Source organism: Somniosus microcephalus, chromosome 33 (assembly GCF_052327205.1).
Source record: "Somniosus microcephalus isolate GS21.2 chromosome 33, FLI_Smic_1.0, whole genome shotgun sequence".
NCBI lineage: Eukaryota > Metazoa > Chordata > Chondrichthyes > Squaliformes > Somniosidae > Somniosus > Somniosus microcephalus.
In genome coordinates this window covers 4,102,825-4,331,577 of record NC_141019.1, presented here as the reverse complement: position 1 = coordinate 4,331,577, position 228,753 = coordinate 4,102,825, and the positions used below count along the sequence as shown (strand labels likewise).

Here is a 228,753-nt window from a genome sequence, read left to right as displayed (position 1 = left end):
GTGTGGCCGGGCCTTATCGTTCTGAACCGAGGTGAGTCGCCGCATCTTGATTCCAAACTTTTCCTTTCTTTTTTCCGCTTTCTGCGTCTTTAAAAAAAACGTTGCTTTTAAAACACATATTGTTTTTTTAAAAAATGATTTAGAAACGAATTAACTTATCTAATCTCATTAATTTTCCTACCTTTCCCCGTTTTTCCAGGTATGCCTCGAAGCCTCGGCTTCTCCTTCGCACCCACGCCCGAGCTAGGCACCTCACCGGCCCCACTCGAAGGCTGGAGGGCCGAGCCTCAGCCCAGCGCCGCTAGGGTGCGCGCGCAGCAGGAGCTGAGACGCGGCGTCTCTCTCTGGCCTGCTGGGGGGGCGGGGGCTTGCTGAGCGTCAAGCGTCACCCTGGCAACCGGCCTCCCGGCCGTCTCGCACAGCCGCAATCGGCGGTCTTCACCTCGGGGGGGAGGGGCCCGTGACCCTCGGGGGGGGGCCCGACCCTCGGGGGGGGCCGCCAAGCGTCACCCTGGCAACCGGCCCCCCGGCCGTCTCACACAGCCGCAATCGGCGGTCTTCACTTCGGGGGGGGGGCGCGACCCTCGGGGGGGGGGGTGTGCCGCGACCCTCCGGGGGGGCCCCCTGCCCTCCCTCCCCCCCCCCGCGCCCCCCCTTCCCTCCCTCCCCCCCCCGCCCCCTCCTCCCCCTCCTCTCCCCCCTTCCCTTCCCCCCTTCCCCCCCGCCCTCTCCTTCCCCACTCCGCGCCCTCACCTTCCCCCCCGCCCTCCCTGCCCGCCCCCTCCCTCCGCCCCCCCCCAGTCGCTCTCTCTCTCTCTCACTTCCAACAGCATGCCCTCGAAAAAAGCCTCGGCACCGCCGGGCACTTCAGCTAGTTATATATATATAGATAGATAGATAGACTAGCTGGAGTGCCCGGCGGTGCGAGAGGGTTTTTTGAGGGCATGTTGTTGTTGGAAGAGAGAGAGAGAGAGGACCGGGGGGGAGAAGAGAGAGACTGGGGGAGAAGAGAGAGACGGGAGGAAGAGAGAGACTGGTGGATTTAGTTCGGGATTAGCCTGGAGAGAGAGGGGGGGAAAGAGCGCCTCAGGCCTGGCCCGATCGACCCCTGCGAAGGAAGGAAGGAAGAAGGCGAGCTCTCCCTCCCTGTCCCACCCCCTCACTCTTTCCCTCCCTCACCCTCTCTCATCTCCATGCCCGTCTCTCCCTACTTTACTCTCTCTCTCCCTCCCCTCTCCTCTCCCGTCCCTGCCCCTCTCCTCTCCCTCCCTGCCCCTCTCCTCTCCCTCCCTGCCCTCTCCTCACCCTCCCCCTCTTCTCTCCCTCCCCTCCCCCTCTCCTCTCCCTCCCCTCTCCTCTCCCTCCCTCCCCCCCCGCTCCTCTCCCTCCCTCCCCCCCACTCTCCTCTCCCTCCCTCCCCCCCTCCTCCTCTGCGGATCAGCGCCTCAGGGCCGGCCGGTGCGTGGCCTAGCGCGTGAGGCCCGGCCGGACTCACCTTAGCTCTCTCCCTCCCTCCCCCTCTCCCTCCCTCTCTCCTCTCCCTCCCTCCCCTCTCCCTCCCCCCTCTCCTCTCCCTCCCTCCCCCCTCTCCGTCTCCCTCCCTCCCCCCCTCCTCCTCCCTCCCCTCCCCCTCCCCTCTCCCTCCCCCTCCTCCCCTCTCCTCCTCCCCCCCTCCTCTCCCTCCCTCCCCCCTCTCCCTCCTCCCCCCCCTCCTCTCCCTCCCTCCCCCCCTCTCCTCTCCCTTCCTCCCCCCTCTCCTCTCCCTCCCTCCCCCCTCTCCTCTCCCTCCCTCCCCCCCTCTCCTCTCCCTCCCCCCTCTCCTCTCCCTCCCCCCCTCTCCCTCCCCCCCCTCCTCTCCCTCCCTCCCCCGTCTCCTCTCCCTCCCTCCCCCCCTCTCCTCTCCCTCCTCCCCCTCCGCGGATCAGCGCCTCAGGGCCGGCCGGTGCGTGGCCTAGCGCGTGAGGCCCGGCCGAACTCACCTTAGCTCAGGTCGCGCTCCGGGCCGACGTTGACCGCGTGCGCTGACTCCCGCCCTGCCAGCCTTTACTAAGATGGCGGCGATGGCTACGCTTGGCTCAGTCCCGCGCCGCCAGCCTTTACCAAGATGGCGGCGATCGCGGGGCGGGACGGGCAGTGCCTAGCTCGGGCGTGGCTGGCTAGGAGAGGCCGAGGCTTCGAGGCCTGCAGGTGGGGTAAGCCTCCAAGGTTGCGGCGCCCGGCGGAGGTAGCGAGTCAAGTAGAAAAAAAGAGGGTGAAAGGTAGGAAAATTAATCAGCTTAGAAAAAATATTTACAAAATTAATTTACTTTTTTTTTAAAACAATTTCCCCTCCACACACACAGAAAGTGGGAAAAATAAATCGTTAGCGAATCAAGATGGCGGCCACTCACCTCAGCTCAGAAGGATTAGGCCCGCTCACACACGCAATGAAATGCCCCCTGTGACGCACCGATTAGTCAACCATCAGGTTAATCCCCTGTACGATTGGTCAACCATCACGTCACTCAACGCTAATGAGCGGAATGTTGCCGTTTTTTGAACCTTTTTTTGTATACTGTCCGAACAATTTTTGTCTGGCGAAAAAGTAAATAGACTCCCCTAATGATAAGCTTTCTTTTGATATAACATGTGTGTAGGTACGCTCTATAGCTTTTGATTGTATAGCCGGACAGACAGACAGACAAACAGACAGAAAGACAAACAGACAGACAGAAAGACAGATGGACCAACCGTTTTATATATATAGATAAAATAAAATATAAAATAAGATAAAACTATTTTAAACAATAATTAAAATTTTTGAAAAAATTAATTACATTTTCTAACAGGGCTAAAAATAAACTTACCTTTCTTTAAAGTATTTAAAAGTAATAACCTGTGGAAAAAATGTTTTAATTTTAATTAATTCACCACTTACCTTGTTAAAAGCAGGCCTTGCGCCTGCTTTTTATATGTGTAACTCCTGGAGACTTACCCTCCCAGAAAAACCTGTAAAAAAAAACGTAAGTTCCATGCGCACGCGCTGCCTCTCCGGCGTACGCGTTCGACTTCTGAACCCCTTCTTTCAAGGGAACGGAAAGTTCCGGTTTCCCGCGCATGCACAGTGCATGCACAGAACCGGCACTTCCATTTGGCCTATGGGTGATTACCCCGTGCGTACTCACCCGTGGAGACCCGAATTTCTGGGCCAATGTTTTCCTGTTCTCAGCTTGACTCCATGAACAATCTCTGAGTGCCTGACAAAAGTTTGCAAGCTTGCATGCATTTAACATTTGAAAGACGCAAGGTAATTTCTGATTTAATTGACTTATGAATGTAGACATACGGGGATATAAACTGGACCTTGTTGCACTTATTTTACAGGTGTATAATCGGGGCAACGAGGGCCAGTTTCGGAGACCAACGTACACAAAGATCGCCTGAAAGACCTCCGACCCTGGCGGCCGCCGAAAACAGACGTTGGGCCTGAAATTGGATATCATAGGGTGGAGGGATGAATAGCCCCAGACAATTTTTGCATCTTGTCTTACTCCCCGCAAAGTCAAAGGAACCCTTTTAAGAATACAGCTAATTGCTGTTGATTTTAAATTCACAGTACTTTGCCACATAAAAATGATAGATGCAAATGTTATTGTTTGAGGTATGATGGCGCTTTGCTTCCATCATCCAGTCAAAGTACAGCAGATAGCTCTTGAGGAGATGAGTACTAAAATCAACAAAGTTTTGATCATAAAAGTTAACTCTATTAATTTTGACCCAAGGTCTCCTCTTTATTTGATGCAGTAGATTAATTACCAAAGGAAGCAGGATAGTTTAGGCTAAGACATCCATCAAATATTCAATACAGATGTGATTCAATGTTGGGCACCCTGGGCTCGAAAATCTATGGGCCCATTTACATTGCGGTAATACTAATGGGGCATGACTTCTACCCACCAGTGAAATAGACTGCTTACCCCAACATAATTCATGGGGTCAACTCTTCTTCTTCTTCTCTTCTTAGGCAGTCCCTCAGAACCGAGGATGACGCTTCCACATTAAAAATGAGTTCTCAGGTGACTGATGAGTCCAATGCGGGACCTACAGTCTCTGTCACAGGTGGGGCAGACGGTGGTCGAAGGGGCGAGTGGGTGGGGTTCTTGGGTTGACGTGCTTGGCTTCCGCTTGCTCCTGGCGAAGAGACTCGAGGTGTTCGGCGCCTTCCCGGATGCTTCTCCTCCACTTTGTGCGGCCTTGGGCCAGGGATTCCCAGATGTCGGTGGGGATGTTGCACTTTTTCAAGGAAGCTTTGAGGGTGTCCTTGAAGCGTTTCCTCTGCCCACCTGGAGTTCCGAGTAGAGCGCTTGTTTTGGGAGTCTCGTATCAGGCATGCAAACAATGTGACCCGTCCATCGGAGCTGATAGCGCGTGGTCAAAGCTTCGATGCTGGGGATGTTGGCCTGAGCGAGAACACTGACGTTGGTGCGCCTATCCTGCCAATGGATTTGCAGGATCTTGCAGAGGCAGCGTTGGTGGTACCTCTCCAGTGCTTTGAGGTGCCTGCTGTACATGGTCCATGTCTCTGAAGCATACAGGAGGGCGGGTATCACTGCTGCTCTGTAGACCATGAGCTTAGTGCCGGGATTGAGGTCCTGGTCTTCAAACATTCTCTTCCTCAGGCGACCGAAGGCTGCACTGGCACACTGAAGGCGGTGTTGGACTTCGTCGTCGACGTCTGCCCTTGTTGACAGTAGGGTCCCGAGGTATGGAAAGTGCTCCACGTTGTCCAAGGCCTTGTCGTGGATTTTGATAATCGGGGGGCAGTGCTGTGTGGCGGGGCAGGTTGGTAGAGGACCTTTGTCTTACGGATGTTTAGTGTAAGGCCCATGCTCTCGCACGTTTCGGTGAAGGTGTTGACGATGGTTTGGAGTTCAGCGTCAGAGGGTGTGCAGACGCAAGCGTCGTCTGCATACTGTAATTTGATGACAGAGGATGGGACGACCTTGGATCTGGACTGGAGGCGACGGAGGTTGAACAGTTTCCCGTTTGTTCTGTAGATTAGCTCCACTCCAGCGGGGAGCTTACTGAGGGGAGATGGAGCATTGCAGCCAAGAAGATCAAGAAGAGCGTTGGTGCGATGACACAACCTTGCTTGACCCCGGTCCGTACATGAATTGGGTCTGTGGTGGATCCATTGGTCAGGATCACAGCTTGCATGTCGTCGTGAAGCAGGCGGACAAACTTTTGAGGGCAGCCAAATTTGAGGAGGACACTCCATAATCCCTCACGGTTGACGGTGTTGAAGGCCTTTGTGAGGTCAAAGAGGGCCATGTACAGCGGTTGGTGCTGTTCCCTGCATTTCTCTTGTAGTTGATGCGCGGTGAAGATCACTACCTTTTGTAACACTGGCCCTTAGGTGACACCTAGATGCAACGCCAGGATCTGGGATAGAAAAGCATATCTAGGCACCCAGCAAAACACACGATATAGAGTAGATTTGAGTACGTTTTGTAAAATAACTATGTTGAACCTTGAATTGGCTTTGTTAATCAATGAGCACATTTTGGTTAATGGCGGTCAGGAAGGCAGATGTTGCGGTATGAAATGATTGGGGTTGGCAGGAAGGCTGGGGCTATTTAGAGACGGAGGGTTTCAAAGGGCACAACTTTAATCCGAGGAAAATGTATAACTAATAATGTCACTATATTATTTCCCTGGTAAGCGAAACAGAAGAATCCTCTGAGTACTGATCTTCATGGTACTGAGTTCCAGGTTTCTCAGACGCCAACACATCCAGCCCCACCTCCACTTGTTCCACTTCCAGTACTTCCTGAAATGTGAATTTGTGAAGGGCACAGCAAGCTACCACTCTGCAAGAAACCCATTTGGGAGCATACTGCAGAGCCCCTTCAGATCTATCAAAGCAGCCTTCAGAGCTCCTAAAGTTCTCTCAATGACCAACTCTTGTTGATAAGTTGGCCTCGTTGTAGTGATGTTCTGTTTTCTGAATTCAGCAGTTGAAGTAGGGTGATGAGCAATGGGTGAAAGGGATACACTTTGTCTCCCAGAAGCCATCCTCGTACTTCCTTGCTTTCCCTAAATACAATGAAACAACAACAACTTGCATTCATATAGTGCCTTTAAGGTAGTAAAACGTCCCAAGGCGCTTCACAGGAGCGATTATCAAACAAAATTTGACACCGAGCCCATAAGGAGATATTAGGGCAGAAGAGGTAGGTTTTAAGAAGCTTCTTAAAGGAGGAGAGGGAGGTAGAGAGGCGGAGAGGTTTAGGGAGGGAATTCCAGAGCTTGGGGCCTTGGCAGCTGAAGGCACGGCCGCCAAAGGTGAAGCGAATAAAATCGGGTATACGCACTGAGGACACCCTCCATCGTGTTGTGTGACACTACCACCATGCTAAATGGGATAGATTCAGAACAGATCTAGCAGCTCAAAACTGGGCATCCATGAGGCGCTGTGGGCCATCAGCAGCAGCAGAATTGTATTTCACCACAATCTGTAACCTCATGGCCCGGCACATCCCTCACTCTACCATTACCATCAACCCAGGGGACCAACCCTGGTTCAATGAGGAGAGCATGCCAGGAGCAGCACCAGGCGTACCTAAAAATGAGGTGCCAACCTGGGGAAGCTGCAACACAGGACTACATGCATGCTAAACAGCGGAAGCAGCATGCTATAGACAGGGCTAAGCGATCCCACAATCAACACATCAGATCAAAGCTCTGCAGTCCTGCCACATCCAGTCGTGAATGGTGGTGGACCATTAAACAACTAATGGGAAGAGGAGGCTCCATGAACATCCCCATCCTCAATGATGGTGGAGCCCAGCACTCGAGTGCAAAAGACAAGGCTGAAACGTTTGCAACCATCTTCAGCCAGAAGTGCCGAGTGGATGATCCATCTCGGCCTCCTCCTGGGGTCCCGACCATCACAGAAGCCAGTCTTCAGCCAAATCGATTCACTCCACATGATATCAAGAAACGGCTGAGCGCACTGTACACAGCAAAGGCTATGGGCCCCGACAACATCCTGGCTGTCGTGCTGAAGACTTGTGCTCCAGAACTAGCCACGCCTCTAGCCAAGCTGTTCCAGTACAGCTACAACACTGGCATCTATCCGACAATGGAAAACTGCCCAGGTATGTCCTATCTACAAAAAGCAGGACAAATCCAATCCGGCCAATTACCGCCCCATCAGTCTACTCTCAATCATCAGCAAAGCGATGGAAGGTGTTGTGAACAGTGCTATCAGGTGGCACTTACTCATCAATAACCTGCTCAGTGATAATCAGTTTGGGTTCCACCAGGACCACTTGGCTCCAGACCTCATTACAGCCTTGGTCCAAACATGGACAAAAGAGCTGAATTCCAGAGGTGAGGTGAGAGTGACTGCCCTTGACATCAAGGCAGCATTTGACCGAATGTGGCATCAAGGAGCCCTAGTAAAACTGAAGTCAATGGGAATCGGGGGGGGGGTAAACTGTCGACTGGCTGGAATCATACCAACACAAAGGAAGGTGGTTGTGGTTGTTGGACTTCAATCATCTCAGCCCCAGGACATCGCTGCAGGAGGTCCTCAGGGCAGTGTCCTCGGCCCAACCATCCTCAGCTGCTTCATCAATGACCTTCCCTCCAACATAAGGTCAGAAGTGGGAATGTTTGCTGATGACTGCACAGTTTTCAGTTCCATTCGCAACTCCTCAGATAATGAAGCAGTCCATGCCCGCATGCAGCAAGACCTGAACAACATTCAGGCTTGGGCTGATAAGTGGCAGGTAACATTCGCGCCACACAAGTGCCAGGCAATGACTATCTCCAACAAGCGAGAGTCTAACCACTGCCCCTTGACATTCAACGGCACTACCATCGCCGAATCCCCCACCATCAACATCCTGGGGGGTCACCATTAACCAGGAACTTAACTGGACCAGCCACATAAATACTGTGGCAACAAGAGCAGGTCAGAGGCTGGGTATTCTGCAGCGAGTGTCTCACCTCCTGACTCCCCAAAGCCTTACCACCATCTACAAGGCACAAGTAAGGAGTGTGATGGAATACTCTCCACTTGCCTGGATGAGTGCAGCTCAAACAACACTCAAGAAGCTCGGCACCATCCAAGACAAAGCAGCCCGCTTGATCAGTAGCCCATCCACCACCTTAAACATTCACTCCCTCCACCACCGGCGCACCGTGGCTGCAGTGTGTACCATCTACAAGATGCACTGCAGCAACGCGCCAAGGCTTCTTCGGCAGCACCTCCCAAACCCACGACCTCTACCACCAAGAAGGACAAGGGCAGCAGGCGCATGGGAACACCACCACCTCCAAGTTCCCCTCCAAGTCACACACCATCCTGACTTAGTCATAGAGTCATAGAGTTATACAGCACAGAAAGAGGCCCTTTGGCCCATCGTGTCCGCGCCGGCCATCAATCCCTGTCTATTCTAATCCCATTTTCCAGCATTTGGTCCGTAGCCTTGTATGCTATGGCATTTCAAGTGCTCATCTCAATGCTTCTTGAATGTTTGTGAGGGTTCCTGCCTCTACCACCCTTTCAGGCAGTGAGTTCCAGATTCCAACCACCCTCTGGGTGAAAAGGTTTTTCCTCAAATCCCCTCTAAACCTCCTGCCCCTTACCTTGAAACTATGCCCCCTGGTTATTGACCCCTCTGCTAAAGGGAAAAGTTCCTTTCTATCTACCATATCTATGCCCCTCATAATTTTGTACACCTGAATCAGGTCCCCCCTCAGCCTTCTCTGCTCTAAGGAAAACAACCCCAGCCTGTCCAGTCTCTCTTCATAGCTGAAGCGCTCCAGCCCAGGTAACATCCTGGTAAATCTCCTCTGCAGCCTCTCCAATGCAATCACATCCTTCCTATAGTGTGGCGACCAGAACTGCACACAGTATTCCAGCTGTGGCCTAACTAGCGTTTTGTACAGCTCCATCATAACCTCCCTGCTCTTATATTCTATGCCTCAGCTAATGAAGGCAAGTATCCCATATGCCTTTTTAACCACCTTATCTACCTGTCCTGCTGCCTTCAGGGATCTATGTACATGCACAGCAAGGTCCCTCTGATCCTCTGTCCTTCCTAGGGTCCTACCATTCATTGTGTATTCCCTTGCCTTCTTAGTCCTCCCAAAATGCATCACCTCACACTTTTCAGGGTTAAATTCCATTTGCCACTGTTCTGCCCATCTGACCAACCCGTCTATATCGTCCTGTAGCCTGAGGCTTCCCTCCTCGCTATTTACTACCCCACCAATTTTTGTGTCATCTGCAAACTTACTGATCATACCTCCTACATTCATATCTAAATCATTAATGTACACGACAAACAGCAAAGGACCCAGCACCGATCCCGATGGAAATATATCGCCGTTCCTTCATCGTCTCTGGGTCAAAATACTGGAACTCCCTCTCGAACAGTACTGTGGGAGTACCTTCACCACAAGGAATGCAGCGGTTCAAGAAGGCGGCCCACCATCACCTTCTCAAGTTCAATTTGGGATGGGCAATAAATGCCTTGCCAGCGACGCCCACATTCCAGGAACGAATATAAAAAAACATAAGGGAACATTTTTTTGCACAGTGAGTTATTGTGATCTGGAATACATTGCCTGAAAGGGTGGTGAAAGCATATTCAAGTAATATTTAAAAAAAATTGGTATATACTTGAAGCGAAACAATATACAGGGCTACAGGTAAAGAACAGGGGAGTGGGACTAATTGGATCGCTCTACCAAAGAGCCAGCACAGCCACGATGGGCCAAATGGCCTCCTTCTGTGTTGAATCATTCTATGATTTTATTAAATGAAAATTGAGCGGTTTCTATAACGGACGGCCGATCTTCAATGCCCGTTCGGCAAGTTGAAAATATATCCCACTGTATGCAATTGTGGACATCTTCAAAAGGACACATATATATTTCTTAAGGCTAAAGGGATTAAGGGGTATGGGGAGAAAGCAGGGACCGGGTACTGAATTTGGATGATCAGCCATGATCGCACTGAATGGCGGAGCAGGCTCGAGGGGCCGAATGGCCTACTCCTGCTCCTATCTTCTATGTTTCTATGATGCATTAGGGACGGTTCAGAGAGGACGACTACAGAGATTCGACAATGTTGAGTTCTACTCACAGTGAAACTCAGAACTAAATGGCCCAGAATTTGCGTTTTGCTCCTCCACAGGTTGCACTGTTGCAGTCTTCACAGATGCAATCAACACAGAATCAGTGATTTGACATGAACTTCAACTTCTTACGCACTATTCTCATTGTAAAAAGCATTGAAAAAGTTACGCTTTGTTGAATGAGGTGTAACTGAGGTTTTTAACGGCGTACTAAGCCATAATTATTGCTGAACAACCTCTCTGGCCCTGAAAAACAATGTTTATAAGTGTGGAGTGTCATTCCCTCCATTTTATGATAAGAATCCCAAAGATTTTTAAATAATAAAAATTATTTTTTTATAAAGTTTATTTATGATATTTCAGCTTCTACCTTAATCCCAATCTCTATTTCGCTTTCTGTAAAATGATGAAAAAGTGAATGTTAATCAGTGCTTTTTACTTCCTGATTTGCCGCCTGTGAGAATTCTTCAATCTGATTGGCTGCTCAGCCTGCTTGTCCCTGGACACCGCGGATCCCCTTTAAATGGCGCCAAATTGAACCGGACGACGGAATAAGAGAAATCGACTCCGCAGAGACGGCTAAATCTTTGTGGGCAGCTTTCTTCGAGGTCAGCGGCGAGCACCGTTCCTCCGCCACCGAGCGCAAAATCCTGGCCAATGTGTTTTCAGCATGTACTTTTCTGATAGAAAATGCCACTGGGTCAGCCACTGCAGTACAGCATGATCAATGAATGTCAACCACGCTTGACATTCCAGTAAACCAATCACTGAGCGCACAGTAGCAAATCAACTTCTTAATGAGCGACGTCTTTCGCCCCTCAGCCAATGATGCGGGAGCAGGGGCGGGTCTAAGTGTCGACGGGTGAGAACAGAGCGAAGAGCCAACGCCGGTGTCATGAATGACAGCAGTCTTATCCAATCAGATGTCAGCTAATGGTCGACGGCGACGTTTCTGATCAATCAGCACGCTGGGTTGTCCCGTCTGAGTGACGTGACAGTTAACCAATTATGTTCGGCGCCGCGGCGCGTCACGGCATGATTGGCTCCTCCGGGAGCAACTGACCAATAGCCGTCGCGGGAGGCGGCTCTGTTAAAGTTAGGGTGAGCGCGCCGCACGCCTTTGCAATGTTTCAAGATGGCGGCCATAACAAGAGGGCTCCTGGTCGGCGCCGTGTGGTCGCTGCAGTTCCTGTGTCTCTCGGCTTTCCTCAACATCGAAGAGCTGAACGAGATGAAATATGGCATCGAGATCCTCTCGGACCCCATCATCAAAGGCCAGGCGAGTCGGCCAGTGCTGTCACACGAAGCGTTGGTGGTGGTGGTGGCCGCAGCCTGCCTTTGCTCTGAGTGCAATCAGATTCCGACCCGTCCACCCAGCAACAGAGGCTTCTCCTGTGAGCTGTGTGCTTCACCTCTAACGTGGCTTCATTGTATTGGCTTCATTGTGGGCTGCTGGAAGAAACGCTTGGTGTTATTTTTGTCATAATCACATCATGGGCAAGTGACGGGTGATGTGATTGCTATGACATTGGGTTGTGTGTGTGTATATATTTATGTATATATTATATTGAAAGTGGAGGGCAAGATTCTGCTTGTTGTCTCGTTTCATGACTGTTCTGCTGGTTTAGTATTTCTGTTACTAGTCACTTCGTGCCGTGTGTGGACCGTGTATTGTGTAGCGGCTTTTACTCTGTCTTGACTGTGTTGACATTGGAAGGATGAGCTGTGGGGGAATACAGTAACTTCTGGTACCAGCATGAGTTGGTCCTTGGTCCCAGTCGTAACTTTGAGGCTATAATGAAGGCAAGTAGGTGGTCTTGTAAGGCTGTCTTCGCGGCAGTTTGCATGCTACTAGTTGGAGTTGATGAAATTGAAAGGGAAAATTGCTGAAGGAATTACAACTACCGAGCAACATTACTTTGCAACAGTGACTACACGGCCAAAGTACGTCACTGGCTGTAAAGCGCTTTGGGACGTCCTGAGGACATGAAAGACGCTATAGAAATGCAGGTCTTGCTATCTTTTAAAAATGCGAACTTGCGTTATCCTTTGGGGATGCCATATCAACAAAGTTAAATATTGCAGAATGATGTGTAATTTGTGCTCTTTCCCTTAGGGATAGTTTTCCTGTTTTGAGTCCTGAAGGTCTGAGTTTTTCCCAGCTGCTGCGAGCTTTTTATGTTGCAAGTGGAACAGCACAAGCTGCATCCAATAGTGTAGGGAGTTATTTTGTGTTTACTTTGTGCAAACAGATAAGGAATTCACTGTAGCCAGTGTGGCGATAGCTTGTTAATCTGCTTTGTACATTTTTTTGGTTACATCTAGCAACTAAACTGATGGTATGGCACCTGCTATTCCCAGGGTTGTGTGCCAGTGTCACATGACCTGTATTTAGGGTGTAATAATTTGAGAGCAGCATGTTTCTAAATCCCAGACTTGCAACTATTGCAATTTAGTATCTCCTGGTGAGGTAATTTAGAGAAGCTAGTAATTATGTATCCTTGGTAATGGTACAGAAGACTTGCCAATTAAAATAGTGAGCTCTCGATGGATGTCAGGTGATGCTTCATGTAGTTGAATATCCAACTGGCACTTACCGTATAGGTTCACACATGAAAAATGGCCACTTGAGTGACATACCAGAGGGTGTCCAGTGACAAAAGTTGCAGAAAAAGAGATGAAACTGGGTAATTTGAGTCTCCGGCATATATAAGTTTGGTAGTACAGCCCCAGTTCAGTGGATTAGGTGAAATAATCAACATGATCTATTGCTTCTACCCTTGTATAATCTGCTGACTGAGACCCCCCCCCCCCCCCCCCCCCCCAAGATTTCTGCAAGCTCTGGGCTTCCCACGTCCAGAGAATCGACTTTAAGGTTCTTGTTTTCACTTTCTATCCCCTCGTGGCTTTTCCCCTTCCCACCTCTTGTGATTTCCTCCTCCAACATTGTATATCTGCACACATCCTCCGTGCCAACACTGTACTAGATCTTCTTCTCCATTTCACTGTTGGCAGTTGCTGCTTTAGCCATCTTGCCCCTGGCCTCCAAGATGCCCACCCTCAGCATTTCCACCATGCCACCTCCTTGCCTACCTTCAAAAAGCTCTTTAAGACCCTCCTCTTTGACCATGCTTTTGTATCCTCCTAACTTTTATCCTTTTTTTTCTTGTCCTTACCTCAGCACTGCTCAGCATCCACTCCTTGCCACCGTGTAAAGGGTTGTTTGAGATGCCTCCTCTTACATGTAATGAGCGTAATAGAAATGCAAGTTAATCGATTACAGGTCGTGATGAGAGCTGTAAAATGTTATCCTTGGCAGAGTGCTTTTGTAGTTTTCTATATTTTTAGCACAAAATTAGAAGCTTTTACCTGTTCCAAATATTAGTGAATCTCTTGTGACTTGCCACAGAAAGTCAAGGCGAAGCTAATTTCCCTCAGGCATAAGATACGAAGATTGACAACTTCTGGAACTTGTGAAGCTCCCATCTAGTTAAGAAGTGGCAGGCGTGACAGTCATTTAATGGCGATGGCCAAATAAGGTGTGCGTGACTGAGCTTAATATGTTAGATATATTGCTTAATTTGGCCGATGGTTGGTACAAAATTTCAATATTGGCTATTTTCTATTGAGGGAGCAGCACTACCTTGGTGCTCCAATATCTTGTGGAGTGGCAAAAGTGGATTTTTGTGTGTGCAGTTTGCCACGTGTCGTGGTAAGAAAGAACTTGCATTTGTGTAGTGCCTTTCACTACCTCGGGATGTTCCAAAGTGCTTTACAGTCAATGAAGTACTTTTAACGTGTTGTCACTGTTGCAATGAAGGAAACGCGGCAGCCAATTTGTGCACAGCAAGCTCCCACAAACAGCCGTGAGGTAAATCAGATTTTAAAAAAATTTAGTGGAATTGGTTGAGGGATAAATATTGGCCAGGACACCAGGCAGAACTCCCTTGCTCCTCGAAATAGGGCCATGGGATCTTTTACGTCCACCTGAGAGAGCAGACGGGGCCTCAGTTTAACGTCTCATCGGAAACAAGGCACCTGTGACAGTGCAGCACTCCCTCAGTACTGCACTGGGAGTGTCAGTTTAAATGATGTGCTCAAGTCTCTGGAGTGGGACTTGAACTCTCAACCTTCTGACTCCGAGGCGAGAGTGCTGCCCACTGAGCCACGGCTGACACCGAAATACATTTTAACGTAGCTGTGTTTGGAAGATCCTGCTTGTTTCTGCAAATGTAAAATAACTGGGGGAGGAAATGTCTTTTGGAGGAGTCTGAACATGTTGCAAGTTCTTTTAAGAGAAAGTGTGCATAATGGGTATTTTGTGCAAAGCCAACATATGAAAACAAGGGTATGATTTACGAACTGAGGAAGTCACAAGCTAAATTTGACAAAGGAATAACTTCACACTTGATCTATTCCTGTAATTTGACTGCAACCTAGTGCAGCAAGCACGCAGTTGATGCATTCAGGAAGGGAATTGGATTAGTTCCCTGCTCAACAGATACCACAGAGGAACGATCTTGGTGTAGGGAGGTGATGCGAAATGTTAATTGGGTTCTGAAATAGGACTTGGCAGACAGAAGGAAATGGGTTGAACAGCTTTTTCTTCTGCTTGAGCTGTCCTGCAGATCTGTGGCCTTCATTTTTTTTTTATATTCATTCCGGGGATGTGGGCGTCTAGCCCCACTTCAGTCCAAACCCCATTCGTCCAGTATATTTATTTGGACAATTTTGATCTATTTACAACAATGTATACACTTTCAGCTTGAGACCTTGGTCCAAATCCAGACCCCCTCCTCTGAACACCTGAACAATTTCTGTGGTGTTTAACCTTGAAGCATTTGGGTTCAATTTGACTCTTTGCCACTTACTTGCATTGTTTAGTTTACTAATTGCATTTATCTTAAAATGTATTTTGGGCATCGCATTGTGTTTTTTATAGATGTCGTTGTGATTCAGAATGGCCGTAATCTCGCACGGATCCCACCAAGAATGACTGGCTCAGTGTAAGAGATTTCAAGCTTTTCTCTGTAGGACCCACTGCAAATATTGACAGTACTGGGGACCCCTTTATGTTGCCTTCTGAAAGCCCGTGCCAGCTGTTAAAGGATAATTGTACTGTCGTTGTACAAAATGTTCATACAGCAACGGAAATAATTGGCGAGTAAGCCAACAAATACAGAAAAGAATATAGATTACAGGGCCCTGGAGGCAGGTGTTCTACTTGCTTCGGATAGACAGAAATTCAATCTCACTGGCCACTTGGAACACTCTGGCAGACTGCTGAAATCGTTGGAGCTTAATTTGAAAACCTATGGCGTAGCATATCGTTTATACAGGCTGGAGCTGAGTAATGGCCAGGTCAGCATTTACTGTGACGGGGTGGCAGGGGCAAGAGCTGTCACGCATTGGATGTACACATACTCTGAGAGATTCCGATTAAAAACTATGGGAATGGAGAACATTTCTTTGCAATAAATGCAGGTGGAATAAATCAGGTTTTTTTGGGGAGAAAAGTTACTTGGGGTTGGGAATGGTGGCGAATTCTGGGAGCCCATGGCATCGTAGACCCGCAAAAACTTGTGGAAATATGGTCCGGTTAAAAGTTTCAATATGCACAGGTTGTTGGTCCTGTGGCAGTGATCGTACGTAATTGTAAATGATAGCATGTGCGCAACAGAGGCTTTTGTCGTGTTTAGCGAGACTTTAATAGTAGTATGCTGGATTTATTTGTGTAAACTCTCCATTTTTAGTAATGTGTACTTGATGGGTACCAGTGTTTTTCCCATTCGTATAGCCAGGTGTTGAATTGAAAGTGTAGTGTCATTTTGCCCTAGAATTGTTGCAAAGAGTAACCAGGTCTGATTAATTCAAAATGTGGAAATACTGTGTTGTAGTTGAGAAAGGGGCAAAGCTAAAAATGAATTGCAGCACCTGTTGAGAAGCAGCAAGCCTGTCCGTTTGTATAAGTGAATAGATACGGTTCCTTACAGTCGAGGAATTTCAGCTAATAGGCCAGGTGTTTTCATTTATAATCTGGCCAATCAAAAATTTGTCATAGTTCTGTATCGCTGCGGGAGTGTCCAGGAGCACAACTGGTGTGTGAACTGAAATGTTAAACCAGACACGCACATGTTTAGTCCCAAGCACTGGACTGTAATCTAATATTTAAAGTGCAGGATTCATGCTTAATCATGTTGGAATGCCTGTGGCTGATCAGAAATTCTTCACTCAAGTAAATGGTGTTCAGTCAACGGGGATGGAATTGGTCTTCGGTGGAAGCACCGTAGACCCGCAAAAACTTGTGGAAATATGGTCTGGTTACCCAATCATCTTTTCCATTGAAATCAATAGCATTCATTGACAATCGGGCGCAGTGTAAAACTGGCTGCTGATTCACTAGCCCATTTTGTGCTTCCACCAATGCCATCCCAGAAGCTTGAAGTTATTTTAATGGCTATCCTTGGCAGCCAGATATCCGATTCTGGCATATTTTACCGCTTATCAAGGCAGTAGCTGTGAGATTAACATTCTATATGTCTGTCTTGGTGATTTGTTGCGAGTTATTGAATGGTTTTTGGCAGTTTATCGTGTTTCTCAAACCAGTTGGTAGTAATTTGGAAACTTAATCCTGAGTAGGTCTGCGGTGGCTGTTGCGGAACTGGCCGTAAGCAGCATGCAGTCGCGAGGAAGATTTATCTCCTGTCCACCCTGTGCTTGATGCTAAATTAGAGACCTACAAGTTTAGTCCCAAGCACTGAACCCTCCTCTTGAGTACAAACGTCAGCCAAAAAAAGAATTTCTGATTTGTATGCTGTCTGTTATTGCTTTGGAGACAGCTCAATTCATTGTGTGATTTCAGTGAAATTCAGCAATGGCTGTAACACTGATTTGTCAAGATCATTTTGGTTAGAAAGCAATTGCTAGTGCATTGTGCTTTATCATATCCCCGGGTTCACAGCCAATTAATTCCTTTTGAAGGTCAGTCGCTGTTTTGTAGGTAAACACAGCAGGCAATTTGTTCAGTTGAGAAGAAGTCCCATGGTGACCCACTGAGGGAAGGTCTCGACAGCTGGAGAAGATCACTTCATCCAGGTTTTTTTTCTATTGTTAGATGGTACTGAAATGAGTGGAGACCAACATCCTTGTTTTCAAATCCCTCCATGGCCCTCGTCTCTGCCAATTTCCTGCAGCCCATAACCCTCCGAGAAAACTGCGCTCCTCTAATTCGGCCTCTTGACCAGCCCAGATTTCAGTCGCTCCGCCATTGGTGGCTGTGCCTTCAGCTACCAAGGGCCTAAGCTCTGGAATTCCCTCCCTAAACCTCTCCGCCTCGCTACTTCTCTTTCCTCCTTTTAAGACCTCTTAGAATTTTATAAGTTTCAATGAGATCAAACAGGTCTGGACAGACTAGATGCAGGAAGGATGTTCCTGATGGTCGGGGAGTCCAGAACCAAGGGTCACAGTCTAAGGATAAGGGGTAAGCCATTTAGGACAGAGATGAGGAGGAATTTCTTCACCCAGAGAGTGGTGAACCTGTGGAATTCTCTACCACAGAAGGCAGTTGAGGCCAATTCATTAAATATATTCAAGAAGGAGTTAGAAGGCTAAAGGGATCAAGGGGTATGGGGAGAAGGCAGGGACAGGGTACTGAATTTGGATGATCAGCCATGATTACATTGAATGGCAGAGCAGGCTCGAGGGGCCGAATGGCCTACTCCTTGTAGTGTCCGTGTGTAGATAAAGACACTGAAGACAGGAGTTGGTTCATAGGTATTTACTAAGCAAGTCTGGGGGGTGGTTTCTAAAGAATATACACAATACACAGGCTTATATAGCCCAAGTGGCAATTCCTGGCATTACGCACACCTGGGGCTCTTAAAGGCACATACACCACAATTCCTCCCCTTCTAGCTAACTAGTACATCATATTTTAAGTAATTATTAATTACATGTTATATGCAAAATAATATACATTGCTGTATTAATTAATTATAAGTTAGTCTCTCAGGAGGCTTCCTGACTCGGTCTGGATAACGCCTCAGGGGTGTAGTAGTTTCTGGTGGTGTAGTAGGTTCTTCTGGCAAGGCTGATTCGGCTTGAAGGCCAGTGTCGGGTTCATCGGGCTCCAGTATCACCGGATCGGAGGTAGATATGGGTATCTCTCCTTCATCGTTAGATGTATAGAGTGGTGGTGTAGGTTGTCCCTTTTCGGATGACTTGATGATTTGGTCAGCATGGTGCCTTATTATGCTGTCTCCGATGTCCACGCTATACATCAGTGGTCCTAATCGTGTGCAGATAGTTCCAGGCTGCCATTTCTCGGTATGGTAGTCCCAGGCCAAAACCGGTTGGCCTATCTGGAAGGCCCTAGTTGGCCTTTCATTCATGCCCTGAAACTGCCGGTTCTCCACGTCCCTTCGGATGTTGGGCTTGACCAAATCCAGCCGGCATCTTTGGTTTCTATTGTAGAACATCATGCCGGGAGTTTGGTTAGTAACCATATGCGTTGCATTCCTATATGCAAATAAGAAGTTATCCACCTTGTGCTGAAGTTTTATGTCTTCATTACCCATGGCCTTCTTGAAGGTCTGGACAAACCTTTCAGCCAATCCATTGGTGGCGGGATGGTATGGGGCGGACGTGTAGTGCTTTACCCCATTGTTCTTTAAGAACTTTCTGAATTCTTCGGACACAAATTGCAGTCCATTATCAGAACATATCTGCTCCGGCAGCCCATTCCTGGCAAATATGGTCCTTAATACTGTGATGGTTTTTTCCGTGGTGGTGGAGGACATCTTTATTACCTCCGGCCACTTGGAGTGTGCATCAACTGCGATTAAGAACATTGAGTCCATAAATGGACCAGCAAAGTCGATGTGCACCCTTTGCCAGGGAGATGAGGGCCACTCCCATGGATGTAGAGGGGCCTGTGGCGGAGCATTTTGGACCTTCTGGCATCCTAGGCAGCTCTTGGTCATGTCTTCGATGTCTCCATCGATACCTGGCCACCATACAAACGCCCTAGCTAGGTTCTTCATTTTCACTCCACCCAGATGCCCCTCGTGAAGCTCCTTTAGCACTTTATCCTGGAGTTTGGGTGGAATCACCACTCTGGATCCACACATCAAGGTTCCTCGGCACACTGACAGCTGTTCTCTTCTTTGCGAGAATGCTGGCAACAGTGGTTTGCCATGTGCTGGCCATCCCTTCACTGTTAAATCGTAGACCTGAGAGAGTAGGGTCATTTCTTCTCTCCCTTTCAATGGCAGAATTTGTCACCGGTAGACATTCCACTATGGTAGAGTGGAATATCTCTACTGGGTCTACTGTAGGTGCCTCTTCTATCATTGGCAACGGTAGGCGTGATAAACCGTCAGCATTCCCATGCTGTTTTGACCCTTTGTATTCAATGTTATATTGGTGTGCCCCTAGAAAAAGGGACCACCTCTGTAGTCTTTGTGCAGTCATAATGGGGACACCTTTTTTAGGGTTGAATATGGAGAGGAGGGGTTGATGGTCAGTCAGTAAGGTAAATTTTTGTCCGTGTAGGTAATGGTTGAATTTCTTCACTCCCCATACCAGGCTGAGTGCTTCCCTGTCTATCTGGGCATAGTTACGCTCAGCTGAGTTCAATGAGCGTGACGCAAAAGCTATCGGCCGTTCCGAGCCATCAGGGAATCTATGGGACAATACCGCTCCTATGCCGTAAGGGGATGCATCGCATGCCAGTCTGATTGGTAGTGATGGGTTGTAATGAGCCAAAATTTTCTCGGATGTGATTAAGTCTTTACATTTATGGAAGGCACGTTTACAGTCTTCGTTCCATTTCCAAATCACTCCTGTCTGTAGAGGATCATTAAGAGGGTGTAGAATAGTTGATAAGTTCGGTAAAAATTTATGATAGTAATTTATTAATCCCAGGAATGACCTTAATTGTGAAACATTTTCAGGTGCTGGGGCTTTTATAACTGCTTCAATTTTTTCAGGTGACTTATGCAACCCTTCCTTATTAATTATGTGGCCACAATATGATATCTGATTTTGGAAAAATTTGCACTTGGGGTGATTTGCTCGTAGGCCCCGTTCTTTCAGCCTAGTGAGCACCTGCTCCAAATTGGCAAGGTGCTCGTTGTCGTTTTCTCCTGTTAGAAGGATGTCGTCTAGGTAGCATTGAGTCCCCGGAATCCCTTGCAGGACTTGCTCCATAGCTCTTTGCCAGATAGCTGGAGCTGATGCTATTCCAAAAACCAGTCGATTGTACTGGTACAGGCCTTTGTGTGTGTTTATTGTGAGATACTTTTTGGAGGTCTCCTCAACCTCCATCTGTAGATATGCCTGTGCCAAGTCAATTTTTGTGAAATGTTTCCCTCCGGATAGTGAGGCGAAAATATCTTCTATCCTCGGAAGAGGATACTGTACCGTGTGAAGGACCGGGTTTACAGTCACCTTAAAGTCCCCACAGATGCGAATTTTTTTCTGTTCCTCAGAGTTATTTTTCAATGTTTTTTTCATGACTGGAACGATGGGTGTTGCCCATTCGCTCCAATCTATTTTGGATAATACGCCTGCCTTTTCCAAATTCTTCAGCTCTGCCTCGACTGCCGGACGTATTGCGTATGGCACCGGTCTTGCCTTAAAAAATTTTGGAATTGCTGTATCTTCCACTTTTATTGAGGCGGTGATGCCTTTCAAGGTTCCTAGTTTCTCTTGAAACACTTCTTTGGCGTTGGCCAAGATGTCTTTTAATCGTTCAGGTATGATGTCATCATTGTTTTTTTCCTTACTGGTCACCGTCAGTGCCTGAATGGAGTGCCAGTCTAAACGTATCTTCCTTATCCATTCACGTCCCAACAATGGTGGACCACCATCTTGTAGAATGTATAAATACAACTTTTGTATTTCTTTGCCGTTGTATACCACAGGCACCCTTATTTTTCCTTTGGGGTAGACTTTCTGCCCCGTATATGTTTTTAAGATAATGGATGTGTCTTTTAGAGGTATATGCGAAAATAGCCTCTCGTAATCTCGTCGATTTATTACGGTTAGAGCTGATCCTGTATCTAGCTCCATTTTAACTGGGGACCCTGCTATTGTGAGGGTAACCCAAATGGTTTGGTAATCCTCTTTGGCAAGTACATTATGTAATTTGAGACAGCTTAGTCTCTTGTTTCCGGAGTCGCTATCGCTATTCTGGTCTTCGGAGCTATTGTCCGTCATCATTTGTACCTTCCTGTACTTTTCTTTATTGATTTTTTGTTTTCTGTCAGTGGATTTATTTTGTCCAGATTGGCATACCCGTGCAATGTGTCCAATCTTACCACATTGCCTGCATGCTTTGCCCTTGAACCAGCAGTCCCTCTGGTTATGGGTGGATCTGCCGCAGCGATAACATCTTCCGAACTCCTGTGTCATTTCATGGGTGCCGAAGTCCTGTGTCTCTTGTTGTATCTCTGCAGCTCCTTTTGCTGCTGCTTCGTATGATACAGCCATACTGAAAGCTTTGTCCAATGTTAAATCTTTTTCAGAAAGCAGTCTTTTTTGTGTTCCTTCACTTAAGAGACCGCAAACAAATTTGTCTCGAAGATAATCCGATAGTCCTGCTCCGAATTGGCAGTACTTTGATAGCTTTCTTAATTCGTTTAGGTAATCAGCGTTACTTTCATTCTTGTGTTGATTTCTCTTGAAGAACTTGAATCGTTCCGCTATCAGCAGCGGTGTTGGGTTTAAATGCTCCTGCAGGGTATCAACAATTTCTTTAAAAGTCTTGTCCTTTGGTTTGGCTGGAGTGATTAAATTTCGTAACAGCCCGTATGTCTTCGCGCCCATTAAGTTCAGAAGTACTGAAGCTTTTTTTTCATCTGTTATTCCATTTGCAGTGCAATAAACCTCTATTCTTTCCACGTATGTGGTCCAATCTTCTATTTCGCCATCAAAAGCCTCAATATTACCAGATTTAGGCATTTCAGAAAAGATATGGCGCTTCCTGCGCTTTTTTTTCTCTGTAGCAACGATATGGCGCTATCCCGCCGCTGCTACCGATAACAACGCTGATTTACTGTGGTTTCCGTTTATTCACTGTTGGAGACTCGTTCCCGACGGAGGTCTAAACGCTGACCTGATTGCCGCGCCGGCCGTCTCTCGAGTGCACCCTCCCAGTCCGTTATTGCTTGCCTCCGATTTCGCTGCCTGTCTCAGCTGTAGAGCCCGCCGCTGGAGCTCCAGCCTGACGCCCAGGAAGGATTAGCGCAGTACCTGTCACCAGCTTGGCCAGCTGGTGAAACCACAGTTTCTCTTACTTCCTTGAGTCTTCTGGACGCTGGAGGAATCGATGTCCTTGAGGTGCTGCCGAATTGCAGGTAAGTCCGTTTCCACTTCGTCGCCACTGCAGTGTCCGTGTGTAGATAAAGACACTGAAGACAGGAGTTGGTTCATAGGTATTTACTAAGCAAGTCTGGTGGGGGGGGGGGGGGGTTTCTAAAGAATATACACAATACACAGGCTTATATAGCCCAAGTGGCAATTACCGGCATTACGCACACCTGGGGCTCTTAAAGGCACATACACCACACTCCTCCTATCTTCTATGTTTCTATGACCAAGCTTTTGGTCATCTGTCCTAATATCTCCTTGTGTGGCTCGGTGTCAAATTTTGTTTGATCGCTTCTGTGAAGCGCCTTGGGACGCTTTACTACGTTAAAGGCGCTATTTAAATACAAGTCGTTGTTGATCCGATGGATGTTGATTCTCGTCCTTGAATGCAATTGAAAAGCAGTGGAGTGGCCCAAAAGTCGATCAGTTGGTTAAGTATCTGAGGGGCTGCATTTGGACTGCAACAAGGGTGGATATCTCTTGTTAAACCCTTTCTTTCCCTCTTTTTGGGGAAGAACCTGACTCTGAACAAACTCCTTTCCTCAGTGATGTCGCAGGAACTGTTTTGACTGCATGCAAAACACTTCAACAGCCCCATTTTTTTAAAAAGGAAGTGTGTGCTAAGCTCCATTTAACTGATCCATAGACTTTTATTAATTTCTGTTACTAATTTTCAAGTAGAAACAAGTGGTTCCATTTTTTTAAATGCATGCTACAGGATTTCAGTGAAGTATAAATGTGACACATTTCTGTACTATTTCCACTTGATCCATTAAAAAACACCCAGCAGTCCAATTATGGGCTTGTTTGGAGAGGTTTTTGTACTTTACGGCCGGATGTACTGACGGTTACATTTAAATCAATTTGAGTGTTGCGCAGCTCCTCCAGTGACCTGATGAGCAAGTGTGCTGCCCAGTGTAATGCTAAACCATACAGGCCAGAAGGTCCCAAGTTTGAGTCCCAGTCTGTGATGCGTTAACTGATCTCAATCAATGCTACAGTTGCGCGCCCTGCCCCTGGGCGAAGGAGGGGGGAAATCAGCCAGGGTCCCCACTCTTGATTTCTACCAGTCACCCTTGTTGGAAAGTCTGCATTTGTGGACATTGTGTGGATAGGATCAGCTGCCCTTACTGGTAGAGCTTGCAGACACGTGCCATCTCTGCTACAGCAGAGTTTTGGATGGGTGCAAGTGGGAGGCCGTCCAGGAGAGCATTGGAATAGTCGAGTCTAGAGGTAACAAAGGCATTAATAAGGGTTTCATGAGCTTACTTTAATACATTACTGTTGAGCAATCTGGATCTAACTGGAAAGTGAGGTTTTTTTATCAGGCAGTACTGAATTGTCATGTGATCCTAAACTCTCTAAAGGAAGGTATCTACATTGATCAATGTCTTTATCTTGCCATTGTGTTTTACACTTTAAAATGATTAGAGGCAGTTTTTTGAATAAACATGCTGCAGTGAAACCCCCGTTTATAATGTGACGCTCTCCTCGGTAACATGCAAATGGCGAGTTGTGGGTTTTATCGCCATTAATGGCCATTTGAATTGTCCGTCATTGCTGTTTTCACAGAACAGTTATAAACCGCAAAGGACATCTTGCCAATCCCTCTGCACTGAGGCCAAACTGACAGAGCAAGGCAAACAAACAGGACAGCTGCTAGCCAAGGAGGACATTCATTCACCCTAACTAGGAGATGCTCTGCTACATAGCACAAGCTTTCTTCCTCAGAGGTAGACTTGCTGGCAAACTTTGATGACTGGATACTAACTCTGAATCCTGTTTAAAGGATTAACACTCCCATACAAATTCCTGTCTCTTCTGGATGTTTCCCCCTTTGTTTTAAGGGCATTCCATACTTGTGTAAAGTCTGGGAACTCCTACACTCCTAACACTGGCCTTTCAAACCTCGATTTCAGATCTTGAACTTCATACAGACCAATGTATAAAATGCCCAAGAAGGGAGGTCTTGTTTTAACTGAAAAATCAGTTATTCCATTCTTTTCCAGTGAGATTGTACGTGTGGTTGCATTCTCCATCATTATAGGCAACATAGTGGCAGCAAGGAAACCCTCCACAAAGAAATATTTGCCTCTAAGTGGAAACAGTTTGTCCAGTTTTAATAATTGTTTACTGCTTCCACTTGTTAAGACCTTCACATCCCAGAAGACTTGGGACTACCACCTCCATTCCATTTGGGTATGTATGGTTGCGATCATTTGCTGCTTTTCATATTCCAATCAAAAGCAATCCCTTCTGGCCAGCAACACACTTTCCACTTTTGAAGTCTTGCCTGCCTGCCTCCCTCCCTTAGCACTGCTATTGAATCCAAACCGTGAATATTTTTGTGTCCCAGGTTCTGAACACTTCACTCCTGCAACCTTGAGTTCCCTTCCTGCAAAGTGGTGGGATGTAGTGAAGCTCTAGTGTCAGTAAACTGTATGTTCTTGTAGGTGCCCCCCTTACTGTCCTCTGGTCAGAATCCAATCCCTTAATATATTTCAGAATTCTTTCTTCCTGTGGATTTTTCCCATTTCCTCAGTTTGCCTCCTTTTTGAAGTTGAGCAAATATCAATATCAATGTCTGTAAAGGCAGTGCTACCCAGTGTGGATTGTATTGTAACAAGACAATTGCATTAACCTTGCAGCATCCCATCGCAAAGCATAATCACGAGTTTCTGGCCGGAAAGGCTACCTCCAGATCTGGCCACAGTTTATTTTGCGTATCTTAACAGCCTGGCTTCAACAGTGACCCTTAGTGACTTGGGTAAAGTTACCACGTGTCGTGGGTAACCTGGAGCTTTGTTTGACTGCCTTAGTGAGTTAGGGTGGAATTTCCCAAGTATTTTTCCTGAAATTGGTCACTGGTTTCTCTCTTCCTGTTTTTGCTTTCTTCCTCTCTCTCTCCCCTCCTCTCCTCTGCGCCCCCCGCCCCCCAAGGAGCTAGCATTACTGCTGGTTGGGGAAAGTGGTGCATGAGGCTGCACTGTCTAATTGATGGGGTGGGCATTGATGGGCCCTGTGGTCTTTTCTTGCCATTTACCTTTTTTATTCGCAGGATGTGGGTGACATTGGGCAAGTCCACATTTATTGCCTATTCCTAGTTGCCCCAAGGTGGTGGGACACCCAATACCAAGAGTTTTTTTTCCAACCGACACCTCATACTGGCTCAGTTGAGTCGAGATATCCCCACCATAATAGGTGAGTGTTGGTTGGAATCTCTAAACTAACTTTCATTATCTGACTTCTAATCTGCGTTTCCCAGCTCTGCTGTTCTGTGAATGTAACCTCTTGACAGCTTCATTAAACTTAATAGTAAAATAGAAAGAGCTTGCATTTACACAACGCTTTCAGCTCCTCCAGGATGTTCACAACCAATGAAGTACTTTTAATATATACTCACTGTTGTAATGTAGGCAGACGCGGCAGCCAATTTGTGTACCGCAAGCTCCCACAAACAGCGATGAAGCTAACAACCAGGTAATTTGTTTTGGTGCTGTTGGTTGATGGATAAATATTGGCCAGGGCACCGGGAGAACTCCTCTGGCCTTATTGAATAGTGCCGTGGGATCTTTTACATCCATCAAGAGGACAGACGGGGCCTTGTTTTAATATCTCATCCTAAAGACGGCACTTCCAACAGTGTAGCATTCCCTCAGTACTGCACTGAAGTGTTGGCCTAGATTATAGGCTCAATGCTAACACTGGGCCATGGCTAACACAAATAGCAGTATTTTTAACAAATTACAGAGATCCTCCTCTAGTGGTATGGTCAGAAATCCAGAAACATGACTGTATTTGGAAATTGTTCCACTACCTAGTATTGCAAGTTTTTTTTGTCACCTACATTTCTAGTTGTTGCTGATTCAGTTTTGTGATATTGAATTTGCCTACTTGAGCTCATAACTGCAAAATAAAAATCTGATCCTGAGCAGGAAGGTTTCAGTAATAAGCTACAGTACGCCTGATAATTCAAAGTTGTTCTTGTGCTAAAAAGATTGAAATTATCCAATAATTGAATTATTAAGCAAGAGGGTGGCAAAGTAGCAATTTCGTGCTTAAAACATTCAAATTCAGATCAGTTGAATTAAATAACTGAGTTAAGCATATACTGTATTTTGCTGTTCTCTTGGCGATCACTATACAGGCTGATACATGTCCTAATGGCTGGGAAAGAAACAAACTGAAAGGGGAGAAGCAAAGAGCCACAAATATGTGTTCCCTCTCCTTTTCCAGACATACTTACTCTGTGGATGTTTGGAGACCTGCTTTTAATTGGTAATCCATTAATTTGCTGTTTGTGGGATCTAGCTTCTGTATTTGCCTACATTACAACAATGATTACTCTTAAAAAGTACTTCCATTGGCTGTGAAGAACTTTGGGATGTCCCAAGGTTGTGGAAGGTGCTATAGAATTACAGGTTTGTTTGTCTCCACCCATACAGAAAACTTTTTTTTTTATCCGGGACCGGCGTGGTGCCGGTTTATCAAAGTCCGGATTACAGAGAAGTATAGTAAAAGGTACGAGAGCTCTGTACACAGCAACAAATCCAGGCTTCCCTGTTGCTTAGCAACAGGTGCAGGAACCCTGGCCACAGACCAAACGTCTCTGTTGCTTAGCAACAAGTGCAGGAACCCGGTTACACGGCCACAGATCCAGGAACGGCCACTAATATGAAGTAAAACTTACCTGAACCACCACCTGAATTTTGCCGGTTAAGAGATTTCTGGTTATTTAGGTGCCGGTAAATCGAGAGTTTCCTGTACCAACCTGGAGCTTGCTACTAGGAGAGGTAGGCAAGTGGTTCCTGCTGACTGCCATCTCGTTTCCCACTTCTCCACCACACGCCTTCATTCAGTAACTTCCTACTGCAGCATGTTTGAAATCGGCAATCTGCCATACTGTGAATCGTGGGTGCATACCTGCACCTCACTACTGTGTGGTGTAGCTTGTTGGCGCTCACCTGGGAGACAGGAAAGAGGGGTGTAGGAGCTACATTTTGGGGGACTGCAAACTGTCCACATAATGCGTGGAAAGCTTTGCAAATCTATAACTTAAAGGATTCGCTGTTCAAGGAGATGTTTTGAAATCACTCTGAAGTATGAGTGGAACCAAATTACCTTGCAAGTTGTATTCCAAAATAAATGGTGTTACTTTCACATTTTGGTTTCTTGAGCTGGTGTGGCTCTTGGCTCTTACTTTGTCACCTTGGACGGACAGACAGTCTGGTCCCTGCTTGAAAGTGGGTGGCACCAGCAATACAATCGGCCTTGTTCCTCTTTAGACGAACCAAAATTAAACTCCCACACACTGGGTTATGCAAACGACAGAAACCACAGATAAGACAGCTTTGCAGCTGTTCAGTTGACTGAATACCCTCTGCTCTCTGTATGAAAATCAGTGTGACAGGATCATTTGCTAGGCAAAAATACATTGTAATATAAATGTTGGCAAGGAGAGCAAAAATTCAAGTGGGCATTGATTCAAATGATGCGACAGGCATCACTACACAGGATTGAGTTACTGGCTTTGCACTTTCAAAAAATGTAGATTTTGTTGGATCTAGTGTGTGGATTATATGTTAATGTATTACAAGCCAAATGTATGTTGAATGTTCAAATGTCTTAATCTAAATGTACACTCTCGGGAGCCGCAAGCCTACATTTCGTTGTACTGCACTTGTGCACTAACAATGACAATAAAAGTTGATTTGATTATTTCCAACCATACTATACCTGTGCATCTGAGATTGAACAAGCTGGGGCGTTTTCGTCCAGCAACAGAAGGCTGAGGGGGTGACCTGATAGAGGTCTTTAAGATGAAGGGTTTTGATAGGTTAGATGTAGAGAAGATGTTTCTACTTGTGGGGGAGACCAGAACTAGGGGCCATAAATATAAGATTAGTTACATAAATCCAATGGGGAATTCAGGAGAAACTTCTTTACCCAGAGAGTGGTGAGAATGTGGAACTCGCTCCCACAGGGAGTGGTTGAGGTGAATAGCAGAGATACATTTAAGGGGAAGCTGGATAAACACATGAGGGAGAAAGGAATAGAAGGATATGCTGATGGGGTGAGATGAAGAGGGGTGGGAGGAGGCTCGTGTGGAGCATAAACACCGGCACAGGCCAGTTTCTGTGCTGTACCTTATGTAAGTTTGGAGGAAATTACATATGCTAATAGGATTTATGCAGTCCCCACTTTTTCCCCTCCTATTGATTCTTTGTTGTGTAGCAAAGTGCCAGACTGCCATTTGGTGCGTACAAGGCACAACTCGTATCGATGATTCACACTCTGGAGCAGTTGCATGCCTGCATCCCTTGTGCCAAGTTTTCCTTTCCTGCAGCCTAAGGGTTTTTCTCTTGAATGTGCGAATGTCTCGTTTTCAAGTTGCAATCTTCCTGGGATCAATGAATCTTTCTTCAATTGCATTGAGGGTGGATGAGCAACCAGCCTGTAAACCTGACCTGGCAAGTGCCTGGTGACTTCTTCCCCTGTGGGATGCATCTGGCTTCCACGTGGCACCTCCCACAGTAACCTAGCTGAGGCCAAGAACTCGGTGCCGTGGGGAATGTGTTTCCTCACCACTCTGCTGCATGTTGGGGATCAGTTACCCTGATCTACAGTCCTGCCATCATGCCAGTAGAATTACACAATACAGGAAACTCTCGATTCACCGGCACCCAAACAACCGGAAATCTCGGTTAACCGGCAAAATTCAGGAGTAGGTTCAGTTAAGTTTTTCTTCATATTAGTGGCCGTTTCTTGATTCTTGGCTGTGTAATCGGGGGGTTCCTGCACTTGTTGCTAAGCAACAGGGACGCTTGGTCTGTGGCCGGGGTTCTTGCAGCTGTTGCTAAGCAACAGGGAAGCCTGGATTTGTTGCTGTGTACGGAGCTCTCGTACCTTTTAACTATAACTCTCTGTAATCTGGACCTTTTGATAAACCGGCACCACGCCGGTCCCGTCGGTGCCGGATAAAAGAGTTTCCTGTATATAGCACAGAAACAGGCCATTCGGCCCAACTAGTCTATGCTGGTGCTAATACTCTACACAAGCCCCCTCCCATTCCATCTACCTCATCTTGGCATACCTTTCTATTCCCTTTTCTCTCCTGCGCTCGTCTAGCTTCCTTTTTAAAAGTATTTAAGCTATTTGCCTCAACCACCTCCTGTGGTAGCGAGTTCCACATTCTAACCACTGAGTAAAGAAATTTCTCCTTATTTCCCTATTGGATTTATTAGTAACTATCTTGTATTTATGGCCCCTAGTTTTGGATTCTCCCACAAGTGGAAACGTTCTCTCCACATCTACCCTGTCCAACCCATTCAGAATTTTAAAGACCTCGATCAGGTCTCCTCTAAAGCCCCAACCTGTTCAATCTTTCCCAATAGCTTTAATCTCTCTGTTCTGGGTACCATCCTTATAAATCTCTTTTTTGCACTTTCTCCAGTGCTTCTATGCCCTGTGACCGAATATGCACACAGCCTGAAAGCCTTCAAAAATGCTACTACTAACTGCATAGCAGTTTCATTTCACACTTGGTGTTGACTGCCTTACTGAGAAAGTTCTACAAGTGCCATGTGCTTTCATAAAGCCAATATTCATCTATGAGCCTTAAGTGTGAGTGTCGGAGGCTATTTTTGTAATCTGGATGTGGGTGATGCTGGCAAGGCTGCATTTATTGTCCATCCCTAATTACCCTGACTGGTTTGCCAGGCCACTTCAGCGGGTATTTAAAGTCACAGGTAGTCCAGATAGGGTAGGGTTGGCAGATTCCCTTTTCTGTGGGGCATTTGTGAACTGGTTGGGTTTTAATGACAATCTGGCAGTTTATTTTTTTGGTGCCAGCCCACAATTTACCAGATTTATTGAATTCACTGCGATTTGAGGGCTCAACCTCTAGGTTGCTGGTACGGTCATGTACCATTACGCTACTGTACCAGATCATGGGTTGGAACTTGACAAACTCAGTCATAGTCATAATGGCACAGAATGAGGCCATTCGGCCCATCGAGTCGGTGCCGGCTCTCTGTAGAGCAATCCAGTCAGTCCCATTCCCCCGCTCTATCCCCGTAGCCCTGCAAGTTTATTTCCCTCAAGTGCCTATCCAGTCTCCCCTTGAAAACATTGATCTCCGCTTCCACCACTTCCGTCAGCAGCGAGTTCCAGGTCCTCACCACTCGCTGCGTAAAAAAGTTTTCCCTCACATCCCCCCCTGTATCTCTTGCCCAAAACCTTAAATCTGTGTCCTAGTCCTTGTACCATCAACTAGTGGGAACAGCCTTTCCCCGTCTAACCGATCCAAACCTGTCATAATCTTGTACACCTCTATCAAATCACCCCTCAACCTCCTTTGCTCCAATGAAAACAAATCCAGCTTCTCCAACCTGTCCTTTTGTAGCTAAGATCCCCCATCCCCGGAACCATTCTGGTAAATCTCCTCTGCACCCCCTCAAGGGCCTTCACATCCTTCCTAAAGTGCGGTGACCAGAACTGGACACAATACTCCAGAGTGGTGGTTGCAGAATCGTGATCAGCACAGGACACCGAGCTATTTTCTCCATCTTTTTCTTCCCTTGCCCCTTTCTCCCCCAAAGCCATGGGGCACTGAGAGCAGTTGTAGTGTCCCAACTGCTGCCCTGGCTCTGAGCGAATGATAACGCTGGACCTTCGTGGGCTCTGTGGTGCAGCTAATTGGTGGATAAACTTGCTGGAGTTGGTTGCCAAGTTGTAATGGCCTGTGCCCTAACTGATGTGTTTCTCGACAGTTTTATGCTTCAATTCTTAAGCTTATGTGAATATTTACAGTTAAATTAAATCTTTCACTGAAGTTTTGAGACCTGTCCACAAGTACGTTGGTGCCAAATGCTGGGAATTTCCTCTGGGATCTCCCAACTGCTGCCATAACTTTGGCGGAAGATCGGCGGAAACGCAAGAAAAACTATGAACGGAGTTTCTGCTGAAGTTCCGGTGGCTGATCAGGAGAACCCTCCGAGGAAATTCTTAGTGTTGTCTTTGAAGCTGAAGTCTGATGTAGTGTTTCAGTGCCATTTTAGCGGCTGTCCATAATTTTTCCCCTGCTAATTTAATTTGATATTGCATTCTAGGTTTAACATGAGAATCCCAGCAAGAGACTAGCTCGGTTCCCAGTAAAACTTCCTCTACACTGCCCAAACCCTAGAAGAGCACCCCTCCTGCACTATGATGCTTCCATTTCCACGCCAACGTTCCCTTTTAGTATGAGCGAGATTGTTAAATAGTGGGCAGTTTTATGCAATGAATGTTTTCTGCTTAGATGCCCTTTACTGCTTTCCTGCATTACAACCGTGACTACACTTCAAAAGTACTTCATTGGCTGTAAAGTGCTTTGGAATGTCCTGAAGTTGTGAAAGGTGCTGTAGAAATGCTTTCTCTCAATTTTTGCGCGCTCAATTTCGCTCTGGCTCTGTACATGTGTGGTACAGGCATTCTTTTCCAGAGTGGTGCAGCAAACATTGTGGCATTGGACTGTCTATACTTACATTGCTGGGGGTGGGGAGAGAGATTGAAGACTTTGAAACTTGACATGACATGCTAGTGAAGCGCTGAGCTGCAAAATTGCTACTTGAAACAGTGCACCTTAATTGCTTTTTTTTTTAAGATGTCCCAGTTTGGGTGTCTTCTACTTGCGTACTTTTGTGTGTGGGTTGGCATACATTCATTGCATCAATGTGCACTGTGGTGTGCTGTGGATTGACTGCCAGTGTTATCAGCAATGATTGTCTATAGTTAATGAGCAGATCCAAAAGTACCCCCAAGTTAGTATTACCCGTACTGTATTTGGGATCGCTGTGAAATTTGGTAACCTTTCACTCCATATTCACCAGCAATGTGGCAAACAAAGCCATGACGCTGACACTAAACTTACATCGTAACTGCACCGTTAATGATTTGTCGTCTTTAGATGATACCTTACTTATTAATGTGGACTAATGGACAGCTTGGCTCTGGAGGTGGAAAGCCTTGCAAGTTAGCATGCCACTTAGTCTCATAGTATTGCTTTAAAGTAGTGACTGTAGTTTCTGAAAAGGTCACATCTAAAATTAAATAGTGCAAAGCAGTGGTCTGTTAAAAGTGGATACAGTTACATTATAAACCAGGGCAGTGCTGTAGTCTGAAATAGCTTGTTGGTTGTGTACTTGGCTAACATTTCTATTGCTATCAAAATGTAAATGAGAGCTAATGGGTGTTTAATTGTTAGTCATAATGTCAAGTTATTACTGATTTACCTGGAGCCAGACCAAGAACACCAGAATCAAAGGGAACGCTGCCTTATTTACAGGCCCTTTCATATATTTATTATATATATATATACTGCAAGAGCTAATCATTCGTATGCAAACATTTGTACACAGATGCTGCCATGCTAGAGATTCACAGCAATCATGGCACACTGTAACGTAACTTGAATCACCCTGCTATTTTCACTTTTAATACCTTACTCGCTACTTCAGTGCTGTGCTTTTTGTATATATAACTCTCCTTCATGTTCAAGTATGTCATGTGCTGCTACAATGTGCTAATCTTCATGTTGTGCAATTTCTGTGGCCATCCAGCCAGGGTCCTCTGAATCGTCGAGATGGTGTTTGCCCTTTTCCTGCACTTGGTGCTGCCTTTGCCTATTTTGGGGGTGGTGGTGGGTTTGCTGTCCTTTCTCCTACCTAAAACGTGCTTCTGGCACCCCATTAGAGGTTTATCAGCACTGGAAGGACCTCATCGTGAAATTGTTTTTTCCCCCCACATGCTACTCAGCCATTTTCACTTGATTGCACATCTGGACTAATGAACCTTTCCATTCAAACCAATTAAGTGGCTATTTGAGAGGTGTTACAGAATCATTTATTACAGGTGTCCTGATTAACTTCCTCTTTCTGCTCTCGCTAACAACATTGTATTCTCTGAAATTGCACGTTTGACAGCCCCGTCCTGCAGTTCTATTAGCAGTTTGTTCATCTTGGAGAATGTGAAGAAACATTTTCTCCCCTTTTTTTTGATCAGGCAAATGTCTGGTCCTAAATTCCGACTGGGTAGCGATGCACTCTGTCTGTAGGTTAATGATCTCTGCTCTGTGTACCAAATAGAGAGGCACCCTGTGTACTGGGCAAAGCACTCTGCAGCCACCAGGTGTATACTTTTGTGCTTTGTACTTGAGGGCTGGTGCAGTATCTGTTCCTGTTTCTGAATCTGAATAGGAAAGACTTATTGAAGTGAAAGCCAGCAGCTCTGCACGTAGCACCGGTCAAATTCAACATGTTCAGATTTCTTCCTTGCCTGCCAGGGAAACAAGCTGCTAGCCTATCACTGCAGAAGAGTTGGTCTGGCTGCGCTGTCTTCGATCAGGGCAAAATATAATTGCAGTATGTGTTGTCAGCCGTGACTCGGTGGGTAGCACTCTTCCCTCTGAGTCAGAAGCCCCACTCCAGAGACTTGAGCACAAAATCCAGGCTGACGCTCCCAGTGCAGTGCTGAGGGAGTGCTGCACTGTCAGAGGTGCCGTTTTTCGGATGAGACGTCTGCCCCCTCGGGTGGATGTAAAAGATCCCACGGCACTATTCGAAGAGCAGGGGCATTCTCCCTGGTGTCCTGGCCAATATTAATCCCTCAAACGTTACCTGGTCATTATCACATTGTTTGTGGGAGCTTGCTGTGAGCAAATTGGCTGCTGCGTTTCCCACATTACAACAGTGACAACACTTTTTTTTAAAAAGTACTTCGTTGGCTGTAAAACACCTTGGGGCGTCCTGAGGTCATGAAAGGCGCTATATAAATGCAAGTCTTTCTTTATAGGGTTGTAAATAAGCACAGCACTAGTGGAAGACCACCACTTCATCAGACTTTATATAAAGGCCACTTCAAGGGGCATTAAAAGTGAATCATGTAGTGTGGGACTGGTCGTGTGTAGGCCAGACCAGGTAGAGGTGGCAGGGTCCCTTACCTGAAGGATTTTAGTACCGTTGTAAGAAAAACCAGCAGGGCATCTACATCAGACTTTCCACGCTACATTAAATGGATGTTGATTCAGATGTGGGAGCAAGCTGGTGTAATGTGGGTATTGGTATGTTGCTGGTACAACGGAATTGGTATCATTTGAGTTTCTTGGAAATGGAGAAGACTGTATCTTAATGATTTGAACTGAATGATTGGCTGGCTGTTTTAAAGTTGGTATTTAAAGTAATCAATTAGTACAAACATTGATTGGGTCACTTGAAATTATTCATTGCCAGAGACTTGCTTTATTCTATTCAGTATGGCGCACATAGAGACTTGAATGATTTGAAAATAAAATTGGTGTAAAGGCTCCTCTGATGGTTCATTTGAGTGGATGGATTGTCTGGCATGGTATGGAGCTATATGGACCTGAAAGGGTCCTGGTCCAACCCCTGGTTTGTGCTGAATTAGCTGATGTCTGCCATGGCAATGATGGGTACACTACAGGAAACTTTCGATTAACCGGCACCTAAATAACCGGAAATCTCGGTTAACCGGCAAAATTCAGGAGTAGGTTCAGGTAACTTTTATTACTTTTTTTCCTCGATCTGTTGCTGTGCAAGGGTGTGGCTGCAGCTGTTGCTAAGCTACAGAGGCGCTTGGAACTTGTGGCCATTGTTCTGAAGCTGTTGCTAAGCACAGGGTTTGTTGCTTTATACGGAGCTCTCAGCTCTGTATCTTTTACTATAGCGTTCGGTTATCCGGAATTTTTGATGAACCGGCACCACGTCGGTCCCGTCCGTGCCGGATAAAAAAAAGTTTCCTGTATATGATTGTCCTCACTCGCTCTCTGCAGTGAGACGAGAGACATATTTGTCCAGAGTTTCCGTGCCAGATCATCATTTCCAAACTTGTTTTAATGTCTGCCTGTACATTGGTGAAGGACTGGGTTAGGCGAGGCTAATGCTCCTGGGAGTTGAATAACTCACTGACTGGCACCATCTAGAATGGGCACTTGGGTGAGATACTGGAGGGCAGCTGGAACCTGTCGAACCGAACTTCTAAGATTCAGTGCCTTGTTGAGAAGAATTAGGTTTTCCTGTGATCCCGGACATCCTGAGACCTTTGACGAATGACATCCCATTTGGTCTGGTACTGTGCTTAAGTGTTTCTTTTCATTTATTAAAAAAAAAAAAAAAATTCCACTATTGTGGAAAATTAAAAAGGGATCCACAATATGTGTGACTATATACAAAACTAGTTGACCTTGGTTTATAGCTTTCAATGAAAGTAAACTACACGTCCGATAAGAGAGCACACGGCACTTGAGCATTTTTAAGAATTTAAATGCATGTCTGTTCACTTTTCTTGATGTGTGAAATACTTTTGATAATTGTACAGGAAACGTTCTGGTATCCGGTACGGACGGGACCGACGTGGTGCCGGTTCATCAACAATTCTGGATAACCGAACGCTATAGTAAAAGATACGGCGCTCAGAGCTCCGTATAAAGCAACAAACCCACAGCTTCAAAACAATCGGCACAAGTTGCAAGTGTCTCTGTAGCTTAGCAACAGCTGCAGCTACACCCTTGCACAGCAACAAATGAGTAAAGTAATAAAAGTAAAAAAAAAAGTTACCTGAACCGACTCCTGAATTTTGCCGGTGGATAGAGCGTTCCGGTTATTTAGGGGCCGGTTAATCGAAAGTTTCCTGTATAACTCTTATATACAATATAGTGCATTGAATTTTATTCTAAACTGTCACCGGAATTACAGCGGGAGACCGGGGCATTCCGCGAGGAAAGTCAGTGTACATCCTGGGCATTTCTTTGCCTGTTAAAAAGCAGATTGAAATTCATCAAGTCAAATGTCCTATAATTAACATGAATGTACAAACCTTTCCACCCCCCTGAAATGAGCCCTTTACTGTTTCAGTGTGACTTTTCCATTTCTCACACCAGCCATCTGGTCCAAGGCCATCATTTGTGTTGAATGATGGCTAGTTTTGTGCCATGGAATTGTACCCACTAGTAAATAGACTGATACTGCCCCAACGTTATTTCATGTCGGGTCCTTGGTTATTGAAGAAATTCTTTGATCCATCAGTCTGAGCTGGATTAGATCCCAGGCCTCTGGTGAAAGAACTGCTTGATTACTGATGGCACTGTGTACTCTCAGTTACTGATCCAATGGCAACTGCTGTCTAATGGAGTGTTTTCGTTCTTTTACAGACTAAATCGGATGATGTTGTAATAGTTTCTTCAAAATATAAGCAGATGTACGAGTGCAGGCTGCCGGCTCAAGCCATGAAATTTCAGCAGGACACTGAAGATGAAGGACAATCCTACTCCGGGCTGGAGATCTCCGAGCTGTTGAAGCCAATGCATGCAGCACCTTGTCTTGTAAAGGTGAGGTCAGGTTATTTTGGAGGAATGGTGCTAAATGCCTGTAGCTTTGAGTAAATATTTGTGGAGTTTTTTTAAACCTGTACTTTTTTTTTAATGTTCCCCTCCCCTCATTAGTGTCTTTCCCCTCCCCCAAAAGAAATTGAATTGAAAGGAGAATGTTGTTCAATACTGTAATATCATAATGCATATTAGCATTTTTAATTGGTTTGGAAAGATGCCTTCTCCCCCCATCAAACCCTCTCCTCAATTTTTTTCTTCCCCCCCCCCCCCCCCCCACCCCTGGGCGTTTACTGCTTTCTCCAGTACAGTTCTGCTGGCACTGGGTGCCCTCTGGTAGTTCTTCCAGTTGGCCATTTTTCATGCGAGTCTAGACAGTAATTTGGTAATAAACTTTGTGGGGGTATCGCAACCTGTTCCTGTCCTTGCCCAATGTCCACATGTGCTTAATCCTTGGATAGTGACCAGGGGTGGAAATTCTCGCTGTCTTTTTTTTTTTCCCCCTCCTTTGCTCAAGGATGCTCCCCTTGCCATTTTGGCTGAGATTGACTAACTCTGAATAGGCCAGGAATTGAACGTGGGATCCTTGTTGTCTGTTGGGCTCAATACCACAGCAGATGGCTGTGGGACCTAGAATACTGGCATGTCCTTTTAAGGTTGTTCAAAGTGCTTTTATGTAATTAGTACATGAGAACATAAGCAATAGGAGCAGGAGTCGGCCATTTGGCCCCTCGAGCCTGCTCCGCCATTCAATAAGATCATGGCTGATCTTCGACCTCATCTCCACTTTCCTGCACTATCCCCATATCCCTCGAATCCCTTAATATCCAAAATTCTATCGATCTCAGTCTTGATTCCAAAGATTCACCATCCGCTGAGTGAAGAAATTTCTCCTCATCTCAGTCCTAAATGGCCAACCCCCTATCCTGAGACTGTGACCCCTGGTTCTAGACGCCCCAGCCAGTAGCCCTTACCATAACACTGCAGCCTGCTTTTTCTTTTGTATAACTTCCAAAGACGGCATTTAAAATGGCCTAACACCATTGTGGGGCGTTGAGGAGAGGCAAATGGTGGCAGAAGTTGAAACGAGGACCCAATCGGATGTTGACCTTTTGGGGAGAGTGGAGCTTGGGATATTGTGGTGTTTTGCTAACACAGAATCAATCCATTTCCATACTAGTCCTTTGGTCATGTTGCTTAAAATTGGCACAGCAGTCTTCACAGAAATCACAGAAACCCCACAGTGCAGATAGAGGCCATTTCGGCACATATTCCACCCGATCCCCGTAACCCCTACACCAACACATATCCCACCCTATCCCCGTAACCCCACGTATTTAATCCCCCTAACACTAAGGGTCAATTTATCATAGCCAATCAACCTAACCCGCACATCTTTGGACTGTGGGAGGAAACCGGAGCACCCGGAGGAAACCCACGCAAACACGGGGAGAATGTGCAAACTCCACACAGACAGTCACCCGAGGCCAGATTCGAACCCGGGTCCCTGGCGCTGTGAGGCAACAGTGCTAACCACTATGCCACCGTGCTGCATGTAGGAAGTTGAGAATGGAGCACAATATATGGGTAATCTGCAAGCAGGCTGCAACTAGTGAATAAACTGTGCCTTAAAATGTTAATTCTTGCCCAAGCCATGCAATCTTCCAAATGTAGAAGTGGTGAGTAATGGCAGCAACTAACCGGAAGCAAAAGCAGACTTTCTACACTCGGGTAATCCTGCTTTTTCACTAAAATTGCTGTACACAAGGGTGGGGTTTTAGGGTAACTGGTTTGGTTACTGGGACTCGAGTGTTTTGCTACTGGGTGCATTACTGCAGGTTGCATTCCTGTTCAGTATTATTCAATTCAATTCAATTCAATTTTATTTGTCATATATGTGCAGTACACACGTCTGCTGCAATGAAATGTTGATTTTTACGAGTCCTCCCAACATTGGAATAAATATGGCATAACAATGATAAAAATGCTAATAGAAATACAGTAATAAATAATAAATTATTCGTTCATGAGTCTTATGGCCTGGGGGTAGAAGCTGTTTCGAAACCTGCTGGTATGAGACCGTATGCTTCGGTATCTCTTACCGGGCGGGAGCAGGGCGAAGAGGTTGTGGCTGGGGTGGCTCGCGTCTTTAATGATTCTCAGGGCCTTCCCCCGGCACCCCTCGGGGTAGATATTCTGGACAGCAGGTAGTTTAATTCCTATATAGTGTGTTGTGCAGCTTTCACCACCATCTGTAGAGCCTTGCGGCCTGTGGCGGTGCAGTTGCCATACCAGGTAGTGATGCAGCCGGACAGGATACTCTCAATGGTGCACCGGTAGAAGTTGGTGAGAATCTGTGGGGCCATTCCAAATTTCTTCAGTCTCCTGAGGAAGAACAGGCGTTGGCATGCCTTCTTGGTTATGACGTCGATGTGATTGGACCACGTTAAGTCCTCCGTAATGAATACACCCAGGAATTTGAAGCTGCTAACCCTCTCCACCTCAGCCCCTTCGATGTAGATTGGGGTGTGTCCCTCCCCCTGCCGCTTCCTGTAGTCCGCGATCATCTCCTTTGTTTTGCTGATGTTGAGGGAGAGGTTGTTGTACTTGCACCATTCTGCTAGGGCTCTTACCTCCTCCCTGTAGCCTGTCTCGTCGCCATCTGTGATCAGGCCTACAACGGTAGTGTCATCAGCAAACTTGATGATGATGTTGGAGTTGTGCGTGGCCACGCAATCGTGAGTAAACGGAGTACAGAAGGGGGCTGAGCACACAACCCTGGGGAGCTCCCGTGTTCAGGATCAGTGTGGAGGAGGTATTACTGCCTATTTTCACTCTTACTGCAGGGTATATAACTAGTGTATTACTTGCCCCTCCCTATCTCTCTAACCTCCTGCAGCCCTACAACCTCCTGATGCTCCTTAAAACCTCCATCTTGACCCAGCTTTTGGTCATCTGCCCTAATATCTCCTTATGTGGCTCGGTGTCAAATTTTGTTTGATAATCGCTCCTGTGAAGCACCTTGGGACATTTTACGATGTTAAAGGTGCTATATAAATGCATGTACTTGCTGTTCAGTGTCAAGTCTGTATGTTTCATTGTTGGAAATTGGTTTTCTGTGTTGTTTCCTTACAGACCAAAGACTGGTGGACATATGAGTTTTGCTACGGCCAGGATATCAAGCAATATCACACACAAGGTGAATGCAGGTGCTAGTGTTTGAAAGTTGCACTTTTTATGGATCTTCTGTAACCTTTCTCTAGATTATTTTGGCGCTCATATCTTTTATCACTCTCCTGCTTTTCCTCAAATTTCTTACCACTGTGGGGGCCTATATAAATCCAGACAGTTTCTTGGAACTTCAACCCAGTTCTCTCTCTGTCTACCCCGCCCCCTCCCCCCCCCCCCCCCCCCCCCCTCCAAACTCAGGAGATGGGTTTCTTCTGAGATTTTCAAACTGATTCCCCCTGATTCTGACATTCTGTCTTTGTATATCTCAAAATTACTGGGACTTTAAATTTTTAATATCCTACCTATTTTTTAATAAAAGCTGTCAATCACAAACTGAACCAATCCCACTGCAGTGTTTAAGTTGGCATTATTTCTCTCTCTCCAACTTTTAACTGACGAGACTTGCATCCTTGTATCAAGGAATCTGTTGTAAAGTTCTTGTGACCAATATTTCCCCCTAATTCTTTTTTGGGTGCGCGGTCCCTGTAACGGGCTGCGCCGCCCATTCAAAAGGTTCGCGCATGCACGAAAAATCGGTCCCGGGCTGCGCGAGACGGAAACAGCTGCGTGGCCACGCAGCTCAGAGGGAACATTGATTGTGATGGATTTTTAAAAATAGCCACCAAGTCAAAACTCGACAAAAATACCTCATTTTTGTCACAAGTATTGCACACTGAGGACTTTTAACATGTATGCACTGCTAACAGAAATAAGATTCAAAATGCCCTTCTATAGCTGCAAAGTTGGAATATATACAAAAATGTTTTCTAGTAATTGGTCTGACTGTGTAGAAACATAGAAAAATAGGAGCAGGATTCGGCCCTTCGAGCCTGCTCCGCCATTGAACACGATCATGGCTGATCCTCTATCTCAATACCATAATCCCGCTCTCTCCCCATACCCCTTGATGCCTTTTGTGTCTAGAAATCTATCAATCTTAAATATATTCAGTGACTTGGCCTCCACAGCCTTCTGTGGTAGAGAATTCCACAGGTTCACCACCCTCTGATGAAGAAATGTCTTCTCATCTCAGTCCTAAATGTCCTACCCCATATCCTTAGACTGTGACCCCTCGTTCTAGACCCCCCAGCCAGGGGAAACATCCTCCCTGCATCCAGTTTGTCTAGCCTGGTCCGAATTTTATACTTTTCAATGAGATCCCCTCATATTCTTCTAAACTCTAGTGAATACAGGCCTAGTCGACCCAATCTCTCCTCATACGACAGTCCTGCCATCCCAGGAACCAGTCTGGTGAACCTTCGCTGCACTCCCTCTATGGCAAGTATATCCTTTCTTAGGTAAGGAGACCAAAACTGCACACAGTACTCCAGGTGTGGTCTCACCAAGGCCCTGTACAACTGTATACCAGTACAGTCCCAGCACTTGGTTATGTGAGGCTCAGAGTACCGATTTTTAAATCTCATTACCTGTGCAAGGATATCCAGTTTATTTCCCCCCCCCCCCCCCCCCCCCGGCCCTGCCAAAGCTACACACCATCTGCAGTTGAGTGTGTAACCTGTCCCACAGCCGTCTGCTAAATGTTGCTCTAATCTTATGGCGATGTTCCCAGTAGAAGCCTCCTACATTATAATGCAGGAAAGAATTGTGATAAGTGTGATTTTTTTTTTTTTTTAATTTTAATTTGACTTTTTGTGTGCCTGTGTATGTCTGCTGCTTTGCTGCTATGCGTACCAGAGTTCGAAGTAAAATGGTCAAATGCAATTTGTGCTTTATACTGTGAAAATTTCTGCATTACATCAAGGCTGCTGGTGTGCAGTTTACTTGATGGGACGCAATTCGGAGCACGAGCAATGAGACAAATCACTGCACCTGCAGTGTTGCTCAAGATGTGTTCGCGACTAGATTTCTTTCCCTAATGTTGGGGGAAAGGTCTGTGCAGGCCAGCGATGTTAAAACTGCAACGCTGACCTCTTAACAGGTGAGTTGAGAGCTCAAAGACAAGAACAAAATGGTGTTTGGAGGCAAAGCACTGGATGCAAACAAGTGACACAGAGGAACGATCTCTGGAAGGTGGTCTCCATGCTGCAGGAGTCACCCCCGGACTATGTCGCTTTATATTAATGCACCACTGACGAAATTGGAGCTGCCTGCATTGGCAGCTCTCTAATATAAATGCAGTGCTTGTCTCGCACTGCATACAGTTCTTAGATTTTTAACTCTACTTTCAAGACGGAGTTTGCATTTTAGCTGTAATTTTTTTGTTGTGTTCAGATTCTGAAGTTAAAGGAGATGTGATGTATCTTGGGTTTTATGAATCTGAATTTGACTGGAACAATGAAACTGCAAAGGTAAGGATGAATTCAAATCATAGGTAGGCTGCTCTGGTGTCATTCTGTTGCAGGTCCCAACAGATCAAAGCTTTCAGTAAATGCTGTTATTCAGACTCACTAGCCAGTTTACTTTGGCTGTTAACCTTACACAGGTCATGAGTGTCTAACTCTTGTTTTATTTTGACTTTTTGGTTTTTAAATTTTATTTCAGAGTTTTGAATGTTTTAAATTTTGATCTTGACACTTAATGGTATGTGTCAGCTGTGGTCATAGGTTCAAGCCCCACTTTAGAGACTTGAGCATAATCTAGGCTGACACTCCAGTGCAGTACTGAGTGAGTGCTGCACTGTCGAAGGTGCAGTCTTTCGGCTGAGACATTAAACCAAGGCCCCCTCGGGTGGACATAAGATCCCATGTCACTATTTCGAAGAAGAGCAGGGGAGTCCTCCCCAGTGTCCTGGCCAATATTTATCCAACATCACTAAAACAGATTATCTGGTCGTTTCTCGTTGCTGTTTGCGGGACCTTGCTGTGCGCAAATTGGCTGCTGCATTTCTTTGTTACAACAGTAACTGCACTTCAAAAGTACTTCATTGGCTGTGGAACGTCCTGAGGTCATGAATGGCGCTATATAAATGCAAGTTCTTTCCTTCACGTAATGGTTCTCCATCTTAGTTGCTGCAATACTGGACTGTGCGCAAATATCTCTCCCCAGCTTCCTTGCCTTAATAAGTAGAAGCCATATATTTTTGTTTTGCTCTTTGGAGTACTGCAAGCCCATGGGACAGCAAGGTAAGATCACAGGGAAGTGCCAATTTGTAGCATTTAATGCTTGAGCAGCTTTTAACTAGTTTATTTCCGTTTTGTGGATGTGGAGAGTGAATGTTCAATATAAATTTTGCATTTTCTTTTTTCTAAAAACAAAATGCCCCGAGTCAAATGCGAAGCCAGTCTCCGAGTTGCCTTCTCTCAATAGGCAATAGGTGCTTTTGTTCCGATATAAACATTGTAATCGGCTAACTTTTGAAATGCAATTGCTTTTTAAAAAAAAAAAATGCAGGATATTTGATTTCTAAATTGTAGAAGTTGTAAATGATCTATGTCTGAAACCTTTGATACTTTATTTCCTGTTTCCGGCCTGCAACTGTTTTGAAAGTGTGTAGTCATAGCTGTAAAAGTAACTACACAACCACCTGTTTGCTCATCTGTTGGAATAGCTGTGCCATTGTATCAATTTTTCTACTTGTGTAGCAGCCTTGTTGGATCAGCTAGTTATGATAGCAAGTGGTTGAGCCATACAGATGGAGAGTCCCAGGCTCAGACTTTGGTCTATACATTGAGTTGTCTGATCTCAGTCAGGACAGCGGTAGGAGTGCGACAATCGGCCTTTTGAGTTGGGGGGAAAAGAGTACAGGAAACTCTTTATTATCCGGCACCGACGGGACCGGCGTGGTGCCAGTTTATCAAAACGCCTGGATTACAGAGAGGTATAGTTAAAAGGTACGAGAGCGCCGTACACAGCAACAAATCCAGGCTTCCCTGTTGCTTAGCAACATGTGCAGGAACTCCGGACACAGACCAAGCGTCCCTGTTGCTTAGCAACAAGTGCAGGAACCCCGATTACACAGCCACAGATCCAGGAACTGCCACTAATGAAGTAAAACTTACCTGAACCTACTCCTGAATTTTGCCGGTTAAGAGATTTCTGGTTATTTAGGTGCCGGTAAATCGAGAGTTTCCTGTATATTGCCTAGGGATCCTGATCAGCATTCGGCCACCACTGCCGGAAGTGTGCCTGTGTGGATGTTGGGCGAAGATGGCATTAGACTTGGTTGCAGTGTGCTCCTATCCCTCCCCCTGGGGTTGAATAACCTACTGAGACTCATTAGCTCAGACGTGAAGTTATCACTTAAGCCAGCTCACCTGCTGCCCATTGAATTGTACACAGTAAAGGGGGAGGAGAAGACTAATTTTTAAAAAATTATATCCCATGCAGTTTGCTTCCTTTGACATTCTGATTTTTATCATGGATATAACCATACACTGATTATTTGTACATTTTATAATTGAATGCATTTTTTAATTTGCAGTTTTGAAAGCTTAAGTTTATATACTTTATTTTTTAAAGAATCACTTTCATTTGCAGGCTTCAAAGCAGCATAAATTGAAAAGATATCACAGTCAGAGTTACGTGAACGGATCCAAGTGCGACCTTAATGAAAAGCCTAGAGAGGCTGAAGTGAGGGTAAGTTTACAGCCTCTTGTATCCTAGAAACTGGCTGGAGTTTTATACTTCATCCAGAAATCACTTGCTTGTGGTCGAAGGACAGAAATCGGCTTCATTTGGTTCAAAAAAAACTTCCTTTCCAGATTATTTTAATGTTGCAGCATTTACTTTTGTATTTTTTTTTGTATTGCTGCTTAAGATGAGCGATATCGGTGCTTAGAAATGGAACATTTATCCCAGTACAGGTCACTCTTTGGGGTCACGACATGCTGCTGAGGCAAAGGGAATTTAACTCATGCTATACCTGACCAAGTACTCTGGTCAGGTGTAGCAAGGGTTAAATTCCCTTTGCCTCAGCAGCATGTCGTGACCCCAACCGAAGAGTGACCTGCTAATTCCATTGTGTCAGTGTGACATTCATAAAAGGTCGGTTAACCTAGTGGTTACAGTACTGAACTAGCAACCTGGAAGTTCCAATCCCACCAGGGCAAGTTGTGAAATTGAATTCAGTAAATGTGGTGATTTGTGGGCTGGCACCAGGAGACCAGCTGAGAGGGTGGATGGTTATAAGAACTCAACTGGTTCACGAACGTCCTTCAGGGAAGAGAACGTGTCACCCCTACCCAGTCCAGCCTGTGTGCAACTCCAGTCCCATAATGCCCTCAGGGCAACTATGGGTGGGGAATAATTTTTTTTTTTTCCACATCAGCTGGTCTTGTGGCACGCTTGAGTGAGCATTGTGCAGTAGGCTGCTCAAACTCATTTCTTTTCAGACCATTAAAGATGTCAGTGGGGACTTTCAATCCAGCAGTCTTGCTGGATTCCAGCCAAGGCCTTTAAGATGAAAGACTTCCCTGTATGCTGACCCATCGCTAACTGTTCAATATTGAAGGCAATCTGGCCTTCTGCATAATAGTCTCTTGTGCAGTAAATCCCCAGTATCCCGCTGTTTGTATATGTTTGTGCTCTTGTTTGCCCCCTCTTGTGGGTGGAGACCCATAGGGAGCGGAGCAAAAACACGAACATGTACAAACAGCATGAATAATGAGCGACTCTGGCAAACTCTGTTTCAATGGCCTTCTCAACTTTTCCTGCCACCTTCAAAGATTTTTTACATACTCCCCCAAGTCTTTCTGTTCCTGCACCCCCATTTAAAATTGTACCATTTAGTTTACATTGCGCCTCATTCTCCCTACCAAATTGTATCACTTTACACTTTTGTGTTAAATTTCATCTGCTATGTGTCTGCCTATTTCACCAGTCTGTCTGTGTCCTGCTAAAGTCTGTTACTATCCTCCTCACTGTTTACTACATTTCCAAGTTTTGTGACATCTGCAAACTTGGAAATTATGTCCTGTATGCCCAAACCCAGGTGGTTTATAAGAACAGTGGTCCTAATACTGACCCGTGGAGAAGATCACTATACTTCCCTCCAGTCTGAAAAACAACCGGTCACCACTGTTCTCTGCTTCCTGCCCCTTGGCCAATTCTGTATCCATGCTTCTACTGTCCCTTTAATCCCATGAGCTTTAATTTTCTTACAAGTCTATTATGTGGTACTTTGTCAAACGCCTTTTGAAAGTCCGTATACACAACATCAACTGCACTACCCTCATCAACCCTCTCCATTACTTTATCAAAGAACTCAATCAAGTTTGACAAAACAAGTTGCCTTTAACAAATCCGTGCTGGCTTTCATTTATTAGCCCATACTTTTCCAAGTGGCAATTAAATTTGCCCTCTTATTATTGTCAAACAGTTTCCCCCACCAACGTTAGGCTGACTGGCCTGTAGTTGCCGAGTTTATCTCCCTCCTTTTTTGAACAAGGATGTAACACTTGCAATCCTCCAGCCCTCTGGCACCGCTCCCATAGCGAAGGAGCATCGGAAGATCATGGCCAGAGCCTCTGCAATTTCCACCCTTACTTCCCTCACGAACCTAGGATGCATCCCATCCGGACCAAGTGACTCTTCTACTTGGAGCACTGCCAACCTTTTCAGTTCTTCCTCTTTATCTATTTTAATCCAATGTAATGTTGCTACCATCTCTGCTTTTACTGCTACATTAGCAGCATCCTCTTTTCTCTAGTGAAGACAGATGCAAAGTCCTCATTTAGTGCCTTAGCCAATGCCTTCTGTCTCTGCAAGAAGATCTCCTTTTTGTTCCCTAATTGACCCCACCCTTCCTTTGACTATTTATATGTTTATAAAAGACTTTTGGGTTCCCTTTTATGTTGGCTGCTAATCTATTCTCATTCTCTGTGTCCCTCTTATTCCCTTTTTTAGACCTCCTCTGTACTTTCTGTATTAATTTTGGTCTTTACTGTATTATCAACCTTATTTGTCTCCTTTTTCGGTTTCATTTTAATCTCTATATCTTTAATCATCCACGGAGCTCTAACTTTGGCTGGACTCCAGAGGACACAGATTTAAGGTGATTGGCAAACGGACCAGAGGCGACATGAGGAAACATTTTTTTACACAGCGAGTTGTTGTGATCTGGAATGCACTGCCTGAAAGGGCGGTGGAAGCAGATTCAATAATAACTTTCAAAAGGGAATTGGATAAATACTTGAAGGGGAAAAAATTACAGGGCTATAGGGAAAGAGCAGGGAAGTGGGATTAATTGAATAGCTCTACCAAAGAGCCAGCACAGGCATGATGGGCTGAATGGCCTCCCTCTGTGCTGTATCAATCTATGAAACTCCTCTAACCACAACCTGTTTAAGGTGGTGTGCATGTGTCATTGTGGATTAATAGTTGGATAATGCTTCAAATGAGCAAAACTAAATCCAATAGAGATTGGTTTAAGATGGTCTTGGAGTAACTAGGAGACCCAAGACTGGCGTACTATAGGTGTAACATTAACATAATGGGTGTAGCTTCACCGACCTGCCTGCATTTTTCCATTTCAGATAGGGCAGTGCTAGTGTTTTATATAGTGCTATACCTAAATTCTCCACATGGTGTCACTAAATGCATGCATGCCTGTAGTACACGCTCTCTGTCTATAGTACAGCGCTGCAAATGTTGAGGGAAGGGGGGAAAGTGAGATTTATAGTTGGAGTGAAAAAACACCAGCACTTTAAAGTGAAGCCTACTTAAAGAGGAACGTGACTAGACATGGATATCTTGTGATTAGCTTTAATGTATCCAAGCATCCATCCATCTTTCACCCCTTGCTCCTCTTTCCCTTCAGCAAATAGATCCCTATGGTAATTGGTATGCTGTGTGAAGGAAGCAACAGATGTTATTTTGATGCCAACAGGATCTCCATGGAACAACTGTCCGCGTTTGGTCCTTTTGTCATCGTGCCTCCCGGTCTAAGTTTTTGTTAAAACTCGGTTCCTCTTTTTGTTGGTCACACTTCCCTCCCAAAAGATGCCCAACATTGTCCATAACTCATTCTAAAAGCATCTGTATGTGCTTCTACATCTTCATGCTAGTTGAGCTTTCCGCAGTGTACAGAAATACTGACTGGACACCAGCCTCCTGCAGTCTTTCAAGTCGGTGATGTGCCTCTCCTATAATCAAAATACATAGAAGGGTGGGGGTTTTAAAAAACTTGTAGGTGCTAATTAAAATTGTCACTGTTGCTTGACTCCCCAGCACAAACAGCGAATCGCTGTGATTTTAGACTACAGGAACAGCTCCATTGAGAAATCTGGCAGTTGATTCCGAGCCATTGGAGGCAGGAAAGGTCAGTATTGGCTGGGTAGAGCTCTGTATTCAGCCAGTCCTGACACTCCCTTGCCCAGGTGTCTCCCAAGTTGGCATCCAACCAATCCCAGCTCCACAATTCCAGGTTTCTATATGGAGCTGCTCCTTGCTGTGTCTGGGACCATATCTGTGGATCAGCTCCCTAGAGTTTGGGAAAACCCTGAAATGGTGAATTGCTTTGAAGGAGAGGGGCTATTGATTGAGGGGGTAGATGTACTGTATAAATGACATTAAATTTACCAATAATAAATATTAATACTAATTTCTTTCTTGTATTTTTAATAGTTTATGTGCGAGGAAGGATCAGGAGATTACATCGCTCGAGTGGATGAGCCTCAGTCATGTAATTATGTGCTAACGGTGCACACCACTCGGATCTGCCACCACCCTTACTTGCGTCCCACTATTGTTTCCAAGCCTCAACCAATTCAATGTCAACCTGCCCTCAGTCCAGAGCAGTATGTCGCGTATGTCAAGGCCCAAGTGTGTAAGTACTGAAATTTTAATGCCTTCAATGCAACAAGGATGGATTAACTAGTACACACAAGTAGACTTGTATTGACCCCAGTATTTTATACACTGTTGTATTTCCTTATGAAAGTGTACTTGTAATGGCTGTGTTTCTGCAATGAAGCTTGGTGCTATGGCCACTCTGTGAATTTTAGACCTTTTGATCTATCCTACAGTAATGCTTTGTGCTTGTGACTTTGGTACCAAGAGGGCAGTTGTGGTAGTGAACAGGAACTGGGCAGTAATGAGGGTTTGTGTCCAATCTATAGGCAATGAAGCAACATTAAATGAGATGGGGTGTGTGTATGGGACATGTATTCAGTATGAAATACTTCCTTTCCTCTCCCCTCCTCCTCACCCTCAATGAATTTTAAAGAAAAAACAAAACGCCTACCTTGTGGAAGTCTCATTTCCCTTTGCTGTAGAGATCTTTGCTTTCAATATTGGCGTTCCTTCAGTTGGATGCTCTGACCTGCCCTTTTTATCTCTTCCTAGCATGGATGCCTATTGATTCTGCATCAAGGAGCAGATATGATGCCAGTCCACATTATTCCCAGTGGAGCTGTTTGCTCCCAGGTCTGGTCACTGACATCAGCTGAACAGGTCTGAAGAGTTGGGTCTTGCAGGATAGTGAAAAGAATACTTTAAAAAAAATTAGATATTAAAAACAAAAATTGAACTTGGGTGAGGAGTTTTTTAATATTGAATGCTTCATCATCTGCACTTGCCTTCTCAAAAGCTCCAAATCACTTCTTGGAATTGATTCCAACGTCCAACCATAATATATTTATAAATTATGATTCATTGATGTATTGAAACAAAACAAAAGCCTGGGCTGAATTTCAGAACTGACTTATAATGGTGAAACTAAGATTTCAAGCTTTTGACTTCCGTAGCTGAGTAAGCGACAGCAGCTTATTAGAATGTCCATTTTCACCCACATAGTGTGTACGTGTCCACTTGACAGTCAGACCTCCTGTCACTCCCGTTGGATCAGCTTGTTTTACTTTGTGCTATATATCTAGTTCCTTCTGTCTTTTCTCTCTCTCACTGTCCCATCAATATTAAACCAATCTTGCAAAAAGGAAATATGCAATGTTTGTTTGTTCTGCTGGGCATTGACATTCTGGGCCATAATCTAGGTCTGACATGATTGGATATCCATTTGGTATCACTTTGTGGGAAATGTGTTCCTTGTGCATGTGTTGGTTTTTTAAAAATCTGTTCTTAAGCCATTTACGGCTCCTCCATAGATCACTGAAAGTGAACTATCATTGATGGTTTGCAATCTTCCTGTTCTTTAAACTCACTAACAGCAGGTCTGACTTGGAATAAATTACTGTTTTTGGATTTGGCTCTGGAACATGGCACACGTTTCTCATTAGTGATCCCAAGGTTGTGCCGTTTTCTTAACTACATCTAAAAAGCAGCAAAATCATCTTGTGAAGAATCAAACTGTGGCTTCTCTGATGGCTCAGTTTATAGGAACATGGTACTAAGGTCCATCTAGTTCATCTACCATCCTGGCAGTCACATGATAAACGATAATGGAATTGTTGATTAATCACAGCGATCAATCTCTATCAATGAGTCTACAACAGACCCAGACATGAGGCGAGGAAAATCCCCAGTGGTGGAGAGCTTTGGGACCCATAGGCCCAAAGCAATGTTCCCGTTAAGCTGTGCAGCGGTCTGGAGGTCCCACTCGGGCTGCTCACAGGCACTTCCATGGAAGAAACAGCACATACATGAAAATTTGAATGGGCTGCCCAGCCAGTTAAAGGGACCGTGCACAAAAAAATTACAGGGAACATTGGTTCAAAGTCACCTGTTCCTCCGGAGGAAGAGAGAACTGGTAGTTAACTGGGCCTGTAGTTTTTGATATATTTATACAAGTAGAACCCAGCCTCCCTGAATTGCAATGAGCTGCAATTGGGTATACCAGCCTGTCCTATACTGTGCAACTGGATTTTTCATTTTTACATTTAACAATCAAATATTTTAATAGCCTTTGGTCTTTGAGGAAAACATTCGGTTAGTATTGGGAGCCTCGAATAGAAAGGGATAACCAAGTTAAAATAAACAGACATTTATCTGGAGCAGAATTATCAAAATTCCACAATATGATGGTAGAAAAAATAACTTGTTAATTTAAATATTGCATTTTTTTTAAATGTAAAGTTTTTGAGCTGCATTGCATATTCTGCTGCTGAAGCAACCTGGGATTGTGACCTTGCCTCAAGCCATAAGGTATGCTTACAACAGGCTGCTAATCCAGCTCTCCTTTACTTCTGAGAAATCCATTTGAACCGCAGTCATTTTCTGCTTACAAAAATGAAGTGCTACCTGCCGAGGATTTATGCGCACAGTCACACCAAATTAAAAGCTGCTCATTGTCTAATTCTAGATTTTTAGAGCACCCTGACCTTTGCTTGTCTGTCTCTTGCTAAAATGGAAAACCAGTGCTTATAGGAGTTAAGAACTGTGTAAGCTGGAAAGTATTTGCAGTCTCTGCAGAAAGACTAGCCATCTTGTCTGCTGATATGAAACAAATTGTCAGTGTTTGGCTGGATATTCTGCTCAGTAAGCAATGCTAGCTCAAAGTGTAATTGCTGTAGCCACACAAACACTCAATGTTTTATTAATATTTAATGGTAAATGCAAGTTATTTTTGATTTGTAACTTAGTTTGTGTTGTAAGTGTTTGTACATTTCAACCCAGGATAAACTTGTTCCTGACTGGATGATTCTTCTCCTCTTAGGCAGTCCCTCGGGAACCGAGGATGACTTGCTTCCACATTAAAAATGAGTTCTCGGGTGACTGATGAGTCCAATGCGGGACCTACAGTCTCTGTCACAGGTGGGGCAGACGGTGGTTGAAGGGGCGGGTGGGTGGGTTTCTTGGGCTGACGTGCGCTCCTTCCGCTTGCTCCCGGCGAAGTGACTCGAGGTGTTTGGCGCTTTCCCGGATGCTTCTCCTCCATTTTGTGCGGTTTTGAGCCAGGTATTCCCAGGTGTCGGGGATGTTACACTTTTTTCAAAGAGGCTTTGAGGGTGTCCTCGAAGCGTTTCCTCTGCCCACCTGGGGCTCTCTTGCCGTGTCGGAGCTCCGCGTAGAGCGCTTGTTTTGGGAGTCTCGTATCGGGCTTCGATGCTGGGGATGTTGGCCTGAGCGAGAACACTGACGTTGGTGTGCCTATCCTGCTAATGGATTTGCAGGATCTTGCGGAGGCAGCGTTGGTACCTCGCCAGTGCTTTGAGGTGCCTGCTGTACATGGTCCATGTCTCTGAAGCATACAGGAGGGCGGGTATCACTACTGCTCTGTAGACTGAGCTTGGTGCTGGGTTTGAGGTCCTGGTCTTCAAATACACTCTTCCTCAGGCAACCAAAGGCTGCACTGGCACAGTGAAGGCGGTGTTGGACTTCGTCATCGACGTCTGCCCTTGTTGACAGTAGACTTCCAAGGTATGGAAAGTGGCCCACATTGTCCACGGCCCCGTCGTGGATTTTGATCATCGTGGGGCAGTACTGTGTGGTGGGGGCAGGTTGGTAGAGGACCTTTGTCTTACGGATGTTTAGTGTAAGGTCCGTGCTCTCGTACGCTTCAGTGAAGGTGTTGACGATCAGTGACTTTCACAGTGGCTCATTTATTAGTTGGTAGTAATGTCTTCTCCTACATCTCTACAAGTACAGTTCTGATCTGCTACCTGCTCCAGCCTAAGGTTGTGGTCTGGCACCCAACTTTAGCCCTGAGGTTCATTCTAGGCCTCGATTGCTGTTTATGAAAATAATGTTTTTGTAATGATTTCTGTGCAGTTGACACTCTCTTTTCCCCCCCAACATTGCTTTTAGCTGACACCAAACGCAAAGTAGAAAAGATCTCCGAAGAATTGAAAACCTTGGATGAAATGCTGTTGAAAGACCAAAGCACACAGACCGAGGAAGAGAATGGTCTGACTCAGGAACCTGAAAATCAAACTGAGGAGCTTCCAGGCAACAGTGAGAGTGCATTGGACCTGGAAGGTATACCTGTCTGTAACCATACAAAAAGCATTTACATTGAAGGACATTTTTATACATTATTGGGCTGACATTCCAAAAAAATAGACTGATATCTCCCACTTGCCCAGAATTATGCAGAGCAGCAGTAGATCTTTACAAGTCTCTTTTCCTTTTAACCAGCTACATACTAAGGTTACTTCTTTTCCTCAGCCATATGAATGTCAAACTGGATTTTTTGACATTGGGTATTTGATGTTTGCACCAGTGATTTAAGTTTGCTGCTTTGACTCCATTAAGCTGCCCCTGGAAATACAGTATCTCAATTTGAGTTTGTTTATAGGCTCCAAAGATATGTCAAATATTTAAAATACTATTGTTGCTGCTTATCTCCCACTTTCTCATTCAATCTCTCCCCATCTCTCAGGTCATCTCTATTTACCTGTTTTTCTCCTTCTCCTGTATATCTCCCATTGAGGTTCTAAAGGGATCAAGGGGTATGGGGAGAAAGCAGGGACAGGGTACTGAATTTGGATGATCAGCCATGATTTCATTGAATGGCAGAGTGGGCTCGAGGGGCCGAATGGCCGACTCCTGCTCCTATCTTCGATGTTTCTATGAGGGGGTTTGGGGGATTTGGAAGGCTGGATGAAGACCCATGCCAAGAGTGCAGGGATTGTGCCCATGTGATACAGCATTCGTCATGTGGTTAGCGGGGACCAATCATTGCCATCTACCAATGGGACACAAGATTTCAGGTCACTGACCAATTCGTTATCCAGATCAGACATCTTTTTATATTTTCAATTTTTTTTGAATTTTTCTAAGATTTTAGCTGAAACTGCCCCAGGTCATTTCACGAACTGTGCAGCTGGCAGAAAGAGGAGACTTTTCAACCCAGCAGTATGGCTGATTCAATCTAAATCCCTTGGTGTGCTAGTTCACTATACTATACTGTACCCCAGCAAAATTGTAGTCTTTGTAACAAAAAATACTCCTTTACTTGTGAGTGGACCTGTAGTGAATCCATCTTTTCTTTAATTCACATGCAGTCTATAAGGAGCACATGTGACCGTTGACTGACAGTTGGGGGTTTGTTTGATTAATTTCCAGGAAGTGAAGCCTTGAGTTCACAGGAGGTGGTTGAAGAGGATGACTATGGTGAGGACTTCTGGAACAAAATCAACAAACCAGAGACTGGGGATGGGCCCTTTTCCGAAGAAAGGCTAGAAGAGGTATCAACAGGATTTTTTAATATTGCAATGAACCCCTGTGCTGGGAGAGCAGTAGATGCTGTAATAATTTCTGTTATTAAATATTCTAAACTCCATTGGCGATGAGGAGTGGATGTTTGAGTAACTATACAGACCTTGCAGCAAATTGCTTATTTGAGAACTCTGAAAATTCAACCATAGTTATCAGATACTTGAGCAGTTTATTCCACTAGGAAAATGGGGCAATGCACTGAATTGACCGTGACTCCCTTCACTCCAGTGTTCTGCTGAAAGTTGGTATTTCTTTATTCAAAGCATTTATATCATTACATATGATATATGGCACAGAAACAGGCCATTCGGCCCAGCCAGTCCATGCCGGCGTTTATGCTCCACACGAGCCTCCTCCCGTCTTTCCTCGTCTAACTCTATTAGCGTAACCCTCTATTCCCTTCTCCCTCATAGGCTTGTCTAGCCTCCCCTTAAATGCATCTATACTATTCGCCTCAACCACTCCCTGTGGGAGCGAGCTCCACATTCTCACCACTCTCTGGGTAAAGAAGTTTCTTCTGAATTCCCTATTGGATTTCTTGGTGACTATCTTATATTGATGGCCTCTGGTTATGCTCTTCCCCACAAGTGGAAACATTCTCTCTCTATCCAATCTATCACAACTTTTCATAATTTTAAAGACCTCTATTAGGTCACCCCTCAGCCTTTTTTCAAGAGAAAAGCGACCCAGCCTGTTCATCCTTTCCTGATCTGTACACCCTCGCATTTCTAGTACAGGAAACTCTTTTGTATCCAGCACCAACGGGACCAGGATGGTGCCGGTTGATTAAAAATTCCGGATGACGTAGAGGTATATCTACCGAGGCTATTTTTAACAAACAAAAATTAAAAAATAAGAAATGTGCAGTATAATTGGGTACTCACCTACAGAATGTTGTGTTAAATGGATGGTGGAAGATTGGAAGAGACTACCGGCAGCGCGGGAGAGTCAGACTCCTGTTAAGGTGTTCGGACTTCCGACAACGCCAAGAAGCCGAGTAGTGGCAGTTTGGAGAACTACCCCCACTGACTAACTCGGCCACCGCAGGAGACTCTGACTCGGCAACATTTCCGGTTATTGAGGTATTGTTTCCGGAGTATGAATTTATTATGTCCGTGTATAATTGAGACACGGACTGCAGGAGTTGATTATAACAAGTCTTTACTGAATGGAGACAACCTGGAAACTGAAACTACAACTACAGAAGCCTGCTGGGGCCTTTTATACAGGGGTGGTCACTGCCAGTACTGCAGTCTGAGACCAGTTATTCCCTTAAAGGTACATACACAACAATTCCTCCCCTTTTTAGATAAACAGTACATAACATTCATTTAACAACTAAATAATAACTAATTACAATTACGGTTGCTAGATACATTGGTTGAAGTTAAGCAATTATAAGTTCAGTCTTTGAGGAGGCTTCCTGATTCTGTCTGGATAACGCCTCTTTGGGATATTCTTCTGGCAAGGTTGAGTCGGGATCAATGTCGTCGTTTGGTTCGTCTGCTTCCAATATCACCGATTCTGCGGTAGATGCAATTGGTACTTCGGTTTCATCGCCAGGTGTATCAGATTGTGGTGTGGAGTTGACGTTTTCCAGTGACTCTAGAATCTGGTCCGCATGGCGTCTTACAATGCTCTCTCCAACGTACACGGTATACATTAGAGGTCCTTGCTGTGTACAGATCGTTCCTGGCTGCCATTTCTCTATGCGGTAGTCCCGGGCCAAAACTGGTTGACCTATCTTAAAACTCCTGGTCGGCCTTTCATTCATATTCTGAAACTGCCTGTTCGCCACATCTCTTCTGACGTTTGGCTTAACCAAATCCAAGCGGCATCGTAGTCTTCGATTGAAGAACATCATGGCTGGAGTTTGGTTGGTAACTGCATGTGTCGCATTCCGGTAGGCAAACAAGAAGTTATCCACCTTGTGTTGTAGGGGTATATCTTCATTACACATTGCCTTGATAGCCTTCTTGAATGTTTGAACAAACCTCTCGGCCAATCCATTAGTGGCTGGATGATATGGGGCGGATGCATAATGCTTAACACCATTGTTCTTTAAGAACCTCCGGAACTCTTCAGACACAAACTGTGGTCCATTGTCAGAGCAAATCTGTTCAGGCAGCCCATTCCTAGCGAATATGGTTCGTAAGACTGATAGTTTTTTCTGTGATGGTTGAGGACATTTTTATTACCTCTGGCCACTTTGAATGTGCATCCACTGCAATTAAAAACATCGAGTCCATAAAGGGACCAGCAAAATCAATGTGCACCCTTTGCCATGGAGATGAGGGCCACTCCCATGGATGTAGAGGGGCTTGTGGTGGGGCGTTTTGGACCTTCTGGCATCCTGTACAGCTCTTGGTCACCTCTTCAATTTCTCTATCGATTCCCGGCCACCACACAAACACTCTGGCTAAGTTCTTCATTTTTACCCCTCCCAGATGACCCTCATGAAGCTCATTGAGCACTCTATCCTTCAATTTGGGTGGAATTACTACTCTGGATCCACACATCAAGGTTCCTCTGCACACTGACAGCTGTTCTCTTCTCGGCGAGAATGCTGGCAGCAGTGGTTCGCCATGTGCTGGCCATCCCTTCACCGTTAAATCATAGACCCAGGAGAGTGTCGGGTCATTTCGTGTTTCCTTTTCTATGTTTGCATTCGTCACGGAGACATTCGACTATAGTCGAGTGGAATAACTTCACTGGATCCACTGCCAGTTCTTCCACCATCGGCAACGGTAGGCGCGACAGTCCATCAGCATTCCCATCCTGTTTAGTTCCTTTGTACTCGATGTCATATTGGTGTGCCCCTAGGAAAAGGGACCACCTCTGTAGCCGTTGTGCCGTCATTATCGGTACGCCCTTCTGAGGGTTGAAAATGGAGACGAGAGGTTGATGATCAGTTAGTAGAGTAAATTTCTGACCGTGCAGGTAGTGATTGAACTTCTTCACCCCCCACACCAGGCTGAGGGCCTCTGTCAATCTGGGCGTAGTTACGCTCGGCTGAAGTTAACGAGCGTGACGCAAAAACTATCGGCCTCTCTGAACCATCAAGGAATTTATGTGACAGTACTGCCCCAATGCCGTAGGGAGACGCATCACAAGCCAGTCTTATCGGTAGTGATGGGTTGTAATGAGCCAATACTTCTCTTGAAGTGGTTAGGTCCTTACTCTTCTGAAAGGCCCGCTTACATTCATCGCTCCATTTCCATGCTACTCCCGTTCGTAGTAGGGCGTTCAGTGGATGCAGAATTGTGGACAAATTCGGCAAAAACTTATGGTAGTAATTCACCAATCCGAGGAATGACCTCAGTTGCGACACATTTTCAGGCGCTGGAGCCTTAACTACCGCTTCAATTTTGTCAGGGGACTTATGCAACCCCTCCATCAATCACGTGGCCACAATACGATATCTGTTTAAAAAAACTCGCACTTGCGGCGATTGGCTCGTAGCCCATGTTCACGTAGTCTAGTGAGCACCTGCTCTAGGTTGGCAAGGTGTTCACTGTCATTTTCACCTGTCACTAGGATGTCGTCCAAGTAACACTGAGTCCCCGGAATCCCTTGCAGGACTTGTTCCATCGCTCTTTGCCATATCGCCGGAGCTGATGCTACTCCGAATACCAGTCGATTATACTGGTAAAGACCTTTGTGTGTTTATCGTGAGACACTTCCTAGAGGATTCTTCAACCTCCATCTGCAAATATGCTTGTGCTAGGTCAATTTTTGTAAAACGCTTCCCTCCAGATAGTGAGGCGAAGATATCTTCTATCCTTGGAAGAGGATATTGTACTGAGAAGGACTGGGTTCACCGTCACCTTGAAGTCCCCACAGATGCGAACCTTCCTTGGCTCCTCAGACTTATTGTTTAACGTTTTCTTCATGACAGGAACGATGGGCGTCGCCCACTCGCTCCAGTCTACCTTATAACACGCCTGCATTCTCCAGATTCTCCAGCTCTGCCTCGACGGCTGGGCGAATTGCATATGGTACCGGTCTTGCTTTGAAAAACTTGGGAATTGCATTCTCCTCTATTTTTATCGAGGCGGTTACACCTTTAAGAGTGCCCAGTTCTTGTTGAAATACCTCTTTGGCGTCAGCTAAGATTGTTGACAATCGTCCAGGAGTGACGTCGTCATCCTTTTTACCAGCCACCGTCAGTGCCTGACTGGAGTGCCAGTCTAAACTTATCTTTCTGATCCATTCACGTCCCAATAACGGTGGTCCACCGTCTTGCAGAATGTAGAGATACAATTTCCGTATTTTCTTGCCGTTGTATTCGACAGGCACCCTTATTTTCCCTCTGGGGTATACTTTTTGCCCTGTATACGTCCTCAAGACAATGGATATGTGTCTCAAGGGTATGTGTGAGAATAGCCGCTCGTAGTCTCGTCGATTCATGACGGTTAGAGCTGATCCTGTATCCAATTCCATTTTGACTTGGGACTCTGCTATCGTGAGGGTGACCCAAATGGTTCGGTGATCCTCTTTTGCGATTACGTTGTGAAGTTTGAGACAGCTTAGTCTCTTGTTCCGGGATTCATTATCGCTCATCTGGTCTTTGGAACTACTGTCCGTCATCTTTTGTACTTTCCTGTACGGTTCCTTAGTAGCCTTTTTGTTGTCGTCGGTCTTCTTCCCAGACCTGCAAACTCGTGCAATGTGTCCCATCTTTCCGCATTGCCTGCATATTGTCCTTGGACCAGCAGTCCTTCTGGTCATGGTTTGTTCTGCCGCAGCGATAACATTTTGCAAATCCCCGTGTCATTTCGTGGGTGCCATATTCCTGTGGCTTTTGTTGTATTTACGCAGCTCCCCTTGCTGCTGCTTCGTACGATACTGCCACGCTGAAAGCCTTATCTAGCGTCAGCTCTTTCTCTGAGAGTAACCTCTTCTGGGTTCCTTCACTCAGGAGTCCACGGACAAATTTGTCCCGTAAGGTATCTGCCAGTCCTGCTCCGAACTGGCAGTGCTTTGATAGCTTGCGTAGTTCCGTAAGGTAATCAGCATTGCTCTCATTTTTATGCTGATTTCTCCTGTGGAATTTAAATCTTTCTGCTATCAGCAGCGGTGTCGGATTTAGGTGTTCCTGTAGGGTAGCAACAATTTCGTTAAAACTCTTCGCCCCTTCGGTTTGGCTGGAGTAATCAGGTCCCGCAATAGGCCGTACGTTCTTGCGCCCATTAAATTTAGCAATACCGATGCCTTTTTCTCATCGGCTATTTCGCTTGCCTCGCAATATACCTCGACTCTTTCCACATACGTGGTCCAGTCTTCTATTGCATTATCGAAGGCAGTGATATCGCCAGTCTTTGGCATCTTGAAAATCTAAGATGGCGCCTCTCGCGCTTTTCCTTCTTCCCCGCCGAGTTAAGATGGCGCCTCCCGCGCTTTCCTGCCGCTGCTGCCAACGCTGTTGCTGGTGATTATATTTATTTTACTATCCTGTAATGGCGACGCCCTATGGTCTTCGCGCCTCCCCGATCGCTGCTGCCAATGCCGCTCTCCGCGGTATTTTTATTTTTCTATCGCGCTTCAATATTTGCTCCGTTAATTGAAGAATCGTTCCCGTCGTGGAGCGGACCCTCTGGGACACTTCCCTCCCTCTTGGGTCCGAACGCTGCCCAGCTTCGAAGCACCGGCCGCGCCCTGAGTGCTCCACCCTCTCTCTCGCGCTCTCTTTGCTTCCCGACTCGCTGCCCGGCCCCGTTGCAGAGCCACCCGATCGAGCTCTAGCCCGCCGCAGCCCAGGAAGGATCAGTGCACTACCTGCCACCAGCCCGATTAGCTGGGAAACCACAGACTGGAGAACCAAGCCTGGCTCTCGACAGTCTCTTCTGTACTTTTCAATTCGATGATTTGGAGGGCGGTTGCCCGTGGTCGACGCCTGTTTCTCGAGTTTCTTTGGATTATTTTTTTTTTCTTCTGGCTTCGACCTCCAATAACGTCGTCTGAGGTGCTGCCGAGTTGCAGGTAAGTTTGTTTCTTACTCGTCGCCAGTATTATGTCCGTGTATAATTGAGACACGGACTGCAGGAGTTGATTATAACAAGTCTTTACTGAATGGAGACAACCTGGAAACTGAAACTGCAGAAGCCTGCTAGGGCCTTTTATACAGGGGTGGTCACTGCCAGTACTGCAGTCTGAGACCAGTTATTCCCTTAAAGGTACATACACAACAGAATTTTGCCGGTTACTAGAGAATTCTGGATATTTAGGTGCCGTTTAAACGAGAGTTTCCTGTATCATCCTTGTAAATCTTCTCTGCACCCTCTCCAGTGCCTCTATATCCTTTTTATAATATGGCGACCAGAATTGTACACAGTACTCCAAGTGAATCATCAAATTTGGCAAACCCAAAATCAGTTAATTTTTATCAAGACGACTGAATCCTCAAAAGTGTTCCCTGCCCCCCCTCTCTAATAGATCACGATAACATGGTGGAAGTCTGAGGACACTTCTACTTTTGAAGTCACTATCTCTCGTGTGTAATAATTTATAATGGATAAGGATTTATCCCAATGGACAAAATTTCAATGTATTCAAATTCAGGAGCACAAACTTTGGGGAATTAATAATAGGGCTATAACAATTGCGATTGCCTATATTTGTGTAAATCGTGTTAAAGAACAGGAGCACCTTAAAATTAAAACTTGTTATTTTAACTATCCCTTAATTTTGAAACCTCTCTCTCCCTTGTTATATGCTATACCATGGAGTTTGGTTAAATTTGTTTCTGATGGGTAGGTTTTTTTTTAAAAAGCAACCCGAGGGCTTAATCCAGGTTTTTTAAAATCCTGAAGGAGCGTGTAGGAAAGTGTTTTGTACAGAACCAGACGAGAGCGGAGGGACATGATGAATGGCGCGTTCGGTAACTACTTCATACTTAGGCAGTGAATGTAGGCTTTGTTGAAAGGAACTGAGGATTGGGAGCAGTTTAGGATTCAGCAAAGGAGGACAAAGGGATTAATTAAGAGGGGGAAAATAGAATGAGAGTAAGCTTGCTGGGAACATAACAACTGACTATAAAAGTTTCTATAGATATGTGGAGAAAAAGATTGGTGAAGTCAAGCGTAGGTCCCTTGCAGTCAGAATCAGGGGAATTTATAATGGGGAACAAAGAAATGGCAGACCAATTAAATACATACTTTGGTTCTGTCTTCACAAAGGAGGACACAAATAACCTCCCAGAGATGTCGGGGAACATAGGGTCTAATGAGAGGGAGGAACTGAATGAAATCAGTGTTTGTAGGGAAATGGTGTTGGAGAAATTGATGGGATTGAAGGCCGATAAATCCCCAGGGCCTGATAATCTACATCCTAGGGTACTTAAGGAAGTGGCCCTAGAAATAGTAGATGCATTGCTGGTCATCTTCCAGAACTCAATAGACTCTGGAACAGTACCCATGGATTGGAGGGTAGCTAATGTAACCCCACTATTCAAAAAAGGTGGTAGAGAGAAAACGGGGAATTATAGACTGGTAAGTCTGACATCGGTAGTGGGGAAAATGCTAGAGCCCATTATGAAAGATGTAATAGCAGAGCACTTGGAAAACGGTGACTGGATCGGACAAAGTCAACATGGATTTACAAAAGGTAAATCGTGCTTGACTAATCTACTGGAATTTTTTGAGGATGTAACTGGTAGAATAGATAAGGGAGAACCAGTGGATGTGGAGTATTTGGACTTTCAGAAGGCCTTTGATAAGGTCCCGCATAAGATATTGCCGTGCAAAGTTAAAGCACATGGGATCGAGGGCAAGGTACTGACTTGGATAGAGAACTGGTTGGCAGACAGGAAGCTGAGTTGGAATAAACGGGTCTTTTTCCAAGTGGCAGGCAGTGACTAGTGCGGTACCGCAGGGATCGGTGCTAGGACCCCAGCTATTCGCAATATATATTAATGATCTAGACTAGACGAGGGAACGATGTAATATCTCCAAGTTTGCAGACAACACAAAGCTGGGCGGGCGTGTGTGCTGTGAGGAGGATGCAGAGAAACTCCAGTATGATTTGGGTGATTGGGCAGATGCATGGCAGATGCAGTATAATGTGGATAAATGTGAGGTTATCCACTTTGGTGGCAAAAACAGGAAGACCGGCAATAGATTGGGAAAAGGGGAAGTGCAACGAGACCTGGGTGTCCTTGTGCACCAGTCGCTGAAGGTAAGCATGCAGGTGCAGCAGGCGGTTAAGAAGGCAAATGGTATGTTGGCCTTCGTAGCAAGAGGGTTCGAGTACAGGAACAAGGATGTCTTGCTGCAGTTGTACAGGGCCTTGGTGAGACCACATCTTGAGTATTGTGTGCAGTTTTGGTCGCCTTATCTGAGGAAGGATATTCTTGCCATGGAGGGAGTGCAGCGAAGATTCACCAGACATGCCTGGGATGGCAGGAATGACGTATGAGGAGAGATTGAGTCGATTAGGCTTATATTTGCTAGAGTTTAGAAGAATGAGAGGAGATCTCATTGAAACTTATAAAATTCTAACAGGACTAGACAGACTAGATGCAGGAAGGATGTTCCCAATGGCGGGGGAGTCTAGAACCAGGGGTCGCAGTCTAAGGATAAGGGGTAAGCCATTTAGGACAGAGATGAGGAGGAATTTCTTCACCCAGAGAGTGGTGAACCTGTGGAATTCTCTACCACAGAAGGCAGTTGAGGCCAATACATTAAATATATTCAAGAAGGAGTTAGATATATTTCTTAAGGCTAAAGGGATATGGGGAGAAGGCAGGGACAGGGTACTGAATTTGGATGATCAGCCATGATCTCATTGAATGGCGGAGCAGGCTCAAGGGGCCGAATGGCCTACTCCTGCTCCTATCTTCTATGTTTCTATAAGCCCTCACGCTGGCCTTAAACATGCTCCCAGTATACCTTTCTTTGTCATGTATAGCATGTGAATCATGCAGTGTGTGGTGTCACTAATGCAATGCCGGTGGGGCCCGGTTTTCAGCACAAAACTCTGATCCTATCTATGCAGTTGCTAAATACATAAGCCAAACCCAATTATAACAGTGGACCTAGATTTGGACTCCTGTGAAATTATGAATTCAAGGCTTTTCCTTGTTTGTTCAGATACTTTACATTCAGCTTCTGTTTAAAATATTGTAAATGGTTACTGACTGCACATTGTGCATTTTAGCCACAAGTGCTTTGCACTGTTCCATATAGCGATAGGTGAAGCTTCCTGAAGATAAATGTGCTTCACTTCCAAAGAACAGTCTGAGAAGTTAATGCGCACTGCAAGTGGGGAGAAAACATCTTCTCTTGCCCACAGTAGTGTCTACCTTAACAGTTTATAAAAAATAAAAAAAAAATAGAATTGAAATATTGAATGTCCGTTACTAAATCTGAACGGTTCTTTACCTCAGACTTGGTGTTTACGGCATTGTGAATGCTGAAGTGCGTGTTTTACCTGCTGCACTGTGTAAATAATTGTGAACTGTCATGTAGCTTAACTGCCTTTTTTTTTATAAAGACCTTGTTTTCTTGACTTCTTGCAATGTTCCAAATAAAAACTGATTTTTACTAATTTTTCTCAACATACCTGGGTTTTTGGGTCCAATTTTTTTTTTAATGCAAAATCCTGGAAAAACTCCCTAAAATGTTTTTTTTTTTTTTTTGAATCTGCAGCAAAACCAACTCGTGATTCTTAAATCATTTTTCAGTAAATGTTTGTCAAAGTGGCTCAATGGGAAATGTGCAGAACTGTCCTCTTGAACTCCAGGGGTTAACAGTAATGGTGTGTTTCTTTATTCGTTAGGCTGACTCTAAATTGAGCGATACAGTTAAAACTGAGGAGGATGACCTTCTGGATGATGAAGGTAAAACAAAAAACTATTGTCTTTTTTTTTCCTGAGCTACAAACCCCTGAAAGTGGGAAGGCAGAACAGCCCATCCCATAGATGTCCTTCGGGTGTGAAATGGGCTGTTTCTGTTCGACCATTTCTCTTGCACATAGTTTCGCCCAAGTCAACTTTGAGTTTTAAAATTGAATGCGCTTGTAACTTTTACTGCTGAACAAAGTTACCTTTTCAAAAATATTTCATCTAGTCACTTTCCAGAGCTCAATTTTGAAGAGAGAATGATCTTGTAATTTTTTTTTCCCCTCCCACACCCCCCTCCTTTCTATTCAGGTAATCAGAAAGTGCAATTCAGAATAGTACGGAACCCTGACGATCTTGTAAAATTGGTTCGAGAGTTAAAAGACCAGACTAAAAAGGTACTGATGGAGCAGTCCAATGCATTCCAGCATAGTCCTCAAATGTTGATCTCGAAGCAAAGAGATGGTTACTATGATAGTTTCACTCCTTTTTTTGATGGTCTGTTTTAGCAATTCTAATTTACTTGACTAGCTCCATATCCGGTTACTGTATTTTGTAGCTGTTTAATTGAGTCCCTTTTCTGCTTTATTCACTTAGAATCATAGAATGGTTACAGCACGGAAGGCGGCCATTTGGCTGGCATTTATTTTAATGAACATTACTGCCCCTCACCCAGCCAATGTGGTTTTTCCAGGAAAATACACTAAATTTTAGTTTCTAAGCGCAGGGAGAGAAAGGAGTGAAAATCTCGTCGGAAACCTTTCATTTTATAAAAATATAAAATTGAGGTTGTGCATATCCAATAGAAAGGATTTCAAAGCCACCTGTGTGGAGGTATGAGATGTAGTTATAACAACTTTTATTTATATAGCCCCTTTAACGTAGTAAAATGTCCCAAGGCATTTCACAGGAGCGTTATCAAACAAAAATTGACACCGAACCAAAGAATGAGATATTAGGGCAGATGACCAAAAGCTTGGTCAAAGAGGTAGGTTTTAAGGAGCGTCTTAAAGGGGGGAAAAAGAGGCGCAGAGGTTAGGGCTTTGGCAGCTGAAGGTGAGGCTGCCAGTGATGGAGCGACTAAAATCAGGAATCCGCAAGAGGCCAGAATTGGAGCAGAGATCTCGGAGGGTTGTAGGGCTGCAGGAGGTTAGCGATGGGGAGGGGCGAGGCCATGAAGGGATTTGAAAATGAGGATGAGCGTTTTAAAATCGAGGCGTTGCTAAACCAGGAGCCAGTGTCGGTCAATGAGCACAGGGGTGATGGGTGAACGGGACTTGGTGCGATACTGTAAACTTGTACATGCCCCTACGTCCACCTGGCCTAACTTTCAACAGGCTGAACTGATGATCACTGGGAAGACGAGGCCGATGGCCAGTCAAGAAGCTGGTTTATTTTGCGTGATTAAACAAAATTGCAATTCCATAGTTTTTAAAACTTCAACGCTTCCTCATAACCTAAAACAGTAAAAGATGCAACACAATCCTGCAACACTCCCATTTTATTTCATTTCCTTATGGCTTGGCTACTAGCTGGGAAACCTGAGCTGGTATTGCACAATTCCCAGCTGCAGCCCAGACCTACCTTTTTGCAGCCTTTTATTAGACCTGACTGATCCTGAACGTGGGGTTCTCTCCCCTCTTTGTTAATTTTGATCTTGGGAAGTAATATCTCAGCAGAATTCCCCAGCAACTACCCGCTTTCAGCTGTTTGCTGTGTGGGTGGCACTCTCGCCTCTGACTCAGAAGGTTGTGGGTTCAAGGCCCGCTCCTGAGACTTGAGCACAAAAATCTAGGCTGACCCTCCCAGTGTAGTGCTGAGGGAGTGCTGCACTGTCGGAGATGCCGTCTTTCGGATGAGATGTTAAACCGAGGCCACGTCTGTTCTCTCAGGTGGATGTAAAAGATCCCATGGCACTATATCGAAGAAGAGCAGGGGAGTTATCCCAAGTGTCCTGGCCAATATGTATCCCTCAACCAACATCACTAAAACAGATAACCTGGTCATTATCACATTGCTGTTTGTGGGAGCTTGCTGTGCACAAATTGGCTGCTGCGTTTCCTACTTTACAACACAGACTACACTTCAAAAGTACTTCATTGGCTGTAAAGTGCTTTGGGACATCCTGAGGTTGTGAAAGGTGCTATGTAAATGCAAGTCTTTTTACTGAGCTCAACTGAATCAGGTCATCTCAACCAGAATAGGTGTGAGCAATCACTGAAATGTCCAAACTAACTTTAATTGCCTGAAGCACCCTGCTGTCCTGTGGATTTAACACATTTAGTGCTAAGTTTTACTCAGTGATATTTTTAACATGTATTACACCAATGCCCTCCCATGGCGCCATAGTCAGAAATCCCAAAATACGACTATCATTTCTAGGCTAATTACGAACTTGAATAGGTTGTGACTTTTTAATTTGTAGTCATAGCATCAGAAATAATGTGAATTTAATTCTACTAAAACTTCTATTAAACTAATGTTCAGGCAGTAAGTTCTTGGTGTCACTTTACCTGCTATTTATCCACATCTCGCTGATGGAATTGTTGCTCCACAGATTAGGTTAGATTACAAGTAACAATGTGCTTAAGTCAACCATCACTTGTGTAGAAATTCTGATCCCGGCTTGTGTATCTTGGTAAATGTACCCAGGTGATGCAAATACAAGGGGTAGTGAGGTGGTGTTTCTGGTTGCACATCTGTCACAATTCAAACTTTTTTTTTGTCTTTTTGGTGTATGAAAGCGGAAAGGTGAGGAGGACAAGGATCCAACTGCAGACGATTCTGAGGAATCCACTGACCAAGACTTCTCGGAAAAACAAGAGGGGATGGTTGATGATGAAGAAAATGAGCTCATTAAAGACTTTGAAAAGGAACTGGAGGATGTGTCTCTACCAAAATCAAAGATGTCTGAAATTAAAAGGGAAGTGAAGGAAGAAATGGAAAAAGAATTTCAAAATCTTATTGACGAAGTGAGTAATACTCAGATTTAAAGGAGTTACATATTAGTTAGATATTAAAATCACAAGAGCGTGTATGATTAGACAGGGTCTAAGCAAACTTTTTGAACTTGGTGCTAGTTTTGGTGTGACAGATACGCTGCTGGTAGGTTAGGTAAAACACGAGGACACACGTCGAATAATCGTGAATCGATCTGTACTACTGCAGATTGTGCGTTGGGACAGCAATAGTGGTTACACAGTTCCTGCACCGATCATCTCTGTACCATATGTGTAGTGGTTTGCTTCAGTGCAAATTGCTAATTCCAACAATTCCCAGCTTCAGCCCTGACTTGCAGTATTTCAGTGGTGTGTGACAGTCCACCAAGGGGACAGTGGGTTAGTGAAGTCAAACCGTACAGGAAGTTAAGATTGGACTCTGATTTAAATCAACAGATTAAGTCAGATTTACATTTCATATGTTCAGTATACGAAGGAAGATTCCTGATCATTGAGCTTTCCCTGGATTATCCTTCTTAGTGAAAACCAATTGCATCAAAAGGATTACAGCCAAACTTTGGTAAAATCCGAGGGAGGAAAACTGATTGGAACTTCATATGACTGTTCTCTTGCTCACACCACATTGGCCATAAATCTCTCCTTGCTGTTTCTGTTCACCACTTCCTAGATGCTAATCTTCCCTGTGTATGTGAGTAGTACACTTAGAAAGATAGATTTGGATATTTTACAACAGTCTGCCTTCTGCAGCGTGTATTCTTCCTCCTCAGTCACCTGTACATCAGGTCAAACTAATATAAATAAGGCGATAGCAAAATACTGCAGATGCTGGAAATCCGAAATAACAACAGAAAATGCTGGAAAAACTCAGCAGGCCCGGGCAACATCCGTGGAGAGAAAATAGAGTCAACGTTTCGGGTCAAAACCCTTTGTCCAAGGATGTTGCCTGGCCTGCTGAGTTTTTCCAGCATTTTATGTTTTTAATATAAATAGGGACTCTTGTAAACATTAAAATACACTTAAAGCTTTTGGGGCACTATTACACAGGTTTAATAATCATAATCCACTTTATTGTCATTGTTAGTGCACAAGTGCAGTACAACAAAATGTAGGCTTGCGGCTCCCGAGAGTGTACATTTAGATTAAGACATTTAAACATTCAACATACATTTGGCTTGTAATACATTAACATAAACATAATAAAGTGCATTGGTAGATGTGCCGGCTGATGCGCCATCAATTACTCAAAAGACTGAGGTTAAGCGAGTAACAACCAGGCTTTTATTAACTAAAGAATGAAGGTCTAGTCTCGAGTGGTCGACCCATCCAGAATACTAAGGGACTGGGAGGTAGTCACTTATATACCTGGAATAGTGGGAGGAGTCAGCCGAGGCATGTCCAGACCTGTACCTAGTGGAATACACATACACATACAGACAGGTATAACAGTGGTTTACCACACAGGCTTTAGAGTTTATTTGTGGAGTTCAGTAGGATGACAGCCCTGGGAAAGAAGCTGTTCCTAAATCTGGTCGTTCGGGTGCGAATGCATCTGTAGCGTCTCCCAGATGGCAGGAGGGTGAATTGCTTATTACATAGTATTTACAGCACAGAAACAGGCCGTTCGGCCCAACTGGTCTATGCCGGTGTTTATGCTCCACACGAGCCTCCTCCCACCCTACTTCATCCAATCCTATCAGCATATCTTTCTATTCCTTTCTCCCTCATGTGTTTATCCAGCTTCCCCTTAAATGCATCTAGACTATTTACCTCAACCACTCCCTGTGGTAGCGAGTTCCACATTCTCACCACTCTCTGGGTAAAGAAGTTTCTCCTGAATTCCCTGTCTGATTTATTAGTGACTCTCTTATATTAATGGCCCCTAGTTCTGGTCTCCCCCACAAGTGGAAACATTCTCTCAATGTCTACCCTAGGTAGGGTACCTGAGGTAAGTAGCACGGAGTACTGCTTCTACAGAGTACTAAACTTGGGAATTTGGCAAGTGAGGAAATTTTAAGGGTTGATCTCTTTCTAAAATTTAGTAAAATTTTGCATTTAACATTTGACATGTAACTTAACTTTAACCTTAACTTGTAGTTTCTTTCACAGTGGTAAACAAGCTGCCTGCTAGTGGCAGTTGCACAGTTAATGAGGTGGCTAGCTAGAACTGGCTACCTGGTAATTACTGTCAGCAGGGGCTGACTCAGGGCTTTGGAATTTCTGCTGGTATAAAAACAAGAGGTTTTTGCTAACGCACGGAGGTAAGTAGCACGGAGTTCAGTTCTACGGAGTACTGCTTCTACAGAGCACTAAACTCGGGAATTTGGTGAGTGAGGGAATCCGGTGAGGTGGGGCTAAGAGGTGCTGCTTGATATATATTTTAAAAAAAATAAACAACTCTGGTTAAATTTGAACTGTGGGCTGTTATAGTACAGACCTAAAGCATATAACTAAATTTAATAAATTAAACAAGGTTATTACCCAAATTAAAAACTATTAATAGACAATTGAGTATTTCAAAACTTGAAAACCTAATTAGCTAAGTAAAATACAATAGAGATGGCAGGGCAGGTGATGTGTTGTAGCTGTAGCATGTGGGAGCTGATGGACCCCAGTGTGATCCACAGCAACCACAACTGCAGTAAGTGTCTGCAGCTCAAGGAACTTCGGCTCAGAGTTGATGAGCTGGAGTCTGAGCTTCGGACACTGCGATACATCAGGGAGGAAGTTACCAGTCGCACCCCTTAGGTTAAATACTTCAAATTTGGTCCGTGGTCAGGGACAGGTGGGTGTGACTAAGAGTGAGGCAGGTATGGGGATCCAGAAGGTAGCACTGGAGGAGCCTCAGCCCTTGCATTGTCCAACAGGTACGAGGTTGTTGCAGCCTGTGTGGATGAGAGCAGGGACTGCAGGGAGGATGAACAAACTGACCACAGCACTGTGGTACAGGGGGCCATTCAAGTTGGGGGAGTGAAAAGGAATGTAGTAGTGATAGGGGACAATATAGTTAGGGGGATAGATACTGTTCTCTGCAGCTGAGAGCATGAGTCCCGAAGGCGCTGTTACCTGCCCTGGTGCCAGGGTTAAGGACATCTCCGGGCTGCAGAGGAACTTGAGTGGGAACGGGAGGATCCAGTTGTCGTGATTCACGTAGGTACCAATGACATAGGTGAGACTAAAAGAGGTTCTGCTGAGGGAGTATGAGCAGCTACGGGCTAAATTTAAAAAGCTGAACCATAAAGGTGGTAATCTCTGAGCCACGAGCAAATTGGCATAGGGTCAATAAGATCAGAGTTGAATGCGTGGCTCAAAGATTGGTGTGGGAGAAATGGGTTTCGATTCATGGGGCACTGGCACCAGTACTGGGGAAAGAGGGAGCTGTTCCATTGGGACGGGCTTCACTTGAACCGTGCTGGGACTAGTGTTTTGGCAAATCGAATAACTAGAGCTGTAGATAGAGCTTTAAACGAACTAGTGGGGGGGGGGGGGGCGCGAGGGTTCAGGTGAGGGGAAAGTTAAAGAGAAAGGACAAGGCAATAGTGCAGGGTAGCGATAGGGATAATGATAACCAGAGTGTGACCGGAAGGGACAGAGCATACAAGCATAAGTGCAGCAGCAAATAGGGTCAGAGTTGGGGAAAAATGGTAAAAAGACAAAATTTAAAGGCTCTTTATCTGAATGCATGCAGTATTCTTAGCAAGGTAGATGAATTGACGCCACAAATCGAAATAAATGGGTATGATCTGAGAGCCATTACAGAGATGTGGTTGTAAGGTGACCAAGGCTGGGGACTGAATATTATGGGGTATTTGACATTTTGGAAGGAAAAGGAGATGGGGTAGCACTGTTAATAAAGGATGAGATCAGTACAGTAGTGAGAAATGATCTTGGCTCGGAAGATCAAGATGTAGAATCAGTTTGGGTGGAGATAAGAAATAAGTGAAAGAAGTCACTGGTAGGAGTTGTTTATAGGCCCTCCTAACAGATACACTGTGGGACAGAGTATAAATCAAGAAATAATGGGGGCTTGTAAGACAGGTACTGCAACAATCATGGGCAATTTTAATCTTCATATAGATTGGACAAATCAAATTGGCAAAGGTAGCCTTGAGGACGAGTCCATAGTGTATTCAGGACAGTTTCTTAGAACAATATGTTGTGGAACCAACCAGGGAACAGGCTATTTTAGATCTGGTAATGTGTAATGAGACAGGATTAATTAATCTCATAGTAAAGGATCCTTGAGGAAAGAGTGATTATAACATGATAGAATTTCACATTAAGTTTCAGGATGAGAGACTTGGGTGTGAAACTAATGTCTTACCCTTGTAATTGCCTTATTTAATTTTATGAAGACCGAGTTGGCTAAAGTGGACTGGGAAAATAGATTAAAAGGTAAGATGGTAGATAAGCAGTGGCAGACTTTTAAGGAGATATTTCATAACTCAACAGATATATTCCAGTGAGAGAGAGAGATTTGACGAGAAGGATGAACCATCCGTGGTTAACTAAGGAAGTTAAGGAGGGTATCAAATTGAAAGAAAAGGCATACAATGTTGCAAAGATTGGTGGTAGGCCAGAAGATTGGGAAATTTTTTTAAACTTGCCATGGAAACTTAAAAAAAAAAGGGAAAAAATCGATTGAGTAAACTAGCAAGAAATATCGACAGCAAGAACTTCTACAAGTATATAAAAAGGAAGAGTGTAGCTAAAGTAAACATTGGTCCCTTAGAGGATGAGACTGGGGAATTAATAATGGGGGGACAAGGAAATGGCAGAGACGTTAAACAAATATTTTGTATATGTCTTCATGGTAGAAGACACTAAAAGCATCCCAATATTAGTGGAAAATCAAAGGGCAAAAGGGAGGGAGGAACTTAAAACTATCACTAGGGGAAAAAGTACTAGGCAAAATAACAGAACTAAAGGCTGACAAGTCCCCTGGACCTGATGGCCTGCATCTTAGGGTCTTAAAAGAAGTTCTTGCAGAGATAGTGGATGCATTGGTTGTAATTTTCCAAAATTCCCTAGACTCTGGAAAGGTCCCAGCGGATTGAAAAACCGCAAATGTAACGGCTGTATTCAAGAAAGGAGGGAGACAGAAAGCAGGAAACTATAGACCAGTTAGCCTAACATCTGTCATTGGGAAAATGCTGGAATCCATTATTAAGGAAGTAGTAACAGGACATTTAGAAAATCATAATACAATCAAGCAGAGTCAACATGGTTTTATGAAAGGGAAATAGTGTTTGACAAATTTACTAGAGTTCTTTGCGGATATAATGAGCAGGGTGGATAAAGGGGAACCAGCAGATTTAGTGTATTTGGATTTCCAACAGGCATTTGATAAGGTGCCATATAAAAGGTTACTGCACAAAATAAGAGCTCATGGTGTTGGGAATAATATATTAGCATGGATAGAGGATTGGCTAACTAACAGAAAAGAGAGTTGGGATAAATGGGTCATTTTCAGGTTGGCAAACTAACTAGTGGGGTGCCACAGGGATCAGTGCGGGGGCCTCAATTATTTACAATCTATATTAATCACTTGGATGAAGAGACCGAGTGTACTGTAGCCACATTTGCTGATGATACAAAGATAGGTGGGAACGCAAGTTGTGAGGAGGACACAGTCTGCAAAGGGGTATAGATAGGATAAGTAAGTGGGCAAAAATTTGGCAGATGGAGTATAATGTGGGAAAATGAGGTTATCCACCTTGGTAGGAAGAATAGAAAAGCAAAATATTATTTAAATGGAGAGAGTCTACAGAATGCTGCAATACAGAGGGATCTGGGTGCCCTCGTACATGAAACACAAAGTTAGCATGCAGGTACAGCAAGTAATTAGGAAGGCGAATGGAATGTTGGCCTTTATTGCAAGGGGGATGGAGCATAAAAGTAGGGAAGTCTTACTATAACTGTACAGGGCATTGGTGAGACCACACCTGGAGTACTGCGTACAGTTTTGGTCTCCTTATTTAAAGAGGGATATACTTGCATTGGAGGCAGTTCAGAGAAGGTTCACGAGGTTGATTCCTGGGATGAAGGGGTTGACGTATGAGGAAAGGTTGAGCAGGTTGGGCCTATACTCATTGGCGTTTAGAAGAATAAGAGGTGATCTTCTTGAAACATATAAGATTCTGAGGGGGCTTGACAGGGTAGATGCAGCGAGGATGTTTCCCCTCATGGGGGAATCTTGAACTAGGGGCCATAGTTTCAGAATAAGGGGTCGCCCATTTAAGATGGAGATAAGAAGGAATTTTTTCTCCGAGGGTCGTGAATCTTTGGAATTCTCTACCCCAGAGAGCTGTGGAGGCGGAGTCACTGAATATATTCAAGGCTGAGATAGACAGACATTTGAACTACAGGAGAGTCGAGGGTTACGGGGAACAGGCAGAAAAGTGGAGTTGAGGCCATGATCTTATTGAATGGCGGAGCAGGCTCGAGGGGCCGAATGGCCTACTCCTGCTCCTATTTCTTATGTTCTATCAAACCCTTTCATAATCTTAAAGACCTGTATCAGATCACCCCCTCGGTCTTTTTTTTTCTAGAGAAAAGAGCCCCAGCCTGTTCAATCTTTCCTGATGGATATAACCTCTCAGTTCGGATATCATTCTAGTAAATCTTTTTTGCGCCTTCTCCAGTGCCTCTATCCTTTTTGTAATATGGAGACCAGAACTGCACAGAATTCCAAGTGTGGTCTAACTAAGGTTCTATACAAGTTTGACATGCCTTCTCTGCTTTTCAATTCTATCCCTCTAGAAATGAACCCCAGTGCTGTTGTTTCTTATGCCTAATTAACCTGTGTCACTACTTTTAGTAATTTGTGTATCTGTATTCCCAGATCCCTCTGTTCCTTTACCCCAATTAGACACTTATTTTCCAAGGAGTATGTAGCATCCTTATTCTTCCAACCCTAATGTACCACCTCGCACTTATCTCTATTGAAGTTCATTTACCAATTACACGCCCATTCTGCAAGTTTATCAATGTCGTCCTGTATTTTGTCGCAGTCCTCCTCTCTGTATTAACTACAACCCTCCAATTTGGTGTCATCTGCACATTTTCAAATTGTACTTCCGATTCCTGAGTCCAAATCGTTTGTGTAAATGGTGAATAACATTGGTCCCAGCACCGATCCTTGTGAAACACCACTTTCCACCTTTTGCCAGTTTGAATAACTACCTTTAACCCCTACTTTGAGTTGTAGCCATCTTGCTATCCATTCTGCTATTTACCTCCTGACTCCACATGTTTTCACCTTAATTATGACTTATTGAAGGCCTTTTGGAAATCCAAATATATTACGTCTACTACATTACCCTTGTCTACCCTTTCTGTTACTACTTCAAAGAATTCAATAAGGTTGGCCAAGTATGACCTTCCCTTTTGAAATCTCTGCTGACTACTTTTCATTATATTTTCAATTTCTTGATGGTTTTTCTATTACATCTTTTGAGTAACAATTCCATTATCTTTCATACCACTGACAAGCTAATTGGTCTATAGTTCCCTGGGCTTGTTCTATCTCCCTTTTTAAATATAGGAATCATATTAGCTGTCCACCAGTCCTCTGGCACTATTGCCTTTTTCCAATGAATTTTTTATATATGTAATAGTGCCTCTTCTATCTTTTCCCTAACTTTTAATATGCGTGGATGCAATCCAACCGGACATGGGGTTGTATTCTCTTAGTTTGATTAGTTGATCAATTATCTTTTTCTCCTCCCCCCCCACTCTTTCTGTCGTAAATGTCTTTATCCTTTTTGATCTCTTCTAATGCCATCTCCACCATGTTGGTCTCCCTGATAAATACTGAGTCAAATTAACGATTCAATATTTCTGCCATTTTACTCATTACCTGTGAGTTTATCATGTGTATCCCTTCGTGGCCCTGTCCCTATCCTGGTTTTTCTTTGTGTTTGTAGAATACATTACTATTTTTATATTCCTTGATTTTTTTTTTTTGTAGTTTCTCTTTGCCTTCCTAATTATTTTTTGACTTTCCTTAACCTTTTTGGATTCCCTTTTGTCATCCTCTCCTTTGTTGTCTATGTACTTAGTGTGTGTCTTTTTCTTTAGTTTCAACTTTGCCCTTATTTCCTTGTTCATCCATTGAGCGTCATTACTGACGAGTTTGTTCTTGTTTTATAGTGGGATATATTTCTCCTGGACTCTCTTGATCACTGTTGTAAATGTTTCCCCTTTTTCCAATTTTTTTGCTAGTAAATTTTCCAGTTTATTTTCTCTAGTTCTATTTTCATCCCCTTAAAATCAGCTTTTTTTCCAATTTATTACTTTGGTCTTTGTCTTACTTATGTCCTTCTTGATCTTGATCTTAAACCTTATTATGTTGTGATCTCTATGTAATTGGAGAATTATATTTTGTTCCTATGGCAATACAATCAGTATTTAACTTCCTCCTCTGCTGCACCGCCCCCCCCAACTCCCCAAGTAGTCACTCTGTTATTTCACCAGATCCTTGGGGGGGCGGTGGTAGGGGTGGAGAGCAAGTGGATTGTGGTGGAATGACACAATCGAGAGGCAGCATGCTTTTAATGAAGTACAGGAGACTTTGGTTTGTCCGGAAACCTCGATCTACCGGCAGAAATCAGGAGCCGTTTTGTTAGGTTTTTTTTCCAACAGTCAGGCTCTGGAAAGTCTCTCTGAAGCTGTTGCTAAGCTACAGAGACGCTTCCAAGGTACGGGCCGACTGTTTAGAAGCTGTTGCTAAGCAACAGTGTTTGTTGTCAGATACGGAGATGAAAACCTCCGTATGCTTCAACATTAACGCTGGTATGTCCGGCAGTTTTGATAGATCGGCAACAGCTCGGTCCCGTCGGTGCCAGATATCACAAAGTTTCCTGTACTGGTCATACCCAGTTTGTCCAGTAGTATATTGTTAGATTTGAACCTAAGACCAGCCTTTTATTTTTTAGACTGTAGTAATATTTCAGCACTAAATAACTCTAATTGCCCAAATCTGTCATTTGAATAGTAAGAACAGGAAGGGCCCAGAAAGGACCCATGTTGCAGCAGTCACTGTCCCCTACAGCTCTTTGTTTCACCACTTTCTGCTTCCTATTGCACAGCAGTTTTCAATTCCGCTAACGGGACATTAATGCCATGAGCCTTCATGACCTTTAAAAGTTTCCAATGGGAAACTTTCATCAAATGCCTTCTGAAAATCCAAAGAAATTATATTCATTGGATCACCCTTGCCCATTAGCTTAGTTACCACCTCAAAGAATTGGTTTGAGCAGCAGAAAAATCTAGGCTGAATTACTAAATGTTTGCTGGGGTTTTTTTTGGAGTATTGAACTTGTAGTCATATTATCTAGTGGGATGTGATCTGGGACCTGAAGATAAATGGCATCATGCAACTGGTGGTACAGCCATATTAGTCTCTTCAGCTTACTAGGAATTGACCTATACTTAATAAGTGATGAGGTCTTCCTTACTCATAGGATAAACATTATCCCTCCCAACTAAAGTGCCTTCTACGTAAGCAATGATTTGTATGGTCTAACCTCCCGAGTTCTAATTTGTGCTTTTGTTTTGGGAGGTAGGAGCAGGGCAGGGCATCATTTTATCATTATATTCTTGACGGAATCATGCATAACAATGTTTCTCAGGCACAAGATGAACTTGAAGCAGAGGGTCTCAAAGGGGAATTTGATCGCAATCAAGCCTCCAAGACCTTGGCTACTACCCTAAACAAGCTCATAGACAAGCTTGAAGACAAAGATGATTCATACGAAGAGGAAAATAGCGACACGGCAAGGGGTAGTCCCAGTCGCTCTCCAAAACAGACAGCAGGTACGAGGCACTCGCTTTTTGTTAGTTCACCTCCACATCATTTGTGGATTTTTTTCCTCCTCTCCCCCTTGTCCTTTCTGTCTTGAACGAGACAACTTTTGTTGGGGCCCAAACTTTCTCATGGCAAACATCATCTGGTACCTTGTTCAAGCAGAAAAAATATCTGCTAAAAGATGCCGAGTCCAATTGTGCATTGCCATTACCAGCCTGGCTGACATATGCTAACTTGGTTGAGACCAGGGATCAAACCTAGCATCTTTGCGGCCAGTATAATGAAGTGCCACGTCACGTGATTCATTTGCTGGACGAGCTATTTGAGTCGTTTTTCCTGTATTGCTGAAATGTTAGAACCCTGGAGAAAATCTGTACAACTTCTTTACCAAAATCCACCAGTGTTGGCTTATAAGGGTTTAATATGTTTTTCATTTTGGCATGTCAAGTGCACTTTCAACTCCACGTGAATTGAAAGCTCCACTGTTGTAAGATTCTAGGCTTTCTATGTTTTGAGCCCTGACTTGCAAAAGGGTCAGAATCCGTCTCGTTTCAGTGGACCAATAGGTAATGCCCAGTTTCTGTTGCTAGAGTACTTGTATAGGAATACAAGGTAAATACAATGAGGAAGGCCATTCAGTCCATCTTAGTCCATTAAACGATAAAGACCCTCTACTTCTGAAACCTGCTCGATTTTCATCTTCCAGCTGTAACGGAGCAATGGAAGGTATTCAGGGAAGAGATAGTTCAGGTACAAACTAGGCATGTTCCTTTTTGAAGGGATAAGGTAGAACATCCAAAGTTAATGCGCCCTGGATGACACAGGAAATAAAACGGTGAAAAGAGGTTTATGACAAATGTCAGGAGCAAGATTCAGTTAATAACCTGGAAGATTATGGAAAGTACAAGAGGGAATTTAAAAAGTTAATACGGGAGGCAAAAAGAGGGTTACGAGACAAGATTAGCAGGCAACATTAAATTGAACCCTAAAACATTTCATAAACATTTAAAGTGTAAGCGGTTTGCTAGGGGAAATGTTGGGCCTATTAAGGACCCAAATGGAAATCTTCATGTAGAGGCAGAGGACATGGCTGAAGTATTAAATGAGTACTTTGCATCTGTCGTCACAAAGGAAGTGGATGATGTGAAGGTTACACTAAAAGGAGAGGTAGTAATAGACAGAGAAGACATATTAAAAAGATTAGCATTACTGAAAGTTGGTAAGTCACCTGGTCCAGATGGAATGCATGCTAGGTCACCGAAAGAAGCAAAGGTCGAATAGCAGAGGCATTGGTCACAATCTTTCACTTCTCATTGGCTACAGGAGTAGTACTGGAGGGTTGCTACAGGAGTAGTACTGGAGGGTTGCTACAGGAGTAGTACTGGAGGGTTGCTACAGGAGTAGTACTGGAGGGTTGCTACAGGAGTAGTACTGGAGGGTTGCTACAGGAGTAGTACTGGAGGGTTGCTACAGGAGTAGTACTGGAGGGTTGCTACAGGAGTAGTACTGGAGGGTTGCTACAGGAGTAGTACTGGAGGGTTGCTACAGGAGTAGTACTGGAGGGTTGCTACAGGAGTAGTACTGGAGGGTTGCTACAGGAGTAGTACTGGAGGGTTGCTACAGGAGTAGTACTGGAGGGTTGCTACAGGAGTAGTACTGGAGGGTTGCTACAGGAGTAGTACTGGAGGGTTGCTACAGGAGTAGTACTGGAGGGTTGCTACAGGAGTAGTACTGGAGGGTTGCTACAGGAGTAGTACTGGAGGGTTGCTACAGGAGTAGTACTGGAGGGTTGCTACAGGAGTAGTACTGGAGGGTTGCTACAGGAGTAGTACTGGAGGGTTGCTACAGGAGTAGTACTGGAGGGTTGCTACAGGAGTAGTACTGGAGGGTTGCTACAGGAGTAGTACTGGAGGGTTGCTACAGGAGTAGTACTGGAGGGTTGCTACAGGAGTAGTACTGGAGGGTTGCTACAGGAGTAGTACTGGAGGGTTGCTACAGGAGTAGTGCCGGAAGACTGGAGGGTTGCTAATGTTATACCACTATTTAAGGGGAGAGGGCTAAACCAGGAAATTACAGGCCAATCAGCCTAACATCGGTGGTGGGAAAGTTATTGGAAACCATCATCAGGAACAAAATAAACTTTAATTTGGAAAGGCATGGGTTAATGGAGGAGAGCCAGCATGGATTTGTTAAAGGTAAATAGTATCTGACTAACTTGATTGAATTCTTTAAGGTAACAGAAGGTTGATCAAGGTAGTGCAGTTGATGTTGTGTATATGGGCTTGTTGAGAAGATGGCAGCCCATGGAATTAAGGGGAAAGTGGCGGTATGGATACGGAATTGGCTCAGTGACGGGAAGCAGAGGGTGGTGGTGGACGGAAGTTTTTCAGACTGGGAGGTGGTTTGCAGTGGTGTTCCCCAAGGGTCGGTTTTGGGTCCATTACTTTACAGTTTTTATAAATGACCTAGGCTCGGATGTAGGGAGCAGCATTATAAAGTTTGCAGATGATCTGAAACTTGGCAACGTAGTAGATAGTGATGAGAAGAGTTGTAGTCTTCAGGGTGACTGTCAGGATGGTGAAATGGGCAGAAACCAGACAGATGGAGTTCACTGTGGAGAAGTGATGCACTTTGGGAGGTCTAATACGGAAAGACAGTTTACTATAAATGGTAGCAAAATACTGCAGATGTTGGAAATCCGAAATAACAACAGAAAATGCTGGAAAAACTCAGCAAGTCAGGCAACATCCGTGGAGAGAAATTTGAGTTGACGTTTCGGGTTTGACCCTTCTTCAAAACTGGAGAGAAAAGGAACTAGATCGAAGGCAGGGCTGCGATCGGACAAAAGAATAAAAGAACCAAAAGAAGTAAAAGAGATTAGAAGCTAGACGAGATGGTAATAGGCTGTGATTAGGTGTAAAGTGTACTGGCAGGGTAAAAGATAGCTGCCAGGTGTGAGAGAGAAACAAAAGGAAAGGGGGGGGGGAAGGAAAGGAGTGGAAAAATATAAGTGAAAATGAAATAGGGGCCGAGGTTATGATCTGAAATTGTTGAACTCAATATTGAGACCGGAAGGCTGCAGAGTGCCTAATCGGAAGATGAGGTGCTGTTCCTCGAGTTTACGTTGAGCTTCCGTGGAACAGTACAAGAGGCCAAGGACGGTGAGGTCCGAGTGGGAATGGAGCGGTGAATTGAAATGACAGGCGACCGGAAGCTCGGGGTCACCCTTACGGACTGAACGGAGGTGTTCCGCAAAGCGGTCACCCAATCTGCGTTTGGTCTCCCCAATGTAGAGGAGACCGCATCGTGAGCAGCGAATACAGTATACTAGATTGCGAGAAGTACAAGTAAATCGCTGTTTCACCTGGAAGGGGTGTTTGGGGCCCTGGACAGTGGGGAGGGGGGAGGTATAGGGGGAGGAGATGTAACACCTGCCCCTATACCTCCCCCCTCCCCACTGTCCAGGGCCCCAAACACCCCTTCCAGGTGAAACAGCGATTTACTTGTACTTCTCGCAATCTAGTATACTGTATTCGCTGCTCACGATGCGGTCTCCTCTACATTGGGGAGACCAAACGCAGATTGGGTGACCGCTTTGCGGAACACCTCCGTTCAGTCCGTAAGGGTGACCCCGAGCTTCCGGTCGCCTGTCATTTCAATTCACCGCTCCATTCCCACTCGGACCTCACCGTCCTTGGCCTCTTGTACTGTTCCATGGAAGCTCAACGTAAACTCGAGGAACAGCACCTCATCTTCCGATTAGGCACTCTGCAGCCTTCCGGTCTCAATATTGAGTTCAACAATTTCAGATCATAACCTCGGCCCCTATTTCATTTTCACTTATATTTTTCCACTCCTTTCCTTCCCCCCCCCCTTTCCTTTTGTTTCTCTCTCACACCTGGCAGCTATCTTTTACCCTGCCAGTACACTTTACACCTAATCACAGCCTATTACCATCTCGTCTAGCTTCTAATCTCTTTTACTTCTTTTGGTTCTTTTATTCTTTTGTCCGATCGCAGCCCTGCCTTCGATCTAGTTCCTTTTCTCTCCAGTTTTGAAGAAGGGTCAAACCCGAAACGTCAACTCAAATTTCTCTCCACGGATGTTGCCTGACTTGCTGAGTTTTTCCAGCATTTTCTGTTGTTATTTACTATAAATGGTACAATTTTGAAAAGTGTCTGAGCGCAAATCGTTAAAGGTGGCAGGGCAAGTTGATAAGGTGGTTTTAAAAAATAAAGTATATGGGTGAATAGAGGCCTAGAATATAAAAGCAAAGAGATCAGGCTATAACTTTATAAATCACTGGTTAGGCCTCAGCTGGAGTATTGGGGACAATTCTGGGCACCACACTTCAGGAAAGATGTCAAGGATACAGAAGAGATTTACCGGGACGTGACCAGGGATGAGGGACTTCAGTTATGAGCAGAGGTTGGAAAAGTTAGGACTGTTCTCCTTGGAGCAGAGAAGGTGAAGAGATTTTCAAGAGGAGGTTTTGATCAGTGTAGAAAGAGAAAGGCTGTTCCCTCTGGTGAGTGGGTAACCACAACCATAAGGTCATAGATTTTAAAATCATTGGCAAAAGATCTAATGGGGAGATGAGGGATTTTTTTTTCCACTCAGAATTGTTGGGATCTGGAACGCTCTACTTGAAAGGGTGGTGGAAGCTGATTCCAGCAATAATTTTAAAGGGAGTTAACGGGCACTTGAGGATGAAGAACGTGCAGGGTTACAAACAAAAAGCGGGGGTCATAGAGTCATAGAGTCATAGAGTAATACAGCACGGATAGAGGCCCATCGTGTCCGCGCCGGCCATCAAGCCCTGTCTAATCTAATCCCATATTCCAGCATTTGGCCCGTAGCCTTGTATGCTATGGCATTTCAAGTGCACATCCAAATGCTTCTTAAATGTTGTGAGGGTTTCTGCCTCCACAACCCTTTCAGGCAGTGAGTTCCAGACTCCAACCACCCTCTGGGTGAAAAAGTTCTTTCTCAAATCCCCTCTAAACCTCCCGCCCTTTACCTTGAATCTATGCCCCCTAGTTATTGACCCCTCTACTAAGGGAAAAAGCTCCTCAGCATCCATCCTATCTATGCCCCTCATAATTTTGTACACCTCAATCATGTCCCCCCTCAGCCTCCTCAGCTCCAAGGAAAACAAACCCAACCTGCCCAGTCTCTCTTCATAGCTGAAGCGCTCCAGCCCTGGTAACATCCTGGTGAACCTCCTCTGCACCCTCTCTAACGCGATCACATCCTTCCTGTAGTGTGGCGACCAGAACTGCACACAATATTCCAGCTGTGGCCTAACCAGTGTTTTATACAGCTCCATCATAACCTCCTTGCTCTTATATTCAATGCCTCGGCTAATGAAGGCAAGTATCCCATATGCCTTTTTTACCACCTTATCCACCTGTTCCGCCGCCTTCAGGGATCTGTGTACTTGCACACCCAGATCCCTCTGACCCTCCGTCTTGCCTAGGGTCTTTCCATTCATTGTGTATTCCTTTGCCTTGTTAGTCCCCCCAAAGTGCATCACCTCGCACTTTTCCGGGTTAAATTCCATTTGCCACTGTTCCGCCCATCTGACCAACCCATCTATATCGTCCTGCAGACTGAGGCTACCCTCCTCGCTATTTACCACCCTACCAATTTTTGTATCATCCGCGAACTTACTGATCATACCCTTTACATTCATATCCAAGTCATTAATGTAGACCACAAACAGCAAGGGACCCAGCACCGATCCCTGTGGTACCCCACTGGCCACAGGCTTCCAGTCACAAAAACAACCTTCGACCATCACCCTCTGCCTTCTGCCACTAAGCCAGTTTTGTATCCAATGTGCCAAGGCACCCTGGATTCCATGGGCTCTTACCTTCTTGACCAGTCTCCTGTGCGGGACTTTATCGAAGGCCTTACTGAAATCCATGTATACCACATCCACTGCGTTACCCTCATCCACACACCTAGTCACCCCCTCAAAAAATTCAATCAAATTAGTCAGACATGATCTTCCCTTGACAAAGCCATGTTGACTATCCCTGATTAATCCTTGCCTCTCCAAGTGGAGACAAATTTTGTCCCTCAGGATTTTTTCCAATAATTTTCCTACCACTGATGTTAGGCTCACTGGCCTGTAGTTCCCCGGTTTTTCCCTACTACCCTTCTTGAATAATGGTACTACATTAGCGGTTCTCCAGTCCTCTGGCACATCCCCTGTGGCCAGAGAGGTCCTGAATATATGTGTTAGAGCCCCCGCAATCTCCTCCTTTGCCTCACACAGCAGCCTGGGATACATTTCATCCGGGCCTGGGGATTTATCCATTTTTAGGCCAGCTAAAACCGCCAATACCTCCTCCCTCTCGATGTTAATATGTTCGAGCATATCACAGTCCCCCCGCCCTATTTCTATGTCTACATCGTCCTTCTCCATAGTGAAAACAGATGCAAAAAATTCATTTAGAACCCCTCCTACATCTTCCGGCTCCACACACAGATTGCCACTTTTGTCCCTAATGGGCCCTATTTTTTCCCTAGTTATCCTCTTACCCTTAATATACTTATAAAACATCTTCGGATTTTCCTTTATTTTGCTTGCCAGTGTTATTTCATGGCCCCTCCTTGATCTCCTAATTTCTTTTTTAAGTATCCCCCTGCACTTTTTGTACTCCTCTAGGGCTTCCTCCGTCTTTAGCCTTTTGTATCTACCAAAAGCCCTCCTTTTTTTCCTAATCCATTCTCGTATATCCCCTGACATCCAAGGTTCCCTGTGGTTTTTGGAACCACCCTTGACCTTTACGGGAACATGTTGCCATTGTATGATCTCAATCTCCCTTCTGAAAGCCTCCCATTGCTCCGATGCGGATTTTCCTACAAGTAGCTGATCCCAGTCCATTTTGGCCAGATCCTGCCTTATCCTATTAAAATCGGCCTTCCCCCAATTTAGAACCTTTATTTCCGGCCCATCCCTGTCCTTTTCCATGGCCACCTTAAATCTTACCATATTATGGTCACTATCACCAAAGTGCTCACCTACTAGCACTTTTTCCACTTGGCCGGCCACATTCCCTAGAATTAGGTCCAGTACCGCCCCCTCTCTTGTAGGACTTTCTACATGCTGGCTCAAAAAGCTCTCCTGGATGCACTTTAAGAATTCTACACCCTCTGAGCCTTTCACACTCTGACTATCCCAGTTAATATTGGGGAAGTTGAAATCCCCCATTATTATTACCCTATTATTTGCACATTTCTCTGAGATTTGCCTACATATCTGTTCCTCTATCTCCCCCTGACTGTTTGGAGGCCTATAGTACACTCCCAGCAAAGTGCTTGCCCCCTTTTTGTTTTTAAGCTCCACCCATATGGCCTCATTTGAGGACCCTGCTAATATATCATCCCTCCTTACTGCAGTAATTGACTCCTTAATTAATATTGCGACACCCCCTCCTCTTATACCTCCCCCTCTGTCTCGCCTGAAGATTCTGTACCCCGGAATATTGAGCTGCCAGTCTTGCCCTTCCCTCAACCATGTCTCCGTGATAGCAACAATATCATACTCCCATGTGTTTATCAACACCTTCAGTTCATCCACCTTATTTGCAAGACTCCTTGCATTAAAATAGATGCCATCCAGCCTTGCCCTTATATATTTGCCCTGTCTACCAAGCTGACTTGTTTTTTTCTCTATAATTGGCAGCACATCCCCCCCCTATTTCAGCTCCCCTCTGTATCCCATCCCCCTGCCAAGTTAGTTTAAACCCCCCCCAACAGTGCTAGCAAACCTCCCCGCAAGGATATTTGTCCCGCTCTGGTTCAGGTGCAACCCGTCCGACTTGTACAAGTCCCACCTTTCCCAGAAGCAGGCCCAGTGATCCAGGAAAGTAAAACCCTCCCCCCTACACCAACTCTTTAGCCACGCATTCATCTGCTCTATCCTCCCATTCCTATACTTACTAGCACGTGGCACTGGGAGTAATCCAGAGATTACAACCTTTGAGGTCCTGCTCTTTAATCTGTTACCTAGCTCCCTAAATTCTTGATGCAGGACCTCATCCCTCTTTTTACCTATGTCGTTGGTACCAATGTGGACCACGACCATTGGCTGTTCACCCTCCCCCTCCAGAATGCCCTGCAGCCGCTCAGTGACATCCTTGACCCTGGCACCAGGGAGGCAACAAACCATCCTGGATTCACGTCTATGGCCACAGAAACGCCTATCTGTTCCCCTTACTATAGAATCCCCTACCACTATTGCTCTCCCACTCTTTTTTCCCCCCTTCCTGGGCAGCAGGAGCACCCCCAGTGCCAGGAAGTTGGCTGCTGCTGCCTTCCCCTGGTGAGTCATCCCCCTCAACAGTATCCAAAGCGGTATACTTGTTTGAAAGGGGGATGCCCGCAGGGGTTCCCTGCACTACCTGCCTGCCTTTGTTGCTCCGCCTGATGGTCACCCCCTGTGCTGCCCTGCCCTGAGGCGTGAACAACTCGCTAAACGTGCTATCCACGAGCCTCTCAGCATCGCGCATGCTCCAAAATTCATCCACCTGCAGCTCGAGCGCCGCAATGCGGTCTGCAAGTAGCTGCAGCTGGATGCATTTCCCGCACACATGGTCGTCAGGGACACTGGCAGCGTCCCTGATTTCCCACATGGAGCAAGAGGAGCAGAACACGGGTCTGAGCTCTCCTCCCATGACTTACTCCTTTAATTAATTAAAAAATTTATTCAATACCCCAGTTACAGGTATACTCTAGGGCGCTTTATTTACCAACTGTCCCCACTACACCAGAGACCCTAGAAATTTAACACCACAGAAGTCAAGCTTGTATTGAAAAGAGAGAACTACTCACCAACCAATCACTTACCTGCTCCCTGGTGACGTCACACACTGATTACTTTTTACCTCTCTCCTCTGCTGTTGATTTGGTGTGCCTCTGCCTTGGCGCCGGTTTTTATACCGGGCTCACCTCCGCTGCGGCTCTCCCCCGAACTGGTCGGGCCTCTGCCTTGGCGCCGGTTTTTATACCGGGCTCACCTCCGCTGCTGCTCTCCCCCGAACTGGTCGGGCCTCTGCCTTGGCGCCGGTTTTTATACCGGGCTCACCTCCGCTGCTGCTCTCCCCCGAACTGGTCGGGCCTCTGCCTTGGCGCCGGTTTTTATACCGGGCTCACCTCCTCCGCTGCTGCTCTCCCCCGAACTGGTTGGGCCTCTGCCTTGGCGCCGGTTTTTATACCGGGCTCCTCACCTCCGCTGCTGCTCTCCCCCGAACTGGTCGGGCCTCTGCCTTGGCGCCGGTTTTTATACCGGGCTCACCACCTCCGCTGCGGCTCTCCCCCGAACTGGTCGGGCCTCTGCCTTGGCGCCGGTTTTTATACCGGGCTCACCTCCTCCGCTGCGGCTCTCCCCCGAACTGGTCGGGCCTCTGCCTTGGCGCCGGTTTTTATACCGGGCTCACCTCCTCCGCTGCTGCTCTCCCCCGAACTGGTCGGGCCTCTGCCTTGGCGCCGGTTTTTATACCGGGCTCACCACCTCCGCTGCTGCTCTCCCCCGAACTGGTCGGGCCTCTGCCTTGGCGCCGGTTTTTATACCGGGCTCACCTCCTCCGCTGCTGCTCTCCCCCGAACTGGTCGGGCCTCTGCCTTGGCGCCGGTTTTTATACCGGGCTCACCTCCTCCGCTGCGGCTCTCCCCCGAACTGGTCGGGCCTCTGCCTTGGCGCCGGTTTTTATACCGGGCTCACCTCCTCCGCTGCTGCTCTCCCCCGGTGTGGGACTAAACACGACTGCTCTTTCAGAGAGCCAGCACAGGCACGATGGGCCGAATGGCCGCCTTCTGTGCTGTAAGTTTCTCTGATTCTTTTATCTCTTCCTCTCATCGCAACACCTATTTTTTTTTTCTTGAATGAACGCCAGGGATTTTGCCTCAAATACTTATCCAGGAGTCCATCCCATCTATTGATCACTTTGTGTGAAGAACTTCCTGACATCCGTCCTAAATTTCCCTTTTCCCTTTTAATAGTGTAGGACTAGGGATAGGGATTCAAACTATCAATTTAGTTACCTTTTCCATACCATTTACTATCTTGTACAACACCTTGCAATCACCTCTTGGTCTTTTAAAGGCTGAAAAGTCTGTCTCGAGTCTTTCCCCATCATTCAGACCTGTGACTCCAGGAATGAGTCTCATGGCCCTTCTCTGCAACTCCTCCAGCGTTTGCACATTTCCTGTGTGTCTTGGTGACCAGAATTAGACACGAGGTTGGTCTGACCAAGGCACTACATGATCTGAGCATGACTTCCTCTGACTTGTATTCGATTGTATTGGCTACGTACTTCAGCATTCTGTTGGCTTTATTGGTTGCTGCTCTCTGCTGGTTGGCTGTGTTGAGCTTTATGTCTACTGAGACCCCTAGGTGTCTCTAAATTTAATCCTTAATTATGAGACCATTCGGTGTATATTGCCCTTTTCGTTTTCCTCCCGTATCCACATTACATCTATCTCTGTAATACACATTTACATATTTTATCCACTTGTTTGTATTTCCTGAATTTCCTCCTCAATTAGCTGTCCCTAGTTTGGTATCGTCTGCAAGTTTGACCAATTTGTAGAGTTTCTTAATCCAAGTGGTGGTTGTAAATTAGAAACGGTAGTAGTCCCAATGCCGAGCCCGGGCACCCCACTCCGTACTTCTCGCCCTGACATAACTCCTTTAACAAGTACATGCAGTTTTTACCCTTCAGCCAATTTCTTAGCCATTCATTTACCTTGTATCCCCACAGTTTTGAGCTTGCAAAAGGTTTTTGGAGGTCTAGGCACACCCATGTTGTAGGGTTGTCACTTCCTGTAAAGTCGGAGGTTTGTCAGACCAGGTCTACCCCTTCTGAGTCCGTGCTCACTGCTGTTTACTAGGTTATTACAGATAATCCTCAAGTTTACTCCTGACAATCAGTTCCATTATTTTACATGGTGTTGAAGTAAGATTAATGGGTCTGTGGTCCATGTCTGTTTTGTTACCTTTTTAGAAAATGGGCCCTGTTGGCTGGTTTCCAGCCAACTGGTATCTCCTCAAAAACCCAACCCTTGACCCCCTCTGTCTTTGCAAATTACTGCCCTGTCTCCAACCTCTCTTTCCTCTCAAGTCCTTGTGTGTTGTCGCCTCCCAAATCCATGCCCATCTTTCCTGCAACTCCGTTTGAAGCCCTCCAATCAGGTTTCCGCCTCTGCCACAGTACCGAAACGGCTCATCAAAATCACAAATGACATCCTTTGTGACTGTGACAAAGGTAAACTGTACCTCCTCATCCTTGACTTGTCTGCAGCCTTTGACACTCCATCCTTCTCCAATGCCTCTCCACCATCATCCAGCTGGGTGGGACTGCACTCGCCTGGTTCCATTCTTATCTAATTGTAGCCAAAGAATCACCTGCAGTGGCTTCTCTTCCTGCTCCCGCATCGTTACCTCTGGTGTCCCCCAAGGATCTATCCTTGGCCCCTTCCTATTTCTCATCTACATGCTGCCCCTTGGTGACATCATCCGAAACACGGCGTCAGTTTTCACGTACACTGACGACACCCAGCTCTACCTCACCATCACTTCTCTCGGCCCCTCCACGGTCTCTAAATTGTCAGACTGCTTGTCCGACCTCCAGTTCTGGATGAGCAGAAATTTTCTCCAATTAAATATTGGGAAGACTGAAGCCATTGTTTTTGGTCCCTGCCACAAACTCTGTTCCCTAGCCACTGACTCCGTCCCTCTCCCTATGTCTGTCTGTTGCAACCTTGGTGTCCTATTTGACCCTGAAATAAGCTTCCGACCACATATCCGCAGCATAACAAAGACCGCCTGTTTCCACCTCCGTAACATCGCCTGTCTCCACCCTTGCCTCAGCTCATCTGCTGCTGAAACCCTCATCCATGCCTTTGTTATCTCTAGACTTGACTATTCCAACGCACTCCTGGCTGGCCTCCCACGTTCCACCCTACGTAAACTTGGTCATCCAAAACTCAGCTGTCTATGTCCTAACTCGCACCAAGTCCCGTTCGCCCATCACCCCTGTGCTCGCTGACCTACATTGGCTCCTGGTTAAGCAACGCCTCGAATTCAAAATTCTCATCCTTAAATCCCTCCGTGGCCTCGCCCCTCCCTATCTCTGTAATCTGCTTCAGCCCCACAAACCTCCGAGATATCTGCGCTTCTCTAATTCTGCCCTCTTGAGCATCCCTGATTATAATCACTCAACCTTTGGTGGCCGTGCCTTCTGTTGCCTAGGCCCTAAGCTCTAGAATGCCCTCCCTAAACCTCTCCGCCTCGCTACCTTTCCTCCTTTTAAGACGCTCCTTAAAACCTACCTCTTTGACCAAGCTTTTGGTCACCTGCCCTAATACCTCCTTATGTGGCTGTGTCACATTTTCTGTCTTTTAATACTCCTGTGAAGCGCCTTTGGACATTGTACTTTGTTAAAGGCGCTATATAAATACTAGTTGTTGTTCCTCTTCACAAATCTCCTCCCTTGTTTCTCTTAGTACTTTGGAATAAATACCATCTGTCCCTCGTGATTTAATTTGTTTTGAGCTCTCTTAGCCTAGAACTTCCATCTCATTTATATCCAAGCCATGAATTCTACTTGGGGAGGACATGTTGCTCATGTGACTAATTGGGGGAAATAATCATTGCGAATATTAACTACCTTTTCTGCTCATCCTATTTCGTGGGTTATTACAGATGATCCTTAAATTCACTCCTGATGATCAATTCTATTATCATAAATGCCAAGGGCTCTTTTACTACTTTAAAGGTGCTATATAAATAAAAGTTGTTTCAGCACTATTTATATTTTTATAGTTCCTCCACTCCTCTTGTAGTAATGAGAATTTCTTGCTGTTACATTTTACGACTGCAGCTACTTGTTTTACTGTTGTATTTTTGCCCCTTTGATCAAGCTCCTACATGGGAGCAGGAGGAGGCCATTCAGCCCCTCGAGCCTGTTCTGCCATTCAATGAGATTATGGCTGATGTGACCCAACTCCATATACATATTCATCTTCATCCCATTGAGCCCCTTTGCCTTTCTCCCTGCAGGATTTGTAGAGGAGGGTGTTCCTCCATTATTTATTTTTGTTCATCCATTTAGGGCCACGCTTATTTAGTCTATGCTTACTGACTTTGGGTATGTTTTTATCCTGCATGCTCCGAATTATGCCTTTAAAGGCACTTGTCCACTACAGAAGTGTTGTTGAATAATGCCCACCAATTAATTTGCTTAAGTTGGTCTATCATTCCTTTTGAAGTTGGCCTTGCCAGCACCTGAACCAGGATACCCATGGGTTTCAGCCAAATGATTCTGGGCAAGAGCATCACCAGTCCAACTTTACCTTTTTTTAACATCCCAATCCTAATAAAGGATGTTTTGCATTCAGTTCTGTGTCCTGATAGTAACCTGTTCAAACGATTCACTTTTTTCTGGAAGACTGTTCGCAGCTATCCAAGTAGGGGTGCGGGCATTTTTGTGGAAGCTGAAGGTCTTTAAATGTTGCAAGATCCTAGGATTTATATACTGTTTCTAAAAACTCGAATAACCTTTGTACCTTTGCTACTGACTTCTTGCTGCATTTCAGAAACTGATGAAGAGACTGAGGGGCATGTTAAAGTCCGAGTCACAAAAATCAACCCAGGCAACCCACTACATAAAGAGATGAAAGTGCGTGAAATGAGTGGTACAGACCCCCAGCTCAGGCAGATTCAGAATGTGGTGAAAGAGCAGCTGGAGAAAGCAGGATTGAAAGCAGAAGGTAGTTTGGAGACTATTTATTTATACTGCAACAATAAACCTTCCCACATTCCTTCTACTGCAGTAGGAACCATGGGGCTGTTCTAAAAGTGAGACTGTGGAGGGCTTCAGTCACACTACCTCAGTGTCAAAAAATAGATTTGCTTTACTTTAGCACCTGGGTGTCGCAGAGCACTGCCCTTTTCTCTGACCTGAATTTGGATCTAGCCTAGAATGATGGGGTGAATGTCCGCTAGCTATAAGGGTCCTAAGTGAGATGACTTTGGCCAATGTCACAGCAGTTTCTGTAACATTAAACCATAAAGATACTCCTAATGGGGCATTAAATTGGGAGCTTTGCCACGTCAGGAGGATGGCCAATGTGGGAAATTGAATAATGCACACTGTAAAAGGGGTACTTACTCTGAAGCTTGTTGGCAAAGTAAAGGTAGTTTTTCCCCTGTATCTAACCCTTGCCTATGGGAGTGTTTTATGTTGACGGTGGCTGTCTGTGTTCCGAGTAATCCTCAGCACTGACCTCCCTCACCTTGAGTATCAGAAGATGTAGAAAGGAAAAGATGAATAGATTAAAACTGCACAAGGGTTCAAAATGTCATTTCAGGGGTTACTGATGATTGGCTGCCACATTAAATGCTTTTGATTTTGGTTCTGTTCAGTGTTTTCATTTTGAAAGATGGAGGCCTTGAGAAAATGTACATGTTGACTTAGTTGCAGTACCTATTTCAGCCACACGGTGGTCTACTCCTGATAATTCAGTACAATAGCAAAATACTACGGATGCTGGAAATCTGAAATAACAGAAAATGCTGGAAATACACAGCAGGTCAGGCATCATCTGTGGAAAGAGAAAAACAGTTAACGTTTCAGGTCTGTGACCCTTCGTCAGAACTGGAAAAAGTTATAGATGTAACAGGTTTTTAAGTAAGTGCAGAGGCAGGAAAAGGGAAGATCTGTGATAGAAACATAGAAGATAGGAGTAGGCCATTCGGCCCCTCGAGCCTGCTCCGCCATTCAATGCGATCATGGCTGATCATCCAAATTCAGTACCCTGTCCCTGCCTTCTCCCCATACCCCTTGATCCCTTTAGCCTTAAGAAATATATCCAACTCCTTCTTGAATATATTTAATGTATTGGCCTCCACTGCCTTCTGTGGTAGAGAATTCCACAGGTTCACCACTCTCTGGGTGAAGAAATTTCTCCTCATCTCTGTCCGAAATGGCTTACCCCTTATCCTTAGACTGTGACCCCTGGTTCTGGACTCCCCCGCCATCGGGAACATCCTTCCTGCATCTAGTCTGTCTAGTCCTGTTAGAATTTTATAAGTTTCAATGAGATCCCCTCTCATTCTTCTAAACTCCAGCGAGTAGAAGCCCAATCGACCCAATCTCTCCTCATACGTCATTCCTGCCATCCCAGGTATCAGTCTGGTGAATCTTCGCTGAACTCCCTCCATGGCAAGAACATCCTTCCTCAGATAAGGCGACCAAAACTGCACACAATACTCAAGATGTAGGATGGAAGGCAGGAGTGATTAAAAGACAAAAGGGATGATGGTGCAAGGTAAAAAGATTGGTAATGGGACAAGTTAAGAAACAAAAGATGACTCTAGATGAGGTGTAAATGGCAATGGCTGAATCATCAACAGCTGCCATGTGAAATGAAATGTGTTTTTTTTAAATGGGGGCCGAGGTTATGATCTGAAATTGTTGAACTCTATGTTGAGACCAGAAGGCTGTAAAGTGCCTAATCGGAAGATGAGGTGCTGTTCCTCGAGCTTACGTTGAGCTTCGTTGGAACAGTGCAAGAGCCCGAGGACGGAGAGATCAGAGTGGGAGTGGAGCGGAGAATTAAAGTGACAAGCGACCGGAAGCTCAGGGTCACGCTTACGGACTGAGCGGAGGTGTTCCGCAAAGTGGTCACCCAATCTGCGTTTGGTCTCCCCAATGTTGGGGAGACCGCATCGTGAGCAGCGAATACAGAGAAATGCAGGGAACAGCACCAACCGCTGTACATGTCCACCTTTGATCTCACAAAGGCCTTTGACACTCAACCGTGAGGGATTATGGAGTGCTGCCCTCAAGTTTGTCACCATCCTCCGCCTGCTTCACGACATGCAAGCCGTGATCCTGACGAACGGTTCCACCACAGACCCAATTAACGTACGGACTGGGGTCAAGCAAGGCTGTGTCATCGCACCAACACTCTTCTCGATCTTCCTTGCTGCATTGCTCCATCTCACCCTCTGAGCTCCCCGCTGGAGTGGAGCTAACTTACAGAACAAACTGGAAACTGTTCAACCTCTGCCGCCTCCAGTCCAGATCCAAGGTCGTCCCATCCTCTGTCGTCGAATTACAGTATGCAGACGACGCTTGCGTCTGCGCACACTCGGAGGTCGAGCTCTAAACCATCGTTAACGCCTTCACCGAAGCGTACGAGAGCATGGGCCTTACACTAAGCATCCATAAGACAAAGGTCCTCTACCAACCTGCCCCCGCCACACAGTACTGCCCCCCCCCCCCCGATTATCAAATACCACGACAAGGCCTTGGACAATGTGGACCACTTTCCATACCTCGGGAGCCTACTGTCAACAAGGGCAGATGTCGATGACCAAGTCCAACACCGCCTTCAGTGTGCCAGTGCAGCCTTCGGTCGCCTGAGGAAGAGAGTGTTTGAAGACCAGGACCTCAAACCTGGCACTAAGCTCATGGTCTACAGAGCAATAGTAATACCCGCCCTCCTGTATGCCTCAGAGACATGGACCATGTACAGCAGGCACCTCAAAGCACTGGAGAGGTACCACCAACGCTGCCTCTGCAAGATCCTGCAAATCCATTGGCAGGATAGGCGCACCAGTGTTGCTGTTCTCGCTCAGGCCAACATCCCCGCATCAAAGCTTTGACCACGCTCGATCAGCTCCGATGGACGGGTCACATCATCTGCATGTCCGATGCGAGACTCCCAAAACAAGCGCTCTACTCGGAGCTCCGATACGGCAAGAGAGCCCCAGGTGGGCAGAGGAAATGCTTCAAGGACACCCTCAAAGCCTCCTTGAAAAAGTGCAACATCCCCACCGACACCTGGGAATCCCTGGCCCAAGACCGCACAAAGTGGAGGAGAAGCATCCGGGAAGGCGCTGAACACCTCGAGTCTCTTCGCCGGGAGCAAGCGGAAGCCCAGCGGAGGGAGCGCACGTCAACCCAAGCACCCCACCCACCCGCCCCTTCAACCACCGTCTGCCCCACCTGTGACAGACTGTAGGTCCTGCATTGGACTCAGTCACCTGAGAACTCATTTTTAATGTGGAAGCAAGTCATCCTCGGTTCCGAGGGACTGCCTAAGAAGATACTAAATTGCAAGAAGTACAAGTAAATCGCTGTTTCACCTGGAAGGAGTGTTTGGGGCCCTGGACAGTGGGAAGGGAGGAGGTAAAAAGACAGGTGTTGCATCTCCTGCACTTACACGGGAAGGTGCCGGGCGAAGGGGTGTTGGGGTTGATAGAGGAGTGGACCAGGGTGTCGCAGAGGGAGCGGTCCCTTCGGAACCCTTCGGCCCCCTCATTTTACATCCGATTTCGCAGCTGCATAAATACTGTGGCTACAAGAGCAGGTCAGAGGCTAGGTATTCTGCGGCGAGTGTCTCACCTCCTGACTCCCCAAAGCCTTTCCACCATCTACAAGGCACAAGTCAGGAGTGTGATGGAATACTCTCCACTTGCCTGGATGAGTGCAGCTCCAACAACACTCAGGAAGCTCAACACCATCCAGGACAAAGCAGCCCGCTTGATTGGCACCCCATCCACCATCTTAAATATTCACTCCCTCCACCACCGGCGTACTGTGGCTGCAGTGTGTACCATCTACAAGATGCACTGCAGCAACTCGCCAAGGCTTCTTCAACAGCACCTCCCAAACCTGTGACCTCTTCCACCTGGAAGGACAAGGGCAGCAGGCGCATGGGAACACCACCACCTCCAAGTCACACACCATCCTGACGTAGAAATATATTTCCATTGCTCGGTCAAAATCCTGGAACTCCCTCCCTAACAGCACTGTAGGAGTACCTTCACCACACGGACTGCAGCGGTTCAAGGCGGCGGCTCACCACCACCTTCTCTAGGGCAATTAGGGACGGGCAATAAATGCTGGCCTTGCCAGCAACGCCCGCATCCCATAAATGAATTTTTTTTTAATTTATAAATGTGAATGAGTGGTAGACTATATAGGGTGTTTCAAACTCGGGTACTCAGGTATTTGTACATTTACTAGCATGTTATTTGTCGTGGTATCGTAAGAATTTTCTTTCCCCCAGTGGAAGCAGAGTTTTCCCTTTGGGTAGCTGGCATGGTCTTTCAGAAGTTCGGACAGAAATCCTGGGAATGTGAATATTTGCAGTGGTGGAGGGGGCTCCCCCACACAGTTTTAAAAGCCACCTTATAGAAGAGTGGTATCTCAGTGGTGACGTCCTTTCACCCCATTCTCGCCAAAAGATTGGTAATTCATGCAATTTGAATACGTGAGCGCAGCCAAGTAAAATAACAGGAGTGGTTAGATGAAGGAAGATTGAGTGGTAGCCACTTAGATGTAGCTCATCTCCAATTACATGTTGAAATATTCAATATTCACAGAATTGGATTGAACTCCAATGTAAATCTGTCCTTTTGTGTTCAGACCAACCTGAAGTAGCTTGTGGCAATTGAGTAAAATTAAGGATGCGACGAAACTTTTAAACGTGGTTTTACAGGCTACAAAAAGATATTGTAAATGTTTTAATTTTAATAACATTGCTGTTTCTGCAGAGTCAACTTTATAAGGGAATGCAGTGACAATTCACTGGTTAAACTCTAGATTTTTTTTCAGGTAAAATCGAAGTGAAGATTGTAACAACTGGATCACTTGGGGATGATGACGATATGCACTGGCTATCGGAAGAAGACACCAAATCCTTCAGAGAGCTTCTCATCAACTTACTGGTGAGCATGTTTGTTCCGCACTGTTATTACTAGAGAATTTTCAATGAGCGGGATTAATGCTGTTTTCTCCCCAGAGGGTGTTCAGAGCTGTGATCGTCACATGCCCTCTCAATTCATAGACGCGAGGTGGAATTTGCTGAGACCCTGCCCCACCTGCAGGGCCTCGCACAGTGGGCAGTTATTAGAAAATCACTGGTGCATTGCACACTTTCTTTTCTGTTCATTAATATCTCTTGGTACAGTGCACCCACCATTTTCTGATTCACTCTGGGTGTCAGAGCTCATTGATGGTGCGGGGTCTCTGAAAAGAACACCCACAAACTCTTGCAATTGGTTACAGTTCTTAAAACATGCTCTAGAGTTTTTTTGGTTTTGAGGATCGATTTTTATATCCAAACTTGGAGAAGCACAGTATGGGTGCGTCCAATATAATACTGGGGAATTGGCTTAAAGTGCAACTTACATTGACTTCTCTTCTGTCCACCTCCTCTGTTCATTCCTCCCCAAGACCTGTAATATTGGTCCTCCCATTTAGTGCCCATCTGGATGCCAATGTCTCCTGCACATGGCTTGGATATCTTTAGAGTTCCAGGCAATTACATGGACCAGGGGAAAGTTTCCACAGGCAAATGCAGTCATGGATGAGGGAGGATCAACAGCAGTTTGGTGATGATCATTTGGTCCCATCATCTGAAGGAACATGAATGGGACTGATCATATTGGGGAAAGGGTTAAGGAGGGAGATTGGGAGGAAAAATAACCCTTTCCTTGCCTTTTGAAATCTGGCAGGCCATGTGGAAATTTGTCAGAGGTATTTCATCTGTTTACAAATGGAAACGTGTATTAAGTGTGCATAATTTAAAATCTTAAAAATATTTATACTCTTCAAACAGACTGGTGGCAGTGAAGAGGTTTACAAAGAACAACAGAGGCAACAGCAGTTGGAGGATAATTACCGCTTTGTGTGGGGAGAAAGCCAAGAAGAAGCGCAGTCATCGAGCAACACAGATTCTGATGATATGGACTTCTAGGGACACATGACTCTCAGTATAAATCAAACACATCTTCGGGTGTTGGCACATGAACCAGTCAATTTGCACTTTGCCATGTGTAATGGCACATTTATTGTGATCGCTGATCACAATCGATAATAAATGAACCTGCAGAAGAACGGTCAGAATTTTGTATTTTTATTGGAGCTAAAGTGGAATTTTATGTTTATCTGATGCAGTCATTTTTTGTGTTGGAAATGGTGTGTATGGGTAATGCTTAAAATCTTATGAATGTTTCTTGGTAAGAACCTTACCACCAGAACACTGAGGTAGGCAGTCGGACATCCTCCTTGACCTACAGGCAAATGCGTTTCCATGAGAGGTAAGGACTGTTCATTAATGTGGAGAGTGAGCACGGAATGTAATGTTTTTATCCCAAAATGGATTTGTCTCTAAATTGAAAGTGGACAGGTGAAGAATCTAAAGGGTAAGAAGGCTGAGCAACCCTGTGGCGGAAATCATTGGGATTGTTACGCATCAGTATAGTGGTCGACACCTGGACTGTAAAGCTTCAGATAAAGTCAACAGTTCCAGCCTTTAGATGCCATCACTGACTTCAAGCTGTTTGGGATTTCTTTCTTTCCTGATGGTAATGTTTCTGCCATGTTAGCCAAAGTCAGAGACCATAAATGATTGGATCCTTTTTTAATGTCCAAACCAATCTTCAAATGGCAACTTGCTGCTAAAAATAAAGCCAACATGGCAACAGCGTCCACCTTGCCTTTAGTAATTAGATATTGTGGCTGCCAGATATTTGTCTCTGGTAGCTAACCAGTCATTTTATTAAAGTTTGTGTACATGTTTGATTGTCTCTTATCTTTAATATGAATTTTTTTTGTGCTAGCTGCTTTGTAATTCAAGAAAATATGGATTTGCTTTGCGAATAATGCAGCAATTGCAATGCGAGTTTGCCATACTTAAGACCAAGTAGATACCTACTTTCTCCGATTCTTAAAATATCTAGGCAACACTGTGATTGAATAATGTTTAATAAAAACACAGTATCCAGTTTACGTAGTGTTTAACCATTTTTTCCTGAATCAAGCACTTAATGGGTGAAAGGCTTTACATTGTCACCCAGTATTGGACCATGTTTGTTTAAAGCTTCAACAGTTAAAGGGTTTAGATAACACACTGAAATGAAACCATCTGATCTGAGCATTTGGACAAATATGAGCTGATCAGAGAGTCAGCATGGATTTGTAGAGGGTAAGTCATGTCTAATGAACCTAGTTGAACTTTTTGAGGAGGTAACTAACGTAGATAAAGGAGTGTCTCTGGTTGTTATTTATATGGACTTCTGGAAGACAGGCAACAAGGTTCCACAAGAAATAAAAACACAAAATGCTGGAAATACTCAGCAGGTCAGGCAGCATCTGTGAAGCAAGAAACAGTTAACGTTTCAGGTTTATGACCTGATGCATTTTACTAGAGACTGCATGTTTACATAGAAAAAATAGGAGCAGGAGTAGGCCATTCGGCCCTTCGAGCCTGCTCTGCAATTCAATGATCATGGCTGATCCTCTATCTCAATACCATATTCCCGCTCTTTCCCCATACCCCTTGATGCCTTTTGTGTCTAGAAATCTATCTATCTCCTTCTTAAATATATTCAGTAACTTGGCCTCCACAGCCTTCTGTGGTAGAGAATTCCACAGGTTCACCACCCTCTGAGTTAAGAAATTTCTCCTCATCTCAGTCCTAAATGTCCTACCCTGTATCCTGAGACACTGACTCCTCGTTCTAGACCCCCCCAGCCAGGGAAACATCCTCCCTGCATCCAGTCTGTCTAGCCCTGTCGGAATTTTATACGTTTCAATGAGATCCCCTCTCATTCTTCTAAACTCTAGTGAATACAGGCCTAGTCGACCCAATCTCTCCTCATACGACAGTCCTGCCATCCCAGGAATCAGTCTGGTGAACCTTCGCTGCACTCCCTCTAGGGCAAGTATATCCTTTTAGGTAAAGAGACCAAAGCTGCACACACTATGCCAGATGTGGTCTCACCAAGGCCCTGTATAACTCTAGTAAGACATCCTTGCAATGAGGGCCAACATACCATTTGCCTTCCTAACTGTTTGCTGCACCTGCATGTTTGCTTTCAGTGATTGGTGTACAGAGGGACCTGGGTGTCCTTGTACATCAACATTTCCCAATCTATCACCATTTAAGTAATACTCTGCCTTTCTGTTTTTCCTACCAAAGTGGATAACTTCACATTATACTGCATCTGCCATGTATTTGCTCACTCACTCAACTTGTCTAAATTGCCTTGAAGCCTCTTTGCATCCTACTCTCAATCCTCCTCACAACTCTCAATCCCACCTAGTTTCATGTTGTCAGCAAACTTGGAAATATTACATTTGGTTCCCTCATCCAAATCATTGATATATATTGTGAATAGCTGGGGCCCAAGCACTGATCCCTGCGGTACCCCACTAGTCACCACCTACCACCCTGAAAAAGACCCATTTATTCCTACTCCGTTTCCTGTCTGCTAACCAATTTTCAATCCATGCCAGTATATTACCCCCAATCCCATGTGCTTTAATTTTGCACACTAACCTCTTATGTGGGACTTTAATCAAAGGCCTTCTGAAAATCCAAATACACCACATCCACTGGTTCTCCCTTATCTAGTCTACCAGTTGCATCTTCAGAAAACTCCAGTAGGTTTGTCAAACACGATTTCCCTTTCATAAATCCATATTGACTTTGTCTAATCCTGTTGATACTTTCAAAGTGTCCTGTTAACACATCCTTTATAATAGACTCTAGCATTTTCCCTACTACTGATGTTAGGCTAACTGGTCTATAGTTCCCTGTTTTCTCCCTCTTTTAAATAGTGGGGTTACATTTGCCACCCTCCAATCTGCAGAAACTGTTCCATAATCTATAGAATTTTGGAAGATGACAACCAATGCATCCACTATTTCCATGGCTACCTCTTTTAGTACTCTGGATGCAGATTATCAGGCCCTGGGGATTTATCAGCTTTCAGTCCCATTAATTTCTCCAGCACTTTTTTTACTTATACTAATTTCCTTTAATTCCTCCTTCGCACTGGACCCTTGGTTCCCTAGCATTTCTGGGAAGTTATTTGTGTCCTCTTCTGTGAAGACAGAACCAAAGTAATTGTTTAATTGCTCAGCCATTTCCTTGTTCCCCATTATAAATTCTGTTTCTGACTAAGGGACCTACATTTGTCTTCACTAATCTTTTTTCTTTTTACATACTTGTAGAAGCTTTTACAGTCTGCTTTTATATTCCTTGCAAGTTTACTCTCATACTCTATTTTTCCCCTCTTAATCAATCTCTTGGTCCTTTTTTGCTGAACTCTAAACTGCTTCCAATCCTCAGGCTTGCTACTTTTTCTGGCAACTTTATATGACTCTTTGGATCTAATACTATCCTTAATTTCTTTTGTTAGCCATGGTTGGACCGCTTTTCCTTGTGTTGTTGTGTCAGAAAGGAATGTATAACTGATGCAAGTCATGCATTTGTTCCTTAAATGCTAGCCATTGCCTATCCACCGTCATGCCTTTTAATGAAGTTCCCCAATCTTTCATGGCTAACTCCCTCCTCATACCATTGTAGTTTCCTTTGTTTAGATTTAGGACCCTAGTTTTGAATTGAACTTCACTTTCCATCTTAATGAAGAATTCTATCATGTTATGGTCACTCTTCCCTAAAGGACACCGCACAACAAGATTATTAATTAACCCCTTCTCATCACACAATACTCAATCTAGGATAGCCTGTTCCCTAGTTGGCTCCTCAACATACTGGTCTAAAAAACCATCTTGTACACACTCCAGGAATTCATCCTCCACAGTATTATTGCTAATTTGGTTTGGCCAGTCTATATGTAGATTAAAGTCACCCATGATTACTGTAGTACCCTTGTTACATGCATCTCTAATTTCCTGTTTGATGCCATCCCCTACATTACCACGACTGGTGGGAGTTCTCTATAGGCCTCCAATGTTTTCTGCCTCTTGGTGCTTCTTCGCTCCACCCAGACTGATTCTGCATCTTGATTTTCTGAGCCAATATCCTTTCTCACTATTGCTCTGATTTCATCCTTTACTAACAACGCCACCCCACCTCCTTTTCCTTTTTGCCTGTCCTTCCTAAATATCGAATATCTTTGGATATTCAGCTCCCAGCCTTGGTCACCCTGCAGCCATGTCTCCGTAATTGCAATTATATCATATCTGTTTGCATCTATTTGCGCTATTAATTCGTCTACCTTATTTGTGCATTCAGATACAATGCCTTTAGATTTGTCTTTTTAACATTTTTAGACATCTTAACATTTTTTTGTACTATGGTCCTATTTGTCTTATTACCATTTTTTTTTTACCCGGACCCTATTTGTTAGTACACTCCTTTGTTTGTACGCTCTGTTCCCTCCTGACACAATCACTTTCCTGCACTGCTTCCTTGTCTTTTCTCTTTAGCATTCTAGGTTTCTCTCCACTGGGACCCTCCCAACATTTTACTCAACATTTAATGGCATGGGGAAAATCCCAAAGTTCATTAAAGTGCAGGTTGCAGGATGTTCCCCTTGCATATGAAAAAGTACATTAGCAGGGATGTTGGAGGTGCCATCTTTTAGACGAGATGTTAATCCCATCTGCCCTCTTTGCTGGATGTAAAAGATCCCATGGTACTATTTCAGAGGAGTTCTTTGTTCTGGCCAATATTTATCCCTTGACTAACACCTAAAAACAGATTATCTGGCCAATACCTCATTAGTGTTTGTGTGGGAGCTTGCTGTGTGCAAATTGGTGGTTGTTTCCTGTATTACAACAGTACCTCTACTTCAAAAGAAATTCATTGGCTGTCAAGTGCTTTGGCCTGTTCTGAGGCCCTGGAAGGTGCTATCTAAATACAAGTCTTAAAATGGCACCTGTATTCAAGGAAGTACCCTCTACTGTAAAATGTGTATTTTGTACTGAAATTTGGCCTCCGCATATGTAAACTTAGCATCTGCCAGCACTGCCGATGGATCATTGACCTGCCACGTTGACTGCCTTCGAGGGTGTCTGGTAGCTGCAGCATTTTGCTTATAAACTTTGCAATAAACCATTTTTTTGAAGTAATGTGAAGAATTCAATTCTGATTAAAGGACAGTCGCAGCCTAGCTGGCAGTTGCATGTAGTGTTTGGGCAGTGCTGGCTATTTCTTAAGGGATCTGCTCCAAAGGGCAAGTGGGGGGCCAAGCGCGCTGTTTGTCACTCCAACACAGCAGCTAAACGCTTGCCACCAACAACACAATACCTCTTTCAGTTAGGCATTCTTGAACCCCTGTGACCTATTGTCTGTGTGGGCTTTTATTGGACACAAGCTACTCCCGAGATTGCAAAGCGATATTGCGGCTTGTGTGTTGGGTGCAATGAGTGTGATACATTGGCAAATGTTCCTTTCCGATCCACCCTCGCGTTCCTTGGTATTTGGTACACTCCGGCGGGACGGGCGGTGCTGAGGATGATTGACAGGGCGTTGACCAATTGCGAATGGAATGGGCCGAGGGGCGGGAGTTCCGGGGCCTGCTGTCAGTTGTCAGGCAGAACGACCACGGTGTTGATTATCGCCAGGAATGGAAGAAGTTGGATTAGGTAAGACTGGGTAAGCCTATACGTTTTATGGCACTTTCAGCAAGATTGGCAATAAAGATATTTTGATAAAATACTGTTTTTATGACCTTAATATTATTTCTTCCACAGCCAGGATAGTATTAGTGACTATCAATGACTTGGATGAAGCAATTGAGAGCCATACACCCAAGTTTGCTGATAACACGAAGTTAGGTGGTATAGTAAATGGGAGCAGAAAGTGGCATTGATAGATTAAGTGAGTGGGCAAAACTGTGGCAGATGGAGTGGGCAACTGCGAAGTCATCCACTTTGGACCTAAGAAAGATAGATCAGAGTATTTTCCCAATGGTGAGAAGGTAGAAACTGTGGAGGAGCAGAGAGATTTAGGGGTCCCGCGAGTATGGAAGTTTGAGGGGTGATCTGATCGAGGTGTTTAAGATGATTAAAGGATTCGAGAGGGTAGATCGAGAGAAACTATTTCCTCTGGTGGGGGGAGTCCAGAACAAGGGGGCATAAATTTAAAATTAGAGCCAGGCCGTTCAGGGGTGATGTCAGGAAGCACTTCTTCACACAAAGGGTAGCGGAAATCTGGAACACTCTCCCCCAAAAAACTGTGGATGCTGGGTTAAGTGGAGCTTTCAAGACTGAGATCAATAGATTTTTGTTGGGTAAATGTATCGAGGGATCTGGAGTTAAGATACAGATGAGCCATGATCTAATGGAATGGCAGAGCAGTCTCGCGTACCTAGTTTTATCTATCCTATGGCCTTGCCAACTACTACCCTATCTCCAACCTCCTTTCCTCTCAAGTTCTTGAATGCGTTGTCGCCTCCCAAATCTGTGGAAACATGGAGTTGTGGGAAAGATGGGCAATCAGGTTTCTGCCTTTGCCACAGCACTGAAACGACCTTTTATCAAAGTGTCAAATGACCTCCTATGTAACTGTGACCGTGGTGAACTATCCCTTCTCATCCTCCTTGACCTGTCTGCAGCCTTTGACACGATTGACCACACCATCCTCCTCCAACACCTCTCCTCCGTTTTCCAGCTGGGTGGGACTGCACTCGCCTGGTTCCATTATTATCTATCCGGTCGTAGCCAGAGAATCACCTGCAATGGCTTCTCTTCCTGACCCTGCACTGTTACCTCTGGTGTCCCCCAAAGATCTATCCTTGGCCCCCTCCTATTTTTCATCTACATGCTGCCCCTCAGCGACATCCAACTGAAAACACAACACCAGGCTCCACATGTATGCTGATGACACCCAGCTCTGCCTCACCACCGCCTCTCTCGACCCCTCCACTGCCTCTGATTTGTCACGCTGCTTGTTCGACATGAGCAGAAATTTCCTCCAATGAAATATTGGGAAGACCGAAGCCACTGTCTTCAGCCCCCTCGCTGGCACTGACTAAGGCTGAATTTGACTGTTCACGACATTCGTGTCCTATTTCACCCTGAGCGGAGCTTCCGACCCCCTAGCGTCTTCCCCCCCACCTCAGCTCATCTGCTGCTGAAACCCTCATCCATGCCTTTACCACTAGACTCGACTATTCCAACGCACTCCTGGCCGGCCTCCCACATTCCACCCTCTGTAAACTTCAGCTCGTCCAAAACTCTGCTGCCCGTATCTTAACTCACACCAAGTCCCGTTCACCCATCACCCCTGTGCTCGCTGACCTACACTGGCTTCCGGTCCGGCAACACCTCGATTTTAAAATTTTCATCCTTGTTTTCAAACCCCTCCATGGCCTTGCCCCTCCCTATCTCTGTAACCTCCTCCAGCCCTACAACCCTCCGATATCTGCGCTCCTCCAATTCTGGCCTCTTGCGCATCCCCGATTTTAATCGCTCCACCATTGGCGGCCGTGCCATCGGCTGCCTAGGCCCTAAGCTCTGGAAGAAATGAGTAGTGCAGGATGTTGTGAAGTGTTGGTGTCTTGTGAGCCACTGGGACCTGACACTGCCTTCTGTGGTACTTGGAGCAAAACTGAAGAGGAAGCTGTGTTAGAGTGGCTGCATGTCTCGCCTTCAATATTGCTTACATGAGAACAGACTGTGTAACATGGCATTATGCTTGAACTGTGAGTAGAATGAGAAGGATGATTCTCGCCTTAACCTTAGGGATGACCCACAACTTCACTTCCTCCACTCCTTCTCTGGCCTAATGTGCAGGTTGGCATGTGTTTTTTGAATGTTTAATGCAATTCCGTTTTGTTTGCATTGCCAAGGAAGAGAGAGATGAGGAAGTCTGGCTGTAGTCTTGGGCCAGAAGTGGGAAGGGGGAGCCAATTGTCCAGTTGGGTTGGGGGTGGGGCAGTGTAGGGAAATTTAGTGTGCGATCAAACATTGTCACTTTGTTGTGATTCTGAATCCGGTTGATCCCTGCTAAAGAGCGGACAAAAATAATGAACCAACACCAGATCGATGTATTTTTAAAAATAAAAATGTCAGTGAACAGGGTCTGTGTGCCGCAACCAGCGAGTGGGTGGGCTGTGTCGGGTTAGATCTCTCTTTTTGAGTCTGGCACTATCTGGATTAAGCAGCACAGGCAACTCCTAGTCCAATTTATCTTGTTATACATTTTGGACCAAACGTCAGTATCTGCCGGAGTAGGATATTCTAATTTACTGTGAACAGTACTGGTCTCCATACTACAAAAAAGGATATTGAAGCACTCGAGAAAGCACAGTGAAGAGTTACATGGATGCAACTATTAGGAACGATTGAGCCGGTTCGGGCTCTTTCTTTTCTCTCAAATTGAAATCTTGAAAATGATGAAGGGATTCGATAGGGTGGATGTGGAGAAATGATTTCCGCTTGGGGGCGAGTCCAGAACAACATGGCACAAATACAAGATCGCCACTAACCGATCAAATGAGGAATTTCTTTACGCACAGTTTGGGTAGAAAGTGGAACTCGCTACCACCTGGAATGGTTGAAGCAGTTAGCATAGATACATTGAAGGGGAGGCTTGATGTACAATGAGGGAGAAGGAATGGGGGGATGTGAGGACAGGGTAAGAAGAGTGGGAGGAGGCTCCTATGGAGTGTAAAGGCCAGCATAAACCAATTGGGTCAAATAGCCTGTTTCTGTGCTGTAGATTCTATGTAATCTCGTTTATGGGATCCTGCTCTGCGCAAAATGGCTACTCTGCTTACAGAGCAATTGTTGTAATTCATTGTGTGTGAAGCACTTTGAGATGTGATGAGGCAGAATATAAATGCAAGTCTTTTTTTCTTTGCAAAAGCCACTGACAAAGTAGACAGAGAGCCAGTGTTACTGCAGCCTTCAACTCCGCAACGTACAACATGGACTTTCCGCAGTCAGCAGCTTGCTAAAAGAATATTCCATTCATAACACTTTCTACTTTGGAATGCACAATTACCACATGACCTAGTTCTTAACTGCCTGCCCATGATCTAGTATCAGTTCGGATCGTGTAGCGGTTATAGTACTCGACTAGTAACCCAGAGGTTATAAATTCAAATGGCACCATAGTGAATTGAGTTTGTGGGCTGGTGCCAGAATAAATGACTGAAGCTTGTTGTAACTACCCAACTGGTTCAGAAATGTCCTTCACGGAAGGGAACCCGCCACGCAATGTTCCCTCTTTTTTCCCCCATGCGAGGGCCCTTTTACATTTGCTGCATGGCCGCGTATGCGAGGTATCTCTTCCAGCTCGAGAGATTGCGAGCGGCCTGCACGGGACCTCCCGATGGATGCGTGGCCATGCGCCCGCGCAGCTTGCGGGGCGGGCGGGTGGGTGGGGAACGTTGCCGCCACGCCCACCTGGTCTGGCCTATAGCCCCACAGGTTGCGTCTTAATGCCCTCTGTGGAGACCTAGCACATCACTTAATTGGAAACAAGTGCCATTGTTGCCTGTGTCCAAAGAACAAAATATGAAGAAGCTTCCCATGTGAAGTGTTGAATTATTTGTTAAATTACGAAGTTGAATTAAGTGTGAGTCTTAGACGCCAGAGATTTCTTGTTTCGCCTTTATTAAGCTCGACGTGCAGAGAAGTTACACAAGCAGAGTACAATCAAGCGTAGTCATGTGCTCTTTAGATTCAGATACCCTTCCGGTATTACACCAGGCATCTCTTTGGGTATTGTACTACTAAAATCACAGCCTATTTACACGTTAATGAGTTCCGCCAAGTCCCTTATTCTCCCCTATTGGCTCCCTTTTGCCACATGACCTCATATGGTGCTTTCCATTCAGTAATTTTCCTACATGCCTAGACTTGCCTTTCATCATGAGCAACTTCCTGTCTTTGTACCTCAATTAATCCAATCAACTGTGGCTAGACTTAACTCTCTCGAACCTTCTTCCTACCTTCCATGTTTCCACATTCCTTACTTTTTTTTGTTTTGAACGTACGTATTTAATCAGCAATTAAATCTATCCTTTCCTTTTGTTGCCCCTCCATCTTGGGCTACTCTCTTGTACTGCCTTGGCTATCCAATCCTCATTTCTCAAGGCTTTTACTTCTCGGATGCTCTTGCGCAGTAGGCACGTCGTGAACAATACGACAGCTAACACTCCCAATTGAGTAACTACTAGTCCCATTTGGACCAGTCTAGCCTCTGGATGTAATTCTACATTTGTCGCTATCTCCCAGCATTCATGGTTTCCCAATTCCTTCATTGCTTGCTCTATCTGTTTGTTATCTTGTAGCATATGCATGATATGTTTTTGTGAGGTTCTTGTTCTATAGGCTATGGATTTCAGACTGAGGGATAGAGGGGGTATATAATTTCCGCTATGTGGGAGTGCTTGGATTGCCTCATTCTCCAAGGGCAGTTTCACTTGGAGGTGGGTCACATTATGATGGTGCACCATGTTATCACCGATTTGTGATTTTTTTTTTTTGGTTGGGGACATGCAGAATTGGTGGATAACAGCATCTTCTGATGCTCCCTCAGGTTGTCACCCTCTTGTTGGATTCATTTTTGCCAATAATCTTTTGGGGCATCTTGTCAACCCAACAGTCATAAAGGTGGTCATGCAGTATTTTCCCTTGCCTGTGTGGGCTATATTAGTCTGTCCCTCCTCTGAATCCTAGACTTGCCTTACAATTGGGTGATTCCTCATCAATCGTGAACCCACAGGCCGGAGTGGTATGTTGCCGTACCACATTGCACCTACAGACCCAAGTGGTCTCTTTTAGGGTGCAGCACTCTGTCCGGTGCTGCCCAAGTTCCGTCGTCCTTTCAGATGGTGTGGATGTTCTTAATATTGTTTGTCTATCGGGCCTATTCCAGAGTCTTCAATCACTCGGATAGACTCTACCTGGTACACTTTCCAAGGCTGGCTTCCATTCTTCGTTAGCAGGGGTAGTGCCAGTACCACTGGGATAATGTTCTTGTCCTCGCCCTCATCCCGTGGGGCCAAGAATGCCATTTCTATTTGGTACGTCGTATCGTGATTAGTGTTCTCATTCCCATCGAACCACTTCTTTAATTGCTCTTCATGGATAAAGGAGGGGACACGCTTATTTTCCATATTGTCTGGTCATTTTTGGATTATAGTCATTGCATACAAGGTGCACATGATGCCTCTAGTAAGATTTTGGTTCTGGTTGACCTCGTCGTTTGCCTGTATTATTTCTTTTATTGTATTTTGAACCCTTCCAAGATCCTTTACTAACTCCTCAGTGGACAACAACGTGTTCAGATGCTCGCTCAGGTTGTCGCCCTCTTGTTGGTTCATTTTTGCCAATATTCCTTTTAGTTGTCTCTTCATCGCCTCATCGTGCTCCCACATGCTTTCTGTATCTATCCTATTCACTCCTGCCAACCCTGCCGTGGCTCCTATTCCTAGCCATTCTGTCAGTCCTCGTTTCCTTCGCGATTTAAAGCCCTCCGCCTCATCTTTCTCAGCCCTCGGCTTCTGTTTTCAATTTTTCACTAGCAATTCTTTTACCAATTCCCCTAACATTTTGTCTTAGTTGTGAATAAGTCATCCTCGGTTCCGAGGGACTGCCTAAGAAGAGAAGAAGAATAAATCACTTCACAGAATTCTGTTGACATATTCAAGCTCGTATTTAACACAACCGGTACAATCTCAAAATATATAATGCAGTTCCTGATTCTATTTCTTCCAGTCTGTTGACACTGGGGTTACTTAGTTGGACTGGACAGGTGGGTTTCTTCTTTTCTGGTTCTGTTGTGTCATTCTTTTGTTTCAATACTATTTTTTATAGTTGCAGGAACGATCTCACCATTTGCTTTTCCTCTGTCATCACAACATATGTTTCCCTTTTCTCCTTCACGGTGCTAGCTCAGTGGGTAGCACCCTCGTCTCTGAGTCAGAAGGTTGTGGGTTCAAGTCCCACTTCAGGGATTTGAGCACAAAAATCCAGGCTGACACTCCAGTGCAGTGCTGAGGGAGTGCGGCACTATCGGAGGTGCCGTCTTTCGGATGAGACGTTAAACCGAGGCCCCGTCTGCTCAAGTGGACGTAAAAGATCCCATGGCACTATTTTGAAAAGCAGGGGAGTTCACCCCGGTGTCCTGGGGCCAATATTTATCCCTCAATCAACATCACTAAAACAGATGATCTGGTCATTATCACATTGCTGTTTGTGGGAGCTTGCTGTGCGCAAATTGGCTGCTGCGTTTCCTGCATTACAACAGTGACTACACTTCAAAAAAGTACTTCATTGGCTGTAAAGCGCTTTGGGATGTCCAGTGGTCGTGAAAGGCGCTATATAAATACAAGTCTTTTTCCACGTGTCATCTCCATATCCATGGCCATCGTTTACCTCATCGTTTACACTCATCCCCATGATACCATGTGTACTGGATTTTCTTTCCCCGTTTTGGAATGGCCTTTCTCAGATTGGTGTCTCCCAAGTTATCCATGATTTCATATGGACCTTCCCAGTTAGCCTACTAGGCCCCCCCCCGCCAACCTTTTAACAATTCCAGCAGCTCACCTAACGACAGGAGATGTTCCTCCTTTGTTTTGTAGCTAGCAGCAAATCGTCTACATATGGCAGCAGGCATTCTGGTTTAGCCTGCCTTTCCACTCAAAAGCAGATTGAAGTGCCGGAAGCTCTAAAGGTGTGAGGCCAACTTTTTTTTAACATAAAAACTAGTACAGCAAGTATTTAACTCCAGCAATGCAATTTGGAAAGCAGAAGTGAATTCGTTCTTGCTTGTGAAACCGTAGGGGGCGGGGGTGCAGTCAATCACACAATAGCAGTTTGCCCAAGCTGTTTTAAAAAACTTTTTACAACTCTTGTGTATTTAACACTTGTATTTTAGTTAAAATGAATCCACACCAAGCGTCTTTAATTTTAAATGTATAAAGCCAATTTTCCCTTTTTTGGCCTCGATCCTCCCTATCTCTGTAATCTCCTCCAGCTCCACAACCCCCCCCAAGATCTCTGCGCTCCTCTAATTCTGCCCACTTGAGCATCCCTGATTATAATCGCTCCACCATTGGTGGCCGTGCCTTCTCTTGTCTAGGCCCTAAGCTCTGGAATTCCCTCCCTAAACCTCTCCGCCTCTCTACCTCTCTTTCCTCCTTTAAAACGCTCCTTAAAACCTACCTCTCACCTGCCCTAATATCTCCTTATGTGGCTCGGTGTCAAATGTTTGTCTTTTAACAGTCCTGTGAAGTGCCTTGGGACGTTTTACTATGTTAAAGGCACGACAGGAAACTTTGTGCTATCCGGCACCGACGGGACCGAGCTGTTGCCGTCCCATCAAAACTGCCGGACACTCCAGCGTTAATGTTGAAACATACAGAGATTTTGAGCTCCGTATCTGGCAACAAACCCTGTTGCAACAGCTTCTAAACAGTCGGCCGTACCTTGCAAGCGTCTCTGTAGCTTAGCAACAGCTTTAGCGAGACCTTGCAGAGCCTGACTGGTGAAAAAAAAGCAACGAAAAGAAAAAAAACCTAATGAAACGACTCCTGATTTTTGCTGGTGGCTCGAGCATTCCGGACAGTTAACCTCCGGATAAACCAAAGTTTCCTGTATTATAAATATGTTTTTTAACTCTCCCATTCCTGGGGTACAATCTTAAATTGAAATGAGCATTCAACAACCATTCACACTCTCATGCACCTTAAAAATGTTGATTCCTGTAATGGGTTATAAACTCTGAAAATGCCAAATTTTTCCTGATGATCCCAAGTTGCGCGCCTAGGGAAAATTCCCATAATTTGTATTACTAGCAGTGCAAATCCACATCAAATCAAAATCAAATCAACTTTTATTGTCATTGTTAGTGCACAAGTGCAGTACAACGAAATGTAGGCTTGCGGCTCCCGAGAGAGTACATTTAGATTAAGACATTTAAACATTCAACATACATTTGGCTTGTAATACATTAACATAAACATAACCATAATAAAGTGCATTGGCAGATGTGCAGGAACATAAGCCCAGTAGATTTTATTTTGTAACCAACCCCATGTAGTGATTGTGTTATAGCTCCAAATTAAGAAAGCATGGACTGGCTGAGATTTAGTCCCTTAAAGCAGTGACTGTCACAGCTGAATCTGCAACTTACTAGATCCATGGGCCATGTTATTCGGAGATGATGTCTGACCCTGTGAAAGACTTTGGAAAATGTCCAGAGCGATCACAACTGAATTGCCAAGCTGCTCGAGCAGAGTACAAACTGCGCAAAATAAGCAACATCAGTGGAAGCAGACAGGCTAAAAAAAAACATACTGACGATTGCGGACTAGCCAGGATGTTCAAGGCAATAGATCATTTGAGAGCAGGTTTCATAACTTTGGAAAGTACTGATATAAGGGAAAAAGGATAGTGGTTGGAAAGGCAAGGGGCATCTGTTTTCTTGGGGAGATGAGGAACATGGATTAGGAGTAGAAGAAACTGCATGGGGCGAATAAGATGAGCACAATAGGAGAGATACCAGCAGGACCAGAGGCTTTATTAGAATCGAGAGAGTGGAGGGTCTCGGGGTTCCATTTGCAGATGGGATGGGTTGGAGTGGAGCAGGAAGAGGTCGCAATCGTTGTGAGATTCAGTCTTTGTATTTGTCTTTTGACAGGAACCAGGCACACTGAGGTAGCTGCGGGCAAATGAAGGCAGAACCATGGCGCCAAGCACCTGCCGGTCATGGATGGCTTTTTCCCTCGGCATTCTCTTTGGAATATTTGTTTTGTACTTCTTCGCAAATTACTTTTCATTTGTGAGGCGCTTTAGCCTCCAGCCTGAGGTTCAGACTGTAAGGAATTATTCACAAGAGCCAAGTGGAAGGCAGGCCCGGGAACTGGAAGGCACTATGTTTCCCAGCGAGGCTCCGAAATCTCACTTAGGTACAGTAACAAGCTATAGTGCTGGAACATTGTGAACTCTAGGTCCGCATCTCGGTCAATTGAGGAAGAAGGGGGCTTTTGTGTTCGTTCAACTTTTCGGTTATTTTTTCCAAACACATTCTGCAGCTGAGGGAGCAGGTAATCTGCTCGCACGCCTCCTGTCAATGCTGTTCTAAAAGCCATCACCAGGGGTGGATAAGAGCAGCCTGCGGTGCACTCCATCCCTCTCTCTCTTAGGCAGTCCCTCGGAGCCGAGGATGACTTGCTTCCACATTAAAAATGAGTTCTCAGGTGACTGATGAGTCCAATGCAGGACCTACAGTCTCTGTCACAGGTGGGGCAGATGGTGGTTGAAGGGGCGGGTGGGTGGGGTGCTTGGGTTGACGTGCGCTCCTTCCACTGTTTGCGCTTGGCTTCCGCTTGCTCCCAGCAAAGACTCGAGGTGCTCGGCGCCTTCCTGGATGTTTCTCCTCCACTTTGTGCGGTCTTCGGCCAGGGACTCCCAGGTGTCGGTGGGGATGTTGCACTTTTTCAAGGAGGCTTTGAGGGTGTCCTTGAAGCGTTTCCTCTGCCCACCTGGGGCTCTCTTGCCGTGCCGGAGCTCCGAGTAGAGCGCTTGTTTTGGGAGTCTCGTATCGGGCACGCGGACAATGTGACCCGTCCATCGGAGCTGATTGAGCGTGGTCAAAGCTTCGATGTTGGGGATGTTGGCCTGAGCGAGAACACTGATGTTGGTGCGCCTATCCTGCCAATGGATTTGCAGGATCTTGCAGAGGCAGCATTGGTGGTACCTCTCCAGTGCTTTGAGGTGCCTGCTGTACATGGTCCATGTCTCTGAGGCATACAGCAGGGCGGGTATCACTGCTGCCCTGTAGACCATGAGCTTAGTGCCGGGTTTGAGGTCCTGGTCTTCAAACACTCTCTTCCGCAGGCGACCGAAGGCTGCACTGGCACACTGAAGGCGGTGTTGGACTTCGTCGTCGACGTCTGCCCTTGTTGACAGTAGGCTCCCGAGGTATGGAAAGTGGTCCACGTTGTCCAAGGTCTTGCCGTGGATTTTGATAATCGGGGGGCAGCACTGTGTGGCGGAGGCAGGTTGGTAGAGGGCCTTTGTTTTACGGATGTTTAGTGTAAGGCCCATGCTCTCGTACGCTTCGGTGAAGGTGTTGACGATGGTTTGGAGTTCGATGTTCCAATGTTCATCCATCCAATGTTCCTCCTGTAGGGAATGTTTGGCATCTGCTCCGCAGCACAGCTAATCCTGGCATTGCAAACCCACGTTCCACCACATTTTACGCTACGGATATTCCGCAATGCCTTCTGCAATCAGGGTCCCACTCGTTATTCCACAGTATGCCTCTGAAATTCCTTGGCATGTGGTCCAGGTGGTAAGCTGGAGTTTGGGGGGTCAGTAGGAGGACACCTAATTTGAATGGGGCAAGTGCCACTATAGGTGAAATATCTGGTGCCCACTTGCCCCACAAACTCTGGTGCCCGCCTGCCCTCGGCCATGTTTTTTATATTTAAAAGATCAGCCATTTTTACGGGGGCTCGGTAGCCTGGAGCCTACCAGTGATTCTCACTTTTGCTCATCTGGAGGTCAGTATCATAGAAGCACAGAAATTTACAGCGCAGAAGGAGGCCATTCAGCCCATCATATCTGTGCTGGCCGAAAAAGAGCTCTCCAGCCTAATCCCACTTTCCAGCTCTTGGTCCGTAGCCCTGTAAGTTACAGCACTTCAAGCGCATATCCAAGTACTTTTTAAATGTGATGAGGGTTTCTGCCTCTCCCACCCTTTCAGGCAGTGAGTTCCAGACCCCCACCGCCCTCTGGGTGAAAAAAGTTCTCCTCAACTCCCCTTTAATCCTTCTACCAATTACTTTAAATCTCTGCCCCCTGGTTATTGACCTCTCTGCTAAGGGAAATAGGTCCTTCCTATCCACTCTATCTAGGCCCCTCATAATTCTATACACCTCAATAAGGTCTCCTCTCGGCCTCCTCTGTTCCAAAGACAACAACCCCAGCCTATCCAATCTTTCCTCATAGCTAAAATTCCCCAGCCCTGGCAACATCCTCTATTTGCTTGGCGTACCAGCCTGCAGAGGTGAGTAGAGTCCCAATTCGAGCCAGGTTAGCAGAAACTCCCGACGTAGGGAGTCTCCATGCCCCTGGTGACATTTACGCAGCGAGTTGTTGTGATCTGGAACGCGCTGCCTGGAAGGGCGGTGGAAGCAGATTCAATAGTAACTTTCAGAAGGGAATCGGATAAATACGTGAAAAGGAAAAATTTGCAGGACTATGGGGAAAGAGGAGGGGAGAGTGGGACTAATTGGAGAGCTCTTTCAAAGAGCCGGCACAGGCACGCTGGGCCGAATGGCCTCCTTCTGTGCTGTATCATTCTAAGTCGGAAACTCGAGGAAATGGCAGGCCCCCCAGCACAACTGGGACTCCAAGGGGTTCTGCTGGTCTCCAGCAGGAGCTACCGTGGGGAGACCCTCTGAGGAATTTCAGCCCCTGTGGGGTTTTTTTTCTCTGAAAGGGCTCATGGGTAACTATCAACCTGAATTTCTGTTCAGTTTCAGGCCAGGTTTGATAGGCGACCTGGTTCCATCAGGGCAATGTCCTCTCTGAACTTGATGCAACAAGCCTTCCTTCTTTGTATCTGTGGTTTGTTTACATGGTAAATAACAGTTTGCTGTTTAGGCAACCATTCCGATGCTTCCGCTGTGATCATGCATGGTTATTGAGTCTGACGTTAATATATCTGACCTGAACATCCTATAACCTTGGGTGAAAGTTGTTTCCAACTCTCTTTTTCTACCCATTCTTCTATTCCCAATCTAATGCCAACCCTTAAACAGCTGGCTGCCTGCCCTAACTAGCTTGCTCTTTTCTGGCAGGCTGTTTCTTTAAATGCCGCCTTGTCGAAGCAGTGGCCAAAAAGCGAAACGTTGGAGACACTCGGCAGGTAGCTGATGCTTCAGTTGAGTTCTAAGGAAGGGTTTATCGTTTCTCGACGGGTGCTGCCTGACCTCCTGTGTATCTTCACATAGAAATTCAGCGGCATGCTTTAAGGGTGCCACTCTTGATGGGATACTCCCTTGAGAAAATTCTGAATCAGTCATCGCATAAAGATCCTGCAGTTAGCAACACCTAATTTTAATAGCAATGTATTATCAGTCACAACATTACCTCTTTGCAACTGTTTAATCCGTTGCCTCTGTTCTTGTGCTTTTTAGAAACAGACAATTCCTGTATGGGATGCGCACTGTCACCTTGTGAAATGCATGTTTTAAATTTCTACATGATGTAATCACTATGTCGCCCTTTGGGTGTGAAGGAGAGAGAGAAAATCGGGCTAGATTTTCCTTCGTGGTGGATTTAGCCCCAAATTAGCACTTCCTCCCACTGGTGTTACACTGCTGAGAGCCAGCCCGATTTTCCTCAGTGCACCATCGCTACATATTCACGGTGGATTCTCAACGCTATTGGCGCCCTCTCTAGGCGGTCTATCTCTGGTGGGTGCAGGTAGATCCAGTGCTCTTCAGTAGCTGAACGGGCCAAGGCAGCCATGTAGGACCTGGAGCAACGTGGCTCACTGCAGTCTCTGAGGTACCGAGCCCACAGATTTACAGACTCATCAGTTGAGGTGTTTCTGTCTGTAATCCTGCAAAGGCGGATCCAGTGTTTTGGCCCTGAGGGAAGGAGGCCCAGGGAGGACAGCCTTGGCAGTGAGTGCCATCTCTAGTGGTCCCTGCACAAATACTCAAGGCTAGAAGAAGTTTACTGACCTCTCCAGGGCAGCCAAGGTAACAGGAGGCATTTGCGCCTGGCAACAATGGGCTATAATAAGCAGTTTTCCCAGTTGCACCCATCCTGCCCTCATTGCATCAAACACCATTTGCGACTTGCCACCCACATGCAGGCGGGCCCACATTACCCTTCACACCCTCTTCCTTCCCCTGCAAGTATTGGCTCTCACGGAAGGTATTTTGTTGCCAACACCTGTTCTCACTCTGTTTAAGGAATGCCTTCAGAAACCTGGGCTCCATTCCATGTGATGACATGCAGAGGGCCTTCGCTCTCTCCACTTTCTGCTTAAAGGGGAACCGAGCCACCGCCAGGGACCAGCAAGCAGTACTTCAATCCCCCAAGGCTGCTTCTGAAAACCATCAACCAGTCACCTCAGAACCCCCTGCCACTGATGGGCAAGTAAAAGGCTAGGATGGAAAGAGTAGGCACCATGAGGAGGCCCAGTACTCTACAGTCTGTAGGAAGGTTGTCCGATTTGTTGCCCGTGAGATGTTTTTGTCACTGGTGGGATTTGTGCGGAATGATTTGGGACAAGGGGAATGTTGCATGAAGGAGCAGCAGAATCCTCTCCAGGCTTGGTCACTGTGAGAGCGATGTGTCAGCAAGCGACTGAGTTGAGTTTGCTACCAAAGGAGGTATCGTGGCAGCAGGATTCAGTTGCCGATGGCTTCGGATCTCAGTCAGTTGAAGGTCTTCCTTACGACCTGTGCCAACAGATGTCTGACACCTGGCATAACTCCATTACTGTTTCGTAAGGAAGCTGCAGCATTCTCAAATATTCGCAAGTGCTACTCGAAGAGCCAAGAAGCCCCTCAGGAGAAGTTGGTTTTCCGTTGCTCTTTCAAATCATTCATCGCCAACAACACTGGACATTTTTCATGTTGCAGTTGGGCTGTTTGCTGTCAGTTTTTGCATTGCTGACCTGTACATAACCTCTTGCAGGCTCAGGAAGGTCCACGGTACGAGGCCACAGGCTCAATCCAAACTCCAAAGCAACTACTCTATGGGGAAAGTGGAGTTGAGGTCGATGATCAGCCATGATCTCACTGAATGGTGGAGCAGGCTCGAGGGGCCGTATGGCCGACTCCTGCTCCTATTTCTTATGTTCTTGCACATGTGCAATTGTTTCTTGGTTAACGCTAGTATTTTGAAATCTGCCGCACAGTGTAAATGGAGGCAACGCATAATGAGACCCCCTTCCAAGTGTGAGACCACGGCTACACCAGTCAGTGTGACTAAGAACATAAGAAATAGGAGCAGGAGAAGGCCATTCGGCCCTTCGAGCCTGCGCCGTCATTCAATGAGATCATGGCTGATCTTCTGCCTCAACTCCATTCACCGGCCCTATCGCCATATCCCTTGATGCCTTTACTAGTCAGAAATCTATCGACTTCTGTTTTGAATATACCCAATGACTGAGCCTCCACAGCCCTCTGGGGTAGAGAATTCCAAAGATTCATCACCCTCTGTGTGAAGAAATTTCTTCTCACCTCAGTCCTGAATGGCCGACCCTTTATCCTGAGGCTGTGGCCCCTGGTTCTAGACTCCCCAGCCAAGGGAAACATTCTCCCAGCATCCACCCTATCAAGCCCTGTAATAATTTTGTATGCTTCAATGAGATCCCCTCTCATTCTTCTGAATTCAAGAGAATACAGGCCTAGTTTACTCAATCTCTTCTCATACGACAGTCCCGCCATCCCAGGAATCAATCTCGTGAACCTTCGTTGCACTCCCTCTATGGCAAGTATATCCTTCCTTAGGTAAGGAGACCAAAATTGTACACAGTACTCCAGGTGTGGTCTCACCAAGGCCCTATATAATTAGAGTTTGACTTCTTTACTCCTGTACTCAAATCCTCTTGTAATGAAGGCCAACATACCATTTGCCTTCCTAATGGCTTGCTGCACCTGCACATTCACTTTCAATGACTCATGTACAAGGACACCCTGGTCCCTTTGAGCATCTGCATTCCCCACTCTTTCACCATTTAGGAAATACTCTGCCTTTCTGTTTTTTCTACCAAAGTGGATAACTTCACATTTATCCACATTATATTCCATCTGCCATGTTCTCGCCCACTCACTGAACCTGTTGAGATCCCCGTGAAGCCTCTTCACATCCTCTTCACAACTGACACTGACACCTAGCTTTGTATCATCAGCAAATTTGGAAATGTTACATTTAGTCCCCTCATCCAAATCATTGATATAGATTGTGAATAGCTGGGGCCCAAGCACCGATCCTTGCGGTACCCCACTAGTCACAGCCTGCCATCCTGAAAAGGACCCGTTTACCTCTAATCTTTGTTTTCTGTCTGTTAACCAATTCTCAATCCATGCTAGTATATTACCCCCAATTCCATGTGCTCTAATTTTGTTCACCAACCTCTTGTGTGGGACCTTATCGAAGGCCTTCTGAAAATCCAAATACACCACATCTACCGGTTCCCATTTGTCTACTCCACTAGTTACATCCTCAAAGAACTCCAATCGGTTTGTCAAACTGGATTTCCCTTTCATAAATCCATGTTGACTGCCCAATCTTACTATTAGTTTCTAAGTGCCCAGTTATTGCATCCTTTATAATAGATTCCAGCATTTTCCCAACTACTGTTTTGAGGCTAACAGGTCTGTCGTTCCCCGTTTTCTCTCTCCCGCCTTTCTTAAATAGCGGGGTTACATTTGCTATCCTCCAATTTGCAGGAACCGTTCCAGAATCTATAGAATTTTGGAAGACTACCAGTGTGCCCACATCATTGCCTGTTCAGATGATTCTGTTCTGAGCAATCTTAGATCTTGTCAAGTGATGGTGTTCAGCACATTACAGAAATTGTAATGTGATGCTAAATACATGACTAATAATCTGGTGTTATAATGTTACTCTCAACAGTGAGGACACCAGGTTACATGTGTGTTTATGTAGTTTCATAAGTGACTGGCATGCCCGTTTCTTGGGAGTGAATAGCTTGAGTTCAAGCATTGGATATTCTCCCACGTGTGCAGTTGTTGCTCATTGCTGACCTCCCTTCAGAATGACTGAGGTAATAAAACTCACTACACACTTGGTTTGAGTATAAAGCAAGGCTTTAATCAACTTGTTTCAGAACATGGAGGTCTAGTTGTACTTCACTAGTTCCTTGTCTTACAAAATGTCCCTGAGCAAGCTGGGCCCACGCCCGAGTATTTATACTCCTTGGACGGCGCCACCAGCTGGCCATCCAGCGTTATTGCATGAGTAGTTTCTTGATGATGATGAGATTTATAACAATGACCACTTCCAGCTTTGAAATGATGTAGAGCAGACTTCTGGCTGGAGTGGAGGGTAAAAATCCTCTCAAAATCCAAACCAATACAAGTGTATATTTGTACTGAACAGTAATCAGCCTTTCAAACCACCTGCTGCTGGAGGTCACGCCTCCAAAGGAGGAGTTACCTCTGAGGTTGATGGACCCCTGTGCTCGCTGACCTATATTGGTTCCTGGTTAAGCAACGCCTTGATTTTTCTAAATTCTCATCCTTGTTTTCAAATCCCTTCCTATCTCTGTAATCTCCTCCAGCCCCACAACCCCTCCGAGATATCTGCGCTCCTCTAATTCTGCCCTCTTGAGCATCCCTGATTATAATCGCTCAACCATTGGTGGCCGTGCCTTCTGTTGCCTGGGCCCTAAGCTCTGGAATTCCCTTCCTAAATCTCTCCGCCTCGCTACCTCTCTTTCCTCCTTTAAGATGCTCCTTAAAATCTACCTCTTTGACCAAGCTTTTGGTCACCTGCCCTAATTTCTCCTTATGTGGCTCGGTGTCATTTTTTTTGATAACGCTCCTGTGTAGCACCTTGGGACGTTTTACTATGTTGAAGGCGCTAGATAAATACAAGTTGTTCATAGAATCATAGTTACAGCACAGAAGGAGGCCATTCGGCCCGTCGAGCCCGTGCCGGCTCTCTGCAAGAGCACCTCAGCTAGTCCCACTCCCCCGCCCTTTCCCCAGAGCCCTGCAAATTTCTTTCCGCTCAGGCACTTATCCAACTCCCTTTTGAAAGCCACGATTGAGTCTGCCTCCACCACCCTCTCGGGCAGTGCATTCCAGATCCTAACCACTTGCTGCGTAAAAAGTTTTTCCTCATGTCGCCTTTGGTTCTTCTGCCAATCACCTTAAATCTGTGTCCTCTGGATCTTGGGTTGGCACCAATGTTCCCTCTTAATTTTTTGTCGTGCGTTGTCCCATTAAATTTGCTGCGCATGCGGGGTATCTTCCAACGGCAACAGCTGGTGAGCGGCCTGCGGGGGACCTCCCGATTGGTGCACAGCACCTTAGGGGGAACATTGGTTGGCACGATCGGTGTCAAACTCTAAAGCGCTTTGGGAACGTCTTACGGTTGGGAAAGGCGCTACATAAATGCACGTTTGTTCTTTCTTTGTATGACTTTCCTTTGTCTCTTTCCCTGCAAATTTTGGTTTAGGCAAAGATAGTGAAATGGCTGACAGTCTGTACAGAAAGGTTCGAATCCTGTGCTGGGTGATGACGAGCCCGAACACGCTTCACACCAAAGCCAAACACGTAAATGCCACTTGGGCTCGGCACTGCAATACTGTGCTCTACATGAGTTCAGTGAAGGACCATGCGTTGTTCACCATTGAATTGGGGACTGGAGAAGGCCGGGACCAGCTGTACTGGAAAACCATTCGCGCGTTCCAGTACGTCCACGAGCATCACTTGGATGAGGCCGACTGGTTCATGAAAGCAGACGATGACACCTACGTCATTGTGGACAACCTGCGCTGGCTCCTGTCGAAGCACTTGCCGAGCAAGCCCATTTATTTTGGGAAACGATTCAAACCCTACGTGAAGCAAGGCTACATGAGCGGCGGTGCAGGGTACGTCCTCAGTAAGGAGGCCCTAAAGAGGTTTGTCAACGGCTTTAAGACAAACGTGTGCAGCCATACATCACCTGTGGAGGACCTGGCACTGGGCCAATGTATGGCCCAGGTGGGAGTTGAAGCTGGAGATTCGCGGGACACAATGGGAAGGGAAACATTCCATCCTTTTGTTCCCGAATATCACCTGATTCCCAGAATCCTACCAAAAAGCTTCTGGTACTGGAGTTACTGCTATTACCCCATCGTCGAGGTATGTGCTTTTGGGTGGTTTTTTTCCTCTTTTTTTAATAAGGGAGCCATTAGTGGGAGAAAGGCTGCTTTAGGCATTGTATTCTCTACAGGATGTTAAAGTGACTTCTTAAGGGATCAATGGTAAAAGTATGCTGCAAGGATCATTGAGAGTGGAACACTCACAGCTTCCCAGGTAATAGGTTAATTCTTTGGGAACAGTTTAGCCCTTTGACTAGTGCAAATTAAGTGCATTCTACTAAAGTGCCCTAAATTATTTGAGAAATACTTGTACTCCTGTTGGCACCACTTCATGCCTAATGACTTAATAAGAGTGGCGAGCATGGGGAACTCGCGACCACACGGAGTGGTTGAGGCGACCAGAACAGATGCATTTAAGGGGAATGTGTCTCCGCCTGTGCCTCTCTGTCTGTGCGCCTCTGTCTATGTGTGTCTCTATCTCTGTCTGTGTCTCTGTCTCGCATCTCTGTCTGTCTCTCTCTCTGTCTGTTTCTCTCTCTGTCTGTTTCTCTCTCTCTCTGTCTCTCTCAATCTCGCTCTGTCTCTCTCTCGCTCTGTCTCTCTCTCGCTCTGTCTCTCTCTCGCTCTGTCTCTCTCTCGCTCTGTCTCTCTCGCTCTGTCTCTGTCTCTCTCTCGCTCTGTCTCTCTGTCTCTCTGGCTCTCTCTGTCTCTCTCTCTCTCTCTCTGTCTCTCTCTCTCTGTCTCTCTCTCTCTCGCTCTCTGTCTCTCTCTCTCTGTCTCTCTCTCTCTCTCTGTCTCTCTCTCTGTGTCTCTCTCTCTCTGTCTCTCTCTCTCAATTTCAATTCAATTCAATTCAAATCGCTTTATTGGCATGACAAGTTACATCTTATGTTGCCAAAGCATTGGAAAACATTCATGTTTGTTCACAAAAATACAGATCTATCCATACAGTGTATAAACAGATATATCCCTGAGTGTATAAATATACTTTCATATAATTTATATATACTCTTATCTTATCTTTAGTGGTTGTCCCTCTGTTTATGGCAAGCTGTAACATAGTGTGCCGCCAGTGTTATGCAATTTCTCTCTTCCCCTAGTAGGTATGGGAGTTTTTGGTCGTCATTCAATTTTCTGAATTCCGGGCATATTTTTGTAAATTTTGGGTAGAAATTCTCCCTTATGCCCTGATATTTTCTACAAGCTGTGAGGAAGTGCATCTCTGTCTCCACCATTCCCTGACTGCAGTGGGAGCATATCCTGTCCTCTCTTGGTAGCCAGGTCTGCCTGTGTCTACCTTTTTCGATCGCCAGGCTATGTTCACTAAGTCTGTACATTGTCAAGATTTTTCTCAGTTTGCTGTCCTTTACCATGGTCAGGTAATCAGCTATGTTGTATTGTCTGTTTAGGGCCAAGTAGCAATTGAGTTTGCTTTGGGTTTTTGTTGTTTCTGCCCAATATGTCAGATATTTTTCCTTTTGCTTAGCGACGATTGTGTTGGGTCGAATTCTTTGTGTTACGCTGTCACTGTCCTGTGGCTGGTTATTGTTAGTAGTGTTAGTAGTTACTTCACTGAGTCCCAGGACTAGTTGACTGAGGGTATTCTTCTTTATGGTCAGCTCTTGGCATTTCAGGGCGTCGTAGTGATAGCATTGGGGGTTGCTCATTTGTAGGTGATTCCAAAATTTGGTGGCTCTTTTTTGGATAGTGATTATTAATGGATATTGGCCTAGTTCCGCCCTGCATGCATTGTTTACTGTTTTCCTTTGAGTCCGGAGGATACTTTTACAGAATTCTGCATGTAGGATCTCAATTGGGTGTTTGTCCCATTTTGCAAATTCTTGTTGTGTTAGCGGTCCCCATACCTCACTGCCATAGAGTGCAATTGGTTCAATTACTGATTTGAAAATTTTTAGCCAAATGCTAATTGGGATTTCTATTTGGATTGATTTTTTAATGGCATAGAAAGCCCTTCTTGCTTTCTCTTTCAGTTCATTCACAGCCAGTTTGAAGTTTCCCGTAGAACTGATTTTTAAGCCCAAGTATGTGTAGTTAGTGGTTTGTTCAATTTTGGTTGTTCCTATTGTGAAATTTATTTTGGGTCCCTGAGGTCTGGATCTTTGCTGGAACACAACGACTTTGGTTTTTTTGGGATTTATTGTCAGGGCCCAAGTCTGGCAGTACGACTCCAGCAGATCCAGGTTCTGCTGTAGACCCTCCTTAGTTGGTGACAGCAGAACCAGGTCGTCTGCATAGAGGAGGAATTTAACCTTGGATTCATATAGGGTGAGGCCGGGTGCTGTAGATTGTTCAAGTAGTTTTGCCAATTCATTTATGTAAATATTAAAGAGTGTCGGTGAGATTGGCGAGCCCTGCGTCACCCCCCGCCCCTGTGGGAAGTATTTTGTTCGTTTGTCTCCAATTTTAACTGCACATTTGTTGTTTGTATACATTGATTTAATTACATCATATGTTTTTCCCCCTACCCCGCTCTCTCTCTCTCTGTCTCTCTCTCTCTGTCTCTCTCTCTGTCTCTGTCTCTCTCTCTGTCTCTCTCTCTGTCTCTCTCTGTCTCTCTCTCTCTCTCTCTCTCTCTGTCTCTGTCTCTCTCTGTCTCTCTCTCTCTCTGTCTCTCTCTCTCTCTCTCTGTCTCTCTCTCTCTCTGTCTCTCTCTCTCTGTCTCTCTCTCTCTCTCTCTCTCTCTCTGTCTCTCTCTTTCTGTCTCTCTCTCTCTCTCTCTGTCTGTCTCTCTCTCTCTGTCTCTCTCTCTGTCTCTCTCTCTCTCTCTCTCTCTCTGTCTCTCTCTCTCTCTGTCTGTCTCTCTGTCTCTCTCTCTGTCTCTCTCTCTCTGTCTCTCTCTCTGTGTCTCTGTCTCTCCCTCAATCTTGATTTGTTGGAGCTGATATTTTTTCTCTCTTTCCTTTCTGAACCCTCAGGGTCCTCAGTGCTGCTCCAGCCTTGCAGTCTCTTTCCACTATGTCACCGCGGACCTGATGTACACCTTGGAGTACTTTGTTTACCGTCTCCGCCCATACGGATATTACTATCGCTACTTTCCCGAGGGGGGCCTACAAGGTCACGTGAGACTGGTGGAAACTGCAACTGGCCAAACCAGCGTGGACCAATTGGAGCGCGGGCCTGGATCTGGCAAAGAGAATATTACAGTGACCAGGAAGGTGATATTATGATAAAAGACACAACCAGAGAGGCACATGCTTTATCTGTGGGACTGCTGCTGCTTCCTTGGGTTGCTTGTGAATGAGCAATGCAGTGAGACCTACCATTCTAACTGCCTGTTATGAAGCAGGCAGCTTCTCATCGAGCTAACGGGACCCACAGCAGAAATATCCAATGAGGCATAAAACCAGACTTTGGATTAAACGACCAACTCTTAAAATCACAGCCACTGTTTAAAATTGCCTTTGTGATGGGATTTAAGCTGCACTGCAACTTTTCAGTGTATGTCCATCTCGATTTAATGTCCAAAGCCAAATACTGCGGATGCTGGAAATCTGAAATAAAAACAGAAAATGCTGGAAACACTCAGCAGGTCAGGCAGCATCTGTGGAGAGAGAAACGGAGTTAGCTGCTGTCATGTGTCTTTAGGGTAATTTAAGGAGCTGGTCCCTCTTGGAACCGTGTTGTTGCATTTCCCATAAGTGGACCTTGTGCCTGCTACAAGCTGGAAGCTTCAGCCCTGTGGGTTTTATTGCACCTTGCACCCTTTAACACTCTCAATCCTAGAGCGCCAGTGCTCACTGCACTTCAGTTCCCTCCAATCCAGACAGTATAATCACCGCACCACATTTGAGCTGGACTCGGATTCTGAATTAGCTACATTTATTTCCAGAAATTAAACAAGTCGGACACATACCGAACAGCACACGTTTCTGGAACACCTAAGCGAAGAATCTCCCTCTTCTATTTTAACTTTCGCTAGAAGCAGAAAGCTCTCAAATTGTTGCTGCTCTCCCATGTTTCATGAATTCTCTGGTAAACCGTGGCACTGACTGGACAGGTTCCTTCTGCCTCTTCCCTTCCATAGCAGGACTGACCAGGACCTGTACATTCAGTGACCTATATACTAATGACACCCAGCTTTTCTTCACCACCATCCTTGACTCCACATTCACCGCTGTTGCCAGACTGCCTGTCCCGATACTTGGCCACAGAGGAGCAATCACTTTCTTCAATTGAATATTGGGGGAAAGAGTCCCGTCTTATTCTGCACTCACCAGAATTCAGTACCTTTTTTTGCCTTTGACTCCATCCTCCACCTCCGTTACTCACTCCAGCTGAACCAGTGTCCTGTTCAGCCCTAAGCTGGGCTTCAAATTCTCATCAAACCTTCAAAAGCTCTTCAAATCCCATGCATCATCGAGATTGCTTATTTCCACCTCTGTAACATCGCCCGTCTCCACCCCTGCCTCAGCTCATCCGCTGCTGAAACCCTCACCCATGCCTTTGTTATCTCTAGACTTGACTATTCCAACGCACTCCTGGCTGGCCTCCCACATTCCACCCTACGTAAACTTGAGGTCATCCAAAACTCTGCTGCCCGTGTCCTAACTCACACCAAGCCCCGTTCACCCATCACCCCTCTGCTCGTTGACCTACATTGGCTCCCAGTCCAGCAAGGCCTCAATTTCAAAATTCTCATCCTTGTTTTCAAATCCCTCCACGGCCTCGCCCCTCCCTATCTCTGTGATCTCCTCCAGCCCCACAACCCTCCCCGAGATATCTGCGCTCCTCTAATTCTGCCCTCCTGACCATCTCTGATTATAATCGCTCCACCATTGGCGGCCGTGTCTTCAGCTGCCTGGGCCCGAAGCTCTGGAATTCCCTCCCTAAACCTCTCCGCCTCTCTCTCCTCCTTTAAGACGCTCCTTAAAACCTACCTCTTTGACCAAGCTTTTGGTCACCTGTCCTAATATCTCCTCATGTGGCTCGGTGTCAAATTTTGTTTGATTACGCTCCTGTGAAGCGCCTGGGGACATTTTACTACGTTAAAGGCGCCATATAAATGCAAGTTGTTCTTTCATTACTTTCAAATTAGAGATGGAGTACCTCTTACTTCCTGTTGGTGGCACTGCTGAGCTAATCAAGCTGAAAAGCACCACCAGCAGGTACTAAGTGATGCTACATCCGTATTTCTCGATCATTCGTAACTTATGTGAAATATTTGAAAATGCAACAACGTTTAAAATTATAGATGAACAAAATTTTTTTCCTTTTTTTTAGTTTCCTGAGCCATGTCCCTCAGGCTAGAGGTGAATGAGCAATGATGAATACCTCTGGAGCCTTTGCTAATGTCAGTGTGGCTGGACAGCAGAAGGCTGTAAAATTCCTGTTGATCAATTTTACCCCCTGAGGTTTTGTAGAATGGACTTTCCCCTTGTGCCAAATGCAGAAATATTGTTCTGTCACGGGTTGTGTATATTTCTGAAATTGATGTCGTTCTCATTTCATAATGGTGAAATGGATGCGGTACTGGGTTCCTAAGTCACAAGGTAGCTGCTGCCACTGAATTTTGCTGGCAAGTTTCTGTAGATGAAGCCGTGCTTTGATCCTGATGTGTTAATTGGGGACAGCTTGCTTGCAATGCAAATGGTGGGAGGCAGACATCAACAGCTGTGGGGACAGAAGGTCCACATGTTATGGTGTCGCTATTCCCATCAACAGAAATCGGATCCAGCCCCACAGGTGGCTGCTGGAAGCTGTGCCTTCTGAAACCCTCAGTTCCTCGCAGCATTGTATCTTAAAAGGGTCCATCTCCAAAATCTACAGATTTTGATCAGAGTAAAGCATGCAGTTTTAGGATAATAATAGGGATGGAGGAATAGGAAAAGTTCATCTGGATTATCCTCCAGTTTTGGCAAAGGGCCCACACACCTGAAACAATAACCCCCTCGGTTTTGTTCTCTGGTGCTCAGCGGTTCCAACATTTTCTGTTTAGCTTTCAGATTTCCAGCATCGGCAGTTTTTTGCTTTATGTTTTGAGGGGGATGGTGTCTTTGTTAGCTTCACAAATAGCACTGTCCCTCTGATCTGCAACACTGACATCAAAGGGGATTCTGGTTTAAAGCTGGACTGTGAATGACATTGTGCAGTTCGTTTCTCAACCTGAGCCTGCCAGAATGAAGAGCTGATGTTACACGCACCACAAGGGCGAATTCAACACAAATAAAGGCATTTCTGAAGTAGTATTAGACTGTGGCCATTAAACTACAGAAGTTTCTTCAACTGAAGAAAAAAAAACAAGAGTTGGGGGCTCTTACAGAGGACTTTTCAGTGCTGTGTATGTATGACAGCATTGCTTTGCGTTTATAGGATTGCCTAGTTTCTAAATTTCTGTATATTCTTTAAAATGTAAATAGAAACTGCAGTCATTTTAGCCAGGACAAGAAATATAATTTGGCTTGTGATATTTCTGTATCCAAATAGACTGCAGTGTAATGAGAATAATTCCAGTGTCAAATTTACTCTGCTCAGATTAATTTAGACCTGAACCCTATTCGCCACTGTGAGATTAGAGCTATAAAAACAGTACTGGCAGGTTGTAAGAACATTATAGAATATTACAGCACAGCAACAGGCCATTCGGCCCATCAGGTTTGTGCTGGTGTCCCACTCTTCCTTTAGCTCCCATACCCTTCAATATTCTTCTTTTTCCAAGCAGTTATTTCATTCCCTTTTAAGAGTTTATTGACTTTGTTTCAACAATGGTTTGTGGCAGAGAATTCCCACTCTGCTTTTAAAAGGGAATTGGATAGTTGCTAGAAAAAGAGGGCTATTATAATAAGGGTGTGTAGAGAGTGAGATTAGCCCAAACCTGCATTTATATAGCACCTTTAACATGGAAAATCCCAAGGCCCTTCACAGAGGCGTAATCAAAGAAAAATGGACACCGAGCGAACAGAGGAGATAATGGAAGGAGTGACCACAAGCTTGGTCAAAGAGGTAGGTTATAAGGAGCATCTTAAAGGAGGACAGAGAGATGGAGAGGCGGAGAGGTTTAGGGAGGGAATTCTAGAGCTTAGGGCCCAGGTGGCTGAAGGCACGGCCGCCATTGGTGGGGCGAAGGGAGGAGGGATGGACAAGAGGATGGAGTCAGAGGAACCGAGTGTTTGGGGACGGGGTGCCATTGTAGAGCTGGAGGAGGTTACAGAGATAGGAAGGCTGAGGCCATGAAGAGATTTGAATACAAGGATGAGAATTTTAAATTCGAGGTGTTGCCGGACCGGGAGCCAATGTAGGTCAGTGAGCACAGGGTTGAACAGCACTCAGTGCGGGATAGGATACGGGCAGCAGAGTTTTGGATGAGCTCAAATTTATGGAGGGTGGCGATATGGGGCAGGAGGAGAAGCCATTGCAGGAGATTCTCTGGCTGTGACTGGATAAATAAGAATGGAACCAGGCGAGTGCAGTCCCACCCAGCTGGACAACAGTGGAGAGGCGTTGGAGAAGGATGGTGTGGTCAACCGTGTCAAAGGCTGCAGACAGGTCGAGGGGGGGGATAGTTTACCACGGTCACAGTCTCATAGGACGTCATTTCAGTACTGTGGCGGGGTGGAAACCTGATTGGAGGGATTCAAACATGGAGTTGTAGGAAAAATGGGCATGGATTTGGGAGAAGACAACATGTTCAAGGATTTTGGAGAGGAAAGGGTGGTTGGAGATGGGGGCGGTAGTTTGCAAGGACAGAAAGATGTGGGTTCAGGGCTAGGGCAGGGGGGAGCCTTAGGGCAAGTTTGGTCTGGTGGGCAAGGGGAAGGGAGGGAAGCGGCAGAGGCAGCTGAATGGATGGTCCCAATCTTAGTGACAAAGAAGGCCGCAAACTTCTCGCACTTGCTGTTGGAGGTACAGGTGGAGGGGGCAGGGGAGAGGGGTTTAAGGACACGGTTGGTCATGGAGAAAAGAAGCCGGAGATTATTGTTGATCTCCAGGGTGATCCTGGGGTGGTAGACAGTTTTGGCAGAGGAGAATAAGGCCCAATGGTGCTCGATGAGATCCAGCCAGATGGATGGTTAAAGCAGGTGTGCGCCAGTTACCCTCATTAAAATATTGATTGAGATATTAAAAGATATGGAGGGAAAAATTCGGTATCGCCCATTTTGGGGTGCTAATATCGGCCGGGCGCAAAGTTTAGCGTCCGGTGCTAATTATCGCCGCCAACTGCAAAATTTGCCCCTGGAGGTGATTCGAGCGCTAAATCAGGCAAGGCTACTTCAGAACGCTACCGAAGCTCAGGCGATGTCCGTTACCATGGAAGCCAGGCAGACTGGAGCCGTCCAGTTCTTAAAGGGGAGGGGCCATCTTGCTAGCCAACCACACCCTGCTCATTGCAGCCTTGAATCTCGGCCTGGAGAGACCTCGAAAGCAATTGTGTTGGAAGCACCAATGGATAGGCCCAGGGAAAGAGCTCGGCGCTTAGGAACATCAAAAGTGGTGCCGAGGGCCAAAACTCCTTAGGACAGCGTCGAATCTCTCCAGACGTCTCTCAACCTGCGTGTACCAAAAATTTTGCCGACAAGAAAAGGCAAGAAGTGCCCGCCTTTAAATAGTGCTCCCCCAGCCCCTTCCCGACTTGGAAACGTTCCCCTTTATCTGTCGTTCCTAGCAGCAGGCGCTAAGGCAGGGGGCGCGACTCAATGTCTGGTCTGGGGCGTTGCACGCTCGACTGACTTCACGATCTGCGGGCGCAGGAGATCGTGGCGGTAGTGTTTAGCGCCGCCGCAAAACGACTGGTCAATGTCGCGAGCGGCACTAAGTTCCGAGTGCCCCGTTAGCGCCCCCCGAAGGTGCTAATGGGAGGTGCTAACCAACCAAATGTTTCCCCCTCGGTGAGTGAGCAGGAGAGTGGGATTAAACTAGGTGGCACAGAGGAAGAAAAACACCAGCACAGACTTGATGAGCCTGTTTCTGTGCTGGAACATTCGATGATTCTAAAGACATCGCTGCCATTGCATTTATACACATGATCTTGAGACACTTTAAAGAATAAAACTCAGATGAATTTGTTGTGTACAATATGGAAAATTTATTATGCGTGAAGTGCAGTCTGTGCTGTGGTTCAAGAAGTGTTAAATAATACTATTTCACGATGTGCAGTTTACTCCAGAAAAGAGCGAACACTTACATTTATATCTCTACTGTGCATCTATATAGAACCCCATTTTGCACGCATGTAGCACAATGAGAACCCACTTTAATCTGTGGTCATTGTCAATCTCCACAAAGCCTGATTTTAATAGCAGCAAAAATAACAAGATTACAGACAACACCTGTGCAGAATCTAACAATTTCAGTTGAGTCTCCACTCCCCACAGCTGGCAGGACACGGGGAATTTTGATTAATCTTCTTGTAAGTGATGGTACCAAATCCCACTGGAGATTCATTTGTGTTGTGTTGTAGCAAGTGGTTCCCTGTATACACCATGTGTTTTACATCACAGGCTGTTTTAGGACCCACACTTCGAAGCAACTGGCTCCCAGTGTCCCTTTAAATCGGAGCTCGGCAGTGGCCACAGAATAAACACCCAGCCAGAGCGTCTTCCGGTTCTTTCACGCCTGCAAGACGTCCCACTTACACACCACTCTGGTGACTTCATGGTTGTGAAAGAACAACAGTGGTGCATCATCAGCAGTGTGATATTCCAAAATGTTATATTTTCATTATGTTTTTTCCCATTTGTCTCCCTTCAGAGGCTTGTTTTCACTGCCACTAGCACCCTGAAGGACCAAGTTCGGTGGCTTGGCCACAGAAGGTGAGCATGCCATCCTGTGGTCAACCAGGAGGAGGCGCAATGGAAGCACGGCTTTCCATCTCATCCCCCCGTGCCCCGCTCCTCTCCCATACCTGAGATGGAATGCCTGTCCTCCCAGCCTTCTGACCAGAAACGAGTTGGATTTAGTCGTGAATACCACATTGGGAGTTTATGTGGAGAGAAGGATTCTGACAGGCTGTGCAATGAGAGGACCAATTTCTGCCAGTCTATTATGAGTCATTCGGTAACTACTTAATTACTGTTGTCAAATAATACAATGCACCTTTTATAGCAAGGAATCGTTTTTGTGAAGAATTATCTCTTCCCACTATCATTTAAAATATAAATAATTGGTAAAATGTTATGCTTAGATTAAAATTATTGTGGAATTTAATGCATGGCAGTTAATGGGAGCGATCTGGAGCTTTTCCTCATAGTTTATGGGTTTTGAAACTGTTTCTTAGCTTAAAAATAGGCTCTGTTAATAAAGATTCCACCCTCAAAATGGCTTCTGTAACTGCATGCTGGGTTTTATTCTTCTGGCACTGCACGATTTATTTCAGAAAAAAAGCTCGTCAAGACAATACAGTTAATTACTAACAGAAGTGTGGGTACCAGTTACCGAGCACACCCAAATACTAGAAACAATGCACAGATCACACCAGGCTACAACAGAATCCAATCAGGAGAACACTCACCAAGACAGCATGTGTTAAACACCACAGGTGCCCATCAGTATGCTTTTGTGTATGTGCTATGTGGTGGTGGTTTTTTAAAAATTCATTCACGGGATGTGGGCATCGCTGGCAAGGTGAGCATTTATTGGCCATCCCTAATTGCCCTTGCGTGGCTTGCTAGGCCATTTCAGAGGGCAGTTAAGAGTCAACCACATTGCTGTGAGTCTGGAGTCACATATAGGCCAGACCGGGTAAGGACGGCAGATTTCCTTTCCTAAAGGACATTAGTGAACCAGATGGGTTTTTACGACAATCCGATAGTTTCATGGTCACTATCACTGATACTAGTTTTTTATTTATTCCAAATTTTTAATTAACTGCCATGTGGGATTTGAACTCACGTCTCCAGATTATTAATCCAGATTATTAATAGTCCAGTAACATAACCACTATGTTCCCGTGTGTTGGGGTGGGATCCCATATTTCATTCGAGAAAAGTGCACACAGACTGACTTCTCAAGGACTGTTTAAAAGGTTATGGACATGAGAATGCAACAATTTTGACCAAGCCTGTCAAACAGACGTGGAGGCAAGATGCAGCTAAGAAGGAGATTCGAGCCGCTGCGTCCTTTTGAGGAAGTGTTTATCCATCTTATTCTGGAAAGAAAGCCAATCAAATGAATTCAACTGCCTGTTTATCCCCTCCAGGCTGTTGCCGCTTGCTTTTGCAAGTGACTATCCGTGAATGAACCGGTTTGGTACTTTACTCTGTTATGAAACTACCCTAGATTACTTTGCGCACAAGATTTGCTTAAATTTACAGAAACCCAGGTTTGTTGATTGAAACTTGCTTTCAATAACGGCATGACAAAAAGTATCTGGAGAATCTTGAATCGTAACCATTTGGTGGATGGGCATTCTGTATATGGAGTGAATGGGAAAGGATTTGTTGAATTGTAATTACCATATAATAGGATGGAATGGGAAATGATCTGATCCTTTGGAATTCAGTGTAATGGGAATGCTTGTGTGTTATGTGGGGCACAGCACTGTACAGAGGGGAAAGTTGGAGCTTGAACGAAGGGGTTTGTGTTGTGGTGTTCTGGAAAACTAAATGCCTAATTAGATCCTTGAACCTGCACATGTAACGAAAGTAGTAGTGAGGCTGATTGTGATGAGAAAGGTGACATTCTGTGGGCAGATTACTTGAAGTTGCAAAGGGTGTTGTGGATTTGTTACTGTCTGGATCAGTCGATGACCGCAGTTCGAGACATAAATGGGTGCAACATCAGAGGCTGATGCAATCAATCTGTGCAGAAATCAAAGTATGCAACACTGATTACCAAGCTCCGGAGTGGAGAAGGCACATGGAAGGGAGATAATGGCAATGATATATTGGAATCTTAGCACTGGATTTAAAAAGAACATACTTGGAGTATTTATTTCGAGTGGACAATATGGGAGATGGAAAAAAGATGGACATGAGGCAACTCCAGAATTGGGTTCTCACACATTTCTTCCTCATTCCCTTGGCTAGTGATGAAGATTGTCACTGAGTCCCTCAAACCAGTGAGTGAACCCGCACGGGGTTTGAATACAAACGTTATTCTACTGTAAATGTAATTCTCAGTTGTATAGAACAAATTTACGGGTTTATTTGGAAAGGTGTGCACTTTGGTAGATGGAGCAATCACTTCCTTCTCATGGTCCCGCTTCCTTCGGATGTTAAATGGATCCGCAAGGCCTGAAGACAGAGCAGAGCTTTGTTTAATTTATGCTTACAGTTGGACTGAGAGCACAAACGTGTGGAAAAACTTTTCACTCCTAAGCCTGTTTTTGTCCCCTTTCGAAATTTTAAATGAAAACAAAACAACTGCGGTGCCCCAAATGCCTCAGTCGGTAAATGCATGACCTGGGAGTAGCACTGAGTCATGCAGACAAGGTCCCAGGTTCCACATCTGATTGGTGCTGAGATAGCCGATCACAACTCAAGGTGATACCAATGGCATGACAATTGGCCTCCGCACCATTGGGCTAGGGTAGGGGTAAAAAAAACAAAAATGAGAGCTACAACGTTTGAATGCGGGTGAGGACAAGATTAATGTGATGCCCCACAAGGTCAAATAGCCTGCCAGTATTCACTGGGCTGACACATGAAGATTGGCCACTTGGTGAGGTAACAGATGAGCCACTATCTTCAGGGGAGGAGGAGAGAATTGAGGGGGAAATACAGTAATTTAAAAAAAATGGTGTCCAGCAGATCTGATCGTGGCAGGAAAGACCACAGGATAGTCAGTTCAACTTGAAATAAGCTCTGCCAGGAACAAGGGTCAGGTCCTTGACTTTCAAGACTGAGATTGATAGATTTTTGTTGGGTACAGGTATCAAGGGTTACGGAACCAAGTTGCTGTACAGATCAGCCATGATCTTACTGAATGGTGGAATGGGCTCGAGGGGCTGACTGGCCTCCTCCTGTTCCTATGTCCGTATTAGAGCAGCTGACATCTAAATTGTGCTACAGTGACTTCCTGATCTCAACTGAGCTGTCAGGAGGAAGAGACTTGCCCGAACAGAGGGACGGTGAAAAAGGCAGGACACAAGTCGGCTCACAGCCCTGTGCAACTCTTAGTGACCAGCCTCAGAGCAGCTTAGACAGAGGCTGAGGAGCAGGTGGGCTGGTTGGGGTCTCAGTCAGGGAAGGGGGCTAAACAAAAGAAAATAACTTAAAAAGAACAGCAATAATAAGAGTTAGCTATGAAATGATATCACTTTTAATGAAACATTTGAAAGATATGAAATAATTACCTCAGCTTGCACTTGATGGGAGTGCTGGGTCCTTTTGTCTCTGGAACATCTTTATTTAGAGTAGTTGATTCATCTGTTTAAATGTGACATTTGAAATTATTATTTAGATTTTTGCTCATTTTTCAGCCGTGGTTCAGTTGGTAGCACGCATGCCTGAGTCAAAAGGTTGTGGATTCACGTCCCACTCCAGAGACTTGAGCACATAATCTAGGCCGACACTCCCAGTGCAGTACTGAGGGAGTGCTGCACTGTCGAGGTGCCGTCCTTCAATGAGATGTTAAACCGAGGCCCCATCTGCTGGTTCTGGTAGATGTTAAAGATCCTCTCGCACTATTTGAAAAGCAGGAAGTTCTCTCTGTGTCCTGGCCAACCTCCCTTCTTTGGCCAACATCATCGAAAAAACAGATGAACTCATTCATTGGTCTCATTGCTGCTTGTGCGAGCTTGCTGTGCGCAAAATGGCTGCCGCCGCACTTCAAAGTGATTCATTGCATGTGAAGGACTTTGAGATGTTTCTGCGAGCTATCATAAGGTGCAAGTTTTTTTAACTGGCTCGTACCAAATTCCAGTTATATAACGGGTTAATGCCTGCATTAAAATAGCACAGAGAGAATTTGGTACGCTTTGCGTTTGCAGTTTGTTGAACAGCTGCGGCAATTGTCATTTCTGCTTGAAAATATTTTGTTTGATATTTTTCACAGACAAGAAACACCAAGATTGATGGATTAAGCTTAGTTTATTCCCAGTTACATTTACACACCCGAAAATTTCAAGTTAAAAAAAGTCAGGATCAAAATTGTACTTATTTCTAAGTTCCATTACTTAGCAATTAGCAACTAATACAATCATGGCAATTTAAAAAAAGATTTTTAGTTGCATAACACCAGCAGGTAAGTTTAAAAAAAATTTGAGAACTTTCCCCCCCAAATCACAGATCACTTGCATAAGTTTATCTAGCTCAGTGTCACTCACTGACCTTTTTGTCAAGGGATCCCAATCAATGTCTTTCTGGAGGGCAACTCACAGGTTATAGGTCACAGGTCTGTATCTGTGATTCCCCATGCAATAAACTTCCTGGTTTCATGTCTCTGGACGCAGTTGCCAAGTGGAGGCCAAAGGACTCCCATAGGAAGGGGGAGAAAACTACAGGAACAATAGTTGTATTTTAATAGGGTTCTTTCACGATGTGGTCTCCTCTACACTGGGGAGACCAAACGCAGATTGGGTGACCGCTTTGCGTAACACCTCCGTTCAGTCCTTAAGTGTGACCCGAGCTTCTGGTGGCCTGTCACTTTAATTCACCGCCCCACTCCCACTCAGACCTCACTGTACTCGGGCTCTTGCATTGTTCCACGGAAGCTCAGCGTAAACTCGAGGAACAGCACCTCATCTTTTGATTAGGCACTTTACAGCCTTCCGGACTCAACATCGAGTTCAACAATTTCCCTATCATATATATATATTTTTTTCCACACTCTGTCTTTTTCTTCTCTCCCACAGGGCAGCTGTCTTTCACTCTGCCAGCACAATTCACACTTCATCCAGAGCCATCCTTTGTTTCTTAACCTGTCCCATCACCATCCCCTTTTGCCTTGAATATCTCTTAATGTCTCTCAATGTCTCTTAATCTCTCCTGCCTTCCGTCCTATCACCGACCTTCCCTTTTGTTCTTTCCTCCCCTCCCCCATTTCCCAGCCCCTAAACTTGCTTAAAAATCTGTTCCATTTCCTGCTTTTTTCCAGTTCTGACGAAAGGTCATCGACCTGAAGCATTAACTCTGTTTCTCTCTTCACAGATGCTCCCTGACCTGCTGAGTGTCTCCAGCATTTTCTGTTTTTATTTCCTTTCATTTGTTGTGTGCAAGCTGCCTCCTGATTTTTAAAAAATTCATTCTTGGGATGTGGGCGTCGCTGGCAAGGCCAGCATTTATTGCCCATCCCTAGTTGCCCTGAGAAGGTGGTGGTGAGCTACCTTCTTGAATCGCTGCAGCCTGTAGTGGTTTGATACAACTGTTTAGCTTGCTAGGACACTTCAGAGAGCAGTTAAGAGCCAACCACATTGCTGTGGGACTGGAGTCACATATAGGCCGGACCAGGTAAGGACGGCAGATTTTCTTCCCTAAAGGAAATCAATGAACCAGTTGGAATTTTACAACAATCTGGTAGCTTCACGGTCACTTTCACTGATACCAACTTTTTATTTTCCAAATTTCTGAAACTGCCATGGTGGGATTTAAACTCACAATCTGGATTATGAGCCCAGGAGTTTAGTAGCATAACCACTACACCACTGTGTCAATAGCATTCCTGTGCCGCCTTTCAGTAGAGAACAAGAAAAGGAGAGTTAAAGACATTGAATCCCACCTCGGACAACATTTCACAGCCAGGCCGACAGGAATGTTGGCCCCAGGGGCGTATGGAGCAGAAATCCTGGTCAGGGCCACAGAATAAGGAGGGCGGGGGCACAAGTTGCTCCTGGGTGGTATCACTGGTGAATTGTGATATTGACCATATCTGGTCTGTCGGCTCTGTGATGAAATATTTCCATTCATCACTGCCTGTGACTGAGATCGGTTTCAGTGTCATTTCCCTTCCCCCAGACCTCATTGTATTGTGTACTGGAATGTGCTGTATTGTATACTGGAATGTGCTGTGTGTAGGGCTCCGCCCATACCTGGCCCCGTTTGTAAGCTAGCTTCAGTCTAGCCCCAATCTCCAGAAGGACGACATTTCTCTCGCTTACGTGTTTCGTTCTAAGTTAATAAAAGCCTTGTTTTGTTCTGCTACCTTCGAGTCTCGGAATTATTGAGGCACATCAATTTTATTAACTTATTTTTTCAACACTATGGATCAACTCCTGAAACCCGAACGTTTGGATTTGGATCAACATGCTCCGGACGCATCAGCACGCTTCGGACACTGGTTTGAGTGTATGGAATTCTTCCTGGACAATTCCGCAGCCGTCAAAGACGCTACGGACGCTGCAAGGATGAGACTCGGAATTCTGCGGAATTGGGTAAGCCACCGGGTTTACCCCCTCATCCAAGACGCCGAGACGTACCTGGCCGCCTGCGACATCTTAAAGGCGCATTACCAGCAGCCTACGAATGAGGTGTATGCTAGGCACCTGCTCGCCACCCGCGCACAGCAACCTGGGGAATCGGTGGAGGAGTTCCTAAGCACCCTGAAAATGCTTGGCAAAGACTGCAAGTGCCGAGATGTAAAAGCCGCGGTGTACACTGACGAGCTTGTTCGCGATGCCTTCATCACAGGCCTCAGCTCCACTTACATCCGGCAAAGACTGCTGGAAAAAACGGGGTTGGACCTGAAACAGGCTACGGACACCGCGCGATCCCTGGATGTGGCCCAGAGAAACTCGGACGCCTACTCTTCAGCCCGCGCCGTCCACGCCGCCACGTGTGCGCTGCCATCTTGGAAGGCATCTTCCCCGCCCGACAGCCCGACACCGGCTGGGCCCCGCTCTCCCCCCAGAAGCCCTACGACAGCCGCGACGCGTCAGGGATCCAACTGCTACTTCTGCGGGCAGCCAAAGCACACCAGAAACCTGTGCCCGGCGAAAGGCACCACCTGCTTTAAGTGCGGTAAGAAGGGGCACTTCGGGAAGGTGTGCAGAGGGAACCCCGCCGGAAAACCAACCGCCGGAAAACCTGCCACCGCCGCGTGTGCGCCGTGGCAGCGGCCATCTTGGACGCCATCTTGCCCGACCTCGTGGGGTCCGCCATCTTGTGAGCAGACAGCGTGGACGCCATCTTGTATCGATCAGGGCCCTACAGTGGCATCGGTCACAGTGGACCAGACCAGGCCGCACCCGCTATCCAGATCAATGGTGGACATCGAGGTAAACGGGTGCCGGGTTAAATGCTTAATTGACAGTGGAAGCACGGAGAGCTTTATCCACCCAGAACTGGCACAACAACTCTCCCTAAAGGTGGTCCCTACTCAGGGTACCATCTCTATGGCTGACAAAACCCAGACATCGACCATTCTGGGTTACTGCACGGTACAATTGTGCGTTAACGGAACTGTATATGATAATTTTAAAGTATTAATCATGAAGAACCTATGTGCGAGCGTGATCTTGGGCCTGGATTTCCAGTGCAACCACCAAAGCATCACGCTCAAGTACGGTGGGTCCCAGCTGCCCCTCACAGTGTGCGGTCTGGCTACCCTGAAGGTAAAGCCGCCTTCGCTATTCGCGAACCTTACCCCTAACTGCCGGCCAATAGCGACCAAAAGCAGGAGGTACAGCTGGGAGGACAGGCGGTTTATCGCGACCGAGGTAGACAAGCTCCTGAAAGAGCGCATTATTGAACGCAGCAACAGCCCGTGGCGCGCCCAAGTGGTAGTGGTAAGGGGTAGCGAGAAGAAACGGATGGTGATCGACTATAGTCAAACGATCAACAGGTACACCCTACTAGACGCCTACCCGCTACCCCGCATATCAGAAATGGTGAACCAAATCGCCCAATACCGGGTGTTCTCCACCATCGACCTCAAGTCAGCGTACCACCAGCTCCCTATCAGACCAGAGGACCGCCCGTACACCGCCTTCGAGGCGAACGGACGCCTCTACCAATTCCTCAGAGTCCCCTTTGGGGTGACGAATGGGGTCTCGGTCTACCAGAGGGAGATGGACCGCATGGTCGATGACCACCACTTGCAGGCAACCTTCCCCTACCTCGACAACGTCACCATCTGCGGTCACAACCAGCAGGATCACGACTCGAACCTCGAGAGGTTCCTGAAAACCGCACAAAAACTCAACCTCACCTACAACGAGGACAAGTGCGTTTACAACACCACGCGCCTCTGCATACTAGGCAGCGTGGTGGAGAATGGGGAAATCGGACCAGACCCCGACCGATTGCGCCCCCTACGGGAGCTGCCCCTGCCCAACACTCCCAAAGCCCTGAAAAGATGCCTGGGGTTATTTTCTTATTATTCCCAATGGGTCCCCAACTACTCCGACAAAGCCCGCCCCCTCTTGAAAGCATCCTCTTTCCCGCTCTCTGCTGAGGCCCACGCCACCTTCAAAAGCATTAAGCAGGATATTGAGCGGGCCACGCTACAGGCAGTGGACGAGAACACTCCATTTCAAGTGGAAAGTGATGCGTCTGACTTCGCCTTGGCGGCCACCCTCAACCAGGTGGGGCGGCCCGTAGCTTTCTTCTCGAGGACCCTCCAAGGGCCCGAGATCAGACACTCCTCCGTGGAAAAGGAGGCCCAAGCCATCGTGGAGGCAGTGCGCCACTGGCGCCACTACCTAGCCGGCAAACGCTTCACCCTACTTACCGACCAGTGGTCGGTAGCGTTTATGTTCAATAATAAACAGAGGGGGAAGATTAAAAATGATAAGATTCTTAGGTGGCGGATCGAGCTCTCCACCTTCGAGTACGACATCATTTACCGGCCAGGGGCCCTTAACGAATCCCCTGACGCCCTCTCACGAGGGATGTGTGCCAGCGCCACCGGGGATCGGCTACAGACCCCCCACAACGACCTCTGCCACCCAGGGGTCACGCGGCTGTTCCACTTCATAAAGTCCCGTAACTTACCCTACTCGATTGAGGAAGTTCGGTCCCTGACCAGGAACTGCCGCACTTGCGCTGAGTGCAAGCCTCGGTTCTACCGCCCAGATAGAGCCCACTTAATCAAAGCTACACGGCCCTTTGAGCGGCTCAGCTTAGATTTCAAGGGCCCCCTCCCGTCCGTCGACCGCAATGTTTACTTCCTGAACATTGTGGACGAATACTCCCGGTTCCCATTCGCCTTCCCCTGCCCAGACATGACCAGCGCCACGGTCATTAAATGCCTCAACAGCCTGTTCTGCCTGTTCGGTATGCCGAGCTACATCCATACGGATAGGGGGGCGTCCTTCATGAGTGAAGAGCTACGCCAGTACATGCTGTCCAGGGGGATCGCCACGAGCCGTACCACCAGCTACAACCCCCGGGGTAACGGCCAAGTGGAGCGGGAGAACGGGACAGTATGGAAAGCAGTCACTCTAGCTCTAAGGACCAAGGGCCTCCCTATCTCCCGCTGGCAGGAAGTCCTCTCGGATGTGCTCCATTTGATACGGTCGCTATTGTGTACGGCCACTAATACCACGCCTCATGAACGAATGTTTGTCTTTCCCCGGAAATCCACCTCAGGCGTATCCATGCCGTCATGGCTCTCCACCCCAGGTCCGGTACTCGTGCGAAGGCATGTGAGGGGCCACAAGACGGACCCTCTCGTGGAGCCAGTACACCTACTCCACGCCAACCCCCAATACGCATATGTCCGGCACGCCGACGGAAGGGAGGACACCGTGTCCATAAAAGACGTCGCCCCAGCCGGCATCGACAACAACCACGGCAATAGCGGCAACGACGATCACAGCAACTCTTACCCACCCACTACTCTTTCATCACCCCCGGAAGAACACCGACCAACGGCACCCCCACCAACTACCCCTTCAACAACCCTGGCGGCACCCCCGGCAGAGACCCAGGAGGCTACCGGGGACACCCAGCCGACACCCGCGGCACCGCAACAGCCACGTCGGTCGCAGAGGACTATCAAACCCCCGAACAGACTAAATCTATAGAAGGGGTGAATGTGATGAAATATTTCCATTCATCACTGCCTGTGACTGAGATCGGTTTCAGTGTCATTTCCCTTCCCCCGGACCTCATTGTATTGTGTACTGGAATGTGCTGTATTGTATACTGGAATGTGCTGGAATGTGCTGTGTGTAGGGCTCCACCCATACCTGGCCCCGTTTGTAAGCTAGCTTCAGTCTAGCCCCAATCTCCAGAAGGACGACATCTCTCTCGCTTACGTGTTTCGTTCTAAGTTAATAAAAGCCTTGTTTTGTTCTGCTACCTTCGAGTCTCGGAATTATTGAGGCACATCAGGCTCCATCTCACGCTCCATCACTGAGAAAACATACTTGGGTCCATAATTTCACCCACAAACCTTGACAAAATTTATCAATGTGCTCTGGCAATTTCAATTGATTCTGCTTGCAGTTCACAATATACACTGGGGGGGGGGGATATTGTCTTGTTTGTGCTAAGGTTATTGCGCAGCTACAGTGTCGAGCAGCACCATTGTTTTGGTGGTAACCCTATTTGTGCCATCATTACTGCAAACTCAGATTTTCCGCATTTTCCACAATCAATATCAGTTGCGATGTACTATTGACTAACTCAGTGCATCCAATACATTAACCATGTGGCTAATTGAGAATCCAGATGTGGCTAATTGCATTTCTGATTCGTGAATGAAAAATGAGTCACAGACACCATCGTTGGGCATGTGATCTCAATACCCATATTCGCACGGCCTATGCAATGTGAACGTTAACCTTTTTTGTGCCTTCGTTGGTGAAATGGTAAGACGAAAAGCAGAGTGTGCGAGTGTTATTTGATCATTGTGACTGCTTTACTTCCTTGGTTACGGAATGGTGGTAGATGTTTGTTAAGTAAATATACACACGTGAAGCACATTTACCTGTGCTGTGTGAGCGTATGTGAAGCGCTTTCTACTCAAATCAGCGCATGTGGCTAAAACGGGGTCAGTGATTTCTATTGGACGACACTGGGCTAAAATACCAATGAAACCAAGTATGAGAGGAGCGAGCCTGAGCGAAGTTAGCCACTTGGGAATTTGCTGCAACTTTCTGTCCACTAAATGTGTGGAATGAGGTACATTTGAAGCAGGATTTAATACCTCTCACACTGTTAGACAAATGCCAAAAACAAATCTGCCCTGTGTATTCCGCTGTAAATGACACAACTATCTATCTGTGATCCCTGGAAGTGTAGTGGTATACAGGTGGTATACAGGTGAGCGTGCTTCCATGTTCACTAGTGACACAATAAGGGAGAAGATTTCATATTTCTTGCCAAGTTACAGGATTGGGATTGCATCTCTGTCTGGGGAAGGCTGCACACAGTGACACCACTATTCCCGGTCAGGATGGAGATGATTGGGTAATTCCCCCGTCAAGCTCGCCTGGAGACCGCACATAATTTGTATTATTTAACTATCCTCCACTCACTGCATTTTGCTGGAAAAATAATCCTGCTTTTATCAGGAAACTTTTCTGCAGTTTTGGTCATGAGTTCTGTTTTCTGTTGTTCATAGAGACTCTGCTTAAATAGACTGTTTGCTGTAAAATAGACTGTTTGCTGTAGTGCGTTGTTTAAACAGAAACAAAATCATGAGAGGTCTAGACAGAGTAGATAGAGAGAAACTGTTCCCATTGGTGGAAGGGTCGAGAACCAGAGGACACGGATTTAAGGTGATTGGCAAAAGAACCAAAAAGGTGACATAAGAAAAAACTTTTTTACACAGCGAGTGGTTATGATCTGGAATGCACTGCCTGAAAGGGCGGTGGAGGCAGACTCAATCACGGCTTTCAAAATGGAGTTGGATAAGTACCTGAAAGAAAAAAAATTTGCAAGGCTATGGGTAAGGGCGGGGGAGTGGGACTAGCTGAAGTGCTCTGGTTCGACAGGCTGAATGGCCTTCTTCTGTGCTGTGACCATTCTATGATTCTGTAGACTCTGTTTGCTGTGAGTCTTGCCATAAGTCCCGCCCCGCCTCCAACCCATTGGCTAACATGGTGGTGTCAATACGCCCTTTGTTTTTTTTAAAGCCCTTAATAAGCTTCTTCAGATCCAAAAGTAACACTTCTGCCAAGAAAACTAAAAGTTAGAGCTAATAAATAACTTCAAGAGCTTCATCCTCACCAAATTCCATGTTTCGTCTTCCCATCAGGCCAACAAAGAAATCATGCATGTCCCCTGCAGAAAAAGGAAATGTCATCCCGTTAATAATCCATTGCTTTTACACCGGGCTCTTTTATTGTGTTTTTCAGTCCCAGGTACCCAGCTGGTGCACTTGAGTATGACTGGGCTAAATGCCCTATGCCAGGGGTATCTGGAGCCACATACAGCCCCTGCCCACTGGCACTCTGGCCCTCAAAGCCCAGGTAGCCCAGTTCTGTTTGTGGTGATAATTTCTTATTCGCTGCTTTGTCCTGTTTGAATTTTCTGGACCTCAAGGTTTGGAAAGGGATGTTCTTAGCTCTGTTGTCTTGTTGGTGGATAAATCCAAACCAGGACACCATGATCTGTCAGAAACTGGAGAGATCTCCAAATTAATAGGAACACGGGTTTAAAATTTAGTTGTGGCCCCTTAGGCCCCCTACTAATGCAACTCTACAGCCCACGAAGATAACAGCTTGGACACCCCTGCCCTATGTTTCCTTTCCCCCAGTATCCTCCCTTATTCTCCTGAAGGTGACTCATGCTGGGCTACAATTCTACGAGTGCGGGAGGTTAGCGGCAGCGGGTAGCGTGGCACTGCGCCTCCGGTGATGACGTCATCGCCGTGCGCACACTTCAGTCGCACTCCCTGACTTACCACCGGACGCTATGTCTGACAGGGTCAAGGGGACGTACGTGCGGCCGGGGCGGCGTTTATTAAAGGGGAGGTGCCGGGTGGCCATTTTTTTTTTGCTGGCCGCCTGCCATCCCCCCGCAGGGTGCCGGCCGCGACCCGTCAGCCCGGCACTCCTCTTGAGGGCCGGGCTCTTTTGCTGGCACCCCAATCCCCGGTGGCCCAGCTGGGCCCCGGTTCGCGCTGCCTAGTGCCCCGCCTCCTCCTTGGGGTGCTACCATTGAATTTTGGGTATGGGAGCGCTAACTTTTTCAGGGCGCTAAAAGGAGTGCCCCGGCGAAGTTAGCACCCCAGAGGGGGCGCGAGTCAATTTTTGCCCCTTGACTTCTAGTTCTACACTCAGTCTAAATCAAGTGCCCTATGTACATGTGCATTATCTGCACCTCTCAACATTTAAAAAACCTGGATTGCAGCCACTTTTTACACTTTTTATCTTCTTTTGTCCAACGATAACAAGTGAAATAAATATATCTTTATACCTATTAGAAACTTGATCCCTTTAAATTCACCCATAACCCCTTGCAAGCAGCCTCCTCTTTCCTGCATTCCCCCTCCCCCGCTGGCACATTCCCAAAGCCAGGCCAAATATGGCCACATTATGTACATGAAGCTGATCCTGCCAACTCATAAGGGGGGGGAGGGGAGGGGGTCTGCACACTAACAGTCAGACGGGCTTTAATAAAACAATGTTTGACCAACGCCTAATGGGAAAATCTGTTTAAGAACACTTACGTTTCTGAGCTACAGGAATTTCCTTCGTACCTGGAAAAAAAGAAATAAGGTTCTGTTGTGTAAATTCACTGCATTTCTGTCAGTATTTACAATCTTCAGAGTCTTTTTTGTGCAAGCAACAAAGTCCTTTTTTGTTTCACCTCTGCTGAAGGCCTTGATTCCTTGCAGGTGAATTGTTCCATACGTGCCACTTACCTCCATTAACTGGCTCCTGACTACTCATTCTTCTCATGTATGAACATTTAGTGAGCTTTGGTAGGCTGTTCCACTGTGTGGGGCATTGCGGCGGAACCTATACTTGGCCTCACCTGCGCACGATCAGCAGATGTCGCTGGATAGCAATCAGGAGTGGGAGCCTTGGATGGTTTCTTCCACCCCCCCAACACCACCCCCCGCCCCCCCTCCAACTGATGCTGAGGCCAATTTTTGCTCCCTGTTCCACTGCTTTTGCCTGAGTTCAGTTAGGTGAATGTCTGAAACCATGCTTCCTGCTGTCATGCCAATGGTGGAGCAGGCCTATATACTGCACTGTGGCGGAGTTATCCAAGGTTGACCCGACTCAACATCAAATGTGGCTCGTTCCTGGTCTGGATGGCTCAGCCACTCCCCGCATAAACTTGCTGAGCCACTTGGGGCAGCCAAATACACTGACTCCCAGGGGGCCGCTCTTCTCTGTCCAATTTGTCGTGTACCTCGTGACACGCACCCTGTTGTGCGCCATCAAAGGTGACGATGGAGGGAGTGCAGCGAAGATTCATTCACCAGGCTGATACCTGGGATGGCAGGAATGACGTATGAGGAGAGATTGGGTCGATTGGGCTTATATTCGCTGGAGTTTAGAAGAATGAGAGGGGATCTCATTGAAACTTAGAAAATTCTAACAGGACTAAACAGACTAGATGCAGGAAGGATGTTCCCGATGGTCGGGGGGTCCAGAATCAGGGGTCACAGTCTAAGGATAAGGGATAAGCCATTTAGGACAGAAATGAGGAGGAATTTCTTCACCCAGAGAGTGGTGAACCTGTGGAATTCTCTACCACAGAAGGCAGTAGAGGCCAATTCATTAAATATATTCAAGAAGGAGTTGGATATATTTCTGAAGGCTAAAGGGATCAAGGGCTATGGGGAGAAAGCAGGGACCGGGTACTGAACTTGGATGATCAGCCATGATCTCATTGAATGGCGGAGCCGGCTGCATGGGCCGAATGGCCTACTCCTGCTCCTATCTTCTATGTTTCTATAACCGGATAGCATGCTTATTGGAACACTAAACCAGTGCAGCTTCCTCAAAGGCAGTGCCACCAAAACCATCACTGTCAGCACAACTGTACAGTGCCAGGGCAACGCCAGGTACTAGGGGAAAAATGGACCTGCTGACATCCCAGACCATAATATAATTAATGTCACTGCCTCCTATTTTACTCAAGTAACATAACTGCTACACTACTCTACCATACTGTAGGGGTGCAATAGTGTAATGGTTATGTTACTAGTAATCCGAAGGCCTGGACTAAAAATGCAGTAGAACATGAGTTCATATCCCACCAGGGCAATTTCAGTTTACCAATATCTGGAAATAAAAAGCTGGAATCAGTAAAACTGAATGTGAATTTATTGGATTTTTTGTAAAAAAAACCTATCTGGTTCATTAATGTTCTTTAGGGAAGGAAATCTGCCGTCCTTACCCGGTCTGGCCTATATGTGACTCTAGTCCCACACCAACATGATTGACCCTTAACTGCCCACTGAATTGGCCAAGCAAGCCACTCAGTTCAGGGCAACTAGGGATGGGCAATAAATGCCAGCCTTGCCAGCGACGCCCACATCCTGAGAATTAATTTTCAAAGTTGAATTCTAGATTTTCTAGCTGATTTTGCACTTGCCAGCCATTCTCCGCCCCATCAATCCCACAAATCCATCATAGGAAAGACCATCGTAGAAACGCTTCAGGAAGAGGAGGGGCAGTTTCTCCATGTTGGGGTTTCCCTGCAACAGAAAACGGGAGATTCAGCACCTCTGACACAGAGTGTACATACCTGTCATCCATCTTCACCCAACTTCCATCCTTGTTCCCTTCACTTTATTTATCCCTCATTGTTAAATTTAAAATCAGGCTCCAATTTAAAGATGTTAATGAAGTGTCCCGACTTTCCACGGCAGGACACCTAGACGCCTCGAAACCCGCCACGATAAAAATGGCAACGTGCGCGTATGTGGCGGGTTGGGGATGCATTCCCCGATTTTTCATTTTTAACACCCCCCCGACCCTCTCCCACCCATTGTGGGGTGGTAAATTTCAAGGCCTACATCTCTCAACATTCGATGGAATCTGGAACAGTACCCATGGATTGGCGGGTAGCTATTGTTACCCCACTTTTCAAAAAACGTGGTAGAGAGAAAACGGGGAATTACAGACCGGTAAGCCTGACATCAGTAGTGGGGAAAATGCTAGAGTCCATTATAAAAGATGTAATAGCAGAGCACTTGGAAAAAGAGTGACAGGATCGGACAAAGTCAACATGGATTTACAAAAGGTAAATCGTGCTTGACTAATCTACTGGAATTTTTTGAGGATGTAACTGGTAAAATAGATAAGGGAGAACCAGTGGATGTGGTGTATTTGGACTTTCAGAAGGCTTTCGATAAGGTCCCACATAAGAGATTAGCGTGTAAAGTTAAGGCACATGGGATTGGGGCAAGGTATTGACTTGGATAGAGAACTGGTTGGCAGATAGAAAGCAAAGAGTTGGAATAAATGGATGTTTTTCCGAGTGGCAGGCAGTGACTAGTGGGGTACCGCAGGGATCGGTCCTTGGACCCCTGCTATTCACAATATATATTAATGATCTAGACAAGGGAACTAGATGTAATATCTCCAAATTTGCAGATGACAAAGCTGGGTGGGCGTGTGTGCTGTGAGGAGGATGCCAAGAAACTACAGGATGATTTGGACAGGTTGAGTGATTGGGCAGAAGCATGGCAGATGCAATATAATGTGGATAAATGTGAGGTTATCCACTTTGGTGTCAAAAACAGGAAGGCAGGTTATTATCTGAATGGCAATAGATTGGGAGAAGGGGAAGTGCAACGAGACCTGAGCGTCCTTGTGCACCAGTCGCTGAAAGTAAGCATGCAGGTGCAGCAGGCAGTTAAGAAGGCAAATGGTATGTTGGCCTTCATAGCGAGAGGGTTTGAGTACAGGAACAAGGATGTCTTGCTGCAGTTGTACAGGGCCTTGGTGAGACCACATCTTGAGTATTGTGTGCAGTTTTGGTCGCCTTATCTGAGGAAGGATATTCTTGCCATGGAAGGAGTTCAGCGAAGATTCACCAGGCTGATACCTGGGATGGCAGGAATGACGTATGAGGAGAGATTGGGTCGATTGGGCTTGTACTCGCTGGAGTTTAGAAGAATGAGAGGGGATCTCATTGAAACTTATAAAATTCTGGCAGGACTGCACAGACTAGATGCAGGGAGGATGTTCCCGATGGTCGGGGAATCCAGAACCAGGGGTCACAGTCTAAGGATAAGGGGTAGGCCATTTAGGACAGAAATGAGGAGGAATTTCTTCACCCAGAGAGTGATGAACCTGTGGAATTCTCTACCACAGAAGGCGGTTGAGGCCAATTCATTAAATATATTCAAGAAGGAGTTGGATATATTTCTTAAGGCTAAAGGGATCAAGGGGTATGGGGAGAAGGCAGGGACAGGGTACTGAATTTGGATGATCAGCCATGATCTCATTGAATGGCAGAGCAGGCTCGAGGGGCCGAATGGCCTACTCCTGCTCCTATCTTCTATGTTTCTATGTAAGTACTGCTTCCTATTTTTAATCCCCCCATTTTTTAAATCCCGTGCCATGTTCCACCCTGGATTCACATGGTTTTCAGTTTTATTAAAAGTCTCTCGTGTGGAGCATTGTCAAAAGCTTTCTGGAAATACAAATTAACTATATCATAAGGAATTCCATGATCAACTGTATTTGTAACACCCTTAAATAAGTCAAGAAGGGTTGTTAACAGAACTTTGCACCTCTCAATCCCTGCTGGTTGTAATTCATCGCTGTACAGTTCCTCCCGTAGTCTATTCCCTCGGCTGATTTCCATTATTTTACCCATTAATGATGTTAAGCTAATGGGCCTGTAGTCGTCTGGGTCAAGTTGATCCGTGTTTTACATGAAGGTACAGTACTATGTTTTCTGCTACCAATCATGCACAGCCTCTCTGGTACCCAATAAATCTTTCATGTCTTTTGCAAGTACCCTGTAAATTTCCCACTAGTCGTCTTCGCCTGCACCTAACAAAAACAGATTGTTTGGCCATTATCACATTGCTGTTTGTGGGAGCTTGCTGTGCGCAAATTGGCTGCCGCATTTCCTACATTACAACAATGACTACACTTGAAATGTATTTCATTGGCTGTTAAGCACTTTGGACGTCCTGAGGTCGTGAAAGGCACTATATAAATGGAGTTCTTTCTAACATCTGGCCTATCTGTGACTCCAGACCCACAGCAATGTGATTGATTCTTAACTGCCCTCTGAAATGGCCGAGCAAAACACTCAGTTCCCTTCTCGAGGGCAATTCGGGATGGATAATACATGCTGGCCTTGTTAGTGACGCCCACATCCCATGAATGAATAAAAAGAAAATCCCGGGATATGCTATCTGGTCAAGTGCGTGTGTTCGTCCTTAGTCCTTTATGCCGTCAAGTACCTCCTCCTCACTGATCTCGTAACCCTCGGAGATATCCACTGTACTATGATAACTGGATAATGAGCCAGTATTTTCCTCCCTAGTGAATATTTCTAGAAATTAATTAATTCTACAGTTGTCCTTTACTCTTCAGTTACTCCACTTTCATCTCTGAGTTCTACCTTCCTCCCTACCCTGCCCTTTCACTGTTATAATACTGAAGATTGTTTTATTATTGTGCTTACCATCCACTGCCATGTCCTTCGAATGCGCTCTTCGCTGCTCAGTACCTTTTTAGCCAATCATTCTCCTAAACCCACCCCACCGTTCCCTGCTCCCTTTTCCCTGTACGTTTTGTACAGACTGGTTTTCTTTCTTATCGCATTTTAACTTCTCGCTGTCCATTTTGCAGTGGTCTCACGCATTTAATGTTAGATTTTAAAATGTTCCATTTTACCTTGACTTTTAGCAATACATCTCTTTTTATTTCTTTTACTCTCATTCTATTGAAGCTTGCATGTTTACAAATGATACATTACTGCCCTGGTCGTTCCTGACACCGATTGTCAGTTGACCTCAAATGCGATTATATTATGATCACTCATCCCCAGAGGTTTGATACTGATTACACAGCAATCCTAATTTTAAATATTTAGCAACAAGTGCCACCCAAGTTGCTTTTCCCCTTTGAGCAGTGGCTATTTGCATTCCATTGACTCCTAAATTAACCTCACTGCTTTTGATCCCTTTACACTTTGTCAGTCTGCATTTACAACAACAACAACAACTTGCATTTATAGAGCACTTTTAACGTAGTAAAACATCCCAAGGCGCTGCGTTATCAAACAACGTCCGGTGGTTGGGAAGGCGCTATATAAATGCAAGTCTTTCTTTAAAAATTGACACCGAGCCACATAAGGAGATATTAGGGTAGGTGACCAAAAGCTTGTTCAAAGAGGTAGGTTTGTTTAGTTAACTTTTAGATGGTTTGTTGTGTGTTATACTACACAGCAAAATTGGAATGAGCTCCAGAATGGCGGAGCAGACCTAAATTTGTGCTCTCAAAATGATGGAAAATAAATGGTAAAATTTTTTGAAAAATTGTCAAGACCTCTCAGGGTGAGGGGGTGGGGTAGGGAGTGAGAGATGGGGAACGCGTCTGTACCTTGGTCAGAACTCCGCCGTTTGCCAACTGTCCCTCGTGGTTTCCCCGACACATTTTCAGCAAGATGGAAAGTAAGGCCAAAGCAATGATGCTTTTCATTCTGGCCGGTCTCGCTGTCAGGTGATTTAAAATGAAGCTGAATGAGAGAAAAAAAAAAATCACAGGAGAAACAATTGACGTGAACACTCACCAAACTGGAAGGGGCTAGATTGTGGGAAACATATTATTTCTTAAAAATCTGCAATTTCATGTTCTAAATGATAATTCATAAAATTTCAATTTAGTGCAATTTTTTCATACAATGTCCAAGCTCACTCGTGGAAAAAAAGAGGGGGCTGCTTTTGATGTACAGGAAACTTTTTTTTATCCGGCACCGACGGGGTGCCGGTTCATCAAAAATTCCGGATAACCGAAAGCTATAGTAAAAGATACGGAGAGATGAGAGCTCCGTATAAAGCAACAAACCCTGTTGCTTAGCAACAGATTCAGAACAATGGCCACAAGTTCCAAGCGTCTCTGTAGCTTAGCAACAGCTGCAGCCACACCCTTGCACAGCAACAGATCGAGGAAGGCAAGTACAATATGAAGTAAAACTTACCTGGACCTACTCCTGAATTTTGCCGGTTAACCGAGATTTCCGGTTATTTAGGTGCCGGTAAATCGAAAGTTTCCTGTACACTTCCTCCCCCAATCGGAGTAATGCTCAATAATCATTTCAAACTTCCCCAACCTGGTAGGAAATATTCCAGTTTCTGGGTCTTTCCTCACTCCCAGGAGCTGCTTTGTTGGTGTCAAGTGACACCCAACATCACCATAGACAATCATGTGTTGAGAGGTAAGTGAGCCAGCCCTGGTCCCTGATCCATGGGCTTCCTTACAGAGCTGCCTGGAGATAGAAGCAGCTACTTGGTAGGAGGAGATCTCCTCAAGAGAGGGGATGGGGTACAGCAGTCCAGAGTGCGGATTCTTCAATTGGGTGCTCATGGTGTGGAGCAGCTCTCAGGAGATCATGAGCCCGCAGCCTGGGATCTTCCATCAAATGTGAAATCAGTCTTTAGCACTGCCGTGTTTGTCATTGGGCTTGCTTAGCCTATTGGTACCAGGAAAAACACATCTAAGCCATTACACATTATACATCTTGTGTGATAATCATCGCCCCAAACTGTTTTCCGCCAGTACTTCATCCTAGTGTCATATAGCTGAGAATGCTCCCTTAAGACACAACACAGTTCAAGTGGACATTGTACAAACATTTCACATGCCCAACAATCCTAGTGAAGGGGAAAAAAACTGTCTAAAAAGGAGCCCCCTCACTACTGCACGTTACTGAAATCCTAATGACAACTGAACAACATCTATCAGATAATTTTTAACACAATATTTAGATGGGGAGAGTACTTTATATTGAAAACGCCCGCCATACCCTTTAAGTGTCTCCAAGGAGGGTTCTTGGTCCATATATTACACTATTTCATTACAATCAAGTCTCCACTTACTATTTGAAGACATAAGAAATAGGAGCAGGAGTCGGCCATTTGGCCCCTCGAGCCTGCTCCGCCATTCAAGAAGATCATGGCTGATCTTCTACCTCAACTCCACTTTCCCGCACTATCTCCACATCCCTTAATTCCCTTCGTTCCCAAAAATTTATCGACCTCTGTCTTGAATATACTCAACGACTGAGCCTCCACAGCCCTCTGAGGCAGAGAATTCCAAAGATTCACCACCCTCTGAGTGAAGAAATTTCTCTTCATCAGTCCTAAATGGCCGACCCCTTATCCTGAGACTGTGACCCCGTGTTCTAGATTCCCCAGCCAGGGGAAACATTTTCCCAGCATTAACCCTGTCAAGCCCTTAAGAATGTTATATGTTTCAATTAGATCGCCTCTCATTCTTCTAAACTCTAAGGAATATAGGCCTAGTTTACTCAATCTCTCCTCATAGGGCAATCCCCTCATCCCAGGAACCAGTCTAGTGAACTTTCGTCACACTCCCTCTAAGGCAAATGTATCCTTCCTTAGGTAAGGAGACCAGAACTGTACACAATACTCCAGGTGTGGCCTCACCAATGCCCTGTATAATTGTACTAAGACTTCTTTACTCTAATCCCTTTGTAACAAAAGCTAACATACCATTTGCTTTCCTAATTGCTTGCTGTACCTGCATGTTAACTTTCAGTGATTCATGTACAAGGACACCCAGGTCCCTCTGAGTGCAAACATTTCCCAGTCTCTCACCATTCAAAAATTATTCTGCTCTTTTTGTCTTTCCTACCAAAGTGGATAACTTCACACTTCCCCACATTGTGTTCCATTTGCCATGTTCTTGTCCACTCAGTCAACCTGTCTATATCTCTCTACAGCCTCTTTGTGTTCTCCTCACAGCTTACATTCCCACCTAACTTTGTATCATCAGAAAACTTGGATATGTTACACTCATCTAAGTCATTAACATAGATTGTAAATAGCTGAGGCCCAAGCACTGATCCTTGCGGTACCCCACTAGTTACAGCCTGCCAACCTGAAAAAGTCCCATTTATTCCTGTTTTCTGTCCATTAACCAATTCTCAATCCATGCTAATATATTACCCCCAACAACATGAGTCCTAATTTTGTATAATAACCTCTTGTGTGGCACCTTATCGAATGCTTTGTGAAAATCCAAATACACTACGTCCACTGGTTCCCCATTATCCATCCTACTAGTTACATCTTCAAAAAACTCTTAACAGATTTGTCAAACACGATTTCCCTTTCATAAAACCATGCTGACTCTGCCTAATCATATTACGATTTTTTAAGTGCCCTGTTACCACATCCCTATTAATAGAGGCTAGCATTTTACCTACTACTGATGTCAGGCTAACTGGTCTGTAGTTCCCCGTTTTTTTCTCTTCCTCCTTTCTTAAATAGCGGGGCTATGTTTGCTACCTTCCAATCCTTGGGGACTGTTCTAGAATCTAGGGAATTCTGGAAGATTAATACCAATACATCCACTATCTCTGCAGCTACCTCTTTTAAAACCCTAGGATGCAGGTCAGCAGGTCCAGGGGATTTGTCGCCACCCCACCGCAGGAAACAGAAGCACAATGACCAGTTTTTCGGTCAGCGGCGAAGCTGCCCACAAAGATTTTGCGATCTCTGTGGCGAAAACTTTAGCTTCCTCGATGTGTAATTGATTGCAGCTCTGTGAATAGGGGATTCCTAGTGCGATGCAGCAGTAATGTCATCAAGCTGTCTAAGCAGCCAATCACATTGAAGAATTCTCATGGACAGCAAACCAGGAACTGAAAAGCACTGATTATCTGCAATTTTAAAAATGTTACAGAGAGCAAAATAAAGATTGGGATATACACATGGGATTAAGGAAGAAGCTGAAATATCATGAATAAACGTTTAAACCTTTTTTTTAAATCTAGTAATTTTTAACATAAATGGAGAAATTTGACATGCCACATATATAAAATTTGTTTTTCAGGGCCATAATGTTTGTTTAGCAGTCAATACACTGTTAAAACCCCAGTCACACCTATTCCAACAAGGCTTAACATTTTATGGGGTGTTTAACAGCGATATTAGCGCGGAAAAGTCCAAGTTTTTGTCAGTTCCACTGATTTCCAGCTATGGGGGATGGTCCACAGTGCAGCCAGTGTCAGAGCAGTGAATGACTGACCGCATCTTCAGGATTTCCACGTTTAGCTGCGCATGCGCTAAATCCTGAAGTTACAGTCAGTTTCAGACGGGTAATGACAGCGAAAGCTGACAGTTTGCCGTCATTACCCACCACAGAATCCGGGCCATTATTACTGAGCCACCATGATCCTTGTCGTTTGTGGACTGTCTCTCAAAGGAGTTTTGTTCTACTGGAATTTTTTTAATTTATTTATTTTTATTCGCTTATGGGACGTGGGCGTCACTGGCAAGGCCAGCATTTATTGCCCAACCTTAATTGCCCTTGAGAAGGTGGTGGTGAGCCAGTCCGTGTGGTGAAGGTACTCCCACAGTGCTGTTAGGGAGGGAGTTCCAGGATTTTGACCCAGCGACGATGAAGGATCAGCGATATACTTCTAAATCAGGATGATGTATGACTTGGAGGGGAACTTGGAGGTGGTGCTGTTCCCATGCACCTGCTGCCCTTGTCCTTCTAGGTGGAAGAGGCCGCAGGTTTGGGAGGTGCTGCCGAAGAAGCCTTGGCGAGTTGCTACAGTGCATCTTGTAGATGGTACACACTGCAGCCACGGTGCGCCGGTGGTGGAGGGAGTGAATGTTTAAGGTGGTGGATGGGGTGCCAATCAAGCGAGCTGCTTTGTCCTGGATGGTGTCGAGCTTCTTGAGTGTTGTTGGAGCCGCACTCATCCAGGCAAGTGGAGAGTATTCCATCACACTCCTTACATGTGCCTTGTAGATGGTGGAAAGGCTTTGGGGAGTCAGGAGGTGAGACACTCACCGCAGAATACCTAGCCTCTAACCTGCTCTTGTTGCCACAGTATTTATGTGGCTGGTCCAGTTAAGTTCCTGGTCAATGGTGACCCCCAGGATGTTGATGGTGGGGGATTCGGCGATGGTAATGCCGTTGAATGTCAATGGGAGGTGGTTAGACTCTCGCCTGTTGGAGATAGTCATTGCCTGGCACTTCTGTGGCGCGAATGTTAGCTGCCACTTATCAGCCCAAGCCTGAACGCCGCCCAGCTCTTGTTGCATGCGGGCACGGACTGCTTCATTATCTGAGGAGTTGTGAATGGCGCTGAACACTGTGCAGTCATCAGCGAACATCCCCATTTCTGACCTTATGTTGGAGGGAAGGTCATTGATGAAGCAACTGAAGATGGTTGGGCCTAGGACACTGCCCCGAGGAACTCCTGCAGCGATGTCCTGGGGCTGTGATGATTGACCTTCAATCACCACAACCATCTTCCTTTGTGCTAGGTATTACTCCAGCCAGTGGAGTGTTTTCCCCCTGATTCCCATTGACTTCAGTTTTACTAGGGCTCCTTGATGCCACGCTCGGTCAAATGCTGCCTTGATGTCAAGGGCAGTCACTCTCACCTCACATCTGGAATGCAGCGCCTTTGTCCATGTTTGGACCAAGGCTGTAATGAGGTCGGGAGCCGAGTGGTCTTGGCGGAACCCAAACTGAGCATCAGTGAGCAGGTTATTGGTGAGTAAGTGCTGCTTGATAGCACTGTCGATGAAACCTTCCATCACTTTGCTGATGATTGAGAGTAGACTGATGGGGTGGTAATTGGCTGGATTGGACTTGTCCTGCTTTTTGTGGACAGGACATACCTGGGCAGTTTTCCACATTGTCGGATAGGTGCCAATGATGTAGCTGTACTGGAACAGCTTGGCTAGAGGCTAGAGAAGTTATGCTGAATTTTTATAAAGTGCTGGTTAGGCCACAACTGGAGTCACCACACTTTAGGAAGGATGTGAAGGCCCTTGAGAGGGTGCAGAGGAGATTTACCAGAATGGTTCCGGGGATGGGGGATCTTAGCTACAAGGACAGGTTAGAGAAGCTGGATTTGTTTTCATTAGAGCAAAGGAGGTTGAGGGGTGATTTGATAGAGGTGTACAAGATTATGACGGGTTTGGATAGGCTAGATGGGGAAAGGCTGTTCCCACTAGTTGATGGTACAAGGACTAGGGGACACAGATTTAAGGTTTTGGGCAAGAGATACAGGGGGATGTGAGGAAAAACTTTTTTACGCAGCGAGTGGTGAGGACCTGGAACTCGCTGCCGATGGAAGTGGTGGGAGCGGAGACACTCAGTGTTTTCAAGGGGAGACTGGATAGGCACTTGAGGGAAATAAACGTGCAGGGCTATGGGGATAGAGCGGGGGAATGGGACTGACTGGATTGCTCTACAGAGAGCCGGCACGGACTCGATGGGCCGAATGGCCTCCTTCTGTGCTGTTATGTCTCTGACTCTATAAGCATCTGTTTCCTACAAAAGAAACATCTCTTTTACGGCAGAGGGTTAAATTGAGATAATAGAAAAAAAATGCTGGAAATCTGAAAAGAACTGTGAATGCTGGAAATACACAGCAGGTTCCTGGACATCTGAAAGAAATAAAGACAGGTTAATGGTTTGGGCGGGTCGGGACTCTTGGCATCTTTCATTTAATTCAAGGTGTTGTTACAGTGCTTTCTCTAACCATTTTACTTTTATCATTTAACATATAATTTCCATTGTAGTGGAGGCAAATAGTATAGATGCATTTAAGGGGAGGCTAGATAAGCGTATGAGGGAGAAGGGAAGAGAGGGTTACGCTGATAGATTTAGATGAGGAAAGACGGGAGGAGGCTCGAGTGGAGCATAAACACCGGCATGGACTGGTTGGGCCGAATGGCCTGTTTCTGTGCCGTATAGCCGATGTAATTCTATGTAACCCCTATCCTCCCAGGGGAAATGGAGACTCTCTGGGCCAGCTATTTTTTAAAAAAGTTTTTGGATCACATGACATTAAAATAAACACCAATATTATAGTATTAAGCTACAGGAATAATTTTCTTACGATAATTGTAATCCTAAACTGCTATTTTTTAAAAATGTTGCTTGCCACCTTCTCTTTTCCCCAATCTCTCTCCTATTTGCATTATTTCATGTTACTTTTTTCCCCTATCAAATCTCCTTAATCTCTCTATGCTAAGCCTTTTTACACTGTAAATAACTTGCACATATTTCCCTTACCCGTTTCCTTCTTCCTGGCCCATTCATTTCAGAGGTGAGGACACCTTCCAAGAAGATTGGTCTTTGACTGGCTGAAATCTGTCTCTAAAGGTTGGACTTTAAGCCTATTAGATGCTAAGAGTGCCAGGTCAAACCATCAGTAATTAGGAAGGCTAATGGAAGAGGGATGGAGTATAAAAGTAGGGAAGTCTTGCTACAACTGTACAGGGCGTTGGTGAGACCACACCTGGAGTACTGCGTACAGTTTGGGTCTCCTTATTTAAGGAGGGATATATTTGCATTGGAGGCAGTTTAGAGAAGGTTCACGAGGTTGATTCCAGAGTTGAGGGGGTTGTCTTATGAGGAATGGTTGAGCAGGTTAGGCTTATACTCATTGGAGTTTAGAAGAATAAGAGGGGATCTTATTGAAACATATAAGATTCTGAGGGGGATTGACAGGGTAGATGCTGAGAGGATGTTTCCCCTCGTGGGGAATCTAGAACTCGGGGGCATAGTTTCAGAATAAGGGGTCGCCCATTTAAGATGGAGATGAGAAGGAATTTTTTCTCTGAGGGTCGTGAATCTTTGGAATTCTCTACCCCAGAGAGCTGTGGAGGCGGAGTCACTGAATATATTTAAGGTGGAGATTGACAGATGTTTGAACTACAAGGGAGTCGAGGGGTACGGGGAGAGAGCGGGAAAGTGGAGTTGAGGCCAAGATTGGATCAGCCATGATCTCATTGAATGGCGGGGCAGGCTCGAGGGGCCGATTGGCCGACTCCTGCTCCTATTTCTTATATTCTTATGTGATGAGCTATCTCATCAATGGGCTCTGAACCACACCGTGCCCGAATGAGATCATTCATCAGGGGCTTGGAAAGGGTTAAAATTATGTATTGTCTCATTTAAAAAGGAAACTCTGGAATTATCTGAATTTGTCTTGTTTTCCTTTTCTCAGTTAAAAGAAAGAACAAACTTGCATTTATATAGCGCCTCATCACGTCACAAAGTGCTTCACAGCCAAAAGATGAACTTACTGAAGTGCAGTTGCAAGCAGCGGTCAATGTGCGCACAGCAAGGTCCACAAACAGCAAATGAATGAATGACCAGATAATCTGCTTTTAAGTGTGTTGTTTAAGGGAGGAATGTTGGCCAGCCACAGGGGAGCTTGCTGCTCTTCTTCAAATGGTGGCATGGGGTCTTATTATTGCCACCTGCGCAAGCAAACTGGGCTTCAGTTTAACATCTCTGAAGGACAGCACTCCCTCAGTACTGCACTTAAGACTATGTGCAAATCTATAGTGAACGAAAGAACGACTTGCATTTATATAGCACCTTTCACAATGTTCCCAAAGCACTTTACAGCCATTGAAGTACTTTTTGAAGTGTAGTCACTGTTGTAATATAGGAAACACGGCAGCCAATTTGCGCACAGCAAGCTCCCACAAACAGATCATCTGTTTTTTAGTGATGTTGGTTGAGGGATAAATATTGGCCAGGACACCGGGGATATCTCCCCTGCTTTTCTTTGAAATAGTGCCGTGGGATCTTTTACATCCACCTGAGAGAGCAGACGGGGCCTCGGTTTAATGTCTCATCCGAAAGACGGCACCTCTGACAGTGCAGCACTCCCTCAGCGCTGCACTGGGAGTGTCAGCCTAGATTATGGGCTCTGGCGTGGGACTTGAACCCACAACCTTCTGACTGAGAGGAGAGTGCTACAGCTGACACTTGACAAGCTAAACGCCAGCTCAGCTGTATATTAATTCCAACTGAATAACAAAAAAAATCAACCTTTAAGAACATCACACAGCCACTTTTCCTTTTATTTCATATTTACCCATCAATTTCAAAATTGTGATTAGCAAATGTACTTCTGACCAGACTTACGATACATAGCACTTAATAGACCCTAGTTAGTGCAAAAGGTTTTTTAAAAAAGCACCTTTGCTCAGGCAGTCCGCATACATCCCATGCAGTGTGATTAATAGGAGCAGTTGGATAAAGGGAGCACGTCACTCATTAGGGAGAGTGGGGTGGATCTTGACTTTGGGCAACAGTGTGTCGGCAAACGGTTTTACATCTCTCCTGATTTTTATTTCTATCGAAGTCAATGGCATCAGGATAGTGTAAAATGACTCACTATCGGCCATTTTACGCTGGCGCACACAGTCAAGATCTACCCCTGTGTCTCCACTGTACATGGTTCTTACAATATCAGAGGAAGCCCCCACTTCAGATCAGCTGCATCAGGATTAAAATCATTTTGTTCTGTTACAAACACTTCTGTGACACTAAAGAATATGAACTAGAATGATACACAATATGTGAGAATTGCAGGAACCATTAACTGAGAAAAAACTACAGGCTTCAGTAACCAAGAGCAAAGTACAGTACACTGAAAGAAATATTCCAGATCACAGCATGTTCCCCACACATACACTGCTGTCCTCACTCGATCAGGAAATAAGGAAGAGTACTCAATTATGATTTATAAATAAATGTCAGCCTTTTAAGAGTGGAGATACAAAAGAAAACACTGGAAATCTGAAAACAAAACAAAAAATGCTGGAAATCCTGAAAAGAACCTTTCAGGTGGGACTCTTCATCAGAACTCACAGCTGGTTGCACGCAAAAGGCTAACTTTTCTCTTCCAGGTGCCGACTGACCGGTTTGGTATTTACAGCATAGTTATTTCATTCTTTCCAGCATCACAGCTAAGCCTGCAGAAAGTAGAAAGCCTCGGAACATAGTCAAGGAGATATTCTTTCGCCCAAAGGTCTAGCCGTATCTAAAAGTCTCACAGAATGAATCAATAGTTGTCGCTTACTGTATAACTAGCACTATTGTTGCATATTAATGAGGATCTCCACCCGAGACGTTAACCTGCCTTTTCTCTGCTGCCTGACCTGCTGTCCATTTCCAGCATTTCTTTTGTATATTAATATTTACATTGCTCTTGAATATATCTTTAAATGAAGTGTCTCCGAGTTCAGATATAACAAGCAACCAGATGTTTAATAACAGCATACAAAATCACAGTAAAAGTAAAAGACCTGAAAGATAAAAAAAGATGGAGTGACTCACAAAGCAGCGGTGAGATAGAGCTATCGATTGCTGTCATTATACAATGTATTAAAAGAACAATTTATGCACATTAAAACAGCTTTATTTTGTAAAATTTAAAAAAATCTCCAAAAAAATCATAAATCATATTGCATTTTTGATTTTAGAGATTTTTTTAATTCAAATTTCTAATTGTGCATTTTTATGACTTAAAAAATCATAAATCATATTGCATTTTTGATTTTAAAGTCATAAAAATGCACAATTAGAAATGTGAAACATAAAATTGCACAAATACCTACAACACAGAAGAAAAGAGCACAATTTTTAGGCTTTTCTTGTACATTACTGATTTCTTTGTATTTTCAACATATGTGAATAAAATTGGAATACGCATGCAAAATATATACATCAATTTAAAAAAAACTTTACTACAATTATTATTCAGCAAACCTTGCAAACTGCTCAATGAAAACTTTCCTCTGGTAAAGTCACTGCCTCTGAGCCGGTCTTTGCTGGGTCCCAGTTTGGATACATGTGGTGCAGCACCTTCCTTCTCCTTTATATAACTGTCCCCACAGCTGGGAGTAGCTGATTTTCTGTCTGTCTCTTTAATCAGCTTATAGTGGCCCTTCTGCTTGTGAATGGAGGTAGGGACCAATCACAGCTCGCTGTGCGAATTGAAAAACCGCCCACGCCAAATCTACCAATCAGGGACTAAGCAGGGAGAGGTTAAATGCTCCCTCTCTTTTGCCTCCATTGCTGCTTAAGAATAAATCTCAAAACTACTAGTAGGTGTGCAACAAAGAAATTTAAAATACTTCAGATTACAGATTATTTGATGGTCAGACCTACATAGAAAATGAATACTTTTGTTCTCGAACAGTGCCATTGTTTGAACGGCACTTTGGTCACCTTGGCGTGACAAAAAGTTGGCATGATGTCAGTCAACCTCAGAATTACATAGAGTGTACAGGCACAGAAACACACCATTCAGCCCAATTGGTCCATGCTGATATTTGTGGCCCACATGAGAATCCTCCCACCCCACTTCACCCTATTAGCATATCAACATAAGAAATAGGAGCAGGAGTAGGCCATACGGCCCCTCGAGCCTGCTCCGCCATTCAATAAGATCATGGCTGATCTTCAACCTCAACTCCACTTTCCCGCCCGAATAAGAACATATCCTTCTATTTCTTTCTCCCTCATGTACTTATCTAGCTTCCCCTTAAATGTATCCACGCTATTCACTTCAACCACTCCCTGTGGCAGCGAGTTCCACATTCTAACCACTATCTGGGTAAAGAGGTCTCTCCTGAATTCCCTATCGGGTTTATTAGTGGCTATCTTATATTTATGGCCCCTTAGCTCTGGTCTCCCGCTTTGTGACCTTTGATATAAATAAGACAACAATCACCATTTGTGCTTTAATTCAATTCAATTCAATTCAATTTTATTTGTCATATATGCAGCAGACGTGTGTACTGCACAATGAAATGTTGATTTTTATGAGTCCTCCCAACATTGGAATAAATATGGCATAACAATGATAAAAATACTAATAGAAATACAGTAATTGGAGGAATTGCATTTGTATCCAGGGAGGGAGAATAGCATTGTTTTCATTACAATTACTTTTTTTTGGAGGGGTTGGGGGTTCCAATCCTCTCCTCCTCCTGCCCGCCCCCCCCCCATGCTCTGAAAATGCTGGAACCCTGGCCGATTTCTCCTCCCTCTAGCACGGGGTGCTGAATCCGATTTTTAAAAATTCATTCACGGAATGTGGGCGTCGCTGGCTAAGATCCGAGGCTCTGATTGCTGTCCAGTGACTCCAACATGTTGTGAAGTGGCCAATATATATGCTAAGTAGAAAAGAAACATCCAAGAACTGTCAATCTGATCCTTGATGAGCAGCACCCAACTCATACACACTTGAGTATATTTCAGTTTAGGTACTGCTTTTCCATACCAATTTACACCAAAGGTTCAACTAATTCTTTCAATGTCAGTGCCATAGTTTCATTACAAAAGAACATCACTTGGGAGAAGTACTTTCAATATAACACGCTGCCCTTCCTAGAAAGACTCGGGATGGGATGGTTGCTTGTTCCCTGAGAGGTAATAGTTTAACTGAGATAAAAAGGAAAACTGTGATCCCTTCGCCTGAATGTTGAGGCCAAACTTGCATCCGATATTGTGCCATGGAGCTAGAAGGAGCATTCCTGCTCTTTACGACTCCACATAAAACCAACGTTTTAGGGCCTATTTTGAGCAGCCTCCAGCGATCTCTTTAAAGGCCACCGGTTAGGTTACTCAAGACCTGAAAATTGTGCATTGCGAGCATGGACTAGGGCAAACAAATTGAGGAGTCCGGGTCTGAAACGAGCGCATGAGCCTCAGTTCAATATTGAGGCCTGTGCTCATTTCAGGCGACTGCTAAGGTGGCCTAAAATGAGGCCCTGACCAATTTAGCAGTGGCCCGAAATGCCATGCAGGTCGGGCGCGGGCCTCTGCATTACTAAATTGGCTCTTGTTGCACCTGCTTTAGGCCCATAAAAAGGGCCTAACGATGTGAAATTTGGACCCCTTGATGCCTGCAGTGGGAAAGTGATTCATTCCTTGGCACCAATGGGCCTCATCCTGTTGTGTACAGAAATAAAATAGGCAATAACAAAACTAAAAGAAGAAAAATAAAATTAAATATAAAAGAGCAAAAGATCTACCCTGCCTTACCTACTGCCAGGACAACTGAGTTGAGGAAATGGGAGGAAAGCAACACAAAGTTCACAGATCGTCTTTCTCTCATTGCTCAGTAGAACTTTGAGCCATGCTAGACCTGGAAAGTCTCAGGTTCAAGCCCCAATCTGTGCTGCGTTAGTTGATCTCAGTCTAGGCTAGGGAAGGGTGGTGGTGGTGGTGCAGGGAGGGGGTTGGAAATCATCCAGGATTACCACTCCTGTTCACTGTCCAGTGAGCCTGACCGGAATGTGCAGATGTGTGGGTATCAGCTGAAGGCGGGATCAGGCTCAGATTGGGATGCTCTGCAGGATCAAAGAAGCTGCCAACACTCACACAGGGGCAACGGGGACTTGGGAAGCAATGGTTGGCAGCAGCCAGTGCCCGTGGAATGGCACACCAGCAATACTGAAAGCCTTCTGGAGGGGAAATCATTGGGATGGATTGGGTACGGGTGCGGGGGCGGTTTAGGGGGTGTGATTCAGGAATTTCCTGCCTGGCAGGGCACTGTGAAAGGTGCGGTTCTGAGCTTTAAACGGTTTGATGCCTGTTTCAGAATCAATTTAACCTAAAAAAAAAATCACAATTACTGTAAGTGTTATGATTCAGTACTTCAGTAATAATGGTTTAAAATTCATGTTTAATACATTAATATTTACTTAAACGCTGATTTTTTAATGATTGTCATTATCGCTTGAATTATAATGAGAATGTCCATACATTTATCAATATTTGCATAGCTTAACTGCAGTAGCAATGGGGGGGTCACGGTATGCTGTTCTTGAAATAAATGATCTCACTGATAATTAATTACTTTTTCTCCCTTCAAAGGCTCACTTCATGCTTGCGTCCTTGAAGTCTGCTACAGAGGCCGATTCCTGCCCTTTTAAAATGGACACCCGCCACCCGCCCCCTCGCCTCTTCAGTAGCTGCTTCCGATGGAGCTGGCGGGACTGCGGGTTTGCAGAAACTGCAAAAGTTCAGCCTGTGTCTCGGAAGCAAGAGGGAGGATAATGAATAGAGAGAAAAATAGGCGAACGGCACAACAGAGGGGATTTATTTCGCAGAAAGCTTGGTAGATTGAGGATGCTACTTGGAGTGCATGATGAGGGTGGGATTGGGGTGAATGGTTTTACAGAACCGTCCCCCCACCCCACACACACACGGTGATTTTTAGCTGGGGGTGGGGTGATCACTAATGTCATCACTAATGCAATTGCAGGTTAATCGCCCACAAGATGACCCACAGGGTTTTACCCAGGAGAAAAAGAAAAGGTTAATTTTTGCATTTAATCCCTTCAGTGTCAACATCTTCCGGGCATCCTAACCCCCTTCCCCAACCCCCAGGCTGGACAATTTTTTTAAGATTTCAGCTCACATGTACTTTCTTTTCCATTTTCCTTCCTGTTCTCCCTTCCCACTCTAATCTCTCTTTCTTCTACATTCTCTATAGCACCTTTAAAAGTCCCAAGGTGCTTTACAAAGGCATGAGGGAAAAAATGGGCACCGAGCCACATAAGGAGATATTAGGAGGGGTGACCAAAAGCTTGGTCAAAGAGATGGGTGTGATGAAATATGCCGTTCATCAGACACTGTATTCTCTGTGTTCTCAGGCACTGTATTCTCTGTGTTTAGTTTAGTTTCAGTTTCATTTCCCCACCTGTACTGTATTGTGTGTAGGGCTCCGCCCATACCTGGCCACTACTTAAGCAGGCTGCACTGTCTCACAGGCAGTGCAGCAGATCTTTGGATGGGAGACACTTCTCCACTGTGTATTACTTTCTTAGTTAATAAAAGCCTTGCTTTGCTCCGTTAACGTCGAGTCTCGGATTCATTGAGGCACATCAATTTTATTAACTAAATTTTCAACGCAATGGATCAACTCTTGAAACCCGAACGTTTGGATTTGGACCAGCATGCTTCGGACGCATCGGCACGCTTCGGACACTGGTTTAAGTGTATGGAATTCTTCCTGGACAATTCCGTAGCCATCACAGGCGCTACGGACGCCGAAAGTATGAAACTCGGAATCCTGCGGAATTGGGTAAGCCACCGGGTTTACCCCCTCATCCAAGACGCCGACACGTACCCAGCCGCCTGCGACATCCTAAAGGCGCATTATCAGCAGCCTACGAATGAGGTGTACGCTAGGCATCTGCTCGCTACTCGCGCACAGCGACCTGGGGAATCGCTGGATGAGTTCCTAGTCACCCTGAAAACGCTTGGCAAAGACTGCAAGTGCCAAGATGTAAAAGCCGCAGTGTACACTGACGAGCTTGTTCGTGATGCCTTTATCACAGGCCTCAGCTCCACTTACATCCAGCAGAGACTACTGGAAAAAACGGGATTGGACCTGAAACAGGCTGTGGACACAGCGCGATCCCTGGATGTGGCCCAGAGAAACTCGGATGCCTACTCTTCAGCCCGCGCCGCCCACGCCGCCACGTGTGCACCAAGGGCGCCGCCATCTTGGAAGGCATCTTCCCCGCCCGGCAGCCCGACACCGTCGGGGCCCCGCTCTCTCCCCAGAAGCCCTACGACAGCCGCGACGCGTCGGGGCCCCAACTGCTACTTCTGCGGGCAGCCGAAGCACACCAGAAACCTGTGCCCGGCGAAAGGCACCACCTGCTTTAAGTGCGGTAAGAAGGGGCACTTTGGGAAGGTGTGCAGAGGGAACCCCGCTGGAAAACTCGCCACCGCCACGTGTGCGCCGTGGGAGCGGCCATCTTGGACGCCATCTTGCCCGATCTTGTGGGGTCCGCCATTTTGTGAGCAGACAGCGTGGACGCCAACTTGTCTCGATCAGGGCCCTACAGTGGCATCGGTCACAGTGGACCAGACCAGACCGCACCCGCTATCCAAATCAATGGTGGACATCGAGGTAAACGGGTGCGGGGTTAAATGTTTAATTGACAGTGGAAGCACGGAGAGTTTTATCCACCCTGAACTAGCACAACAACTCTCTCTAACGGTGGTCCCTGCTCGGGGCACCATCTCTATGGCTGATAAAACCCAGACATCGACCGTTATGGGTTACTGCGTGGTACAATTGTCCGTTAACGGAACTGTATACGATAATTTTAAATTGCTAATCATGAAGAATCTATGTGCGAGCGTGATCTTGGGCCTGGATTTCCAGTGCCACCACCAAAGCATCACGCTCAATTACGGTGGGTCCCAGCCGCCCCTCACAGTGTGCGGTCTGGCTACCCTGAAGGTAAAGCCGCCTTCGCTATTCGCGAACCTTACTCCCAACTGCCGGCCAATAGCGACCAAAAGCAGGAGGTACAGCTGGGAGGACAGGCGGTTTATCGCGACCGAGGTGGACAGGCTGCTGAGGGAGCGCGTCATTGAACGCAGCAACAGCCCGTGGCGCGCCCAAGTGGTAGTGGTGAGGGGTAGTGAGAAGAAACGGATGGTGATCGACTATAGCCAAACGATCAACATGTACACCCAACTAGACGCCTACCCGCTACCCCGCATATCAGAAATGGTGAACCAAATTGCCCAATACCGGGTGTTCGCCACCATCGACCTCAAGTCAGCGTACCACCAGCTCCCTATCAGACCAGAGGACCGCCCGTACACCGCCTTCGAGGCGAACGGACGCCTCTACCAATTCCTCAGAGTCCCCTTTGGGGTGACGAATGGGGTCTCGGTCTTCCAGAGGGAGATGGACCGCATGGTCGATGACCACCACTTGCAGGCAACCTTCCCCTACCTCGACAACGTCACCATCTGCGGTCACAACCAGCAGGATCACGACTCGAACCTCGAGAGGTTCCTGAAAACCCACAAAAACTCAACCTCACTTACAACGAGGACAAGTGCATTTTCAACACCATGCGCCTCTGCATACTAGGCAGCGTGGTGGAGAATGGGGAAATCGGACCAGACCCCGACCGATTGCGCCCCCTACGGGAGCTGCCCCTGCCCAACACTCCCAAAGCCCTGAAAAGGTGCCTGGGGTTATTTTCTTATTATTCCCAATGGGTCCCCAACTACTCCGACAAAGCCCGCCCCCTCTTGAAAGCATCCTCTTTTCCGCTCTCTGCTGAGGCCCACGCCGCCTTCAAAAGCATTAAGCAGGATATTGAGCGGGCCACGCTACAGGCAGTGGACGAGAACACTCCCTTTCAAGTGGAAAGTGATGCGTCTGACTTTGCCTTGGCGGCCACCCTCAACCAGGCGGGGCGGCCCGTAGCTTTCTTCTCGAGGACCCTCCAAGGGCCCGAGATCAGACACTCCTCCGTGGAAAAGGAGGCCCAAGCCATCGTGGAGGCAGTGCGCCACTGGCGCCACTACCTAGCCGGCAAACACTTCACCCTACTTACCGACCAACGGTCGGTAGCGTTTATGTTTAATAATAAACAGAAGGGGAAGATTAAAAATGATAAGATTCTCAGGTGGCGGATCGAGCTCTCCACCTTCAAGTATGACATCATTTACCGGCCAGGGGCCCTTAACGAATCCCCCGACGCCCTCTCACGAGGGATGTGTGCCAGCGCCACCGGGGATCGGCTACAGACCCTCCACAACGACCTCTGCCACCCAGGGGTCACGCGGCTGTTCCACTTCATAAAGTCCCGCAACTTACCCTACTCGATTGCGGAAGTTCGGTCTCTGACCAGGAACTGCCGCACTTGCGCTGAGTGCAAGCCTCGGTTCTACTGCCCAGATAGAGCCCACTTAATCAAAGCTACACGGCCCTTTGAGCGGCTCAGCTTAGATTTCAAGGGCCCCCTCCCGTCAGTCGACCGCAATGTTTACTTCCTGAACATTGTGGACGAATACTCCCGTTTCCCATTCGCCTTCCCCTGCCCAGACATGACCAGCGCCACGGTCATTAAATGCCTCAACAGCCTGTTCTGTCTGTTCGGTATGCCGAGCTACATCCACATGGATAGGGGGGCGTCCTTCATGAGTGAAGAGCTACGCCAGTACATGCTGTCCAGGGGGATCGCCACGAGCCGTACCACCAGCTACAACCCCCAGGGTAACGGCCAGGTGGAGCGAGAGAACGGGACAGTATGGAAAGCAGTCACTCTAGCTCTAAGGACCAAGGGCCTCCCTATCTCCCGCTGGCAGGAAGTCCTCCCAGATGTGCTCCATTCGATACGGTCGCTATTGTGTACTGCCACTAATGCCACGCCTCATGAACGAATGTTTGTCTTTCCCCGGAGATCCACCTCAGGCGTATCCATGCCGTCATGGCTCTCCACCCCAGGTCCGGTATTTGTACGAAGGCATGTGAGGGGCCACAAGACGGACCCTCTCGTGGAGTCAGTGCACCTACTCCACGCCAACCCCCAATACGCGTATGTCCGGCACGCCGACGGAAGGGAGGACACCGTGTCCATAAAAGACGTCGCCCCAGCCGGTAACGACAACAACCACGACAACAACAGCAACAGCGATCACAGCAACTCTTACCCACCCACTATCCTTTCACCACCCCCGGAAGAACATCGACCAACGGTGCCCCCACCAACTACCCCTTCAACAACCCTGGCGGCGCCCCCGGCAGAGACCCAGGAGGCCACCGGGGACACCCAGCCGACACCCGCGGCACCATGTCGGTCACAGAGGACTATCAAACCCCCGAACAGACTAAATCTATAGAAGGGGTGAATGTGATGAAATATGCCGTTCATCAGGCACTGTATTCTCTGTGTTCTCAGGCACTGTATTCTCTGTGTTTAGTTTAGTTTCAGTTTCATTTCCCCACCTGTACTGTATTGTGTGTAGGGCTCCGCCCATACCTGGCCACTACTTAAGCAGGCTGCACTGTCTCACAGGCAGTGCAGCAGATCTTTGGATGGGAGACACTTCTCCACTGTGTATTACTTTCTTAGTTAATAAAAGCCTTGCTTTGCTCCGTTAATGTCGAGTCTCGGATTCATTGAGGCACATCAATGGGTTTTAAGGAGGATTTCAAAGGAGGAGAGGCTTAGGGTGGGAATTCCAGAGCTTAGGGCCCAGACAGTTGAAGGTGTGGCCGCCAATGGGGAGGTAAAGGGAGGGGAAGATGCACAAGAGGCCAGAGTCGGAGGAATGGAGGGTTCAGGGGGAGAGATGAAGGTGTTGACTTTTTCAAACACAACGTCCGTCACTGCAGACTGCCCATTGTGGTACATCTCTGAGGTTGCTTTGAAGGATCCAGTAGCAACAAAGTTTCATTCTGTTGTGCCCTTCATTTCTGCAGGAGGAGCCATTGATGTTCCAGTTGTTGTCTGCAGGTCATCCTCCAACTGTGTGGTAGCCTGTCTTGTGAAGCAGAGGTGATGAAGACAGGTCTCCTCTCACGTGTCCAGGTCTGTATTGGAGGGGGGGTCTGTAAATATGGCTCCCAGGTTAGTGACAAATGCTTTAGGTGTCGTTGTGCCTCCGCTTAACGGCTCCTGATGAACTCCTTTTCCCCATCTGAAGTCTCCAAGATGTTCGGAAAATGCCAAGGAATGGCTATGCTTACCACTTTGTGTGGTGCCAATTAAAGAAATACTTGCATTTATATAGCACCTTTCACAACCTCAGGACGTCCCAAAGCGCTTTACAGCCAATGAAGTACTTTTGAAGTGTAGTCACGGCAGCCAATTTGTGCACAGCAAGGTCCCACAAACAGCAATGTGATAATGACCAGATAATCTGTTTTTTAGTGATGTTGATTGAGGGATAAATATTGGCCCAGGACACCGGGGATATCTCCCCTGCTCTTCTTTGAAATAGTGCCGTGGGATCTTTTACATCCACCTGAGAGAGCAGACGGGGCCTCGGTTTAATGTCTCATCCAAAAGACGGCACCTCCGACAGTGCAGCACTCCCTCAGCACTGCACTGGGAGTGTCAGCCTGGATTTTTGTGCTCAAGTCTCTGGAGTGGGACTTGAACCCACAACCTTCTGACCCAGAGGTGAGGGCGCTACCCGGTGAGCCACGGCTGACAGATAAATGCCTGCTGTGGCCTAGAATACTGAAGAAAAGCAATAACAGGAAAAAGAAAACATCAAAAATTGGGAAAAAGGCAGTGTTTCCAGCAAAAATAATGAATACACGGGGTAAAATGCAGCAACATTGACCAAAGAATGCAAAACACAAAGCTTCTCCAACGAGCACATCTTTACAAGGCCTACTTGAGCAGGCTGGGCCTTAAGATCGTCAACGTAGCAATTTTAACTATGTATGTGTGCAGCAGACTGTGGGTGGTCCCTCACACCCAGTCAGGAATTCCAGCAACAGATCTGTAGTGTATGTACCTTTAAGAGAGAACTACTTTTACAGCTCCTGTATACTGTAGTACCAGCAGTGACCACACCTGTATATAAGCCTTGAGCATGCCTCTGTACTGTTAGTCTTTAGACTACCCTCCTCCAGTAAACACCTGTTGATTGTTAATCTACAGCCTCCGTCTAGTTATTGAAGAACACCATACCTTAAGATTTACGGATTCAACAGTGGCGACGAGGTCGATTCGAATCTACCTGCAACTCTGCATTTCCTTCCAAGGATTCGCTCCGGGAGGACGGTGGAAGAAAGTCGAGGCCAGAAGGATGGGCGTCGACCACGAGCAACCGCCCAGTCATCCGGCAGAGAGAGTGAACATCGCAGGGGAGGCTGTTGAGAGCTGGGCTTGGTTCTCCAGCCACGACGATCCAGCAACAGACTGGCAACAGGTACAGCGCAGACCCTTCCCGGACAGCGGCGGATGGAGCCGACCGACGGCACAGAAAAGGCCGAGCAGCGTCGACGGGGTAAGAAAGAGGGTGAAGCGCACAGGGCGCAGCCGGGGGTTGAAGACCGAGCGGCGTCGACGGAAAACAAAAAGAGAGAGAGGGTAAAGCACAGCCGGGGTTCAGGACCGAGCGGCGGCAACGAGAGAGGCGCACAGGAGAACGCGCAGAGCGCAGCCAGGGCTCAAGGACTGAACAGCGTCCGCGGGGGAAAGAAAGGAAGCACGGGAGACGCCATTGAGCTGCGGAGGAGAAGGGGGAGCGCGGGAGACGCCATTTTAGAAGCCGCAGCGGAGAAGAAGGGCGAGCGCAGGAAGAAAGGAAAGCGTGGGAGACGCCATTTTGTGCCAGCGGAGAAGAAGGGAGAGTGCGGGAGACGCCATTTTAGACAGTTTAATCACACCCAGGGATGACGAAGAGTGGCAGTACCACTGCGTTCGACAATGAAGTCGAAGATTGGGCGACATATGTGGAACGCATTGAGGTGTACTGCAAGGCGAATGAAGTGCCAGATGCTAGGAAAGCACTGGTTTTGTTAAATTCCATGGGTGCAAAAACTTATGGCTTACTGCGAAACCTAATAACCCCAGAGAAGCCAGTGGATAAGAATTTCGAAAGCATAGTGGAAATCCTACAGGACCACTTAAACCCCACACCGCTGCTGATAGCAGAAAGATTTAAGTTCCACAAAAGGAACCAGCATAAAGACGAAAGTAATGCTGAGTACTTAACGGAACTGCGCAAGCTATCGAAACACTGCCAGTTTGGATTGGGACTAGCAGATACGTTAAGGGACAAGTTTGTGTGTGGGCTTCAAAGTGAAGGAACCCAGAAACGGCTTCTATCAGAAAAGGATCTTACGCTGGACAAGGCTTTCAGCATGGCAGTATCACATGAAGCAGCCGCACGGGGTGCTGCAGAGATACAACGGAGACCGCAAGAATATGGCACCAATGAAATGTCATATGGAGCAGGGAAGTGTTATCGCTGCGGCAGAACAACACACGACCAGAAGGATTGTTGGTTCAAGGACCAAGTGTGCAGACAGTGTGGAAAAGCAGAACACATAGCAAGAGTCTGCAGGTCAGGGAAGAAAACCAGCAGCAAGAAATCTCCACAGGAGAAGTACAAAAAGGTACATAAGGTGATGGACAGTAGTTCAGACGAACAGAAAAGTGATACAGACTCCGGAAGCAAGGAGCTGGGTTGTCTGAAACTACATAAGGTAATCAAAATGGAGGATCACCAGACTATCTGGGTCACGCTCAAGATAGACAGAGTCCAAGTGGAAATGGAATTGGACACAGGATCAGCCCTAACAGTCATAAACCAAAGGGACTACAAGCGGCTATTCTCACATATACCCTTGAAAGCTAGAGAGATTGTCTTGAAGACGTACACGGGGCAAAAAGTCTACCCCAAAGGAAAAATAAGGGTGAACGTGATATACAAAGGCCAGGAAATACCCAAAATGGACCTATATGTATTGCCAGATGGAGGACCACCACTACTAGGACGTGAATGGATCCGGAAGATACAATTAGATTGGCATTCCATACAGGCACTGAAGGTTGAGGCCAAAAAGGATGACGACGTCACACCTGGACGACTGTCAAAAATGCTAACTGACGCACAAGAAGTGTTCCAGGAGGGACTCGGAACATTAAAAGGCATAACAGCGACGATTAAAATAGAGGAAAATGCAAGCCCAAAGTTTTTTAAGGCCAGACCGGTGCCTTATGCGATCCGACCAGCCGTTGAAGCAGAGCTGGAAGGGTTGGAACGTTCAGGAGTACTGTCCAAAGTGGACTGGAGCGAGTGGGCTACACCCATCGTTCCTGTAATGAAGAGGTCGTTGAGTAATACGCCTGGGGAACCAAAGAAGGTCCGCATCTGTGGGGATTTTAAGGTGACAGTGAACCCAGTCCTTCACACGGTACAATATCCGCTTCCACGGATTGAAGATATTTTCGCCTCGCTATCTGGAGGTAAACGCTTCACCAAGATTGATCTGGCCCAGGCGTACCTGCAAATGGAAGTAGAAGAAGCCTCGAAACAATACCTCACGATCAACACTCATAAAGGTCTCTACCAATACAACCGGCTGGTGTTCGGGGTAGCATCGGCTCCGGCTATTTGGCAAAGGGCAATGGATCAAGTCCTGCAAGGGATTCCAGGGACCCAGTGTTATTTGGACGACATCCTGGTCACGGGCGAAAATGACAGTGATCACCTCGCCAACCTGGAGAAGGTGCTCACTAGATTAAAGGAATATGGGCTACGAGCTAATCGCCACAAGTGCGAGTTTTTCCAGAAGCAGATCTCGTATTGTGGCCACGTTATTGATGAAGAGGGGTTACATAAGTCCCCTGAAAAGATTGAGGCAGTAGTCAAGGCTCCAGCACCGGAAAATGTGTCACAACTGAGGTCGTTCCTCGGGCTGGTGAACTACTACCATAAGTTCTTGCCAAATTTGTCTACGGTATTACACCCACTGAACACCCTACTGCAACAGGGGGTACCATGGAAGTGGAATGACGAACGTAAACGAGCTTTCCAGAAGTGCAAAGAATTGATCACATCAAAAGAGGTGTTGGCCCATTTCAACCCAGCACTACCAATTCGGTTGGCGTGTGATGCATCACCCTATGGTATTGGAGCGGTGCTGTCGCACAAATTCCCAGACGGGTTGGAGAGGCCAGTAGCCTTTGCGTCTCAGTCACTAACCTCAGCCGAGCGCAACTACGGCCAGATTGACAGGGAGGCCCTCAGCCTAGTATGGGGAGTAAAAAAATTCAACCACTATCTGCATGGGCAGAAGTTCACCTTGCTGACTGACCACCAACCACTTGTCTCCATCTTTAATCCAAAGAAGGGCGTTCCGGTGATGACTGCACAACGGCTATGAAGATGGTCCCTTTTTCTAGGGGCGAACCAATATGAAATAGAGTATAAGGGCACGAAACAGCATGGAAACGCTGATGGGCTATCATGCCTGCCACTGCCTACTGTGGAGGAAGCACCAGCAGTGGACCCTATCGAAATATTTTATTCGTCGATAATTGAACGATTGCCAGTAACTAACGCGGATATAGAGAAGGAGACCTGCAATGATCCGACACTGTCTCGGGTATATGATTTGACGGTGAAGGGACGGCCAACACATGGCGACTCACTGTTGCCAGCATTCTCATCCAGAAGAGAACAGCTGTCAGTATGCCAGGGGACAATGATGTGTGGATCCCGAGTGGTAATTCCACCCAAGTTAAGGGAGAGAGTGCTCAATGAGCTTCACGAAGGCCATCTGGGAGGGGTGAAAATGAAAAGCCTTGCTAGGGCTTATGTGTGGTGGCCGGGGATCGATCAACAAATCGAGGACCTAACAAAGAGCTGCTCAGGATGTCAGAAGGTCCAAAATGCACCACCACATGCCCCTCTACACCCATGGGAGTGGCCCTCCTCTCCATGGCAACGGGTGCATATTGATTTTGCTGGTCCATTCATGGACGACTCAATGGTCTTAATAGCAGTGGATGCGCACTCGAAATGGCCTGAGGTGATAAAAATGTCCTCCACCACTACAGAGAAAACGATTGCAGTCCTACGGACCATATTTGCCAGGAACTGCTTGCCAGAGCAGATTTGCTCTGATAATGGACCACAGTTTGTGTCCGAAGAGTTTTGGAAATTTATGAGAAGGAATGGGGTAAGGCATTACACATCCGCCCCGTATCATCCAGCCACAAATGGATTGGCTGAGAGGTTCGTACAAACCTTTAAAAAGGCGATAAGGGCCATGTGCGATGATGAAATTCCACTACAGCATAAGGTGGACAATTTCCTGTTAGCCTACAGAAATGCGACACATGCAGTTACCAACCAGACCCCGGCCATGATGTTCTTTAACCGAAGGTTGAGATCGCGTCTGGATTTGCTCAGACCAAATGCGCGAAGAAATGTTGAGGATAAGCAATTCCAGCACATCAATGAGAAGCCGACAAGGAGCTTCAATGTAGGACAACCAGTTTTGGCCCGCGACTACCGAACAGAGAAATGGCAACCCGGAACGATATGCACACGGCAGGGGCCACTAATGTACACAGTGGATGTCGGGGAGAACATTGTGAGACGCCACGTCGACCAGATCCTAGCGTCACAGGAACGAGTCAACCCCATGTCTCGCGTACCTGGGGATGAACCCAACATACCGGTAGCATCTACCCCAGAAACAGTAGCAGCGGAAACTGATGAACTAACCGACGAAAGGGAGCCAGAATCGCCTCCGCATCAAGAACAAGAACCTCAGGAAAGGCGCTATCCAGAAAGGATCAGGAAGCCTCCCCAAAGACTGAATCTATAAATGGACTATTTCAGTTTAATGTGCATGTTAAAGTGTTAACTGTTATTTGAATGTTATGGGTACTGTTAATCTAAAAGGGGAGGAATTGTAGTGTATGTACCTTTAAGAGAGAACTACTTTTACAGCTCCTGTATACTGTAGTACCGGCAGTGACCACACCTGTATATAAGCTGTAATGAAATCTGTTTGTCTTGCCTGTATTCGTTCTTGCCTGTATTCGTTTTGCACTCATGTATATTACCCTCCCCCACACGGTGTATAGTTTCACTTCCTCTTTCCTGACTAACCTGGAAGGTTCCAGGTCTTGGTTCTTGGCTCCGCCCCTGACTTCTCTAACATAAAGATCCCAGGATCTGTATGACTCATTCCTGCGAGCCAGTCAGTGTGTTGAGATGTTAGCTCTGATCTTAGTGATTAAAAGCCAACTTGTTAAAGTCTATAACTTCTAGTTTTGTGGTTATTGAAGGCACATCATAAGCCTTGAGCATGCCTCTGTACTGTTAGTCTTTAGACTACCCTCCTCCAGTAAACACCTGTTGATTGTTAATTTACAGCCTCCGTCTAGTTATTGGAAAACATCATACTTTAAGAATCACGGATTCAACAAGATCCCTATGTATAACTAAGCATTTAAATGAGGGCCGCGTGTGCCATATGTACCAAGGGCAGATCAATTGACTGAACTGAAACTGAATTTAAAGTAAGTGCAGCTTCAGTATGAGAAACAGACCTGAGTGAGGTTTCAACTGACTGCGGGTCAGGTCACTAATGATGGATTCATGTGACCACGGGTACCTGTGCGCCCGAGATTCTGGGCGCAATGTGAAACTCACCATTCCGACCTGGGGGACATGGCCAGTTTTGTGGGCGGGGACTGCTTTGGGCGAAGGGACTTTTTAACCAGCGTAAAAGATCGTGGATACTCCAGCGTAAAGTGGTGTGGGCGCAACTCACGCTTAGAATGCCATGATATTTAGCACTATTTCATTTCAGATTAAGCTGACATCGAGGTGGAAATCATGCGGAAACTCAAGGCCTGTGTCATTATAATATATACACATGAATTTTTAAAATCCTGATGATATTCACTCAATATCCACGTGCGTCGGGGTTACTTGATCTTAGAAGCAGGAACCATGACTGATCGTTTCCACCCCTTGCTGGAACCTCCACCATTACCCCGACTGAGGTTGGCGCAGACTTGGGATCTGACCGGGAAATTTCTCGGTCTAGATGGGCTGGAGTTTCATTGAGGAGGTGGGTAGGAGGCGGGACTACAACTTTCGGGGTTGTAGTCCCACCTCCATCGAGTTGTAGCCAACCCACGCGATTTTGACTTGATTGACCTTGTTGAGCCTGCCCAGCGGGCACCCGGCAACAGGTGACGTCACGGATTGATATTTCATCTGTCAAGAGCTTTTGACAGATGAAATATCAGCTTTTGACAGCTGTTTGAAGCTGTCAAACACTGACAATCTGTACTCCAGGTTAATTCCTTCCTCTCAGGATGATTTAGAGATCTCCCCGGAACAGAAAGCTGAATGCTGCAACTTTTGACAGCTCGCGGCCATTCTGCTTTCTGTGCCGGTGAGATGAGGGACTCCCGAGACCTGAAGGAAGGAGGGCTGCATTATTAAGTAAAGGTAAGTAAAACTTCTTTAAACACTTTAAACACACCAAACACACTTACCTCTGCACTCATGCACCCATTACTCACCTGAACACCTGACATCTTGACCCCTCCAAGCCCTTCATCCCGACGGCCCGCCTCGCTAACTTGGCGTGGTTTGGAGCCATCGGGAATCCCACATTTCACCAATGAAAATATGGATTAGGCTAAAAGCTGCCTGTTAACTACCTGTTAACAGGCAGTTAATTGGCACTAATCCCCTTCCCGCCTCGGGGAGGCGGCTCCCAGTGCGGGGCGGGTACCCGCCTCCTTTGAAACTGGCATGGAGGCGGGTTGGGGGCGGGATGGGTTCGTGCCCCCCCCGATTTCGGGGTTTTAACCCCCCACACGCCTCCAATCCCGCCTCCACGGCCCAATGAAAATCCTGCCCGATGACTCAGTTAGTGGGTAAATTCACTGCGTGAAATAGTAATGATGGAAGTGGAGCGCCAGCTTGTTTCCAGCTGTAACATACCCTTTTATATCTTTTACATACAAATTTACACAGGTCAATATAAGGAAACTCCGTTATCTGCTTTCTCAAGGAAATCTTTTGTGGTGGTGGAGGGGGAAGAAGTGAGTTCAAGCGATGCTGCCTAGGGATGTAAACATTTCTGTGGGGGCTATTTCTCCTGGAGGGAAGTCATTACATGTTAATTGCATCAGGAATTCCCTCCTGGCTTTATAATGTTGGATGCACACAAAACTTGCAGACACTTAATGGTCACAAAGGGTTGGTCTCAAAGCCGAACTGTTTGATGTGCAGATACAATAGCAAAATACTGCGGATGCTGGCAATCTGAAATAACAACAGAAAATGCTGGAAATACTCAGCAGGCCAGGCAGCATCCGTGGAGAGAGAAACAGAGTTAACGTTTCAGGTCTGGGACCCTTCATCAGAACTGGAAAAAGCTGGAGATGTAACATATTAAGCAGGTGCAGAGACAGCGGGGGGGGTGGGGGGCGGTGCTTAAGAGGGGAGGAAGGAATCGAAAGAATATTCTGTACTTTTGTAAGAGGCAGGAAAGATAAAATGTTGCAAATGGGTATGGCAAAAATCATACAGCATGAAAAATGGGGGCAGGGATTATTATCTGAAATAGTTGAACTCGATGTTGAGTCCAGAAGGCTGTAAAGTGCCCAATCGAAAGATGAGGTGCTGTTCCTCGAGCTTACATTGAGCTTCATTGGAACAGTGTAATTGACCGAGGACAGAGAGATCAGAGTGGGAGTGAAGCGGAGAATTAAAGTGACAGGCGACCGGAAGCTCGGGGTCACCCTTACGGACTGAACGGAGGTGTTCCGCAAAGCGGTCGCGCAATCTGCGTTTGGTCTCCCCGGTCTCCCCAATGTAGAGGAGACCGCATTGTGAGCAGCGAATACAGTATATTAAATTGCAAGAAGTACAAGTAAATCGCTGTTTCACCCGGAAGGGGTGTTTGAGGCCCTGGACAGTGGGAAGGGAAGAGGTAAAAGGGCATGTGTTGCATCTCCTGCGCTTGCACGGGAAGGTGCCAGGCGAAAGAGAAGGGCTGTTAGGGGTGATTGAGGAGTGGACCAGGGTGTCGCGGAGGGAGTGGTCCCTTCGGAATGCTGAAAGGGGAGGTGAGGGGACGATGTGTTTGGTGGTGGGATCACGCTGGAGGTGGCGGGAATGGTGGAGGATGATCCGTTGAATGTGGAGGCTGGTGGGGTGAAAGGTGAGGACAAGGGGAACCCTATCGTGGTTCTGGGAGGGAGGGGAAGAGGTGAGGGCAGAAGTGCGGGAAATGGAATGGACACGGTCAAGGGCCGTGTCAACCACGGTAGAGGGGAATCCTCGGTTGAGGAAAAAGGAAGACATGTCAGAAGCACTGGTGTGGAATGGTATGTTTGATGTGTAGGTTGTGCATCAAAAGCAAACATGAAATGCATCACAATCGGAAGGCTGTAATTGACACATGTCGATCTGAACAGGAAAATTGATTAACAATAAAATACCTATCTTAGGTGTAAGAACTCCTATGATCTGTGGTGGTAAAAACCTTCACGGAGAAGTGTAAGTCTAGCAGACTTTCTGTATTCTGGAGTTCCTTTGTTTCAGGCATGGCAGACATGGGTTACGATCATCAAAGAGTTATTCTTCTGACAGTTTAAAGTAGTATGTAAGTCAAACATTGTATAATTATATACAATTATCCCTGTAATTTATTTTAATTTATTGTGATTGCATTTACATAGACTATCAAGTCAAGCATGTTCGCGAACATCCCCATTTCTGACCTTATGATGGAGGGAAGGTCATTGATGAAGCAGCTGAAGATGGTTGGGCCTAGGACACTGCCCTGAGGAACTCCTGCAGCGATGTCCTGGGACTGTGATGATTGACCTTCAACCACCACAATCATCTTCCTTTGTGCTAGGTATGACTCCAGCCAGTGGAGAGTTTTCCCCCCGATTCCCATTGACTTCAGTTTTACTAGGGCTCCTTGATGCCACACTTGGTCAAATGCTGCCTTGATGTCAAGGGCAGTCACTCTCACCTCACCTCTGGAACTCTGGAATTCAACTCTTTTGTCCATGTTTGAGGTCTGGAGCCGAGTGGTCCTGGCTGAACCCAAACTGCGCATCGGTGAGAAGGTTGTTGGTGAGTAAGTACCGCTTGATAGCACTGTCGACGAGACCTTCCATCACTTTGCTGATGATTGAGAGTAGACTGATGGGGTGGTAATTGGCCAGGTTGGATTTGTCCTGCTTTTTGTGGACAAGACATACCTGGGCAAATTTCCACATTGACTGGTAGATACCAGTGTTGTAGCTAGGGATGTTCATGGAGGCTCCTCCTCCCATTAATTGTTCACCACTATTTGAGACTGGGTGTGGCAGGACTACAGAACTTTGACTTGATCTGATTGGTTGTGGGATCGCTGAGCTCTGGCTATAGAATACTACTTCCGCTGTTTAGCATGCATGTAGTCATGTGTTGCAGCTTCCCCAGGTTGGCACCTCATTTTTAGGTATGCCTGGTGCTGCTCCTGGCATGCTCTTCTACACTCCTTAGTGAACCAGGGTTGGCCCCCTGGCTTGATGGTAATGGTAGAGTGAGGAATATGCCGGGCCATGAGGTTACAGATTGTGGTGGAATACAATTCTGCTGCTGCTGATGGCCCACAGCACCTCATGGATGCCCAGTTTTGAGCTGCTAGATCTGTTCTGAATCTATCCCATTTAGCACGGTGGTAGTGCCACACAACACGATGGAGGGTGTCCTCAGTGTGAAGACGGGACTTTGTCTCCACAATCACTGCGGTGGTCACTACTGCCAATACTGTCATGGACAGATGCATCTGCGACAGCTAGATTGTTGAGGATGAGGTCAAGTAGGTTTTTCCCTCGTGTTGGTTCTCTCACCACCTGTCGCAGGCCCAGTCTGGCAGTTATGTCCTTCAGGACTCCGCCAGCTCGGTCAGTAGTGGTGGTGCTACCGAACCACTCGGTGATGGACATTGAAGTCCCCCACCCAGAGTACATTCTGTGCCCTTTCTACCCTCAGTGCTTCTTCCAAGTGGTGTTGAACATGGAGGAGTACTGATTCATCAGCTGAGGGAGGGCGGTAGGTGGTAATCAGCAGGAGGTTTCCTTGCCCGTGCTTGACCTGAAGCCATGAGACTTCATGGGGTCCGGAGTCAATGTTGAGGACTCCCAGGGCCACTCCCTCCCGACTGTATACCACTGTGTCGCCACCCCTGGTGGGTCTGTCCTGCCGGTGGGACAGGACATACCCAGGGATGGTGATGGAGGAGTTCGGGACATTGGCTGAAAGCTATGATTCTGTGAGTATGACTATGTCAGGCTGTTGCTTGACGAGTCTGTGGGACACCTCTCCCAATTTTGACACATGTCCCCAGATGTTAGTGAGGAGGACTTTGCAGGGTCGACTGGGCTGGATGTGCCGTTGTAAAATGAATTTTAAGCTCCCTAGAACGTAGCAATGTGAAAACACAAAGACACGCAAAAAAGTCAAAAACAAATGAATAAAGAAATGTACCCAATAAAATACAAAAAAAGTGGACTCAAAGAGTAAAAAATGCAATCATTTGAGAAACAATCCTGGACCAGTACAACACACCTCTAAACGGAAATAACAACAGAAAATGCTGGAAAAACTCAGCAGGCCAGGCAACATCCGTGGAGAGAGAAACAGATCCAACGTTTCGGGTCGAAACCCTTCGTCAGGACTGAGAGAAAAGGCAGGAAATGCAACAAAAGGTAGTTTGGGGTCTGGGAAATGGGGGAGGGGATGAAAGAAGAGACATTAAGAGATATTCAAGGTGAGACGAGATGGTAATAGGACAGGTAAAGAAACAAACAATGGCTCTAGATGAAGTGTGAAATGCGCTGGCAGAGTGAGAGACAGCTGCCATGTGGGAGAGAGAAAAAAGGAAAAGTCACAAACCAAAAGTGTGGATAAAAAATAGAAAAATATGATAGGGGCCGAGGTTATGATCTGAAGTTGTTGAACTTGATATTGAGTCCGGAAGACTGTAAAGTGCCTAATCGGGAGATGAGGTGCTGTTCCTCGAGTTTACGGTGAGCTTCCGTGGAACACCTCTAAATGGACTCAGTAACTCTACCACCCCATTAACACTGGCAATGCGGCCAGCTCCATTTTGAAAGCGCCCGTCTGATTCAGGCGATAAGCCCCTCTTAATATGGAAATCGGGGTCCTCGATTGCCATTTTAGGTCAGAACTGGGTGGAGCCTGCCGGCCAGCTCCACAGGCAACAGAACCGAAGAGGCCCACTAAAGGTAAGTGTCGAATAGAGTGCATAAAAAGTGAAATACCATGGGGGAAAAATTCGGTTGCTTTGCGCCTCCCGTTAGCGTCCCGAGGGGGCGCAAAGCACCTAGCGCCCGGGTGCGGCGCCGCTAACGCCTTGAGTGCCGGGCTCTTTTGCCAGCACCCCGCTCCCTGGTGGCCCAGCAGAACCCCTCTAGGCCCCTCCCCTTTGATCAGGGGAGGGCGGCCTGTACTACTGCGGCTCTAAGTAGCGTCGCGATATTCAATGGGAGCGCCCCAACAGGGAGGGGGAGCGCTTCCAGTAGCCCTGCCTCCTGCTTGGGGCGCTACCGTTCAATCTCGGGCGGGGGGGCGCTAACTTTTTCGGGGCGCTACGAAGTTAACGCCCCAATTTTTCCCTGCACCTTTATTGTTCGACTTTTCTTTTAGCCACATCCAATAATTGTGGAGTACAGACCAGAGAATGTGCCTTTCTATAAATTGGTTTTGAAATACAGCAAGAGAATTCCGAGATTGACTTGAATTATTGGGTGTGTCAGTAGTGTTTTTACCCCTTAACATATTTTTGTGTGGGTTCTTAAATTTTTTTAAAATTCACAGCCAAATAATTTCATTGTTGCAAAAAGAGGTGAATTCAAGATGCTAGTAACATGTTTGAAAGTAAATTTTCCTGTCATATCCTGGTGACTGCATCTTCTGTGATGTTGCTCAGCTGCCTAACAATTGGTTTGTTCACCCTCTGACTTCCATTAGACAAACTCCATCCCACAAGTCGACATTTCCACTCACAATTTTTCTGAGGTAAGTGCTGTCACCCGTTGACAAAGAATGCTTTTGATTCTGGTGTAGCATTCGCGAAAATCACCGTCCCAGAGAAGTCCAGTGCAACACGAGACTATTACCCTCTCCGTAATTAGATTATGTATGTTCCAGGCTATGTTCCTAGCTCCCGTCAATAAGTTTGACTTTCTATTAATTGAATCCAGCACTTTTTTAATGAAAAGGATTGGAATGTTCATTAACACTTTTTTTCCAAACCTGCTGTATCTCTTCCTAACTCACCTGACCGACCCTGGGAATGACATTCTGTTGAGGTGGTGGAGGGTCAGCTAGCATGAGATCACACTCTGATGTCCTGTTTATTTTAGTTTCCATTATTTTCTTGAAGGCACGTTCTGGAGTATGGTTCCATGGGCAGGACTGGACTCGGCTGTGATACCTGGTCAAAAAGCTTGATGATACTCGCTGTTTATGTTCAGGAAGAACGCACATTTGAACAAGGTATCTTTTAACCACATACCAGCGCAACAGGATCTTTGGGAGCAGAGGGGAGAAAATTGGGAAAGTAGATGAAAATCCCAGGATTTGAGTGTGATTTTTAAGAATATCAAACGGCGAATGTTACTTAAAAAAATTGCAAAGACTTATCATTAACTTTAAGTTTAGTTTTTCTTTCAGTTAACTTTTTTCAATAAACAGCCAGTACTGATGATATTAGGGAAACTGGTTTGACGGAGCTACTGAAACCCACAGTGTGAGAAAGAGGAACTAGGAATTAACGCTGCAAGAGACGCTATCCTATTAGCACAGCCTGTATCACTGCTCGTGTCGTTTGTACCGACTGTGCATAATTTCAGCTCCCTCAGACTGCCAGGCTCAGTAACTCCTCCAACTCCGCAATCCTCCAATTATTGCATCAGTACTCAGTCCAAATGTGCTCAAAAAAGACAGCAAAAAAGATCAGCACAGACGAGGGAGGCCATTCAGCCCTTGTTCACTATTCTATAGAAGCCTACAGTCCCTCTCATCACAACATGTTGAATTCGTTTTTTACATAGAATTAACAGCACAGAAACAGGCCCAACTGGTCCACGCCTCCTCCCACCCTACTTCAGTAGCACTGTGACAACGAATAAGGACCTTTTAAAGTCAGTTTTTATTGCCGATTAAAAAAAACAGATGTTTTCGGGGTGTTTATCAGCTTTGATTTTTTTAGCATCGGGGGGGGAGGGAAGAAGTAAAAGAAACCCGAGTGAATTCAGAGAAAATCAGTAAGATCAGTTTTTACCTGAACATCACTGAACCTCAAGAAAACAAATAGGAGACTAACAAATAGAGAAGGAAAAAACTTTCAACTCTCTCAACATCACTAAAACAGATGATCTGGTCATTATCCCATTGCTGTTAGTGGGAGCTTGCTGTGCGCAAATTGGCTGCTGTGTTTCCTACATTACAACAGTGACCACACTTCAAAAGTACTTCATTGGCTGTAAAGCGCTTTGGAACATCCTGAGGTGGTGAAAGGCGCTATAGAAATGCAAGCCTTTCTTTACTCATGAATGTATCAGCAAGACTGAGGTGTTCTTCAACTTTGGTCAGATTTAAGGAGTAATTTTACGAGTTTGCACCCCGGGGCAGAATCTTGCCCATCGGGAACACACATTGGCAATTCAGGTAGGCAGTCCCCACCACTTTTGATAGAGAATCGTGGACAGCGCCATGCCTAAATTCCCGAGATATGTTCCCAGCAACAGGAGTATGATTTTGTAAAATGACCCTTTCAGTGAGTAAACGAACTGATAAAATCTATCAACAGTGTCACTCCACACGCTGTGGACAGAAGACAAGACTTCCCATTGTAATCCCAGCTGGGCCAGGATATTGTCTGGGCAGGACCTCGGTGTGATGAAATATTCCATTCACCACTGCCTGTGACTGAGATCGGTTTCAGTGTCATTTCCCTTCCCCCAGACCTCATTGTATTGTGTACTGGAATGTGCTGTATTGTATACTGGAATGTGCTGGAATGTGCTGTGTGTAGGGCTCCGCCCATACCTGGCCCCGTTTGTAAGCTAGCTTCAGTCTGGCCTCAGTCTCCAGAAGGAAGACATCTCTCTCTCTTACGTGTTACTTTCTAAGTTAATAAAAGCCTTGTTTTTGTTCTGCTAACTTCGAGTCTCGGAATTATTGAGGCACATCACTCGGAGCTTCCCCATGTTCATTATAATGACACTGTTAATCCTTTACACGGTGGAAATTCCAGCGCGGTTTCACCTACACAAAGCAGCACTTGTTACCTGTGGTCTTTTGTTTAGATTTTGCAGGTTGCAACTTTATCATTTTTTTCCGCTTTCTCCTCTTTTCTGAAAGTATTGCCTTATGCCGGGCTATGGTCCCATGGGGCCGGTTGCCTCCGCTACGGCACCATGGTGGCCATTCTTCATGCCCGAGTCATCACAGCCAGCCTCGAGCCCGTGCTCACCCGTAAAGCTGCCCATAAGGTATTTGGGGCTTCCAGTGAGGTTTTTTTATATAGTTATCTCAGGATGTTGGCAAGGACCCATTTATTGCCCATCCTTGAAAAGATGGTGGTGGGCCCACTACTTGAACCACTGCAGTCCTTGTGATGGTGGTGCTCCCACAATGGTGTTAGGTAAGGAATTCCAGGTTATTGACCCAGCAACGATGAAGGAATGGCGATATGTCCAAGTCAGGGTGGTGTGTGACTTGGTGGGGGGAACCTGGAGGTGGCGGTGTTCCTGTAATTTTGCTGCTCTTGTCCTTCTCAGTGGTAGAGGTCACGGGGGGAGGGAGCTGATGTTGAAGTAACCTTGGTGAGTTGCTGCAGAGCATGCTGTAGATTGTGCACACTGCGCTGGGGGTGCTGATCAAGTGGACTGCTGTGTCCTGGATCGCGTCAAGCTTCTTCAGTGTTATTGCGCCTGCACCCATCCAGTGAATATTCTATCACGCTCCTGCTTTGAGACTTTAGGTAATAGAGAGATTTTGAGATGTCAGGAGGTAAGGCACTCATCGTAGGGCTCACCACCTCTGCTCTGTTCTTATAGTCAAGGTGTTGATATGGCTAGTCCAATGCAGCTTCTGGTCTCTAGTAACCCAATTGATGGGCGACTCGGTGTTGCTGCTGCCATTGAAGGGCAGGGAGAGATGGTTGGGCCAATTATTGTTGGCGATGGTCACTACCTGGCATTTACGTGGCACCAATGTTATCTGTCACTTATCAGCCTAAGCTTGGATATTGTCCAGGTCCTGCTTCATTATCGGAGGAGGAGTGAATGGAGCTGAACACTGTGGAATTGTGTACAAATAGTTCCACTCCTGACTTTATGACGGAGGGAAGATCATTGATAAGGTAGGTGAAGATGGTTGGGCTGAGGATCCTGTTCAGAGGAACTCCTGCAGTGATGTTCTGGAGCTGCGACAATTGGCCTCTGACAATCACAACCACCTTTTTACATGTCAGGTGTGACTCCAGCCACTGGAGGGTTTTCACCTTGACCCCCATTGACCTCAGCTTTGCTTGGGTTCTTTGGTACCATATTAAATTGAATGCTGCCTTGATGTGGAGGGCAGCTACTCTCATCTCTCCTCTGGTATGCAGTTTTTGTGTCCATGTCTGGATCGAGGCTGTAATGAGTTCTGGAGCCATTGGATTCTGATGGAGCCTGAACTAAGCATCAGTGAGAAGGTCATTGGTGAGTAGGTATTGACGTAAAAAAACTACTAGGCACTTGGTCTAAGCATTAAGCAAAGCTTTAATCAACTGTTTTACAACATGGAGATCTAGTTGTGTCCTTCACTAGTTCCTGTTAAGAATGTCCTGCGCAAGCTGGGCCCATGCCCGAGTATTTACACTCTCCCTGGACAGCGCCACCTGTAGGCTGCTCAGTATTATTTCATCAGTCTTTCTTTCATGAATGACTGATTCATGTCAGGTATTGCTTGCTGGCATTATCACCAACTCCTTCCATCACTTTGCTGATGATTGGGAGGAAGCCAATGGGCGATAATTATAATTAGATTATTTATTATGTGTGTGTGTGGGGGGGATCTGTGTAGGCAAGGGTGGGGCGGAGGGGAGGGTGGAACTTTGCCTTGTATCTACGACTACACTTCATTTGAGAAGGACTTCATGCCGTCAGTTTTGTTTGTCAGCACACTAATCCCTGACCTTGAGTAGCATATAAAAGAGAAAAAATTAAAATGAAAATTGAACAGATGCTGCATAAATAAAATGACCTATTGAAGGGGCCTATTTATGCAGGGCAGTGTAATGGTTTGTAAACGTTTCCGAACCCACTTTATTTTTCTACACTGCCAGAAGAATGTAGCTTCAATCAGCCACAATTGTGTCGGGGGTTACACCTGGAATGAGACCTCCAGCTGTCACCCAGTCTTTAAACCCATTAACATTTACACAAATATTACTACCTGACGGCTGTCAGGTTCCAGATGACTAGCGAAGGCGTGCAGGTGGGGTCTGAAAAATGAAGCTGTCACTCATTCTGCAGTGGGCCCAGAAATTATCCCTGCTGTTTGAGTCTTGCTGTGCTCATTGTGCTCATCCATTAACCCTCAGTGTCACGTGGCTGCCGTGCGAAATTAGCACAACTAAATGGTTAGGCTGATTCACTGATTCTTTGTGACAGCTAGGTGAAAAGGAACACTTCGATCCACTTTGCTGCCACCTCTATTAACTCTTGCTGTAATTGCTTTCCTTTGTTTAGTTTCGTCTATCGCCATCATCTCGGCAAGAGAGTGAGCTGGTACAGCGTCCGCCATGGGTGGCATCAGTGGCACTCCACGGCTATCCTACCAGGAGATTCATTTGAGCAATGGAGAATGCCCCTCCACTTCCCCCCCGCCCCCCCCCATTCCCCCCCCCCCCCCCCCCCGCCGCACCCCCCCACCAAATCTGGTCCTCCCCCCCCTCCACCCCTCCCACAGAGGATCTGCCCACAACTGACTGAACTTTTACTCTTGGGGAAACTTCAGCGTAAATGTGTACTCAGCTTAAAAATTATACTTGAACCTCTAAGTGTAGATAGCCAGAGCTCATGTAGGTGAGACTTGGACCTGCCCAGTCGAGAAACCCAGCTCTGCCCAGTCGAGAAACCCAGCTCTGCCCAGTCAAGAGACCCAGCCAGAAGCCTAAGGTTAAGGGTAAGGGAAGCAAAAGAAAAGTTAACCGTAGCATTAGACTATTAAACATTGGGAAGGCGGTTTATAGAAGGATGCACACACAGGTAAGAGGACAGGGCTAAAAAAAGGGGTGGAGTGGTAGCTAAATGGAACAGAGTTAAAGAGATAACTGAGAGGACAGTGATAGTATGTGTAACTGAAAGTTGTAGAGAGAATAATTGGCAACGAAGGTCAGTGAGGTTGATGGGAAAGATAATGGAAGCTATAGGGATAAAGTAAAATCATTCCAATGATATATGTGTCTGCAACACTGAATAGGAAGGATCAGTGGAAGGAAAATTCAGAGTGTAAAGAGCTAAGCTAGAAACTGAAAAACAAATGGCCAGAAATGTTTCAGGAGGAAAAGGAGAAAACAGGAATAAGTAGAACCACTGGCTTCTGAAATGGATGGTTAGATTAGTAAAGATATGGATGAAAGGTTAAGTGAGTTTAGTTCCAAATGTACAAGAGAAAAGGGCAGTGCAAAGTGAAAGTTCCAAGAGAGTTGGATTGAAGAGGTGTAAGAATTAACATTACTGAGTAGACCGCTGAATAGTTGCTGATGCACCTGAATAAAGCACCCGGGACGAATGGGATTTATCCTTTGGTTGTTTGGGAACCGAAGGATATGCTGGCAGAACCATTGGCAAAAATAGTTAAATACTTGGTGAATCATTAGTAAAGAGGGTGGTACTGTGCCAGTAGTGAAGATGAACATCTACCCTACCATGCCCAAACAGCTCGAGGTGGCAATAAACAAAGCAAACAGGATGCTGGGAAATTGTGCTCAAAGCAGCTAAGTTCAACTCCCCAGAGGTCCTGCTGCTCCTGGAGCACTGGGCTGAGTTGTGGTCACTGTGACATTAGGGGACCATCCAGACCCTAGGGGCAGTGCAGAGGAGAGCTGATAAGTGGTGTCAGAGGGAAGAGTTGTGAGGAACAACCAGATAAACTAGGGTGCTTAAGCCTTCAAAAGAGACACTTCAGAGGAGATCTTCTGGAGGTATATAGGATATTTAATGGGACAGAGACAGTAAACTCTGAGCAATACTGTCAGATACCCCAGGACAAGAGGGCAGAGGGGCAGGGTGCAAAGAGCAAGGCTGGGACTGATCTCAGCAAGTTTTTCTTTACACGGAGAATGACCAGCTGGAACGGGGTGCCAAGATGGGTGGCTGAGGCCAGGAGGTTGGACTCCTTTAAGAATCAGCTTGGTGCTCTATGGGGAGACAGTAGGGTTGTGATCGCGAGCTGCTGCACACAGATGCAGCACTAGTATGCTCTCCTATTAAATGATTTGTTCCACTTCAAACCCAGTCCTTCACGTGTCTTCTTGTTACATGAATAGTTGATACAATTTATTTATGAAAATCCTTTGTGCAATACAAGATTTCATCGAATGCAGTAGAGGTGCTTGTATCGTCTTTCTGGATCAAAGCTGCATTCAAGACCTTTTAATATAAGGTCCTTTATTTGATTAAATGAGTTGACCCTTATGTTGTACCAACAGTACACATTGTGTTGACAATTCATGAATATTAAACAGGGCATGTTTGCAGTTGAAACTGATGGGTGTATGGCCCTTGAGATTTTTAAATTGAATGTAAAGTAGCTGATCAGGAGGATTCCTTTCTTCAGAAATATTTGTTTTATTCTTTTCTTTGTGCTGATCAAGGTAAAAGATGACAACACGAGAGGGATAGCATGTTTCCCTCCTCCCCCGTGCCCTACCACAGATCGAGCTCATTCAGGTCAGCACAGCACAGATCGCTGAGCACCAAACTGAACAAAAAGGCTCGCCCCCCTGAGTCTAGTAGTGAAGCTATTGTCCAGTGTAGTCTATAATCCATATGGAACAGGCAATCCTGGTCTGCTGAGTTAGCTGATCTTAGCTAGGGTGGTAGTAAGGGCACAACAGTTGGTTTCAGCACCCCTGATCTAGGAGGTGGAATAATTAGTGCCAGTTGTAGCTCAGTGGGTAGCATTCTCACCTCTGAGTCAGAAGATTGTGGGTTCAAGTCTCACTCCAGAGACTTGTGCACATAATCTGGCTGATACTCGCAGTGCAATACTGAGGGAGTGCTACACTGTTTGAGGTGCCGTTTTTCAGATGAGACGTTAAACCAAGTGTCCTAGCCAATATTTATCCCTCAACCAACATCATCATAGAATAGTACAGCACAGAAGGAGGCCATTCGGCCCCTCGAGTCTGCGCCAGCTCTTTTGAAGAGCAATCCAGTTAGTCCCACTCCCCCGCTCTTTCCCCATATCCTTGAAATGTTTTCTCCTTCAAGTATTTATCCAATTCTCTTTTGAAGGCTACCTGTACTATTAAACCTGTATCCACCGCCCTATCAGGCAGTGCATTCCAAATCCTAACCACTCGTTGCGTAAAAAAGTTTTCCTCATGTCGGCTCTGATTCATTTGCCAATCACCTTAAATCTGTGCCCTCTGGTTATCGACCCTTCAGTCATTGGAAACAGTTTCTCTTCATTTACTCTATCTGAACCCTTCATGATTTTAAACACCTCTATCAAATAATCTCTTAGCCTTCTCTGCTCCAAGGAGAACAACCCCAGCTTCTCCAGTCTCTCCACATAACTGTAATCCCTCAATCCTGGAACCATTCTAGTAAATCTCCTCCGCACCCTCTCCAAGGCCTCACGTCCTTCCTAACGTGTGGTGCCCAGAATTGGACACAATCCTCCAGCTGGGGCCGAACTAGTGTTTTATGTAGGTTTAGCATAACTTCCTGGCTTTTGTACTCTGTACCTCTATTTATGAAGCCCAGGATCCCAGATGCTTTATTAACTGCTTTGTTCACCTGTCCTGCCACCTTCAGAGATTTGAGCACAAACTCCCCCAGGTCTCTCTCTTCTTGCACCCCCTTTAAAATTGTAACATTTAGTTTGTATTGTCTCTCCTCATTCTTCCTACCAACATGTGGGGAGGAAGTCCGGTTAAGGGAGGCCCAATTAACTTTCATGGTCCGGCCTCACTTAAATAGAACAGGTGGGCTCGCCAGCACTAGTCGCACTGCTTATTCGCAGCTCGGCGATTGGGAGGGCGGGACATCTGGCTGGGGTGGCTGCCACTTAAAGGCAGACTGTAGCCCTTAAAGCGGCAGAGCACTTTTCAAAGTGGTCAGTGGAGAATTTTTGGTGCAGCAGGCAGCATGGCATCATGTTAACCCCTAACTCGCCCCACCCCCTACCCACCCCCATTCTTTGATGCAGTCGGGGAGGTGCTCATAGAGCAAGAACCAGGAAGGAGGACCTCTTTCCCTCCAATTGGCAATGGCTGCCCTGGAAAGATTAGCCAGCAGCAGTGGAGAGAGGTGGCTGGGTGGGTCAATGCCAGCAGCTTAGTTCCAAGGACTGGCTGCAATACAAGAAGAAATTTAAAATGCAGAATTGCCAAGGTAAGACTCCTCTTCACATCTCTTTACAGCCCTGCTCCACCCTACCTTAGCCCCAGCATGAGCAATCCTTCTCTCCCCCAATCTCAATCGGACACGTTGCTGCAGGTCCTTCTGCTTGCACTCACACCCTCAACACCTGCTGCAACCCTCACAATGGCTTCCATCTCTTGCCCACACCTGCTGCTTCTTCCTCTCAGCGTGCACACTATGCTAAGCTGCCTCAGACATCTTCAAAAACCCTTCAGCAGGGCATGCACAAACCCACTGCCACTCGTCCTCCAGGAGAAGCTGGCACACAACAGGAGGGAATCTTCAAGAACAGGAGGAGGTCCTGCTAGACCACAAACTCTGAAACTAATGGAGGAGTTGGCCATCGACATTATTGGCAGAGAGAGGAATGCAGCATTGAAAATGGTGAGACTGGAGGCCTGGCCCTTTTATTCCCTCTTTCCACTTACCTCTCTCAGACATATACACCCCCCTGCTCAGCATGACTATCTGGTGGTGCGTTGCACTGCCACTCATCTGTTACAGCTTACCCTCGCCATTACATGCTGCTGATCACATACCAGTTGCACATTAATGGAGTGGAAGCCCTTACGATTCAGGAAGACAGTGGAGTCGTGTGAAGGAGCCCCCCACAGTGACATAGGTGTGGGCAATGATGCCTTGGACTTGGGGTAAGCCTGCAATCTATCAAATCCCAGAGCCCTATCCTGCTACTTCCGGATGTCCATGGGGAATGTGATGAATGTGATTGCTTTAGCAAACTGCTAATGCAACCTCTTTTATGTTATATTTGGTGATTAATGACTAATATCATCATCATTTAAGAAGTAACAAGTGGCCCCTCCTTAAAGGGGCACAACCAATAAACTGTAAATTAAACAAATTTCAACTGAAACTTGAGAAATCAAATTAAAATGTGGTCTCAGGGGGTTTATGAAGCACTCCAGTCCCTCCGGTGCCCCTACTTAATGCAAGCATGGACTGTGAAAAGGTTAGCAAACAAGTCAAAAAAACAATTAGAAAGGCAAAGAGGAAATACAAAATTAAATTATCAAAGAATATAAAAAGAAATAGTGAAGTATTCTATAGACACATCAATTACAAAAGGAAAATCAGGATAGGGATAGGGCCACTGAGGGATGCACGTGATAAACTCACACGTAATTACAGTGAAATGGCAGAAATATTAAATAGTTACTTTGCCTCGGTATTTACCAGGGAAACTAACAAGGTGGAGATGACATTAGAAGAAGAGATCAAAAAGGATATAAAGACATTTAAGATAGAAAGGGGGGATATAATTGATAAACTAGACAAACTTAGAGAGGATAAAACCCCTGGTCCAGATGGATTGCATCTGCGCATAATAAAAGAAGTTAGGGAAGAGATAGCAGAGGCACTCTTACATGTATATAAAAATTCAATAGAAAAGGGAATAGTGCCAGAGGACTGGTGAACAGCTAATGTTATTCCTATATTCAAAAAGGTGATGGAACAAATCCAGGGAACTATAGACCAATTAGCTTAACATCGGTGGTAGGAAAGATATTGGAATCTTTACTCAAAGATGTAATAGAGAAACATCTAGAAACCAAAAATATAATAAAGAATAGTCAGCACAGATTTTAAAAGGGAAGGTCATGTTTGACCAACCTTATTGAATTCTTTGAAGAAGTATCAGAAAGAGTAGACCAGGGTAATGCAGTGGATATAATATACATGGATTTTCAAAAGGCCTTTGATAAGGTACTACATAACTCATAACTAAGGTCAGAGAATGAGGAGTCAGGGGACTAGTAGCAGAATGGATAGCAAACAGGCTACTAACAGAAAACAGAGAGTAGGGGTAAGGGTAGTTAGTCAGACTGGCGGAAGGTGGGAAGTGGTGTTCCACAAGGAATCAGTGCTGGGACGACTGCTGTTCACCATTTAAGAAGGGGGATAGAACATGTCCAGGGAATTATAGACCAGTCAGCTTAACATCAGTGGTAGGAAAAATAATGGAATCCCTAGTAAAGGAAAAAATAGAAGAACATCTAGAAACCAAAAACATAGTACTGAATAGTCAGCATAGATTTCAAAAGGGAAAGTCTTGCTTGACCAACCTCATTGAATGAATTTTTTGAAGGGGTAACGGAGAGAGTAGACAATGGTAACGCAGTAGATGTAATTTATCTAGATTTTCAAAAGGCCTTCGATAAGGTACCTCATAATAGACTGATGAACAAGGTCAGAGAATGCAGAGTCAGGGGACAAGTAGCAGAATGGATTGCTGGCTGACTTCAAGACAGAAAGCAGAGTGTAGGGGTAAAAGGTAGCTATTCACCGTGGCAGAAGGTGGGTAGTAGTGGTGTTCCACAAGGATCAGTGCTGGGACCACTGTTCACAATTTATATTAACGATTTAGACTTTGGAATCAAAAACACAATTTCTAAATTTGCAGATGACACCAAATTGGGGGGATAGTCAATACTGAGGAGGACTGCAACAAATTACAGGAGGACACAAATAACCTCCCAGAGATGCCGGGGAACATAGGGTCTAATGAGAGGGAGGAACTGAATGAAATCAGTATTTGTAGGGAAATGGTGTTAAGGAAATTGATGGGATTGAAGGCCGATAAATCCCCAGGGCCTGATAATCTACATCCGAGGGTACTTAAGGAAGTGGCCCTAGAAATAGTAGATGCATTGCTGGTCATCTTCCAACATTCGATAGATTCTGGAACAGTTCCCATGGATTGGAGGGTAGCTAATGTTACCCCACTATTCAAAAAAGGTGGTAGAGAGAAAACGGGGAATTATAGACCGGTAAGCCTGACATCGGTAGTGGGGAAAATGCTAGAGTCCATTATAAAAGATGTAATAGCAGAGCACTTGGAAAACAGTGACAGGATCAGATAAAGTCAACATGGATTTACAAAAGGTAAATCGTGCTTGACTAATCTACTGGAATTTTTTGAGGATGTAACTGGTAGAATAGATAAGGGAGAACCAGTGGATGTGGTGTATTTGGACTTTCAGAAGGCTTTCGATAAGGTCCCTCATAAGAGATTAGCGTGTAAAGTTAAAGCACATGGGATTGGGGGCAAGGTACTGACTTGGATAGAGAACTGTCTGGCAGAGAGGAAGCAAAGAGTTGGAATAAACGGGTCTTTTTCCGAGTGGCAGGCAGTGACTAGTGGGGTACCGCAGGGATCGGTGCTAGGACCCCAGCTATTCACAATATATGTTAATAATCTAGACGAGGGAACTAGATGTGTTCTGGACTTATTACATGCAGATAGCACCCTCTGGTGGTAGCTATTGTATAGCAGTGATGTTCTGGACTTATGGACATTATGGACATTTTACATGCAGATAGCACCCTCTGGTGGTGGTTATTGTGTTAGCAGTGTTTGTATGTAGCAGAGGTCCTTTGACCTTTCTACCTTTCTTCCTGTTTGACCCAGGAAGTAGAATTCCAGAAAGAACCTAGCAGAGCAATGGAGAATCTGCCATGAGGGATTCTCAATCCAATGTAATCTGACCTCATATGTTAGGCCAGGCGCAATATCTGTGAGTATCTTTGTCTGTTAGCATGATAGTAACTTTGCCAGCGTAGTATTTTGATAACACTATGTTTATAAAAGGTTAATATTTGATATTTACAGAAGTACAGTCCAAATTTTAGTTAGTTATACAATTAGTCTATTCTACTGTTGTAAATATGTTTATATCTTATGTAATATCGAATGTATAGTACTCAGTTTATGTACAAAACATACTTTGTCTTTGTTTACAGTTTCACAAATTTGTTCAAGTAAAGCTTCAAACAGCAAAACGGCTTCACGAGGAATTATTTGAATAAGTGTTTAACTTGCTGGATAACTAGATAGGAGCACGTCTAGCGAGGCCAGTACAAGATGTAATATCTTCAAGTTTGCAGACGACACAAAGCTGGGTGGGCGTGTGTGCTGTGAGGAGGATGCCGAGAAACTCCAGTATGATTTGGGCAGATGTATGGCAGATGCAGTATAATGTGGATAAATGTGAGGTTATCCACTTTGGTGGCAAAAACAGGAAGGCAGATTATTATCTGAACGGCAATAGATTGGGAGAAGGGGAAGTGCAATGAGACCTGGGAGTCCTTGTGCACCAGTCGCTGAAGGTAAGCATGCAGTTAAGAAGGCAAATGGTATGTTGGCCTTCGTAGCGAGAGGATTCAAGTACAGGAACAAGGATGTCTTACTGCAGTTGTACAGGACCTTGGTGAGACCACACCTTGAGTATTGTGTGCAGTTTTGGTCGCCTTATCTGAGGAAGGATGTTCTTGCCATGGAGGGAGTGCAGCGAAGATTTACCAGACTGATACCTGGGATGGCATATGAGGAGAGATTGGGCTTATACTCGCTGGAGTTTAGAAGAATGAGAGGGGATCTCATTGAAACTTCACAGAATCACAGAAACCCCACAGTGCAGATAGAGGCCATTTCGGCCCATCGAGCCTGCACCGACACATATCCCACCCGATTCCCCGTAACCCCTACACCAACACCTATCCCACCCTATCCCCGAAACCCCACGTATTTAATCCCCCTAACACTAAGGGTCAATTTATCATAGCCAATCAACCTAACCCACACATCTTTGGATTGTGGGAGGAAACCCACGCAAACACGGGGAGAATGTGCAAACTCCACACAGACAGTCGCCCGAGGCCGGATTCGAACCCGGGTCCCTGGCGCTGTGAGGCAACAGTGCTAACCACTATGCCACCGTGCTGCCTTATAAAACTTATAAAATTCTAACAGGACTAGACAGACTAGATGCAGGAAGGATGTTCCTGATGGCGGGGGAGTCCAGAACTAGGGGTCACAGTCTAAAGATAAGGGGTAAGCCATTTAGGACAGAGATGAGGAGGAATTTCTTCACCCAGAAAGTGGTGAACCTGTGGAATTCTCTACCACAGAAGGCAGTTGAGGCCAATTCATTAAATATGTTCAAGAAGGAGTTAGATATATTTCTTAAGGCTAAAGGGATCAAGGGATATGGGGAGAAGGCAGGGGCAGGGTACTGAGTTTGGATGATCAGCCATGATCTCATTGAATGGCGGAGCAGGCTCGAAGGGCCGAATGGCCTACTCCTGCTCCTATCTTCTATGTTTCTAGGACATTAATAAACTTGCAGAATGGGCATATAATTGGCAAATGAAGTTCAACACAGATAAATGTGAGGTATTACATTTTGGTAGGAAGAATAGGGAGGTCACTTATTACTTGGAGGGTGCGAGTCTAGGTGGGGTAGAGGAACAAAGGGATCTCGGAGTACAAATACACAAATCACTAAAAGTTGTGACACAGGTTAGCAAGGTCATAAAAAAGCAAACCAAGCACTAGGGTTTATTTCTAGAGGGATAGAATTGAAAAGTAGGGAAGTTATGCTAAACCTGTATCGAACCTTGGTTAGACCGCACTCAGAGTACTGCGTACAGTTCAGCTCGCCATATTATAAAAAGGATATAGAGGCACTGGAGAGGGTGCAGAGAAGATTTACAAGGATGATACCAGAAATGCGAGGGTATACATATCGGGAAAGGATGAACAGGCTGGGTCTCTTTTCTCTTGAAAAAAGAAGGCTGAGGGGTGACCGAATAGAGGTCTTTAAAATGATGAAAGGTTTTGATAGAATGGATACAGAGAGAATGTTTCCACTTGTGGGGAAGAGCAAAACTAGAGCCATCAATATAAGATAGTCACCAAGAAATCCAATAGGGAATTCAGAAGAAACTTCTTTACCCAGAGAGTGGTGAGAATGTGGAACTCGCTACCACAGGGAGTGGTTGAAGCGAATAGTATTGATGCATTTAAGGGGAGGCTGGACAAGCAGATGAGGGAGAAGGGAATCGAGGGTTACGCTGATAGAGTTAGATGAGGAAAGACGGGAGGAGGCTTGAGTAGAGCATAAACGCTGGCATGGACTGGTTGGGCTGAATGGCCTGTTTCTGTGCCGTATATCCGATGTAATCCTATGTAACCATTTAAATAAACAATTGACTTTGGAATTGAAAGTACAATATCAAAGTTTGCGGATGACATTAAATTGGGGCGTATAGTTAACACTGAGGAAGACTGTGTCAAAATACACATCCCTGTTCCTGGGACTAGGGACAGGGTCACTGGTTGAAGACTTAGAAGCTAAGCTAGAGCCAGGCCTGGTTAGTACCTGGAGGGGTGACCATCAGGAATAGACCAGATGCAGAAGGTCATGGAAGGAGCCCTGAGGAGGGGCGGTTGGTGAGAAGGTCACGGAAGGAGCCCCGGGAGGGGCGGCTGGTGAGCAGGCCCGGGCGTTGGGCTGAAGATTGTCGGACAGGAGGAATAGTGGAAATGGAATGGCGGCGCGCACAGACGCAGCGGCTTTGCTTCTCCCAGGACGGTGCTATTTATGTTTAATGTTAATGTTATTTGTACGGGACTCATGGGAGCTTGCAAGATCACATTTCGTTGTTCATGTACTTGTGCATTGTACAATGACAATAAAGTTGAATAATTATTATATAACCAACTTGCAGAATGGGCGTATAAATGGCAAATGAATTTCAATATAGATAAGTGTGAGGTGGTGCATTTTGGTAGGAGGAATAAGGAGGCTACCTATTCCTCGGAAAAGAAGAATCTAAATGGGGTAGAGGTGCAGAGGGATCTAGGGGTACACATTCACAAATTATTAAAAGCAGTAATGCAAGTTAACAAAGTCACAAAAGTGCAAATAAAGCACTGGGGTTCATTCTAGAGGGATAGAATTCAGAAGCAGAGAAGTTATGTCAAACTTGTATCGAATCTTGGAGATTTACAAGGATGATGCCAGAACTGAGAGGGTAGAACTGTCAGGAAAGATTGAACAAGCTGGTGCTCTTTTCTCTAGAAAAGAGAAGAATGAGAGGTGACCTGATGTGGGGGAGTCCAAAACTAGGGGCCATAAAGATAAGATAGTCACTAATAAATAAATCCAATAAGGAATTCAGAAAGAAGTTTTTTCTGAATTCTTTCTTTCTTCTATCTTCTACTTCTTCTTAGGCAGTCCCTCGGAACCGAGGATGACTTGCTTCCACATTAAAAATGAGCTCGCAGGTGACTGATGAGTCCAATGCGGGACCTACAGTCTCTGTCACAGGTGGGGCAGACGGTGGTTGAGCAGACGGTGGTTGAAGGGGCGGGTGGGTCGGGTGCTTGGGTTGACGTGCGCTCCTTGCGCTGCCTGCGCTTGGCTTCCGCTTGCTCCCGGCGAAGAGACTCGAGGTGTTCGGCACCTTCCCGGATGCTTCTCCTCCACTTTGTGCGGTCTTGGGCCAGGGATTCCCAGGTGTCGGTGGGGATGTTGCACTTTTTCAAGGAGGCTTTGAGGGTGTCCTTGAAGCGTTTCCTCTGCCCACCTGGGGCTCTCTTGCCGTGTCGGAGCTCCGAGTAGAGCGATTGTTTTGGGAGTCTCGTATCGGGCATGCGGACAATGTGACCCGTCCATCGGAGCTGATCGAGCGTGGTCAAAGCTTCGATGCTGGGGATGTTGGCCTGAGCAAGAACATTGATGTTGGTGCGCCTATCCTGCCAGTGGATTTGCAGGGTCTTGCGGAGGCAGCGTTGGTGGTACCTCTCCAGTGCTTTCAGGTGCCTGCTGTACATGGTCCATGTCTCTGAGGCATACAGCAGGGCAGGTATCACTGCTGCCCTGTAGACCACGAGCTTAGTGCCGGGTTTCAGGTCCTGGTCTTCAAACACTCTCTTCCTCAGGCGACCGAAGGCTGCACTGGCACACTGAAGGCGGTGTTGGACTTCGTCGTCGACGTCGTTGACAGTAGGCTCCCGAGGTATGGAAAGTGGTCCACGTTGTCCAAGGCCTTGTCGTGGATTTTGATAATCGGGGGGCAGCACTGTGTGGCGGCGGCAGGTTGGTAGAGGACCTTTGTTTTACGGATGTTTAGTGTAAGGCCCATGCTCTCGTATGCTTCGGTGAAGCTGTTTATGATGGTTTGGAGTTCGACCTCCGAGTGTGCGCAGACGCAAGCGTCGTCTGCATACTGTAATTCGACGACAGAGGATGGGACGACCTTGGATCTGGACTGGAGGCGACGGAGGTTGAACAGTTTCCCGTTTGTTCTGTAAATTAGCTCCACTCCAGTGGGGAGCTTACTGAGGGTGAGATGGAGCATTGCAGCAAGGAAGATTGAGAAGAGCGTTGGTGCGATGACACAACCTTGCTTGACCCCGGTTCGTACGTGAATTGGGTCTGTGGTGGAACCGTTCGTCAGGATCACGGCTTGCATGTCGTCGTGAAGGAATTCCTTCTATAAGGAATTCAGGAGAAGCTTCTTTACCCAGAGAGTGGTGAGATTATGGAACTCACTACCACAGGGAGTGGTTGAGGCGAATAGTATAGATGCATTTAAGAGGGAGCTAGATAAGTACATGAGGGAGAAAGGAATAGAAGGATATGGTGATGGGGTGAGATGAAGAGGGGTGGAAGGAGGCTCGTGTGGAGCATAAATGTTACGTCCGTGTAATAATAAGAAAAGGACTGCAGAGAACGGTACAACAGGTGTTTACTCAACGTGGTTCAAACTGCAACTGAAACAACAGATTACTACTCAGCGTTATATACAGGTGTGGTCACTGCCGGTACTACAGTATACATGAGCTGTAGAAAGTAGTTCCCCCCTTAAAGGTACATACATTACAATTCCTCCCCTTTTAGATTAACAGTACCATAACACTCATTTAACAATTAAATATCAAACTAATTACAATTAACACTTTTAACATGCAACATTAGCTGAAAATAGTCTATTTATAAATTCAGTCTTTGGGGAGGCTTCCTGATCCTTTCTGGATAGCGCCTTTCCCGAGTGTCTTGCTCTTGGTGCGGAGGCGATTCTGGCCCCCTGTCATCGGTTGGTTCATCAGCTTCCGATGCTACTGTTTCTGGGGTAGATGCTACCTGTACGTCGGGTTCATCACCAGGTACGTATGGGCGAGGCATGGGGTTGACTTGTTCCTGTGACTCTAGGATCTGGTCAGCATGGCGTCTCACGATGCTCTCCCCAACGTCCACTGTGTACATTAGTGGCCCCTGCCATGTGCATATCGTTCCTGGCTGCCATTTTTCTGTTCGGTAGTCGCAGGCCAAGACTGGTTGCCCTACATTGAAGCTCCTTGTTGGCTTCTCATGGATGTGCTGGAATTGCTTACTCTCAACATCTCTTCGTACGTTTGGTCTGAGCAAATCCAGGCGAGATCTTAACCTTCGGTTAAAGAACATCATGGCTGGGGCCTGGTTGGTGACTGCATGTGTCGCATTCCGGTAGGCGAACAGGAAATTGTCCACCTTGTGCTGCAGCGGAATGTTGTCATTGTACATAGTCTTTATTGCCTTCTTAAAGGTTTGTACGAACCTCTCAGCCAATCCATTTCTGGCTGGATGATACGGGGCGGATGTGTAATGCCTTACCCCATTCTTTTTCAAGAACCTCCGGAACTCTTCGGACACAAACTGTGGCCCGTTGTCGGAGCAAATCTGTTCTGGCAAGCCATTCCTGACAAAAATGGTCCGTAGGACTGCAATAGTTTTCTCCGTGGTGGTGGAGGACATTTTGATGACCTCAGGCCATTTCGAGTACGCATCCACGGCTATTAAAAACATTGAGTCCATGAATGGACCAGCAAAATCAATATGCACCCATTGCCATGGAGATGAGGGACACTCCCATGGGTGTAGAGGGGTCTGTGGTGGTGCATTTTGGACTTTCTGGCATCCTGAGCAGCTCTTGGTCAGGTCCTCGATTTGTTTATCGATTCCCGGCCACCACACATAAGCCCTGGCTAGGCTTTTCATTTTTACCCCTCCCAGATGACCCTCATGAAGCTCATTGAGCACTCTATCCCTTAACTTGGGTGGAATTACCACTCGGGATCCACACATCAAGGTCCCCCGGCACACTGACAGCTGTTCTCTCCTTGTCGAGAATGCTGGCAACAGTGAGTCGCCATATGCTGGCCATCCCTTCACTGTCAAATCATATACCCGAGACAGTGTCGGGTCATTTCGGGTTTCCTTTTCGATACAAGCGTTAGTTACCGGTAGGTATTCAACTATAGTCGAATGGAATATTTCGACAGATCCACTGCTGGTGCTTCCTCCGCAGTAGGCAGTGGCAGGCGTGATAGCCCATCAGCATTTCCATGCTGTTTCGTGCCCTTATATTCAATCTCATAGTGGTGCGCCCCTAGAAAAAGTGACCATCTTTGTAGTCGTTGCGCAGTCATCACCGGAACGCCCTTCTTCAGATTAAAAATGGAGACAAGAGGCTGGTGATCAGTCAGCAAGGTGAATTTCTGCCCGTGCAGACAGTGATTGAACTTTTTCACTCCCCACACTAGGCTGAGTGCCTCCCCGTCAATCTGGGCGTAGTTACGCTCGGCTGAGGTTAGTGATCGTGACGCAAAGGCTATTGGCCTCTCTGAGCCGTCCGAGAATTTGTGCGACAGCACCGCTCCAATGCCGTAGGGTGACGCATCACAAGCCAACCGAATTGGTAACGCTGGGTTGTAATGGGCCAATACCTCTTTCGATGTGATTAGTGTTTTGCTCTTCTGGAAAGCTCGTCTACATTCGTCACTCCACTTCCATGGCACCCCAGTTTGCAGTAGGGTGTTCAGTGGGTGTAGTATTGTAGACAAATTTGGCAAGAACTTATGGTAGTAGTTTACCAGCCCGAGGAACGACCTCAGTTGTGACACATTTTCCGGTGCTGGAGCATTGACTACTACCTCAATCTTCTCTGGGGACTTATGTAACCCCTCTTTATCGATAACGTGGCCACAATACGAGATCTGTTTTCTAAAAAACTCGCATTTGGGGCGGTTAGCTCGGAGCCCATATTCCTGCAATCTAGTAAGCACCTGCTCCAGGTTGGCAAGGTGATCACTGTCATTTTCGCCCGTGACCAGGATGTCGTCCAAATAACACTGGGTCCCTGGGATCCCTTGCAGGACTTGTTCCATTGCCCTCTGCCAAATAGCCAGAGCTGATGCTACCCCGAATACCAGCCGGTTGTATTGGTAGAGACCTTTATGGGTGTTGATTGTGAGGTATTTTTTTGATGCTTCTTCTACCTCCATTTGCAGATACGCCTGGGCCAGATCAATCTTAGTGAAGCGTTTCCCTCCAGATAGCGAGGCGAAAATATCTTCAATCCGCGGAAGTGGATATTGTACGGTGTGAAGGACCGGGTTCACTGTTACCTTAAAGTCCCCACAGATGCGAACCTTCCTTGGTTCCCCAGGCGTGCTGCTCAACGACTTTTTCATCACAGGGACGATGGGTGTAGCCCACTCGCTCCAGTCTACCTTGGACAGTACACCTGAACGTTTCAGACTCTCCAGCTCTGCTTCGACGGCTGGGCGGATCGCATAAGGTACCGGTCTGGCCTTAAAAAATTTTGGGCTTGCGTTTTCTTCAATATTAATCGTCGCTGTCATGCCTTTTAGTGTTCCGAGTCCTTGCTGGAACACTTCTTTCGCGTCAGTTAGGATCTTTGACAGTCACCCAGGTGTGACGTCGTCATCCTTTTTGTCAGCCACAGTCAGTGCCTGTATGGAATGCCAATCCAGTTGTATTTTCCGGATCCATTCACGTCCCAGTAATGGTGGTCCTCCATCTTGCAATACATACAGGTCTAGTTTTGGTGTTTCCTTACCGTTATATATTACGGTCACCCTTATTTTTCCTTTGGGGTAGACTTTTTGCCCCGTGTACGTCTTTAAAATAATTTTTGTGTCTCTCAAGGGTATGTGTGAGAATAGCCGCTCGTAGTCCCATCAGTTTATGACTGTTAGAGCTGATCCTGTGTCCAATTCCATCTTTACCTGGACTCCTGCTATCTTGAGAGTGACCCAAATGGTTCGGTGATCCTCCGTTGTGATCACATTATGTAGTTTCAGACAACTCAGTTCCCTGCTTTCGGAGTCGCTATCACTCTTTTGTTCGTCTGAACTATTTTCCGTTATCTTATGTACCTTCTTGTACTTCCCTTTGGTCGGTTTCTTATTGCTGGTTTTCTTTCCCGACCTGCAGACTCGTGCTATGTGTCCTACTTTTCCACACTGTCTGCACACTTTGTCTTTGAACCAGCAATCATTCTGGTCGTGTGTTGTTCTGCCGCAGCGATAGCACTTCTCTGTTCCATATGACATTTCGTTTGTGCCATATTCTTGCGGTCTCTGTTGTATCTCTGCAGCGCCCCGTGCTGCTGCTTCATATGATACCGCAATGCTGAAAGCCTTTTCCAGCGTAAGGTCCTTTTCAGATAAAAGCCGTTTCTGGGTTCCTTCACTTTGAAGCCCACACACAAACTTGTCCCTTAAGGTATCTGCCAGTCCCGCTCCAAACTGGCAGTGTTTCGATAGTTTGCGCAGTTCTGTTAAATAATCAGCATTGCTTTCATCCTTATGCTGGTTCCGTTTGTGAAACTTGAATCTTTCTGCTATCAGCAGCGGTGTGGGGTTTAAGTGGTCCTGTAGGATTGACACTATGTTTTCAAAATCCTTTTCTATTGGCTTCTCTGGGGTTACTAAGTTTCGTAGTAAGCCATAAGTTTTTGCACCCATTGAATTCAACAATACCAGCCCTTTCTTGTCATCTGGCACTTCATTCACCTTGCAGTATACTTCTATGCGTTCGACATATGTCGTCCAATCTTCGATTTCATTGTCGAACGCTGTGATACTGCCACTCTTCGGCATTTTTGGGTGTGGTCAGACTGGCTTAAAATGGCGTCTCCCGTGCTTTCCTTTCTTCCCCGCTGTGGCTTAAAATGGCGTCTCCCGCGCTGCTGCCAACGCTGCTCTCGGCGGTCCTCGTAGCAAATGGCGACGCCCTGTGGGTTTCGTGCGCTGCTCCTGCGCTGCTGCCAACGCCGCTCTCTGCGGTCCTCGTGGCAATGGCAGCGCCTCGCGTTTTCCTGCGCGCCTCTCTCCCCCATTGACGCTGCTCGGCCCTTGAACACTGGCTGCGCTCTGCTCTCTCTCGCCTCTCTCCCCCGTTGACGCCGCTCGGTCCTGAACACCGGCTGCGCCCTGTGCGCTCTGCCCGCTCTCTCTCCCCCATCGGCGCTGCTCGGCCTTTTTCTGTGCCGCTCGGTCGGGCTCTAGCCCGTCGCTGTCCGGGAAGGGTCTGTGCAGTACCTGTTGCCAGCCTGTTTCGCTGGACCACCGTGACCGGAAAGCCAAGCCTGGCTCTCGACAGCCTCCCCTGCGATGCTCAAATCTCCGCTGGATGACTGGGCGGTTGTCCGTGGTCGACGCCCGTGCTTCTGGACTCGACCTTCTTCCACTGTTCTCCAGGAGCGAATCACTGGGAGGTCATGCAGAGTTGCAGGTAGGTTCGAACTTGCTCGTCGCCACTGTTACGTCCGTGTAATAATAAGAAAAGGACTGCAGAGAACGGTACAACAGGTGTTTACTCAACGTGGTTCAAACTGCAACTGAAACAACAGATTACTACTCAGCGTTATATACAGGTGTGGTCACTGCCAGTACTACAGTATACATGAGCTGTAGAAAGTAGTTCCCCCCTTAAAGGTACATACATTACAATTAACACCGGCACGGACCAGTTGGGCCGAATGGCCTGTTTCTGTGCTGTAAATTCTATGTAAAGGTGCTTGCAGAGATTTGCTATATTAATACTCAATGTATCTAAATGATTGAGAAATTAGATTGACAGTTTCAAACCCAAGGGCTTAATTAAAATTACATTTCTGGATGGGACCACGGTTGGGCAAGAAAAATCTGCAAAGCTGCATGTCCAGGTCTTCAGGGGAATTTGTTCCTCGCTCCACAGTATCGTAAACAGTCCTTAAACAAGAAGGACACACTCACGTCTCCCAAGTGATATTAGAACAGTTCTCTGTTAGTTGCAGTATTCCTAATTCCTTTTTCTCCATATGTTAATGTTACCGTATACAAATGCCAAAAACTCTCAATATTAAAGCAGCATGTGATACTTTGGAGATCTCTCCTGCGGAGAAATCGCACAATTCAATTTACTTTTAACTCATTATGCTATTCGGATCTGTCTGCTTGGTGCGTCACAGCACTGCTTTCTCATTCACTTCCCTCATGTTCTCTCTGTCACTCATGCAAACACTTCTGGACACAGTCAATCACTAAAAGTGGCTCTTTCTAGCCATGTCATTTAGGGGGCCTAAATTACACCTTGATGGAAACATGAGAAAGAAGTTGAACTCATTTGTTCTGAGCAATCTGCACCGCGTTAATGGAAATCTATACTTGGAGCAGGAATGTGATGTAAAATTGTAGCTTGTGTGCAGAAATACCAAACTCTTCCATTTGATTCATTTCTGCTATGTTCCGTGATATGACAACTCATCTAGGTAGTCAGTGACATAGGGTTGAGAAAAGTATGGAATTTAATTATATTTGGTAAATTATGTGCTCATAAAGGAAAGGGATGCTAATGTTGAGAGGAGTGGAACACTTTTCTTTTCAGGTATTCAAATTTGGCATCATCATGCCCAGGTGGGTGCAGAGTAAAGCTCCCTCTACACTGTCACAGAATCACAGAAATCACAGAATCACAGAAACCCCACAGTGCAGATAGAGGCCATTTCGGCCCATCGAGCCTGCACCGACACATATCCCACCCGATCCCCGTAACCCCTGCACCAACACATATCCCACCCTATCCCCGTAACCCCACGTATTTAATCCCCCTAACACTAAGGGTCAATTTATCATAGCCAATCAACCTAACCTGCACATCTTTGGACCGTGGGAGGAAACCGGAGCACCCGGAGGAAACCCACGCAAACACGGGGAGAATGTGCAAACTCCACACAGACAGTCACCCGAGGCCGGATTCGAACCCGGGTCCCTGGCGCTGTGAGGCAACAGTGCTAACCACTATGCCACCGTGTCCCATCAAACACTCCCAGGGCAGTGTAGTGTATGTACCTTTAAGAGAGAACTACTTTTACAGCTCCTGTATACTGTAGTACCAGCAGTGACCACACCTGTATATAAGCCTTGAGCATGCCTCTGTACTGTCAGTCTTTAGACTACCCACCTCCAGTAAACACCTGTTGATTGTTAAGTTACAGCCTCCGTGTAGTTATTGGAAAACATCATACTTTAAGAATCACGGATTCAACAGTGGCGACGAGGTCGATTCGAATCTACCTGGAACTCTGCATTTCCCTTCAAGGATTCGCTCCGGGAGGGCGGTGGAAGAAAGTCGAGGCCAGAAGCACGGGCGTCGACCAGGAGCAACCGCCCAGTCATCCGGCAGAGAGTGAACATCGCAGGGGAGGCTGTTGAGAGCCGGGCTTGGTTCCCCAGCCACGACGATCCAGCAACAGACTGGCAACAGGTACAGCGCAGACCCTTCCCGGACAGCGGCGGCTGGAGCAGACCGACGGCATAGAAAAAGCCGAGCAGCGTCGACAGGGTAAGAGAGAGGGTGAAGCGCACAGGGCGCGGCCGGGGGTTGAAAACCGAGCGGCGTCAAGGAAAAACAAACAGAGAGAGAGAGAGAGAGAGAGAGAGGGTAAAGCAGCAGCCGGGTTCAGGACCGAGCGACAGCAACGGGAAAGGCGCACAGGAGAACGCGCAAAGCACAGTCAGGGCTCAAGGGCTGAACTGCGTCCACGGGGAGAAGAAGGGAGAGCGCGGGAGACGCCATTGAGCCGCGGAGAAGAAGGGAGAGCGCCGGAGACGCCATTTTTAGAAGCCGCAGCGGAGAAGAAGGGCGAGCGCGGGAAGAAAGGAAAGCGCGGGAGACGCCATTTTAGACAGTTAAATCACACCCAGGGATGCCGAAGAGTGGCAGCATCACTGCGTTCGACAATGAAGTCGAAGATTGGGCGACATATGTGGAACGTATTGAAGTGTACTGCAGGGCGAATGAAGTGCCAGATGCTAGGAAAGCACTGGTTTTGTTAAATTCCATGGGTGCAAAAACTTATGGCTTACTGCGAAACCTAATAACCCCAGAGAAGCCAGTGGATAAGGATTTCGAAAGCATAGTAGAAATCCTACAGGACCACTTAAACCCCACACCGCTGCTGATAGCAGAAAGATTTAAGTTCCACAAAAGGAACCAGCATAAAGACGAAAGTAATGCTGAGTACTTAACGGAACTGCGCAAGCTATCGAAACACTGCCAGTTTGGAGTGGGACTAGCAGATACGTTAAGGGACAAGTTTGTGTGTGGGCTTCAAAGTGAAGGAACCCAGAAACGGCTTCTATCAGAAAAGGTTCTTACGCTGGACAAGGCTTTCAGCATGGCAGTATCACACGAAGCAGCCGCACGGGGCGCTGCAGAGATACAACGGAGACCGCAAGAATATGGCACCAATGAAATGTCATATGGAGCAGGGAAGTGTTATCGCTGCGGCAGAACAACACACGACCAGAAGGATTGTTGGTTCAAGGACCAAGTGTGCAGACAGTGTGGAAAAGCAGGACACATAGCAAGAGTCTGCAGGTCAGCGAAGAAAACCAACAGCAAGAAATCTCCACAGGAGAAGTACAAAAAGGTACATAAGGTGATGGACAGTAGTTCAGACGAACAGAAAAGTGATACAGACTCCGGAAGCAAGGAGCTAGGTTGTCTGAAACTACATAAGGTAACCAAAATGGAGGATCACCAGACTATCTGGGTCACACTCAAGATAGACGGAGTCCAAGTGAAAATGGAATTGGACACAGGATCAGCCCTAACAGTCATAAACCAAAGGGACTACAAGCGGCTATTTTCACATATACCCTTGAAAGCTACAGAGATTGTCTTGAAGACGTACACGGGGCAAAAAGTCTACCCCAAAGGAAAAATAAGGATGAAAGTGATATACAAAGGCCAGGAAATACCTAAAATGGACCTATATGTATTGCCAGATGGAGGACCACCACTACTAGGACGTGAATGGATCCGGAAGATACAATTAGATTGGCATTCCATACAGGCACTGAAGGTTGAGGCCAAAAAGGATGACGACGTCACACCTGGACGACTGTCAAAAATGCTAACTGATGCACAAGAAGTGTTCCAGGAGGGACTCGGAACACTAAAAGGCATAACAGCAATGATTAAAATAGAGGAAAATGCAAGCCCAAAGTGTTTTAAGGCCAGACCGGTGCCTTATGCGATCCGACCAGCCGTCGAAGCAGAGCTGGAAGGGTTGGAATGTTCAGGAGTACTGTCCAAAGTAGACTGGAGCGAGTGGGCTACACCCATCGTTCCTGTAATGAAGAGGTCGTTGAGTAATACGCCTGGGGAACCAAAGAAGGTCCGCATCTGTGGGGATTTTAAGGTGACAGTGAACCCAGTCCTTCACACGGTACAATATCCGCTTCCACGGATTGAGGATATTTTCGCCTCGCTATCTGGAGGTAAACGCTTCACCAAAATTGATCTGGCCCAGGCATACTTGCAAATGGAGGTAGAAGAAGCCTCGAAACAATACCTCACGATCAACACTCATAAAGGTCTCTACCAGTACAACCGGCTGGTGTTCGGGGTAGCATCAGCTCCGGCTATTTGGCAAAGGGCAATGGATCAAGTCCTGCAAGGGATTCCAGGGACCCAGTGTTATTTGGACGACATCCTGGTCACGGGCGAAAATGACAGTGATCACCTCGCCAACCTGGAGAAGGTGCTCACTAGATTAAAGGAATATGGGCTACGAGCAAATCGCCACAAGTGCAAGTTTTTCCAGAAGCAGATCTCGTATTGTGGCCACGTTATTGATGAAGAGGGGTTACATAAGTCCCCTGAAAAGATTGACGCAGGAGTCAAGGCTCCAGCACCGGAAAATGTGTCACAACTGAGGTCGTTCCTCGGGCTGGTGAACTACTACCATAAGTTCTTACCAAATTTGTCTACAGTATTACACCCACTGAACACCCTACTGCAAACGGGGGTACCATGGAAGTGGAATGACGAATGTAAACGAGCTTTCCAGAAGTGGAAAGAATTGATCACATCAAAAGAGGTGTTGGCCCATTTCAACCCAGCACTACCAATTCGGTTGGCATGTGATGCATCACCCTATGGTGTTGGAGCGGTGCTGTCGCACAAATTCCCAGACGGGTTGGAGAAGCCAGTAGCCTTTGCGTCTCGGTCACTAACCTCAGCCGAGTGCAACTACGCCCAGATTGACAGGGAGGCCCTCAGCCTGGTCATAGAGTCATAGAGTCATAGAGTAATACAGCACAGATAGAGGCCCTTCGGCCCATCGTGTCCATGCCGGCCATCAAGCCCTGTCTAATCTAATCCCATATTCCAGCATTTGGCCCGTAGCCTTGTATGCTATGGCATTTCAAATGCTCATCCAAATGCTTCTTAAATGTTGTGAGGGTTTCTGCCTCCACAACCCTTTCAGGCAGTGAGTTCCAGACTCCAACCACCCTCTGGGTGAAAAAGTTCTTTCTCAAATCCCCTCTAAACCTCCCTCCCTTTACCTTGAATCTATGCCCCCTAGTTATTGACCCCTCTACTAAGGGGAAAAGCTCCTCAGCATCCATCCTATCTATGCCCCTCACAATTTTGTACACCTCAATCATGTCCCCCCTCAGCCTCCTCTGCTCCAAGGAAAACAAACCCAATCTGCCCAGTCTCTCTTCATAGCTGAAGCGCTCCAGCCCTGGTAACATCCTGGTGAACCTCCTCTGCACCCTCTCTAACGCGATCACATCTTTCCTGTAGTGTGGCGACCAGAACTGCACACAGTATTCCAGCTGTGGCCTAACCAGTGTTTTATACAGCTCCATCATAACCTCCTTGCTCTTATATTCTATGCCTCGGCTAATGAAGGCAAGTATCCCATATGCCTTTTTTACCACCTTATCCACCTGTTCCGCCGCCTTCAGGGATCTGTGTACCTGCACACCCAGATCCCTCTGACCCTCCGTCTTGCCTAGGGTCTTACCATTCATTGTGTATTCCCTTGCCTTGTTAGACCCCCCAAAGTGCATCACCTCGCACTTTTCCGGGTTAAATTCCATTTGCCACTGTTCCGCCCATCTGACCAACCCATCTATATCGTTCTGCAGACTGAGGCTACCCTCCTCGCTATTTACCACCCTACCAATTTTAGTATCATCCGCGAATTTACTGATCATACCCTTTACATTCATATCCAAGTCATTAATGTAGACCACAAACAGCAAGGGACCCAGCACCGATCCCTGTGGTACCCCACTGGCCACAGGTTTCCAGTCACAAAAACAACCTTCGACCATCACCCTCTGCCTTCTGCCACTAAGCCAGTTTTGTATCCAATGTGCCAAGGCACCCTGGATTCCATGGGCTCTTACCTTCTTGACCAGTCTCCTGTGCGGGACTTTATCGAAGGCCTTACTGAAATCCATGTATACCACATCCACTGCGTTACCCTCATCCACACACCTAGTCACCCCCTCAAAAAATTCAATCAAATTAGTCAGACATGATCTTCCCTTGACAAAGCCATGTTGACTATCCCTGATTAATCCTTGCCTCTCCAAGTGGAGACAAATTTTGTCCCGTATGGGGAGTAAAAAAGTTCAACCACTATCTGCATGGGCAGAAGTTCACCTTGCTGACTGACCACCAACCACTTGTCTCCATCTTCAATCCAAAGAAGGGCGTTCCGGTGATGACTGCACAACGGTTACAAAGATGGTCCCTTTTTCTAGGGGCGAACCAATATGAAATAGAATATAAAGGCACGAAACAGCATGGAAACGCTGATGGGCTATCACGCCTGCCACTGCCTACTGTGGAGGAAGCACCAGCAGTGGACCCTATCGAGATATTTTATTCGTCAATAATTGAACGATTGCCAGTAACAAACGTGGATATAGACAAGGAGACCCGCAATGATCCGACCTGTCTCGGGTATATGATTTGACGGTGAGGGGATGGCCAACACATGGCGAATCACTGTTGCCAGCATTCTCATCCAGAAGAGAACAGCTGTCAGTATGCCAGGGGACAGTGATGTGTGGATCCCGAGTAGTAATTCCACCCAAGTTAAGGGAGAGAGTGCTCAATGAGCTTCACGAAGGTCATCTGGGAGGGGTGAAAATGAAAAGCCTTGATAGGGCTTGTGTGGTGGCCAGGGATCGATCAACAAATCGAGGACCTAACCAAGAGCTGCTCAGGATGCCAGAAGGTCCAAAATGCAGCACCACATGCCCCTCTACACCCATGGGAGTGGCCCTCCTCTCCATGGCAATGGGTGCATATTGATTTTGCTGGTCCACTCATGGACTCAATGTTCTTAATAGCAGTGGATGCTCACTCGAAATGGCCTGAGGTGATAAAAATGTCCTCAACCACTACAGAGAAAACGATTGCAGTCCTACGGACCATATTTGCCAGGAACGGCTTGCCAGAGCAGATTTGCTCTGATAATGGACCACAGTTTGTGTCCGAAGAGTTTCGGAAATTTATGAGAAGGAATGGGGTAAGGCATTACACATCCGCCTCGTATCATCCAGCCACAAATGGATTGGCTGAGAGGTTCGTACAAACCTTTAAATAGGCGATAAAGGCCATGTACGATGATGAAATTCCACTACAGCATAAGGTGGACAATTTCCTGTTAGCCTACAGAAATGCAACACATGCAGTTACCAACCAGACCCCGGCCATGATGTTCTTTAACCGAAGGTTGAGATCTCGTCTGGATTTGCTCAGACCAAATATGCGAAGAAATGTTGAGGATAAACATTCCAGCACATCAATGAGAAGCCGACAAGGAGCTTCAATGTAGGACAACCAGTCTTGGCCCGTGACTACCGAACAGAGAAATGGCAACCCGGAACGATATGCACACGGCAGGGGCCATTAATGTACACAGTGGATGTCGGGGAGAACATTGTGAGACGCCACGTCGACCAGATCTTAGCGTCACAGGAACGAGTCAACCCCATGTCTCGTGTCCCTGGGGATGAACCCGACATACCGGTAGCATCTACCTCAGAAACAGTAGCAGTGGAAACTGATGAAATAACCAACGAAAAGGGGCCAGAATCGCCTCTGCACCAAGAACAAGAACCTCAGGAAAGGCGCTATCCAGAAAGGATCAGGAAGCCGCCCCAAAGACTGAATCTATAAATGGACTATTTCAGTTTAATGTGCATGTTAAAGTGTGAATTGTTATTTGAACATTATGGGTACTGCTAATCTAAAAGGGGAGGAATTGTAGTGTATGTACCTTTAAGAGAGAACTACTTTTACAGCTCCTGTATACTGTAGCACCGGCAGTGACCACAACTGTATATAATCCTTGAGCATGCCTCTGTACTGTCAGTCTTTAGACTACCCTCCTCCAGTAAACACCTGTTGACTGTTAAGTTACAGCCTCCGTGTAGTTATTGGAAAACATCATACTTTAAGAATCACGGATTCAACAGGCAGGTACAGCACGGGTTAGATAGAGAGTAAAGTCCCCTCTACACTGTCCCATCAAACACTCACAGGGCAGGAAAAGCACGGGTTAGATACAGAGTAAAGCTCCCTATACACTGTCCCATCAAACACTCCCAGGGCAGGTACAGCACGGGTTAGATACACAGTAAAGCCCCCTCTACACTGTCCAATCAAACACTCCCAGGGCAGGAACAGCACGGGTTAGATACAGAGTAAAGCTCCCTCTACGCTGTCCCATCAGACACTCCCAGGGCAGTTACAACACGGGTTAGATACAGAGTAAAGCTCCCTCTACACTGTCCCATCAAACTCTCCCTGGGTCGGAACAGCACGGGTTAGATATAGAGTAAAGCTCCCTCTACACTGTCCCATCAAACACACCCAGGGCAGGTACAGAGTAAAGCCCGCTCTACACTGTCCAATCAAACACTCCCAGGGCAGTTACAACATGGGTTAGATACAGAGTAAAGCTCCCTCTACACTGTCCCATCAAACACTCCCAGGACAGGTACAGCACGGGTTAGATGCGCAGTAAAGCTCCCTCTACACCGTCCCATCAAACACTCCCAGGGCAGGTACAGCACCGGTTAGATACAGAGTAAAGCTCCCTCTACACTGTCGCATCAAACACTCCCAGGGCAGGTACAGCACAGGTTAGATACAGTGTAAAGCTCCCTCTACACTGTCCCATCAAACACTTTCAGGGCAAGAACAGCATGGGTTAGATACACAGTAAAGCTCCCTCTACACTGTCCCCATCAAACACACCCAGGGCAGGTAGAGCACAGGTTCGATACAGAGATAAGCTCCCTCTACACTGTCCCATTAAACACTCCCAGGGCAGGTACAACACGGGTTAGATACAGAGTAAAGCTCCCTCTACACTGTCCCATCAAACACTGCCAGGGCAGGTACAGCACAGGTTAGATACAGAGTAAAGCTCTCTCTATACTGTCCCATCAAACACTCCCAGGGCAGGTACAGCACGGGTTAGATACAGAGTAAAGCTCCCTCTACACTGTCCCATCAAACACTCCCAGGGCAGGTACAGCACGGGTGAGATACAGAGTTAAGCTCGCTCTGCACTGTCCCATCAAACACTCCCAGGGCAGGTACAGCACGGGTTAGATACAGAGTAAAGCTCCCTCTACACTGTCCCATCAAACACACCCAGGGTAGGTACAACACGGGTTAGATACAGAATAAAGCTAGCTCTACACTGTCCCATCAAACACTCCCAGGGCAGGTACAGCACAGGTTAGATACAGAGTGCAGCTTTCTCTATAATGTCCCATCAAACACTCCCAGGGCAGGTACAGCACGGGTTAGATACAGAGTAAAGCTCCTTCTACACTGTCCCATCAAACACTCCCAGGGCAGGTACAGCACGGGTGAGATACAGAGTTAAGCTCGCTCGACACTGTCCCATCAAACACTCCCAGGGCAGGAACAACACAGGTTAGATACAGAGTGAAGCTCCCTCTATACTGTCCCATCAAACACCCCCAGGGCAGATACAGCATGGGTTAGATACAGAGTAAATCTCCCTCTACACTGTCCCATCAAACACTCCCAGGGCAGGTACAACACGGGTTTGATACAGAGTGAAGCTCCCTCTACACTGTCCCATCAATCACTCCCAGGGCAGGTACAGCACGAGTGAGATACAGAGTTGAGCTCCCTCTACACTGTCCCATCAAACACTCCCAGGGCAGGTACAGCACGGGTTAGATACAGAGTAAAGCTCACTCTACACTGTCCCATCAAACACTCCCAGGTCAGGTACAGCACAGGTTAGATACAGAGTTAAGCTCCCTCTACACTGTCCCATCAAACACTCCCAGGGCAGGTACAGCACGGGTGAGAAACTCAGTAAAGCTCCCCCTACACTGTCCCATCAAACACTCCCAGGGCAGGTACAGCATGGGGTTAGATACAGAGTAAAGCTCCCTCTACACTGTACCATCAAACACTCCCAGGGCAGGTACAGCACGGGGGAGATACACAGTAAAGCTCCCTCCACACTGTCCCATCAAACACTCCCAGGGCAGGTACAGCACGGGGTTAGATACAGAGTAAATCTACTTCTACACTGTCCCATCAAACACTCCCAGGGCAGGTACAACACGGGTTAGATACAGAGTGAAGCTCCCTCTACACTGTCCCATCAAACACTCCCAGGGCAGGTACAGCACGGGTGAGATACAGAGTAAAGCTACCTCTACACTGTCCCATCAATCACTCCCAGGGCAGGTACAGCACGGGTTAGATACAGAGTAAAGCTGCCTCTACACTGTCCCCATCACACACTCCCAGGGCAGGTACAGCACGGGGTTAGATACAGAGTAAAGCTCCCTCTACACTGGCACATCAAACACGCCAAGGGCAGGTACAGCACGGGTTAGATACAGAGTAAAGCTCCCTCTACACTGTCCCAGCAAACACTCCCAGGGCAGGTACAGCACGGGGTTAGATACAGAGTAAAGCTCCCTCTACACTGTCCCATCAAACACTCCCAGGGCAGGTACAGCACAGGTTAGATACAGAGTAAAGCTCCCTCGACACTGTCCCATCAAACAATCCCAGGGCAGGTACAGCACGGGTTAGATACAGAGTAAAGCTTCCTCTACACTGTCCCATCAAACACTCCCAGGGCAGGTACAGCACGGGTTAGATAGAGAGTAAAGCTCCCTCTACACTGTCCCATCAAACACTCCCAGGGCAGGTACAGCACGGGTTAGATACAGAGTAAAGCTCCCTCTACACTGTCCCATCAAACACTCCCAGGGCAGGTACAGCACGGGTTAGATGCAGAGTAAATCTCCCTCTACACTGTCCCATCAAACACTCCCAGGGCAGGTACAGCACGGGTTAGATACAGAGTAAATCTCCCTCTACACTGTCCCATCAAACAGTCCCAGGGCAGGTACAGCACGGGTTAGATACAGAGTAAAGCTCCCTCTACACTGTCCCATCAAACTCTCCCAGGGCAGGTACACCACGAGTGAGATACAGAGTAAAGCGCCCTCTCCACTGTCCCATCAAACACTCCCAGGGCAGGTACAACACAGGTTAGATACAGAGTAAATCTCCCTCTACACTGTCCCATCAAACACTCCCAGGACAGGTACAGCACGGGTTAGATACAGAGAAAAGCTCCTTCTACACTGTCCCATCAAACACCCCCAGGGCAGATACAGCATGGGTTAGATACAGAGTAAATCTACTTCTACACAGTCCCATCAAACACTCCCAGGGCAGGTACAACACGGGTTAGATACAGAGTGAAGCTCCCTCTACACTGTCCCATCAAACACTCCCAGGGCAGGTACAGCACGGGTTAGATACAGAATAAAGCTCCCTCTACACTGTCCCATCAAACACTCCCAGGGCAGGTACAGCACAGGCTAGATACAGAGTAAAGCTCCCTCTGTACTGTCCCATCAAACACTCCCAGGGCAGATACAGCACGGGTTAGATACAGAGTAAATCTCCCTCTACACTGTCCCACCAAACACTCCCAGGGCAGATACAACACGGGTTAGATACAGAGTAAATCTCCCTCTACACAGTCCCATCAAACACTCCCAGGGCAGATACAGCACGGGTTAGATACAGAGTAAAGCTCCCTCTACACTGTCCCATCAAACACTCCCAGGGCTGGTACAGCACAGGTTAGATACAGAGTAAAGCTGCCTCTACACTGTCCCCATCACACACTCCCAGGGCAGGTACAGCACGGGGTTAGATACAGAGTAAAGCTCCCTCTACACTGGCACATCAAACACGCCAAGGGCAGGTACAGCACGGGTTAGATACAGAGTAAAGCTGCCTCTACACTGTCCCATCAAACACTCCCAGGGCAGGTACAGCACGGGGTTAGATACAGAGTAAAGCTCCCTCTACACCGTCCCATCAAACACTCCCAGGGCAGGTACAGCACAGGTTAGATACAGAGTAAAGCTCCCTCTACACTGTCCCATCAAACAATCCCAGGGCAGGTACAGCACGGGTGAGATACAGAGTAAAGCTTCCTCTACACTGTCCCATCAAACACTCCCAGGGCAGAAACAGCACAGGTTAGATACAGAGTAAAGCTCCCTCTACACTGTCCCATCAAACACTCCCAGGGCAGGTACAGCACGGGTTACATACAGAGTAAAGCTCCCTCTACACTGTCCCATCAAACACTCGCAGGGCAGTTACAGCACGGGGTTAGATACAGAGTAAAGCTCCCTCTACACTGTCCCATCACACACTCCCAGGGCAGGAACAGCACGGGTTAGACACAGAGTAAAGCTCCCTCTACAATGTCCCATCAAACACTCCCAGGGCAGGTACAGCACGGGTTAGATACAGAGTAAAGCTCCCTCTACACTGTCCCATCAAACACTCCCAGGGCAGGTACAGCACGGGTTAGATGCAGAGTAAAGCTCCCTCTACACTGTCCCATCAAACACTCCCAGGGCAGGTACAGCACGGGTTAGATACAGAGTAATTCTTCCTCTACACTGTCCCATCAAACACTCCCAGGGCAGGTACAGCACGGGTTAGATACAGAGCAAAGCTCCCTCTACACTGTCCCATCAAACACTCCCAGGGCAGGTACAGCACGGGGTAAGATACAGAGTTAAGCTCCCTCTAGACAGTCCCATCCAGCACTCCCAGGGCAGATACAGCACGGGGTTAGATACAAAGTAAAGCTCCCTCTACACTGTCCCATCAAACACTCCCAGGGCAGGTACAGCACGGGGTTAGAAACAAAGTAAAGCTCCCTCTACACTGTCCCATCAAACACTCCCAGGGCAGGTACAGCACGGGGTTAGATACAGAGTAAAGCACCCCCTGCACTGCCCCATCAAACACTCCCAGGACAGGTACAGCACGGGTTAGAGACAGAGTAAAGCTCCCTCTACACTCTCCCATCAAACACTCCCAGGGCAGGTACAGCACGGGTTAGATACAGAGCAAAGCTCCCTTGACACTGTCCCATCAAACACTCCCAGGGCAGGTACAGCACGGGGTTAGATACAGAGTAAAGCTCCCTCTGCACTGCCCTATCAAACACTCCCAGGGCAGGTACAGCATGGGTTAGATACAGAGTAAAGCTCCCACTACACTGTCCCGTCAAACACTCCCAGGGCAGGTACAGCACGGGGTTAGATACAGAGTAAAGCTCCCTCTACACTGTCCCATCAAACACTCCCAGGGCAGGTACAGCACGAGTGAGATACAGAGTAAAGCTCCCTGTACACTGTCCCATCAAACACTCCCAGGGCAGGTCCAGCACGGGTTAGATACAGAGTAAAGCTCACTCTACACTGTCCCATCAAACACTCCCAGGGCAGGTACAGCACGGGTTAGATACAGAGTAAAGCTCCCTCTACACTGTCCCATCAAACACTCCCACGGCAGGTACAGCACGGGTTAGATACAGAGTAAAGCTCCCTCTACACTGTCCCATCAAACTCTCCCAGGGCAGGTACAGCACGGCGTTAGATACAGAGTAAAGCTCCCTCGACACTGTCCCATCAAACACTCCCAGGGCAGGTACAGCACGGGGTTAGATACAGAGTAAAGCTCCCTCTACACTGCCCTATCAAACACTCCCAGGGCAGGTACAGCATGGGTTAGATACAGAGTAAAGCTCCCACTACACTGTCCCGTCAAACACTCCCTGGGCAGGTACAGCACGGGGTTAGATACAGAGTAAAGCTCCCTCTACACTGTCCCATCAAACACTCCCAGGGCAGGTACAGCACGAGTGAGATACAGAGTAAAGCTCCCTCTACACTGTCCCATCAAACACTCCCAGGGCAGGTACAGCACGGGTTAGATACAGAGTAAAGCTCCCTCTACACTGTCCCATCAAACACTCCCAGGGCTGGTACAGCACAGGTTAGATACAGAGTAAAGCTGCCTCTACACTGTCCCCATCACACACTCCCAGGGCAGGTACAGCACGGGGTTAGATACAGAGTAAAGCTCCCTCTACACTGGCACATCAAACACGCCAAGGGCAGGTACAGCACGGGTTAGATACAGAGTAAAGCTGCCTCTACACTGTCCCATCAAACACTCCCAGGGCAGGTACAGCACGGGGTTAGATACAGAGTAAAGCTCCCTCTACACCGTCCCATCAAACACTCCCAGGGCAGGTACAGCACAGGTTAGATACAGAGTAAAGCTCCCTCTACACTGTCCCATCAAACAATCCCAGGGCAGGTACAGCACGGGTTAGATACAGAGTAAAGCTTCCTCTACACTGTCCCATCAAACACTCCCAGGGCAGGTACAGCACAGGTTAGATACAGAGTTAAGCTCCCTCTACACTGTGCCATCATACACTCCCACGGCAGGTACAGCACGGGTTAGATACACAGTAAAGCTCCCTCTACACTGTCCCATCAAACATTCCCAGGGCAGGTACACCACGGGGTTAGATACAGAGTTAAGCTCCCTCTAGACTGTCCATTCCAGCACTCCCAGGGCAGATACAGCACGGGGTTAGATACAGAGTAAAGCTCCCTCTACACTGTCCCATCAAACACCCCCAGGGCAGGTACAGCACAGGTTAGATACAGAGTTAAGCTCCCTCTACACTGTCCCATCATACACTCCCACGGCAGGTACAGCACGGGTTAGATACACAGTAAAGCTCTCTACACTGTCCCATCAAACACTCCCAGGGCAGGTGCAGCACGGGTTAGATGCAGAGTAAAGCTCCCTCTACACTGTCCCATCAAACACTCCCAGGGCAGGTACAGCACGGGGTTAGATACAGAGTTAAGCTCCCTCTACACTGTCCCATCAAACACTCCCAGGGCAGGTACAGCAGGGGTTAGATACAGAGTAAAGCTCCCTCGACACTGCCCCATCAAACACTCCCAGGACAGGTACAGCACGGGTTAGAGACAGAGTAAAGCTCCCTCTACACTGTCCTTACAAACACTCCCAGGGCAGGTACAGCATGAGTTAGATACAGGGTAAAGCTCCCTCTACACTGTCCCATCAAACACTCCCAGGGCAGGTACAGCATGAGTTAGATACAGAGTAAAGCTCCCTCTACACTGTCACATCAAACACTCCCAGGGCAGGTGCAGCACGGGTTGGATACAGAGTAAAGCTCCCTCTACACAGTCCCATCAAACTCTCCCAGGGCAGGTACAGCACGGGGTTAGATACAGAGTAAAGCTCCCTTGACACTGTCCCATGAAACACTCCCAGGGCAGGTACAGCATGGGTTAGATGCAGGGTAAAGCTCCCACTTCACTGTCCCGTCAAACACTCCCAGGGCAGGTACAGCACGGGGTTAGATACAGAGTAAAGCTCCCTCTACACTGTCCCATCAAACACTCCCAGGGCAGGTACAGCACGAGTGAGATACAGAGTAAAGCTCCCTCTACACTGTCCCATCAAACACTCCCAGGGCAGGTACAGCACGGGTTAGATACAGAGTAAAGCTCACTCTACACTGTCCCATCAAACACTCCCAGGGCAGGTACAGCACAGGTTAGATACAGAGTTAAGCTCCCTCTACACTGTCCCAGCAAACACTCCCACGGCAGGTGCAGCACGGGTTAGATACACAGTAAAGCTCCCTCTACACTGTCCCATCAAACACTCCCAGGGCAGGTACAGCACGGGGTTAGATACAGAGTAAAGCTCCCTCTACACTGTCCCATCAAACACTCCCAGGGCAGATACAGCACGGGGTTAGATACAGAGTAAAGCTCCCTCTACACTGTCCCATCAAACACTCCCAGGGCAGGTACAGCACGGGGTTAGATACAGAGTAAAGCTCCCTCGACACTGTCCCATCAAACACTCCCAGGGCAGGTACAGCATGGGTTAGATACAGAGTAAAGCTCCCACTACACAGTCCCATCAAACACTCCCAGGGCAGATACAGCACGGGTTAGATACAGAGTAAAGCTCCCTCTACACTGTCCCATCAAACACTCCCAGGGCAGGTACAGCACAGGTTAGATACAGAGTAAAGCTGCCTCTACACTGTCCCCATCACACACTCCCAGGGCAGGTACAGCACGGGGTTAGATACAGAGTAAAGCTCCCTCTACACTGGCACATCAAACACGCCAAGGGCAGGTATAGCACGGGTTAGATACAGAGTAAAGCTCCCTCTACAGTGTCCCATCAAACACTCCCAGGGCAGGTAAAGCACGGAGTTAGATACAGAGTAAATCTCCCTCTACACTGTCCCATCAAACACTCCCAGGGCAGGTACAGCACGGGTTAGATACAGAGTAAAGCTTCCTCTACACTGTCCCATCAAACACTCCAAGGGTAGGTACAGCACGGGTTAGATAGAGAGTAAAGCTCCCTCTACACTGTCCCATCAAACACTCCCAGGGCAGTTACAGCACGGTTTAGATACAGAGTAAAGCTCCCTCTACACTGTCCCATCAAACACTCCCAGGGCAGGTACAGCACGGGTTAGATACAGAGTTAAGCTCCCTCTGCACTGTCCCATCAAACACTCCCAGGGCAGGAACAGCACGGGTTAGATACACAGTAAAGCTCCCTCTACACTGTCCCATCAAAACTCCCAGGGCAGGTACAGCACGGGGTTAGATACAGAGTAAAGCTCCCTCTACACTGTCCCATCAAACACTCCCAGGGCAGGTACAGCACGGAGTTACATACAGAGTAAAGCTCCCTCTACACTGTCCCCATCAAACACACCCAGGGCAGGTAGAGCACAGGTTCGATACAGAGTAAAGCTCCCTCTACACTGTCCCATCACACACTCCCAGGGCAGGTACAGCATGGGTTAGATACAGAGTAAAGCTCCCTCTACACTGTCCCATCAAACACTCCCAGGGCAGGTACAGCACAGGTTCGATACAGAGTAAAGCTCCCTCTACACTGTCCCATCACACACTCCCAGGGCAGGTACAGCACGGGTTAGATACAGAGTAAAGCTCCCTCTACAATGTCCCATCAAACACTCCCAGGGCAGGTACAGCACGGGTTAGATACAGAGTAAAGCTCCCTCTACACTGTCCCATCAAACACTCCCAGGGCAGGTACAGCAAGGGTTAGATGCAGAGTAAAGCTCCCTCTACACTGTCCCATCAAACACTCCCAGGGCAGGTACAGCACGGGTTAGATACAGGGTAAATCTTCCTCTACACTGTCCCATCAAACACTCCCAGGGCAGGTACAGCACGGGTTAGATACAGAGCAAAGCTCCCTCTACACTGTCCCATCAAACACTCCCAGGGCAGGTACAGCACGGGTTAGATACAGAGTAAATCTTCCTCTACACTGTCCCATCAAACACTCCCAGGGCAGGTACAGCATGGGTTAGATACAGAATAAATCTCCCTCTACACTGTCCCATCAAACACGCCCAGGGCAGGTACAGCACGGGTTAGATACAGAGTAAAGCTCCCTCTACACTGTCCCATCAAACTCTCCCAGGGCAGGTACAGCACGGGGTTAGATACAGAGTAAAGCTCCCTCGACACTGTCCCATCAAACACTCCCAGGGCAGGTACAGCACGGGGTTAGATACAGAGTAAAGCTCCCTCTACACTGTCCTATCAAACACTCCCAGGGCAGGTACAGCATGGGTTAGATACAGAGTAAAGCTCCCACTACACTGTCCCGTCAAACACTCCCAGGGCAGGTACAGCACGGAGTTAGATACAGAGTAAAGCTCCCTCTACACTGTCCCATCAAACACTCCCAGGGCAGGTACAGCACGAGTGAGATACAGAGTAAAGCTCCCTCTACACTGTCCCATCAAACACTCCCAGGACAGGTACAGCACGGGTTAGATACAGAGTAAAGCTCCCTCTACACTGTCCTTACAAACACTCCCAGGGCAGGTACAGCACGGGTTAGAGACAGAGTAAAGCTCCCTCTGCACTCTCCCATCAAACACTCCCAGGGCAGGTACAGCACGGGTTAGATACAGAGTAAAGCTCCCTCTACACTGTCCCATCAAACTCTCCCAGGGCAGGTACAGCACGGGGTTAGATACAGAGTAAAGCTCCCTCGACACTGTCCCAACAAACACTCCCAGGGCAGGTACAGCATGGGTTAGATACAGAGCAAAGCTCCCTCTACACTGTCCCATCAAACACTCCCAGGACAGGTACAGCACGGGTTAGATACAGAGTAAAGCTCCCTCTACACTGTCCTTACAAACACTCCCAGGGCAGGTACAGCACGGGTTAGAGACAGAGTAAAGCTCCCTCTGCACTCTCCCATCAAACACTCCCAGGGCAGGTACAGCACGGGTTAGATACAGAGTAAAGCTCCCTCTACACTGTCCCATCAAACTCTCCCAGGGCAGGTACAGCACGGGGTTAGATACAGAGTAAAGCTCCCTCGACACTGTCCCAACAAACACTCCCAGGGCAGGTACAGCATGGGTTAGATACAGAGCAAAGCTCCCACTACACTGTCCCGTCAAACACTCCCAGGGCAGGTACAGCACGGGGTTAGATACAGAGTAAATCTCCCTCTACACTGTCCCATCAAACACTCCCAGGGCAGGTACAGCACGGGTTAGATACAGAGTAAAGCTCACTCTACACTGTCCCATCAAACACTCCCAGGGCAGGTACAGCACAGGTTAGATACTGAGTTAAGCTCCCTCTACACTGTCCCATCAAACACTCCCACGGCAGGTACAGCACGGGTTAGATACACAGTAAAGCTCCCTCTACACTGTCCCATCAAACACTCCCAGGGCAGGTACAGCACGGGTTAGACACAGAGTAAAGCTCCCTCTACACTGTCCCATCAAACACTCCCAGGGCAGGGACAGCACAGGGTTAGATACAGAGTTAAGCTCCCTCTACACTGTCCCATCAAACACTCCCAGGGCAGATACAGCACGGGGTTAGATACAGAGTAAAGCTCCCTCTACACTGTCCCATCAAACACTCCCAGGGCAGGTACAGCACGGGGTTAGATACAGAGTAAAGCTCCCACTACACTGTCCCATCAAACACTCCCAGGGCAGGTACAGCACGGGGTTAGATACAGAGTAAAGCTCCCTCTACACTGTCCCATCAAACACTCCCAGGGCAGGTACAGCACAGGGTTAGATACAGAGTTAAGCTCCCTCTACACTGTCCCATCAAACACTCCCAGGGCAGATACAGCACGGGGTTAGATACAGAGTAAAGCTCCCTCTACACTGTCCCATCAAACACTCCCAGGGCAGGTACAGCACGGGTTAGATACAGAGTAAAGCTCCCTCTACACTGTCCCATCAAACACTCCCAGGGCAGGTACAGCACGGGTTAGATACAGAGTAAATCTTCCTCTACGCTGTCCCATCAAAGACTCCCAGGGCAGGTACAGCACGGGTTAGATACAGAGCAAAGCTCCCTCTACACTGTCCCATCAAACACTCCCAGGGCAGGTACAGCACGGGTTAGATACAGAGTAAATCTTCCTCTACACTGTCCCATCAAACACTCCCAGGGCAGGTACATCATGGTTTAGATACAGAGTAAAGCTCCCTCTACACTGTCCCATCAAACACTCCCAGGGCAGGCACAGCACGAGTGAGATACAGAGTAAAGCTCCCTCTACACTGTCCCATCAAACACTCCCAGGGCAGGTACAGCACAGGTTAGATGCAGAGTAAATCTTCCTCTACACTGTCCCATCAAACTCTCCCAGGGCAGGTTCAGCACGGGTTAGATACAGAGTAAAGCTCCCTCTACACTGTCCCATCAAACTCTCCCAGGGCAGGTACAGCACGAGTGAGATACAGAGTAAAGCTCCCTCTCCACTGTCCCATCAAACACTCCCAGGGCAGGTACAGCACGGGTTAGATACAGAGTAAAGCTCCCTCTACACTGTCCCATCAAACACTCCCAGGGCAGGTACAACACAGGTTAGATACAGAGTAAATCTCCCTCTACACTGTCCCATCAAACACTCCCAGGACAGGTACAGCATCGGTTAGATACAGAGTAAAGCTCCTTCTACACTGTCCCATCAAACACTCCCAGGGCAGGTACAGCACGGGTGAGATACAGAGTTAAGCTCGCTCTACACTCTCCCATCAAACACTCCCAGGGCAGGTACAACACAGGTTAGATACAGATTAAATCTCCCTCTACACTGTCCCATCAAACACTCCCAGGGCAGGTACAGCACGGGTTAGATACAGAGTAAAGCTCCCTCTACACTGTCCCATCAAACTCTCCCAGGGCAGGTACAGCACGGGGTTAGATACAGAGTAAAGCTCCCTCGACACTGTCCCATCAAACACTCCCAGGGCAGGTACAGCACGGGGTTAGATACAGAGTAAAGCTCCCTCTACACTGTCCTATCAAACACTCCCAGGGCAGGTACAGCATGGGTTAGATGCAGAGTAAAGCTCCCACTACACTGTCCCGTCAAACACTCCCAGGGCAGGTACAGCACGGGGTTAGATACAGAGTAAAGCTCCCTCTACACTGTCCCATCGAACACTCCCAGGGCAGGTACAGCACGGGTTAGATACAGAGTAAAGCTCCCTCTACACTGTCCCATCAAACACTCCCAGGGCAGGTACAGCACGGGTTAGATACAGAGTAAATCTTCCTCTACGCTGTCCCATCAAAGACTCCCAGGGCAGGTACAGCACGGGTTAGATACAGAGCAAAGCTCCCTCTACACTGTCCCATCAAACACTCCCAGGGCAGGTACAGCACGGGTTAGATACAGAGTAAATCTTCCTCTACACTGTCCCATCAAACACTCCCAGGGCAGGTACATCATGGTTTAGATACAGAGTAAAGCTCCCTCTACACTGTCCCATCAAACACTCCCAGGGCAGGCACAGCACGAGTGAGATACAGAGTAAAGCTCCCTCTCCACTGTCCCATCAAACACTCCCAGGGCAGGTACAGCACGGGTTAGATACAGAGTAAAGCTCCCTCTACACTGTCCCATCAAACACTCCCAGGGCAGGTACAACACAGGTTAGATACAGAGTAAATCTCCCTCTACACTGTCCCATCAAACACTCCCAGGACAGGTACAGCATCGGTTAGATACAGAGTAAAGCTCCTTCTACACTGTCCCATCAAACACTCCCAGGGCAGGTACAGCACGGGTGAGATACAGAGTTAAGCTCGCTCTACACTCTCCCATCAAACACTCCCAGGGCAGGTACAACACAGCTTAGATACAGATTAAATCTCCCTCTACACTGTCCCATCAAACACTCCCAGGGCAGGTACAGCACGGGTTAGATACAGAGTAAAGCTCCCTCTACACTGTCCCATCAAACTCTCCCAGGGCAGGTACAGCACGGGGTTAGATACAGAGTAAAGCTCCCTCGACACTGTCCCATCAAACACTCCCAGGGCAGGTACAGCACGGGGTTAGATACAGAGTAAAGCTCCCTCTACACTGTCCTATCAAACACTCCCAGGGCAGGTACAGCATGGGTTAGATGCAGAGTAAAGCTCCCACTACACTGTCCCGTCAAACACTCCCAGGGCAGGTACAGCACGGGGTTAGATACAGAGTAAAGCTCCCTCTACACTGTCCCATCGAACACTCCCAGGGCAGGTACAGCACGAGTGAGATACAGAGTAAAGCTCCCTCTACACTGTCCCATCAAACACTCCCAGGGCAGGTACAGCACGGGTTAGATGCAGAGTAAAGCTCACTCTACACTGTCCCATCAAACACTCTCAGGGCAGGTACAGCACAGGTTAGAAACAGAGTTCAGCTCCCTCTACACTGTCCCATCAAACACTCCCACGGCAGGTACAGCACGGGTTAGATACACAGTAAAGCTCCCTCTACACTGTCCCATCAAACACTCCCAGGGCAGGTACAGCACGGGTTAGATACAGAGTAAAGCTCCCTCTACACTGTCACATCAAACACTCCCAGGGCAGGTACAGCACGGGTTAGATACAGAGTAAAGCTCCATCTACACTGTCCCATCAAACTCTCCCAGGGCAGGTACAGCACGGGGTTAGATACAGAGTAAAGCTCCCTCGACACTGTCCCATCAAACACTCCCAGGGCAGGTACAGCACGGAGTTAGATACAGAGTAAAGCTCCCTCTACACTGTCCCATCAAACTCTCCCAGGGCAGGTACAGCATGGGGTTAGATACAGAGTAAAGCTCCCTCTACACTGTCCCATCAAACACTCCCAGGGCAGGTACAGCACGGGTTAGATACAGAGTGAAGCTCCCTCTATACTGTCCCATCAAACACTCCCAGGGCAGATACAGCACGGGTTAGATACAGAGTAAATCTCCCTCTACACTGTCCCATCAAACACTCCCAGGTCAGATACAGCACGGGTTAGATACAGAGTAAATCTCCCTCTACACTGTCCCATCAAACACTCCCAGGGCAGATACAGCACGGGTTAGATACAGAGTAAATCTCCCTCTACACTGTCCCATCAAACACTCCCAGGGCAGGTACAGCACAGGTTAGATACAGAGTAAAGCTCCCTCTACACTGTCCCATCAAACACGCCCAGGGCAGGTACAGCACGGGGTTAGATACAGAGTAAAGCTCCCTCTACACTGTCCCATCAAACACTCCCGGGGCAGGTACAGCACGGGTTAGATACAGAGTAAAGCTTCCTCTACACTGTCCCATCAAACACTCCCAGGGCTGGTACAGCACGGGTTAGATACAGAGTAAAGCTCCCTCTACACTGTCCCAGCAAACACTCCCAGGGCAGGTACAGCACGGGTTAGATACAGAGTAAAGCTCCCTCTACACTGTCGAATCAAACACCCCCAGGGCAGGTACAGCACGGGTTATGTAGTGTATGTACCCGTCTACCTTTAAGAGAACTATTGTATGTAACCGTTCACCTTTAAGAGAACTATTTTAGGTGTGGCACTACTTTGTTTGGCTTCTGTATACTGTAATACCGACGGTGACCACACCAGTATATAAGTGTTGTGTCAGGAATTATTGGGCAGATTCGCCCTGAACTTCGAATAGTAAAGTCCTGTTTTAAGTTACTCTTGGAGTCTGTGCATTAATTAACTAAACAACCCACAGACTTTACAGGTTAGAAACAGAGTAAAGCTCCCTGTACACTGTCCCATCAAACACTCCCAGGGCAGTTACAGCACGGGTTAGATACAGAGTAAAGCTCCCTCTACACTGTCCCATCAAACACTCCCAGGGCAGGTACAGCACGGGTTAGATACAGAGTAAAGCTCCCTCTACACTGCCCCATCAAACACTCCCAGGGCAGGTACAGCATGGGTTAGATACAGAGTAAAGCTCCCTCTACACTGTCCCATCAAACACTCCCAGGGCAGGTACAGCATGGGTTAGATACAGAGTAAAGCTCCCTCGACACTGTCCCATCAAACACTCCCAGGGCAGGTACAGCATGGGTTAGATGCAGAGTAAAGCTCCCACTACACTGTCCCGTCAAACACTCCCAGGGCAGGTACAGCACGGGGTTAGATACAGAGTAAAGCTCCCTCTACACTGTCCCATCGAACACTCCCAGGGCAGGTACAGCACGAGTGAGATACAGAGTAAAGCTCCCTCTACACTGTCCCATCAAACACTCCCAGGGCAGGTACAGCACGGGTTAGATGCAGAGTAAAGCTCACTCTACACTGTCCCATCAAACACTCTCAGGGCAGGTACAGCACAGGTTAGAAACAGAGTTCAGCTCCCTCTACACTGTCCCATCAAACACTCCCACGGCAGGTACAGCACGGGTTAGATACACAGTAAAGCTCCCTCTACACTGTCCCATCAAACACTCCCAGGGCAGGTACAGCACGGGTTAGATACAGAGTAAAGCTCCCTCTACACTGTCACATCAAACACTCCCAGGGCAGGTACAGCACGGGTTAGATACAGAGTAAAGCTCCATCTACACTGTCCCATCAAACTCTCCCAGGGCAGGTACAGCACGGGGTTAGATACAGAGTAAAGCTCCCTCGACACTGTCCCATCAAACACTCCCAGGGCAGGTACAGCACGGAGTTAGATACAGAGTAAAGCTCCCTCTACACTGTCCCATCAAACTCTCCCAGGGCAGGTACAGCATGGGGTTAGATACAGAGTAAAGCTCCCTCTACACTGTCCCATCAAACACTCCCAGGGCAGGTACAGCACGGGTTAGATACAGAGTGAAGCTCCCTCTATACTGTCCCATCAAACACTCCCAGGGCAGATACAGCACGGGTTAGATACAGAGTAAATCTCCCTCTACACTGTCCCATCAAACACTCCCAGGTCAGATACAGCACGGGTTAGATACAGAGTAAATCTCCCTCTACACTGTCCCATCAAACACTCCCAGGGCAGATACAGCACGGGTTAGATACAGAGTAAATCTCCCTCTACACTGTCCCATCAAACACTCCCAGGGCAGGTACAGCACAGGTTAGATACAGAGTAAAGCTCCCTCTACACTGTCCCATCAAACACGCCCAGGGCAGGTACAGCACGGGGTTAGATACAGAGTAAAGCTCCCTCTACACTGTCCCATCAAACACTCCCGGGGCAGGTACAGCACGGGTTAGATACAGAGTAAAGCTTCCTCTACACTGTCCCATCAAACACTCCCAGGGCTGGTACAGCACGGGTTAGATACAGAGTAAAGCTCCCTCTACACTGTCCCAGCAAACACTCCCAGGGCAGGTACAGCACGGGTTAGATACAGAGTAAAGCTCCCTCTACACTGTCGAATCAAACACCCCCAGGGCAGGTACAGCACGGGTTATGTAGTGTATGTACCCGTCTACCTTTAAGAGAACTATTGTATGTAACCGTTCACCTTTAAGAGAACTATTTTAGGTGTGGCACTACTTTGTTTGGCTTCTGTATACTGTAATACCGACGGTGACCACACCAGTATATAAGTGTTGTGTCAGGAATTATTGGGCAGATTCGCCCTGAACTTCGAATAGTAAAGTCCTGTTTTAAGTTACTCTTGGAGTCTGTGCATTAATTAACTAAACAACCCACAGACTTTACAGGTTAGAAACAGAGTAAAGCTCCCTGTACACTGTCCCATCAAACACTCCCAGGGCAGTTACAGCACGGGTTAGATACAGAGTAAAGCTCCCTCTACACTGTCCCATCAAACACTCCCAGGGCAGGTACAGCACGGGTTAGATACAGAGTAAAGCTCCCTCTACACTGCCCCATCAAACACTCCCAGGGCAGGTACAGCATGGGTTAGATACAGAGTAAAGCTCCC

At 46.5% G+C, this 228,753-nt stretch overlaps 3 protein-coding genes across 5 annotated transcripts; 2 read left to right on the top strand and 1 right to left on the bottom strand.

The window, feature by feature from the left end:
• Positions 1-11,253: 11,253 nt before the first annotated feature.
• Positions 11,254-97,549, top strand: os9 (OS9 endoplasmic reticulum lectin). Its single transcript, XM_085972606.1, has 15 exons — positions 11,254-11,412; positions 36,709-36,885; positions 40,018-40,081; positions 42,346-42,422; positions 44,551-44,649; positions 48,637-48,838; positions 52,714-52,884; positions 53,974-54,095; positions 63,904-63,964; positions 64,277-64,362; positions 66,709-66,936; positions 76,557-76,740; positions 90,341-90,514; positions 95,374-95,486; positions 96,380-97,549. Exons 1-15 carry the CDS (start codon positions 11,269-11,271, stop codon positions 96,515-96,517), a joined length of 2,040 nt encoding a protein of 679 aa, XP_085828732.1. The 5' UTR covers positions 11,254-11,268; the 3' UTR covers positions 96,518-97,549.
• A 4,537-nt stretch (positions 97,550-102,086) lies between these two features.
• On the top strand, positions 102,087-130,618 carry LOC147096940 (glycoprotein-N-acetylgalactosamine 3-beta-galactosyltransferase 1-like). Of its 3 annotated transcripts, none has more exons than XM_085972603.1 (5): positions 102,087-102,162; positions 111,179-111,446; positions 119,719-120,386; positions 123,283-123,522; positions 130,052-130,618. In XM_085972603.1, exons 2-5 carry the CDS (start codon positions 111,224-111,226, stop codon positions 130,115-130,117), a joined length of 1,197 nt encoding a protein of 398 aa, XP_085828729.1. In that variant the 5' UTR covers positions 102,087-102,162; positions 111,179-111,223; the 3' UTR covers positions 130,118-130,618. The 3 variants fall into 3 exon arrangements, with proteins under 3 accessions (XP_085828729.1, XP_085828727.1, XP_085828730.1); XM_085972601.1 differs by having other exon boundaries at positions 102,118-102,172; XM_085972604.1 differs by having other exon boundaries at positions 102,118-102,172; positions 123,283-130,618.
• A 780-nt stretch (positions 130,619-131,398) lies between these two features.
• On the bottom strand, positions 131,399-159,948 carry LOC147096939 (tachykinin-3-like). Its single transcript, XM_085972605.1, has 7 exons — positions 159,849-159,948; positions 149,661-149,796; positions 145,684-145,786; positions 143,801-143,830; positions 142,357-142,410; positions 133,596-133,668; positions 131,399-132,534 (listed from the first exon to the last, which is right to left on the bottom strand). Exons 2-7 carry the CDS (start codon positions 149,757-149,759, stop codon positions 132,516-132,518), a joined length of 378 nt encoding a protein of 125 aa, XP_085828731.1. The 5' UTR covers positions 149,760-149,796; positions 159,849-159,948; the 3' UTR covers positions 131,399-132,515.
• Between the last annotated feature and the right edge of the window lie 68,805 nt (positions 159,949-228,753).

Bases quoted from the DNA above. Each gene is read 5' to 3' on its own strand.
- os9 (XM_085972606.1), top strand. From the start codon at position 11,269: ATGGCGGCCATAACAAGAGGGCTCCTGGTCGGCGCCGTGTGGTCGCTG. The intron at 42,423-44,550 runs GTAAGGATGAAT...TTTCATTTGCAG, and splicing joins GGAACAATGAAACTGCAAAG to GCTTCAAAGCAGCATAAATT. The intron at 66,937-76,556 runs GTGAGTAATACT...AATGTTTCTCAG, and splicing joins TTCAAAATCTTATTGACGAA to GCACAAGATGAACTTGAAGC.
- LOC147096940 (XM_085972603.1), top strand. From the start codon at position 111,224: ATGGCGCCAAGCACCTGCCGGTCATGGATGGCTTTTTCCCTCGGCATT. The intron at 111,447-119,718 runs GTACAGTAACAA...ATTTTGGTTTAG, and splicing joins GGCTCCGAAATCTCACTTAG to GCAAAGATAGTGAAATGGCT. The intron at 123,523-130,051 runs GTGATATTATGA...GTCTCCCTTCAG, and splicing joins ATATTACAGTGACCAGGAAG to AGGCTTGTTTTCACTGCCAC.
- LOC147096939 (XM_085972605.1), bottom strand. From the start codon at position 149,759: ATGAAAAGCATCATTGCTTTGGCCTTACTTTCCATCTTGCTGAAAATG. The intron at 145,787-149,660 runs GTACAGACGCGT...TTTCTGTTGCAG, and splicing joins ACGGCGGAGTTCTGACCAAG to GGAAACCCCAACATGGAGAA. The intron at 143,831-145,683 runs GCAAGTGCAAAA...CTTTTTTTCCAG, and splicing joins GATGGGGCGGAGAATGGCTG to GTACGAAGGAAATTCCTGTA.